The sequence below is a fragment of the Mytilus edulis genome, chromosome 1 (assembly GCF_963676685.1).
Source record: "Mytilus edulis chromosome 1, xbMytEdul2.2, whole genome shotgun sequence".
In the NCBI taxonomy this organism is placed as follows: domain Eukaryota; kingdom Metazoa; phylum Mollusca; class Bivalvia; order Mytilida; family Mytilidae; genus Mytilus; species Mytilus edulis.
The window spans coordinates 44492093-44780450 of record NC_092344.1 but is presented as its reverse complement, the minus strand read 5'-3'; the positions used below and the strand labels follow the sequence as shown (position 1 = coordinate 44780450).

Here is a 288358-nt window from a genome sequence, read left to right as displayed (position 1 = left end):
CATGTTCATGATCTAGAAAAAGATATCTTATATTTTCGAGGATCAAGTACAGTTTATGATCTGAAAAATATCTAAAGCAGCAAAATCGTATGGAAAATGTAGAAATTGCTGATAAAATAAAATGTTCTTATGGTTGTGGTCTGTTATCTTTTTCTTGCATTAAAAGATACTTTTCGTATCACACTGCAGGAAGTGTGATACGAAAAAGAGATACGAACATCTGCTTTAAATTGATTGGCTTGTCGCGTGTAACATAGGAAAAGAACATTTGAAGTCATACTGGAATGTGCAAAAGATTATATCAACATTTTGCGGAATGTTTAATTTGACAGAATGAGAGTTTTGACCATCAAAGAAATAGGTTGTAGAACTTGTTACAATTAGAAATCGCTTGTTATTAAATCTGGTTATCAAATTAAAATTGTTAAAAAAAACTCGCCGTTCAATTATTATATTAAAATTAAATAACTCACTGATATAATGCGATACCCCATTCTTACTCGTTATGAAACCTAAAAATGTAGCAATACAATATTTCTTTACCAAAACACAATAACATAATTCTATTTTTAATGTTCAAAATTTCACACTTTTTAATTTTTAGGGTCAGAATATGGCTCGACGTTATTCCGCTTTTGATATCTGGATTCTTTCAAGTATACAACTTACATATATGATTACAATTTCTGATTTGAAGAGTTTCACATTGTCATTGTCTTCCTTGTCTGGTTCAAACTTGTACACTAACGGATCTGGGAAGTACAGTAATTGACTATTGATGCCAGTCAAATTTTGGACATTAACTGCATTATCCATTATAAATCCTATTCCTGCTGTCATCTTTACTGTGGATCGTTTCAGGCGTCTGAATCTTGTCACGAGTTTGGGTGATGGACAAAACATAAATGTTTCATTTTTGACCTGACAGTTCTGAAATACCATAATAAAATATTTCTTAGCAAATTTGCATTTACCTATGAAAATCAATCGATTGGGGTAACGTGTATACCGGAATAGAAGTGATAAGTCAGAGACCAAATATTAAAATGATTCACTTCAATTATAGACAAGAAAAGTCTGATGAAACTTTTCTTTGTACAATGAGTGTTGTAAATTTTCAAACTATCGGCAGGAAGTGGCTATACGGCAGATGTGAAAATGGCGCACTCACTATAACTGATCATTATCAAGCTGCACACCAAATATGAAATCTTTCACTTTAATTAAAAAAGGAGAAAAGCTTTGACGAAAGTTTTATATCAAATTGACTGCCAGATGAAACTCACTTACTGCCTGATGGAGTCGATAAGTAACTAGACATTTCTCCACTTACGAAGACGCAGATGATAAGATTATATATCATGGGGTTTTTTTTTAAAGACTATCCGATTTGAAAAAAAGATGGAGTATTGATAAATGAAATGTTTTAGAGTCGTATACTTACTTATAACAAGTATTGACAAAAAGGTTCATTTGCCGGATTCAAATATGTTACCAATCATATTTGATTCATGCTCATCTTTATAAAAGAGGGAGGAAAGATACCTGAGGTACAGTCAAACTCATAAATCGAAAATAAACTGAAAATGTCATGGCGAAAAATGAAAAGGACAAACACACAAACAAACAATAGTACACATGACACAACAAGAAAACTAGAGAATAAGCAACACGAACCACACGAAAAACTAGGGGTGAAATAAGATGTTCAACTGAACATAAAATAACAACCAGTCAGTTAATGAAAACATTAATTGTATGGTATATAATCAATAACTATATTGCATGCAATCTATGATGGTGTAAAGTGTAAGAGTTCTGCTTATGAATTCCTGGACGAATGAATAATTAATGGACACTCGGAAGAGGATGAACAAATGTTACAATACAATATATTTTCCATCCACAACCTTACTTGTTAACAATCCATTAAAAATGTGTTTTAACAGCTGGTATACTTCAAGAAATTACCTCAGTCTTAAGTTATACAAAACTTCATTTCTTCTATAGAATAATAAAAGAATAACAAAAATAAAACAATTTCCTTGGGATCTTAGTATGACTTACCGTAAGGTTTGACATGACAGAATTTATCCAGATGAACATTTGGGGTTGATCAATAATGTTAATATTGGTTCCCATAACTGTTATTCTTCTTCCTCCACTTAAAGTATGCATGAAAATAAGTCATTACACAAAGGGTAAAAAATGTTGATTCCTCATACAATTCATCCATTTTTAATTCAAAATACAATGATTGGGTTGAGAAATAACCCTCTATGAATAATCAAACATCTCACTTATTCTACTCACAACTTGCTCCTTATTTCAAAACTTGTATTATAATTCAATCATCTATCAAGGTGGATCGGGACTATTCGACTGCGTATAATTTCACGCATGAATTTCAATGCACACGAAAAGTATGTATTGTAAATTCGATATTATTTTTTTAATATTTTGATTGATTAGAAATATAAAATCATTGGAGTTATGTCACTTAAAGAATATTATCGCTATTATGTGTATCTTTGAAAGGCTCAAAATGACATTTCCCTCATTTTCACCATTTCCCCGCCAAAAGTTGGGTTTTAAGGCAAAGATTTTTTTCCTTATCGGTGACCTATGTTTTCTATTTGCTCATTCTTTGAAGCTATATTTCAGCTTTTTATATTACAATTTTGGACCAAGTGTCATAAAACGTTTTTTTGATATTCCGATAAAAATATGTCAACACCTTTATTTTTCCTATTATTTCATTGAAAGCTGGTCCCTTTTACATACCTATTTAAAAGTAAAATTTGGAGCTTAAATGGTCCGTGACCCCCTATTTTTTCTACCTTTTTGATTAACTTTCTGTAAAGAATAAAATAACAAAAGGTACGGCACTTCTGATAGAAATTTCGAATAGGCCCGAGCCACCTTAATGACCTTGGTTTTTTTTTCATTTTATAAATATTAAAAAACCACATCAGCTCTATTTTCAATGCAATATCTGCAATGTCAAGAAAAGGAGACTGGTCACTAAATACGTCAAAACTAAGCAGAAAATAAAACAAAAATATGTTTGGAGTTAATGGCTAAATGGCGAAATTATACATTAAATTGTGATGGCGATAAACTTTTTTTTAGGTAAAAAGATTTCTTAGTAAGTTTTTTAGGTAAAAAGATTTCTAAGTAAGTCAACATAATAATCTCAGACAGTATCAAGCCTTTTTTAGTGGTTATTTTGTTGTTATAAAACTATTCTGTCTATTGAATAGAATAACTTTCCTATTGAACATTGCACTGTATACTTATATAGTTTGTGTAGATTTGAGAGGTACTGGTAAATATGGAATTTTCTCATGTTCGATGCAATTTGAAAGTCACAACGCATCTGACTAACTAAGGTATGGCAATCCCTATTTTTTAAATGACTTCATTACTTTTGCTCACCTTTGAAAACTTTTTAATGGTTGTATCTTTGTGATTTCTGGATCTGCTACATATTTTAAACTTGTGTTGTCAACTATATCTTGCCGGATCTCATTGCCATCAATTTTGACAGAAATTTTAGCTTTACCCAATTTACCAGGTGGCAGTCGACATTTGATTTGTGCTTTATTTTTACTTTAAATAAATAAGAAAAAAAATTCAAACTTTGTGAAGTTTGTTAACTTCTAAATCCACTGCTTCTTTAAGTTAAATATTTAACACGCGTCACTATTTACATTAATTTACCCTGGTAATAGATATTTATTTCTTGGTTCGGAGGGAATATTTAGCCATCTATTTTATAACTTCAACTTTGAATGTGATTTTACAAGGATTTTATTTCCTTTCTTTTTAGAAGAACTAGAGTTTTCATTTGTTTTCATTTTTAAAAACCTTTTTTCTTACATTTCAGGATTTGTAATTCATACTTTAAATAAGTCTTTCTAGTTAACATTTGCTGGCGAATTTCATTAACATCTCTAGTACCAGTTATATCTATAAATATCTAGATGTGATGCACTGCTTTAGTTTTTAAACGATATTCTGTTGTATTGACCGCTTGCCATTTGCAATTATCTATCTCATAGCTATCAAGAATATTTACTTTATCCCTAACCATACTCGTTAGTTCTAACATTTAAAAGACAATAACTTATCTGACAAGCTGAAGTGAGAAAGTTTTATATAACAGAAGGATTTAAGATGAGTTAACTAGTAACGTAACAAGAATTCAAGGTGGTCCCTCGCTGGTTTTGTATTTGTTTTTGTGTTGACCTCTTGACATTTGAAACTGTTTATTTTATACCTATCAAGAGTTTTACTTCTTTGAGGATCTTTTTCTCGATCATACTTGTTAGTTCTAACATTTAAAAGACAATGCATGACTAATCTGGGCAAATGAATTGAGAAAGTTTCAAATCAAAAACAGATTCAGACTGGTAAACTATAAACAAGAATTAAAGGTGTTCCTAAAATGGTTTTGATGATTACTTGTTTTTATTTTGAATTTGTTTTTCTTTCACATATCAATGTTCTATACATTTGGATTTCTAATACATTTTTTTGAAACTGATGAAAATTATATATCTTTTAAAGTGCTGCACAGTTAGCATGATACAAAGTTATTACTGAACGTATTTTTATACATACCTTGTTATATTACACACTTTGTCATTCACAGTGACCTCCAGTGAGGTTCCTAAATAGATAGGATCTCCATGCAAGGTCAAAATGGCACCACCAGACACTGCTCTTTTATGTGGTGTCACTCGTTGAAGTATTGGATCCTATCAATATATATATATATATATACAACTCGTCTAAACATCAACCCAACAATGTTAGATCTGTAAATTTGCTTTCGCAAATTTTTTGTTCTTCCCTCGCCGGGATTCGAACCACTCTATATATATATATATAATTATTTATCAATAATTCTATCAATAAATAAGTAAGACTATTTAATGTCTAAGTGCCATTCAACTTCTTGTATATTGAACACGTTCATAAACATTTTGTTTTATATTATAGTTGATGTCCTATGCATCTTAGACCATGTTCTAATCCCTCAAAAGTTAGCACATCAAAGGCTTTTATAAAATGTCCCTCTGGCATCTTTCGCCCCATTTTTATAAAACCAATGTTAAGTGCTTATATATTTTATAATTTTATCAAAATAAATTACGTAGCTCAACTAAATGTAAACACTAATAATTACATTAGATGTATGTTTCATTATAATACGTTATTCTGATTTGCTAACTAGCAATCTCGTGATATTCCTTAATCAAATGCATTACACAATGCAACTTTTCATTCATGATGACACGAGGTCCCACAATAAAGTGCACAGGTAAATGAAATAAAAACTTGATAAAAGGCATGTTTTCATGATCAAATAGGTAAAAATGTAATTATAAGTATTGAATGCTTTTTTTCGTAACTTTATAGGGTTGTAAAAGCGTTCACCGTGCGCACATATTTAGTATGAAGCGCTTCCGCGCTTCATACAAAATGTACTTCGGTCAACGCTTTTACACCCCAATAAATTTACAAAAAAGAGCATTCAATTCTTAAATAAATGAGGAAAAACTTGCTCCAATATATGTAAAAGCTTCTTTTAAAACATGTAGAATACCATAATATCGAATCTTTCTTATTTAAAGCATCATCAATTTTTTTAACTGATATAGAATCGGATATACTTTAAACGTTTACAATTTACCAAATATTGAAATTCAAACTTATAGAATGGTATGTTTAGAACCACTACATGTCCCTTTTTAACACCTGCATCACTGGCTCCCAGTATACAAACTATCCTGCAAATAAACAAAAACAATGAAATGAAAAGTCGTAATACACTCAGTATAGGAGATGGTATACAATATATTTAAATAACTTGTTTTTAATTATATTGAAGGTCCAGAGTAGCAAGTTACTTTCTCTGCATTTACCAATAAATTTCTTGGAATCTTCATTAATGGCAATCACCATACGAAATGCAACAGATCAGCAATCTCAAAAACTGTCAGAATGAAGCATTTCATTCCATTTTATGAGGAATTTCTAAAACTAATCATTTCTATTAATCTTCAAATTTTAAGGATCTTTTAAAACTATTCATATTATATATATATAATAAGATTTTTTGCCCATACAATGCTTTTCTTTAGTTCTAACATGTTGGTGTTTAGAGTTGACTTGTTAATAATAGCTATTTACAGTAATAAATGACTCTGAGTAGTTAACTTACTCTCTTGCAGGTTGGTATAGATCACTATTAGGACGACAGGCTACTCCAGCAATTGTCACATTATTTTGTACATCAACAAATTCAGTACCAAGATTTCTTCCTTTAATTGTCACAATTGTACCTCCATAAACATGGCCTACCCGTGGTGTTACCTACAACATATACATTTCATATATCAACAAGTCGTGAATTATGTAAAAAATACTCTAACTTTTAAATAATCATATAAAATAATATAAAGCATAGCTGCATAACTAAGACCTTTCAGTTTAAATCTATATTTTGTCAAAGTTACAAACATAGCTAGATGTCAATTTAAAAAAGAATAAAGAAAATATGTATATCAGTCATAGAACGACCTTAGAAAGCATGTGACCAATAGAAAGGAAACGGTAAATTGCCAATTTCGTGACAAACCCAACCTAAATAAAATTATTGCCTAGTGCAATTTTTCAGATAATCAAATGTTTAAGTTTTTAGAAGAGAATAAACCTTTTTACAAAAATTGAAGGCCAGACAAGATATAAACACACTTACAAAGATATCATATAAGAAATCCCTTGAAAACAATGCTTAAATTTTCATTCCTTTATACTGTGGAATCATTTACTTTCCTGGATAGTGTAAATCAACCATTTTTTAGGACAACTTTTTTAGCATAAAACCCTTTCTAGTCAACTTTGCCTTGATTTTTTCTTATAAGAAATTCTGTGTTTTAATAGTTTGCAGTAATTCATACTGGCAAATGAGAAAATAAATAGCATGCAACAATTGGTCGGTAAACAATATTTGATTTTATGGTTTTGCCCTGGTCTGCATTCAAGTCTGTACAAGTTTGTAATTTGTTGACCCTTCAACTTCATTGTTCACATGTACCCCTAGAATCCATGAACATTTGTATTCCACAAATAATTATGAATTTACAGTTCATAAAGATATTTCGTGAGCAACTTGAATTTGAAGAAGACCAAAAGAAAGAAGGAGTAGTTCAGAGTGACAACAATGGGATGTTTAAAGTTTTTCTTAAGAGTTGTATTACCCTTAGTAGGCTGAAAGCTGTATGATCACTTACAATTTTAGTTACATCAGTTGACTGTTAAATACATTACTAATATTTAACTAACCTCATCAATATGTGGACCTGGACACATTGCTATTGATCCCACTGCAGAACAGTGATCCTTGTATTGACATTGAAAAGGGTTGTCACACCACTGACAATTCAGCGATGCACGAGATTTCTCAAAATTCTTACACAGACTACAGTCACCATAAGCCATTTTGGAACAGCTGTATATTTGCACTAAAAATGAATCAGATGCATTAATTTGAATTAAAATTAAAATAAGTTCACCAACGCATAAATTGGGCCCTAAAATCTTAATTGTAAAAGATAGGTTGAAATTTGATGAAAACATTTGCTAAAATGTCTTTGATGAAAACATTTGCTAAAATGTCTTTGATGAAAACATTTGCTAAAATGTCTTTGATGAACACATTTGCTAAAATGTCTTATAGTTTTTTATTATTGCATCTTTCGTGATGAATTTGTGACTTCCTAATGTACAATGAAGGAAAATCATATAATCCAGATTTTGTTTGTAGAATTGTGCAAAATTTATGACAGTTTTCAGAAAATTAACAGTGGCACCACCCTTTGACAAAATATTTTTGCTGAAATATTCCTTATATTCAATTTCTTTTAATTTTCAACAAAAATTTAAGTGGGAGAGGGGTGGCGCCACATATAAATTCATGAAAAAAGATGGAAAAAATTCTAGACAAAATGAACGAAAATGAAATCTGCCTATATAGGCTTACTTAGTATATCTAAATCTAAAGCAGACCTCAAATTTTTCGAATTAAAATTTAAAATATCATACATTTAGCTATACGTACACATAAGATATACTTTGATAACTGAAGTTAGAACAATTTAAAAACATATGTAACAGAAACTATTAAAGTAAAGGCAGCAGTTTTGTATGTACATAAATATGTGATTTGTTTTAATCTCTGCACATCATAAAATCAAAAGTTAAAGTGATTTTTAATCATCAAGAAATATGCTAAATAAAAAATGGAAAGTTAGATAAAACCTCCATATCACTAAAATCAAATTATTAATTAGTTGATATTTTTCAAAGAAGAGTAACCCATTAGCCAGGAGTCTACTGCTACCAATTTAATATATTTATCGCTATTTTACGAAATTTTCCTTTGATCTTGCTGACTGATAATTTCATTTTTCAACACATTAGTCAGATATAAAAAATAGTAGAGTGATATAGAAAATTATTCATAGAAACTAAGGTAGCATTTTCCAGTTGTCAATGAAATTAACAACTTGTGTAGGTAAAATAGAGATAAACAGATTATCATTTGTCATCTCTAACTCGATTGCTTTTCTCACTCTCACCGTTCAAGCTCAAGCAAGAAAATCCATCTTGTTGAGATGATCAACAATAATCTATAAATATTATATCCTACCTATAGCCCCATCATTTTCTATTTCTGCTCCTCTACCCCATGTCACTCTGAGACTGGCCTCAAGAATACCACTATCTGGTAGTCCATATGATCTCTAAAAAAGCAAAACAAAAATAATATCAATGTAAATTGACTACTGTTTCCTCAAAGACAAGCTTGCAATAAATATTCTTTATTCGACACATTGTATAAATTGATCAAGGCTGTTTATACATAGCAAGATGTACATTAATAGCATATCTAGGACCTTCCATATACTTCTAAGTGGCAGATAAAAAAATCCTTGTTTGCCATTTTAATCTTAAATTTAATTGATGAGCATAATGCAGATAATATAGAAGCACTTTAATACATACCAATGGAATGTGACACTTAAGTTCTGTTCCTGACACTCTGGTAGCCGCAGCCTCAATGTTCCCATTACTATAAGCACCTGTTCCAATTATGCATTTATAACCATTCCCATTCTGTAAATATTTAATCAACACTGTTCAAATTCAAGAATGTGAAATAAACAAAAAACAAAAATTCTACAAAAAAAGTGTTATGAAAACTAATCAACATTTGTTTTGTGACTCAATTTTCATCCAAATATAGTGCTGAAAATGTTATACCTATATTTTCTAGATAAATCAAAAACGTATAAGATGACTATTTCCCTAGGGAAACAGTTCAGTGACCACTTTCAAAAGGCACATTAGTTCCCTATAGGCAAATCCACAGTGCTTGTCTCTGGGGAAAATAAAATGGCTAAATCATTCATAACTAAAAAAAACAAACTGTGCAACATGATTTGTCTCCCATTAATCAATTAACCATATGACTTAACCCTCATGAAAAAATGGTGTCTGAATTCTGTCTGACAAGTATTCTTATTTTTTCTTTATTTTTTCTGAATAATGTCTGAATGGCTATAAAAAGGTACATTTACGCAAATGTCTGAATTTTTGCTGGAGTTTGGACTTTCAAGGAAAAATTCAGAATTTTCATTCGAACATTCAGACAAAAATCAGAATAATGTAAGAATAAAGTAAGAAATTATTCAGAATAAATTCTGAAAATTTCTGAACTTAATAAGAAAGATTAAGAAACAATCAGACAACATTCAGAAATATTCAGACAACATTAACAAATATCCAGACAACATTCAGATAGATTCAGACAGCTTCAGACGGATTCCGATATATTCAGAAACATTCAGAATGATTCGATTGTGGATATCCAAACAAAACTTTGAAATTTATACATCAGAAATTCCCCTAAACCTTAAAAAAAATCCAAATTTTCTGGAAGATTGTAAATTAATAGTTTCAGTAACATACAATTCAAACTTTAAATTTTCGATTCAATTTTATTATCTGATATGGATCTGTGATTCCCTGGTCTATTGTGTTCCTGCCTCTCTGAATCTCCAGCTCTCTTTTCTTTATGAGTAAATTCCTTTCAAAATAGAACAGAATCATTTCACATAACAAAAATTATATCAAGTAGGTGCATCTTGTGTTCTGAGTAAATAAAAAGCAAGCAGTATTCAAATGTTCCCTGTGTTGCATATGTCTTGTCTGCCCAATGACAATAATAAAAACTCCTCAAATTCTTGTTTGAACTGTTAGAAAATCTCTATTTATATCTGTTTCTATTTCTATAAATCCAACTCTTGACATTGATGATGTTAGCTATTGATATACATTTTATAAAATCTGGCAATAATTGTACATATGAGTGCTACTTTCTATATAAAATTAATATTTCTAAGAGAATTAACTTCTGTTAAAATGACTCCTCTGATGTTTCTACTAGTCCCATTTATTGCTTATACAAATTTCACAATAAATGTTATTGTTCTTCTACTATGCCTACAATGCAAGTTGAGATTGCTTACATTATCACTTTTTTGATTAATTTTATATTTGCATCAGGAAAAACTAGTTTGTTTTGAAATAATTTTTAAACTTGTCAAGTCATTGCAATAAATTTATGATATGTATTTCATTATAGTAAGGTTTGAATTGCACGCAGGATAGCATTAAGATGACCAGATTGACATGAGCTCAATATTTCTATGTCCCCTAGCAATGCACCACACAGTAGAAAAAAACCAAACAAAACATTCTTTTAGTGGAACTTTGCCGTAAACAAATATATATACAATGACCTAGTACCAAGAAACTCATATTTGACTTAACTTTTATAAATGGTCATATATCTGAGCAATTTTTCAATCCCATATGCAGTACATGTATTTTATTAAGCACTTGGAAACCACTGTTTTGGACAAATGTCTTTTTTTAATCTTTGATCTTGACCTCAAAATTAGTTGTCGAGAATTAGGAATCTATAATCACATGGATATTATGCTGATTTTTATATGACCACAAAATTCACGTCGTCATCAGCGTCGTTCAAAGACTGATGGTTTCCGGATAATAACTTTAGTAAAAGTAAACAGAAATCAAAAAAATTTTAACACAATGTTTATAACCACAAAAGGAAGCTTGTGATTGATTTTAGGAATTAGGGCCCAAAGGGCCCAAAAATAGCATCAACTTAAATCAATGCTATATACAATATACAATGCAATATTCACTTTACTACCAACTGATAAATTAAAGCATTATTTACCATTCAGTGATTACAAGCGCTTTAAACACCATTCTAGGGTTATGCCCCTTTACAAGGGGAAAAATTGAAGAATTTTTTAGTTTCTGTTTGTCTCAACTAAATTTAATGAAATGTGTATATAATGCTTATTTGCCTCTAAATTCAGTTTAAGTTCAATTTTTGGCAGCTTCTGGGGGTTCTGATTCCCGATCCCGCTTACTGTTTTGTCAGATTCTCGCATCCTGCTTACACTATGTACGTAAGCCATTCGTATTTTTTTGTAATTTCTTGTGTCCCGTTAGCCTTCATTTCCCGTTTTCACAGCACAATAATTTGACTTTCACATGTCACGCTTATAGACCCCAATGAGACCAACGATTAACACACATTAGTAACAATATATATAATGGAAGGTAAGTTGACATCTAAGTGAAGTATTTGCCACTAGATGTAAAGCAAAATGCCATCAATTCATTAATATTCTTCCAAAATTAATTACAAAGGAGCTAATGTGAATAGATATTTACAATTCACCAAAGTTTCAAGCAAATTGTTTTCGAGTTATTGTCTGAAAACTGGCTATTCCCTCTTTTTTTTATCTCCCGTAAAAATTATAAAAACATGAAAGGGAGCTAATGTCAATAGATATTAACAATTCACCAAAGTTTCAAGCAAATTGATGAAACTGTGTTTGAGATATTGTCTGAAAACTGGCAATTCCCCCTTTTTTTATCTACCGTAAAAATTATAAAAACATGAAAGGGAGCTAATGTCAATAGATATTAACAATTCACCAAAGTTTCATGCCAATTGGTTCAAGCGTTTTTGAGTTATTGTCAAACATGTTGTCAACGGACGGACAGACAGACAAAGGTAAACCATAATACATCATGTAAGTGGGGGTATAACATTATGGTAGGTAGGTAGGCAATATCATTTGATTTACTAACATTTTGTATGCAGGTTACTACTAGGGAATCAGTCTTACTTTCACAATGCTTGTATCAAAATGGCGTAAAAAGTGTTAGGGTTACAGTCCCCCTACCCCCTCCCATAAAATATAAAAATTTCTTTCATTGACATTTAACATCCGTTACTGTTTGTACAAAGTAATTGTTTTGGCATTATCACTTATGAATTCAAGCTAGACAAGTAAATAGGTCAACCATAAGACCAAACTGTGATCATTACAAGTAGCATAACTATTTTCAGAGTATATATATAGTTCGGATAATTGATTTTCAAAATTTTCATTGTTTTACCAATACTATTTTCATAGAGCTTATGCTATATATGATTATGGCACTAATATACTCATTAACTATGCCATGTTGAAAAAAATAAATATTTATAAATTGTATTAAAAGTTGCTGTGATTTATTTTGTGTCTCTTCTGTGTCTTTCTTCCCTCAAAACAATTGGTATGTTTCCACATTATCATAAACGCAATGATGCAGATCATCTTGTATCTAACTTTAAATGGCCCAGTTCTTTTAAAAGAAGTGAATATTGTTTTTTATTGGTATGAATATTGATTTTTTTATCAGCCAATTAAAACCATACTAAATACTATTTTTAAACGCATGCACGTTTAAGCTACAACAATCTGTTCAATATATAATGCACTATATATAAATAGTATGTGGGGATTAGCTAACATGTTCAACCCCGCCACACTCAGTGTGTATATGCCTTTCGCAAGTCAGGAGCCGGTAATTCAGTGGTTTTCGTTTGTTATTCTTTCTTTTTTTGTGCATAAATTAGGCAGTTTGTTTTCTCATTTGAATTGTTTTACATTAGTCATTTCGGGGCCTTTTATAGCTTATTATGTTGTATGGGCTTTGCTCATTGTTGAAGGCAGTATGTAGACCTTAAATTGTTAATTTCTGTGTCATTTGGTCTCTTATGGAGGGTTGTCTCATTGGCAATCATATTGATTTTGACTATGTTTAGCCATATAAATATACACCTTATCGCTAATCTCGGCTGACCCGGCCGCTTGAACGTTTGATGTCATTCACAATCACTTTCCAATTGTGGTGTCAGATATTTTGTTTTATGACAAAAATTTTACTGGAACCTGTGTGATATCCAGTAATGGAGGACAAATAGCGATAAGGTGTTTTATATACACTTGATCACTATTCCCTGCTGACCTCGGAATTTATGTATTATGACGTCAAAATTTTACGGGAACATGTGTGATGTCCAGTAATGGCGAACAAATGCATGGTGATAAGGTGTATTTGTCCACCATTACTGGATATCACACAGGTTCCAGTAAAATTTTTGTCTTCTCAATACAAAATTTCTCTCGCGCCATAATTGAAAAGGGATTGTTGTATGAAGTCAATAGTTCATGCAAAAAGATTCTCAGGTGAGCAAGAAATATCAATAAGGACATTAAGGTGTATGTATATATATGCACCTTATCGCTATTTGTCCGCAATTACTGGATATCACACAGGTTCCCGTAAAATTTTGACGTCATAAAACAAAATATCTGACGCCACAATGGACAAGTGATTGTGTTTGACGTCAAAAGTTCCAGCGGCCGGGTCAGCCGGGATTAGCGATAAGGTGTATTACAGGTTGTGTTGAATTTGCATTGAATAAATATGATATAATCTGTCTGTATTAGGGAATGACCATTCAATATTCTATTACAGGAGGAGGCAGGTTGAATTTTGGAATATTCATTTTGTGATTCCTGATTGTTTTATTTTATTGACAAAAACAATATTTTCGCACATAAAGTCTTATATATAATTATATCCTTTATTTTAGTGCGTAAAATAATTTTTCATTCTGATATCTTTAAGAGCAAAGCAAGATTATTCATTTTCCAAATCTCCTGCTCCCAACCACAATATTGAATGGCCGTTTCCAAATAAAAAAAATAGTCATTGAAATTCATACCCGTTTGGGAACATCATTATTGACATTGTTCGACTGTGGAGATCCGTGGATAGTTGCATGTATGTGCTTCGGATTGACACTGACAGTTCACAAGTTGTAACCATCTTCTGATTAACATACGTCATCTTTTCCTATGCTTATGAAGCTGTTATATATACAAAGGTTCTTGTGTATCTGTTCTGTCTGCAGTGTTCTTACGTCGTCAGAGTGAGTGCGTCACAAGATCTAGATCTTAGCAATGTTTTCACATGGAAACCGACTCCTGATCATTTTCCAGATTATAGACTGTTACGCTCACCGATTACTATTAAATAGTGGGAAGTATAAAATAAATCGTTCAAGGACATTTTTAGCTTATTTTTATTTTTGAATCTATGATAATATAGTAGTATACTATTTATCGATAGTGAAATTAATTAACCAACGTTAAATTACGTTTATAATGTATTTACTAAGACTATTATTCTAACTGTTGTGACTTAGTAGTCTCAGGTATTTACGACACGTATTTTACGTAGGAAGTTATACAATTGGACAGGAAAACAGGATTTTTTTTCCCGCATTTATTATAAGAACAATTAACCTGCTAACCGAGTCCCTGTGCGAAAAACGGCCTGGGGTCCGAACATCAAATATGATTGGGTACCAAATCGCTAGTATAAACTGTCCCTGAGCGAACTGATCGTATATTATCCATTTTATAATAATTGCAACTTTTAAAAACGTCATCATATTTTCCCTTCTGGAACCTAAACGATAATTGATTTCTGTCAATCAAGTGAACATTTAACCCGTTATTTCCCACCAATCTTACCTCGTGCAGTCGTCACGCTTTTGTATTTCGATGTCGACCAGTTATGTTTATCATTTTTTTTTTGTGAGCGATGTCAGTTTTCAATACTGAAGCACTTGATTTTTTAATTTATGCAATATAACAAATCGTTTAAAAAAAAACCGGAATTTATGTAAGCGGTGTCTTTAGTCTCAGGCGATGTCAAGTTAGTTGATTGCATGATTTCTGCAATAAATATTACCTTTTAAAAACGGAATTGACTTTTACTTAGTAGATCAATCATTTAATATTTTTTGGAATATTCAAACTTGTCGGTGGAAAAAACAATGAATAACGGGCGATCTGAATTTGATAAAAACTGTTTGTTATTCACCAAAACTTTTATATTTGTGAAGAAAAAAAACAACAACATTGCAAATGAAAGCAGTGCCGAAATTTTCTTTAAAGGAATTGAATGTTTTTATTGAAACTTAAACTTTTTTGCCAGGATCTAGAAATAGCAGACATAGAAAAGAAAATGTTTTTAAAAAAAATTCCCGTAATTTTACTTATAAAGAAGCTACCATTTGATGTTTATGGGGTTGTTAGGATAGACTTTGAAAGAAAGTAGTTCTGAGTTAATAAAAACAACATGATGAGCAACTTGGCAAAAAAAGGCAGGACGAAAATTTATTTTCAAAAAGTCAGGATAAAAAATGGAAGGACTGATTAGAGCAAAAATAAGAAGACAGGACAGAGATTACAACTAAATAGAATGCAGGACATTTTTATCCTAGCTCCCCACCCACATCACCCTTAAAAATCAAATGGTACCTCCTGAAGTGGACTTATCTTTTTGACAAACAACAATGCAGTTTTACTTTGACAGCAGCAAAAGTGCGAGACACATGGTTTCATAGAAACCATTTACATTTTTTTAAATAAAACATTTCAAGACATCAGTATTTAATTTTCATTTAAACTCGTCAACGAAAATTCCATACTTTCTTTATCCTCCTGTCTGTAGTTGTCCGAAAACATTTTTATATCTTTAAGCTTTTCTTTCGTTTGACAGCATCTGATTTGACCTCGAAAGAGTATCTACATAATGGGGTGTGTGTGGGATGGGGGATCTTTTGGCTCTCCATATATCATGACTGTTCCGCTTTCAAATGCATGGTATCTTTCAATTAGATAATATACAAATTGTATATATGTGATAATCTGGGCACTATGTTCCTGGTGATATTAACTAAGAATAAATGAATGAAGATGAATTGAGTTTGTAATACGAGTAGCACCTCTGTACCTAAAATGGGTCACTTCTGTTAAAACTTCTTAGGAATTTCGAATATATCAATTGGGTCCTATTTTACAGATAAACAAGTTTATAATGTTAAATGCAATGAGACATATATAATTGCTAAGAACGACATTTCTCTTTGTTTTATTTACAAAATGGCATTCCTTTTATTCAGTTATCCACATTGAAAACATTGCAATACATGGGAATACAGAAAAGATAATTCTTACAGTAATGTATCTCCTTGAAGAATCAAACATCAAGAAAGTATATGTTGTTGCCGGCATCGGCGGCAGCAGTGGCTTTGTACAACGTATTACAAGTTAACTGTGAAACTTTGACTTACTTTACATGTATTAGTTTGTTAAGGTCAGATTATGGGGAACCACTAGGGAACCACTAGTGGTAGGTCATTGATAATTTTTATGCAGTTAAACTGCATGTCCCTTCAGCCTCTGTCATGGTCTATTGACTTTGAAACTTTTGCTAAGTCTTCATGTATTAGTTTGTATTAGGTCAATTTATGAGGAACCACCAGTTGAACTAGCTCTGTATAGTACATACATCCTCGTTTCCATTAGTCCCTACCCCTCAGTCATGGTCTATGGCTTTTGAAACTTTGCTTAGTTTACAACTGTACTAGTGTGTGATAAGGTCAGTTAATGCATGGGGAACGATGCGTGATATGTCAATGATATTTGGTACACAGTTTAACTGGCATTGTTAGATCTCATTTCCATCACATAATCTGACCCGGCTCCATTTGTCATGCGAGGTCTATTGATAATTGATATGCATATATATGTCATGGTTCATTGATTGAATATTTTGCATCACTAATACGTTACACTTTAACAATTTTGATTTCAACATTTACATTTTAGTGTCAACAAGGTAGTCATCTCTGTGTAGACAATTTATTAAACATAGTTCTGACATATTAAGAAAAATTTAGACATTTTTCAGAAATTCTGAATTTGTCTGAATCATATTCTAACTGATAAATACAGATTCTCAATTTGTCTTGCATTCTTGAACATAATTCTGACACTTTCAGTACAATTCAGACATTTTCAGAAGTTCTGAACTTGTCTGAATAAAATTCTTATTGATTCAGAAATATTCAGCAAAAATTCAGAACTGTCAGCATCAATTCAGAATAGAAATATGGGGATTCAGAAAATTCAGACATCATTTATCATGTAAGAAAAATTCAGCAAAAACTAAGACATTTTCAGGCAAATTCAGACAATATTCAGAAAAAAATATCATGAGGGTAATACACGTCAGTTAGTACCTTTAGTTGCACAAAGACAAATAAAATAAGCTCAACTTAAGTGTATTGGAAAAAAATTCTGTTCATTGTTATATCTTTAACATCTTAATGATTGAAAAAGAAAAAATGTCAGCCATGTAGTTGTGAAGAAAAATAAAGAACTGAAGATGGCCAATGACCGAAACGTCTTAAAAATGGTTTATTACTACAATAATGAAAATAGTTCTGTCCCAATATGCAATGCAAAGTTATATAGAAGTATAAATGAAATGTTTTGTATCAAAATTATTTACAATTCCTCCTGGCAATATACCTTAAATTGTATGGTCTATTTTGTCCACTTTTAATTATTTGGTAAATATTTACCCTAATCTCAGGAAAAGAAGACCCAATGATGACTACTTCCTTGCTTGTATTGTTGTGTATGTAGACTTCACCAGTTCGACTTTTGTCAATCTTTGGACAAAATGTTGGACCTCGTCGTATTCCATCACCATAGATTTGCTACAAAAATATTTGGAGAACTTATTAAATGTTTAGAACAATTTGTATTTTATCCTGAAATAAATATTCCCTAGAAATGGAAAATCATTAACCCTCCCATTATTTAACTACTTTCCTGTTCATATTTAATATAGTTGATTTATCAAATGTACATGTTTTGTCTATCACTGCACTAAAAACTATGCAGAATGTTTTAATTGGAATCTGTTAGTACATTAATGTTAACACAATATTGAGCAGTTCTTTTATATTCTGAAAATTCTTACTTGGTTATTTACAAAATAGCAAAAAGAGGTTGTATAAAAAAAAAGATTTTTTTTAATAACAAAAATAGAAAAAAAGAGCAGTTAGGATAGAAATAAATTCACTTCAACATTAGTACTGAAACCACTTAGTTTATATCACAAACTTGGCTAAGCTATTTACCATGAAATGAATCTTAAATACAGTGATATAAAGCATAATCTAGTATTTGAGTTTACATTTGTAATAATTTTGTCAAAAAAAGTTCAAAAAAAGTTCAACTAAAGAAAAGCACAGATGTAATAAAGAGTTTTTAAAAGATGACGACATGAGTTGTTATATCAAAAGGTACTGACATTGTTACAAAATGAAGTTTAAGGTATTGACCATTTCAGTACTTACTGGATAATTGTACCAAGGGGGTAAAAAGAGGATACTTTTTATCTAGAAAATATACATGTTACAAGCTTTATATATATATGATTAGCATAATTGTTTGAATTGACTGTACCTGTAAAGAAATGACAAGCAAGCTCTTTGACCTATAATGGTCTACAAATTGTGGCTTGGATGGTGAGTTGTCTCATTGGCACTCGTACCACATCTTCATATATTTTCTTACACAAAATTGAGAGTGTTCTACATTTCCAACCTCAGACCTTCACTTCAGGCTTCATGTTCACTAGAACACACCGGCCAAATCGCGGGAATTTAAATTTAAGTTGGTTTGCCTAAGATAGAGTTGGTTCGGTAACAGAAAATACAAATTGGAATTTAAATTTAAGTTAGTTTGAAGATGAGTTGGTCCGGTAACTCTTTATGTTCATGATAATTATTTCATAAAAATGTAATCTTGTCAAAACATCTGTGGATTTGAAATGTATGTTTATGCTTTAAAAGGGTCTAACATCCACATCATTTGCCATCATACCACATCCCTTAATTTTAGACTGAACTAATATTACAGATAGATGTTCACTTACAACTGCCTAATGTTTCATCAATTTGAATGTATTGGGAGGTACTATACTTCAGCTCTTATATTTTAACTCAGCTTGATGGTTATATATTTAGTATCATATCCTAGACTACTTGGGTAACTACTGAACAAACCACCAAGGTTATTGGGAACTTATCTGATCAAGACATGTATGGTTGGATATAGGATGGATTCTAGTTCTACTACTTGGCATGACATCCATGCGTCTTCAAATTAATATATAACCTAATTTATTTGGTATTGTTATTTAGTTAAAGCATTGGAGGAATTTTTAAGTCAACTACAATGGTTGAGCTCAAAGTGTATCATCTCTTGGTATCAAAACTTTAAAATACAGTTTAAAATTATGAAGTATAGATCTAGCCCTCAATCAAGCAAAAATATTTTCTCGCAGACTAATGAAACTATCAATAAGCGATTGAACTTTTGCCAAACATTTGACTCTTTCCGTTTGAAAAAATTCAAAACAGTTTATATATGTTCACACCATCACAAACAAGAACACATAAGCACTACTGAAGCCAATGAACTAATCTTTGGAATCCAAATCTGATATTTGTTTTGTTTATTTCAAGGAAGAGCCATTGATGCTGACTCTCAAAATATCAAAAAATTAAACTGAAAGTTCCATTGGGAGATTTTGTTTTCCTTTACTATTTTATAAGTTGCACACAACCTTTTGGAATAATAGGTTTCAGAAGAAACGTGCAAGTAAATATAGCATTATATATTTCAAGCAGTAATGATACATTCTAAGCCATAATGAAAAGCTTTTTGCAAGCAGATATCTTTTTTTCTTTTAAATAATGCAGGCAAAATTTTCCTGAATATCATACACTGTATATATAAATTAAGAAACCATGCAGAATTTTACACAATTCAAATCAAAATTGATGAAACATTCTTTTATATTCATCTCGTCTAGAAACATACGAGTGAAATTAACACCAAATCCCTGTGTGCAGAGTATACTATAAATGCTCTATTATGCAGAAACTTACGACTGTGTAGTTAGCTTCGGTATGGTTAGCGGGATCATATTCAAATATCTGTGAACGGTTTGAAACAAAATTATACTCATAATTTGCTTCTTGCTAAAAATAGCCTTGCCGCAATCTTTAAATTATTTACATAAAAGTGTTTTCATTTATCAGGAAAAATTTCAGAGTTTGGCTTATGTCCCTCAAATTTGAGAATTTTACATCTCATAATTGTATGTGTCCAACAGGACTGTTGCTAAATTGTCCATTTTTCAAATTTTTTAGAACTAACAAAATTCTTCAATATTATAAATGTCAACAACTAAATAGAAAACAAAAACATGTAACATATACTGATGCATATACAAATTACAAAAACAAATAGTTGTAATTAATGAAATATACTAATATTCTAATTCTTCACCAATCACAAACACATTTGATAAATTTCTAAAAAGATGCGTATTTGTAATTTATGGATTGTAGAAATATATTGGACTTTTAAAGTCTCAAACAAGTTCTGTTAGTATGAAAATACAACAAATATAATATATACATTGGATCTGTGTGCAAATAACTTTATACGGACACAAATACAACACCAACATGACAAACATACATACATATCTTATATAAATGCGTGTTTTATACATACATTACGGCTAAAAATAGTCTGACTATTGCAAGGGTTAGTCCTAAATGTACACTTGTTCTCATAGACACACCAGTCACAAGCATAATTATTATATGTACATGATGTGCAACTGAAATGTAAAAAACATCAAACAAATAAATTTAGCTTCAGAGAATACCAATATTCTGGTCACTTCCACATGGTTCATGGAATGAAATTTTAATACCTTCTTCCCAACATTAAAAAATCAGTTGCAAGACATGCAAAGTTCTTACCAATTTAAATACAGTTTGACCTTTTCCATATAACAATATTTTGTTGTTGTATAAATTTTAAATCACAATAAATATCTTCCCTGACACTTGCAATAACAATCTATACATATGGAGCTTTTCATATGGACACTACTGATTTGCGTTTAGCGTCTTGTTTCTTTGTTGTATTATACGATACATTTATTTTTACTCATTTCACATACATAATATCAACTGAAACTGAATCTGATTAGAACTCCACTATTCACCCTATTCCAAATATATACATATTTTCAACACCATAATATTAACATCACTGGTAAGCCAGATATGTTTCTGTTTTAAAGTTCTGTGTTAATAACAGTGATTGATTATTTAAGACTTTATTAAAATAAACCGAAGAATAAGAAGAGATAAGTTTTATATGAAATATTGATGGACATTTCATGCTATTACTACCTTGAAAAACTTCCACAGTTATAAAATGTGAAGTATCTTGACACAAATAGCTTCTTTGTTTCTTCTGATCGTATTGACAATGTGGCATTCTTGCTACCTAAAATGATTCAATATTTTCGATATCAAAGTAATGCTTTTTATAAATAAATCTCTAAATGCTTTATTAGAATTCATTGTAATATTGTATAGTATAGTTTTAAGAGCCTTTTTTACTTGGGCTTGTAATAATTTATCAATTATTCTCAAATCTCCAGCTTAAATGCAGTGTGCTAAGTGGAGAAGAAGCAAATTCCTGGACCCAGTTCACAATAGGACATTTAGTCCAATTTAAACCAGATCTGTGTGTTTTTTTTATTCTGTTGTATTTTTTCTTTCTGCAGGATTTCTTCATGTTGTAACTTCCTTGGTGCGTTTTTTGTTTCAAATTGATAAAAACACCAAGAACCCCAGAATAAAAAATTGATTCAAGGGTAGCACGTACTTCATCCATTTTTTTTTCAAGTGTGTGTATCAGTGAATTAACACATAACATTAATTAGTTATTTCTATCTATACACACTATTTACAGTTTTACTGGTACTGTGAACGCAGTAGTTCAGATCAGACCGATAGAGATCATTATGATTAAAGATAATGTGAATGTTAACTGGTTTTATTTAGATCGATTAAAAAAAGCTTGTGTGAATGGGTCCAATTTGATGCTATAATGGTAAAGTCTTGTAACAAACCTGTAGGTCCAAAGTCTACGCCAAGAGAAAATATCTGAGGAGTTTTACAGCTGATACCAAAGTTCCATGAACTAGCAGGAGTGGCTTGTTGTTTGTCACCAAAGTCAAACACACAGCTATAGTTGGAATCACGTGGTATATCTATGATTGACATGTACAGCTGAAATAATATATATATATATATATATATATAAATGTCGTATTATTAGGTATCTATACTATTAAACACAGGACCTCATTTTGTGTGTCGCTTCTCCTCCTTCCACAATAAATTAATCATCATGCCTCTGTGTTCTATAGGTAACATGCATAGTCGCATTTGTCATACATTCTTATGATTAGTCAGATTGAGTTGTTTATGGAGAAAAACGACAAAAAAGGAGTCCAGATATTGATTTTGTCATCAGACTGACTTTTAATCATAGATAAGACTTCCGGTCTGAAACATGCACAAGTACAACCAATCTTATGATAGATAACAAAAATGAAAAATAAATAAGCCAATCAGAACGTTCTCCATAGCATGGTGTTTAGATTGCAAGAACCACAACTATAATACCTAATTATTTTTTGCGTTTATCTACATGTAAACTAGGATTTTACTACTTTAATATATAGAGACTCTCTGTATTCTGTCTACTGTTTTTTTTTTTTAAATGTTTACTATTTAAGGGGTCGTACCAGTTGCATATATATTAAAATAAGTAAAACATGTGGAAGCAAGAATGTGTCCATAGCATACAGATGCAACATTGGCACTATATTCATGATATTTACCAAGTTTCCAGTTGATTGGACTTCAACTTCATCAAAAACTACCTTGACCAAAAACTTTATACTGAAGCGGGACAGACGGATTGACGGACAACGAAAGCATGGATGCACAGACTAGAAAACATAATGCCTTAAATGTTGCATACAAATTTGTTGTTGAAAGTGACATAATTTTACTATAAAAGAGTACATCGGGGACAGACAATAATTTTCGCGTTAATAGAGATTCTCTATATAATATAGCAGTGATCGCCTTGGAGAAGAAACTTGAAATTGATAGTTAATAGCAAATACACTTTATATATAGTATACGTATGTTTATAGTATACAGAAATGCGAAAATAATGGAATTTAACAGAAAACAAAAAAATAACGGACTTTGGAAAAAGGGGAGAGGGTTTAATTGTTCTGTCTCCCAGTACCTAGGAATTTTGATACCATTTCTGAAATTCTCCAAACATAAAATCTTTTACAAAATTTTCCCGACAATAGTTTACATACTTTCAACCAAGCTCTAAATGCCTGCGATTTCGTGGGTGTGTTCTAGTATAAGTGTAATTCAAGAAACACGCTTAGTAAATTGTTAACAGCAAATCTTTTATTGTTTCTTATTCACAACTTCCCTAGACTGGGGACAATTTAAAGTTATCTTTTTATGCATAGATGCCTGTCTATTGTTAAAGTCAGTGGATTCTTCAGAATAGGGTCTCAAAAGCAAGAACTGTTGAGTATTTTGTCAAAATAAGATTAAATTAAATTAACCATGTATTAATGAATATAATTTCACAGACAAAAAAAAGAATCAGTTAAACAAAATAAATTTCTATGATTTTCCTGTAATTTTCATTTTCATATTAAACTTGAATATTAAAGTGGGATTGTAAATGCATCTGACATTTTGTCATTTAGCAGTGAAAAAAAATAGAATTAGCAATAAAAAGGTTTAATTAGTTACATTATCAAGTAAATTGCATTGACAGGGTTCAACCCGCCATTTTTTTCATTAAAAATGTCCTGTACCAAGTCAGGAATATGGCCATTGTTATATTATAGTTCGTTTCTGTGTGTTACATTTTAACGTTGCGTCGTTTGTTTTCTCTTAATTTTGAGTGTAAATTCACATTGCGATAAGACGTGTCACGGTACTTGTCTATCCCAAATTCATGTATATGGTTTTGATGTTATATTTGTTTTTCTCGTGGGATTTTGTCTGATGCTTGGTCCGTTTCTGTGTGTATTACATTGTAGTGTTGTGTCGTTGTTCTCCTCTTATATTTAATGCGTTTCCCTCAGTTTTAGTTTGTTACCCCGATTTTGTTTTTTGTCCATGGATTTATGAGTTTGAACAGCGGTATACTACTGTTGCCTTTATTTAGTCTGATCAAGAAAGGTATAAATTGTGTGACCCTTTCTATTCTACAGTTAAAGAGAGACCACTCTGATATTCATTTTGTCAATTCATGGCTTTTTATGATCCTTTCTTTCAAATGTTTTAGTTACTTTTATGTTTCAGTATTTTCTATCAATCACAGATAGATGCTTTCAAAATAAATCTTTCCTAGCTTTCACATTGTTAACAAGTAATCAAAGTTACCGTAATATCCTCTGTTGAAGAAGCCATTGGTGGGGAGATGTTGTCAATAGCAGTGCAGTCAGTCAGAATTTTCCATCGATCTGAGCTCTGGTCTGCCATGGAACAGTTTGATTTTAAAGTACATCTGAAATTCATATCATTGGATAAGGATAATCATATAAATCTGAGAAAAGGAAGAAAATTGTAATTTATAATAATTATATAAAAATAGGTGACAGTGAACAAATATGATGTATTGTTTTTAAATACTTTTATCAACAACAAAAAAAGAGTTGTCTAAAAATTATGACGATGCTGGTGTTATTCATGTGGAATCAAAATAAGATACATGTAATAATTTGTTTGCTTCTAGTCTTAATTATAACACGTTTTGATTTGTCAGTTTGATGCTTTGGATTGGGCTGTTGCTGCATTTACTTCTTCCATTTTCAATTCTCTCAGCAAATAAGACATTATAGTTTCCCAGAAAATATTTGACATTACTTAAATTTGTTTAACACCATCATTTATAACGAGTCTGCAAAACAATCAACCCGAAACAAACAAGAAAACTGAATGCACCAATTGTACAGGAAAACCAAAAATAGTTGACTTGTGAAGAGTAACGAAAAATTGAGATAAACAACTGTTCTGCATTGTCTTCTGTTCTAATAATGTACAAAATATGGACAGTATGCAGTAGTTAAACGATTTATATGAGGGTTATATACTATCAAACGTTCTGCAACTAGATATGAACAATGGAATGGGAATTTATTTTTGTTGGTTTTTGAACCTGGACTCTAATGATGTTATGTCCTAATAAATCCTACTTATAAAGTAGTTAATTTATGTCAGTACCTTGTGTTTAAGACATAGATGGCATAGACTTTTCATAGTATATGATAAGCTTAAACATAAGCAGCATATAAAATTGGTAGTCTATTGAAAGATATAATTGTGTGGGCTGAACTTCTTGTGGCACATGGGAATTTGGTTTAGTAAACTATACCAAATAAACAGATCAGATAAATTTCAAATTGTGTTCCGTAAATGCATGCAATACCTGTTTTCAAAGGTGCACCAGCCACAAAATGGATCTTTACTAGCTAAACATGTCGTACAACTGGAATACTGTCCACAATTTTCTACAGGAACCTTAGAAACCTGAAAAGATAATTCGAAGAATCAATGCACGCATACAATTTCATAAATTCTTGATACAATCAACTGGTTTCAGATTTGTGTATAAAATGAAATTACAATTTCGAGTAGGATCTTAAGATTGTATAATGAGATTGCAGTGTACTTTGAAATGGTGAGTTAATATCAAAACTGACTGTCAGACATCCATATATACTGTAAATTCAGAAATTATTGCGATGTTTTTATTATTGCAAAAAAATGCTACAGGGTTATAATAATAATAATTTAAACTTGCACTTTGAAATTATTTATATGAATCAAACAGGATTTTTCTCAACTATTGCACAAATTCAATTCGCAATTTAGTCTAAATTGACAAAATTGCAATAATAAATGCAACCACTAACTCCTGTATATACAAATAGCATTACTAATGTTAACGAGGCCGGGATAAGGTACCGGTAATCGATGTTTAAACTAACAAATTTAAAGATTTCAATAAATATAAATAACTGGAAAAAAAAGAAAAAAAAAAGAACACTGATATCTCATATGAGTTTAAATATATCTTCCATTTCTGATGTACATTGGGTCTTTTCATTTACTTTAAAAGTACATTGACAATCTATAAATTTCATGAATTGTTGTTTTTTATAATTTTGTATAAATTAATCTTTTATGCCGGTATTTATTCTCATTTTCTCTCATAGGTTGATGTTAAAATATATCCACACTCTTGATTGTACAAGTCTATGTTGGAATGTCTCTAGCGTAAAAGATATATTGTAAATACCCTTGCAGCAGAAAAAGAATCTTTAAGGTTGATGCAGGAATATATTTTGTATATATAAAAATAACATTTAATAAACTCTAGTCATTTAAAATTACAAGATCGCAATTATTCGTAATGCATCAGGTACCAGTGGTGTTTCACAATTTATCTTTATAAGACTACATAAACTACAAAGAAATAGGTAGCAGTTGCTTTTTCTATAAATGTCAGCATTGTATAACAGCCCAAAAATATATATGGTCAGAAGGATGACTAAAATGCAGATAAAAAACATTTTTTTTAAGCTTTATGAAAAAGGCAATTTCTTATGGCTCCTACATACAGAGATCTACATATTTTCTATAATTTGTAAAATATTAATTTAAATTTCTGAATTTTTCAAACACAACTGCATCAGCTTTTGGTTAAAATAAGTTCCAATCCTGTATCATCCAATCAGGAGCAGCACATGATTATATTCTGAGTATCAGTTGTCTTAAAAAACTTGCCAGTAAAATGTTAACAAATGATTTGACTCTTGTAATAGAAAAAAATACTTATTTATACTGAAGAAATCATATTTATTTTCGGAAATGACATCTCCTTTCTCCCAAATATAGATTTAGTGAACTAGAATTAAACAACTTTTATGAAATTTTTTTGAATCATGGGAATAAACTTTTAAATTCTGACCTAAATGTGCACACCACTTCACACATTTAAAACTTATTATGTTAAGCTTAATCCTCAAAATTGTTATCAAGATATGATCAAGTACTCTATAAAACATTCTTTTTCTTGTACTTCCTCCTTTCCTTCCTTCCGCAATCATATGCTACTTAACAAATAAATACTGCGTTCATTGTAAAAAATAAAAATACAATTGCAATCATTAAAATAACTTCCACAATAGTGCCTAACAACGATTTTGTGAGGTAGACGAAATTGAATTAAATTAATCGTAGTAACTTTTGGTGTCAGATCGGAAATATTTTGACTTTATTTAACGACTATTTTAGTTTGGAATTAGTTGTAGTTAATATTTTCCGATGCGACTGAAAAACTTTTTTTTTGTTGTTGTTAAGAACTAAAAATTAAAAAGGGGAGAAAGATATCGGAGGGAGAGCCAAACTTATAGATCGAATATTATCTGACAACACCATGACTAACAAAGAAAAAGATAAACAGACAGATAATAGGAAACACCATACAAAACTAAAGACTGAACAACACGAACCACGCCAAAAACTGAGGGTGATCTCAGGTGTACCGGGAGGTTAAGCTGATCCTGCTTCACATGTGGCACTGGTCGTGTTGCTCATGTTATTACATGTAATTAATTGTACCTGGCGTAGCCGTGCGTAAAATATATTTGGACATTTCTCTCCGAAAACTGACTTGTTTTATGGGGAAAAACGTCCTATATGTAAACTTTCCTTTTTTTCTCATAAATAATGTATCTACTGTGTCTTTGAAAAATTCTGTGAAAATATAAGAAGTTGCAATTTTTACCTTTCATACCTTTACTTTTATTGATAAAACATAATATGGCCAGCGTCCAGTTTGAAGGTCATTTAAGTTACTGTACATATTTATGCACGTTCTGATTTAATCAATAAACATGTTTGAAAAGCATAGACAGTATAAATGTAAACTAAACATTACTTAATCCAATCAAGTTGCGTACAATAAAAATGACCGGTCCACATCATAATAAGTAATAGGGTTAAACTTGGTAGGGAGAAAATGACAGATATTTTTAGATAATTTTTTTCAATAACGAATACAAATTTGTCAGTCAAAAGTTTTGCTGTAATTTCATAAACATGTCGTTCTGTATTGGTATAGTTTTGGGTCTTTCATTTTTGTACATAAAACAATAGAGTCTACATTATTATTGATTTTATACAGAAAATCCGCCCTTTTAAAACATTATATGTTTCACAAATAATAAAGTGGTATAGTGGTATGGTCAAAAGAATGCTTGATTCGCTCGTGTATGTAACAATGTTTTAGATTTTAACGAGAGAAATTTATGTATTACTGAAAAATTATTACACCAGGGTTTTCGATATCAAACTAGTCAAAACATTTACTAAATTTTATCATCGGTATAAGGACATCATTCGTAAATATAGCTCAACATGCAGACTTCTTAAACGTTCAGGTATTTCACATCCATTTTTTTATGGAAATATCCTTTATAAAGGACAAAGGTGTCAGTATTCACCTCAAAAACTAACAAAACCTTTGAATAGACTTATTAAGAAGGGATATAGTTACGATACTGTTGTCAGGTCATTAAAGATTGCATATTTTGGCGTTAATATTGATTCATTTATAGGGTCTTTGCATCGGAACTAAACACATTTATTCAAAAACCAGTTGTTGGCATGACACGGGTTATGTTCTTCTCATACATGTTATGATGGTATGATACTAAACCCCTAACGGGAAGGATTGTGCCTGATGTTCATATGATGAAATCATAATCTTTCAGTCAGCGTAATTGAACTCTGGAGCTGGCATGTCAGTTAACTGCTAGTAGTCTGTTGTTATTTGTGTATTATTGTCATTTTGTTTATTTTCTTTGGTTACATCTTCTGACATCAGACTCGGACTTCTCTTGGACTGAATTTTAATGTGCGTATTGTTATGCGTTTACTTTTCTACATTGGCTAGAGGTATAGGGGAGGGTTGAGATCTCACAAACATGTTTAACCCCGCCGCATTTTTGCGCCTGTCCCAAGTCAGGAGCCTCTGGTCTTTGTTAGTCTTGTATTATTTTAATTTTAGTTTCTTGTGTACAATTTAGAAATTAGTATGGCGTTCATTATCACTGAACTAGTATATATTTGTTAAGGGGCCAGCTGAAGGACGCCTCCGGGTGCGGGAATTTCTCGCTACATTGAAGACCTGTTGATGACCTTCTGCTGTTGCTTTTTCTATGGTCGGGTTGTTGTTTCTTTGGCACATTCCCCATTTCCATTCTCAATTTAATTTGAAATGAACAGTGCTATAGAAAACATCAAATTCCCTTAAAAAATGTTATCACACACTTTAGTAACAGGAAACATCCAGGAAAAGAGGCCTAAAGACTTATTAGATCATATAAAACTATGTTATACCCAAACTTTACCACTTGAACAAGTATTAAACACACACCATACCTAGACGCCATTTAGACTTGTTTGCAAATCAAACATGTAACATTGGAATTGCTTGTATTCCATTTAAAAACCTAGGAAAACACAGAACTATACAGTTTGGTTGATGATCCTTTTTTAATTGCTGAATAATCACACATGGTTGACAAAATACACTTTGTTTGGACTCTTCGGAATTGCTGACTCGTTAGAAAATATACCACGTTACCTTTATTATGCTTCCATCTCAAATTTATCATCTTATAATATTATACTTCCAATATCGTGTTTAAAACCTGAGATTTCTATTAAAGGAATTTTCAGTCTATGTATGCAATCAAATTAACTTTTCATGACCTGTTACAAGTATAATTTTAAAGACAGTTTCTATGAAAAAATACTAAAAAAGGAAAAGCTGAGAACTACTTAGGCAACTTGTACTGCACTAGTACAGGCTGAAATAGTAGACCTTATTCCTACTACAAATGTGTACAAAACATATACTGTGTTGGAAGATGACCAATTTCTTTTATTTCCTAGTGAAATAATTCCAAAAGAGTTGACAATTTTGTAAGAAGGAAAACAAATTTCGGAGAGTTTATACTACAGGATACATCTTTGGTTTAAAGTAAGTCAAATGGAAGATGGCCCCAAGAATACCTACCAATCTCTGACTCGTTAGATACAGATTTCTATGGTCAAAGTCATAGAATGTATCCTGGTTAATAGGACTTCCCTCGTCTATGACCAGCTCTCGGTCATATTCTCTTGCTCTCGTCTTGCTCTCTATCACGATCTACAAAATGAAAAAAATATTAATAAGTGCATTACCATTTAACATCCTTTTTAACAAAAATATTTATAAGTGCATTGCCATTTAACTTCCTTTTCAACAAAAATATAAACTAGTGCATTGCCAGTTAACATCCTTGTCATGTAAAATAGAAATAAGTCATTTTACAAACCCATCAATGCGTGCTTCATGTTTTTATTGTTCCTGGTTCTGATTTTCTTTAAAAATAGAATAAACAAAAGGAAATATGTTTAAAATTTTGCAACAACTATTAAATCCTTGCAAATCTTTATTTCTTTACAGAGTTAAAAGAAAACAATCGAAAAAAAATCAAAATCATTTGATTATTTTTATGAGATTATTGAACTATACATCCTTTTTGCATACTTTCAAATGCTATCAATAGACAGTACAGACTTAAATATATCTGAATAAAATGCTATAGATGCAATAGGATTTTAAATACAAATTCTATACTTATATTTCACTAGTTACTCTCTTCAAAATGTTACAATTAAATTTGGTTTAATTTTGTTTATATTATAAACTCGCACCACTAAAAGAAAACTTGTACCTCGGTAAAATTTAACAAAAACGTTCCAACTGATTAATGTATTCCTCACATTCAACATGTTCAAAAGTCTTACTTTCCTGGTCGAAAGCAGTTAAAACACCACTAAGATCATTCAAATGCATATACTCTAAAACACTTACTATCGGTAATACTGACATTGACTGATATTAATATTTCAGGTCCTATGCCTGTTTGATTATTATATAACAGTCTGTTAATCACTTTAGATAAGTTTTTGATTAAAACATTGCAAAAACTTCATTATTTACACACAACAGACTTATTGGTCTTCATTGTTTCAAGTCAATTCTACTATCTTTTTTTATAAATTGATGATACACGTCCTGTCTTTGTTTATTTCGTTTATTCTCCGTTCAAATACATGTTATCCAATACTTAAACCAGGTTTTCCTCTTTTGTATTCAAGAATTTGGTATAAAAGGACTTCTTGGTTTCATCAATTACTGGGAGATTTAGCATTGATGAATTATTTAAATAGATTAAGGCGATCATATCATATCATCAAATCTTTTTTATAATATTCTTCTGGTTTTCTTATCAAGGTCTTCTAAATAATCCGTCATTGATTGTCTATCAATATTAAGGAACTTATATAAATTACAATAAAAATCTGTCAAATATATTTTTGTATGAATATTTAGACACACAAAAATCGGAAAACATTTCTGTATTTTATATTTTTAATAGTTCAAGTTTGCAATGGTATTAGTTAACATTATTACAAGTTGTCTTTTAGTGGTATGGGTTGACATGATACAAGTTTGCAATGGTAGGAGTTTTTGCTTAAAAATAATAAAAGCTCTGGCACAGACGGGCTATCTGCTGAGTATTACATTTTTTTCTAGATTGACATCATTAGAAATCTATTAATACTTCTTCGAGACCGGAACCTTCTCAGTAGACCAAAGACGGGGTATTCTGACTCTTTTCCCAATAAAGATAAAGAGGATAAAGACAGAAAACTCTTGTCGAACTGGCGTCCTTTTCCTCTTTTAAATTTTGATTACATATTATTAGCCAAAGTTATTGCGGGAAGAATGAAAAAATTTCTTCCAAACTTATAGATCCGGTCCAGACGGGATATATGGCTGGTAGATACATTGGTGAAAATTTACGGCTCATTGCTGATATTATATTGTTTAATACCTGAACGAATTATCCAGGTCTTATATTACTAGTCGATTTTGGAAAAGCGTGTGATACACTAGTCTTGAAATTTTATTAAAAAAACATTGGTTTGTTTTCATTTTGGTTCCGGAAATGGGACTCAACTTTATACTCAAATATTTCTAGTCTTTTCGTTAATAATGGATTTAGTTCTATTCCATTCAAATTGAGAAAGGTGTTCGACAAGGATGTCATTTGTCTCCTTTTCTTTTTATTTTGGCCGTTGAACTGCTGGCAATAAGTATTCGTAAGAAAAATCAGATATCTGGAATTAAAAAAATGGGAACACTGAAATAAAAATTTCAGTTTGCTGATGATATTACTTGTTTTTTGTCCACGCAAATTTCATTTGATTCTTTTAACGATTTTGATAAGTGTTTAGGGTTAAAAGTATTTTTTTCCAAAACCGAAGCATATGGATGGGAAGAAATAAATTTAACAAAGAAGGTTCCCTTCCCATTAAATGGACAGATGGTTTTTGAACCTTGGGGTAAAATTTGTTGTTTTTTAAGAAATGGTTTGTTCTAATTTATATACATGCATAGACAAAATGGAATCAGTAATAAAAATATGGACGATCAGAAACCTTTCCTTGATTGCTAAAATTGTCATGTGAACCCTGTTTGACAGACATGTAGGCGTTACAAGGAACCTCTTTAACAAATAGTTATCCTATTAATCATAAAAAGTGAAAAATTTACTTGACATAAACTTTTCAAGCAGTTACTGTATCATGAAAATGAGGTCAAGGGCAATGGACACATGCATGACAGACAGAAACCTTGTAAAATAAGGTATCTTCATACACTAGGTATGAAGTATCAAGGTCTTCTATCTTCTGAAATTTAAAGCTTAATAAAATAATTTATGCTGCCGCTGGACAGCAATATCTATGTCCCACATGCAGTTGCACGCGAGAAAAATTCAGAAGAACAGTCATCTTTTTAATTGGGAATTGTGATTTATTTAAATTAAAGGGTCATGATGAGGTCTTTTGAAACCTACTCCTATCAATTGTGAAAGTATTTTTCTACCAAATAAATCAAATTGTATCATTTAAAATTTGGAATGATATATGAAATATAAAACACAAAACTACTAAGAATGCTACCTTTTTCATGTGTCCATTTGATGTACCAAGGAAAGCTACAGTGAAGTTAGAAGTTGTGGTAAGTGTCACGGAAGTCAAAGCAGTATTTTCGAAGACAATGGCAGGTTGCACATGAGCACCAATCACTCCAGATACTCTTCCTCCATAATAAGTTTTCGTGGTAGTGCACAGTGTAGGTCCACTTCCTATTATTGATCCCTTTTTTCAAAAATTCAAAAAACAATTTGAGTACACATATTAAACAACTTCCTATGATACAGGGTAAAACATTTTTCCCCATGTCACCCACTTTTCTTTTCCTAAAAGACTTCAATGGCTCATAAAATACTCTTCGGATTTTAATTGTCAATTTAAAATTGCAGATTTTCACCTGACTGCTTCCTTCAACTATCTTAAAATATTGCATCTAATTCAGATATCTCATTCAGACAAAAAAAACACTGAGATTGCGAGTTCAATTTCAACACATGACGTGTCCAATTTAGTGTTTGATAAGAATTGTCAGTAGAAAGTTTTCTCCCGGCTTTTTTTTTAGCTTCCTCTGCAAATAAAAAATGACTTCCACAAAATAGCACAACAGTGTTGAAAGTGGCATTTAACACCATTCAATCCAATCCATACATAAAATTGCAATCAAATATATATGATTTAAAAATAACCCAAGTCGACTCACTATTATACAGCCATTTTCAAGTATTCAGTTAAAGAAAGATTAAATTGCAAAAGATAATAAAATTCACCAAATAGTTTTACATGATAAAAGTTTCATAAAATCTGTCAAGAACTGTACATGTGAGAGTGATGACTGGACCGACTAATGTTCAGAAGGACGTAGGCGTCGTCCCCCGCAATTCTTTGCGCAGGGGGCAATTATCTCTCTTTTTCATATTCATAAATACATTAGCCTCAGAATCACAGAGCGAATGCTCGATCGCTGTATCTAGATTTTCTCATTGTTGAAGTCCATACGACAACCTATAATTGCTTTATATATGTTAGTTGTCTAATTGGCAATCGTACCACATCCCTCAAATTATCATGTTTATATAAATGTAAAGGATAATTTGTAGGTGGACAAGTATGGAGAAAATGATTAGAAATAGTAGGTCTAGTGAAAACTGTTCTTATATAGATATAGGAAGATGTGGTATGAGTGCCAATGAGACAACTCTCCATCCAAGTAACAATTTATAAAAATAAACCATTATAGGTCAAGGTACGGCCTTCAACACGGAGCTTTTGCTCACACCTTATGCATATTTGATTTGAGATTAAAATTGCAACATTCTTACTTCAGCAGGATAGGTGCAGACACAACAAGACAAATTTCCACTTAATAGAAGGATAATGGATAGCAATCAAATCCCACAAATAAATGAAAGACACGAGTTAACATTAATTTGGACAAATGAAATGTTTTTGAAAAGATGAAAACAAATAAAACAACATTTTCGAACCCTTTACAGAAATTTAACGAAGATACATTTCTGTCCCCATATCTAGAATAAGCTGTTAACAACTTGCATTGAGGAGAAAAGTTTTATAAAAGATATTTAGAACATTAGGATCATCACTAATAAAAAAGGTCCAGTAACCCTTTACACAATATTTGATTTAGTAATACTCTTTCTTATTTATCTATAAATCATGCTTAACAAGATTTAAAGGAATATTATCATGATTATCAGAAATAAACAACTATGTAAATTCAAATGTTAAATAATTCGCCTATCAAATCATTGCTATTAAGGCTGCATTAAAATTTACAGGTTTTGCTGCATGTTGCTGTTCCTTTGCTTTTGAAATTTGTGTGTGCATGTTTTGTGATTTTGTATGATGAATTGATTTACCAAATTCTACTGATTATGACACTGAATGTCTAGAGGTTTAATTCATACAAAAGGTTGTATACAAACCTGATGTCTACAAGTAGCACCATCGTCAAAATGTTGTCCTTTCATTGCTTCATTTCCTTTCTGACATTCTTTTAAATTAAACTCCATTTTCTTTTGTATTTCATCAATTGTGTATATGCAAACTGCAGAATCTGTTTTTTCGCTATGCTTATTTTCAAACACAGCAACAAGAATTTCACTGTTAACTTTAAGTTGAGTTCGTAAATTACGACCAGGTATGATAGTTTTTCCAGCACGCACTATATTATAACATGTAGTACTAGTATTTCCACAAGTGAGGGGTATATCAATATATGAATAAAAAAGAGCATCTCTATTGCAGTTTAGAGATATCCTAGACTGTGAGGGTTTAGGACTTGCATTGGTTTCACAGTTTTGAATTAAATCAGATGGCTGATAGGATAAAAAATATGTATATTCCTTAATTGAAAAAACTGATACATAATCAATTATATATTTACTGATTTTATCATAAAATATTTTGAGAGCAGAAGGAGGCTTCTGTTCAATAAATGAGGCTTCCTTATACAAGGAAAAGGCACTATCATCACTAGTAAGTTTTCTCATACTGAGAGCAGGTATATCTCTACGTATTATTAAAAACACATTCTTATTATATTCATCCTCACAGTGAAGACTGATTGGGTAAGATGCTCCAATGAATAAGATATTTTCGTTCAGATTTTGCTTTACAATCAAACCCACAGTTGAATCACTTTTTGAATTAGCTACAAGTTTTGTATGCATTCTCATAGACAATTTCTTGCTTATATTTTGTAAGTCCCTAAATTCACAAAAACCTTGATATATACTTCCACATACAACAAGACGATCATTTCCATTTGTTTTGGATTCAATGAGTAAAATTTTGTTGTAATTATCGGTCAATTCTTTCGTCTTTCCATCACAAGCAGATCCAGTACACAAGTGATTATCGGGTTCAGGGCCTGTAACGAGTTGTTGTTGAAGTTCCAATGATTTACTCAACTTGAAAATACGATTGACAGCACCAACGTAAAACATATTCGTGGCGTTGTCATGAACAAAGTGGGTGATGGATCCATTCAAACCATTTTCATCCTTTAGAATTTGTTTTTCGACTTTATAAGATGACATTGCGTTAACTACATATATAACACTTACTAAGAATAAAAGCAGTTTTTCCATTGTCACTTCATATATATCTATTGCTTTCGAGGGCTTACATCAGTCGTCATGGTTCAACAGGTTATTTTCAAAATTACTTCTGTCACAAGTACACAAAGTCAGTATGATTCTTTATCTAAAATATTAGCCAGGATCATTAATTTTCAATGTTTACTATAGAATCAGGGTTGATTTATCCTTCCAATTGATTGACAAGAGAATCTCCAAACACCCTTAACTTCTCCTTACCCTCCCATGTCATAAGTCTTCAATTGTTTTCTTTCTAAAATGCATTTCTTTTTTTATTTCAAATCTCAATATTTTTCATTTCTCCTACTTTGCTCTTTTTTCCAACCTCCTCTTACTAAAATTTGTATCCCTCCTTAAAGATTCATTGTGTACTATGAAAGATTGAAGATTTAAATAAAAGGCATTCTCAACAATTCGGTAAATATGACTTATCGTAATGAAGTTAATATTCCACTCTCTTTTTATCAAAATCGACAGTCCTTTTTAAATAATATACAATATGTTTCTTCATTTCAGATATTTAAGTATTATAAAAACAAGGAATAGCGTTGATTGATTAAACAAGTACGAATTGTTGCGTGCGAATGGTTTGTTTTTAAATGAATCAACGCTTATCTTATGTTTCTCTAACTTAAACTATTGTTCTGGTGTCGTTTCAATATTAAAACCTTTTCTAAATAAGAAGGTATTGTAAGTGAGTGTAAAGTATTGTAAAATAAGGGCGAAATATACCAGAGGAACAGTCAAACTCATAAATCGAAAATAAACTGACAAAGCCATGGCTAAAAATGGAAAAGACAAACAGACATAATAGTACTCAAGAAACAACATATAAAACTAATGACTGAGCAACATGAAACCCACCAAAAACTGGAGGCGATCTCAGGTGCTCCGGAAGGATAAGCAGATCCTGCTCCACATGACACCCATCGAGTTGCTCTTGAAATTTCAAACCCGGTAAATGTAAGTGAGTTTAAATTACCACTTCGTCATGTTGAACGATGCGTTCATAAGTCAAACTTTGTAATTTATTCGATAAAGAAATACAAATAAAACATTCCGTGTCTAATTTTTCAGTAAAACAGAGATTACTTTTGTTAAATTCAAACTGATTTGAGTACTTTATGACATTTAAATGATTATGTATCTGAATAGTATTCATAATTTACAAAATAAGACAGATTCTTATATATTTCTTAGTGTATATATAATGAAAATGTTACCGAAATTTCTAGATAATGACGAACTTTCATTGGGTTTTGCGAATAAACATGTGTAAAGATATAAAGTAAAACACATGAAATCATACTATATTTAAACAAGAAAATACAAAAGTGTACAAATTCAATGTAATCCTTTTCTTTTTAAATACGTGAAAAAGATAATTTTAATTGAAAAAATGGATAATCTTGAGATTATAACTAAAATCTTTGTAGTTTTTAAATTAATTCCATAAGTAAACAGAAATCAATAAATTCAAACTTGATAAAATTAGGCACACAAGGAAAACCATTGAGTACATAAATGTGGGATTTTTTACAGCGACAGACCTACGATGCGTTGATTATAGAAAAAGAAACCACGTTAAATAAATAGCCTGACTCCCCGGCAGTGGTTTAAATAGTATAAACTCAATGTTATGATTTGAAAATGATAATCGCATGCACAGTCAGGCACAAACTTGCAACTTCTCGTCCAACCAAATTAATATAATTTGCTTTCTAAGTTACATATACATATCATTCCCGTGTACTATGTAACAACTACATGCATGAATAGAAGAAGATGTGGTATGAGTGCCATTGAGACAACTCTCTCACCCAAGTCACAATTTGCAAAAGTAAACCACTATACGTCAAAGTACGGTCTACAACACAGAGCCATGACTCACATCAAACAGCAAGCTTTAAAGGGCTCCAAAATAACATGACAACAATGATAAGATTTCAGTGTATCGCAATCAAGATATTCAAAACAAAACAAAAAATGCTACTAGCTATTTGGGAATAAAAAAATAAGAATAACAGATATGGTCTTTAACACCTTGATTAGAATCCAACACTTGCATAAAATCGTGGCAATTACCGAGTACACAAAGATGTAAACTAGAGGCTCTTAGAAGCCTGTGTGTCGCTCACCTGATAATTTTTTTTACAATTAATGCATGAAATAATGCAACCATTATACTATTTCTTAAATTTTAGAGATAAACGCAAAAAGCTGCATTTTATCCACTATGTTCAATTTTTAGCCATGATAGCTATGTTGGTTGGCATGCAGTATCATAAGACACAATTTTAAACAAGATACCTAATGACAATTGTGGCCAACTTTTCTTAAATTTGTCTTAGTAGTTTCAGTGGAGAATATTTTTGACAAAATTTGTTTAGGAGCCAGCTGAAGGACTCCTCTGTGTGCGGGAGTTTCTCGCTGCATTCAAGACCCACTGTAGGCCTTCGGCTGTTGTCTGCTCCATGGTCAGGTTGTTGTCTCTTTGGCACATACTTCATTTCCATTTTCAATTTTATCTTGTTTCTGATATGTGTCAATAATAATTTAAATTTAACATCTAGTAGAAATCTTATCATAAAACTAATCAAAGTAACCATGTTGTGATTGTCATGGTGAATTGAGTTCGATTTTACATAGGGTTTATTTGTGACCATAAAAGGATGTCACAGTTTGTATCAAGTCAATAAAACAAAGTGTTGATTAAAGACCGTAATTAATAACAGACAATACCATCTTTTACTCATATTGGAAAATGTCTTTTAGCTAAGACTTTGCATTTACGTTTTTCTTTAGCAAACTTTATTATGTATTTAAATGAAAAATTTCATAACATTGCCTACCTTACATGTTGTAGAATTATTATTGAGAAATGTTTATTAGTATGTTGTCCATGTCATCTCAGTATTACAGGATGTCACTTATCCTCACTTGTTAATTTTAGTATGCGTAATTCTATATTCAGGTCATTAAGTATACTGGTGGGAAGTACAATACACAAAAACAAAAGATTTATTTTGGCATAATTTAACGTTGTATGCTACGGTGATAAGATACGTATTATGAACACCGGTATACTACTGTTGCCTTAATTTTGATATGATATGATATTAAAGATAAGCGAGAAGTAGTAGGTATATCTTTTGGTCACCAAATGCGAAACTTCAAAAGCAAACCTGTTCTTGTATTCGTATGTACCACATGTAATGCAAATCCCCGTAACAATCTGTCTACATTCCATTGAATTTTAAAAAACTTAATAAATAACACATGTCGTTTACTAAATGACATTTTTGCTGTAAATAATAAAGAATTGTCTAATCATACTTCAAACATTAACCACGGTAACTTACTTTCAATAAACGTAATATTAACGGCAATTGTTGTTCTTTTCTAGTTTTGAATATATCAGTTTCATAGACGATAATAAATCAAATGTGCAAGATATAGGAAACAAATTTTGCACTTTTGGGCTGATGTAGGTCCCTTTTGTCGGTGTGTATATTTCCCAACTTGATAGCTATGCTCGTGTCCTTATAGGCGTTTTTTATTTATAACTGGCAAATTATAACGTGATTGATTTCTGTATCATCCATTCCTTAAAACTATCACAAAATGCATTCACCGGAGGGTCGAGTTCTTTCAAAAAATGTTATATGTGGGTGCCAAAGTCACTAGCATTATATTTAGTGGTTTCTATTCGTATATGTTGTTTTGTCATTTTGACTTTTTGTTTTGGTTTCTCGTTTGTATTGTTTCGCAGTTTGTCATGTCGCTATCTTTTATAACTGACTACATAGAATTCGTTTTGCTCATTGGTATGGCCTTACAGCTACTTATAGTTGCTTGACATGCTTAAGTCCGCTTCATTTGAACTCTTTATTTTTTATTTATATTTAATTAATCATATATCACAGATTGTTTAGAAATTCAATGATGTTCAACTCATCAATCTGTCAAGGCATTTTAATGAGCTGACAGGTCAAGTGTCGCCAATACATAATATGTCGTATATGAGGCCCAAAACGTGTTATAATAATAAGATATGAATAGGCATTAAACCGACACGCTTAGTCGGAGTTTCAATATCTTAGCTCACAAGATTACATTATGCTGAAAGTTATAGTACACATGGTGCTAGCTCAGGTACAGCAGCCTATGTCTTTACTTTAAATGACGGGTGCCAAGCAGTGAAGCAATAAATACCGTTTTCATTTTTTATTTGACACGGCCGAGGATTCTTTAACATACCACACTCGATTCTATCATTAAAATCATGTTCTAATTCTAACAAAAGCAACAAAATAAATGAAAATACTTTTCTTTTGTATTCAGAAGTACTGATATTATGTGTATGATTCTAAATGTATGAGTAATTTCAAGTCTCTTATAATAATAATTCACTTAAATGTGCAAAATGTGAGCATGTGAGAAAATGTTTGTATGCGTAATGGAAAAATTCAATATAGTAATATTTCCATATACGATAAATCAGCTCCGAACGTGTTCTCATATTTCATCACGAATTCGATAAACAATGAGACACATTCATCCATATTAAGATTGGTGTGTCTTCCTTAAAAGAGGGGCTAAGAAATAAAAATACAAACATACAAATAAAAGTAAACAAGACACAACATAGAAAACTAAAGACTTAACAACACGAAACCCACCAAAAACTGGGGTGATCTCAGGTGCTCCGGAAGGGTAAGCAGATCCTGATCCCCATGTGCCATCCGTCGTGTTGCTCATGGAATTACATACCCGGTAAATAGTCGTATGTGGTAGGTCACATTCTTGGTGAAAAGGGAAGTGGATTGCAGTTACGACATATGGAACATCTTTTCTAAATTTTTTACGGAGAGTTCCATTTTTGACATCAATAGCGATGATACTACTTGACACAAGTACATATATGTTTCTGAATTACATTATAAACGTATAACACTGGCTGAAGAGGAAACAACATTTCTCGTTAAAGACATTTGAAAATTGATAAACTTTTTACATGTTGTTTCGCACTCTCACTTTCTCATTCAAACCAAAAAATGTAAAAATTTATACATACGGGATGCTTTAAATTTGGAAGAGAAGCTTAACATTATTATTCATACACACGTTTGGATTTCACAGTACGTACCTTTCTTTCAATTGATAGTTCATTAACTAACAGTTTACAAATACAATTTTGATAAGTAAGCTGTTATCTTGTGGACCATTTCGGTAAAAAAAAAATATGCAAATATCCTGTTGCATACAAGTATACATCGACAGTATACTCACTGTATAGTACATATTTTTCAAACGGGTTCCATGTGAGAAGTATGTCGTTAGTTTGATTGAAACATAAATTTGGTTTTTGATCGCGTTTGAATTATTCATTTCACAGATAAAACTAATATCATTGTATATTGCATGATATACTAGTAAATTAACAATGCAGAGCAAAACCTCTCCTAAAAAAATAAAGAAAAGTAGAAGTCCATGCTTTTGAAAAGGTACCGCTAAAATGATTCGGAAAAAGAAAAAAGAAAATTTACGTAGATTGTCTGAAACCAATCAATTGTGTTAAGAAGGTATGACGGAGTTCCATGCAATGAACCAAATAATGTGCACATTAGTGTGATAGCTTGTATATCCGTGTCATCCAAAAATAACCCCAAAACCCATTCAGATTCTGGTCTTAGTCTTTATGGCTATTTAATTCATGTTTACTTGATGATTACACTTCATAGAGCCAAGTCTATTCTCAGGAATGGCACAAGATAAATTGTATTAATGCGTGGTTATTGTTGACTCACTTTTTGTCTGTTACCAAAAACAAATTTACTCCTTTTCAATTAAGATTGGCTTTGCAAAAGTATTATTTGTTTGGTTCAAAATACCTTGTTGAATCATTGAATGCCAATGGATTTGGGCTTCGTATAGTAAGGGTGCGACGCTATCTCACAAGTACTGCAAACCATTTAATTGAGAAAATTCAAGATGGTGTGTATTTCCCGTATGTCTCCCAGATTGGGAGTCTTGTTCAAGAAGGTGCTGATCAAACTGATTTGAATACGAAACAATAGATAAACAAACACCTTTCATTCAATGGCACGGACAGGTTTTTTACGTCAGTAAATATGGTAATGCAAAAGAATCTTCTATTGAACCGGTTACGATAAAACATGGAAGATCGTTGACACTAACCGAGGATGCCATGGCCATAATGAAATGTGTCAAGGCTTTGTCTGTGATAAAGGAAAATTTATGTGCACAAATGAATGTGATGGTTTTGAGCAGAAACTTTCTTGTACAAACCTGTGTCCATGCCAGGCGAGTGAAATGTGTAGAAATATTAATACACGTCTTCTTGGATGGTTGATGGAAAAGAATATGTGATAGTGATCAGGATTGATTTTTTAGCTTTTTTGATTAACGGAGGGTTGGCGCGCCTTCAAACTAGTTTATTCCCGCCACATTATGTATGGGTCTGTTTCACGTCATGAGCCTATTATACATGTTAAACAGGGGTTGTCGTTTATGTTCTGTATATTATGTTGTTTTTTAATTATTTTGTACATTTATCAGGCCTTTATATATTTTGTTTGAATTGTTGTACATTAGTCATTTAGGAAAATGTAGAGCTGCTGTTTTATCAATTGTTGAAGGTCGTATGGTAACATATGGTAACATATGGTACTTCATTTTAATGAGTCAGTTGGTCTCTTGTAGAGAGTTGTCTCTATTGCAAGCATACCACATGTTCTTACTTTTATATTGAAAAAGGGTGGTTGGAATATATAATTGTTTTTGTTGTACTTTAGTGTTTCTGTTGTTTCGTTGTTTTCCTCTTAAATTTGATATGTTTCCCTCAGTTTTAGTTTGTAACTCGGGTTTGTTTTCTCTCAATCGATTTATGACTTAAGTCTATAAAAAAAGAGAAGTATCCGCAAATTCAATTTGAGGTCCTATCTGACAGTACTATTGCTTCTGGTTTGATACCACACCATATATGCTAGTTAAAAAAATAATTTTGAAGTATTTCCCTTCATGAAACTTGATTTTTACATTATCTCTAAATATTTATTGGGTTGAAAACTGGATTTTTATAGTTTTGTTTATAAAACATCGTTTTTTGAAAACTGGATTTTTACAGTTTTGTTTATAAAACATCGTTTTTCGGAAATTCTTTGATAAAAAATGTTAATGAGTAAGGTTAATGTTAATGTATAAAACAAATGTCAAAATTGAAACCTTTCTAAATTTTGACAGATTTGTAAAGATGACATTTGACCTCAATTTAAAACAAAATATGACTATATAAGGTCTTTACGACAAGCACATTTTTATAGAATAAGGTATCCTCTTTCAAATGATATAGTTGGGTGTTTAGTAAGATGATTAAATTCGGAAAAATCTGCCTTCATTCACCACACTATAACTAAAAACTCATATTGATCTCAGGTGCTCCGGAAGGGTAAGCAGATCCTGCTCCACATGTGGCACCCGTCGTGTTGCTTATGTGAAAACAAATCCGGTAAATAGTCTAATTCGGTAGGTCACATTCATGAAAGGGAAGGGGATTGTAGTTACGACGTAAGGAACATATCTGATATCATTTGTGAAACGTTTATTCCATAACGGTCAACCAACTCGTGATGGTGTCCGTTAAATTTACGAAGAGATGATTTCAACTTCATCATTTGGAACTCTTGGTTTAATAGCTTCCTTGTGAGCAGCAACCCTTTATCAAGAAAATCATGATAGGAAATGCAAGCACCGGAATATCGTATCAATTTACCATAAACAAACATGTGTGTTTCACTTTCCTGAATCGCAATATCAAATAAAACTGATAATTTTTAAAAAAAAACCAAAAATAATAATCAATTTTTTTTTCAAGATTGAAGCTGTGCATCACGTTAAATATTTCTTAATTTTGAGTAATACCCATTAACAAGGTTTAATCCAACATTTTCTACTGAAGAAAATGCATGTACCAAGTCAGAAATATGAAAGTTGTCATCCATTCATTTGATGTGTGTGAGTTTTTTATTTTGCCATTTGCCATTTGATATGGTATTTTCCGTTTAAAAGTTTACTCGGAGTTCAGTATTTTTTCTGATTTTACTTCTTGTTATATGTATTTTTGAAACACTTACATCTTATAACTGATTCAACTTGGTCATCCAAGCCATTACATAATTTATAATTGAAATAGTTATAGACAAAATATTTTTTAGGAAAAGGCTTCATATTTAATTCTTTTTCAAGTAAATTTGTATATATATAGTTTATGATGATTGCTTATACGTTTACATTATAAAATCTCTAAAATCAATGGAAACACATCAACTATCAGACAAAAATAAGGGAACAACAGAAAATCTGAACTGCAAATAAAATCAACAACACACGCCAGCATTACATATAGACGGACTATATGATAACAACTGCCGTATTCTTGATTTGGTACCAAAAGCGTTGGACCTAGTTTTATGCCTAGCCAAACCTCCTGCTATCCCATAAGGATCGAAAATACCATATCATTATAAAGCTCTCTGAACCTTTCTATGATCATAACTCTCTCTTCATATGAATATAAAAATGACTAAGAAAAACAGATGAACACATATTTATTTTATAAAAAAAAACGACTATAAAAATGCGAAACCATGTACAATTTGAATTCAAACTCTTTTACGAGACTTTTAATTTTTATTTGTTATTCCAGAAAAAAGTAACTGAAATATTTGACTACATGCATATCATAACAATAAACTATATACGTTGTATTATTGATCCTTTAGAAGATGAAAGATTTCAAAAGATATGATTTTATATAAAATGTCTTATAACATAAAAAAAAATTCCCAAAAGTTACATACACAACATAAAGTACTATAATTGTGTTAAATGTATTTGCATATAGGGTACAATTCTAAAGCAACTGATGTACTATTATGAAAAGCCATTATAAATTTGCATCATATTTACCATTATCAACTTAAGACAGTATGCTTCATATGAATTCAAAACTTGTACAGATTCAAAACGAATCAAACTAATAATTTGTTATGCAAAAAATGTAATATTTGTATTATGTAACACTGACAGTACAACAGACATGATGTACTGTGTCTGATTTGTTTTGCCATTTCTCGAATATGAAATCTTGTGCACACAAGAAGTAAATTATAAATGCAAAAGCAATACATTCAGATCATATAAAAAAGAAGATGTGGTATGATTGCCAATGAGACAACTATCCACAAAAGACCAAAATGACACAGACATTAACAACTATAGGTCACCGTACGGCCTTCAAAAATGAGCAAAGCCCATACCGAATAGTCAGCTATAAAAGGCCCCGATAAGACAATGTAAAACAATTCAAACGAGAAAACTAACGGCCTTATTTATTTAAAAAAAAAATATTTGTTTCTTTTATATATTTTTCTCTCCTCTATATATTATATTAATATAAATATTATGAACTCTGTTCTATGAGCTCATACTAAAAGATGATTACATGGATTATTCTTGTAAAACCAGAAAACAATACCCACTCATAAATTTCAGCACAATATTTTTTGTCTGACAAAACCCACATTTCAGAGAGAGAAAAATAGCAAATGTTTACTTTACATTTTAAGAATTCTAAGCAATATGATTGGATAACAACTCCATGTTAATCCAATAGTTCAGTAAATTGATTTTACATATTGTTGGTTTTCCCGAAAAAGGTTCCATTTCACATAGTTCTGCTCGAAATAAATGCTCACTGTAAATCAATTTATTTTCGCGGACATTTTATTTTGTATTTTACCTTTTCTAGATCTAGACCACTTCGCTGGTATTTAATACCGCGAGATTTCCTTTAATAAGGAAAGATGCAAGTTTTCCAAATTCGAGTTAATTTATATTTGCGTTGATTCTTTACTTAAAAAAGCTACGAAAATAAATCGATCGCAAAAACGAGTTGGTTTACAGTATTATTTACAAATATGCCAATCAAACGTTGGAGGGAACTGCAGTATTTGTAATCACATTATCTTGTCTCTCTGGAAACTCTTGTGCTTCAGTCAAACTTTCAGCTTCCAAACTTTCATTTATCTGAAGAAAATATCAAATATATTAATATTGATAACGACTTTATTCTTTAAATGTTATTGCTTTGGATATTCTCTTTGGATAACATACTCAAATTTTACAATGTGAACTTAGCAAATGTTTCAAAGTTAATAGATAAAGGCAACAGTAGTATACCGCTGTTCAAACTCATAAATCCATGGACAAAAAACAAAATCGGGGTAACAAACTAAAACTGAGGGAAACGCATAAATATAAGAGGAGAACAACGACACAACACTACAATGTAACTAACACACACAGAAACGGACCAAGCATCAGACAAAATCCCAAGAGAACAACAAACATAACATCAAAACCAAATACACGAATCTGGGTCAGACAAGCACCGTGACACGTCTTATCGCAATGTCAATCTACACTCAAAAACAAGAGAAAACAAACGACGCAACGCCAAACTGCAACACACACAGAAACGAACTACAATATAACAATGGCCACACTCCCGACTCGGCACAGGACATCCCCAAAGGAAAAAATGGTGGGCTGAACCCGGCCTAGATCATGCATAGAGGTCAGGACCAAAGTATATGCTTGCTAAAACGATAATTCAATACTTATAGGACTGAATCAAACATTGGCATTCTACTATGTATGTGCCTGTCCCAAGTCTGGAGCCTGTAATTCAGTGGTTGTCATTTGTTTGTGTGTTACATATTTGTTTTTCGTTCATTTTTTGCATAAATTAGGCCGTTAGTTTTCTTGTTTAAATTGTTTTACATTGTCATTTCGGGGATTTTATAGCTGACTGTGCGGTATGGGCTTTGCTAATTGTTGAAGGCCGTACGGTGACGTATAGTTGTTAATTTCTGTGTCATTTTGGTCTCTTGTGGAGAGTTGTCTCATTGGCAAACATACCACATCTTCTTGTTTTATATAGAGTAGTGATTACTCTTAAAGTAACGTAATCACAAACTGTAAGAATGGTTAAACTGAGGCAGCCACTTGAAATTGCATATCTAAATCTTGTCTCTGTAACTTCGTTAAGTAGAACAAAGTTAAAGTTTAATAGGATGTTGCGCGCTATTTTAATATTCATATTAGAGCATAAAGTAGCCGTGTCTTATTTTTCATTTTTTTCAGAACTACTTTTTGTCTTTCTTAATTAACTATACCAAGATATTTTGAATTGAAAATGTTCAACTGAATGTGTCTGTCTTACTGAACTTCCTAATCATCTTTATCATAACTAAAAACTTACTATCTAACAGTCGTTACAAAGTAAATAATGGATGTTTATGTAACTTACCTCATTACTGTATTTCTGCACATAGCTGTACAATTCAACCAATGCATTTTCTTTGGTAAAGTTATTTGTGCTCATCTGTAAAAAAAATGTTTTTTTTTAAATAGTGAACCAAAAAAAAATGTTAAATTAAAATAAACATAGCATAAAATTTTGTTATTCATAAACAATAAGATTCGTCAATAAAATTGAGAATGGAAATGACGAATGTGTTAACCATAGAGCAGACTACAGCCGGAAGCCACCAATGGGTCTTCAATGCAGCAAGAAACTCCCGCATCCGGAAAAGTCCTTTTGCTGGCCCCTAAACAAAAATATATGCTATTTCAGTGGTAATGGATGTCATACTAAATCCGAATTATACACAAGAAACTAAAATTAAAAATAATACAACAATAACAAAGGCCAGAGGCTCCTGACTTGGGACAGGCGCAAACATGTGGAGGGGGGAGATCCAACCCACCCCTAGACCTCTAGACAATGTAGAAAAACAAACACACAACAATACGCACAGTAAAACTCAGTTAAGAGAAGTCCGAGTCCCATGTCAGAATAAGTTACAAAAGAAACTAAACAAAATTACCATTATACAAATATTAACAAAGGACTACTAGCAGTTGTCGACATGCCAGCTCTAGACCTTAATTAAATTGAGTGAAGGATTGTTTCTTCATAACATGAATATTAAATATAATTCCTCCCGTTAGGGGTTTAGTATTATAACATTATAAAATATATGAGAAGATCATAACCCGTGTAATGCCAACAACTGGTTTAAGAATAAATGCGTTTAATTCCGGTGCAACATAAAGGAAAAACAGTTTTACATACAAATGCATATGATTAAAGAGCTTTGATGCAAATGCACTTGCCGTAATTGTCTCATTTAGAAATAATTTCACACTTTTAATATGTTTGTCCTATTTAAATTATCATATGCCGCAAATAATACAGCTTACAAAAGTTCAATGTTGACAAAATATATTCCAATGTATAGTATTTATATAATCAAACCTTAGACACTTCAGCTAGATAGACATTGAGATCCTGGTCACTCACTGCAGGCATTCTCTGTATGTCCTCAAAATACGTTGAAACAGATTTCTTGAAAACTGGAATATCTTTGGCAAATAATGATTTCAGTGACTGGGAGTCCTAAAAAAATGAAAGTTTGATTAAATCCACAACACATGTAGTCAAAATATCCATTGAGGAAACGTTTGTTAGAAATGTTCACAATTACAACAGACAAATGTATTGAACTGTCATGATAATGGTAACTGTACAAATTTTATTTTATTTTTTTGCTTCTAGAGAATAGTTTTGACAAGGTGTGTCAGTACAGCACGAACTGTCTTCACTCGCTAGAGTGAAACGTCAATTCACTAAAACAAAAACAAACTCAACCCCGTAGTCATAAATAAGTATATGATAAAAATTAGCATACATTACAAAACAAAGTCTAGACAAATAGTATCTAATGTTATTTCTTAGATTCAAGGGCAATATAATTAAAATAAATCAAACTCAACAAAATGAAAACCAAATTTAAATGTGTTTAAACAATTACAGACCATGAAATCATTTCAGTTTTCGCCGGTACAAAGAAAACAAATATCAGAATGATAAACATGTAGCCATAGTTAAAACTCCATGTATCAAAAGGATGAGGGCATACACATATTAACTATTATCTAAGTTTTTGAATACCTTACCTTACTCGAGTTCTGATTTGTTGTTGAGCAAATATCAATAAAACATTGAGCTACCACAGAAAGGCATGAATCTACAATAGCGGTCTTGTGAATATCAAAAACAAAGTCTGGATTCTTGATTATGTTCACCCAAAACCTTAGCAATAAACTGAAAAAAAATTGATAGTATATTAAATGCATATGAAGATTGATCTACATATCGTTGCTGGAATCAGTTTAAGAAATAATTAATATCTTGAGGTATTTTAAGAGAATTTTCTATTTTTATCAATGGTTGGAATACAGGATTTTAATGAATTATATTAGGTTAAATTAAAACAGTCAGAGCTAGATAAACAGTGTTTCCTCTTGTACTAGTATAAATTTCATTACTAATTCAGATGATCAGAGGTCACTATAATTGCAGGTTATATGATGCTTGTATTATCGTTTTCTTTCCTTTGTCACTGTAAACAATATCAAACTAAATCCTGTAAACAATATCAAACTAAATCCTGTAAAATTATGTTCTCAATTCATCTCATACCCTGTGTACATTTGACTGCTTTAATAAATTTCCATGTGAATTGCATTTCTTTATCTTTTATATTATGTTGTCCCTTAACCTTTTAAAGCTTATATCATTAAATGTTTGCCATTTCTGGATCTGCAAAATCATTTTGTCACTTCCTGCGACCAATAACCTTATCATTAAGATACTGACCTATTACATTTCCATGTGTATGCTACTTCTGGATCTGTAATATTGTGCTGTTTTGCTGCATCGTCCAAAAAATCAAACAGGTATTTTATCGCATGAGGCATATTTGGACTAGCAGTCAGCACAGTTTTAATAAAATCATCAATATACTGTTTAAGAGTACCCTGAAAATACATACAGTAAAGGTCAAAGGGGGAAACACCTATAGAAGCAATTTTAGAACTTGTATTTACTGTTTAAATACAGTATTTGACATCGACCATTATTAATATTACCTGAATGCTATGTATGTTGTAACGTCATCTTTATACCCTTGTATCAGTAAAAACACTGATTGATTATTTTACAAGGATTGTTGCCTATGGTAAAGCAATATATCCAAATATTTGCTTTGATTTTGTTAAAATCATTCTTACCATGAAGGTTAGAAGGATAATAAAGATAACGAAAACCACGTCAAAAAATATAAACTTAAAATAACCTAATACTGTAAAATATGTTCCTTAATTGAATTTCTACTCAAGAAAAAAACTTGCTGTCAAGGTCAAATCGATTGACAAATTAAACAGAAGTGTGTACAGTTTATAGGTGTTATTACTATGAAATTAAATTCCTGAACACACGAAACACTGATTTTGTTTTTATGTTGGCCTATCGAAAATATATTTTTCTTTCTGTCAGATACAGTTAACACAATTTCCTAAATCCTCCAGTCTTATCGATTTTCATCTTCACTCTATAAAGGAGTTACAAAACTTCCATTGGCGTACGACAGCTTACCTTTGTAGCTAACAATCTTGTATGATAGTTCTCTGAACTAAGGCCTTTCGTCTGGGATTCATCAGGTTGTTTTACCTGTAATTGTTTTTAGAGAATTAAAAAAAAATCAATGAAGGAGGTAGTTAAATTTGAAAAATATAAAAAAGAAGATGTGGTATGATTGCCAATGAAAAACAAATCTCCACAAGAAACCACAATGACACAGAAAAAGACTATAGGTCACCGTACGGCCTTCAACAATGAGTAAAGCCCATACCCGCATAGTCAGCTATAAAAGGCCCTAACTGTCATAATGATTTGAAAACAATTCAAACGAGAAAACTAACGGCCTTATTTATATAAAAAAAAAATGAACGAAAAACAAATATGTTACTCATAAACAAACGAAAACCACTGAATAACAGGCTCCTGACTTGGAAGTGACACATACATAAGAACGATTTTTGTGATTCTTTGTTGCATTGAGTATGGTAAATAAGATGTTGATTGCTGTACCGCTAATTTTAACATGTTTATCTATCGTGTCTTTTTATTCACGCATCGTTTTCAATATAATGAAATTTGATGCAACCGTCATACAAGTGAGAGGTTTAGCTAGCTATAAAACCAGGTCAGGAATATGACAGTTGTTATCCGTTTATTTGATGTGTTTGAGCTTTTTATTTTTCCATCTGATTAGGGTCTTTCCTTTTTTCGAATTTTTCGGAGTTCAGTAATTTTGTGATTTTAATATATAAATGTACCGGTTTAAAAAAAAAATTGTATAAATGTTGTTTTTTTTATTGATAATTTATAAACAAAACGTTAAAACGTTGGAGATATAAAGTATTTGTTGTTGTTGATAGAATGGGGGAAAAGTCGAAGGGGTTACAAAATGTCAAATATAGTGGACAATGTTAGATGTAAGCGTCTTTAACAATAATACACAAACCAAAACGAGACTTTTTTGAAAAACTTTTCATTGAACTTGTAAAATAAATATACTAATCAAATTTTAAAATTTATACACAACTATCCATCAAGTTAAACAGTGTATTGTCAATTGTCATGATAATCTACCGTACAAACCAAATTGTATACACTATGATGAAATGACAATGTGACGTTAACTAGAGGCTCTAAAGAACCTGTGTCGCTCACTTTGGTCTTTGTGCATATTAAACAAAGGCCACACATGGATTTATGACAAAAAATGTGTTTAAGTGTTGGTGATGTGTGTGTAGATCTTACTTTAGCTTATTATTCTTGCTGCTACAATTATCTCTATATATAATGAAGTTGGCCCAGGAGTGACAATTGAAATATTTTGTCAAAATTAAATTTTGGAAAATCGTTAAAAATTATCTATAAAGGACATTAACTCCTTAAGTGGTCAATTGACCATTTAGTCATGTTGACTTATTTGTAGATCTTACTTTGCTGAACATTATTGCTGTTTACAGTTTATCTCTATCTATAATAATATTCAAGATAATAACCAAAAACGGTAAAATATCCTTAATTTACCAATTCAGGGGCAGCAACCTAACAACGGGTTGTTCCATTCATCTGAAAATTTCATGGCAGATAGATCTTGACCTGATAAACTAATAAACCACCATGTCAGATTTGCTCAAAATGCTTTGGTTTCAGAGATATAAGCCAAAATCTACATGTTATCCCTATGTTCTATATTTAGCCAAAAATAATAATACAACTATTTGTCGGTCACCGTCAGAAAATATGAAATCAATGTGTACGAAATTAAGACACATGACGAAAATTGAGGCTTACTTCTCAGCGAGTATCAATACATTTAAATCGCTAGGTACATATATTGTTTTCATTCTGCAAATTACTCTCGGGACTTGAAGAGTAGTTTAAACCAAATTATTGTCTTTGATAATTTCAAACATTGACTGCGTAGAATACCCACAATAGTTACATTAACTACGTCCTATATATGTTGCACGGCTTCTTAATCCATCAGTTAAAATTTTAATACATAAAAGAATACCCTTGTGCAAAGACTTTAACATTTATAAATCATTGTATGGGTTTATTTTGGTACACACAATACTAAGTTATACTAATTTTGTATATTCTCCTTTTTGTACCTACCAGGTGCCAGTACTGTGTATTAATTTGACTGTCAGTGCTTGTGGAAGGTACGGCCTCTGGGTTGTAACATTCTGAGGCATGCACAATTCCTGTTAATAAATAATTGTAAGGAAGTATATATAGATTTCTTGATGTGTTTTTTTTTTTTTTTTATAGATTCGACCGTTTGATTTCTCGTTTGAATGGTTTACCACTAGTATTTTTTGGGGGCCTCTTATAGCTTTATATCGTACGGCCTTCAACAATGAACAAAGCCTATATCGCATAGTCAGCTATCAAAGGGCCCCGGAATGATAATGTAAAACAATTCAAACGGCAAAAACGAACAGCCTTAGACTGTTTTCGGAATTTTCAGTGTAAAATGAGGAAGTTTCAAAATGCTAAATTTTATTACTGAAATTGTTAGTTATCATTGTTTGTTTCAGCTAGAATTGTAGATTTATTTCTTCAAAAAGCACTTTGAGCTGTCATAAACAAGTAATACTGTTAGCAGTTGCTTTTTAATGATTGCTCAGCTTTAATTAATAAGTAAACAAGCAGATAGAGGGTAATATATATTAGAATGCCATCAAGGTAGAGCACGGGAGCCTCGGTGGTCCAGTGGTCTCGCTAGTTTCTACTGTAATCACTAGCCAGTCAACACTGAGGTTGTGAGTTCGAACCCCGTTCGTGTGGGTGCACTCGACTCTAAACTTAATTGACTAGGATTGTCAGTTTTCCTATCGAAGGTCGGTGGTTTTCTCCGGGCACTTCTGCTTCCTCCAACAATAAAAACTGATCGTCACAAAATAGCCTAAATGCGGTGCTTAAAAGTGGCATTAAACAACCAAAAATCAAATCAAATAAAAAATAAAGGTAAAGCATGTTAAAATTAAGCCTGGTAACAAATATCAAGATGTTCTTATTTGTAATTACAATGAAAAACGAAACGAAAATATCATACATGACAATAATGTGTAAGTACATAGAAGTATTGAGTAAACAGGAAGTTAATAAGCAATGAATCTGAAATCGCATCACACAGTAAAGCATGTTCAAATGAAGCCTGTTAAAAATTCTTGAAGATCTTACTTGTAGTTACTAAGACAAATGCTATGGAAATTTCATTCTTATGACTTACAAATCGAAAGTCGGGAATAAAACAGTATAACCCCTATCTAAGGGCCAGGGTTTACAAATATATTTTGTGATTAAGCCAGAAAAAATGAAGATAAGTTGATTTTAAAAAAATCCAAAGTTAACCTGCAGTAACGTTAATTTTTACAAAATCGAAGTTGAAAGTATTGACTTTGTTTTTAGTACCACCGTATATAAATGATATATCTGTAGGATAGTCTTATACGTTTCATCCCCGAAGTTATCACCAGCCCAGTAGTCAACACTTCGGTGTTAACATGAATATCAATAATGTGGTCATTTTTATAAATTTCCTGTTTACAAAACTTTGAATTTTTCGAAAAACTAAGGATTTTCTTATCCCAGGCATAGATATCCTTATCCGTTTTTGGCACAACTTTTTAGAGTTTTGGATCCTCAATGCTCTTCAGCTTTGTACTTGTTTTGCTTTATAAATATTTTGATATGAGCGTCACTGATGAGTCTTATGTAGACGATAAGCGCGTCTGGCGTAATAAATTATAATCCTGGTACCTTTGATAACTACTAATATAAATATAATAGTATGAAGATGTTGAATGATTATCAATGAGAAACTATTAACACGAGACCAAAGAACAATGATGCAAGTAACTATCAAGTTCGTATGAATATACCAGTACCAGGATTATACTTTAGTACGCGAGACGCGCGTTTCGTCTACGCAAGAGAAATACAATAATATCTTACCACAAGGAGATCTAGGCACAGGTCGACACTTCTGGTATTGTGAAAGTACCACTTCGGCACCATTTGGCAGTTTATAATCTTTTATCATATTTAACTGTTTCCAACCATTTTCCTTCAACTTCACATTGTCTTCATCTTGTAAAGTTTTATTCTCACTTACCCAATCTAAATATTAACATGGAGCAATAAAATTATGTTAAGTTTGTATTAAACCAAAACAATGCACATATACCAATAAAAAAGCTATTGTGTAAATGACATATAAACTTCATGCTATGATCTACACTTATTTAATGAATCGTAATAGCTGGGATATATATTTTTTTTGGTACATTTACATCATATTGGATATAATCCATTAAAAAATGCTCCAAACCACATTAACCTTATGATAAGGTTAAACATGAATACAAAGTGAGATATAAGAATCAACGATAGTTTTAGACAGTACACCATGATTATAATTTAATACGCCAAACACGCGTATCGTCTACATAAGACTCATCAGTGACGCTAAGATCAAAATAGATGTAATGCCAAACAAGTAAAAAATTGAAAAGCATTGAGGACCATAAATACACCCAAAAATTGCCATATACGGCTAAGGTAATCTATTCCTTGGATAGGATAATCATTTAAAAAAAAAGATTAAGAAATTATAATTTAAACTGATGACAAAACTTATCAAAGTGTTTGAGAGAACTGTAGGGTACAAATGGATTTCATGTTGTGAACTTTAAATAAAACATTTAATTGTAATTTGATATTCTATTAAAAATTTAGAGGTTGAGTTGAACTATTTGAAAGATTCATAACCCATACATTACTTATGTAGTTTGATATATATATATAAAAGTATTTTCTAGACAAGAACGGTAATTGAAATACATATCACATTGACCCTTAGATGACAAAGTATGATATATCATTAATAAATTGCATGACATGGATTGGATAGGATATAAATAATGCTCAGTTCACTATTTTGCTATCAACGCTAGTGATCGACATTGGAAGATATAGATATCAAGTCAATACCAAATATTTTTGTTTGAATTTCATGCTATCTTTACCCTCAAAATTTATGCTTTTCTAACTACCAGTTTATAAAAAAAAAAACATTAGTAATGTTATGCCTTACCCAGATCCAAATCTTCCCCTGCTGGTCTGGTTGAGTATGGAATGTTACGGTATATTACATCCAACATTTTATCTATGGCCTGAGTAATGGTATCACAGTCCAGACAGCGACATTTGTATTTCTTCCCTTCATATTCTACATTTAATGTCTACAAGAAAGCAAAACATTTTTCTTATAATTGCTATGCTTATTATTTAACCATTACACTGTTATGAAACATTATTTTTCCGATTGCTGTTAGTTAAGTTAATAATTTCAATTGCACAATGAAAAATGCTTCTCTCGACACCATATCCCCCTTATACTATCATATCATTTGTGTTCAAGGAAAAGACGACATATAAGTCTAAACACAAATTTGCCAAGTTTTTATAAAATTTCCTTTTAGGATGGACTGATGGATGAATGGATGAACAGACAACACAATATGATACTACTATAGTAGGGGAATAAAATACACATTTTCTTGCTTCAAATTCGTTTTAATTGATATGTGAATAAATTACTTTTCAATATTATACAAGAACTACAACAACCAGTTTTACATCCATTTCTAAGTAGCAACATTCCAGCAGCACCTGCATACAGGGTATACATCTCCCAATTGATACGATATTCCCGTGCTTGCATTTCCTATCATGATTTTCTTGATAGAGGGTTACTGCTCACAAGGAAGCTATTAAACCAAGAGTTCCAAATGGTGAAGTTGAAATCATCCCTTCGTAAATTTTACGGACGCCATCACGAGTTGGTTGACCGTTATGGAATAACCGTTTCACAAATGATATCGGATATGTTCCTTACGTCGTAACTACAATCCCCTTCCCTTTCATGAATGTGACCTACCGAATTAGACTATTTACCGGATTTGTAATCACATAAGCAACACGACGGGTGCCACATGTGGAGTAGGATCTGCTTACCCTCCCGGAGCACCTGAGATCACCCCTAGTTTTTGGTGGGGTTCGTGTTGTTTATTCTTTAGTTCTCTATGTTGTGTCATGTGTACTATTGTTTTTCTGTTTGTCTTTTTCATTTTTAGCCATGGCGTTGTCAGTTTGTTTTAAATTTATGAGTTTGACTGTCCCTTTGGTATCTTTCGTCCCTCTTTTATATAATAACGGTTTCAACTTTTAAAAAAAATGTGTACAGCAACATAAAACAACATTTAAACGTCAGATTCTTTTGATTATAACGATTGCAAAAATGTACAATACAGGTACTTCATTGCTTACTATTGTAACATGTTCCAGAATGTTTTCTGTCTTTAGTAACCTGTCTTCAGACAAAGAATACATTGCATCACCAGTGACAGCATCTACTGGACCCTTCATTACTTGGAATTTTAGTGCCTTGTACAACACATACAAAGAGGAACCAGTCGACTCCTGATAATTAATAAATAAAATGCTGTGAATTCATTTTTTTCGTGGGTACCAATTTTCGTGGATTAAGAAATAATATATGTTCGTAGATATTCATGGCTATTCCGAATTTGCATACAATCCTATAGGAAATTTTTCATTCGTTGAACATTTAATTTCGTTGTTCACCTATACCCACGAAATCCACGAAAGTTGATATCCAACGAATCCACAGTAGTTATAATGCACAACTTTGATTAGATGACCAAGATAAACTTGTATTAGAATGGTCCTGAATCTAAATATTTTGAAACAGACATTTAAAAGTTATTTAATTGTTAATATATGTATCAATCATATATTGCTAGAATGTAGTAACTTGATATTTACATTACTTATACTATCTTAATAATCAATTATTTTATTTCAATGAAAAACTCCAAATGAGAAAGAACTACTTACTATATAGATAAACTTACCTCTAAATTTTTATACATACAAAGAGCTAACCAATTAGCCAGCAGTTTTTCCACCACTGATTCTGTTCTGAAATATAATGAATAAATATTGAGAAATGTTTGATTTTTTAAAACTACAGAGAATAAGACAATATACTGAAAAAAATCAAACTTTTAAGTCGACTAAGCACAACCAAGATAGGTAAAACTTTCTAATCATGTAAAGTATTCACAATTACCTCCACAGCATTTCTTTCTGATGTGTTTCTTCCGCTGACTTCTCTACCAACTCCTTTAATAATGACTTGATAATTCTATTAATCAAAATCAATACAATTTTCTTATGTTATACTTAATTCTAAATACCATACAAGTCACATGATAACTAAAAATGTATTGCAACACATGTGTATTGCAAGAAATAGACAGCATTTATTGTTGAAACAATTCTTCACTTTATCCATAAAACTTTCAATTTAACCATTAAAATGCAATATCTGTGATTTATATTTTCATTCTCTGTTATACTTTTAGCTATTTTTTGTTTATTGATTAAATTTAAGGATACAAAAACTTAAACCTTTGTGTAATTTGTTGTAAGTTACATTCATATAGTGTTATTTATTCAAAGAAACATTAACAAAATGTAAGTTATTCTCAAATTTAATTGCTATTATGTATATAGGTAAATATGAATGTTCATTCAATTGATGAAAATAATGTATACTTACTCAGTGATATATTCCAAATTATTCTGATACAAAATTATCAACAAAGAAGCTACATTTGATCTGAAAAAAAATAGAAAAAAGGAAAGAAAAAACCAAAAGGTTTTCTCATTTTGATGTTTTAATTTTAAGTATAAAAAAAACTAATAATACTGTTCATACATAATGATATTATATAACTTTTGTTTATTTCCAACTCAAAGTGTCCATTTAGCATACAATTACATAAAAATATAAATAACAAATGTTGTGGTAAGTGTCAATGAGACATCAACCTTATGACAAAAATTACCAAACGACAAGTAGAAGTATTTCATCTTGATTTTAACTCTAGCAAAAGATCTATTAGACCTTACAAATTATTCATTTCTCTTCCTAGAAATAAATATACTGCTTCGTATCATTGAACAGATTTTCAATACTTACTTATCTTGGTCTCCAAAACTTTTTTGTTTTTCTAATGTGCGTATGAATTTTAATAAGAACTCTTTATGGTGTAAAAGTTGACTAAAATGACAAATTGTAACATCTTGTTGTCTTTCATTGCTCCCATTCTTTGGCTGAATAACAAAATGATTACATAGAATAAAATTAATTAAAAGCGCTTATGTTTTTTTTAAACTTGTCTATGAAATCAATTATCCGTAGGAGGTGAATAAATAAATAAATCATTCAACATTTTATACATTTACTCATTCTCCAATGATTGAAATGGAAACTTTTTTTTGTGTAACACATATGTGGTTTAAAACATATTAAAACATATATCCAAATTACAAAAAGTCTAAAATAAACAGTTTACAATATAGTGGTTCGATAAAAGAGGGATGAAAGATACCAATGGGACAGTCAAACTCATAAATCTAAAACAAACTGACAACGCCATGGCTAAAAATGAAAAAGACAAACAGAAAAACAATAGTACACATGACACAACATAGAAAACTAAAAAAAAAATAAACAACACGAACCCCACCAAAAACTAGGGGTGATCTCAGGTGCTCCGGATAATATGATCCACAGTTCATGTGAATTTTAGTTAAGACACCTTCTAATTAACCACTGATGTGACCTCCGAAGACTGATAATGGTCATATGACCCGTCTAGGTCTGTTTGATTTCATATTTTAGGTTAAAACAAATGTTGATTATTGTGTTTACCTGTATAAAAAAGTTTGTTTTGGATCGAGTTAGTGAATAACACGGTTTACTCTTGTTTCAGTTTCAATGCTGACAGTTCTTTCTCTAAATAAACGAACATGCATAATCATTCGTATCCCATCTCTTAACAATGAGTTATATTAAAGTTGACATGAATATGGACTCAAATAGATGGAATTATTCATTTGCAAGGGCCTCTTTAAAATATAGATGAAAAATTATAAATGTATTTGTAGAATGAAACAATCACTTATCTATCACTTATATATGATATTTGTTAATACAAGGGAGATAATCTTTAAATTGTAAGGGCATTAATTTTAGTACAACACAATCAGAACTGATGAACTTACAATTGGAGGATGAAGTACAACATGATCTTGCATCTGAGGGAAAAGTATTTTAAATGTATAATCATCATATCTGTAGAGAGGTTTCCTTCCACCTCCTATCTCAGCATTCAGGTCTAGCATATCTGTTTTCAATTCAGAAAAGGTAGCAATTGGAAAAAGTATATGAATTTCAATGACATTAAATAACATGTACTTTGTATATTACTTATAAAAATATTGTTTTGTCTTGTTAATTTATATATCATAGTTGTTATGGTTATTGTGGAAGTCTTTTAAACAATTTTCATTTCATTATCACCACTGTAAACCCTATTTTACAAGCATTAAATACCTCTTTTCATTACAAATTAAAAATATACTTATGTCATTATTTACCTTCTATACACTCAACTATGAAATTACTTTCCATGTTATCTAGTTGGTACCTCATTTTTTCAAACTCTCGCTTTGATTTATTTTTTTGACGTCTATATATACAGGAACATATGATGATTGTGACGACGATAAACAATCCAACACCAGCCACTCCACCAATGAGGTAGTCAATGAGGTAGTCAAGTGGAATACCTAACTGCTTGGCCTTTTCATATTCCAAGTAACCAACAAAGTATTGCTCATTCCCAATCTGGACCTAAACACAATACATTTTATAATTTAAACACATCTATATTTATTGATGGTATATAAATTGTTGTTTTGCTACGTAATTCCTGCATCAATGAAAGAATAATACAACTAAACTTTTTCTGCTGCCGTCTTTTATGTATCAACTGTAATCATTAAAGATGATGTTACAATCTAAAATCAAAAAATTGATTATGCACTTTCATGAACTAATGCATTTGTTGGTCACTTCTTCAATACTATTTTTTTTTCATTTTGGAACTATTGGATTAGAGAACCTATAATGAGTGATTGTTCCTCATTTTTGCATCTCCCCTTTTTCACATAAACGTATAATTCAATAATCCTTTTGACTCATCATATGACTCTTGACAAATACACGGAAATTGAAATTCAAGCGAATATATACATCAGACTGCTTGAGAAACTTACCACAACTGCAGGTATATCACTCCTACTATATCCAGGTGTTGGTTTTGGTTGTGAAGTTGGAGGGTTACATACAATCTGATCTTCTGATAAATTTGTTACATTGCAATTAGCATTTCCAATAGCAACTTGAACATCTTCTCTTTTAGCTGCCACCATCAAGTTTTTTCCCTATCATTTAAAAAATATTAATTGCAAACAACTAGGTTTACATCTTCTAAATCGCAGCTGTCATATTATGTGGTATGAGGATGATACAAGGCAAGTTAGAGGTTGTCAATTGGAATAAAATAGATAAGATAAGTGATATATTTAAAAAAAAAAAAAAACAATAGCCTTACAAGGAAATACTTGTGAGCTTTTCTTACATTCTTTATAATAGTTGGCTAGTTTTTTCAGTAATTTTTTCGTAAAAACTCTCAATCAACAAACAGTTTTTGTTCCTTCACCTTGCAGGGATATTATCGATTCTTTTTTTTAAGACATTTGATTCAGTTCTTTTTTTTCTGGTAAATGATAGTCCAATGAAAATAAACTCCTTGTACGCTAAGCTTAATCTATTGGACAATAATTAAAATTATTACTTTATGACATTTTTCACCAATATTATAACATTTTTCATTCAAAACTTTCTAATTCTAATAGCAAAAACATGGCTTGCTATATTTTGTTATCTGCAATCTTTTAAGTCTACAACTTACATTTATGATAACGATTTCTGATTTGAAGAGTTTTACATTGTCATTGTCTTCCTTATCAGGGCCAAACTTATACACTGAAGGATCTGGGTAGTACTGTAACTGACTGTTGATGCCAGTCAGATTTTGGACATTAACTGCATTATCCATTATAAATCCAATTGCTGCTGTCACCATTGCTGTTGATCGTCTAAGTCGTCTGACTCTTGTCAAGAGTTTTGGTGATGGACAAAACATAAATGTTTCATTTTTGATCTGACAGTTCTGAAATAGTATATTTTAATCTGATTAAGCAAGCATGCCAGTACTTTATAATAGCTAATCACCGACATTCACAATATAACTGTTTCATAATAAGTAAAGTCGGAGTTTAAACTAATGAAGACTTTTAGGGTAATTGACTTATTCTCATACAGGGAGTACTGCAAAAAGAGTAAATTTATCTGTAATTCAAATATATTGCCAAAATTATTTCATTCTGGCAAATCGTCATATGGTGTTCAACATAACATAAAGTAATCCATCAATAATAAAATTTGTTGTAAAATAGACTTAATAATAGTGTAAAGTTAAAATAAATTCAACAATTGATGAGTTGTGCTGAACAAACTGAGAATTGATGGGACAAATTGAGGATGGAAAAGGTTAAATCTAAAATGTAAATATATCTTAACTCCAAACATTGTTAACAAACTATCTATAATAAATTTGTTTTCATTACATGTCAATTTCCAGAAATCCTTTTAAATCTATACAGAACATGATATTGTGTAAGTTTGTGATGTGAAACAGTTGAATAACAATATACAAGTCTTTATTTATTACAAATAATAAAAAGAGTCCAATAAAACTTACCGTAAGATTTGACTTGACAAAATTTGTCCATATGAACATTTTTGGGTGATCGATAATGTTAATATTGGTTCCCATAACTGTTAGTATTCTACCTCCACTAAAAGTATTCATGAAAATTATGCATTACACATACAAATAAATTGATACGATTTTACAACTGATACAGAGTATGTTCAATTTATCCATTTTAAGAAATTTACCTGATCCATAATGAAATAGCTTACTACACAGTAAAATTGAATTGTCACTAAGTATCGTAAATGTTTTACAAATAATTTTTACAATATTCAAAACTAGAAGTATTGTTCACTTTATCTGCATGGTTAATTTCCTTTAACTTTCGAATTCGAGGGAACAATTTTTACTAACCCTTTTTTTTTTATATGAAACTGGAGGTGAAAAGTTTACCTTAATTATCAATTTTCTTATATTTGATGCAATTTGAAAGTCACATGGTCTCGGTCACATATGGCAAATCAAAATGGTCAATTTAGAGTCATGACTCATAATTTTATAAAAAATGACTTCAACACTTTTTACCTACCTTTTGAAACTTTTCAATGGTTGTATCTTTGTGATTTCTGGATCTGCTACAAATGTCAAACTTGTATTGCCAACCATATCCTGTCTGATCTTATTACCATCAACTTTGACAGAAATTTTAGATTTACCCAGTCTACCAGGTGGCAGTCGACATTTGATTTGTGCTGTATCTAGACTATAAATAAACAAGTAAAAAAATCAAACCTTGTCAAGTTTGTAAACTGCTTAGCTCCTTTAAGCTAAATATTTTGCTATATACAAATGCACTATGAGCTTCGTCACTTTACCCTGGAAATTGACACTTTTTTCTGGGTTCTGTGGGAAGGCAATATTTAGTGATCTGGTCTATAACTGCAACTTTGAATGTACTTTTTTCAAGGATTCATGTTTTCCTTTTTTTTTTACATTAAAAACCTGTATGATTAACATAATCATTTTTATGAGATGTTTTCCTAAAATAAAAATAGTTTCTGGAGTCTACATTAGCTTAATATTAGTCTCATGTATATTTTTGGTACCAGTATATTTATAAATATCTAGATGGCATGCATACACTGCCTTTGAATTTGAACAATATTATTTTGTGTTGACCTCTTGACATTTGAAATTATTTATTTTACTTCTTTGGGGATCTTTTCCCTGTTCATACTTTTAAATCTATAAACATTTAAAAGATACTGAACTAGTGCACATTTTGTCGAGGGGCCACCTTGGTGCAGGATATTCTCACTGTGTTGAAGTTCCATTGTTTGCCTTTTGCTATTTTCTGCCCTTTGGTTGGGTTGTTGTTTCTTTGGCATATTCCAATGTTCTATAATTTCAAATTTCCGATCAAGCATTTTATAAAAGATGAAAATTATATTTGCTTAATGTGCTGCACACGGAGCACCATATTAGCATAATATAAAGTTATCATTTCGTGTATGTTTATACATACCTTGTAATATTACACACTTTATCATTCACAGTGACCTCTAGTGAGGTTCCCAAATAGATAGGATCTCCATGCAAGGTCAAAATTGCTCCTCCAGACACTGCTCTTTTATTTGGTGTTACTCTTTGTAATATTGGATTCTATCAATAAATATATCAATATCAATACATATCTATCAATAGTTCTAACAGTAAATAAGTAAGGTTTATGTGCTTTTCAACTTATTGTATATAATGAACAATTTCCAACTCATTTACAGTTTTAAATCAATGTATAGTAGATGTTCTCGCATTTTAGCCCATTATTCAATCCCTTAAAATAACAAAGGCTCCTATAAAACCGATGCTACATGTAAGTGTCTAGGAGTTTTATAATCTTCATCAAAATATTCTGCATAGCTAAACTAAATGTGAACACTAACAAATTAGGAAACAATTGCTACAATGTATGTAAAAGCTTCCTCAAAATCATGAAAAATACAATAACATCAAAGCTTTCTTATTCTAACTGTCATTAATTTCAGACGTGAAATCTGTAATACTTTAAAGTTTACAACTTACCATATATTGAAATTCAATATTATGGAATGTTTTGTTAAGAACCACAACATGTCCCTTTTTAACACCTGCATCACTGGCTCCAAGTATACAAACTATCCTGTAAATTAAACAAAGTTCCGTATACCATGACAAATCAGTATAGCAGATATTACATAGAGTATAGATGAATAAAAAAAATGTATAGCAATACATGCAAATAACTTTTTTCTTATTATTATATTTAAAGTCTAGAGTAGTTGTTTCAAGTTCTCTGCATTTACAAATACAATTTCTTGGATTCTTATTTATTGACAATCACCTTCACAACAGAAATACATTTTAGCTTTTAAAGGGGCACTAGCTACGAGATATATAAAAAATCTAAAGTTTGATTTTTTTTGTTCAATAAATAATGAAAGTGAAATAGTGAAATAACAATTCGCTTTTTGCAGCCAAAAAGGTTCAATTTTGTCAAATTACGCTAAGAAACATTAATAATTAGTTAATTCACTTGCAAGTGAATGAGACGACCTCTTCAAATCCGTATTCATGTTAACTTGAATTTAACCCCTAGCTAGAGATTAACAACGCATGCATTGTACGTGTACTGGTTATTTAAAGAAAAAGAATGTCAACAATGAAAGTGAAACTACAGTAAATCATTTGATTACTAATTCGATGCACACAAAATCATTCTTATACGGTTAAAGCAATGAGAAACATCTATTTTTAATCTATAAAATAAAATCAAACACACCTATAAAAATCCAATTGCACGTGTTGGTTTAATCTATTCATATCTTTATTTATGTTTACATCGCTTATATGGTCATCTGAGGTCAAATCGATGGTTAATTAGATGGCGTCTGGACTAAAATACACACGAAACGAACCTATATATTATCTACCCCATGCTCTGTAAACTGTTTATTTTAGACTTTTGATAGTTTGGATAAATGTTTTACATTGTTATAAATCAGATCGGTGACCATAAATTTGACAGCTAGTGTCCCTTTAACTGCTTTATTAGATCGGCAATGTCAAAAACAGGATTTCCCTATCAAATGGAAGCAAATGCTTTCATTTTATACGAAACTTTAAAACTAATATTCAGGAACTTCATATTATAGTTTCTGCCCTTCAGTGTTTTTCTTTAGTTCTAACATGTTGGTTTTTAGAGTTGACTAGTTAATAATAGCTATTTACAGTAATAAATGACTCTGAGTAGTATACTTACTCTCTGGCAGGTTGGTACAGATCACTATTAGGAATACAGGCTACTCCAGCAATTGTCACATTATTTTGTACATCAACAAATTCAGCACCAAGATTTCTTCCTTTGATTGTCACAATTGTACCTCCATAAATATGGCCTACCCGTGGTGTTACCTACAACACATACATTTCATATAGCAACAAGTTTGGATTATGTAAAAATATCCCAATGTTCAATCATCTTACAAAAGAAACAAAAATAGCAACATGTTAAGTAAGAACATAGGAAATCTATAAATCCGCCGAAAGAACCATAAATACAAGCTCATATCCTTGCTTGCCCAACATACAAGAAAATGTAAATTGCTCAATTTCACCACATAATCATCTAGTGTTATTTTTGAGACATTTAAATTCCTAATGGTTTCCATTTCTTTATACTGTGGGATCAATTACTTGCGTCAACACTGTAATTCAACTAATTTGCATTTATGACTAATTTCTCATTACGCCATTTCTAGCCAATTTTGCTGTGTTGTTTTTTTCTTTCAGCAAGAAGAATTTGTGTTTTATTTATTTACAGTAATTTATATTTGTGAAAATCGAAAAAAATATAGTATTCAAAAATTATACGATTTCGTAATTTGTTTACCATTCAAATGCAGTCTTCACCTGCACCACTAAAATCAATGAACATTAGTATTTTACAATAACTAAAGATATGAAATTGAGCAAACTTGAATTTGAATGATATCATATTAAGGAAGGTGTAATTTAGAGGGACAACAATGTGATGTTTGAAGCTTTTGTGTGGATTCTATTGACTTATATTGAAATATGGATGACCCCTTAGAACTTAAGTTACGTAAGTTAATTATTAAAGAGGTTTGCTACTCAGTTCAAAATAACAAGCTTTTCATAACACTAGTATATATCGATAGAGGATTAATAAAGGAACCAAAAGAACGGAAATCTTTTTAAAGGCCCGTTTGCATGTTTTCGAGTTATAAGAAATTGAAATTTTGGCGGGAAAATGTTCTCTTTTGATTTTTATAGTTTTATCATTGACAAGCTTACGTTTAAGCTCTAGAATCTTTCACAAAATAACAAAAATTTATAAGACTTAAACAGATGGCCTATAATTAGACATGTTAAAGATTTATAAAGGAAAATGGGGCTTAATGGGCAAAACTTTTCAGGTTTTTAAATGGATAAAACCAGAGGATTCCGAAATTCTGATAGAAATTCTAAAACATTACTTGCAAACATCCTTTAATACAATACTCATATTTGAAAACTAACCGTATCTATATGTGGACCTGGACACCTTGCTATTGCTCCTACTGCAGAACAGTGATCCTTGTATTGACATTGTAATGGGTTGTCACACCACTGACAATTTAGCGACTTACGAGATTGCTCAAAATTCTTACACAGACTACAGTCACCATGAGCCATTTTGTAGCAGCTGTATAGATACACTAAAAATTAAAACAATAAAGAAGATGTATGAAATTGTTTTGTTTACAGGATTTAGTTCACAAATACATAATGTTTGTGTTTGACCATTTGCCATTTGATTAATAACTTTCCGTTTTGAACTTTCTTTGGAGTTTAGTATTTTTGTGATTTTACTTTTCACTGAATAGTATTACTGCTTCAAATTTAAAATTTGATATCTTATCCCACCTGTTATCCCATCATTTTCTATTTCTGCTCCTCTACCCCATGTCACTCTGAGACTTGCCCCAAGGATACCACTCTCTGGTAGTTCATATGATCTCTAAAAAAGCCAAATAGAATACAAATTAATGTTAAAAAACTAATATTAACTCAAAGTCACTTCTTAGCACACATTATTCTTTATTGAACACCTTGTATAAATTGACCCATGCTGTTTGTACAAAGCAAGACATATATTAATAGCTTATCTGCGACCTTGCGTTTTATATACTGCTTCTGAGAAGGCAGGTAAAAAAATCGTCGTTTAATGATGAATAAAAAATGTAGGTAATAAAAAAAGTACTTATATACATACCAATGGAACCTGACACTTAATTTGGCTCTCTGACACTCTGATAGCCACAGCCTCGATGTTCCCATTACTATAGGCACCGGTTCCAATTATGCATGTATAATTAAACTCATCATAGGTACTAATATTGAAATTATAACCATTCGCATTCTGTAAATATTTAAAGTACATGTCATCTATTTAATCAACACTGTTAAAATTCTAAAAAATGTGAGGGAAACTCAACTATTGTTTTGTGACTTGATTTTCATCAAAAAATAGATATAAACCGAACAGGATGAAAACATTATTATACCTGTCGTTCTATATAAATCAAATACGGATAAAATGACCATTTTCCTAAGGGAAACAGTGTTAGTGACTACTTCCCCTAGGCACAATAGTTCACAAAATGCAAATCTACAGAGCGTTTGGGAATAGTCAATGACTCTGGGGAAACTAAAATGGCTTTCACAACTAAACATAATAACTGTACAATATTAAATATTATGTGACTCCGATGATAATGGAACTACAACTCTGTATACTTAGTTAAAAAAGAGATTTGACCTTTCATTAACCTAATAATGCCTCATATTGAATTGATTTCTTAACTTTTCCATTGACTATCCAGCACATTTCAGAATAACTTCACAAAAATGGCATCGGACGAATCTAACATAATCGCTGTAGGTCGAACAAATATTTGCTATGAACAAGTCGAGTTCAAATGTTTCTTATCAAAATGATTTACAATTTCGCCTGACATTATACCTTATATTATTGATACTATTTTTTCCACTATCGAGTAATCGGTTAATACTTACCCTAATCCCAGGAAAATAAGACCCAATGATGACTACTTCTTTACTGGTGTTGTTGTGTATGTAAACATCACCCGTTCGGTATTTGTTAATCTTTGGACAAAATGTGGGACCTCTTCGTTTTCTTTCACCATATATTTGCTACAAACACATTTAGAGAACTTATAAAACATTCATAAAAGTTTTCTTTTTTTTATTTTACACTGAAATAAAAAATAACTTAGAATAGAATAATTAATACCCAATTTATTTTAGTTTCCATATCTAATATAGCTTATTTATTGAATGTATTGAAGTATTGTCTATCACTGCACGAAAAATAATGCACTGTGTATTTTGTTTTAGGTAGATATAAGAAGATAGTGTATGAGTGCCAATGAGACAACTCTCCATCCAAGTCATTATTTGTAAAAAGGACGATCTTCAACACGGAGCCTTGGCTTACACCGAACAGCAAGCTATAAAAGAACCCAAAAGATTACTTGTGCAACACCAGTAAAACTGGAAAACCAACGGTCTAATCTGTATTAAAAAAAACAAGAAACGAGAAACATTTATTAACCACATTAACATACGAAAACCGCTGAACATTAGGTTCCTGACTTAGGACAAGTGCAAATAAATGCAGCGGGTTCAAATGTTTTCACATGTACCAACTTTCACCCTTACCTGGAACAATAGTGTAACATCACAACATGGAAGGACACACTACCCCTTTTATGAAATTCTCGTTATTCCGTCACTGAACTTCTGTTGGCTATGTTTATCATGGGTTGTTAAGCCAAAAATATAAATAAGGGAGCTACTGTTTGATTTTTTATAGGGAGGGGGGGATTTGGAAAAAAGGCAGGACAAGAGATTTGAGTAAAATAAAAAGACCGGATGAACAACTTTGCCAAACCAAAAGTCAGGATGACAATTTAGGTAAAAAAAACAGGATAAACTAATGAAAAAGGCAGGACCGAATAGAGTGAAAAATTAAATAACGCTGGATAGAGATTTCAACTTAAAACAATTCAGAACAAAATTTTTCATCCAAGCCCCTCCTCCAATAAAAACCAAATAGCTCCCTTTATTGATGGTTTTATTGGGTTTTTGTAATCAACAGATATGGTTACACTTCTTAATGCACTATTTTTATCAACTTAGCCTTTCAAAATCCTATATCTGTTAATGAAAAAATATAAAGTCACAATTCCCCCCAAAATACCAGATTCTCGAAAGGTACTTTTTTCCCTACTAAGTGTAAGGAAAATAATTTTTAAAGATCCTCCAATTTTACCAAACTGGCCATGCATTAATATGTAATGTCCAATACCTTATTTATATAAAATATATGTAATCAATATAACGTTGTTAACCCCCAATGCATTTTAATATTGAACCAGATGGGGGAAAAACAAAATCTAGCAAAAAAACGTCATAACCGCATCTATGCACTGAACCAATACGACGTTACCCTCCCCTCGGTGATCGTTCCTCATTAATGTCACAATATTAACTGATAATTTACTTTTTCGCATACCAGACAGCTTTATTTATCGGAAAATGCTTCGTTGGAACAGACAGTTACGATCATCTTTAATAAAAGTTACGATCATCGTTGATAAAAATAAATAAAAGTTACGATCATCATCGTGATTTCTTGTATCTCGAATTTCATTCTTCTTGTTCCTTTTCCATCATGTACGAAAAAATATTTCAATGGCAAGGCTTATAATGATATTTTTTTACCTAATACAAATCTGAAAAAAAAACTGTCAAAGTGCAGAAAAGAACCCTCTAAAATTTCACTAAATTTGTGTCCGCCATATTGGGATGATCTTAATTGCAGTTACGATCATCACGTTGACACCGGTGCTATACAATATCAATTGAAATGGCTCAACGCATTCAAAAGACATATGAAAACAAACAAGTGAGTATACATTTAACGATTAAATTTGATCTATGACACACTGTAAATACAAAATCAATCAAATAAGAAGTGAGAAACGTCAGAAAGTGAACCATATATTTTAACAAAGTGCCGCGATGTACATGATATAACGATGTAAACCTTTAGAAAAATACCGCCAAATAAAATAATTTCCAAAGGTAAAAGAAACTAATTTTGTAGAGTAATGGAGAACGGAAATGTTTTTTACAAAATGAGTAACTTTGTGCTTCAAAGTACGATTGCAAGAGTGAAAATGTATAGTACTACCAAACAGTTATCAAAGCTGGTATAATTAAATTATAAATAGAGAGACGAGATATAACTTTAAAAAAGTGATTAATAAATGACAAAAAAGCATAACACATTGTATCAATAGGTCAAATTAACACGAAAGTGCGATTTAATAGTACTCGCAGCTCCTGAAAGCTAGTTAACAGCCAAAATCAATCAATAATAAAAAAAATAATGCATGCATCAAAGACTAAAATCAACTAAAACACTTACCAGGCATTTAGTATTTTATCATTGACAGTCAAAGAAAACATGACTTGTGCAAATCCAAACATAAAGTAGAATATGTAAGTACATTAAGCAGGTCTTTTTTATTTTGTAAATTCTTACTTGGCTATTTAAAAAAAGCAGACAGGCTTGAAGTAGAATAACATTTTTCAAATAACAATAATAGAAAAGAAAAAAAATAAGAGCTGTTAGGATAGTAAAGGAAGTCACTTTAACATTAGTACTAAAACAACTTAGTTAAGATCACAACTTTTGCTAGGTTTATTGTTTATGACAAGAATCTTAATTGCAGTAATATGCATTAGTATTTTAAGTTTACATCTGTAGTTATTTTATCAGAAAAGTTAAACTAAGGAAATTAAGATGTAATGTAGATTTTTAAAAGACGACAATCACTTTAATGTTACTAATTCTTATCTAGAAAATATATATGGTTCAAGCTTTATATATATATAGTTTATTATTACCAAACATGTCTCTGTAAAGAAAAGACAAGTTAAGTAAGCTCTTACACAAAATTAAATACCTTCTACATTTCCAAACTCAACTTTTATTTTGTTAAAACTATAAAGTGGATGCAAGATTTCACTTTTGATTTGTGTTTATGATAATTATTTCATAATAATTACTTCTTGTGAAAATTGCTGTGGATTTGCAATGTATTTTTCTGCTATAAAGGATATAACATACACATAATTGGCAATCATATCACATCTCCTGATTTTATACTGACCTAATGTTACAGATGGATGTTCACTCATAAGTGTCCACTATTTTACTATTTTAACGAGGTACTGCTTCAGCTCTTATATTCTAACTCAGCTTGATGGTTATTTATAACGTATCAAATCCAAGACAACGTGGTTTTTATTTTTTGAACAAGACGATTATGATTAGTTAACACATGGCAAGAGTAAAATCTCTTTGTTCTTACTGTGTTATAATCTGGATAATGCACAGCAAATGTGTGCATTAACTACCTCAGATATACTGCACAGTTCAAATCTATTTTTATCTTAGGGGCGGTTCCTGGATTTTAAAAGGGGCGTCATTCTATCAAATTAAAAAAAATATCACCGAGTGTAGCGAGACTAAAGACAAAATTGACTATTTTAAGCTAAAACACGATACTTTGTCCACTCCAAGGGTTAAAGACCTGTTCGCCCCCACCCCCGAATCCGCCATCTGCCTTGAAATTACGACAAAGTTGAACTTCGTACAAACATCGTAGTTTCAAAATAGGAAAACGAAAGGTTTCTCATTCCTTTTTTTTTTTTTTATCTAAGCTGGGACATAAACTATTTAATTATATTTTGTGTACAACGTAAATCTAAACCAGTGTTTTAAAGTTAGAAAGACAGTTAAAACAAATTTTGGTAATTTCTGCCAAAAAAGAAATGTATCTAAGAATATCCGCCGAATAAAAGAAATCTGATTTGGATTAGTTTCAGACTCAATGGAATTATAACGACTTTTTGGATAGCTATTCCTATAAAAGGACTATTTTTGGATCGAATTTAATGAGGATCATATTTAAGTAAATTTAAAAACGGGGATTAGCTGGAAAAAGGGGGGGGTACCGTAAAGGTTTTAAAAGAGAAATGTATTTTCTGTTTATTTAACATTTTAAATTTAGGTAATATAACATCTTCCTCGGTTCTTTTTTTCTCTAAGCATATCATTGAGGGAAAGAAATTCAAAAGCAATTAATCTAATTTAAACTCAATAACCCTTGCAGTTATTTTTCTTTTCGTACACCAATTTGTCAAAGTCTTAATCGTCACCAATTAAATAAAAAATGGGAATAAACTTAACGGAAACGATAAAAATAAATATAGATCAATATACCATTAAATCGCAATTTTAAAATGAGTCTAAATATAAAAAAAATATTAATTTTAAACGTACCAAAGTCGTATTTCCCCTACAAGAAACTTTCCAAGGATCAGTGGATTGCGGAATAACGTCCACATTTCCAAAACGTTCACGTAAATTGATTGCGTCATGTGTTAAAACAGTTATTGGCCAATCAAAATCGGTATATGTAACTTAATCTGCACAGCACGAGATGACCCAATAACCCGAACTCCTACGTCGTTCGGGTTATTGGGTCATCTCGTGCTGTGCAGATTAAATGTCATATACCGACTTGCTTGGTCAATAACTATAACATATATGCTGGAGACTAGTTCTTCTACTTAGCATGACATTCCATGCTTCTTAAAATTAACTTAAAATCTAATTTATTTTTAATTTCTATTTAGTTAGAGCATTGAAGAAATGTTTAAGTCAACTTCAGTGGTTTAGCTCATTGTGTTTCTTCTCTATGTATCAAAAAAAAAAAAAAAAAAAAAAAAAAACACTGTCTCTCAGAAACGAAAAAAACATATTATTGAAATTTGAATCGGGAGATTCGTTTTTCTTTTTTATTTTATGAGTTGCACACAACCTTTAAGAGAACAGGGTTGCTGAAGAAAAGTGCAAGTAAATACAACATTATATATTTCAAGCAATTATGATATACATTTTAAGCAATAATGAAAAGCTTATTGCAAGCAGATATCTTTTTTTTTTATGAATAATGCAGGCAATATTTTCGAGAACATTATACCCTGTATATATAAATTAAGAAACCATGCAGAATTGTACAAAATATTAATCAAAAATGATGAAACATTCCTTTACTTTCATCTCGTCTAGAAGCATACGAGTGAATTTAACACCAAATCTCTGTGTGCAGAGTATACTATAAATGCTCTATTATGCAGAAACTTACGTCTGTGTGGTTAGCAACGGTATCATTAGCGGGATCATATTCAAATATCTGTGAACGGGTTGAAACGAGATAATACACATTATTTGATTTCTGCTAAAAAAAAATACCCTTTAGAATCTTTATACTATTTACATAAAAGTGTTATTATTTATCAGGAAAAGTTCAGATTTTGGTTAACGCCTGTCCAATATGAAAGCTTACATCTTATACTTGTATGTGTCCAACATGGCAATATCTGAATTGTTGATTTTGAAGAAAAAAATATAACTAAATGAATAAAACAGAAATCTTTAACCAATATCTACATATATTTACTACCGTACATTTATGATTAAAATTGGAATTACCTTCACTTAAATGAAGTATTGGGTACTTATACATCTAACACAAACACATTCAAATAGGTAAAAAAATCAAACATTAGACTTACACTAACAGGAAATACAGAGATAACAAAGGAGATAATAAACAACAAAACAATATGAAACAAACTAAATATACCGATAGTCTAGTTCTTCACTAACCACAAAAAAAACATTTGATCAATTGCTAAAAAGCTGTGTATTTGCGATTTGTGGATTGTTTTAAAATTTTGGCTTTACTATCTATATAATTCTGTTAGTATTAAAACAACATATATATTATATGTATACCATGCATATATTGGATCTGAGCGTCACTATTGGGTCTTATGTAGAAGTTTAGTTATAAATAAAGGCAACAGTAGTATACCGCTGTTCAAAACTCATAAATCCATGGACAAAAAACAAAATCGGGGTAACAAACCAAAACCGAGCGAAACGCATTAAATATAAGAGGAGAACAACGACACAACATCGAAACGCAACACACACAGAAACAGACCAATCATCAGACAAAACACCACGAGAATAACAAATGTAACATGAAAACCAAATACATGAATTTGGGATAGACAAGTACCGTGCCACGTCTTATCTCAATATCTCAAAAATAAGAGAAAACACAAACGACTCAACGTTAAAATGCAACACAAAGAGAAACGAACAATATATAACAATGACCATCTTCCTGACTTGGTACAGGACACTTTTATAAGCCTGGTACCTTTGATAAATAATTATACATACATTATTGCTAAAAATAGTCTGACTATTACAAGAGTTGGTCCTGAAGGTACACTTATTCTCATAAACACACCAGTCGCAAGCATAATTATTATCTGTACATGCTGTGCAACTGAAATGTAAAAAAAAATATCAAACAATGAATTCAGCTACAGAGTATGTCGGTATTCTGGTCACTTCCGTGGAAATGAAATTCACTACATTAAAAAATCAGTTGCAACAAAAGCAATATTTTATTATTTTAAGCAAAGTTTGACCTCTTCCATAAAATAATGATTTGTCCTGGTATACATTAAAATTTCTTTTTCGAATCACAATATTATATATTGTACTGACACTTACTATTATAGTCTATATGGAGTTTATCATATGGACACGATTGATTTGTATTTTGTTTGTTGCTGTTTCATCTTGGTATTATATCCTACCTTTCTTTTTTTTATCATATCAAAACAATATAAACTGAAACTGAATCAACTGTTTAATTGGAAATTCGTAAGATCCTTTCCATCATTCACATATGATAAATATACTTATTGCTTTATCTACGCCAATAAATCAACATTAACTGTAAGCCAGATATTTTTCGGTTTGTAAGTTCTGTGTTAACTACAGAAATTGAAAGTGGACAAAATAATTAAAAGAAAGAACTTAAATTCCTTAAGTTCTATAGAAAATATTCATGGATATTTCTTCATATTAACTACCTTGCAAAACTTCCACAGTTATAAAATGTGAAGTATCTTGACACAAACAGCTTCTTGGTTTCTTCTGATCGTATTGACAATGTGGCATTCTTGCTACCTGAAAAGATTAAACATTTATATATCAAAGTAATGGGGGTTTTTTTTACAAATTATATATAAATGCCTCATCAGAATTCATGGTAATATTTCATTTTCACGGAGTACAGTTTTTAAAGTCTTTGTATTCTTTTGCTGGCTACAATTCTTCGTTTATTCTCAAATTTGATATTGGATATAAATAGTAAATACATCGTGAAATCTTGTGTCTTAAGACATAGTCCAAAAATGTATATGAAACTAAAGATGAGGCTATAATATAATGATTGGTAGCATGTTTAATGAACAACATAACATATTATATGAAAATTTGGGACACATAATGTTACTGTGATAAACAATATAAACCACACCGTGGGTTTGACTTACAGACTGAGCCAGTTTTTAATTGTGCTTGTTCAATAGGAAGACATACCACCCAACCAAGACATTATATTTTACGAAAGAGTCAACAAGTCTTTTCTCTAGTTCTTAAATTGAATGTGATAAGCAAGGGAGAAGCAAATGTCAATTATATGCTATAATAAGAATGGTAAAACTTAAGTCTTGTCACAAACCTGTAGGTCCAAAGTCTACACCAAGAGAAAATATCTGAGGAGTTTTACAGCTGATACCAAAGTTCCAGGAACTAACAGGAGTGGCTTGTTGTTTGTCACCAAAGTCAAACACACAGCTATAGTTTGAATCACGTGGTATATCTATGATTGACATGTACAGCTGAAATTAAGGATAAAAACATATAATTGTCCTCATATTAGATATAAAAGTGTAACTCAAGAAATACACTAAGTGAAATGTTCACATCTACTTTTTTTTATACTTTTTGTCATTCACAACTACGTAGAATTAAGACAATTCAAAGCATTACATGTATGCAAAGACATCTGTTTCTAGTTGAAGACTGTTTTTTTTTAGAATAGTATCTCATTGACCTTATTACCACATTTCCTTGTCTTCATAATAATATTTTTCTGCATTGGAGATAGTCCAAAATGTTTCCTATCAAACGGAAAGGTTGAGTATTGAAAAAAACATAAAAAAATCCACGTGTGTAAATAAATATCATTTCTATACAAAATATTGACAATTTGAGTAGTATAACTCTGGTTAAGAACGTATCAATTGTAGGCCCCATTCTTCAATTAAGGAGAGACCACTCTGATATATATTTTGTCGTCAATTTATATTTTATTTTGTTTGCTAAAACCTGAATGCTTTTCATGATCCTTTCTTTTCATTTTTTTTTAAATACTTTTAACTTTCAGTATTTTCTATCAATCACAGATAGATGAATGCAAACAAACTATCTCCTAGCCTTCACATTTTTAACAAGTAATCAAAGTTACCGTAATATATTCTGTTGAAGAAGCCATTGGTGGAGAGATGTTGTCTATAGCAGTACAGTTAGTCAGAATTTTCCATCGATCTGTGCTTTTGTCTGCCATGGAACAGTTTGATTTCAAAGTACATCTATAATTCATATCATTTAATAAGACATAACCATATAAAACAGAGAAATGGGGAAAAAATGTAATTTGTAATAACCATATAAAAAGGTGAGAATCATTTGGAATAAAAATAAGACACATGGAATAATTCGTTTGCCTCTAGACTAATTTAGTAAGTAATAAGATTGGGTTTGGTAATCTGAAGAAAAAACTATAGTAGAAGCATCAAGGTCAGTCTCAACCATATGGTCAATTAAAATGTCCCGATTGTATTGTCAATTTGAAATTTGGTTGAATAATAGATTAATATAAACAGCAACACCTATAGTCAGGTCACAGTATAAGATTTATGCCAGTGTTATATTCCATTAAACATTCTTCACATAAAAAATAAACAATGGAATGGGAATTTATTATTGCTTTCTTTTTAACTTTTTGTGGTACGATTGCTAGGTATTAGACATTAAATCACAGAATTATGGGCTTGAGGTTTCGCCATCTCATTTGGATAATAGAGGTATCATTTGTGCTGTTTTGTTCAACTTTAATACATGTAATGAAATAGTAATAAACATCGAAACTGGTCTGTATTGCAAGATACTTGAAATATAAATTGAAACTTACCGATATTTAAAAATATCGTTTAATAATTCAATTATTCTTAATACATGCTAAAGATTTATGTGAGATTTATATACTATTAAATAGTCTGCACATAGATATGAACTGAGTAAACGATACAAAATGAACAAATCAGTTATATTTTAAATTGTGTTCCATAAAATCGTACAATACCTGTTTTCCAAGGTGCACCAGCCACAAAATGGATCTTTACTGGCTAAACATGTCGTACAACTGGCATACTGGCTACAATTTTCTACAGGTACCTTAGCAACCTGAAAAGATAATTTGAAGAATCAATGAACACAATTAATTACAATTTCAGGTACGAACTCTTCCGACCGAGATTGTATGAAGGAATCAAAATATATATTCAAACAGTGGATTAATATAAACACTGATTATATGCCATCCATATATACTGATATCTCATATGAATTTTAAACGTCTTCTATGTGAAATGTACATTGTGTCTATTTGGCCCGAGAACACCGTTATTCTGTAATGCATTTCTTTTAGATGATAAATTCAAATTTAAAAATTCGCACCTGCTCTATCTCAAATGGATTTTTATATTATAGTGTACTACTATTGGGACATGTAATAATAAAACTATAGAAACTTCTACCAGCTCTGACTCAAAATGTAGACAATTTTATGTTAAAAATTGAAAACAATAAGTTTAAAAATTTCATGCGTCCCACCAGCAAAGCCAAATTCATCTAAAGTCAACTTTGCCTGAAGGAGTTGAAAACTTAGTTCCTTAATAATTTTAAAATTTATAAATGGACAATTTTAGAAAGGTTTGTTAAATCATGTCAATACCGAAGTACTGACTACTGAGATGATATAAAGGGGGTATAAAATTCAGTTTAATAGTTTCAGATATACTAGTTGTTGCCATTTCTTAACTTGACCAAATCTCTACTTAAGAAAAGTAACCAATAAAGCAATTAAATCAGGTAAGCCTATTATGCACTCTTTAAGAGTTCAAACTTAAGGGTTTATTTTTGATTTAAAGAAAGAGGAATGGAAGGTGGCCCCCAAGAATACCTACCAATCTCTGACTCGTTAGGTACAGATTTCTATGGTCAAAGTCATAGTATGTATCCTGGTTTATAGGACTTCCCTCGTCTATAACTATATCTCGGTCATATTCTCTCGCTCTAGTCTTGCCCTCAATCACGATCTACAAAGTCAAAAAAACAAAAATAAGTACATTATAAGTGAACCTCCATGTCAAGGAAAATCAAAATAAGTGCAATATTTTAGTTGAGGAAGTCTTGTCAAGTTGTTTATTTTTGTTGAACCCATTATTGAGTGTTACTTTCCTGTTTGTCATGTTCCTGGTTCTGATCTTACATGTATATGTCTTTTGATCTCAATTGCGAGATAGGCAACAAAAATAAAAATCCTTGTTGATATTATCTTTTTACTGAGTCAAAAGAAAACCATCGAAGAATACGATATCATTTAATCATTTTTTTAGATCATTAAAATCTACATTCAACTCTAAGTATAGACTGAAAAATAACTTGTGTCCGGTGAAAAGCTATAGATGTAACAAAAATTTTGAATATCAATTCTGTACTTTAATTTTACTAGTTACTTTCATCATAATGATACAGTTATATTTGGTTTCATTTTATTTGATATTATTCTATTGAACTAAATACTAAAATAACAGGTGTTTGAAGTCCATGGTCTCTTTCTCATTTAAACCTCTAGATACTATATTTATGTTGAAAGAACATTAGTGAACAAAACTAGAATTACCTTATATCACATTATAAAATCTAAACAAAAATGCAAAGCAAAGAATGGGGGTATGCAGCCAAGGGATATCAAATGTCGACTGCGAGGAAGGTCCGGCTTGCATACATAGTCGCTGCTATGGCCGTTCATTCGTTTGTGAAATGACTGTTCTGATTCACCAACATACTGTTTACCACATTTACATTGTAGAAGATACACAGCATTTGTAGTCTTGCAATAAACATTGCAAAATATGGTGTATTTTGCAACAGTGGAGTGACTTCTAAATGTCTGGGTATTCAGTATGTGTTTGCAAGTCAGGCATCGCTTGTTTCCGCACCCCTTGAGATAGCCAAAAGACAACGAGCCTACTGTAGAGGATGCATCAGTTCTTACCAGCAAGTCTTTAAGGCTTTTTGTCCAACGGAAAGTCAGAAAAAGGGGACTTGGGAAAGATCTTAGATAGTTTAGAATGTTTTTCTATTTCTTTCCAATTTTCGCAGATTAGATGTGATAACTTGTCGGGATGGTATCATCTTCGATATTGTTGTAGATAGAGATCAACTGTAAACAAGCAAGCATGTTCAGTAAAGTAAGATTTATAATCAAGTCAATATGAACAAAATTGTCAACGAACCCCTTTAAGGAGTTATTGCCCTTTAAAAAGAATTTTTCACATTTGTTCGTTAATTTTTGTAATCTTTTACAAAATTTTTCCCCTTTAAAATTTCATACTTAGAGATGCTTACTTAAAAAATGTATCCAATGATGCGGTCCACTTAACAAGATGGCCGCCATGGTTAAAAATTTAACAAAGGGGTAAAATGCAGTGTTGGCTTATATTTCGGTAATTAAAGCATTAAGAGCAAATCTGACATGGGATAAAAATGTTCATCAGGTCGAAATCTATCAGGCCTAAAATTTTCAGACAAATCAGACAACCCGATGTTATGTTGCTGCCTCTGAATTTTGGTTATTATCTTGAATATTATAACAGATAGAGCTAAGCTGTAAATAGCAAAAATGTTCAGCAATGTAAGATCTTTAAATGAATTTAACTTAGCCGGAAATATGATTAGAGAATATCGAACGCTACAACCAACATGGTCGCCATTATGAAAAAAGATAATAGGTGTTTACTAGAAAAGTCTCTGGAAAATATAAAAATAAAACCAATTTAAAATGGTCACAACTTAAAAACTTTAAATAATGATAACGGGTTTTCTCTAACTTTTGTAAGACTACAATGAGATGACTTGAAGTGATGCAAATTTTCCAAGTAGTAGGGGTGCAATTATTCCTCACTTGAAATGTTCCATTTACAATTATTCAGTGTGACTTTTCATTTAGCATACTTATATAAGGTGAATGTCCCCTAGACAAGTAAGGTAAGTCGCGGTCAAGACCCTTGCCCAATTTGGTCTTTCATTTAAATGCATTATCAGCATTAAACAGGCCCTTGGTGAAATAAATTTTGGAGCAGGGAAAAGGAAATTTTACATTTTTGGTAAATTTTCTAGACTATCAGTATAGATTAAGTTATTCTGTTAACAGCAAAAAACATCAAGCAAAGAAAGATCTTCAACATGACCAAAAAAGCAATTTATATCCTTTTGCAGTTATTTACCGTTGAAGTCATTTTCTGCAATTAGTTAGTATTTTTTTAGTTATTAAGTTAGTAAATATTTCAAAAATATTCCAATTTTTATTTATCTACCAGGCCAAATTAAATCAAACTTGACCTCAATCAATATAAGGGTATCTTTTTATAATTTAACCATATTGTACATGATTTTCAAAACCGAAGTAGGTCCAGGTTAGCGAAACAGGCTCTTGAGAGCCTCTAGTTTTTATATTGATGTTGTTTTCTACATTTTTTATGCGTTTATATTTAAGGAATGACTGAAATATTTTTTTCTGTCTATGAAGAAATAACATCAAAAATGTGTTGCACACTGAATAACCTGCGTGGCGGATTATTTTACAGTGTGCACTATATTTTTTATGTTATGTCGAATAGACAGAAAAAATATTACAGTCATTTGTTATAATTTAATTCTAAATTCCATTTTAAACCGGAATAAACCATGAAAAACGTTGATGACGTCACGGTCACATTATAAATTATGCCAATGAGCAGATAAACAAAACAACATCTCCCAATCAGAAATGTTACATCCAACATTAAATAATATACATATAAAAAGATTACTTTGAGATAAACGTACGGTATAATTTACCTTTCTTCAATGCAAATTGGCAAAATTTCGGTTTTCAATACCATAAACCCGCAAACACCTATACACACACACACACGCATACGCATTGTGTGTGGTTTATGTGTTTCCTGTTTTGAAAACAGAATGGTCAAGTTGTGTCAATTTTAGACTTTGAAAAGGTACAAAGTTGGTTATTTAGGATTCTTTTGATACCTTCTCCTATGCATTGTGTATGTGCTTATCTACCAAATAATTCATAATGTATCACAAAACATTTTGGGGTTTGAAAGAGCAGTATATACAACAAAAAACTTTAAAGATATTCTACTTTTTTTAAGTGTCCATGTGATGTACCAAGGAAAGCTACAGTGAAGTTGGATGTTGTGGTAAGCGTCACTGAAGTCAAAGCAGTATTTTGGAAGACGATGGCAGGTTTCACTTTAGCACCAATCACTCCAGATTTTCTGCCTCCATAATAACTTTTTGTGGTAGTGCACAGTGTAGGTCCACTTCGTATACCCTTTTACAATAAGAAAGAAAAAATATTCGAGTACATAAATAAAACAACTACATCTAATAAGTGTAGAGTTTTTTTTAAGTGCAAACGGTACACCTAATTTGTAAATATTGAAGTTAAATAATGTACCATAACATAAAATTGCAGTCAAATATACACGTTTAGAAAAAAACGGGTTGGCTTAAGGACCAACGTACAGGAAAATGTACCACACGGTATTTCATGTCCAGATGAAGCTTGTCAACTTTCGCAATTGTATATGCATCATACTGATAATGAATGTAATGGCTATCTTACGGATTGTCCTCTAGAAAAGTGTGACATACAAAGATGACTTGATTAGAAAAGACATATGAGATGTTAAGCTTCAAGGTGAATGTCTTTTTGTAGCTTTTAGAAAAAAAAAACCAGTTGAAATGTTTATGATCGTGTAGTCATTTTGTGTCATGAATTGAAACACCAAATTCTTCAGTACAAACATCATTTAGTTGCCACTTTCGGCTACAAGTCTATATCATAATGTACACAAACCTGATTTATACAAGTAGCACCATCATCAAAGTGTGATCCTTTGATTGCTTCCCTTCCTTTCTGACATTTTCTTAGATTTTTCTTCATTTTCCTTTGTATTTTAGAAATTGTGAATATACAAACTGCAGAATCTGTTTTTCCATTATGCCGATTTTCAAACAGAGCGACAAGAATTTCATGGCTTTCAATGTCTTCACTGTTAAGTCGAAGTTTATTCCATAAATTTCGACCAGGTATGATAGTTTTTCCAGCACGCACTATTTTATAATTTGTAGTACTAGTATTTCCACAAGTAAGTGGTATATCAATATATGAATAAAAGTGAGTATCTCTATTGCAGGTGAGAGATATTCTAGACTGTATGGATTTGGGATTTGCATTGGTTTCACAGTTTGGATTTAAATCAGATGACTGATAAGATAAAAAATATGTATATTCCTGAATTGAAAAAGCTGATACATAATCAATTATATATTTATTGATTTTATCATAAAGTATTTTGAGAGCAGAAGGAGGCTGTTGTTCAATAAAGGAGGCTTCCTCATACAAGGAAAAGGCGCTTCCATCACTAGTAAGTTTTCTCATACTTAGAGCAGGTATATCTTTACGTCTAAGAAAAAACACATTCTTAGTATCTTCATCCTTGCAATGAAGACTGATTGGGTATGATGCTCCAATAAATAAAATATTTTCGTTTAGATTTTGCTTTACAATCAATCCCACTGTAGAAGCATTTTCTGTATTTGTTACAAGATATGTATGCATTCTTATAGATAGTTTTTTGCTAATATTTTGTAAGTCTCTAAATTCGCAAAAACCTTGAAATAAACTGCTACATATAACAAGACGATCATTTCCATTCGTGTTGGTTTCAATCAGTAAAATTTTGTTGTAATTATCGGTCAATTCTTTCATCTGTCTATCACAAGCAGATCCAGTACATAAGTGATTATCTGGTTCAGGGCCTGTCACGAGTTGTTGTTCAACTTCCAACGATTTTCTCAACTTGAAAATACGATTGACAGCACCAACATAAAACATCTTTTTGGAATTATCATGAACAAAGTGATTTATGGATCCTGAGACACCATTTTTATCCTTTAGAATTTGTTTTTCAACTTTATAAGATGACATTGCACTAGCCACATTTAAAACAATTATTAAGAATGAAAGCATTTTTTCACTTCAGATATATTTGTTGTTTGCATAAACATTCAATATCATTCATAGATACGTGTATTTCAGACAAAAGTTGTCATGGTTTAACTGGCTTTTTTCCGAATTTATTCTGTCACAAGTTCACAAAGCCATTATAATTCTTTATCTGAAAATAAATCAGGATAGTTTATTTTCATTTTTACTATTGGGTCGGGTTTTGTTACTCCTTCAAATCAATGAAGACAAAAGAGTTTCTTATCACCCTTGCCTTCTTCCCACCCTCCCATTGCCTCTGAATTTTATAGAATATGTCCTGTACCAAGTCAGTAATATGGCAGTTGTTATCAAATAGTTCGTTTATATGTACGTTGGCGTTTGTTTATGTTGCATTTCAGTGTGTCTGTTGTTCCGTTGTTTTACTCTTGATATGTTTCCCTCGGTTTTAGTTTTAAACTCGAATTAGTTTTCCCTCGATCGATTTATGACTTAAAACAGCGGTATACTACTGCTGCCTTTATTTAAATGATAATTATCTGAATGTTATCCGTAATTTACAAAATTTACAAAATAAGACATATTCGAACATATTTTATATGTTTATAAGTATATATAATAAGTTTATAACAGAAATTTCTATTAATTCTAGGCACACCACGATTAACTTGTATAGGATTTTGCGAACAAACATGTGTTAAGATATTAAGAAAAACAGATAAAATCATACTATATATAAAAATAAAAAGTAGACAAATTGAATGTAATAATTTTCTTTTCAAATACGTAAAATACCTTATAATAATCCAAAATGAATTAGAAATTAGTTTGTTATTACTAAAGTTTCCACAATAACATACAAAAAAAAACAATTAAAACTAAATATAAGGGCCTCAAATTTCAGGACGAAAGATTTTGAACATTTTTTAAACACTTAAGTGTATATTTCAGTCGATTCAATTAGTTTATGTGAAAGATTTTAACCGATTAAGTCTTTAAAAACGTTCCGATTCCGATGAAAAATCTATCTAATATGCAAAAAAAAATGTCACTTTTCAAAGGTTTTTTTTCAAAAATGAAAGTGGCCGCATCCGTGTTCATCCTCAAACTTTATATAAGTTATGTATTATCATCATATACAACTTACATTTCAATATTAAGAATGAACACGAATGCGGTGACTTTCACTTAAGACGGAAACCGTCTAAAATTTAACTCAAGTGCTAAAATTGTGAAGATTTCAGTAATTTAGCATGACTTAATGATGCAAGAACCCGATACATGTGCATTGTATTGTAAAAACAGCCTATATTTATGTAGCAGATGCATTCCACTTTCCAATAAATAACTAAACGTTTAGTTTTTAACAATTTTGTAAAACTGCTATATTTTGGGGGCAAAAAGGGGGTCTTACTGGACCTACTCCTTTGAAACCTATACCGATTAGTCTCTTCTTCTAACTTGTCTCTAACATATTGATTGTAACCTCACGGGTTGTGACTACACGATAGTCTATATTGTATATATAAAGGCAAATGCCCATGGTGTTCGTTGTACCGATGCGTATCATATGTTTATTTATACAAATAAGTTGCAACCCATTGGTAGCCGAGTGGTTTGCTCGGTGTGATAATACCAGTCACACATAACAGACTTTAAGGGGTTTAATCCCTCGTTAAGGTATATAACAATTACAAAATTTCAACTTAAGTTTTTAAATTAATTCCATTAGTTACAAGAAATCAGTAAATATAAATTAACCTGTTCAAACTTAATTAAATGACACACAAAAAGTTAAGAATTAAACACGAGTTGATGATTTCTTTCAGCAACAGCCCTACGAATCGTTGATTCTAGTAAAATAAACCATGTTAAATAAACAGAATGACTTCAAAGCAACGGTTTAAATAGTATTTAACTCAAGGCTAAAAAAGTAATTGCATGCACAGACAGGTCAACCTTAACCACATACTTACAACTTCTACTCCAATCAAATTGATAGAACTTGCCCTCTAAGTTCTATATAACATACTATTCCCGTGTTCTATGTAGCAACTGTGCATGACTGACGACAATGATAAGACTTTGCTGTATCGTAATCAAAACATTCAGAACCAAAAATTGCCACTAGTTATTTTGGAATAAAATGATGTGTCCCAAATTCAAAATAAAAAAAAAGTTTGTAATTAGTTATCTCATCGATTCTTATTTATCTTGCTATTTGAAAAATTGAATATTAAGAAATCTTATTGACAATTTTAAGTTTGCATCATTGGAATAAAGAATAACACATATGGTCCTTATATCTTCATTAAAGTTTAGTACTTGCTTAAAACGAATGAAAACCTTGTAAAGAAAATTAAGAAAAAAATGGGTTTTTTTTATTCTAAAAGAAATGGGTCCATATCATCATGAATTAAGAAAAAGTGATTATGTCTGAAGGAAATATACCCCCAATATCTATATTCTTATAACGCTTTTAGTTTTTACTTGGAAAATAAAAACACAAACTATAATCTTTGATTTATTGTTAGTTGATTTTAAATACATAGTCGCTAGACTAGCTATGAGCACAAAATCTAATATCTGTAAAATTTAAGTTTAGCTGTGAAATTGAAAAATGTTTTCAAAAGATATAATTTAATGTCAATTCATTATAAGTTATCTACGTTCATATCCGTAGATATGGATATTTTAACACCCTGAAGTACCCCAGTACACCGTGAGGCGTAGCCGAAGGGTGTACAGGGTACTGAAGGGTGTTAAAATATCCATATCTACGGATATGAACGTAGATAACGAATTTATCCCCGGTCTTAGTCCGAATCGTGCGAGTTTTATGGAAACTCGAGTACAAAGTGTAACGCGAAAACAACGGTTTTTTCATTCTTTAAAAAAGTTTTATTGAAATTTGGAAATTTTACATATTTTTTACGGGGTGTAGGCTAGGGTACTACCTTTGGTAACACCATACAGGTAGTCAAATATAAGAGGTTTTTTAATACGGAGACAGAGAAAATGGATTGAGTCAAATTTGGTGCCCAATGTTGTGAGAATTACGCCAAAGATGGTGTGACGTCAACGTGGGTAATTTGTATAGCTAGGTCAGTAGTCCCATTCCTTGAAAATGTGTGAAATGAGTGTAAATGATCGGCATAATAGGACATAATCGTTAATGAATCAAATATTTAATTACAAACATCATGGATAATCTACAGAATTCAATATTTCACAAGGAGCGATCATGGAACTAAGGAAAACTTGCGTAAAGTTCCCCGGGATTATGGTTAGCAACGTCCGGGGATATGGGTTAGCAACACCCAGGGGCTATGGGTTTTGTAACGACGTGCGTTAACCAATCAAAATCCTAGATATATACTAAGCCGGGGATAAGTTGTCATGTTACCACGAAAAGAAGTACATGAAGTAAGACACTGCTTTATATCAAGATACATATTTAAACCAGCAAAATACATTTTTTTATTCTGGAGTCAAGGGCCTTTTAAATCATATATTTATTTGAGCTTGAAATATAAACCACTATTTTCCAAATTCATGTTTGATGCATTTATAAATTGGTAAATCTATGTAACTGAGGAAATTTCCTAAACTTGAACCTTAGTTGGTTAGTGAACTCTGTTTTATAAACACCATTGATACAATTAAGTAGTCAGCCAAAATAAACTATCAATAAACCAATTAAAAGATTACTTGAGTTGTAAATATGTGCTGAATTTGGAACGTCTATGAAAAGGTATTTACTATGAAATTAAATGCTCTAGGCATCCCCCTCCCTCCGAATTCAATAGTACATACCTTATTATACACTAACCGATAATTATTTTGACGTAATCTTGAACAAATGTAATATAGTAACTTTTAATCATAGAATGATTAAGTGATGTAACTATCTTACACCCTACTTGGAAAGGTCTTTCAGCTAAGATTTGCATATACTTTTTTTCCTTTGCAAACTTTGTTATGTATTTAAACGAAAAATTGTATAACATTGCTTACCTTTAATTCTGTTCACGTATTATCAGGAAGTGTTTGTAGATGTCCATGTCATTTTAATATAACAGGATGTCACATATCTTCATACTTGTTACTTAAAGTATGTTTTTATTTTTTATATTCAGGACATTTGGTATACTGCCGGGAAGTACCATAAGAATTTTTTTGGCATAATATAAACGTTGTATGTTACGTATGGTATATGTTATAAACACCAGTATAATACTGTTGCCTTAATTTTAATATGGTATGATGGAATGGTACGCACAAATGGTATCATGGTAAGACATGATGGTATGATACAAACCACTATACCATGGTATAATTTGATGGTGTTGTAAAAGAGAGGTGTTAGAAACATGAGGGACAGTCAAACTCCTAGATCGAAAATAAAGTAAACAAAATATGATCTGGTATGACTGCAACATTTGTTAAATGAGTTGTGCTTATAAAAAGACAGTCCAACACAACTTTTTGGAAAAATTACTATGGCAAATATTTAAAATTCTGAATGTTTTTTTTTTAAATATCGTGATTTTCAAGGGGCATAAGCTGTCAAAATTATATTCGCTGATTTGACTAAAATCCTGATATTTGATTTACAACAAGCAAAAACACATATCCAACTTATAAAAAGTCTTAAATAAATAGTTAACAGTGCATATGTTAGATAATATATATCAGAATTTCATGTGTATTTTAGTCTAGACGCCATCTAATTAAATGTCGAAATAACCCCAAAAACTACCGACGGTAATATAACACGATAGGATCATAAACATAATATAAATAGACATGGGCGTCGTGCAACTTGATTTGTATAGGACCTATTTGATTTCGTGTTTTAGGTTAACAAAAGAATAAGTTATTTTTTTATTATTTTACCTGTATAAGAATAATTTTCTTTGTACATAAAATCAGGCAATCAACGGTTTACCTTTGTCTCACTGTAAATGTTGATACTCTTTTCATTTCATAACTGAACATGCATCAATCATTATAATCCATCTCTAGCTAAGGGATTAAATTGAAGTTCACATTAATAAGACAATAACTATCAAAACCAAGGAGTAAACAAGGACTTACAAAACCAAAAGACATTTACATCAACAGTTATAAATAATAAATAAGAAACAACACGAACTCCACTATAACCTGGGAGTGAAATCAGGTGCTCCGGAAGGGTAAGCACCGAATACAGCACCCGTCGTGTTATTTCTTTGTTCAGTTCGGTAATGATGGAAGGTAAGTATGACTGAGGAAGAATATCAGATATGATTTCTGACACACTTTTGTCATAATGGCAAATCAGCTCATGATGGCGACCGTAAAATTTCTTGAGTGATGACCTTAATTTGATTAATTTATAGCCCTGTCTTAGCAACTTTTGAGAAAGCAGAACTACTCGTTCAACAAAATCAACGTACTTTGAGCTAGCACTAGAGTAACGTATCAATTTAGACACATATACTCCATATGCTGGTGCCGCTGAGATGTTGCTACACAGAAATAAAAAGTTGACTATAGGAAAAATAAAATCATCGCGTTTGTCATAAATTTCGGTATTTTTATTAACCTATCTTCAGTAGTCATTTCAAGAAAAAAGGTCTAAATATGAAGCAGATTCATCTGTGTCGGTAGTATCTTTAACTTCAAGTTCACTTGGATAAATTAAATGTAAGTGATCACTTAATCTATCATTATTAAGAGACAGTACATCATCAATATACCCAAAGGTGAAATTAAAAGACTGGGCTTATTTCTGTTCTCCTTTCTGTACAAGCCCTTGGATACATTCTGCTTCATAGGAATACAAAAAACAAATCTGCAAGTAGAGGAGCGCAATTGGTACCTATTGGGATAACAATAGTCTGTAATAGAAGACCAAACCTCCAAATTCAACAAATATTTTGTCAATTAAAAGGTCTAGCATGGCAGTGATATCCTCTTCGGTGTATTTTTTTGCTTGACTCTGTGTGATCTTTCACAAAGTAAGCTGAATTCCTGCTCAAAACTAGATTTTTAAAACGTCTAGCGCCCTTTTTGTTAAAGAAACATAAGCTGCCGAGTTCTTTCAGTCGCGCTTTAAGTTTAGTATGTGGAATAGTGGAATAAAGATTTTAAAAAAATCAAAGGTTTTAATGTTGGTACAATGTTTTTATGATTGAGATTTGTATTTATCCTTCTGTTTTTTTTAAATAAACCGACCATTTCCTTGATAGCTATCTTTTATTTAATACTAAAATTGAGAATGAAATGGGGAATGTGTCAAAGAGACAACAACCCGACCATAGAGCAGACAATAACCGAAGGCCACCAATGGGTCTTCAATGCTGCGAGAAACTTCCGCACCCTGATGCATCTTTCAGCTGGCCCCCAAACAAATATGTATACTAGTTCAGTAATAATTGACGTCATACTAAACTCCGAATTATACACAAGAAACTAAAATTAAAAATCATACAACACAAGGTCAGAGACTCCTGACTTCGGACATGCGCAAAAATGCGGTGGGGTTAAACATTTTTTTTTGAGATCTCAACCCTGCTTTTGGTAACAGCATATGATTTAATATTTACATCATCAAGATATAATAATAATGCCAAAAACCTACATGTACTTCGGTTTACAAAAAAAAAAACATTATTTAACCGTTGCTAAGAACTATTTTGGTTGCTAATCTTTGTATAAGCATGATATACAATTGACTTGCTTTCATTTCTTACTGCTAGTTATTCTTGCATGTATTAACCAATCTAAGCTGATTTTTTTCTAATTTGTACAATTAAAAATCAAAAGTTTTTTTTTTGTAGTTCAATTTAGTTTCTATCTTTTTCGGCTGTTGCTAAGCAACTTTTAGGTTGCTATGGTCAATTTCATTTTCTTTTAAAAAAAAATTATGACTCAGACATCATATATATGAAAGAAAAATCATTTACAGTAGCTAAATCTTTAAATATTGCTATATTTATACCTCATATGGCCGAAATTACAAATTTTTGAACCGTTGCTAGGCAAAAATTTTGTTGCTAGGTTGTTGCTAAGCATTTTTTTAAACTGAAATTGAAGTGACTTTTCATTTGCAAACTCAAGTTAGTGTTAAACAAACAATATTATTTTGAATTATGCAAATGTGTAATGAGAAAGCAATGCATATGTGATAATTTGGCTATTTATTTAAACCGTTGCTAGGCAACCTTCCTTTCACCGGAACATAAAAAATCATAGTTTTGAATAGTTTCTATACTAAGGCTATCAATGATGTATATATAAACTTATTTGGGAAGGGGGCCAAAAACGCCTCTTATCATACCTTGTCCTTTACCAATAACTCTTTTGAATTTTTCAGTATCCACATCTGATTAACACCACTTCTTGAATATGCCGTTTTGGAATATTTCTGAAGTCTTTCTTTAACTGCAGTGAGTATGGCATTAAGAACTTTAGAAAGGGGTTTAGTGGAACACTTGGAAGAACCTGCAATATACCTTTCCTTATAAGGATCTGTGAAGCTTAGGAATCCAATATGAGAATGTAAGATCCTGGTCTTCATCCTTTGGATTAACACCAAAGGAGATTAGAACCGATTTGTGGTTATCCAGCATCTCCTGCTTCGTAATATATTTAGGATTTCCAAGTGTGTTATTTATCCCGAGTTCTTTAATCAGGCAGTCAATGTAGTGTGTCTTGCAAACAAAAATAATATTGTTGAGGCTTTGTCGGCTGGAACGACAACAAATTTGTCATGGAGGCAAGACATCTCCTCTATGACCTGAGGGTCTTTAAAGATGGAAGGAGCTTTGGTGCTCATTGACCCTTTAAGCTTACTAACTCTTATCTGAATCAATGACCTCACTGATTTTACCAAATCCGAAAGAGTGTCAACTTCAACCTTTTCTCTTTTTGCCCACATTAATAAGGATTTCAATGAGGTCGAATTATTCACTATTACTACTATTACACACTATTACACTATTACACACTATTATTTTATTTATTTTTATTACTTTAACTGTCAAGTCAGTTTTTGCTATATCTATTTTGCGTGACTGTATTTATGCAACACGTCATACTTTGAACGACAAAATTATTTCATGTCTACCTGTGCGAATTTCAAACGCGCAATTTTACACCAGTACTCAAAACCCTCCTTCCTTGATGGTTGCATTTTACATAGACATATAAAATCGTATAATATAATCAAAATGAGGATGTTAATTGGATGTATGCCTTTTTTATGCTTCTTCGTTACATTTGTTGTTTTTATAGTGATTAAGATGATAACACAATGTTGACTGCTGTACCCCTATTTTTGACATTTTTACCTATTGTGTCTTCTGTTTGTTTTGTTCACGCATCGCTGACAATATAATGGAATTTGATGCGACTGTCATACAAGTGAGAGGTTTAGCTAGCTATAAAACCAGGTTCAATCCACCATTTTCTACATTTGAAAATGCCTGTACCAAGTCAGGAATATGACAGTTTTTGTCCATTCGTTTTTTATGCGTTTTGTTATTTGATTTTGCCATGTGTTTATGGACTTTCCGAATTGATTTTCCTCTGAGTTCAGTATTTTTGTGATTTTACTTTTTTCCGAGTGAATAATTCATCATCGATATTTTTTAGCTTATAATGAGACAATTGAACCTTATTGGCTGCTGTAAGTGAATGAAAAAAATCAGACTTCAATTTTGTAGGTATCTCGTAGATAGTGCCCCATTAAATTGGCAACCCTTGTCAAATTCGATTTAAATCTTACACACCTTCTTACACCTACAGGATAGGAATCATGATAACGTTGCTTATACAGTAGTTATATTAATTAGACCTTACTATCACCGAGGCCCCAAGTTTAGAAATAAGTAGAAAATAATTGAAAGTATAGACATCCACATAATAAAGTGAAAAAAATAACATAAATCCACAAAGGGAGAATTCAACCACCAGAACACCTATTGGATCCGCAAAAAAAACCACTTGACTCCTGCTAAGCATTTTCGCCTTTCAAATCAAAACTTATCAAAAAGTCTATGAATATCATTCGAAATGATTCTTTTTTTTTCTTTTTTAAAGCTGACCACATAAAAGTAAAGTAGTTAGGTTAGAATTTAGATAGTGATGTACGCCTCATTTAATGAAAAAAAAATATGTCAATGTGAACTACACCTTCTTTTTTATATTTAACATTAAAGTGACACTTATAATTTTGATATAGATATTTTTTCTTCAATGTAATTACTGGTTCTTTAATATTGTTTCCTGAATGGCGAATGTGCTATATCAGAGCACTTGTATCAAAGGAAATGTTTTGAAATTCTAAAAAAATGTTGAAGTGTCCAAACGACACGTGTCGAAAAGTTGAAAAAATCTGCAATTTCAACAACACAGGTGGACACAAATATGCATGGTAGGTGTCCAGTTCTCAAGACTAGTACTACTTAAATGAGAACTGTCCTTGATTAATAAGAAGTCATACCTATCAGCAAACAGGAAGTAGATATACTGCAGATCTAAAAAGATAGGTTGAAAACAAATTAAAAAATGAAACGACATAAAAATCAGCATAGCACAGTAAACCATAAACTTGTTCTGCAACTCCTCGTGCTAGACTCACACATCACAAAATAGTCGAAAATTATGAAGGCGCATAGAAAAAGGGCTGCATAACTGTGATTATAAAAACCTGTAATTTCGTAAAGAATTAGCCGAATGGAACAACACTTATACTAGATCTGTAACTCATCATGGGTAACTCATATACCAAACTAGTTATGTTGGAATATACCCAAAACTTTATTAAGATTTTAGGTTTTAAATGTAATACAGAATACGCGCGTTTCGTGTACATTAGATTCATCCGTTAAGGACGTTTACTTCTCAGTTTCAAAATAACAATCTTTTCATAACACTAGAATATATTGTTAGGGGATTATTTAAGGAACCAAGAGAGGAAAAAACCCATATAAGTCAATGTGCATGTTTTCGATATATAAGTCATCGAAATTTTGACGGGGAAATGTTCTCTCTTGATTTTTCATAGCTTTATCATTGACAAGTTTTAGGTCTCAAAAACTATTAAAAAATAAAGATTTTATAAGACTTCTACAGATGGCTTCTATATAGTTATCAAAGGTACCAGGATTATAATTTAGTACGCCAGACGCGCGTTTCATAAGACTCATCAGTGACGCTCATATCAAAATATTTATAAAGTCAAACTAGTACAAAGTTGAAGAGCATTTATTCCTGTAAATGATTTATAAAAAGAAAAATTGGGGTCAATGGGCAATTTTGTTTAGGTCACTCAAACGGATAAAACCAGAGGATTCCGAAAATCTGACAAAAATTCCAAAACAAGACAAGGAAACATCCGTAAAGTTAGAAACTACAAGGTTGAAGAGCATGTTGAATAAAGACCGTTGCAGAAACTGGAATAATCCCCCTTTTTTTAAGAATAAAAATCCATAACTGGAAAACATAAAATCCGAAATCTATAAAAAATGATAGGTAGATTAAGTTAACAGATATAAACAATTCACCATAGTTTCATAACATTTTGTGAAAGTGTTATGAGTGATTGTCCAAAAACTGGGAAATCGCCCCTTTTTTAGCATAAAAATTCATAACATGTTAACAAAAAATCTGAAATTTATAAAAATCGAAAGGGAGCTTACGTCAAAAGATATAAACAATGAACAAAGTTTCATAAGAGTTGATGGAAGCATTTATGAGTTATTGTCCAAAAGGGAGCATATATCAATAGATATAAACAATTCAACAAAGTTTCATTAAAGTTGATGGAAGCATTTTTGAGTTATTGTCCAAAAAAAGGAAAATCCCCCTTTTTAAGGATAGAACTTCATAACATGTTAACAAAAAATCTGAAATTTATAAAAATCGAAAGGGAGCTTACGTCAATAGATATAAACAATGAACAAAGTTTCATAAGAGTTGATGGAAGCATTTATGAGTTATTGTCCGAAAACTGGAAAATTCCCCTTTATCTTAGACGGGCAAATAAAAACAATTTCATAAATCAGGCTTAGTTATCAATCTGTACCTCTTGTTGAAAAAACTATATTCCTTCAAATGTTATCAACATACTAGGAACATTACATTTACAGTACATAACAATGTCATTTCATGTGAACAGTGCCGTTGACCACCGCGTTAAGAAGGTTTAACCCTCGTCGGATACGATTAAGACCAAAATTGACTGTTTACGGTTGAAATAAACAGTGTTTGTTTTAACCGGAAACCAAATGTTGAAATATTCTCAAAAACTGTTATTCACCAAAAATAGAAAAATATGAAATAAGTCGAAACAGCTTTCAGTACAATGGACAAAGTACTTCTTTAAATGGAAGCAATCACCAGGATTTTGTTTTTTATGGAATGTGCACTTTATTGCGCTAGCTGATAAGTCTGAGTCCATCACATAAAATAAGGGATATAAATATTCGCCAAATGATTTTTTTGTGAAAGACAAACGTCTATTTAATATGTCCAGTCAAATTATCTCAACACGTCTACTAGACGGACAGCTGAGAAATGTTTTCATAAATCAGTTTACTTTGGAGGGTTCGTTTAATCAATAATAACTTAATTTCTTTTTTTTGAAATGATTTTTATGTTGATGATTTGGAGTTGCTTTTTCCCAGCAGTATTGAACACGCGAATATTTGAAGACAATTGTTTTAAACAGGCTGTTCCGCGTACTTTTTCTATGCAACATAAATGTTAATAAGAACTTCGTTTTAGAAGTTCAAGATAATTTTTCATTTTAATTTCAAAACCGGATTTAATTTCATGTAGCATAAGTGGCCATTGAAACATAATTACCATTTCGTTTGATATTGTTTCCTGAATATTAAGCGTGCAATTAACAGTACTTGTGCAGTATATGCATATGTATTTTTTTTGTTTTTTTTTTGACGGATCACTATTTCAAAGAGTATTACACGAGTCATTGTATGGCCCTTTATAGCTTACTATTCGGTGTGAGCAAAGACTCCGTCTTAACGGCCGAACTATATAGATTTTTTATGTATCGTCTGAGTTGTTGTCACACGAATGTTTCCTCCATAAACATTTTGTTTTCTATATGTCATATTTTGCCGCATTTGTTGCTTTTCCCACATCCTTCCTTTAGTCTATATTATTATGATATTCTCCTGGAAAGAGCTCTTTTTGAATAAAAGGGATCAACGAACCCATTACCGTACCTTTAAGATAGATCAGTAAACATGGGCATAATTATGGGTGATTATTCAGACTAGTGCAAACATTTAACAGTTCAAACAAGGCAATACCGAGCGTGGCATCCCCTCGTATGTAACATATTGGGGACAAATATGGACACTATATTTGTATATGACACATGCAGAAAATGGTAAATTGAATACGCATATTTGATACATAAACCATTTTTTTAGAAATCAACCAAATTAGTCAGTAACTGGAAATACCCACGGTCTTCCGTCATATGATTAAACCAAAAATTAAATGTACAATATAATGTATATTCAATATTGATCAAACAATTTAAAACGCGTGATGCCTTCGGCATATAATTTAAATGCATCGTAAGCAGTACACGACGTCTTTTAGACATCGTATGGCCATCGCGCCATCATCGTAAACCATCGTGTAGCCTTCGTGATCCATATTGTAGGCTTCGGCTGAGATATGAAGCTTAGATACCGTCTTCTGTTAACCTTCGTATGTCCATCTTTTGCTATCGTATATACTTTCGGTACCCTCGTATAGACTTCGTTATTCATCGTACTGGCTTCGGTCACTTTTTGGTATTTTAACGAGATCGGGACCAACTTCGTACGAACTTACAATTTTCGCATTCGGGTGTCCATCGTATATAAAAATCGGGACAGTGTGACGCGGGCAATATGAAAAACGAGAAACGAGAAACACGTATAAATAACATAAACAAACGACCACTACTGTACATAAAATTCCGGCCTTATAACCTATAATTGTCAAATATTTATACATCGTGACTTGGTTAAAGATTTTGTCTAATTGGCATTCATACCACCTCATCTTATTTATAATTAATCTTAAAAATTATCAGATAAGGTCCTATCCATTGTTAATTTAAAATACTGTGTTCTTCTAGACTATTGGCTTCGAGATCCATGAATTTGACCCGAGATACATAAAAAAGGCGGAAGAAAACAGTGGGACATTAGAGCCTAATTTGTTATTAAAGGTACCGGATTTTGATTTAAGACGACAGACGTTTCGTCTACATAAGTCTCATCAATGACGTTTAGATCAAAATAGTTGTAAAGCCAAACAAAGTACAAAGTACAAAGTTGAAGAGCATTGAGGACCCAAAATTCCAAAAAACGTCTAAAGTAATCTATTTCTAGAATAAAAAAATCCTTAGTTTTTCGAAAAAAAGCTTTGTGACAGGAAATTTATAAAAATTACCATATAATTGATATTCATTGCAACATCGAAGTGCTGACTACTGAGCTGGTGATACCCTCGGAGACAGTTAAATCTATCGAAAGCCAACTTGCAAATTTTAATGACTCTTTAATGATAAATACCTCGTCATAGTTATTGCGAACCCAATGATAATTTTCAATATATTCACCTGACCTGTCCATTTAAACTTTTGGCAGTTCTTTTGTCCCATTGAACAAATGCAATAGCTATTGTTCTCTGTTAAGTTTATTTACTGGGACCGTTAAATTTCTTGTAAGAGAATTCTATCACTCATTGATTAATTTATCTGAGTAAATAATATATCTGCTAAAAAGAAAGAAATAACATGTTTAACATTAATAACTGCTTGTGATTTTGTGTTTATTCAATAGAAACAACTTTTTTTCAATCTGTTCAAAATAAACACTAATTTAATGATAAAAAGTTGATTTTTTAAAAACATTAGTATTGTTCCTATCGAAATTTGCATTTTTTGTTTTTCGTTTAGTTATAGAATACTGAAAAGGCCTTAATATAAGCATCGCCATTTATAGGTGTTTTTTGTCAAACACATTTTTTTTTAACTATATAGGAAGAATGTAAGGAATCAACTATTAGTAATGTGTGAATTACAGTTAACATTCAACAGATTGAAAATATATATTATTGATATTGAATAAATACAAACTCACAGACAGTTTGTTAAATGCTAAACATATTATTATTTCTCTCTTTTTAGCAGATACATTTTTTACTCGGATAAAATAATCAATGAGTGATAGATTTCTCTTACAAGATATTTAAATGTCCTAGTGAATACAATAGCAATAGTATTTGTTCAATGGGACAAAAGAGCTGCCAATAGTTTAAATAGACGGGTAACTATCAGGTGAATCTGTGGAAAAGTAAAACTAGATTCGCAATAGCTAGTTTAGTTCGGTACGTAAGATGCATGTTCCGTCTACATAAGATTCGTCACCTTCACTCGAGTAAAACAGTTGATATCGATTTCAACGAGGAAGAGTTAAAATACTGAAAATTCCGAAAGTTTTCGTCCTACAGTGAAACATCCTTGTTCATTTTAAAGGACATAGAGGATTATGCAACTTCGCAGATAAGGCAATTATTATACCACTGTGTTCTAATGAAATAAACAATAAATACTGCTTTGAGCTAGAGTCCTTGTCACTAAATTGTCAAACAGTAAAATGTCATCACTGGAATTCAACACCTTCGAGTGATCGTCTGTAATAGTTTACATTGGTGAAAACTCATTAAGGATATATGCAAATAACCTTTCGAGTATTTAGGAGTAATGCCGTCAAATCTTGGTACGTCACATCCGAAAAAGGGTTGAAAAAAATATTCCCTTGGATTTGACAGTTGAAGGGAATTAATCCTACATTTCATTGCAGTAAAGCATTTCTGGTCATAAACATATATCTTGGGTGTTTCAAAGCAACATTTCTTTTTTATTTGGTGTTTCTAGGTTATGAGGTTATACAGTTACTTAGAAAAAGAGGTGAAAATTTGATTAGTTAACTTCCAGTGATGGTTATTTTCTTATATGCAATGAAATGTTATGTGATTTTTTTCTTTAGTACTGTACAGGATAATACTGACTCATGCCAAGTTTTTCTTTATCTATAACACAGATAAAATCTGCAAAAAACTTTTGAAAAGTACAAATGTAACAAAGACTAAATTATAGGGGAAATAAATGCTGGTATAAAAACTTAAAACGAATTCCGTCACCCTGTCTTTTCAACTTTGTAGTTGTTTGCCTTATAAATATTTTGATATGAGCGTGACTGATGAGTCTTATGTAGACTAAACGCGCGTCTGGCGTACTAAATTATAATCCTGGTACCTCTGATAACTTTTTACACCACTGGGTCGATTCTACTGCTGGTGGACGTTTCGTCCCCGAGGGTAGTCAATACTTCGGTGTTGACATGAACATCAATAATGTGTTCATTATTATCAATTTTCTGTTTACAAAACTTTGATTTTTTCGAGGATTTTCTTATCCCAGTCATAGATTATATTATAGTTCGTTTCTGTGTGTGTTACATTTTGATGTTGTATTTCTGTTGTGTCGTAGTTCTCTTATATTTGATGCGTTTCCCTCAGTTTTAGTTTGTAACCCGGATTTGTTTGTTCTCTATCGATTTATGAATTTCGAATAGCGGTATACTAATGTGGCCTTTATTTACCTTAACCGTATTTGGCACAACTTTTTGGAATTTTGGATCCTCAATGCTCTTCAATTTCGTACTTTATTTGGCCTTTTTAACTTTTTTGGATTCGAGCGTCACTGATGAGTCTTTTGTAGACGAAACGCGCGTCTGGCGTATGTACAAAATTTAGTCCTGGTATCTATGATGAGTTTATTTCAACTTTGTACTTGTTTGGCTTTGTAAATATTTTGATATGAGCGTCACTGCTGATTCTTATGTAGACGAAACGCGCGTCTAGCGTACTAAATTATAATCATAGTTACAGGGCCAATTTTAAAGCATTCAGAAAAGAGCATCAAGATTCATAATAAACTACTGTAATAACGAACCAAGCAGTAAAACGAGTATAAAAGCAGAAAATGTATCTCATTACTATCAAATTTAAGGCCACAGTCAGTTTATCTTTCAAAAAAGTCTGCCATTTTCATCATACAACAATTCAAAAGACCAAATATATATATATACATATATATATATCATGAAAATGAAGCACTCTTTTTTGGAAAATCTCTAGAGCGGATAAAGGATTCAATAACAAGTAACTGAATGGGTCTATCAATGCCCATGCTACGTCAATCTTTAAAGACCCAAATGTTGCAAAACACCTATCCTACCTCCATGACAAATATATTGTTAATCACGCAGATAGAGCCCCAAACAACATCGCTTGTGTGTGTAAAACTCATTACATTAACTGCTTGATAAACTAATAAGGTATTGACAATTCACTTGGAAACTCAACATATACCCTCACGACACTTACCAAAGAGTAAATCCTGGATAATCATAGGTCTGTTCTATGTTCCTTTTGAATTTCAACCAAAGATGAAGAACTGGATCTTCCATCACTGTATTGGATACCTAAACTACATACGTGTCCTTACAAACAACGGTATATTGCTGGGTCTTCCAAGTGCTCCACGAAACCTCTAAATTATTAACATCTATTTTATCAGCAATAAAGGACGGGCTTCAAAGTTATTGTGAAACTGCCTATTCTAGAGGTGGCGTGAATCAGATGTGGATACTTAAAAATTCCAAAGATCTTTTAGAGTACATACAATCTAACTTTTCTCATCTTGTAACAGTATTAAAACATTTGACTTTTCTACTCTTTACACAAGTATTCCCCATTCCAAACTAAAAGACTAATTGAAAGAGTTGGTATTGCTTTGCTTCACAAAAAAGAATGGCCAACGTAGATACAAGTATCTTGTCTCAGGGAGGGATAAATCCTACTTTGTTAAGGATCGCTCTGATTCAAATAAAAAAACTCTCTGAAACTGATATTATCAAGATGCTTGATTTCTTGATTGACAACATATTTGTTATGTTCGGAGGATGTGTTTTTCACCGGACTGTCGGCATTTCAAGTGGAACAAACTGTGCCCCTCTACTTGCCGACTTGTTTCTTTATTATTAATAGGCTGACTTCATGCAGGAACTTCTTAAGAAGAAAGATAAGAAGTTAGAAAAATCCTTTAACTCTACTTTCCGCTATATAGATGATGTTCTTTCACTAAATAATTCAAAATTTGGTGACTATGTGGAACGCATCTATCCCATCGAAATAGAGATAAATGATACTACAGATACAGTTAAGTCGGCCTCATATCTTGACTTACATCCAGAAATTGACAATGAGGGTCGGTTGAAAACAAAACTTCACGACAAAAGAGATGATTTCAGTTTTCCAATTGTGAACTTTCAATTTCTATGTTGCTCGATAATCCCGTGCTTTCATTTCCTATCATGATTTTCTTGATAGAGGGTTGCTGCTCACAAGAAAGCTATTAAACCAAGAGTTCCAAATGGTGAAGTTGAAACCATCCCTTCGTAAATTTTACGGACGCCATCACGAGTTGGTTGACCGTTATGGAATAACCTTTTCACAAATGATATCGGATATGTTCCTTACGTCGTAACTACAATCCCCTTCCCTTTCATGAATGTGACCTACCGAATTAGACTATTTACCGGATTTGTTATCACATAAGCAACACGACGGGTGTCACATGTGGAGCAGGATCTGCTTACCCTTCCGGAGCACCTGAGATCACCCCTAGTTTTTGGTGGGGTTCGTGTTGTTTATTCTTTAGTTTTTTATGTTGTGTCATGTGTACTATTGTTTGTCGGTTTGTCTTTTTCATTTTTAGCCATGGCGTTGTCAGTTTATTTTAGATATGAGTTTGACTGTCCCTTTGGTATCTTTCGTCCCTCTTTTTTAACAGATGGCAGGTGAACATTTCTGCACATAGGCAGACTACATATTTTGAAGTGATGGATTGAATTGCTCTTCTACTTTTTAAAATATTAGGCTTTAATCTTTACTTGATATAAACTCTAGATTAACATCCTTGCTTTGTATTCTTTGATTGCATACACAGGCTAAACAAAATCAGCAAATATCTTAGACAGCAAAAACACACTGCATTAGAACCACTGGGTCGATGCCACTGCTGGTGGAGATTTATTTCCCCCAGGGTATCACCAGACAAGTAGTCAGCACTTCTGTGTTGACTTGAGTTATCATTGATATGTTCATAATTATGAATTATTTGTCAACAAAACTGTGATTTTTTGAAAAACTAAGGCTTTTCGACCTCAGGAATAGATTACCTTAACTGTATTTGGCAGATTTTTAGGAATTTTTGGTTCTCAATGCTCTTCAACTTCATACTTTATTATACCTTTTTAACACTTTTTGATTCGAGTGTCACTGAAGAATCTTTTGTAGACAAAACTTGCATCTGGTGTAAATATAAAATTTCAATCCTGGTATCTATAATGAGATTATTTACAAAACAAAACAAAACTGATTTATTAAACTGTTGATCTCAAACAGCTACTTTGTGACATTTATGCTAGTAGATTAGTGAAATAAGATGGTAAATTAGCAATTATACATTATTGAAATTGTGTACACATGGATTACCTGAAACTATACTATCATATATGTAAGGTCATATGAATAGGGTAGTTATTTTTCAATTGCTGTGTGAATGCATCAAAATTTTTCTATCTTTCATATCGTCATTAATGTTATTGTTAATACAACTTATACTTACATGTGACATCAATTTAACATCGTCAAAATCAAGCTTTTAAATATTGCATTTAGGATAAACTCCAAACCCCGATACACTGTCAAATTTCATACAAATTCATTCCAACACCAATTCAACATCAACACTACTAGGCTTCCTCATAGCCTCCTTATAGGCTTCCTCATTGTCTCATTATAGGCTTCCTCATAGCCTCATAGGCATGATAGCCTCTAGGAATGATAGCCTCATAGGCTTCCTGATAGCCTCATGCATTTATTTTGAACCATCGTTCCAATTGGATTGGTGTGATGTCAAGCCAGGGGTCTATACTTTGCTACTTTCAGTATGCACATAGCTAGGCTCTTGGTTTAGGAATGGAGCAAAAAATTAAATTTTTTAGCTGAGTAGTTTCCCCAAGGGCCAAATTATAATTGTGATGTATATATATAAAATAAAAGTTGTAATTAAATTATGATTTATGTTTAATTCAAACATGGATACCAATGGCATTGCTACACAGTATTTCCCAGGAGTTATTTACAAGATAGGTTATAGCAGGAAAAATTAGGTCGATAATAATGTGAGCACTAAATCCTTAATTTTACATATCATGAGTTCAAATGGTGTGTTCTGAAAGAAATCAGGGGTAATTAAATTATTTAAATTACTATGAAATTACTATGAACTCATTATGTGTGACTTTGAGGATTTTGTTCACTGACACATTTATTAGCGAAATTGAAATATAGGGCAGAAAGTTGCACCAGGATGGTTTAATTGTCAGGTCAAAGAATTTGCAAAAGATATGAGGTTGGATGTTTGCTCAGGTGTTAACACACATTTCCCTATTATATAACAGATTATCAAAGAAAAGATACAGTATAAATAACAGACAATTAAAATAAGATTAGAACAGCATCACATCAAACAGAAATAGATTTACCCGAAAAATATTTACAAAGAATCAGAACACAATGCAAACATGGAACAAATGACAATTAAACATATTCGGGATCATTTCTGAGAATTTTGTATAAATAGGTACTTATATGTTATATAAGTTAGGTTTATACATAGTTTGATTTTAATTACTCAGTAGTCATTATTTTAGGATTTTCCCAGGATGTGTATTTTCTTTGCTGTTGAAATGAAACAGATTTATTTATGTTTAAGGATACCACTGATACTAGAAGGACTGCTTCATACCTTGATCTTTTCCTCAATATTGACGTAGATGGACGACTTCACACGAAAATCTATGATAAACGGGACGATTTCAACTTCCCAATTATCAATTTCCCATTTCTCAGCAGTAACATACCCTCTGCCCCTTCGTATGGTGTTTACATATCACAATTGATACGTTATTCTCGTGCTTGTTCACACTATACGGACTTCATATACAGGAGTGTGCTCCTTACGCAGAAACTGCTCCAACAAAGTTATGAGGAGGACAGATTAAAATTGACACTCCGTAAATTTTATGGACACCATCACGATTTGGTGGATCCATACGATGTTTCGTTGACCAAACTAGCTAAGGACATTTTTACCACATGGTAGATTGTGTTTTGTCATAATGTCGTCTAATCTTTTAATTACCAAACGTGACTTATTCCCGATTGTGACTGTTTTGCCGAGTGTGAACTCGCATTACTATAAGACGTGGTACGGTACTTATCCATCCCAAATTCATGTATTTAGTTTAAATGTTTAATGTTATATTTGTAATTCTCATCGGATTTTGTCAAATGTGTTGACGTCTTTTCTATTATATTTATGTGTTATGGTAAAGAAAATTAATCACCGCCTTCATTTATCAGATTTGATTTCGTTCAAAGTAATCAGTACGATATTTTACGTTTGAAGTTAGATTCATAACAAACCTGACATAGTTTTATAATATAGTTAATTGCTACCTCAGTTTTATATTAATAAGAATTAAAATGTGCTTTGTTATTAAATGCAATATCAGTATTTAGTTCAAATATATAATCTTAAATTAATCCTAATTCTATCTTATTCATTCTTATGTGACGTCATTTTTCATTTTTTGATGCTCTGTTTTACTAATTCAAATGACGTCATTTTTTCGTCATTTTTCAGTTTCAAATAGGACGTCACTTGGCGTAGAGGTTTAAACGTATTCGGATGTGTCTACTTTTGTGTTTCAAATGTCTGGTTATGTAAATGTATTTCAGTTGTTTCCTGTAATTAGTTAATACTTCAGCTTTATCATGTACATCTTTTGTATATTCATTTTATTAAATTTACTGTTTGCAAAAGTATAAATTACTCTAAATTATAGGGATTTTCTGGTAACTTAACAGAAAACCCTTGCCGTTTTTGGCACAACCTTTTTGATCTTTTGGTCCTCGATGCTGTTCAACTTTGTACTCGTTTCGGCTTTCAAACTTTTGTATCTGTGCGTCACACATAGGTCTTGTGTGGACAAAATACACTTCTGGCGTATTAAAATTTTGAATTTGTTGCCTTTTGTTGGCTGTTGTTCGTGTGATTTTTTGTCAATTGTGTTCTCCAATTTATTTATATTGTAGTCCTGTGTTGTCATTTTGATGTTATATTTCACATGGCCATAAAAGTGCGAGGTTTGGCATGCCACAAAACCAGGTTCAACCCACCATTTTTTCCTTTAAAAATGCCCTGTACCAAGTCAGGAATATGGTCATTGTTATATTATAGTTCGTTTCTGTGTGTATTACATTATAACGTTGTGTCGTTTGTTTTCTCTTATTTTTGAGTGTAAATTCACATTGCGATAAGACGTGTCACGGTACTTGTCTATCCCAAATTCATGTATTTGGTTTTGATGTTATATATATATGTTATATTTGTTATTCTCGTGGGATTTTGTCTATGTGTGTTACATTTTAGTGTTATGTCGTTGTTCTCCTCTTATATTTAATGCGTTTCCCTCGGTTTTAGTTTGTTATCCCGATTTTGTTTTTTGTCCATGGATTTATGAGTTTTGAACAGCGGTATACTACTGTTGCCTTTATTTATTATCATATGTCAATCAGTTAGATGTGAAGTTTATCACATGTTCTTATCAGGAGGTCTAATTACATCAGTTCCAATACAAATATACATGTCTTGTTAATTAGTGACCACTTGTGGCATTTGGCTTCCTTTGTCCTTTGTTTCTTGATACATTAATCTGGGTGCAGTTTTAACTCCTCCCACTTAGGAGTATCCCATTAAGAAGTTGTGTATTAAAAACCTGTGTATGCTGCCTTGAGTATTCATTTATTTAAATGCAGATTAAGCAGTTATAAGAATAATATTGGCTCTAATAGTGTTTTAGCTAAAAACTTGCCTCCCACCGACCCCTCCTTTCGCCTTCAATATTGCCATGACAGGGGAATCAATTTCAGCACGGTTTATAGATTTCATTTATGAAATTTTATCACTGGTTGTTTCAAAAATTTCACTCATCAAGAATTTCTGGGGATAAACTGTCAAATTTCATACAAATTCATTCCAACACCAATTCAACATCAACACTACTAGGCTTCCTCATAGCCTCCTTATAGGCTTCCTCATTGTCTCATTATAGACTTCCTCATAGCCATGAAAGCCTCTAGGAATGATAGCCTCATAGGCTTCCTGATAGCCTCATGCATTTATTTTGAACCATCGTTCCAATTGGATTGGTGTGATGTCAAGCCAGGGGTCTATACTTTGCTACTTTCAGTATGCACATAGCTAGGCTCTTGGTTTAGGCATGGAGCAAAAAATTAAATTTTTTAGCTGAGTAGTTTCCCCAAGGGCCAAATTATAATTGTGATGTATATATATAAAATAAAAAATTATGATTTATGTTTAATTCAAACATGGATACCAATGGCATTGCTACACAGTATTTCCCAGGAGTTATTTACAAGATAGCATGCCTATGAGGCTATGAGGAAGTCTATAATGAGACAATGAGGAAGCCTATAAGGAGGCTCTGAGGAAGCCTAGTAGTGTTGATGTTGAATTGGTGTTGGAATGAATTTGTATGAAATTTGACAGTTTATCCCCAGAAATTCTTGGGGGATGAGTGAAATTTTTGAAACAACCAGTGATAAAATTTCATAAATGTCCATAACACAGATGGTAACAGCTGAGTGTCCCCAAGGATTAACAATGACAATGAACCAACTTTAAAAACTATTTTAAAGGATAGGGGGAAATACTGTTATGCTGTTATATAAAATAGACATCTAAAATCAGTTTTTCAATACTTTATTTTCTCATAAATGATGATTATCATTTGGAACTTTTAAAGTCAGCATTTTATATCATATAATTTACATATTAAATCATATTTTATATACATTTATATACATACTGTGTGCATAGCTAACAATATTTTTCATCTGAACACATAGAAGCAATATCATATTTAATACCTATTAATTTAATTTGCTATAAATACAATATTTGAGGATAAACCAAAGTTTGTATCAGATTTTATATAAAAAAATATTCTTACATGAAACACTTGTTGATTTAAAAATTATAAGATTACTTTATTTAGCCATAACATTCTGATTATACAACACCATTAAGAGTATAAATTGTAAAAAAAAATTACAATTGGAGCTGCAAATTACAGCTATTTCAAGTATATATATTTTTTGGGAAATATAAAGTAAACTTTGCAGGTTTGACAGTAATATGAATTTATTTTTTGTTGATAGAATTTAAAAAAAAAAATAATGTTAAATTTCCAGCTCTTCTAATATTCCTAATATTTTTTTCTCTCAGGACTATCAATGAAGCTTTTTAAGGAAGACAGTGATGTATTGAAGTTTTTGTGAGATAAATGATAAGAATAATGTTGGATTAATAACCTTCAATGAAAAACTTTTAGTCAAATTTAAAATTCTTTCAATAATTCTGAATCATGAAATTCTAAAAATAAACTAGTCAAATTAAAATTCTTTCAATAATTCTGAATCATGAAATTCTAAATGTAAACTATCTTTTTTTTACAGATAAAATCAGTAAAAAACTATGAAAAACAAACATATCCTTCAATTGATTCATGTAAAAAATTAACAAAAATTCAATACAGAATGTAGCATAAATTTGTAAAAGGGGACTATTTTTTCAAAAAATTCTCTTAACATATAGAATTCATGAAAAATACTTATCCTGCAATGTATATCATATCTTCATAATGATTTTCTTGGTATGACCCTTATCAAAAAATCTAACCCAAATACTACTCAAATGAGCCTAAATTAGGTTGGATTTTTATTTTCTTTCATTGATTCTTTAAAGTTGAATATTAATTTTCATGTTGTTTAAAACAACCTGGACTGGGTTGCACAAATGTCAATTTACATTAAATTGTTACTGACTAATAAACACTTGAAATTTAAATGATTCTTAAGATTTGTTAACATTTGTGTATCCCAGTCCTAAAAAAAAATATAAAACAGAACATATAAAATTTACATACAATTATAAGTAATTATTTTGGCACAAGATAACATACAAACCCAAGATTGAAATATAGCTGTGCATCATGTTTAATGTTCATTTTTTTTGTTAAATACATGTAACAATAATCCATAGAAAGTATATATGTTTAAAACACTTGTCGAATAACTTGCATTTTAAAATTGATTATGTGTGGTCATCAATGTCTTCTCTGATTTCCATGCCATTAAATTGTTAATGATTTGACACAGTAACAGACTCTTTGTATGGCAAAGCTATATCTTGATTTCTTTTAAAAAATGCACCCAAACTACATTTAAATTCTAAACAAAACAAAAAAACTTACAAAGCATAATAGTGTTTTGCAGGCATGATAAGTGATTAACAGACCCTTTCAAATTTTATCATTGTCCAATTCTTATGTGGATTTTTTTCATTTTAAAATTCTCATGCAGTGAGTTGCAGAAATGAATTTAAATCAAGCTTGTCTTGCTAATATTGAACTTCAGACATTGCAGATCATTTGACTAGATAAGGAACTTTGCATAATTTCTCGTTCTCTCGATTGCCAAGTCTAAATAACATTGCATAGTAAGACTGTAGAATAAATTTTAAAATGTGTGACATATTTTATATAGAGAAGTTTATTTACTATTCATAGAAGGATCTTCTTTTATACTGTGTATTGTTAACTACAACTTTTGTATTGGATCCCCTAGGCTATAAAAAGGAGATAAAATTTTATGCCTTAAATCTGATAATAAAGATCACTGTAATGATACTTTGTCAAACGCTTTAAAAAAAATATATATATTCCTTCTGAAAGTTAAAATAATGTAAATATATTAAAGCTACATTATATAAAAATTAAATATTTTAGGGGACATTTCTTCCCAAATTAGATTCATGAATAGAATGTTTACACTAAATACCTTCCTTGTAAATGTAATAGAATTTTTAAGTATATTTGTTTTAGAGTAAACAATTATAAAATCTAACTCACTTTCCATTCCTGTGAGAACAGTACATCATGAAAATAACATAATCCTTTCTATGATCACAACTCTCTCCTCATACGAAAATAAAATCAGTAAATATCAAAATGACTTAGTAAACAGATGAACACATATATATTTCTTAAAAACCTCTATAAAAATGAAAAATTATATACAACAAATAACATTTGATTGAAACTAATAAGACTTTCCTGATGTCAAACTCCTTAAGAAGAATTTTAACCTTTTTAAGTTGTTATGTTATTCCAGAAACATAACACAAATGCTAAGTTATCACATATTTTGTTCCCTTTAACACAGCATTGATAGGTGCAATGTTGTTAAAAAATTAAAAATGTAACCTTCTCACCACTAACTTTAAACGATAGCATTTTAACTATTTCTTTAATGGTTTCAGCCTTATTTCCTTTTTATTTGTATAATGTCATGCACATATTGTTTGATTGTAGATTTTACTGCTTTAGAAAATGGCATAACCACAATGCTAACCCCCATGGTAAACTAAAGTGGTGTGAAAAGGCAAATATTATTTTGCAGACAGGCTTATTTCAAAGACTTTGGTTTTCTCTGTTCAATGAACTTGTGTTCAGGTATCCATCAATAAATATTAAAGTTTTATGAAGATGGAACAAGCTGAGAATACACAATACCATGTTACTCTTAGGTAAATCATTTTAAAGTAGTTTTTCTATAGTTATCAAATGTACCAAGGTTATAATTTAGTATGCCAGACGTGCTTTTTGTGTACATAAGACTCGTCAGTGACGCTCATATCAAAATAGTTATACAGCCAAACAAGTACTAAGTATGCATGGTGCATATTTATTATGAAGTGTTTGTTGTCAGAAATGTGTGTACTTGTCAAAAGGATTGATCTAATTATACATAGGTTATAAAACAAGTGTTTGATCTTTTGTGCTTTTGAAGATCAACCCCAAAAGAAGGAATATATTTAAATCTGCATTTCACATGAATGGTACTGGTTTTTAATGGAACAATCATAAAAACAAAGTTGAGATTGTTTTTAATAGCACAAAATATGAACAACTAAAAACATAACTGAAATATTTGACTACATTCATATCATAACAATAAACTATATAAGATGTAGTGCTGATCCCATAGAAAATGAAAGACTTAAAAAAATACAAAATATATTATTTAATATAAAATATTTTCTAACATAAAAATCCCCAAAACTTACATACATAACATTATAACATACTATAATTGTATTAAATGTAATTTGCATACAGGGTACAATTTTAAAGCAACTGATGCCCTATTATGAAAAGCAATTATCTATTTGCATCCACTTTGCCATCATAAAATTTATACAGAATGCTGAATGTGAATTCAAAACTTGTATAGATTCAAAACTAATAATGTGCTATGCAATAAATGTAGTATGTTCATAATGTAACAATCTCGTCATACTAATTATGATGTATCTGATTTGATTTGCCATTTCTTGAATATGTTTCTTAAAACCTGATAATTTGTGCAGTCGTGAAATAAATTACAAATGGAAAAGCAATGATCTCTTTTAAATATTTTTTCCTTTAAACGTTTTCTCTTATGTATGGGGAATATCATGAACTCTGTTTTGTCAGCCTATACTAAAAGATGAACACATGCATTATTCTGGTAAAACCAGAAAGGACTAACCACTAATACATTGTAACACAACATTATTAGTCTGACTAAAACCCACATTTTAGAGAGTAACAAGAATTCTAAGCTATTTGATTGGATAGCAAATGCATGATTATCCAATAGTACCAGTATACTGAATTTGCATATTATTGGTTTTCTTGAACAAGGCTCCATTTCACTGCTTGACAAAAAATCTTTTTCCTTTCAAATATTGCACCATTTAACACTAGTAGTCAAATGAACCATTTACACTAATATACCATCTCATGATAAATCAAACAGACTGGACTAAGAAAAAAACGTCTTGACAACATTTTGTCACCAAGTTATATCACAGTTTATTGCATCAATTGTTTCTGTTATCATTGTTACACATAGGCCATTCCAACGTTGGAGGGACCTTCCATATTTGTAATCACATTACCAAGTCTGTCTGGAAACTGTTGTGCTTTTGTCAAACTGTCAGCTTCTAAACTTTCATTTATCTGGAAAAAAATACCAAATATATCAATATTGAGGTAAATGAAAGGTGTTAATTTGCTTAAAATATTGCATTGGATATTCTCTTTGAATAAAAAAACACAATTTTAGCATGTAAACTAAACAAATGTTTCAAAGTCTATCGACCATGACTAAGAGGGCAGGGCCAAATAATCTGCATACCAAAGAGATATATGCAAATGCTAAAAATGTTATTTTTTATAATAATGATGTGCCTTACTGAACTTTCTAAACAACCTAATCCTGCATAAAACCTTACCATCTAACATTCATTACAGAGTAAATAATGGATGAAAAAAATCATTTATGTTACTAACCTCATTACTGTATTTCTGTACATAGCTGTACAATTCAAACAATGCATTGTCTTTGGTAAAGTAATTCGTGCTCATCTGCAAAAAAAATTAAAATAATGGTCAACTCAAATAATAATAAAGAAGAAACAAAAGTCAAAGTCAAATAATAATGTTTAATTAACATACATATCCAGGAAAATTGTATGAATTATTATACCTCATTTATCATTATCTATATAAAATAAGTACACAATATTTTGACTATTTTTTTCAAATTTGAGCGTTGAACTATTGGACCAGTCAATACTTCAACTATTGGACCTTGATAGAACTATTTGACCCCGAGTGTCAATATATTTGGCATAATTTACAATGTAGCTACGGAATTGGAGGATTTTGAAAATACCGCAGAAGTAACAACATTGGGTTTTTGCTTTTTATATAGCAATAGTGATTTATCACCGCCATTTATTGTCTGTTGTCTTTTCAATTTAATAAACCACTTACTGACTGGATATTTGTGGAACAGTAACTTAATTGTCCCCTGGGATACAACTTTTGTCCGCAGGACAATAGTTGCACCTCAGGGCCAATAAACATTCGATTCCATACCCAGTCAATAAGTATACAATGTTTGTATAAAGATTCGTATTTATAAAATGAAACAGTCATAATTCTCATCAATGTACCTGAGCCAAAACAGTTTTCCATAGTTTAAATGATTAAAGAGGTATATTGAAAAAGCAATCGCTGTTATTGTGTCATTCAAGAAACCATTTTACACTTTTCACTTTTTTGTCCTGATTCTAATGATATTTGAATTATCATGCGTCACAAATTACACAGTTTACAAGAGTTCCACCGTGACAAAATATATTGCAGCAAATAGAATTTATATAAACATACCCTAGACACTTCAGCTAGATAGGCATTGAGATCCTGGTCAGACACTGCAGGCATTCTCTGTATATCCTCAAAATACTTTGAAACAGATTTCTTGAACACTGGAATATCTTTGGCAAAGAGTAATTTATTTGATGGGGAATCCTAAAATGAATTTTGAAAGTCTCGTAAAATCAAATGCACATTTGTTCATAAACAAAACATCAATCTGTTAGAAATTTCCACAGCATCAATAGAAAATTTATATTACTGACTAGAAACTATTTTTTATTGTGTTTGAAAATGTCAACTGTAAAGTTCAACTGTATTCTATAGAACAATTTAAAACCAGGTATGTATATTTTGTTTATTTCTGTGTCTCTTGTGGCCAGTTTTCTCATTGGCAATCATAAGACGGTTGGTTTTCCCGTTTGAATGGTTTTCCCGTTTAAATGGTTTTACACAAGTAATTTTGAGGCCCTTTATAGCTTGTTGTTCCGTGTGAGTCAAAGCTCCGTGTTGAAGACCGTACATTGACCTATAATGGTTTCCTTTTTTTTAAATTGTTATTTGGATGGAGAGTTGTCTCATTGGTACTCACACCACATCTTCCTATATCTACTCACAACTTCTTTTTTATATTGTTAGAACGTGAAAACTTATGCCTGCATCTTTAAAGTGAAATATCAGTCAACTGGAACAAAAAACAAACTCAAAGGCCAAGTCATCAGGTAGTTAGGTATTAAATGTAGGATAAAAATTCACTGGACAAATATACCTCCATGGTTAGAACGTTGTACCCGAGCTATTTAGTGATTGCTCCTTTAAATATAAACTATCATTTAAGTTTTTGAATACCTTACCTTACTCAAATTCTGATCTGATGTTGAGCAACTATCCATAAAACATTGAGCTACCACTGATAGACATGAATCTACTATATTGGTCTTGTGGATATCAAATACAAAGTCTGGATTCTTGATTATGTTCACCCAGAACCTTAGTAACAAACTGAAAAATACATTTATAGTACATATAATGCATTGTAAAATTGCCTCTATCTTACTTTAATTGGGTTGCTAGGAATCAGTTTAAGAAATCATAAATTTAGTGAAATGCATGACATTTTACTTTTTAAAACTGTTTGTGACATAAAGAAATAGCTGATACAAATTCTTGTACATAAATAAAAACACTTACAACTGAATAACAATGTTATGCTGTCATACAAGTATAAATTGCATTACTAAATCGGTTGTTTAGATTTCACTTTAATGGCCAGTTCAACTTAAATTTAACAACTTGTTTTATATTATGTTGCTTATCACTTCATGTCTACCCCTGGGGTATTCAAACGGATTTATCACAATTCAATTTCTTTATTTGTAATATTTTGTCGTCTCATTACTTAACCTTGAACCCTAGTGCTATGATTCCAAATTAATAAATTTGCCATTTTTATATCTGAAAAATTATGTGCTCACTTCCTTTGACCAATAACGTTATCATTGTGATACTGACCTATTACATTTCCATGTGTATGCTACTTCTGGATCTGTAATATTATGTTGTTTTGCTGCATCGTCCAAGAAATCAAACAAATATTTTATCACAGGAAGCATATTTGGACTAGCAGTCAACACAGTTTTAATAAAATCATCAATATACTGTTTCAGAGTACCCTGAAATATACATACAGAAATTCAATGTTTAAGCGGTATTTGTGATACAGAATGTCTATTTGCCATGATCGGCGTTTTTTGAAAACCAATTTCTAAAGAAAAACAAAATCTTAATTCTGTTTGCTTGTTTATCTTGTTATCTTCATTTTAGAACAAAACTATTTTTTAAATGCCACTATTAACATTCTAATTGTGTAACACAACAATAACTGACAAAATAAACAAAACATACAGTGAATAGAAGGGCGCATTTCATTTGCGCCAATTTTTAAAAAATCAAACCTTTCATTTGCGCCACAAGGTTATATATCATTTGCGCCAAAAAAAACAACCTTCATTTGCGCCATTTTACAGGTATGACAGGTAATATAACGGAAAAGTTAAATATTATTTACGATTTATTTTGTTTTTTGTTTGTACATAACTCCCCCTGGATATATGTGTGAGTTCATACTCATTTCTAATACAAAACTGAGAGTCACTAAGGTTATAATTATATATATAGTGTTCACATGACCAGTCCAGTGTGAGGTGTCAAGATGGACATAGTCAAATCTGAGACAAACAGAGGAAAGAATTCTGTGATATTTGATGACCACATATATAGGTTATCAAATGTTTTAAAAAATGGAGACAAATCCTTCAGGTGTACCAAAAAAACCTGTAAAGCCAGGATTACGACTGATGCGGACAGCAAAACAATTATAAAAACTTTAAACTGATAGCAGATGCATAAAATTTGCTGATTATGTTTTGGAAACATATATAAGCCCGGAATCTAGATATCCACCGTCATTTTGGGCTGCTACACCCACTGCTAATTTTAAACGAACCAACAATGGACCAGAGTCATTCCATGCACATTTTAATGAACAATTTTATTCAAAACATCCAAACATGTTTATTTATGTTGACGTTGTAAAGAAGATTCAGGCTACAACATACATCAAAATCCGATCTATGGACACACCGGCTGCAGTTCGACGATGGGAGAAAGAGAAAACTGACTATCTTATGGAGAAACATGGCATGTACCTAAGAGGGGAAATTTCAAGGCATGACTACATCAAGACCGTTGCATATAAATTTTGTGCCAGAACAGACTTGTAACTTTACTATAGTGCTAACAAATGTCTCAGTAATGTTCTCCAGTGTATAGTGCTTTCTTTTCTGTTTTTATCAAGGTTTTAACATTACTTTAATGATTTTACCAAGGTTTTATTCAGGTTTTAACATTACTTGTATGATTTTATCGAGGTTTTAGCATGACTTGTATGATTTTATCGAGGTTTTAGCATAACTTGTATGATGTTTTATACTGTTATCGAGGTTTCAGCATAACTTGTATGATGTTTTATACTCTTATTACATGTATTTCTGAGGAGTATGTTTCTTCATTATTAAAAGACTTTTTGAAAATTTTTATGTTTTATACTATTATTACCTGTATTTACCTGTATTTACCTGTACTCACCTGTAATATTGGCGCAAATGAAAGATTTAGTTTTTGGCGCAAATGAAATATGGTTTGTGGCGCAAATGAAATGCCAATTGGCGCAAATGAAAAGCACCGGAATAGAATAGTCATTTGAACAATCAAAACGATGTTTTCGTAAGCACTTGAAATAGATGATATTCCTTAGAAATAAATTTGCCCAAACAAAAAATACCAATTTATTCTTTGTTTGCACATTAGATAAATGTTTGTTTTCTAAGACTTTTAAAGTTAAAACAAATTCTTTATATATCAATTGCATTTACGTATCAGCATAAAGTTTTCCAAACTGATTTTGATAGTAACTCAATAAATGCAGGACAAAGATCAAATCCTCTGGTGACGGCTTACCTTTGTAGCTAACAATCTAGTAAGATATATCTCTGAACTAAGGCCTTTTGTCTGGGCATCATCAGGTTGTTTTACCTGTAATTAATATTAGAAAAATGATACCAACCACTATAAGCTAGTAATCTGCACTTTTTTAAATACAAATTCTTATAAAAAAAAAAGTAGCTTCAAAATGTCAAAGCAAGTGATCATGTGAGAAGTGAACATCTTCAACAAAAATACACAAACCAAAACTTGCTTATTTGGAAACCTCTTCATTTAACTTGTATTTTAACTTTTAAACAAAAAGTATATAAAAGTTTACTAAAATGACTAGTCATTCAAAAAGTAATAATTTCTATGGACAAGCTTTTGTTTTGATAGTCAAAAGATGGTTCCCCTATCCATGATACATATTTTTTTTTTAAATTTCAGTAGAACCCTGTATCTATTGAAAATTAGAATGAAAAACTTTATTTTTCAAAATTGATTTTTTTTAAGTCGAGGCTGTTCACTTTCAGCACACATTGTGTGAATGGAAGCATTTTTAGAACTTCCATTTATTGTAAACATAAAGTATTTGACATCAACTATTAATAGTTTTCTATTCAAATTTTTAGAAAACAGCCAATATGAACAATTTATTCTGTTTCAGGAAATTTGAATAAATATCTATAATTTTTTATATTAGTGTTAATCTGAGTATTTTCATGAAAATGATTATAAGAAAACTGATTAACATACATGTGTTACAATGTAGGTTAAGTGTATAACGTTTATCTGGACATGTCTTCATAACCCCCTTCCATGAGTAAGAAAATGTAAGTTTTGAGAATATAAAAGAATACCCTTGTACAAAGTTTAACTCAGATCATTTATTCCTTATTTATTTTTGGTACACAATATACTAATACTGATTTTGAATATTCTCATTATTGTACCTACCAGATGCCAGTACTTGGTACCAACTTCACTGTCGGTGCGTGTGATAGGGACGGCCTCTCTATTGTAAAATCCTGAGGAATGAACAGATCCTGTTAATAAATAATTGTTAGGATGTTTATACAGAGGTTAATACCACACCATCTATGAAGGTTAAATAATGATAGCATATGATATAAGTGATAGTATTTCTTAGTTTGTCCATTCAAGAATATTTATGAAATATTCAGGGTCAAATTAGGATATTTCCTACTGTAAATTTTCAATGTTTGAAATGTTATAATTTCATACACTTCTTTGATTTTAAAGATAGAATTGTAGATTTATTTTCATTTGTCACAATAGCACACTGAGCTATTATAAAATTTCTTTACCAATTGATCAGCTTTAAGTACTCAGTAAACAGGCAGTTGAAGGGTAATAGATATCAAAATGCATCTCACAGTAAAAAATTGTGTTAGAATATGTAAGTATTAGGTCAAGAAGAAGTTGACAAGCAATGAATTTGAAACCACATCACAATAAAGCATGTTCGCATGAAGCCTGACAATAAATTGCAGGAGGCGCTCAGAAAAAAGATATGGAAATTTTATTCCAACAGAAATTAGGAGCATAAAGAATGTACCCCTCCCTCAGAGCCAGGGCATTTAAAATGTGTTTTTTTGTGATTAATCAGAAGCAAATAATGATAAGTTGATCTAATCCAAATCCAAAAAAAGGCCTAATCTTAGATTTTTATCAAGTAAAAAAAGTTAGATGATTTACTTTTTGTACTATCACCATATGTTAATGATATACCTGTAAGTAAATTAAGGACAGATAAGGAGATGATGTTAGGAAGTTATATCTTTTTAAATGATTAGATGATTAACAATATTACAGAAAAACTAATATAATACATATACACAATAAGAAATTTAGTAATGTTAAAAAAATACAATAGATAAACATTACATGAAATAGCTCATATTTAGATAAATATTGCAAATTTAAAATTAAATTCGATATTCATAAAGAATTACACATATTTAGATAAATGTTGCAAATTTAAAAATGAATTCTATATTTAAACAGGAATTCAGAGAGAAACATATACAGCCTATCTTTCAAATATTAAACTTTTAATCTGAAACGCAGTGTTATTTCTTATAACATGACTATCATTAATTTCCATCATGGCTGAAAAAATTCTAAATAATTTCAATGACGATCACACATTTTTCTTTTTGCTTCTATTAAGAACAAAATTCAATTTGTTGCCATTTAGGAGAAGTCTTCCAGTCTTGACACTATAATTGAAACCTAATACTAAATGTCATCAAATATAAAAATAAGAAAATGTGGAACGATTGTCAAATGGACAACTATCCATAAGAAAGCAAAGGAGGCTGATGTGAGGGTAATAAAGTTCTTCTCTAAAATACAAGCATGTCTTACCATTAGGAGATCTAGGCAGAGTTCGACACTTTTGGTACTGTGTCAGAACCACATCTGCACCGTTGCACAGCTTGTAGTCCTTCAACATGTTTATTTGCTTCCACCCATTGTCTTTCCATTTTAAGTTGTCCTCATCCTGCAGGGTCTTGTTCTCATTAACCCAATCTAAAAATATTCACATGGAGCAATAAAGTGATGTTTTAGTTTCATTTAAAATTCACATATATCAATTAAAATAAGCAATTGTATAAATAGCTCCTTAAATTAAATAATATATGATATATAATAATCAAATTAATTAGAAAACATTTTATTATTTCTTAACCTTACCCAAAAAAAATCATGAAAGAAGGATAAAAGGAATCCCATAAGATATTGGACAGTACAACATACCACACCAACTACCGACATAAGACAATACGATTGATGTAAAAAGGTATCTCAAAACTGGGTAAAAATATCATTTATGTAATATAAAAAATTATCATTTTCAACTCATGCTATAACTTAGAATGAGCTTTTCTTTTCTGTCTGTCTATAACAATTAAGCCTTACCCAGATCCAAGTCTTCCCCTGCTGGTCTGGTTGAGTATGGAATGTTACGGTATATTACATCCAACATTTTATCTTTTGCCTGAGTAATGGTATCACAGTCTAGACAGCGACATTTGTATTTCTTTCCTTCATATTCTACATTTAATGTCTACAAGAAAGTCAAACATTTTATTAGTAATGGCTGTGCTTATTTAAGCTTGAAATTACAGTTATAAAGTACTATTTTCAATTTTCAGTAAGTTTAGTGAATTATTTAAATTGTACAAAGTAAAATGTGTATCTAGACACCATTACCCCTTTGTACTATCCCATTTCTATATTAAGTGAACTTTGGAATCTGGGTCGGAACACAACATTGTCATGTTTTTATATAGGTTCAAATCCTAATGAATATGTGTACAAAGTTTCAAGTTAAAGTGAAAATTTTGTAGACCATCATTTACCAAAACTTTAAACGCAACAGCTTGGAAAGATGGAGGAATGGATGTAGACCACAAAACAAAAGGTTGCTGTCTAGATGTATAAAATAAGTAACTTTAAAGGTTGAAACTTATCTCAATCCAAATCACAGTTAGATATTTGACAACCCTACAGAATCCTCCTTTGCTAAGCACAAACTGAATATCTCACTCTAACAGCTACAACTTTTAAACAATCAGATTCTTGTGAATAAAAATAGTACAAAATTTACATTAATCCTTAGATGTACAGGTTATTCAATACTCACTATGGTTACAGGTTCCAGTCTGTTTTCTGTCCTTAGTAACCGGTCTTCTGACAAAGAGTACCTTGCATCACCAGTGACAGCATCTACTGGACCTTTTACTACTTGGAATTTTATTGCTTGGTACAACAAATACAAGGAGGAACCAGTTGACTCCTGAAAATTTAAAGAAGATTTATGTTTATTGCAAAATTTTGATAAATTGACTGTTTTCAACTTGTATTAGAATGGTCCTTGACCAAAATATTCTGTAACAGACATTGAAAACTAAATTGTAATATATATGTATCAATTGTATATTGTAAGAATGTAGTATCTTGATATTTACATCACTTTTATATATCTAAATGTAAAATTTATTAAAAAAAAAAAGAAATATTTACAAAATAAATAGATAAACATACCTCCAAATTTTTATACATACAGAGAGCTAACCAATTAGCCAGCAGTTTTTCTACCACTGATTCTGTCCTGAAATATAAGGAATAAATATTGAGAAGTCTATTATAATTTCAAAATATTAGTATTGTCTTCTTCCCTGTAGAGCAGAAAGAACAGAATGCAACACAGATGACAGATGATTTTTTGAAGTTTGGTGCAGGTCAATATTTAAATGTATTTCATAAACATAGCCAAAAAATGTAATTATAAGTATAGAATGCTGCTTTTTGTAAATTCATTAGTGGTGTAAAGGCGTTGACTGAAGTACATTTTGTAAGAAGCACAAAATTGCTTCATTTAAAAAAATTACCCTGTCAAAGCTTTTACAACCCTATAAAAATACTAAAAGAAGCATTCAATATATATAATTGATTTCAGAATGACGCCAAATTGCTGTTAGCCAATCAAAATAATGATTTTACATCTAAAGTATTTTATCATATTTAATTCCATTAAGCACGCCCAAAAATGGCATAGGAGGAAAAAATGATGTATGAAGTTAGAATGCAATATTAATTATCTATAGTTACCTCCTCAGCATTAATTTTGGATGTTTTCCTTCCACTGACTTCTCTACCAACTCTTTTAATAATGACTTGATAATTCTATAAATTCAAATCAATAAGTCTTTAAACATACTTAATATTCAAAACAATACAAGTCAAATGTTGTGTGTTAACTAAGCAATAATTGCGGCAAACATTTCATGCATTTATTGAGGAAACTATTCTGTGACATCATCTTCGAAACTTTCACATTTCACATTTGAGTACAAAATTTGTAAGTTGCAATGTACCATAATAATCTAATTTTAGCATCAGGGTCTATGTTTGTTTATGGATTGATTCCAAGCATACAAAAACTGTTTGTAAAGTGTAATATCTCTTTTTATCGCACCACTGGTAAAATATCACGTTGTGATTGCTTTAATGCCGTCACGTGACCCCCTATGAGACGGTAGCGGGTTAGTAAATTTCATGGGGGGTTCATGACGCGTTTATGGTGACGTCATCTATTAATGTTGCCAAGTTGTGTTTCCTTATTTATCTTTCAACAAAACGCATCAGAAAAAGTGCAGCGTGCGATAAATTCGTTATACGGCTAACTACTGACACCCTACGGATCCATAGAGGATGAATAAAATCAATCCTCTATGGATCTGTAGGGAGTCAGTAGCGAACCATACAACTTATAGCGTAATTTATTCAACGTTAATGTACATAAACAAAGTGTATAGTGTAATAGATCAAGTAGCTAAATATATGTACATTATTCTTAAATTATATCTGCTGTGATGAGGAAAGGGTATACTTACTCAGTGATATATTCCAAATTATTCTGATACAATATTATCAACAAAGAAGCTACATTTGATCTGAAAAAAAATTAAAGTAGACAATATAAGAAATGTGTCTTCACTTGATATCTCAACTTTTTCAGTGCTTGTACAGTGAAAAAAATCCGAGGACAACTTCTTTTCAAATTAACATATATCTTTCGTATATTCAGACACAAAGACAAATATTGAAGAATAGGAACAAAATATTTATGGTAAACATCAACGAGACAGCATCCTAACGACACAAGTTAGCAAATGACATGTAAAGGCTTTTTATATGACTAACTCTAGCACAATTTCTAAAAGACAAAAAAGATTGAATTATTTCTCTTTCTATTTAATCTTCCTAGACGTATATGAGAGGCTCTATATCATTTATAACAAACTTCTAATACTTACTTATCTCTAATTCCAAAACTTTTTTGTTTTTCTAATGTGCGTATGAACTTTAATAAGAACTGTTTATGTTGTAAAAGTTGACTAAAATGACAAATTGCAACATCTGGATGTCTTTCATTGCTTCCATTCTTTGGCTAAAAACAATATGATTAAATTAAAAATAAAGTTAAAAACAAATTTTGCATTTTTTGGTACTATACATTGAAAAAATGTGTTTGTTATATCTACTTGTCTATGAAATCACTCATCTATAGGTGGAGAATGAATCAATACATCATTCCAATATCTTCTACCATGACAAATTCTCCCATCGTTAAAATAGATTTTTTTTCTCTTTTCAAAAGCTGATGGGTTTTTTTTTCATTTTTTTTTATACAACAATGTAAGATGAATCTGATACCATCAGGAATTTTAAAAGATACAAATTATAGTTCTACAAGAATAGGAGATTTATTGCCAATTAATAACACAATTACTTTATCTTTCACCTATCTAGGCTATTTGTTAGTGAAAGGGAGATAATTCTTCAAAAATTATAAACGTATGTAGAATAATACAATAGTTTAACAGAAAACTTACAATTGGAGGATGAAGTACAACGTGATCTAGCATCTGAGGGAAAAGTATTTTAAATGTATAATCATCATATCTGTAGAGAGGTTTCTTTCCATCTCCTATCTCTGCAGTCAGGTCTGTCATATCGGTTTGTAACTCAGCAAAGGCTGCAAGTGAAAAATATGTACATGAAAATCAATGACATCATTTTATAAATAATTGAATCTTAAAGCATTATCTGGTCAATGTATATATCATGGTACAATGGGGATTGTGGAAGTGTACTAAGGATTCATTGTTATTTGTTCCATACAAATTTTCATGGTTTTCGATCAAATACCAAAGAAAATGCAGGTTTTCCTCAATCCACAGTATTATAGATTATCAGCACTGAAAAGCTAACTTAACATAAACTACCATTATTTTTTTTCTTCTCAATTATCCATTTTATTTTGGAAATGAATTCTCTTTTTTTTTGCACATAAAGACTATTTCAGAACTTGGGTATAAATGAACATACTATTGAGTTTTCTTTTAATATACAATACACGTTTGTTATTATTTACCTTGTTTACACTCATTTCGGACTGTGCTTTCCATGTTATCTAGTTGGTACCTCATTTTTTCAAAGTCCCTCTTTGATTTGTTTTTCTGACGTTTATAGATACAGCAACATATGATGATTGTCACAATGATAAACAGTCCAACACCAGCAACTCCACCAATAATGTAATCAAGTGGTATACCCAATTCCTTGGCTGATTCATATTCCAAGTAACCAACAAAGTATTTTACATTACCAATCTGGACCTAAACATAATAAATTTCATCATTTCAGACACATCTTTAATTGCTGATGGTTAGTGAATTGTTGGGAATTGTTGGGAATATGTCTGCCCCACTTGTTTATTATTAGTTTTCTAGTAACCTTGTGTAAATTTTTCTACACCCCAGCTTGCTCATGAAGAGTAAAAATGTATTTTTAATTAAGAGTTCCTTTACTTTTTTTTTTGGTTGGGGAATACAATTTAAAGATTTTCATGAAGAACTTTCACTTCACATTTTTTTCAACACTACTGGGAATTGTCGATTATAACCCTGTTTTCATTGGGTTTTTTTTCTGGGAATTTTAGAAATTCATGAATTAATGTATTTTGTTTTGATCACTTCTTAAATAACTTTTACACTTGAATTCTTGGATTAGCTAATCTATAATGACTTAAAGTTTTCCTTTTTACAATATTTCCTTGTTTTTTTTTTAACAAAAACTTGTAATTTGATTTCAAAAATATTATTTCTGACCCATCATTTATTTAACTCTTGACTATAGCAGAAATTTACCATTTGAGAATATTTATATTTCAGACTGATTGGGAAACTTACCACAACTGCAGGTATATCACTCCTGCTATATCCAGGTATTGACTTTGGTTGTGATGTTGGAGGGTTACATACAATCTGATCTTCAGATAAGTTGGTTACATTGCAATTAGCATTTCCAATGGCAACTTGAACATCTTCTCTTTTAGCTGCCACCATCAAGTTTTTTCCCTGTCATTTAAAAAAATATTAATTGCAAATAACTAGGTTTACATCTTCTAAATCACAGCTGTCATATTATGTGGTATGAGGATGATACAATGCAAGTTAGAGGTTGTCAATTGGAATAAAATAGATTTGATAAGTGAAATATTCAAGAAACAATAGCCTTACAAGGAAATACTTGTGAGCTTTTCTTACATTCTTTATAATTGTTGGCTAGTTTTTTCAGTAATTTTTTCGTGAAAACTATAAATCAACAAACAGTTTTTGTTCCTTCACCTTGCAGGGATATTATCAATTCTTTTTTTAAAAAGATTTGATTCAGTTCTTTTTTTCTGGTAAAAAGATAGTCCAATGAAAATAAACTCCTTGTACGCTAAGCTTAATCTATTGGACAATAATTAAAATTATTACTTTATGACATTTTTCACCAATATTATAACATTTTTTCATTCAAAACTTCCTAATTCTAATAGCAAAAATATGGCTTGCTATATTTTGTTATCTGCAATCTTATAAGTCTACAACTTACATTTATGATAACGATTTCTGATTTGAAGAGTTTCACATTGTCATTGTCTTCCTTATCAGGGTCAAACTTATACACTGAAGGATCTGGGTAGTACTGTAACTGACTGTTGATGCCAGTCAGATTTTGGACATTAACTGCATTATCCATTATAAATCCAATTGCTGCTGTCACCTTTGCTGTTGATCGTCTGAGTCGTCTGACTCTTGTCAACAGTTGGGGTGAAGGGCAAAACATAAATGTTTCATTTTTGACTTTGCAATTCTGAAATAGCATATTTTAATCTGATTAAGCAAGCATGCCATTACTTTAAGATAGGTAATAAGATGATGTATCACCGACATTCATAATATGACTGTTCCCTAAGAATAAAGATGGAGTCATTTATTTCTCTCTTATTCAAATATATTACCAAACTTATTTCATACATGCACATGTCTTTATGATGTCCACTGAACATAAAGCGATCCATCAATCAATCAATCAATCACAAAATTTAGTGTATGGTACATTTTCGATAAGTGTAAATTTAAATTTGACAGTTTAAGAGTTGTGCCTAAAAAAATCCTGAACAAACTGAGAATTGATGGACAAATTGAAAATGAAAAAAGTTAAATCTTCATTTTAAAACATTGTTTACAAATTATCTATAACATATTTGTATCAATTTGGAGAAATCCTTTTACATTTATACAGAACTTAATTTTGTCTAAATTTGTGAGGTCTATGTAGTTGATTAATCAGTCTCTTTTTTATTACAAATAAAAAAAAATGTCAATGGAGTCTAAACAAGACTTACCGTCAGATTTGATTTGACAAAATTTGTCCAGATGAACATTTTTGGGTGATCGATAATGTTTATATTGGTCCCCATAACTGTTAGTCTTCTACCTCCACTGAAAGTATTCATGAAAATTATGCATTACACATACAAATTAATTGATACGATTTTACAACTGATACAGAATTTGTTCAATTCATCTTTTTTAATTACATATAATTTCCTTGTTAAGAAATTGGCCTTTATTCATAATGAAATAGCTAGTTATTCAGTAATATAAAATAGTCAGTAAGTATGGTAAATGTTCTACAAACATTTTTTTACAATATTCAGAATTAGTCATATAATTCACTTTATCTGCATGGTTAATTTCCTACAACTTTCAAATTCGAAGGAACAATTTTTATAAACCTTTTCATATGAAACTGGAGGTGAGAAGTACATCTTAATAAACAATTTCTAATATTTGATGCAATTTGAAAGTCACATATGGCAAATCAAAATGGGTCAATTTAGAGTCGAGACAATCCTTCTTACAAAAATGACTTCATTACTTATTTACCTACCTTTGGAAACTTTTCAATGGTTGTATCTTTGTGATTTCTGGATCTGCTACATATGTTAAACTTGTGTTGCCAACCATATCCTGTCTGATCTCATTACCATCAACTTTTACAGAAATTTTAGCATTACCCAATTTACCAGGTGGCAGTCGACATTTGATTTGTGCTGTATTTTTACTATAAATAAACAAGGAAAAACATCTAACCTTGTGAAGTTTGTTAACTGCTTAGCTCCTTTAAGCCCATAGTTATTTTATTTTTAGTTTTACCAATCCGTCGACCCTAACTTTTGCCTAATTGGAAAAAAAATAAAATTGGAAAACAACAAATTTTTTTTCCGCCCGCCGCAGTGCTTTGCTGTAAAAAATAATTAATTTGGTTTTTAGTTGTATTTTTCAATCCTACTCTGTACAGCGCTTGAAAGAATAGAAATTTACGCTTAGCAATCGATGTTAGAAAGGACTTGAATGTTTTTGACCACCATGGCGCAGTGGTTCTGTATAGTTGTTTTTGATTTTGATCTTGCGGTAATCAAGATAAAATTTGTAAAAGGGGAGTCTGATACATCTATTGGCCAAATAATATCAAATGAACTTGAAGGTGTAAGTGAGAAGCCAATCAAGAGTGCTTACAGCAGTGGATCATATTTGCTTGGACAGGGCCATGGTGCGATTAGGTCTTCCACAGAACTTGACACGCATGTGCCGGTCGGGGTTATGTTTGAAATGGACATAAAGTATATCTTACCATACAACAGGAAAGAGCATTGATCAGAGACCAAGAGGAACTGCTTTATGTGTGTGGGAGTGTCCTGTTTCCAGGGTGTGTGTATCAAGACAAAGTCATTGTCAGGGAATCCTTGTCCTGTGAAAGTCTGATGGAGGTGACTTATTATGCAGGTATGTAGTTTTAAATTGGAATTTCATCAAGATGAAAAGCAATTCTTAAATATGAAAGTATGCAACATTTGTGTGTTGGTTAAATGCATGAAAACAATATTTATAGCTGTGATTTTGTAGTAGTTTCTATCTGAGATTTTTTTCTTATATTGTGAAAAAAAAAACCATATTTATAGTAGCCAATAGCAAACAGTCCACTCTGACTGAATCTTAGTTACTTAGGATAGTCTGTCCAACTTTTCCCCAGGATATCATTTGTATTGTCTCCTAGAGGAGGGAATCAAAACCCTCATACACAAACATGATTGGAGTCTCAAACAATTTTGCAATCAAAATTGTATTTTTCAGTTTTAAACAAAATTCCTATTATATATATATAAATATATTGAAAATGTACAAGGCAGAAAAAGTGTTATGATATGATTGAATCACTGGCATGAATGAAACAATTTCTGAGATTTTTTTCATCTTTTATTTTAAATAGGTATCACACAGGTTTTCAATGATGTTTGCTTTTTTTGCAGGGACTTTGAAGACATTGCCAACAATCCTGAAATAGCTCAGCTCAAGGAAGACTTCAGTATTGTGCGGCCCATATGTGAAGGCATTGGTAGAGGGATGAAACCTGCGACCATGAATGCCAAGAGTTAAAAAGTCCAAAAAATGAACATTGAACTGTCATTGTCATGTCTGATGAATTGTAAAAAAATTTAAAAAGTATCTATACTTAAATTAAAATTTGTTTTAATTCCAGATCCAGATAAAGCGCATAGATACTGACATATTAAAAATATTAAATCAATCCATGGTCACAGCACAAGCGCATGTCATCATTTGTGAAGTTCTGCAGTTTGTTTTTGAAGGTCTTTTGTTTGGAAGTTTGTTTTCTTTTCTTCCTTCTACCCATTCTTTTCTTTACAGGTGTCCGTAAAACGAAAAAAAAAACAAAAAAAAGTAAATCTTGAATTTTTTTTTTTTTTTTTTTTCGTCCTCCTACTCATTCACTGTGTCTAAACCACACCGGCAAAATTTGCTCGGACTCGATGGTATCTAACATCCGGCACAATGACGGAACACCAATAGACAAAAGAAAGGTAGGTTTCTCCTTATTTTTTTATTTTTTTTATGATATCGAAGAATATATATACATATACAACTATTTTTTATTGTGAGATGCTATATTTTCTACAACCGTTCTATATTAACGGAGAAATAAGTCAAAATGCATGTCAAAATGACGAATTGAGTGAACCTTGCCTCGAAATTGTTTAATTTCTCGTTAAATTGTTCACATTGTACGGAAAGAAAGGTACGGGAAGATAGATATTGACACGGAGATTGCAAATTTAGTTATTATGAGCTTCTCCATAATTGTATCTCTGTGTATGGAACGAAAGAAATGGGTCATGTCAAAATGGAACTGGCCGGTTTCGTCAATGTATACAACCCGTCATAGATTTCAAAATGCATAACCCGGTTTGGTCAAATAAAAAAAATCATAATCGCATTACATTATAATTGATTATTTAACTTCAGCGTTCAAAAGGAGTTTTGTGGGTCGTTGGAAAACAAATTCGTTCACCCGACAACGGCTTATTATTTATATGAGTCTCAGATTCAAATAAATAATAAGCAAAAACTTAAATTCCTACTCTTATAGAACACAAATATTTTAATTTTACTTTGCATTCCGAAATTTGTTAACAATATATTCAGATTAAAGCTCTCTATGCGTTTTCTATATGAGTTATGGGAAAATATGTTGAACATGTTTAAACTTGAAATTAAAGTTTACGGTCTTAAAAATCGAAACACACAATTAATATGTGATTTTCTCGCACAAAAGGATGGACACCTTTATAAGTAAACTTATCATTCTTTGTATGTAATCTTTTCTACAATCGTTAAAAATAAATCTTCTTAAGGATAAACGTTGATAATAAGACAACTGTATATACATGCATAATCGACATAGAAAATGAATGTAGGATTACAACTACCATGCATTAAAATATTTTTTTTATCCCTTATTGTAACTATACTGCTATGTACAAATTAGTATAATAGTATAATAGTCTCAGGTCATCGACCAAATTCAATAATAATTATTTTGTTAACATTACTAAAAAAAACGAGTCTGTTCTGTCGCCGTTGTGTTATGATGATCGTACACTGACGTTGGTCAATATATTTTGACAATATATACGGACAGACGGATTCAGTTTATTTCAAAGTGGACGTATTATTTAAAAATGTCTATCAACATGAAAAGTTCATACAAATTCCAAGCGACAACAACCCGACCATAGAGCAGAAAACAGCCGAAGGCCACAATGGGTCTTCAATGAAGCGAGAAACTCCCGCATCCGGTGGCGTCCTTTAGCTGGCCCCTTAATAAATATTTATGCTAGTTCAGGGATAGTGGACTTCATAGTAAACTGCGAATACATGTATATTTATTATATTTAAGGGATAATTTTAACTATGATACAAGTTTTGGCACACATCGCGCATTTACTATACAGGCTCTGTCATCGGACGAGTTAAGGTTTTTTCATCATTTTTTATTATTTGTACTTTTGTTGTACTGTTTGTGTCAGCGACAACACTTTGACTCAGTCCATTCCCGAATCACACGCTTGTAATGCCATGGCTGTCTTTGGTTGCTTTATACCATATGCGTTTTGAACATAAAATAGGCAGGTAGTTTTCTTGTTTGAATTGTTTTACATTTATAATTTAGGGCCCTGTTATAACTTGCTTTCATGCAGTTTGTGTGTTTTTCTCATTGTTTAAGGCATACGCTGACCTAAACTTGATTAATTCAATATAATTTTTGTGTCTAAAAGAAAGTTGTCTCATTGTCAATGTTTATGGGATAAGTGGTTACCGTCACTTCTTCTTAATAAGACCTAGATATAAATGACGGTCATGTTTTGCAAACCAACTTTTATTCACATTGAAAATACAAAACTGTCAGATATTGTTTTCGAAAGTTATCTTGAAGTTTCAATTGAATTTGAACTGTACAAAAAATGAATTTGAACTGTAAAAAAATGTGAAAAACATGCCTATGAAAATAAATGTGCCTACCAGAAACGGGGAGAAAGTTACAAATCTCATTGCTATGTTATGGATGCTTAAGTGTGAAAACTCGCTTTAGTGCGCAAGTAACACAGTATATATAGTACCAGAAAATCTGGCAGGACTGCATGCATGATTAATTTGTGCAGAACAGTATAGACTATAGTCGGTTTGGGACTGTTCGTCAATGATTGAATGCATAAATGTATTAATAATTGATAGTAAATATTGTAAACTAAGTGTACAGTATATAATATAGTATAGTAAATTAAAATTATGGCACAATCAAAACACATCCTTTTATTTTTCATCTTTACATACTTACTATTATAAACAAAGAAAATATAATAATGTGACAAAATAATTAGATACCAGTGTTTGCTATTCAGTATTTATATTCCATTTAAAATTAGTTTGAAGTTAAGTGAAGTAAGGGATACGCCTTTCATTAGGAAAATGTGTATTATCATAATTAACTATGTCCAAAAGTGCCCGTTTAAAATAGATTTTAACACGCCAAGTTTACTTTGACGTAACGCACGTTATTGCGTCAATACCCTGTAATCAACCAGTCCACACTAATAAACAGCTTTTCTATAAAATCATAACAGTTAAGTTATATAAAACTTATATCCATAGACTAGACAGGTAAATACTATTCCGAAAAAAAGTACAATTTTTTTTTATCATATTTTACTTTAGTCTAAAATAAGGACAACATATTGACAAAACGTCAAAAATATGCGTGTCAGACGTAACAGACTATACGCATAATCACATTAGCAGGGGTGTTTGCGTTCTTCAAAATAGTGTTATATCCACGAAAATTCGAATGAATGATATGCTCCATATATAAAGTATAACAATATTACTGGATATGTGTTTCTAATACGACCAACGCTATATTTTGGCAAAAACAAATAGTGTTCATATTGGTCAGATTTTGGAAGATGTTAAGTTATCAAAATTTATAGGTTTTAAAATATAAGATTATATGATATTTCGTTTGTGTAAATTCGGCTCACATATGTTCATACATAGACCATATCAAAATCGAATTTTTGGAGCACTCACACTACATCTAAAAATGCAACGGCTTCTGGCAAATGTCTTGCAAGATGTCCAATGTCGGATTTCGCTGTTTTTTACAAATAAATTGTCATTTGCGACGTTATTTATTAAAAATTCAGATTAGTTGCATGCTAAATAGTCCTTTTCCGTAATTGTGCTTTAACTTTACAAAACAGCAACATACTTTTTGATAACTTGCGTAGTCAAAACGACTTCGTTTTCAAAGAAATGAAATGTCTTGCAAGTTTGTCCACAGGACGATTTTCGTACGTTTTCAACGTTGTCGATTCGGGGTGCGCTATTTATGGTGGATCATCTTATATAGTTCCTCAGATAGAATTTTCTTGATAGTCAAATACTATCAACAAGACCACAAAGCATCATAAAAAAAAACGATGACTGGGTTTGTTCGTTTAGATGAGGTTCTTGAGTTGTGAAAAAGTTTTGTATCACAAGAGGATAACAAATCATCTTTATCAAATTTTCAAATTTGGGAATCGTAAACTGACTGCGATATTTTTTTTTTATTTCTCTGCAATAAGATTCATGTGTATAGAATTGAAAGTGAAAATAAAATTGAGCCTAAAGCGTGGCTATATACCTCTCCACATCATACAAAGCTTGTAAACATATGAGATGAATTATAATTAACCTTTTTTTCTGACAATCATTTCATTTCATAATCTAATATTGTACCGCTATTAAAGAAAGTATAGTGAATTTTATAAGCAAGACCCGTTTAACTTGTTATTCTCGACAAACTTTTTATATTAAAGCAAAATATATATCCTCCTCCTTTTCGGATCTAAATGGGAAAACATTGCACTTTAATACGTTTTATGTCAATTGATCTCTGGTAGTAAGTTGTCTCATTGGCACTCATCATACCGTATATATCTTCTCATTTCATAAAGATATGCATTACCCAAATACGATATATTTTGTTGTTTGTTGCTTACGTTACCTTCATTGGGAAATATTCAATGCATATTCAGTACAACAAACATTATAAGAAGTATCCATATTGATGTGCAAAACAAAAATTGCAAGCGAAATACAAAACTTATCCCAAATAATCGGTAATCGCCGTAAAACGTAAAAATTTGACGTTACCATTTGAAACGTAATATCGTGCTTAACGTCTTTACAATAAATATATATTTAAATTCTCGAAAGACAATGTTCAGATCCGTGCCAAAGTTTCTTTTCATAAATTGTTTGTTAAAAAAAAACCAAAAAAAAACCGGGTGATATATATAGACGAAACCGGGTGATTGTGAAGTAACAACATTGACGAAACCGGTTTATTTTAATTTGACATGACCCTTTTCTTTCGTTCCATACACAGAAATACAATTATTGAGATGCTCATAATAACTAAATTTGCAATCTCCGTGTCAATATTTATCTTCCCGTACCTTTCTTTCCGTACAATGTGAACAATTTAACGAGAAATTAAACAATTTCGAGGCAAGGTTCACTCAATTCGTCATTTTGACATGCATTTTGACTTATTTCTCCGTTAATATAGAACGGTTGTAGAAAATATAGCATCTCACAATAAAAAATAGTTGTATATGTATATATATTCTTCGATATCATAAAAAAAATAAAAAAAATAAGGAGAAATCTACCTTTCTTTTGTCTATTGGTGTTCCGTCATTGTGCCGGATGTTAGATACCATCGAGTCCGAGCAAATTTTGCCGGTGTGGTTTAGACACAGTGTCATTGGTTTTGTAAGAAAATTTCATAAAACTAAAAATATAGCAACTATGGCATTAACTAAATTTTTTGCTATTTACTAATGAACTATGAGCTTCATTACTTTACCCTGGAAATTTATACTTTTTCTGGGTTCTGTGGGAAGGCAATATTTAGTGATCTGGTCACTTTGAATGTACTTTTTTTAAGGATTCATGTTTTCCTTTTATTAACATTAAAAAACCTGTATAATTAACCATTTTTATGAGATGTTTTCCTAAAATAAAAATATTTTCTGGAGTCTACATTTGCTTAATATTAGTCTCATGTATATTTTTGGTACCAGTATATCTATAAATATCTAGATGGCATGCATACACTGCCTTTGGATTTGAACAATATTATCTTGTGTTGACCTCTTGACATTTGAAATTGTTTATTTTGCTTCTTTGGGGATCTTTTCCCTAGTCATACTTTTTAGATCTATAAACATTTAAAAGATACTGAACTAGCGCATATTTTGTCAAGGGGCCACCTTGGTGCAAGATTTTCTCACTGTGTTGAAGTTCCATTGTTTGCCTTTTGCTATTTTCTGCCCTTTGGTTGGGTTGTTGTTTCTTTGGCATATTCCAATGTTCTATAATTTCAAATTTCTGATCAAGCATTTTATAACAGATATTATTTTTATTTTATTATTATATTTGTTTAATGTGCTTCACACAGAGCACAAAAAGCATAATATAAAGTTATCATTTCGTGTATGTTTATACATACCTTGTAATATTACACACTTCATCATTCACAGTGACCTCCAGTGAGGTTCCTAAATAGATAGGATCTCCATGCAAGGTCAAAATGGCTCCTCCAGACACTGCTCTTTTATTGGGTGTCACTCGTTGTAATATTGGATTCTATCAATAAATATATCAATATCAATACATATCTATCAATAGTTCTAACAGTAAATAAGTTAGGTTTATGTGCTTTTCAACTTATTGTATATAGTGAACAATTTCCAACTCATTTACAGTTTCAAATCAATGTATAGTAGACGTCCTACACTTTTTAGCCTATTATTCAATTCCTTAAAATAACAAAGGCTCTTATAAAACCGATGCTAAGTGTCTAGGAGATTTATAATCTTCATCAAAATATTCTGCATAGCTAAACTAAATGTGAACAATAACCAATTAAGAAACAATTGCTACAATGTATGTAAAAGGTTCCTCAAAATCATGAAAAATACAATAGCATTAAAGCTTAATTATTCTAACTGTCATTAATTTCAGACATGAAATCTGTAATACTTTAAAGTTTACAACTTACCATATATTGAAATTCAACATTATAGAATGGTATGTTAAGAACCACAACATGTCCCTTTTTAACACCTGCATCACTGGCTCCCAGTATACAAACTATCCTGTAAATTTCCATACACCATGAAAAATCAGTATAGCAGATATTACATAGAGTACAGATGAACAAACAAGAGGCTCTCAAGAGCCTGAATCGCTCACCTTAATTCTTTTGGTTAAATCTCTCATCAATGATTATTTTGGCTTTTCAATTTATTTAAATGTTTTTTGGATCGTCCTATTTTCTTCAAAAGCCAAAAAAAATAATCATTTTCTCCTATGTTCTATTTTAGCCATAGGAGATATGTTTCTTGACATACAAGGAAATAAAATATAAAATTTATACTTGATACTCTGAAACTCATTTAGCCTAAGTTTGGCTGAAATTGATACAGCAGTTTCAAAGGAGAAGATTTTTTAAAGTAAGTCAACATGATGAACAAATTGTGAAAAAAGTCTTTAAAGGGCAATAACTCCTTAAGGGGTCAATTGACAATTTTGGTCAAACTGACTTAATTGAAGATCTTACTTTGCTGAACATTATTGCTGTTTACAGTTTATTTCTATCTATAATTATATTCAAGATAATAAACAAAAACAGCAAAATTTCCTTAAAATTATCAATTCAGGGGCAGCAACCCAACAACAGGTTGTCTGATTCATCTGAAAATTTCAGGGCAGATAGATCTTGACCTGATAAACAATATTACCCATGTCAGATTTGCTCTAAATGCTTTGGTTTTTGAGTTATAAGCCAAAAACTGCATTTGACCCCTATGTTCTATTTTTAGCAATGGCGACCATGTTTGTTGATAGATCATAACTTCGGATACAATTTACAAACTAGATACCCTAAGGAACATTCAGTTAAAGTTTGGAACTATTTGGCCCAGTAGTTTCAGAGGAGAAGATTTTTGTAAAAGATTACTAAGATTTACGAAAAATGGTTAAAAATTGACTATAAAGGGCAATAACTCCTAAAGGGGTCAACTGACCATTTCCGTCATGTTGACTTATTTGTAAATCTTACTTTGCTGAACATTATTCCTGTTTACAGTTTATCTCTATCTATAATAATATTCAAGATAAAAACCAAAAACAGCAAAATTTCCTTAAAATTACCAATTCAGGGGCAGCAACCCAACAACGGGTTGTCTGATTCATCTGAAAATTTCAGGGCAGATAGATCTTGACCTGATAAACAATATAACCCCATGTCAGATTTGCTCTAAATGCTTTGGTTTTTGAGTTATAAGCCAAAAACTGCATTTGACCCCTATGTTCTATTTTTAGCAATGGCGACCATGTTTGTTGATAGATCATAACTTCGGATACAATTTACAAACTAGATACCCTAAGGAACATTCAGTTAAAGTTTGGAACTATTTGGCCCAGTAGTTTCAGAGGAGAAGATTTTTGTAAAAGATTACTAAGATTTACGAAAAATGGTTAAAAATTGACTATAAAGGGCAATAACTCCTAAAGGGGTCAACTGACCATTTCCGTCATGTTGACTTATTTGTAAATCTTACTTTGCTGAATATTATTCCTGTTTACAGTTTATCTCTATCTATAATAATATTCAAGATAAAAACCAAAAACAGCAAAATTTCCTTAAAATTACCAATTCAGGGGCAGCAACCCAACAACGGGTTGTCTGATTCATCTGAAAATTTCAGGGCAGATAGATCTTGACCTGATAAACAATATAACCCCATGTCAGATTTGCTCTAAATGCTTTGGTTTTTGAGTTATAAGCCAAAAACTGCATTTGACCCCTATGTTCTATTTTTAGCAATGGCGACCATGTTTGTTGATAGATCAAAACTTCGGATACAATTTATAAATTAGATACCCTAAGGAACATTCATTTAAAGTTTGAAAGTATTTGGCCCAGTAGTTGCAGAGGAGAAGATTCTTGAAATAGTTTACGACGACAGACGACGACAGACGACAGACGACGGACGACGACGGACGCCAAGTGATGGCATAAGCTCACTTGTCCCTTCGGAACAGGTGAGCTAAAAATGTATAGCAATACATTCAAATAACGTTTTTCTTATTATTATATTTAAGGTCTAGAGTAGTTGTTTCAAGTTCTCTGCATTTACAAATACAATTTCTTCGATTCTTATTTATTGACAATCACCTTCACATAAGAAATGCATTCTAGCTTTTAATTGCTTAATTAGATCAGCAATGTCAAAAACAGGTTATCCCTATTCAATGGAAGCAAATGCTTTCATTTTATAAGGAACTTTTAAAACTAATCATCAGATTTATAAGGAACTATATTATAGTTTCTGCCCTTCAGTGCTTTTCTTTAGTTCTAACATGTTGGTTTTTAGAGTTGACTAGTTAATAATAGCTATTTACAGTAATAAATGACTCTGAGTAGTATACTAACTCTTTGGCAGGTTGGTATAGTCCACTAACAGGAACACAAGCTACTCCAGCAATTGTCACATTATTTTTTACATCAACAAATTCAGCACCAAGATTTCTTCCTTTAATTGTCACAATTGTACCTCCATAAACATGGCCTACCCGTGGTGTTACCTACAACGCATACATTTCATATAGCAACAAATTATGAATTATGTAAAACACAGTAAGTTTCCATGACGATTCCAAAGAAATAAATAAAGCAAAATTCATATTTAAGTAAGGACATAATTATGAAATCTGTTTATCAGTTGAAGGAAAATTAGATAGCAAGCTCATGTTCTTCCTGGCCCAATAATAACCAGGTGCTCCGCAGGGCGCAGCTTTATACGACCGCAGAGGTCGAACCCTGAACAGTTGGGGCAAGTATGGACAAAACATTCAAGCATGATACAGCTCTGAATCTGGATTGTGATCAAATTTTTGACATTACATGTTTTTTTTTTACACAAAACAAATGCCAAGATTTTACAAATCAATTAAAGATTTCTTCTTCAAACTTTTTAAATCTAAAATTAAATAGTTGACACAGCATAGGTTTCTGACACAGAATGAATGTGGTCTAATGAACTTAAAAGGTTTTTTTTGCCTTTGAGCAATTCACTATGCTGTTGAATATTAATCCTCTCAAAAAAATGTTTGAAGGAATTTTCTTTTTATTTATGAAATCTGAAATGAGAAAAATTTAACCCCCCCCCCTTTTTTTTCACATCCCCGTTTCCCTTTTTCAAAACTGATATCAATTCAAATTTCTAATGGAGTTTGCAACAATAACTACTCATTTAAATACATCATAAAATATTAAGATGTAAAAAAACTGCTTGTTATCACTGAATGGTAAAGATTATTTAAATTTATCAGTTGGTAGTAAAAAGTGTATATACATTGTATATTGTATATAACAAAGATTTAAGTTGATTCTGGACAAAGAAAGATAACTCCAATTAAAAAAAATTCTTGCTATAGGATATTTCTTGCTTACTATTCTGGACAAAGAAAGATAACTCTAATCAAAAACAAATTTGCTATTTCACAATATTGTGCAATTAGATATTTCTTGCCATTGCACAATACTGTGCAATTGAAAAGACTTGCTATTGCACAATACTTAATATAATAATTTTAGATCCTGATTTGGACCAACTTGAAAACTGGGCCCATAATCAAAAATCTAAGTACATGTTTAGATTCAGCATATCAAAGAGGCCCAAGAATTCAATTTTTGTTAAAATCAAACTTAGTTTAATTTTGGACCCTTTGGACTTTAATGTAGAATTTGAAATTTGAAAACAGGACCAAAAATGAAGAATCTACATACACAGTTAGATTTGGCATATCAAAGAACCCCAAGGATTCAATTTTTGATGAAATCAAACAAAGTTTAATTTTGGACCCTTTGGACCTTAATGTAGACCAATTTGAAAACTGGACCAAAAAACTTCAATAATCAAGAATCTAAGTACATTTTTAGATTCAACATATCAAAGAACCCAACCGATTCATTTTTTGTCAAAATCAAACTAAGTTTAATTTTGGACCCTTTGGACCTTAATGTAGACCAATTTGAAAACGGGACCAAAAGTTGAGAATCTACATATACAGTTAGATTCGGCATATCAAAGAACCCCAATTATTCAATTTTGATGAAATCAAACAAAGTTTAATTTTGGACCCTTTGGGCCCCTTTTTCCTAAACTGTTGGGACCAAAACTCCCAAGATCAATACCAACCTTCCTTTTATGGTCATAAGCCTTGTGTTTAAATTTCATAGATTTGTATTTACTTATACTAACGTTATGGTGCGAAAACCAAGAAAAATGCTTATTTGGGTCCCTTTTTGGCCCCTAATTCCTAAACTGTTGGGTCCTAAACTCCCAAAATCAATACCAACCTTCCTTTTGTGGTCATAAACATTGTGTTTAAATTTCATAGATTTCTATTTACTTAAACTAAAGTTATTGTGCAAAAACCAAGAAAAATGCTTATTTGGGCCCTTTATTGGCCCCTTATTCCTAAACTATTAAAACCAAAACTCCCAAAATCAATCCCAATCTTTCTTTTGTGGTCATAAACCTTGTGTCAAAATTTCATAGATTTCTATTAACTTAAACTAAAGTTATGGTGCGAAAACCAAGAAAATGCTTATTTGGGCCCTTTTTGGCCCCTAATTCCTAAAATGTTGGGACCAAAACTCCCAAAATCAATCCCAACCTTCCTTTTATGGTCATAAACCTTGTGTTAAAATTTCATAGATTTCTATTCACTTTTACTAAAGTTAGAGTGCGAAAACTAAAAGTATTCGGACGACGACGACGACGCCAACGTGATAGCAATATACGACGAAAATTTTTTCAAAATTTGCGGTCGTATAAAAACAAAGATGAATTGCCTAATATACCCATCTATAATAAAACGATTGCCTAGCCTAAATATTTAAAGGAGGATAGACCTTTCATCAAATTGATGGTCAACTTTGCTGTATTTATTTTTAATAAGAATTAATTCACAGTGATTAATACTTGTGAAAATGGAAAAAATATATCCCATGTAGTTCAGTCACAACAATGGGATATTTGATGTTTTGGTACGAGTGGATTATATTGTATTAGGTTGAAATCTGGATGATAAGTTCAGTTGACTGTTAAATACAATGCTCATATTCTAAAACTTACTGTATCAATATGTGGACCTGGACATCTTGCTACTGCTCCCACTGCAGAACATTGTTCCTTGTATTGACATTGCAATGGGTTGTCACACCACTGACAATTCAGAGACACACGAGATTGCTCAAAATTCTTACACAGACTACAGTCACCATGTGCCATTTTGGAACAGCTGTATATTTGCACTAAAAATTAAAAAATTAAATTGGATGCATTAATTTGTTTTGTTTAAAGGAGTTTACCAACTCATAATTTTGGCCCTAAAATCTGAACTGTGAAAGAAAGGTTAAAATTTGATGAAAACATTTGCTGAAATGTCTAATATTTTTTACTAATTGCATCATTCTTGATGAATTTGGGACTTCCTAAATGTATAATGAACGTAAATCATAAAATCCAGATTTTGTTTGTAGAATTGTGCAAAATTTATGACAGTTTTAGGAAAATTAACAGTGGCACCACCCTTTGCCAACATGATTTTGATGAAATATTTCTTATATACCATTTCTTTTTATTTTCAACAAAATGTTTAATGGGTTAGGGGTGACATATAAATTCATGAAAAAAGGTAGAAAAAAATTCTAGACAAAATGAATGAAAATGAAATCTTCCTATATAGGCTTATATGTTAATTTGAAGCAGACCTTCAATTTTTCAAATTAAACTTTAAAATATCATACATTTAGCAATACATACACATAAGATATACTTTGATAATTCAAGTTAAAACAATTCAATAACATATATAACAGAAACTATAAAGGTAAAGGCAGCAGTTTTGCATGTACATAAATATGTGATTGGTTTTATTCTCTGCCTATCATAAAATCAAAAGTTAAAGTGATTTTTAATCATAAAGAAAGATGCTAAATAAAAATGGAAAGTTAGATAAAACCTTCATATCAAGTTTCCACTAAAAACAAATTACTAACTAGTTGATATTTTTCAAAGAGTATCCCATTCACCAGGAGTTTACTGCTACCAATTTAATATTTTTATCCCTATTTTATGAAATTTTCCTTTGATCGTACAGACTGACAATTTCCTTTCACAACACAGTACAGTGATATGAAACATCATTCATAGAAAGTAAGGTAGCATGTGCCAGTTGTCAATGAAATTAACAACTTGTCAAAGGTAAAATAGAGATAAACAGATTATCATTGGTCATCTCAACTCAATTGTTTTTGTCACTTTCACCATTCAGGCTTAAGCAAGAAAATCCATCTTGTTGAGATGCTCAACGATAATCTATAAATATCATATCGTACCTATAGCTCCATCATTTTCAATTTCGGCTCCCGTACCCCAGGTCACTCTAAGACTGGCTTTCAGGATACCTGTATCTGGTAGTCCGTATGATCTCTAAAAAAGCAAAACAAAATCATATAAATGTTAATTGACTACGTATACCGTTTCCTCAAAGACAAGCTTGCAATAACTATTCTTTTTTCGACACATTGTATAAATTGATCAAGGCTGTTTATACATAGCAAGATGTACATTAATAGCTTATCTAGGACCTTCCATATATACTTCTAAGTGGCAGATAAAAAATCCTTTTTTGCCATTTTAATCTTAAAGTTAATTGATGAGCATAATGCAGATAATATAGAAGTACTTTAATACATACCAATGGAATGTGACACTTAAGTTCTGTCCCTGACACTCTGGTAGCCGCAGCCTCAATGTTCCCATTACTATAAGCACCTGTTCCAATTATGCATTTATAACCATTCCCATTCTGTAAATATTTAAACAACACTTCAAAATTCAGTAATTTTAAAAAACAAAAAAGACAAATTCTACAAAACTAGAGGCTTTTACGAGCCTGTGTCGCTCACCTTGGTCTATGTGCATATTAAACAAAGGACACAGATGGATTCATGACAAAATTGTGTTTTGGTGATGGTGATGTGTTTGTAGATCTTACTTTACTGAACATTCTTGCTACTTAAAATGTTGCCTGTAATGAACTTTGCCCTTTAGTTACAGAGGAAAATATTTTGTAAAAATTTACAAAAATTGACTATAAAGGGCTATAACTCCTTAAGGGGTCAACTGACCATTTTGGTCATGTTGACTTATTTGTAGATCTTACTTTGCTGAATATTATTGATGTTTACAGTTTATCTCTATCTATAATAATATTCAAGATAATAACAACCAAAAACAGCAAAATTTCCTTAAAATTACCAATTCAGGGGCAGCAACCCAACAACAGGTTGTCAGATACATATGAAAATTTCAGGGCAGATAGATCTTGACCTGATATTAGCTAAAAATCTTTACCCCATGTCAGATTTACTCTAAATGCTTTGGTTTCAGAGATATAAGCCAAAATCTACATTTTACCCCTATGTTTATTTTAGCCATGGTGGCCATCTTGGTTGGTTGGCCGGGTCACTGGACACAGTTTTTGAACTAGATACCCAAATGATGATTGTGGACAAGTTTGGTTAAATTTGGTCCTGTAGTTTCAAAGGAGAAGATTTTGTAAAAGTTAACGATGACGACAATCGGCCAGGTGAGCTAAAAAATTACTGAATAATATGATTTGTCTCCCAATACAATACACCATATAACTTGCATGTCCCTAAGGGTGCTGTGTACTGTGAAGTATCTTTAGATGCACAAAAACAAATAAAATAAGCTCAACCTAAGTATATTGGCGAATAGATCTGCCTAAATATGAAAATGCAAAGTTATATAGTCATAATGAAATGTTATGTATCAAAATGATTTACAATTCTTCTTTAAATTGTAGGTACTGTTTTGTCCACTTTTAATTATTGGTAAATACTTACCCTAATCTCAGGAAAAGAAGACCCAATGATGACTACTTCTTTGCTGGTATTGTTGTGTATGTACACATCACCAGTTCGGCCTTTGTCAATCTTTGGACAAAATGTTGGACCTCGTCGTATTCCATCACCATAGATTTGCTACAAAAATTTCAGTGAACTTATGAAATGTTAAGAACAGTGTTCCATTTGTATTTTGCCCTGAAATAAAAATTCCTTAGAAATGGAAAATCTTTAATCCTCCCATTATTTTACTAGTTTCCTGCTCATATTTAATTTAGTTGATTCATAATATTGTCTGTCACTGCACAAAAAACTATGCAGTATGTTTTTATTGGAATCTGTAAGTACATTAATGTTAACACAATATTGAGCAGTTCTTTTCAATTCTGAAAATTCTTACTTGTTATTTACAAAATAGCAAAAAGAGGTTGTATAAAAATAAAGATTTTTTTTGAATAACAAAATTAGAAAAAAGAGCAGTTAGGATAGAAATAAATTCACTTCAACATTAGTGCTGAAACCTCTTAGTTTATATCACAAATTTGGCTAAGCTAATTTCCATGACATGAATCTTAAATACCGTGATATAAAGCATAATCTACATTAGTATTTGAGTTTATATTTGTAATAATTTTGTCAAAAAAAGTTCAACTAAAGAAAAGCAAAGATGTAATGAAGAGTTTTTAAAAGATGACGATATCAGTTGTTATATCAGAAGGTACTGACATTGTTACAAGATGAAGTTTAAGGTATTGACCATTTCTGTACTTACTGGATAATTGTACCAAGGGGGTAAAAAGAGGATACTTTTTATCTAGAAAATATACATGGTACAAGCTTTATATATATATATGATCATTAGCATAAATGGTTGAACTGACTGTATCTGTAAAGAAATGACAAGTAAGCTCTTTTACCTATAATGGTTTACTTCTACAAATTGTGACTTGGATGGTGAGTTGTCTCATTGGCACTCGTACCACATCTTCTTATACAAAATTAAGAGTGTTCTACATTTCCAACCTCAGACCTTCACTTTAGGCTTTATGTTCACTAGAACACACCGGTCAAATTGCGGGAATTTAAATTTAAGTTGGTTTGCCTAAGATAGAGTTGGTTCGGTAACTAAAAACACACATTGGAATTTAAATTTAAGTTAGTTTGAAGATGAGTTGGTCCGGTAACCCTTTATGTTCATGATAATCATTTCATGAAAATGTAATCTTGTCAAAACATCTGTGGATTTGAAATGTATGTTTATGCTATAAAAGGGACCAATATCCACAACATCTGCCATCATACCACATCCTCTGATTTTAGACTGACCTAATATTACAGATAGATGTTCACTTACAACTGCCTAATGTTTCATCAATTTGAACTTGTATTGGAAGGTACTATTTCAGCTCTTATATTTTAACTCAGCTTGATGGTTATATATTCTAGTATCATATCCCAGACTACTTGAATTTCTACTGAACAAGACCACCAAGGTTATTGGGAATTTTTCTATACAAGACATTTATGATTGGATATAGGAAGGAGACTAGTTCTACGACTTGGCATGACATCCATGCTTCTTTCAATTAATGATAATCTAATTTATTTTGTATTTTTATTTAGTGAAAGCATTGAATGAATTTTCAAGTCAACTAGTGGTTGAGCTCAGAGTGTATCATCTTTTGGTATCAAAATTCTAAAATACTATTTAGAATTATGGAGCATAGATCTAGCTCACAATCAAGCAAAAACATTGCTGCACAGACTAAATGAACTATCAAGCGACTGAACTTTTGCCAAACATTTTATTCTTTTGGTTTGATAAAATTCAAATTAGTTTATATATGTTCACACCATCACAAACAAGAGCACACAAGCACTACTGACGCCAGTGAACTAATCTCTGGATCTGATATTTATATCATTTGTTTCAAGGAAGAGGTGTGGATGCTGACTCTCAGAATATCAAAATATTAAACTGAAAGTTCCATTGGGAGAATTTGTTTTCCTTTTTTATCTTATAAATTGCACACAACCTTTTGGAATACTAGGTTGCAGAAAAACGTGCAAGTAAATACAGCATTATATATTTCAAGCAGTAATGATTGATACATTCTAAGCCATAATGAGAAGCTTTTTGCAAGCAGATATCTTTTTTCTTTTAAATAATGCAGGCAAAATTTTCCTGAATATCATAAACTGTATATATAAGTTAAGAAACCATGCAGAATTTTACACAATTTCAATCAAAATTGATGAAACATTCATTTATATTCATCTCGTCTAGAAACATACGAGTGAAATTAACACCAAATCCCTGTGTGCAGAGTATACTATAAATGCTCTATTATGCAGAAACTTACGACTGTGTAGTTAGCTTCTGTATGGTTAGCGGGATCATATTCAAATATCTGTGAACGGTTTGAAACAAAATTATACTCATAATTTGCTTTCTGCTAAAAATAGCCTTGCCCCAATCTTTAAATTATTTACATAAAAGTGTTTTCATTTATCAGGAAAAAATTCAGAGTTCGGCTTATGTCCCTCAAATTTGAGAATCTTACATCTTATACTTACTTGTATGTGTCCAACAGGACTATTGCTAAATTGTCCATTTTTCAAATTTTTTAGAACTAACAAAATTCTTCAATATTATAAATGTAAACAACTAAATAGAAAACAAAAACATGTAACATATACTGATGCATATACAAATTACAAAAAAAAATAGTTGTAATTAATGAAATATACTAAAATTCTAATTCTTCACCAATCACAAACACATTTGATAAATTTCTAAAAAGATGTGTATTTGTAATTTATGGATTGTTGAAAAATATTGGACTTTTAAAGCTCAAACAAGTTCTGTTAGTATGAAAATACAACACATATAATGTATACATTGGATCTGTGTGCAAATAAATTTATACGGACACAAATACAACACCAACATGACAAACATACATACACATCATATATAAATGCGTGTTTTATACATACATTACGGCTAAAAATAGTCTGACTATTGCAAGGGTTGGTCCTGAAGGTACACTTATTCTGATAGACACACCAGTCACAAGCATAATTATTATCTGTACATGATGTGCAACTGAAATGTAAAACAATCAAACAAATAAATTCAGCTTCCGAGAATATCAATATTCTGGTCACTTCCACATGGTCCATGGAATGAAATTTCAATACCTTCTTCCCAACATTAAAAAATCTGTTGCAAGACATGTAAAGTTCTTACCAATTTAAATACAGATTGACCTTTTCCATATGATAATGTTTTGTTGTTGTATAAATTTCAAATCACAATAAATATCTTGCCCTGACACTTGCAATAACAATCTATACATATGGAGCTTATCATATGGACACTACTGATTTGCGTTTAGCGTCTTGTTTCTTTGTTGTAGTATACGATACATTTTTTTTTTAACTCATTTCACATACATAATATCAACTGAAACTGAATCTGGTTAGAACTCCACTATTGACCCTATTCCAAATATATACATATTTTCAACACCATAAAATTAACATCACTGGTAAGCCAGATATGTTTCTGTTTTAAAGTTCTGTGTTAATAACAGTGATTGATAATTTAAAACTTTATTCAACAAAACCAAAGAATAAGAAGAGAGAAGTTGAATTCTATAATTTTACATAAAATATTGATGGACATATCATGCTATTACTACCTTGAAAAACTTCCACAGTTATAAAATGTGAAGTATCTTGACACAAATAGCTTTTTGGTTTCTTCTGATCGTATTGACAATGTGGCATTCTTGCTACCTAAAAAGATTCAATATTTGTAATATCAAAGTAATGGTTTTTATAAATAAATCTCTAAAAGCTTTATTAGAATTCATTGTAATATTGTATAGTATAGTTTTAAGAGCCTTGTTTACTTGGGGCGGTAATAATTTATCAATTATTCTCAAATCTCCAGCTTAAATAAAGTGTGCTAAGTGGAGAAGAAGCAAATACCTGGACCCAGTTCACAATAGGACATTTAGACCAATTTAAACCAGATCTGTGTTTTTTTTTGTTCAGTTGTATTTTTTCTTTCTGCAGGATTTCTTCATGTTGTAACTTCCTTGGTGCAGTTTTTTGTTTCAAATTGATGAAAACTCCAAGAACCCCAGAATAAAAAAATGAACTTGTGATTCAAGGGTAGCACTTACTTCATCCATTTTTTTTCAAGTGTGTGTATCAGTGCATTAACACATTAAATTAATTAGTTATTCCTATCTATACACAACATCTACAGATTTACTGGTAAATAGGTCAGACCCATTGCATTTTTACTTGTAGTGTGAATACAGTGGTTCAGCTTAGACCAACAGTGATCAATTTGATTAAAGATAATGTGAACGCTAACTGCTTTTATTTAGATCAATTAAAAAAAGCTAGTGTGAACAGGGTACAATTTAATGCTATAATAAAAATGTAAAACTTAAAAGTCTTGTAACAAACCTGTAGGTCCAAAGTCTACACCAAGAGAAAATATCTGAGGAGTTTTACAGCTGATACCAAAGTTCCATGAACTAACAGGAGTGGCTTGTTGTTTGTCACCAAAGTCAAACACACAGCTATAGTTTGAATCACGTGGTATATCTATGATTGACATGTACAGCTGAAATCATATATATATATTAATATAATGACATATTATTAGGTATAAAGTGTAATTCAAGAAAACACAAGAATTGTTTACAGCAAATCTTTCATTGTTTCTTATTGTTCACAACTTCCCTAAGACAGTGGACAGATTAAAGCTATCTATTTATGCATAGACGCCTGTCAATTGTTGAAGTCTATGTATTCTTTAGAATTATGTCTTATTCACCTCATTGCAACATCTCCTTTTATTCTCAATTATATTTTTCTGCATTTGAAATAATCCAACATTTTTCCTATCAAGCAATACCTGTCAAGTACTTTGTCAATTCTTTTTTTTTAATTTTTAACGTGTGTTAATGAATATAATTTCATAAACAAAAGAATCTGTTGCACAAAATAAATATCTATTATTTTCTTGTAATTTTAGTTGTGTAAATTTTATATTGAACGTGTACATTAAAGTGGGAACTTTTGTAAATGCATCTGACATATTGTCATTTAGCAGTGAAAAAATTAGAATTAGCAATAAGCAGGGTTTAATTTGTTACTTATACTAGAAAATTGCATACAAATATTGACAATTTAAGCAGCATTAATCTGATCAACAAAGGTATCAATTGCGTGACCATTTCTACTCTACAATTGAAGAGAGATCACTCTGATATTCATATTGTCTGTTTTGTTTGCAAATACCAGAATACTATAAATGATCATTTCTTATGCATGCAAAAAAGATCTGTTCTAGGCTTATCCTTTTTAACAATTAAGCATAGTTACCGTAATATCCTCTGTTGAAGACGCCATTGGTGGAGAGATGTTGTCAATAGCAGTGCAGTCAGTCAGAATTTTCCATCGATCTGAGCTCTGGTCTGCCATGGAACAGTTTGATTTTAAAGTACATCTGAAATTTATATCATTGGATAAGAAATAATCATTTGTTCAGAGAAGTGAAAGAAAATTGTAATTTATAATCATATAAAATATGCGACAGCGAAAAAACATGCTGTAATTTTTTTAATACTTTTATCAACATGAAAAAAAGCAGTATTTAAAAGATGTATGTGAGTGTTATAAAAAAAATTCTATTAAACATTCTGCAACTAGATATGAACAATGAAATGGGAATTTGGTTTTGTTGTTTTTCAAACCTCGATTCGGATGATGTTATATCCTAATGAATCCTACTTATAATGTAGTTTAGTTAAGTAAGACTTTGTAAGTACCTTGTGTTTAAGACATAGATGGCATAGACTTTTCATAGTATATGAACCTTATTTTTCTAGTTTGAATTATTTTACATTGTCATTTCTGGGCCTTTTAAAGATGACTATGCAGTATGGTCTTTGCTCATTGTTGAAGGACGTACAGTGACCTATAGTTGTTAATTTCTTTGCCATTTTGGTCTCTTGTGGAGAGTTGTCTCATTGGTAATCATACCACATCTTCTTTTTTTATATTCAACATAAGCAGCATATAAAATTGATAGTCTATTGAAAGATATAATTGTGTGGGCTGAACCTCTTGTGGCACATGGGAATTTAGTAATTGATACAAAATATAAAACAGATCAGTAAAAATTTGAAAATTGTGTTCCATAAAATTATACACTACCTGTTTTCCAAGGTGCACCAGCCACAAAATGGATCTTTACTGGCTAAACATGTCGTACAACTGGAATACTGTCCACAATTCTCTACAGGCACCTTAGCAACCTGAAAAGATCATTTGAAGAATTATATACAATTTCAGACATTCTTGATACAATCAACTGGTTTCAGATTTGTGTATAAAATGAAATTAAATTTCAAGTAGGAACTCAAGATTGTATAATGAGATTGCAGTGTACTTTGAAATGGTGAGTTAATATCAAAACTAACTGGTCAGACATCCATATATATACTGTTAATTCAGAAAATCAATGTTTTTATTACTGAGAAAAAAGAGTGACAGGGTTAAAATCACAATAATTTTAACTCGCACTTTGAAATTATTTATATAAATCAAACAGGATTTTTCTCAGTTATTGCATAAATTAAAACTGCATTTTAGTCTAAAATGACAAAATTGCAATAATAAATGCACACAATAATTTCTGATTTTACAGTGCACTGATGGCTCAATCTCATATATAAGTTTGAATATGTCTTCTATATCTGATGTACATTGTGTTTATTTATTTTGAAAGTACATCATGTACATTGACAATCTATAAAGGAGTAGGTCCGGTAAGGGCCGATTTCGGCCTCAATTTTCAAGTTCATCTAACGAAAGATTTTAGACACTTTCTAAACACTTATGTGTCTATTTTATTTGATTCAATTTGTTTATGTGGAAGATTTTAACTTAATAAGTCATTTAAAACGCACCGATTCAAGCTTAAATATGAAAAATCTATCAAATATGCCATAAATCGTCATTTTTCAGATGGTTTTTGTCAAAAATGAAAGTGGCCGCATCCGTGTTCATCCTCAACCTTTATATATATTATGTATTATCATCGAATACAACTTACATTTCAATATTATGAATGAACACGAATGCGGCAACTTTCATTTCAGACGGAAACCGTCTAAAATTTAACTAAAATGCTACAATTGTGAAGATTTCAGTAATTTAGCATGACTTAATGATGCTAGTACCCGATATATGTGCATTGTGTCGTCAAAAACAGCCCATATTTATGTAGCAGAAGCCTTCTACTTTGCAATAAATATCTTAACGATTACATTTTCACAATTTTCTAAAACTGCTATATTTTGAGGCCAAAAAGGGGTCTTACTGAACCTACTCCTTTCATGTGATGGAGTGTTTTCATAATTTTGTATAAAATTATCATTTATGCCCATTTTCTCTCATAGGTCGATGTTAAAATATGTCTACACTCTTGATTATTCAAGTCCATGTTGAACTGTCTCTAAACTGTAGAAGATATATTGTAAAAACACTTCAAGCAGAAAGAGAATATATAGGTATGGTTGATTCAGGAATATATTTTTTTATATAAAAAAAGACATTTAATAAACTCTAGTCATGTACGATTACAAGGGTGCAATTATTCGTAATGCATCAGGTACCAGTGGTGATTTACATTTTATCTACACAAACTACAAAAAAATAAGTAGCAATTCCTTTTTCTATAAGTATCAGCAAGCCAAAGTTGACTAAAATGCAGATGAAAAACAATGTCTTTTCTTTGTGCTTAATGAAAAAGGCAATTTCTTATGGCTCCTACATACATGACATACAAAATACCATAATATTTTCTATAAATCGTAAAATATAAATTGATCTTTTGGATTTTTTAAACTTAATAGCACAAGCCTTCGATTTAAAGTAGTTCCAATCCTGTATAATCAAATCAGAAACAGCACATGATTCTATTCTGAGTATCATTTTGGCCTTAAAGTTGACATCTCATAGAGAACTAGAGTTAACCCACTTTTATGGACATTTATGAATTATGGGAAGTAACGTAATTTCTGACCTAAATATGCACACCACTTCACATTTTTAAAACTCATTATAAAAATTTCAATCCTCCAAATTTTTATCAGGCTATGATCAAGTACTCTATAAAAGTTTCTTATCCCATAATCCTTGTCCTTCCTCCTTTCCTTCCTTCCTAATCATAGTACTTTTAAACAACAAATTAATAAACAATGTCATGGCAAATTAAAGCTTACATTATTAAAGTTAATAGTACAATAGTATAATTGTTCATTACTTCCACTAGCAACGGGAAACATCCAACAAAAGAAGCTGAATGAGATATCGAATCATATAAAACAATGTTATACCAAAACTTTATCATTTTGAAAAATTATTAAACACATGCCATACCTTGACAGCATTTAGACTTGTTTGTAAATCAAACATGTCACATTTGAATTGCTTTGATTCAATATAAAAACCTAGAAAAAACAAGGGACTATACAGTTTGGGTTATGCTCCTTTTTGAAAGACTGAATGGTCACATATAGTTGTTTATATATACTTTGTTTGGACTCTTTTAGATTCCCGACTCGTTTAAAAGAATACCACATTACCTTATTATATACATTCATCACAAATTTATCACCTGTTCAATAATATACTTCCAATGAAATATTTCTTAAACCTGAGATTTCTATTGAAAGAATTCAAAGTCTATGCATGTGATCAACTTAATTCTGTTGACCTTTCCATTGTTACCAGTTTACTTTTAATAAAGTTTCTATGAAAAATACTAAAAATAAGGAAAAGCTGAGAATTTTTTAGTGCAACATGCTCTGGACAAGTGCAGGCTCAAAAAGTAGACTAATTCCTGTATTAAATCTGTTCAAAACATGTATTATGTTGGTAGTTAGTCTATTTCATTTTATTTACTGATGAAAAAAGCCAAAAAAGGATTGACAGTTTGTGAAATAAACTAACATGACGGAATACAAATCTTGAAATTTGAGAAAACATGATACATCATTGGTTTACAGAAGAGAAATGGAAGGTGGCCGCCAACAATACCTACCAATCTCTGACTTGTTAGATACAGATGTCTATGGTCAAAGTCATAGTATGTATCCTGGTTAATAGGACTTCCTTCGTCTATAACCAGCTCTTGGTCATATTCTTTTGCCATAGTCTTGTTCTCTATCACTATCTACAAAGTAGGAAATATAAATTAGTGAGTTGCCATAAACATCCTTGTCAAGAAAAATGGAAATTAGTGCATTAGCATTTAACATCCTTGTCAAGAAAAATAGAAGTGCAACATTCTAGTTAATGAAGTAGTATTAAGTGGTTTATTTTGCTATATTTCTGAATTCAAACCTATCAAGGAGTTTTTCATATTTTTCTTGTTCCTGGTTCTTGTCTTCTTTTAAAATCAAAATCATTTAATAATTTTTTTAAAACATTTTTAAAATATGCATCTTTTTTGGTATACTTTCAAATACTATCAATAAACAGTAAAGATTAGATTCTGTCAGACACAATTGTACAGTAACCCCATACAATAAATGCACACACCAAATATTTAATTTAATTTTATTGATTTAAGCACTAAAAAAAAACATTCAAAATACAAGAATTAAAATTGCCTTAATGACTCATAAAAATAAGGTCAAATGAAACTTGCCAGACTGACAACCATTCCATGGAAGAGTTGACCTATTGCACAAAGTACTTTAAAACACAACTAAAACACAAAAAAATGACCATTTAACCATGAAAATGAGGTCAGGCTAGATAAAACCTGCCAGACTGACCCCTTACAATCGATCCATACACAACATAAAGTTGACCTACCGCTTATAATGTCTGAGAAACCAACCTAATCGTGTAACTTTAACCTTGATCACTGATCATGAAATGAGGCCTATGTCATGTGAACCCTGTTTGACAGACATGTGCACATTGCAAGGAACCTATTTACTCAATTAAGTTAATCTATCACTAATAAAAATTCAAATAATTTCTTTTCTTTTCAAGCAGTTACTAAACCATGAAAATGAGGTCAATGACAATGGACCCATGATAGACAGAATCTTCGCAACATAATGTATCGACATACAAGGTATGAAGCATCCAGGTCTTCTACCTTCTAAAATATTTTAAGCTTTATACAAATAGTTTACGCTGCCGCTGGACAGCAATACCTGTCTTGCATGCTTGGTGTATGTGTTCATAATTTTAATTAAGGGGTCATGATTAATACTGTCTTTTGAAACCTACTCCTATGAAATGTGTTAAGTTTTTTTCTACCAAATAATTCCAATTGTATCATTTAAACAAACTTTGGGTGATATTTGCAATATAAAAAATAAATTGATACTAAAAAATGCTACCTTTTTCACATGTCCATTTGATGTACCAAGGAAAGCTACAGTAAAGTTAGATGTTGTTGTAAGTGTAACAGAAGTCAAAGCAGTATTTTCAAAGACAATGGCAGGTTGAACTTGAGAACCAACCACTCCAGATATTCTTCCTCCATAGTAACTTTTCATGGTATTGCACAGTGTAGATCCACTTCCTATTACTGACCCCTTTGACAATAAAAAATAAATATTTAAGTACATATATAAAACAACTTCATTGTAGAGTTTTAAGATTAAATAGTACACTGAAGGATTAGTCTTGTCAGGTTTAGGAACTTTTTTCAGATGTCGGACTTATGGATTTTTTCCTATGATACAGGGTAAAAATGTTTTGTCTAGTGTCACCAACTTTTCTTTTCATAAAAGACTTTAATAACTCATAAAATGCACTTCTGATTAAAAGGATCGATTTTAAATTGTTGATTTTTAAAATTTTATCTGACTACATTTTTTACTAATTTCTCTTAATGCAGTTATCTCACTCATCAATAAAAAAAGAACACTGAGGTTGCAAGTTCGATTCCTACACATGGCAGGCGGGCTCAACTCCAGTTTAGTGTATGACTAGGATTGCCAGGAAAAGTTCTCTGCCCTCACTCCAGCTTGCTCCACCAGCAGTGATATTGTTGTCTTTTTTCAAAACTACCTCTACCATTTTTTATTGTGAAAAATGCATATTTTTTATTGACATTGGGAAATATTATTTTAAACACATCTCTGATTTTTTGCTGACCTTTGCTGTCTTTTTTGCACTGTTTTTTTATGTACATTTTAATTGTCAGACATTTTCAACTCGAAAGGTACTTTTTGGAGAGGGGAAAGAAACAGAAGCAATGATGGTACTTAATGCATTGAAAACCACATGTGTTACAAACACCATGATGATTCTGATCAGAAACCGGATCTCAAAAGTGCTTTTTAATATTAAAATAATAACAGGAATACGATATTTACAAACATTACTACCAATGCCATCACTGTTTGGGAAAAATGAAGACCTTTTTGGGAGGAATTTTAAGCCATTTTGTTTAGTAATTGGGAATTTTCTCTACGGGAAAAGGCAGAATTTCGGCTGTTATTTGAGGCAAACAATATCACTGACCAGTAAGAACTGACCACCACAAAAAAGCACAACAGTGTTGAAGACTCCCCTAGAAATTGTGGTGAATATTTAACATGTTTAAAACATGGCCATTATGTGCTGTAACAAATTCAGTTAAAACAAAAAGTTGGTGAGCAATGAATCTGAAAATATAAAAGCACAGGAGGAAATTGACCACATGAAAGTGATAATAAAGGGATAAAACCAGTAACCCCAATAAATGGCCCTTTAAAGGTGGAATTTTAACACTTCAATTGTTTGAGTAGATTTAACCATGTTAACAACTATGTATTGTTTAATATATTATTTTTGAAAGTATAATAAACATGATAAAAGAACAGAGTTCCAATGTCACCAAAGATAACAAAAAAGACCACTTTTTTAGGATAAGCTGCAACTGGCATGAAGGAGAAAAGTCTTTGAATAGGTAATAAGAACATAAGGGTCATCACCAATAAATAAGGTCAAGTAACCCTTTACACACTGTCATCTCACAGCAGTATACTACTGTTGCCTTTATTTATTCACCACTTATTTTATTTTATTTTATTGATTTTGTATTTACATTGTATCATAAATCAAATGTATTTGTTAGTGCTAATATGTCTTTTGATAGAGTTAAAAAATTCCAATAGATATTTATAGTGTGTTTTTCTATGTTGTGATATTTCACTTTTGTTTCAGATAAGGGTGACAGTACCTTTTAAAACGTTTAAATCAGCTATGTTTGTTTGCACCTATCCCAAGTCAAGAACCTGATGTTCATAAAACTTCATTTGTTGATGTGGTTCATAAGAGTTTCTCGTTTCTTATATAGATTAGACTGTTGGTTTACACAAGTCATTTTTGGGGCCCTTTATAGCTAGCTGTTCGGTGTGAGCATATAATGGTTTACTTTTACAAATTGTGACTTAGATGGAGAGTTGTCTCATTTGCACTCCTACCACATCCACTTACATCTATTAACAATATTTAAAGAACATTGTCATGATTATTAGAGTTGAACAACTAGGCCAACAAAAAATAATCTTGTGTTTCCACTAACATGCTGTTAAAAAAAGGGTAGGTAGGTAGGCAATATCATTTATTTTACAAGCATTTTTTAGCAGGATACTACTAGGGAATCAGTCTGACTTTAACAGCGCTAGTTCTAAAATGGCATAAAAAGTGTTAGGGTAGGCACTAAAAATAAGGGTAGGTAGGGTTAGCAGAAACATATGTGTTATAGTTTTTGGTCTCATCTTAATCTAAATATAAAATAATTCGACCATCAAATCATTGCTATAAAGGCTGAATTAAAATGGTGGTCAATTTAATTAAGAATGCAGGTTAATAGACAGAATAAAACATTGAGAGTTTTTGCTCCATGTAGTGATGTTGTGTCATGAATTGATACATCAAATTCTTCAATTCTGTTGATGATGACACTATAAAATGACTACATGTTTCAATTATAATGTATACAAACCTGATGTTTACAAGTAGCACCATCGTCAAAGTGTGCTCCTTTCATTGCTTCACTTCCTTTCTGACATTCATTTATATTAAACTTCATTTTCTTTTGTATTTCATCAATTGTGTATATGCAAACTGCAGAATCTGTTTTTCCATTATGCAGATTTTCAAACAGAGCAACAAGAATTTCACTGCTTTTAATGTCTTCACTGTTAAGTCCAAGTTTATTCCGTAAATTAAGACCAGGTGTGATAGTTTTTCCAGCACGCACTATTTTATAATTTGTAGTACTAGTATTTCCACAAGTAAGTGGTATATCAATATATGAATAAAAGTGAGTATCTCTATTGCAAGTGAGAGATATCCTAGACTGTGAGGGTTTAGGGTTTGCATTGGCTTCACAGTTTTGAATTAAATCAGATGGCTGATAGGATAAAAAATATGTATATTCCTCAATTGAAAAAGCTGATACAAAATCAATAATATATTTATTGATTTTATCATAGAGTAATTTGAGAGCAGAAGGAGACTGTTGTTCAATAAATGAGGCTTCTTTATATAGTGAAAAGGCGCTTCCATCACTGGTCAGTTTTCTCATACTTAGAGCAGGTATATCTCTACGTATAAGAGAAAACACATTCTTATTAACTTCATCCTTGCAGTGAAGACTAATTGGGTATGATGCTCCAATAAATAAAATATTTTCGTTCAGATTCTGCTTTACAATTAAACCCACAGTAGAATCACTTTTTGAATTAGCTACAAGGCGTGTCTGCATTTTCATAGACAGTTTCCTGCTTATATTTTGTAAGTCCCTAAATTCACAAAAACCTTGAAATATACTGCCACATACAACAAGGCGATCATTTCCATTCCTGTTGGTTTCAAGGAGTAAAATTTTGTTGAAATTATCGGTCAATTCTTTTGTCTTTCCTTCACATTTAGATTCAGCAGTACATAAGTGAGTATCTGGTTCAGGGCCTGTCACAAGTTGTTGTTGAACTTCCAACAAGTGATTCAATTTGAAAATACGATTGACAGCACCAACATAAAACGTATTTGTGGCATTATCACGAACAAAGTGGGTGATGGATCCATTCAAACCATTTTCGTCCTTTAGAATTTGTTTTTCAACTTTATAAGATGAAACTGCACTAACCACATGTAAAACACTTACTAAATATAAAAGAATTTTTTCCATCATCACTTTAGATATATTTGTTTCTTGTACCCTACTTTCGATTGCTTACATCCAATATCATTCATAGTTACGTGTGTTTCAGACAATAGTTGTCACGGTTCAACAAGCTATTTTCAGAATGACTTCTGTCACAAGTACACAAAGCCATCATCATTCTTTACCTGAAAAAAAAAATCAGGATCATTAATTTTCAATTTTTATTATTGACTCAGATTTGGTTTCTCCTTCAAATTCATGGATTAATTCGAGTCTCATAACCCTAATGCTTTCTTTCCAACCTCCCATTTCCTTAAGTCTCCAACTCATTTCATATTATTATTTAAAAAAAACTTATCTATGAGAAATGTACGCATAATTTACAATATTCCTTTACACAGCTGCTAAAAATTTGGCTACTTTTCTATTTTATTCTTCAATATTTTTTATTCAAAATATGCATGAGTGAATAAATATCTTGTCAAAATTTTTGACTTCTAATTTTTGACTTCTTGTCTGCAATGTTCAGTCTCCAAGTAACTTGAAACATTATTGTGCAAGTCATGGTTTACCTAAAAATATTTATACTAATGGATGCAAAATGCATTTAACAGGTAACAAAATGTAATTTCTCTTTTTGCTCATTTAGTTCTAAATGCAGGTGAGCAAACAAAAGATATAGAGTTAATTCCCTTGAACAGAATTACATACATTGATATATTTCAGTCAGGTAATACACCCCGACAGATGCATCCTATTCAAAACAACTCGTGCGGAAATTAATATTTCCCTTTCTTTTTATCAAAATAGACAGCGATTTTCAAATGGGCACAACCTTTTATATCAGATAACACGTTTCTTCATTTTAACTATTCAAATAGTATTTAAACTCAAGGTTATGATTTACAAAAAAAGATAATTGCATGCACAGACAGTCAAACCATTGTATTTACGTAACACTGTACAAGTGTAAAATAATTACTTGAAATTATAGAATTATTAAGTAGTGATAACCTAAGCAGATGTGTTCTAACATTTATCAAATGATAAATATCATGTGACAGCTATATAAATATAAAATTTAAATGACTTCTCTTTTATGCCTGTTTTGTACACAAAAGTCTAACAAAACTGAAATTCTCATTTTCTTTTAGTTTTAGATTTTTGGGAATTCTTGATGGACTAATGTCCAACAACATTTTCTTTTATTGTCCCCTTCTAACGTAACATTCTTTTAATGATTCTTCTTTATTTTTATCTTTTATCCTCCCCATCAGTAGCCATCACCCCTCCACTTTGTTGTATTGCCTCTTATATTTTTGTCTCCTCAATTGATATTACATTCTTGTGTATCTTAAGTTTCAAAATGGTCCAATGCATTCTCAACGACAAAAAAAAATCCTATGGTCCTTTGCATCCTCAATGACAAAAAAAATAAGAAAACAATTTGCATATCCATGTCACTTTTTCAATACAATAAGCTCCATAAAATCATATAAATGGTTATTGCAACAAAACTTAGAAAATACCAGTGGCAGATTTAGAGGGTTTTCTAGCCCCCCCCACCCCATATATTTTTTCGGGGGAGAAAATGGTTGATAATTAAGGAGTCACTAAAACATGACTGGATATATAGGACCCCCTCTTAGGCAGTCAGTCTCTTATGAGAATTTCTGGATCACTGAGTACAGATTGAAAATTTGCAATCAAATTTATTTATTAAACCATGATTTACAGATAACAAAATTCCCACTTAATAAAATGTTAATCTTTTACTTAAACTTGTGTCCCAATAACTAAAATTAATATTTCATTTTCTCTTTTCAAGCTGCCACCTCCATAAAAAGCATCTTACCTCACAGAAATTAAAGTCTTGTTTCTGGCATGTGTCAAAAGTAATTTAAATTTCACAGCTAGTAAAAATCTGATCATAAAAATAATTAAGGTAACCATATTGAGATTTTCATGGTCAATTGAATTCGAGATGGATTTTACACAGGTTTTTATCAGTTACCATCAAGGATGACAACTGAAGCATGATGCTTCTACCCTCAGCTGTTTATACCTCCACACAAAAGAGTCTTTGTCACAGTTTTTCACAAGTCAATAAAACACTGTGTTAATGAAAGACCACAATCAATGAGAACATTATGAAAAGAATAAATTCAAGAAATAAAATTAAATGATTCAGTTTGTTTCTATAAAATTATCATTAACTGGAAACTCTGGACTAATAGAAAATATTATTTTACAGGACAATTATGCGTAAAAAGTTGTAATTAAAGCAGCACTATTATGTAATTACCTACCATGGTGATATAGTATGAGCTAATTGTTAACTTAATGACACAACTGTTAAAATACATAATAGACTTTTATTAAAAGAAAATTGAAAATGAATCCAGTTTAAAGTTAACATTTTGTAACAGACTAAAAAACTACATGTTTTTTTTTAAATATACTTGATGCCAAGATTGATACAGAAAAATTAAACAAACTTATGCATGTTTTGGATTTTATATCATCTTAATATTATTACATATGACTTTGTATGGTTTAATGACAGCACAACTACATTATATCATGTAACATGCCTGGCATCTAAAGCTTTACTTGAAACGAAAAGATTCCTTTCCCAACATATACAAACTATGCTGTCCAACCTGGAATTGGCATACAAAACATTTGGCATTATTAATATAATAGAAGCAGTGGTCTGAAGCAACTGAAGTTGTTATTGTTTGAGTGGGAAAGTGCAGACAAAGCTACCCCCTGTTCTTTCCCCATTCTTAAACAATACAATCCTATCGTGCCATATCTTATATTAAGGTCCACGTGACAAAAATCCTCCTTTATATCTACTCATAAACAACATAATGGCATACTTCATTGGTCATAACAGTCACATCCCAAGTTTCAACATTTCTTTTCAATCAAAGGGTAATTTTCCACATAAATATACAAAAGTCATCAACTGCTTCAATGTCAAATACAAGCACATGTAACAAAGCATTTGCCCATTAAGTTACGGACAAACCTTTTTTCTCTCAAGAGGTACATAAAAGTAAGTACCTTTACTGCATAGGGTCTTATTTTTAATATAATTAGTAGCTTGGTATAGACTGTATTTCCTCTAAGGTTTCCTGTGTCTGCAGATGTAAGATAAGTTTTAAGTACATCATGTGTAACCCACCAGAAATTTTAGAAACTAACTTAATAACAACAGTCAGCTTATCAAATAATTCTTTTATTATAAAGCTTATTAAAGACGGTCTTTCTCCAGTTTATATCATTTTTCAACAAGTCAATAAAATTAATTTATGAACATGCACAAGCATTGTTAAATTAATAGTCTGGATCTTTCCTTCCATGTAAAGATACAAAAATATCAAGTCTAAAATGACACTTGTTTACCTTCAACAAATCTGTTTTTATTTTCAGATACACTTCACCATGTTTGTTAAAAAAACAGAAAGCAAAAGAAACTGCATGCATCATTTTAATATGTTCTTTTATCCTGCAATTAGCAAACTATTGAACATATAACATGTATACAAATACATTTTTGCTTTATATGTACTTGTACAAATAAAGTCTTCTGTTACCCCACTTCCATGATGAGCAATCGGTAATATGAATATTTCTGTTTCCTAACCAGTTCATTTTGGGGGTCCTCTTCGCAGTCTGCGTTTCAACTACGTCAATTTCTTTGAGAAATTAGTGACAGATTTAGTTTTATAACTAAAGTTTCAAGTGTTTGGAGTAATTTCAGGATCAACACAATATATATTGTCGAAAGTATAAAATTTATTTGTACTTGCTACGAAACAAGAGAAAAGCTTGGCGGGGACTCGCTTTTGGTCCTGCGTTTCTAAAGCTCATACAAATAAATTTTATATTTTCCGACAACATACATATATTGTATATTTACCAAACCTCTCCATGCTGTACTTTTATCAGGCCTATAACAGTAACTTAGTAGATGTTATTTGGTGAAGTGAAAAATTAAATTAAGAGTTGAGCAAATTAGATTAACATTTCCAGCTTTATGTGTAATAAAAAGCCTGTTATAACATTACTTGCCTAGAGATTACCAGATATTAACCCCTGTTGTTTTGATTTCCAGTACATCAGTTTTCCTATGTATTATGACACAACCTTAATGAGTTCTACCATAAAAAGTTCATCTACCCAGCAAGAGTTATCCCTAGTTAGCTGTAAAACAATTACCTAGCAGTGTTTTGGCAGTATTTTATGGGAAATATTTTTATTAACATTTTGTAGAAGAGCATTCTGTAATGAACATGATGTCTTTAAATTTGTAGTTGTTCTAAAAATCATGACTTTAAACTACATGAATTAATAGCATAATAAAAAACAATTCATTAAACCAAAAAAATTGTATTCTATATTTTTACTACAAGTAATTGCTTAAAAATTCAGTTATCTTACAAATTGCACAATAGTGAAATAAAGATATAATCAGTATCACAAGGAACTTGGTACAGTGCTTTGTTATCAGAGGTTATACTGTTAAAAAAAATAAACTCTATGTAACACACTTTAGGTACTTTAGAATAATACTGTGTAGACAAAGTTCACCTGTACATATATGCTCTAATTTGTTTTCAGTTATAATATAATAGTGTTTTCATTTATCATATAAATGCATGTTCATTTTTCTACCTTTCAGCCACTTTGTTTATAGAAATTCTTAACCAGTCCTGATTCAAGCATATTTGCCCTATTCATAGATAAATTCCTGTCATGTTATACAACACCTATGGAAACTGGGAATATGTCAAAGAGACAATTACAATGCAACAAAGAGCAGAACACAGCCCATGGCCACCAAAGGGTCTTCAACACAAGAAAAGTCTCCACCTCCACCCTGAGGTACTCGAGGGCGTCAGCTGGCCCTTAAACAAGAATTTATACCAAGTTCAGCAAAATGGACACCACACTAAACACCGAAACATCCAAATGAACCAAAATATAAAAAGACATGACTAACACAGGCCTAAGAGGTTTCTGAATAGGGACAGGCGTAAAAATGTGACATGGTTAATTGCGTTTTGTGAGATACATCTTGATGTGCAACATGGATTTTATCGGTAACAACATCTAGCAAAGAATCAACCCAAACTGGTGCTAGGGATTTTTTTAAACTTGCAGTGAGGTGAGTTTTTACAAAGATATAATGCTGGAGTGCAAGGTGAATTTCAGATGAAGAACAGCGCTATATAATTTTAAAACCAGATGTAGAATGAATGTCATTGAGATAAATATTCATAGACAAACAAGGTTGGAAACAATAAAAGCACTGTTCCTCAGCTTTTTGTATTTTTTTTTCTAATTTTGTGCATATAACAATTTTATATGAGGAATTGATATGTATACCATAAACATTTTTAGAGAAGTGTACTTTTATGTATCAATATTAAAAAAAAAACCAAACATGACAAATAATTAAGTTAAAATAGCTTACCCATTTGTTTGAAGACATTCCTCTTAACACATAAACGTTTATCCAGAATTTCCCCTGAAAAACATTCCTCTATAGAAACTTAACTAAATCCAAAAGAATTTCCAATGTTTTCTTCCAAAATTCTCCAAAGATTTGTACAACGTTTACATAAATATTTACCCCTACTAACATATCACAAACCATTTAATCTCTATGTATATGGATCATCTCTGCATGAATTTATCACTTATAAATTATCCTTAGGTCATTTCTAATTAATTCTCCTTGTAAATGAGGCACATCATGAAAGAAATATTAGTATTATAGCTGTCAGAACCAGTTACGATTAGACTGTGATCAAGTTTAGATTATCACATGTGAAAGTTGTATGTTTATCCCGCCATAATTAAAAACATTTTAACCCATTTGTTCCACTACATAAACTGTAATGTTTACATGACGTGCCTTTCATAATCAAATTTCAAATAAATATACTCTAGATCGCACACATGTTTGTTAAGTGATGTGATAATTTCTGTGTGTATTTCAAAAATAACCTTCAGCAACAATATTTCAACGTTCCTTTTTAAAGAAGAATAATTTTTAGAACACTACCAAAATGATATTGATCTCATTGATTTCTATATTTATAAAAGATGTAACTAGGAAGTTGTGCATTACCGTGAAGGCTTCATTCATGTCTCTCCATCCTTGGATGACTATATTTAAGTAAATGGAGTGGAAAAATAAAGGTATTGCATGCATTAATTTCTTCTTTATGTACATATAAAGAAAGTTAAACACATTTCCTTACAAATGCGTTTTTGTAGGCAATTTATTTTAGATTACACCAACTTCCAATCACATGGAGTACATTGTCAATTAAAGTGAAAATAAAAATGATCTTCCAATCACATGGAGTACATTGTCAATTAAAGTGAAAATAAAAATGATATTTTCCATAATTTTATGAGAGAACCCATTGGAAAACTTTAATAAAATAACACTCAATAAAGTGTGCTGTAAGTCACAGCTTTACAACAAATTATTAACTCTTATTCACAGCTTTTAAAAAGAGATAAAAGATACCTAACAAAAGTCGAAAAATTAATTGACAAAGCAATTGCAAAAAAGAAAATAGAAAACAAGACATTTGTAAATCTACAAATGGAATGTAATAAATAGTCCAAATTTGTTCATTTGCGTGAGCAGAATTAAAAGTCATTGTTTATCCCAGTTGTTTACACACCTTTAACATGAAATAGACATGGATTAACCACAAACAATCCATCACTCTATATAATATTGTACCTATCCTGCCAGTACATTTGTAATTTTCTGTTTATCATTCAATTTCATAGGTTTCTATTGCACCAGATATTATGAAAACTGCACCTCGCCACAAGTTACATGATAATAGAAATAAAAGGTTTCATTTCTTCATCAACCACACAATTATTGAAAATCGACACCACTGTGACCACAAAATTAACCAACATTACAGTAAAGAAATTGTTTCAGTACAGTTTAATAAATAAAATAAGGGACTAAAATTTATTATCTATTCAAAGACTTGACAAAGAAGATTTCTATAAAGGAACGGCATCAGGCAGTGCGATATTTTGAAGAAAACAATTTCTATCATATTTTTTTATTCATTCATCGTTTGTATATAAATCAATCAGGGTCCAAAATTGCAGAGGGACCAGCTACCTGATGGTTTGATAAGTCTCCCCTACCCTAATACCTAATTTCTCATTTCTTATTTCACATTTTGTCACATCTGCTGGTCTTTTATATCTGACTTTACATTATGGGTTTTGCTTATCAATGGAGTGCTTAAATTCATGTCATTTGGACCCGATGGAATAGTTGTCTTATTGAAAATCATACCACATTTCCTTGTACTTTCATATTCAAAAAGCTACATAAAACCATTTTCTTGTAAGGTTATACAATGTAAGGATAATTCAGGGACCAAAATATGATGATCATAGATTTGTGTTTAATGTACCATGGTTAATATTACATGCATTATCAGGATATGAATATGTTACTTAATGTGATATGAATTTTAACATGCAACTTCACAACAGTCCCCAGGAAGACATGAAAAACTACCATGATGCAGTATAATTCTGACTGTATGGCGACCAATATGGACAAAAAAAATACCAATAAACTGTAGATTACCACAAGATTTATCAACTTTGTAAAAACAATTATGATCATGTTAACCGTTTTAAACTAAAGTAATGTTTGGCGATTTCAACCCTCCTCTCTCATCTTGATTAAAAAATTGAAAAAAATAAAGAGTAAATTTTCTCTACATTATACTTGAATTATTTAAAAGACATCAAAAAGCAACAAACAGCTGTATGTAAATTATAATGTACCAAAAAGTTTCTAATAACTCGCATGGCAGCCATTTATATTTCTCAACTGCAAGAAAACTAAAATTACATGTAATCTTAATACTTTCATCCTGAAAATTTCAGGGAACATTCGAAATTTTCAATAGGATCTTAAAGCTAAAGACTTTGCACATACTTATTTCTTTAGTATTACTAACTTTTAAAAGGAATTTAAAAGTAAAATTTTGGTTTGAACAGTAAATATTGCTTACCTTACATGCTATAGAATTATTATTAGGAAGTGTTTATTAGTATGTCCTCCATGTCATCTCATTAGAACAGGATGTCACTTATCCTCCAACTTGTTACTTATAGTATGATTAATTTTATATTCAGGTCATTTAGTATACCGGCAAGTTAAGAAGAAGATAACATATTTTCATACACAAAAACAAAACAAAGTTTTTTGGAGAGTTGTGTTTTACTGTCGTCATGTATAATAACATCAAAGCTAAAACGCAAAAAAGTAAACTGATTAATTGAAATATTTTACCAAAATAGTTATCTTTAAAACTCTTTAGTTTTTAATTCATCAAATGAATAAAAATTAGATCTTTAATGGCGTCTACTTACATAATCATATTTATAGCCAAATATTTGTGAATTAAAACCTGATAATTTGTACATAAAACCAGATGTACAGACATGCTGTGTACTTTATCCATTACAAACCTTTTAAATCAACATCCACTGCCAAAAGATTTAGAAAAAACATAAAAATCCCATGTAAACAATTATTCCCAACTAATACTACACACAAGACCTCAACTGATCTGACACAGAAATAAACTATGACACTTGAAAAATCATATAGTTAGTAATCAAACACCTCAGATAGAAAGTAATATGACCATCTCAAGTACCTACGCTTAAGGGTCATTTAAAAATTGTGAATGTAGGTGGAGAGGCTCCAATGTTAATTAACTTTCTGCGACCATTATAACCTTCCAATCTAAGCCAGACACACCCCACACAAAGCAAATCAGTGAAATTAATTGAGAAAGAAAACAAACAGAAATGTGGACAGCGTTTTGATTAAATTGGTCAGTTAATTTATACTTGTACTCACTCTTTAAAGTTAAAACCAACAGAGTTAGTGGTCATTAGTTTTCTTCAAGTCGGCGTCAACTCTCAGATGCAAGTGTACTTTTTATATATAGTATAATGAATTCTCAAAAACAATGCGATAATCCTAAACTTTCATTAATTCTCAAAAACAATGCGATAATCCTTAACTTTCATTAGAACCTATCACTTCATTATATGTGGTGCTACTCAACACGGACCCATCTTATTCCATATCTTCATATCATTTAATGTTGTATATATATTAAAAATGTCTCTTATGACATGACAAAAGATCTCCTTTCATAATAAAATTAATCTTCTTTGATATAATAAGACGAAAGGATCTTATCTACCCCTTACCAATCCTCTTACTGTCTCTACAAGGTTTTCTGTTGAAATTAATTTTCAATATTGAACTTTTAAAACAGAGGAACATGTTGAAAGCCTTGTCAGCAAAGACATGAATAAACAATATGAAATCTGTCAACAATGATAAATCAGAAGAAAAATATTATTCAGTGTGATTACCACCTGTCAGGGCAGGTTACCTGTCAAATATTAAATCAACAGGTAGCATATCTATTTTGTCAGGTTATAAAAAGGTCATCACAGCTGTTACTCTTCAATGCTTTTAAAGTGGACAAATCGCTTTTAAAAGATCATTTTACTGACCTCCTGTTGCAACATCAAAAGCAGACATTTCTATTTATTAATAAAAGTGCATTTCTCTTTCTGTCTGGAGTTTTTAATAATTCAAATCTTCATTTTGGTTTTTAGTGGTCTTTCTACTTATTCTGCCATCAAATGGTGTAAACAACATGTGGAAATCCGATTATGAAGTCCGATAGAATTTCTAAAAACCTGAGTAATTATAGAATTTGAATGCAGTTTTTGAATAACATTGAATGTTTTAGTGATAAGAGAGACATTGATTTATAATATTTTCTATGATTACATATGCAACATCTACTTTATAATATCACTGCACTTTGTCAATCTTTTATAAAACAGGAAAACACACTCTCATTCAATCAAGAAAAAAATGTTTTGTCTGTGAATGATGTAAATTATTGTTTTCAATAAATTCCATTGCTTTTGGACTTTATGAATATAAGATGTCTTCCTCTATGATTGCAAATGATGGAAACAACTGTCCACAAGAGACCAAAAATTATAAATGTAGAAACTAGACTGCAAATGATTGAAACAACTGTCCACAAGAGACCAAAAATTATAAATGTAGAAACTAAAGGTAAATGTACAGCCAGGCGACCGTGAAAGGGCTGTATAGCCAGTCAAGGTCGTTAAAAACTTCCATTTGTTGAATGTACAGCCTTCAACAATGATCATAACACAAGTGTTACATTGTAAGCCATAAAAGGCCTGGACATGAAAAAAAAAGTAACAGGCTTGACAAAAATCAGATGAAGAAAGGTTTATCACCAGATCAGCACAAGGCATAAACAAAATTATTACAAAAGGACTTTAAATAAAGAATTTTTCTAGACTTTTTAATTCTCATTCTCATTAATATATATTTACCTGTTTAAAGAATTGTGATGTTCATCAGTAAAAGTTCCTACAATCAGCATGTTAAAAGCCAATTTTTCTGCACTATTTTGCACTGAATTTTGTAACAATATTTGTAAAAAACAGATGCAAAAATAAAACAAAATCTGTTTTAATCGCATCCCTTAATCATTTGCTAAATTACAGTAAATGCATATTAAGAAATTTGATATAGGCATCATGTACTCCAGACATCTCAATTCTATAAAATCTATATCCTTGGCAAGTTTTAATTGCATCAGATTTATAAAATACAATATTCAGACTTTGTTTGACTGACAAGTCACTATGAAAACAAACTCCCATTTCATCTTCACGAATAAATTGAGTGTTTCTAAATTGCAAAAAACATGCAGAGCGTATTTAAACCATTATCAGAGACCAATTTCATTAAACATTTTTTTCTCCACAAATTAATGAAATGAAATGAGTACCCACATGTTTTTTTGAATGACACTTAACAAGGTGACGTTATTTCCAATCTTAGACTTCAGATCTGCAAATCAATTTCTAAATAGATTTCCTATCCACAAAGAAATACTATGATGTTAAATGAATTTTGATTTTCTTGGTTATAAGTCCCAAGCTTTTCTGACATGCAAGGTTTTGTATAGAGCTTTTATGATCTTTCCTTTTTCTGTACTTAGTTAACTAATCAATTCTATTATGAGGAACAATAAACTCATTTTTGTTGACAATCTTGAAGTCAGGTTATGTAAGGTTCAACCTCTTTTCAGTACTCATTAAGCTGTTTGATGCAAGAAGAAAACAATAGGAGAGAAAGTCAACCTTGAGTCTAAAAATAATATGATACATCCCAAAAATACTTCAGACACCAAAGTCTCTGAAGAGGAAAAAAAACAACATGATATTTAAATTTTTTTTATAAATAGTTAAACCACTTTTCATCATTTACTATTATTCATACTGAAGTAAGAATATTCAGCTTCCAGCATAGTAGAAAACTTTTAAATCACCTCTTCAAGACAGTCTTCACAAGATCAGTACAATCCAATATCAGTCTTAAACTTTAAGTTTTACATGTAATCTTTTTTCAAATCCCATTTCTCTCATCTTTAAATTTTGTCAAGTTTCATCTGTTTTCCCCCTTAAAATCTGGCAAACAAAGAAATATAATGCTCTTTGCAATATGATTTAAATGTCTACAGGCTGGATTTTTAAGCCTCCTCAGATCTTATTAAAGATAATTCTTTTCAAGTCTTTTTCATAATAATTTTTTTGTGAATATAATGAATCCATAACGATTACGAAAATTACCCTCGGAGCTCAATACCAGACTTGTATCTTCAGCTCAGACAAGAAAATTATAAGTTCCAGTAAATGTCAACATAGAACATAATCTCCTTAGGACATAAAAGCCAATGTTGTCAAAAATATTAATAATATCACAGGTGGAAAGAAATCTTCAATTATTGTATTCTCCAAAATCATATTTGTGACTTACAGACAAATAATCTTATTGATTCAGCTGTGAAAATGTCTCAAAGGAAAATAAATTTCTTACTCAAATTATCGGTAACATTTAAAATATTAATTATAGAGAAATTACTTCTTAATAAAACACTGATATCACTCAAATTATTAATAAAGCTGCCAAAATAAACAGGATCCAATTCCAAAATACGATTTCCTCCAAAAATGAAACAAATGAGACAAATTATGAATTATCTTATTTAATCAGCTTGATCACATTCTGTCAACACAAAACAAAATTTCTTGTGACAAGACTACTGGATTAGGTTCGATATATTAATAAAGTCCAGTAAGTGAACAAACAATCAATTATTATTCAATCCCAAAATAATCGCCTTGATGAGTATATACCAAGGCACAAAAACTAATCTTATTGAATCAGCTGACAACATTTTCCCGTCTATCTCACACAATTCAATTGATCATTGTGGTTGCTTAGGCCTGTACATATTTTGGTTAGAGTAACCATTTCCAATTAATAGATACCAATCTACCAAAGCAAATATTATTTGCAGATGAAATTCAAACAATTCTCAGAAAAAATTAATCTATAGTTCTACTATAACAAAGGTCAAGAATATTGATTAGTGGTGGAAGCTTAGGTCATAAACTACTCACAGGTCCATGAATATTTTATAGTTTGACCATAACACAGACATGTGTTTTTATCTGGTTTCTTTGCAATAAAAATGAAAACTTTCCAGGTTAACATATGGCATGGGCAACTCTCCAAACTACCTGCAATTGGAAGTTTTACCAGTAATCAAACAATACAGCAACTGTCGGTTTTTACTGAAATCATGGTGTTCTGAACAAAACATGGACTTTATCAAACAGAGTTGCATTGTATTGCTATATAAATGCATACTAAAATATTCAATATCTGTTCATTTTTTGTGCTTCCTGCTGTGATTTTCATCTCAATCTCTTTATCATGTTTTGTAGAAAATGTCAGCCTATTTGCAAAAAGAATTTATATATTTTCCAATAATTTCATTTTGCTGCATAAGAAAAATATACTGCAGATTTTTTCCCCCAGTTACTAGCTGATACACCATGCAATATTATGAAGTGACACAACTGCTCCATGTTAGAGGAATATTGAGCATTCACAAACATGTTTACCAGTAACCCCGTCACATCATTTATGTGCGTGTACCATTTTAGTCAGGAGCCTGCAGTTGAGTGGTAGTAGTTGTTTCATGTTTGTCATATCTATTTTGTTATAAATTAGGCTATATAGTTTTCTCATTTGAATTGTTTCATTTATTTCATGTTTGATCGAGCCTCTTATAGCAGACTTATAATATGGTATGGAGTTTCTCAATGATGAAGGTCCTACATTGTTCCGACTCTGATACAACTGAGTCTTTGTTCTACAATGCTAAGCAAATAATTTTAAAGTCTTATGTTAGACTAGCCAGGGACCAAAGACCTCCTGTATAATCAAGGCAAATCTGCTATTATGAGACCACAATGTTATTTCAGTAACTGAAGGAACTCAGATATCAATATGCACAAAAAAAGTTTTTTAATACTCCACAGTAATAAGAAATTTGCAGAAATAATTTGTAACTATTATTGCCTATTCACAATTTATTCAGAATTAATGGATCTAGAAATATTCTGATTATATGAAATCTGACCCATCATTTTTTCATTATGTATGCTCCAGAATCATATAAAATATGAAATATTGATGAAGAAGTAAGGAAATGATACTGAAAAATGAACTGGATCAAACTTATTGCTCAGTCTGTTATGTAAATGATAAGAAAATATCCATTTCAAATGATTTTTTATAGTTTATTGCAATACTAGAAATGTACACCATTGTCCAAGGTTAAAAGGATTCCAATGAGGAAATGTAATTTCTTATGAAGCTTGTCAGCATATCATACTAAACGTGAATTGCCCTAGTCTAGATCTTGCTAGGTCCTTATACCAAGTTTTATCTTCCTGTTTTTTGTTGAGTTTTTTCCTGCTTATTTCCGTAATATGACTTTAAACTTTATAAACAGATTATGCTTTCTCTACTTCTTTGTTCATTTGAATATTTGCCGTCTCCACTAAGCATTTTGAATCAAAAACAATGACCGACTCAGAATTTATGTGTCCTGAAATGGTGATGTCTTTTTTGGGGATTTTAACCTTGCAAGCTAGCAGAGGTTACAATTCACTGAATATCTGTCCAGTACAGAGTTCATATTCATTTTCAGTGTCTTTACTTACTCACTTATAAGGAAGTAAGGGAAGTGTTACAGGTATGACACAGACTTTGTGTCTACAATGTTATTCTTTGTGCCTGAATCACAGGAAAACACTTCACAGTATATCCTCATAACTGAACCTCCCATTATGCAATTTACTTGTTAATAACTTTAAGATCTACTAATAAAGAATGTCTTTTAGAATTTCAAATGATGCAGATATTTTGAATAAATGTAACACAGCAACCCAACAGTATTAATTCTAAGAATATGTGTCCATGAGATAACATGTTGCACTGTTTGACCATCACATTTTCATGTTCTGAGTGAATCTTAATATCCAAGTCAAACCCTAATTTTGGAATATATTTTTAAAGGTTTGTAATCAACATACATATACTACTGCATGTAGTTTCAAATTGATGTGCTCAAAATTTCATTGTAAAGGACAGAAAGACATGCACAGACTGGAGAACACAATGTCGATCCCTATTGAAGGTCTTTTGGCCACAAGAAAAGAGAGTAGAGGTCACTATAAGTCTTTTAACAATTGTCAAGCAGCGAAACTTTATCATAAAGTAACTTAAACCAATATGACACCACAAAAACCATTGGAAATCTAAAAAGAACTTTGTCTTAAAAAAATTTCATGTCACATTTGACATTTTGTCTTAATAATCGTTTTCAAAGATTAACCTTTTCTTTTCAATAATAACATTCATGCAAAGTCATCAATATCATATATTTAGTGCATGTTTCAATGCCGACAGGAAACAAATAATTGTAACTGATTTCTTGATTTCTATCTGTTTTTAACAAAATTGTAAATTTATCTACTCATCAGTGGTCTCAAAAAGTATGTTCATGTAGCTTTCTTTTCAATTTCAACATGTAACATGACATTTTTCGTGTAAAGTCTTCATGCCTGCAGCAAATTGACATTTAGGTTTCTTGCTAAATCTTCTCCACATGGGAAAAAAGCTTGTCTATGACATTGATTTTTCTGGGACTTCTCCAACTTAAACGCATGTTATCAGTCTTTTACTTAAAATGGAAAAATAATCTAAAGAAGAAAAAGACACCTTTGTCTCATTAGGAGACCTTTAAAAGAAGTCTAGACATGGTGCTGTCTAGGGTCACAACACTGTTGGGGAAATATAATCTGTTCACTCTTTAAGAGTCTGGTCAGATTTAAGATTGGAAACCAAACCATATCTGTTTTACAGGCTGTAATCAATACTTCAACAGGCCAAAATCAAAAACTCAAACACATCAAACAAATGGAAAACAACTTAACAGACAAATTCCCGTCTTGAAACAGGCATAATCCTTATGAAGAAAATGGTGGTTAAACCAGGTTTCATTGCTTCGCTAATCCTCTCACTGATATGACATAAAAAAATCTATAAACCCTATGTTTAGCCATTAATACAATAATAAACAGACTTATAGCAGCTTTAAGCCCATGGATACAGATATAAACCCTGTTTTTAGCAGCTGTCCATTTGTACAGTAAAAAAAAAATCTCAGCTTATTCCATAGATACAGTCATAAAGCCTCTTCTTTTAGAAGCTTATTCCATTTATGGACAGTCATTCAACAATAAATGTTATTATGTCACTTCCTGTTAGTGACCAGACAAAGAAAATAAATTCTATTCAAAACCTTTCTTTTTGTCTCCATCTCAATTGCCTTTCTTTTTCCCTATTAGGTGGTAAGTTTTAAACCCCATAAAACTTCAATAACTCACACTATATTTATAACAACAATTGGAACTTAACAGATTATAAAACCACACAAATTAAAATGCCTGTGAGCTTTATACAGCTTATCAAAGAACATGATGCTTAATTTAGTTAAGGATACAGAAACGCTTTCCATAATTTAATTTACATGTAATCATCGATAATTCATGGAGATTTTTCTAAGAATGGCCGTCAATTACTTCATGAAGAATTGATTATTTAAATGAAACGAAAAAAGTCTAATCCGAATTTAATGATTGTGTTTCCTTAATTAAGATGAGCAGAGAAAATGTCTGGCTTGGTTGTTCAGTGTCATTCAGTATTAAGACAAGGAGTTTATACATTCCCATACAACACTGCAAATCTTAGGTAAAGTTGACAGAAGTGTTATGGGATTGAATAAAGAAAAACAAATTTGTCTGATCATAGTTTCTATCACATTTCCTTTGAAAAAACTAAAAGAATCAAATTGAAAGAAGGTTAAGAAATAAAATTTGTGTATTTAACCCCTAACTATCAAACTGATTGAATTCAAACTCTTATTTCACCTCTGAATCATTAGATTTATTATGTTGAATTAGTATTGAAAGACCTTAAGTAATCAATAGATACTGATCTATCTATCAGTCTGGAATTACTGCAATTGAATATAATGATTCGAAAGTTGAATGACTAAACCAATCAAAATATTAGTTGGTCTTATTCACACATTTAATGTACCATGTTTTGTACTACATTCAATTTTTTACTACATACTATTTGGTACTTTTTGACATAAGAAAAATAATGTAAATATGTCAAACTGAAAGAGATCTTTCCTTGTACAATTACAGCAATAATATTAGAAAATCATGAAAATGAATCACAGCATTATACACCTGACTGTCCTTAGTTTGGGTGTTAATGTAACATGGTCTCTGTTGAATTGATTCTAGACTTTAAATAAGAGCTTGCAATAATGTGGATCTGTTGTCTATCATTATAAATGAACTTTTGGTGACATAAATATTGCTACTGTATCATTGACAGTTTTCTTACATAAAAACTGATATTTTCTTTGTATCGAACATGTATTTGTTACCTAAAATAGATTATAGTTCTATACTTCAATTTCATTTCAGGAATCATCAGCGGTCAATGCCACCTTAATGTTTGGTCCTTGAGAGAACTAGTTTAGTTTTACATATTTAATTGTTTAGCAACTTTACTAACGGATGAGACAAGTTTTATAACTTGTGTCTCTTCCGTTCGAGATGTGCAGATCTTGTTGATAATAGTAAATCTATTACAAGTTTTGTACTCATTAACAACTTTTTTATTTACACCAAGATGTCCTTAAATAAAATTGGATATCTATTTAATCATAATAATCTGTATTAAATTATATTAGCATATAAAAGTGTGTGCCATTTTTTTTTACACATCAAATTTTGCTTCATCATAAAAAGCAGTCAATTTTATCTACTTTTAAGAGTGTAGATGTTCACTTTTTGGTTTTTTGTTTTTCTGAGTCAAATTTGTCTTACTGACAATCACACCACAACTTATTCTTTTATATATTTACTTGTGTAGATGTTTTATAAATATAAATGACAAAAACTTACCTTCAAAGCAGTCAAATTTTAGATCAGGTTTACCAATGCACAAGATTTTAACCTGAACGGTACATTCTACATCCGTTTTTTGCCAGTGTTAATGTGTGACAATCACATCTTCAGTTTTAGTCAAGAACAGCATCCTGTTAAAACTACAAACAGGAAACTTAAATTAGTTGCTGATCAATTAAGGGCTTATTGCCCTCTTAGAAGGAATCAATTTTATGAACAAATGAAATTATTTATTCCTTTCTGGAGTATCTGTGGTACTCAAAACTTGATCTGTATTCATATCATAAATCCATGCTTCTAATGTAACACTAGAAGAAACTATGAAAATCAATGCTTACACAAGCAAAAAATTGCCTCAATCAATTCTGGTCTCTAACTAAAAAACAATGCATTATCCTCTAAGTTAAATCATTTACAATGATTGCCTCTATTTTGTTCCAATCTTCTATAGAAATGGAGGTGGCGATCGTTTTCCTATATCCTGGCTTTGAGCAGCTAAATAGCATGCAGTCCAGCAGTTAAAAGTCAATGCACCAATTAGGTATCCCATAAAACAATTCTCTGTGACAATAATACATTGATATTTGGAGAATCTTTGCCTGGTAAATGTAAGGATAATGACTCCAAGTTACACCACAATATAGGGTAGATTTTCATGAACTCTTAGCAATTGATCGATAAACAATTACCTACAAATTTATTACAGTTTTGATTGTTCAATTACCTGTTGGGCTATGTACTCCTATATATAAACCCAGGTAAAACATGAATCATCCATTTACCGAGGGTGACAAAAAAGTATTATGTTACCTTACAGGTAGGTAACAGGGTGGTAGTGATTTATGACAACTCTTGAAAGGAAATCAATTTACTAATAAATTGACAAAAGTTACTAAGTACCAAAAACCTGATGTTGAGCAAGACATGAAGTCTAAGTTTATACATAGCAGCTGATTTCATTTTAAAATTTTATAAAATAGAGAATAGCTTATTTGTCACTCAAGTTTTAATTTAGCGCTATTCAAAACGAGCAGGGTTTTTTTTAATAAAGTTTCATAGATAAACTCTCTTCTTTTTAAGACTCATCAAAAAGATGGTTTTTTTTTAGAATATACATTCAATATTTTTGGTGTTGAGCTTCTTGGGTTAGGTCATCTTCTAGAATCAATTCCTACTTAAACTTGTTATCTGTATCAAAGTGTACTTATTTTACAGGTACATATCAGGGGGGTGTTCATTTATGGTAAGGCCCCCTTCTTTAAAATATGCAAGACCCACATCCTTCAAAAATCCAGACATCCTTGGCTTTCGGTGTATTCTAAATTTAATAGGAAGACCTAGCTGTCAGATGAAATCTGATATGCCTTTGTTTGTTTCAATAAAACATGTTACATATGGTTTTCATTCATAGGAATAAGTACAAATAGGGGCAAAAATTCCAACAAATTTAAAATTATTTAAAATTTGCAGTTTTGAAATGTTGATACATTTTGTTGATAAATTACACATGCAGATAAATCATATAGGACCCAATGCTTGCCTTTAACATATATATACATGATGGGAAGTGCTTTTTTCAATTATCTTTTCCCTGGCAAAGAAAATTTTTGGCAATACTTATGCTATATTTTTGCCAAAATATACCAAAAAATTGCTTACTTTTTACTAAAATTTGGTAAATCTCCAATTATAATTTCACTTCAATGATGTCCCACTCTATTACCCTGACACCAGCTTAATTTGAGCTAACTAATATACATTTTCTAAAATCTTTAATATTCAGAAGGTAAAAAAAGGTACCGGAAGTTGGAACTCAGAGTTGGGCGACCCATTTAAGTTTGGTGTGAAAAATTTCACTGTTTTTCCATTCTTAAACATGGATCTAATAATTTCAATTTAAATAACCCAAAAATAGTTGATAAAGTTCAGAAGTAATGAAATGTAATATTAAACTTCATCCTGATAAAAAAGAAAGCAAATATCATTAGAACAAGTAATGATTGTCTGGTATATATCAATATGCTTGATTGTACCTATTAACTATGCAATCATTTCTTCATGGAACATTAAAATAAAGTAGTAAATGCATGCAAAATTGAAGAAAATGAGAGCACCTGTTTATAATTTATCCATAGTGAAATCAAAAGATATTAGATGATTGCACCTGAATCTCATGAAAACAAACAAATTATCAGACCTTGACAGAATTGTCTGTGAAATAGACAAGATAAAGGTAATTATTACCTGAAATCTAGATAAACAGGTTGTCCCAGGTGTTAAAAGGTATATTTAAATGTTTACAATTATAATTATGGGTAATCGTGTGGAACATTTAAGGTCACACTCCAAATGATGACAATCTTGTTATAAAATTTAGTTCACCTACCCCATTCATAGACATATTGGTTATATTTATCAAGGTGACTGCATATAAAAGATAGATTTCAAAAGACAATTTAATATAGAATTTGATCATTTTAACTATCAACTGATATAGCCAATACAACCTGTTACAAAATTAGGCCATTTAAATCAATAATGAAGATTCAACACAAGTATACAATGAAAGCTATATAGCACAGTGGTACATGTAGCTCATTTCCTTTCAAAATTCTCAGACTGACCCCTAAAAGCTTATTTTTAATATAACAAGAGTGCACACGCTGAAATGTCTCGCCTTCTATACTAATCATTGATATTATGTTGATAGTCCTAAGTATAAAGCTAAGCTTTAATATAACTGTCACATAAACTTAACATTAACCAAGATAACTAAACAAAGACCAATGAACCTTGAAAATGAGGTCAAGGTCAGATGAACCATGCCAGGCAGACATGTACAGCTAACAATGCTTCTATACAACATATATAGTTGACCTATTACTTATAGTTTAAGAAAAATAGACCAAAACACAGAAACTTAACACTGTGCAATGAACCGTGAAAATGAGGTCACGGTCAAATAAAACCTGCGCGACTGACATAAAGATCATGAAATATTTCCATACACCAAATATAGATGACCTACGGCATATAGTATTAGATAAAAAGACCAAAACTCAAAAACTTAACTTTGACCACTGAACCATGAAAATGAGGTCAAGGTCACATGACATCTGCCCGCTAGATAGGTACACCTTACAATCATTCCATACAACAAATATAGTAGACCTATTGCATATAGTATGAGAAAAACAGACCAAAACACAAAAATTTAACTATAACCACTGAACCATGAAAATGAGGTCAAGGTCAGATGACACCTGCCAGTTGGACATGTACACCTTACAGTCCTTCCATACACCGAATATACTAGCCCTATTGCTTGTAGTATCTGAGATATGGACTTGACCACCAAAACTTAACCTTGTTCACTGATCCATGAAATGAGGTCGAGGTCAAGTGAAAACTGTCTGACAGACATGAGGACCTTTCAAGGTACGCACATATCAAATATAGTTATCCTATTACTTATAATAAGAGAGAATTCAACATTACAAAAAATCTTAACTTTTTTTTCGAGTGGTCACTGAACCATGAAAATGAGGTCAAGGACATTGGACATGTGACTGACGGAAACTTCGTAACATGAGGTATCTATATACAAAGTATGAAGCATCCAGGTCTTCCACCTTCTAAAATATAAAGCTTTTAAGAAGTTAGCTAACACCGCCGCCGCCGCCGCCGGATCACTATCCCTATGTCGAGCTTTCTGCAACAAAAGTTGCAGGCTCGACAACAAAAAATTATTGTTGCGTTACTTTTCATTTGATATAACTTCTTCTGCCCTGTTTAAGAACACAATAATGCAAAAGTACTTATACTGCAGTGTTCAGGCAATATTTTGATTCTTGGTTGATGTTTTCTCCATGGCATTCATAATAACCTATGCCTTGGTTCCTTAAACTTATCCTATTCCCGTAAACACGTTTAACCCCACCACATTCTGTATGTATGTGCCTGCCCCAAGTCAGGAGTCTGTAATTCAGTGGTTGTCGTTTGTTGCTGTGTTACATATTTGTTTTTCATTCATTTTTTTGTACATTTATTGGGACATTTATAAGTTTTTTCGTTAAAAAGTTTTACATTTGTCATTTCAGGGCTTTTACAGCTGACTATGCGATTTGGGCTTTGCTAATTTTTGAAAGCTGTGCAGTGACCAATTTCTGTGTCATTTATATAGTCTCTTTTGAAGAGTTGTGTCATTGGCAATCATACGTACCACATCTTCTTTTTTTATATGTATTGGTTCCTTAAACTTATCCTGATCAAGTCTGTATCTTCATGCTACGACTCTTTGATTTACCATCATCAGAAATATGACGGCAAATCATTTTCTGTACATTATCCTCTAACTCTACTCACCAGACATTAAACTTTCAATCTCAGACTATTTATGGTTATGTCGATTTCATTAATTTCCAGATATTCTGAAACAAAAGAAGACAAATTATGAGTTATGGCCACTTCTTTTAAAGTTCCATCACCTGATACCCACCAATTTGTTGGCGTTCACCGACCTCACGACTTGATCGGTTGCAATACATCATTCAAAACTGTCAATTTTCATTTCTTATTCATTTATTAGACAAAGACAATTAAGGAAGAAAATACAATATTTAAGTGAGATAACTGGCATGATCTGCAAATGATAGCAAGCTGTACTGATGCCAGGATATATTGATACACTAATCATTCAATCAGAAATTAGTTTAGATAATTCAGTTAAGATAACTATAGAGTGAATATCCCATTAGTCTCAAATTTTGTTAGAATTTTTCTCTGAAATGGAACACTTTAAAACTTCACTTGAACCTTAATGTGGCTAATGTTTTGTTCTCAAATTGAATTGGGAGTTCAATAAAAACAAATCCACAATTTCATTTCAGTTTTTCACCAAGCTTGTTACAAATGCTAATATTGAGTTGATACTACTCTGTGTTGGTAATTTCTACCATGAGAGATATATTGACATATTAACTGTCATTGTTTATGTTTGTTTGCTTTATGTATTAAACTCAATGGCTTCAGTCATTTTTCATTGTGAAGTGTATTAATGTTTCTCTTACTGAAGACTTGTTTGGATCAAGCATTTTCCTTATTCTATGTCTATTTCTGTCACAAAAACTAAGGCTCATGGTCTGCTATATTTCATGGTGGTAAATATTATATTTCAAAAGCATAACCTTTGACTTTGAGATAATCAAAACCTATCTTCTCGATTATATTGGATTGTGATACTGAATATAAACACCTGGTGAATGAGAAAAATCCTCAAGAAAAATAATGTTTTAAATAAATACCAGAGATAGTTAATAACTCCTTGTGCCAAATTACTGATCAATTTATATGACTATTGTTTCTAGAATTACATGGTAGACCACATGTGTTCTGGAAAAAGTTCAAATGTTGGCTCAATTTGTTAAAAAAAAAAGTCAAATAAATATGATAATTTATAATCATCTGCTATGATTCTGTCTAAAGTAAGACAACAAATATATAATCAATCCTGGCTATAAAATTTGAAAAATCTTTCCTGTCAGTGGTGTATTGAATTATTCTTTGACCAAACACTATACATATATAAATTTAGACAAGAACATAATAGACAGAGTCTGTGAAAACAAGAGTACCAATTATTATGAAACATGTTTGTGACCTTGACATGTAGAGACATTCCAATCTTATATTTACATTAAATCCTCTGTTATGGGCAAAAAATATTACAAGTATTATAATAACATCTAGACATTCAAAAGTTCGGAACCTTAGACACAACTTGCCCAGACAGAGAGACAGACACAATCATGCAAACAGCCCTGACAGAAAATAGATACAGACAAATATTGCATTTCATTTGACCTGACATATCCAATGAGTGCTCTGATTGTTGCAAACCAACTGAATGATCACCTTCCAACATTCACTCATTGCTATACCATGCTTCCAATGTATGTATTCAAGCATTCGTTATCTTACAGTACTTAATCAAGCCAGTTAAAAATACATAAAACATTTGTAACTGTCCAAATAATGAGACATAAAAATGAAATATGGTGTGATGCCATGCATATTTAACAGTGGCATATACCATAATTAATAAGCAACTTATATACTACACTAAATCATAATAGTTGATGGGCAATGTGATAGTAAGAGACACCTGACTATAAGGTTAAAGTACAAACATCCAGGTTTTGGGAAGAGTTTTGAAGCCCTCACAACATGATTTACCCACTAGATTAAACGTTACCCTTGTCTAGCAAGTAAGGAGCCTTTTGTCATGTCCAGTAGTCAGGTTGGAATACTTTTGTTATATTTGTGCTTTGCTTAATGTTTATGGAACTAACCATGCTGCAAAGTTGCTTCAGGTGAAGTGGATTAAATCTAGCTCATTTATTTAACATATTTTCACCATTATATTTATCTATTTATTTATTGAAGAAATGCATGTCTATTCCCCTAGGATTGAAGGCATATGAATAATGCCAATACATTGTACTACAGGGTGCACTGAATGTACATAAAATGACTTTCTCCTGTTTGGCTCTTTCTATTAGTGAATATAGTACTAATTTTCAATTAGTGTATATAATACTAATAGTCTCGTTAACTAATGTCACATTATCATACTTGGAAAAATAGAACCCTGAACTCTTTTAAATGGCATTTCAACAAAAACAAAAATAAAGAATTATAAAGACACCAGTGAGTATGTACACTAAGGGATTTCTTGTGAGATTTTTTTATATATATATAGATTTAGTGTCATTACAATATGAATAGAGATGAGAAAAAGTTTAAATCTGGGATTAAATACAGGAAATCAGAGATAACATATCAGTAAATTACATTTCAACTTTTATATGTATTCACATAAATACTCTGATTTAAATGTGCCCTAAATAAATAATAACAGGTCTGATGAATGTCCCAAAATAGACTGAGACTTTTCAGGTTGTTAACTGAAATTATTTATAAACAGGAAATAGTTTGCTCACTTTGCTGACCTCAGTACTTCTTCATGCAGTTATGTTGAAAGTGGAAAACCCACAGTTTAATTCCAACTTATACATTATGTACAGCTTGATCAATATATGTTACACAGCACCCAATAAACTTGTAATACTCAAAAATAGTTACTAGTTGTTTTATTTTGTTGTTGCATAGGTCAATCAGGTCAAAAACATTGTAACCTTCTGGGTCCCTTACAGACCCTAACTCTGTTTTAAGCTGTATAATAATGAAAGATTCCATATTAGTAAAATAGTATTTAAACAAAAACATTATCTAACAAAAACAACTCATTTGTATACTGAAATCTTATTAGTTAACTTCATAACAACTGTTATGCATTGGTTGATTGTTGCCTGCTTTGAATGTTCATCCTAATGAATATTTCAAGAATCTTGAAACATAGGAAAGAATTAATACTCCTTTTTTTTGTAGCATATAAAATATTGATGCAATCGCCCTGCCTTTAAATGGAATTTTTGTAGGCCAAATTGTCTTACATAAAGCAAACTTCCTACTTAAATTAAATGTGATACATCATGGATTGCCATCACTGGGCTGGCCAACAGCACCCCCCAGCTCCTCCACAAATAAGCTTTCAGCCTGAGTATGTGATAGAGTATTTTTTATCAGTGAAATGAACCTCAGTGCTATGTATGTCATAATGACTAATTTCAAACTGAATATCAACATAAAGTTTTAAGCAATAAAAATAATGCTAAGATAAAGGGTAAATCTTTTTCATCTGCTTAGTCTATCATTTAGTTTTAATGGTTGCCAAGAATGTTTAGAAAATTACACGCTTGCTGTTCTACAGAACAGTTGTTCACAAAACTTCATAACAGTGAAAGCAAAAAAATAAATGAAAATACGTAATTAGAAATATATGATATCAGATGCTACATTTTGTACATGCCTTCTCGTTTCTGGCTCTCCAAGGAGTTTTACAAAATATCATGAATAAAGCAACTCTTGATGAATATAACATGATATATAGCAGAGATATTGATTCATTGTATGTTTTAATGACATTGAAACACATCAGTTTGGAACATACATTTGAAAGAATTCTACAAGCAACCTCAATTAATTCATTCTTTACAGTTAGATGCAAATAATAAGCATCATTCAGTCATGTCCAAAATCTCCATGTTTAAAGTACAGACCTAATCGTAGAATAGTATATGTTCATCTGGCTATGAAATCTTTTTAATACTCCCAAGCGATAATAAAAACCAAAGTAAAATCTACTTGATCAAGTGCAATATCAAATTTACTGCCTTGCATAAACATGTAAAAAGATTTGTGCTACTGTTCATGGGTTACATTGGTATTTATATATATACAAATTCTTCAAGTTATAATTTGTACTTTCATTTCAACCTTTAAACCCAAAATTTGTTCAATTCAAAGAGATCATGAAAGGACATATTGTTCAAAAGTTTTTTTTACATAAACATGAAAGTTTAGAGAGAAAATCGCCACACTTCCTACCTGTAAATCTTGATGTCAAAATATCCTAAATAAACAAGCTCCCTAGGTGGTAAAGGGATTATTACATAATGATTATTCCAAAGTCTTACCTGGAGGTTTATGGTATAACATATATTGTCTATATATCATACCTGTTCATAACAAATATTAAATCCTTACCTTAAAACCCAATACATGTAATCAAGATTTGTGTATCATTTATATGACATGGAAGAGCAAATCTAAGATGTCATAAATAACCAGATAAAGTGAAAGTACATCAGAGGAAATTATTATATTTAGCTTTTTTGGCTTTATGACTAGATCTGTTTACATCATATGTACAAATTGAAACCGAAAATATAATAAACTGGGAAGAAATGACCACATAAAAGTATCAATGTCAGTTCCTGTGGTTATAAAAACTTAGTGAATGCAAAGAATATTATCTTTATCCTTTCTTTTAAGTCAGTATTTTAGGATACAGAGATCATGAAATCTAAATAACAGACATGTCCAAGTGACACTGATCTTTGTATCTTTTTAATATGGATATAATTTCACACCTTTGAATGTGTTGGTGTCAGGTATCAATTTACTACAGTACATGACATATTGTCTGCCCTATTTAACCATAAACATTTAATCCTAACCTTCTGGTGAGTAAATAATAATATTCTGACATTTTACAACAGCTGACTAATTTAGTTGACCGTTTAGCACTTTTATGACCAAATAAGATGGCCATTAAATTTGTATTTATCTTCTTTAATTTACTAGCTGATAGCATTTTATTATATATTTGTAATATTGTTTATATCCACATTATGGATCATCATGATGTTGTGTTTCTTATTTTGTTAATTTATTGACCAAGTCTGTTCATTTATTGCACTTTTAGATCAAATAAAAGACCCATGAAAGAAAATCCATTTATCAAAGTAGCTTCATACTTCAAATTAAAATCCATAACTTTATTCTTGATAAAGTGGAAGTCTTTAATTGTACAAATCAAAAAACATTTAAATGTATTGTAACAATAAAAAAAAACTCATGACTGTCTGTCATCCAGCCAGACCTGTGTAAAAACAATCAAACAGATAAAAACTGATAAACATTTTTTTATCAGGGATGTATATTTTTTCAAATAAACATAAAAAAGAATACTCTAAAAATATGTTTCAACATAATGTAATTTAAATAATATTTTATGATAGGAATAAAATGCAACAGACACTAAGCTTACCCAGATAAAATCTTTGACACAAATATTCCGACTGATAATTTGAATGTTCATCCAACATAAAAAAAAAAAATATGCAGACAGATTTAATTTATTCTTTTTTTAATTTTTTTTACCTGTCATGAAGAATGGTTACAATCCACAAAAATAAAACTTCTCCAATAAATTTACATATTGTATTCTTAAATATCAATACTGAATAGATATGAATTCACATAAAAACTTTATTCCAACTGTGAAAGGATCAAAACGCTCAGCTGGCTTCCATTAAAGTTAACAGATTGTGATGTAACTTGGTACAAACATAGCTCACTGACCACAGATCCACTGTCAACAACAGTCTTGTCTACAAATAAACTCTGGAATTCCATTCATACACCATGACCTCCCACAGGGGACCAATCAATGAGCTCAAATGAAACTTTGTCTGTAAAGTCTAAGGCCGTCGCTATTCATATGATCGGTTATAATAATTAATGACAAACATTTTTTTTGTGTGAGATAACATTTTCTTGGTCATTAACATGAAGCCAAACTAAAAGAAATTAATGAAGAATATTAATGTTTGTATTCACAAATGACCATGTTTTATGTTGGAAACTATTCTGTTAACTCAAAAAAACATCAATAAATCATATTTGTCCCATCAAAAATTAATCAAAATCCAATTTCTCTGTGCATATTTTTCTGGGTAATTGCTTATGCTTTATATAAACAGCTTTATTGTTTAGTCATGGTGGATTTTTTAAGGAAATTAAAACAACATTTGCTAGAAGAATATGGAACATTATATTTTGCAAACTCAGCTATAAATATTTGAACACCATACGATCTAAACATGGTATGGTTAGATTACAGAATTTAATGTGCAGTAACAGTACAGCAGTTAATAATCCAACTTATTGATCCAATCTTCATAGTAATAGCAGAATACAAATACTTAATATACCAAATACTTCAATGAAACAAAAACCCAAAACAGCAATTATCAAACACCAAATTTATCAAATACAACAAACTGACAAGCACATGTACTGTTTCTGCTTTATTTGGACATCAACATTAACATGTGGCAGTGTTAAAGCTAAATTTTACGAGATTTTACCCCCACCCCTTTCAATCTTGATTGGTGGACTAAGTTCATTTTGTAATTGTCTTTTCTTTTATCATCAAGTTAATGTCAACCTCTTTTGAAGAGCAATTGAACATTCTAAAAAAAAAAAGGCAAAATACAAATAGTCTCAAAACCCTATTTCAAATTTTGAGGGACTTTAAATAATTTGCCAGATAGACACAGCTTAGCCTAATGTTATGCTTAAAAGGCTTGTTCAAATAGTGATATATTTTTGAACCGTTTAGATATAGATATATAGCCTCTATGTTACACTATTCATCCTTCTACAACTTTGAAATGGATTTACCTTCTCAAAATATGCTTGCATCAAGTAATCCTTCTCTTTAAATTTCTGCTCTACCAAAATAATCAGCTCTGAAGAATATTGGCCTCAGAAAATCACTCAGTAGAAGATAAAATTATACAGAGAAACAAAAGATGGATCAAAAAGACCACCAAGGGAATATTAAAACAGAGAAGTAAAACAAATCAATTTCTATCCCAGTATTTCAATCCACTGATATCCATTAAAGAAACCTTTATACTGATCCTTTAATAGCACTTGGAAAGTATCTATAAACAAGCAATGTATTAATTCAGGCTCCACTTAAAGAGTTGCAGCATTCAATATCTATCATAGACTTGTCATAGGTAGATACCATGCAGGATTAAAATTTACTATACCAGATGCCTCAGTTTTTCTACAAAAGTCTCATTGGTGACACTCAAAGTAAAATAGTTTAAAAGGCCAAATACAGTATGAAGAGCCCTCAATAGAATGTGTATGTGAGTTTTGTTTATTTTTACTCAAAAATAATGTAGCATTATTTTTTATTTGTATACATGTATTAAGGAAAGATATTAGGATGTCAGGGATTTGCTCTGTCGGTAACTTTGTTTATAAGTAAATGAGATTAGTTTGCAGTTAGTTACTAATTATAATAAGTACAAGTTTATCCCTACATTTAGAAAAGCTAAGGTATACAGTCACAACAAGTGCCTTATTTTGCCTTTGAACTTTCAAGATATATTATTGCATGCAGTTAAAAATAATGATGTCAAAACTACATTTTTGTCATTTAAAAAAAATTATGCCATCTAAATTGACCATCAAATCTTGTTGAATTTTACTGTATTCCAAATAAAGATCCAACAGTTCAATTAACATTGAACATATACATATCAATTATGTTTTAAAAAAAAATCGTGATTAAATTGTTACATACTTCAATTTTTTGGTCCAAATGGTCTTAAGTCAGTAGCCCTGGTTTCACTGTAATCTAAAAGGGTTATATTTGAACATGTTTTTATAACAAATTATAAACAGTTGTTCCTTTAAAAGTTTTTTTTCTTGTCATGAAAATCAAATAATTCACACCAAACTTGCTAGACTTAATCAATACATAGAATACGATGATTAAACTGTAGACTGCCAACACATAATATATACTTATGGCCTGTAAGCTGATTACAGGGGATAATTAGAAGAATTCTATTGATAACAGTCCTGTGATAACATATATACACCCGGCCTGTCAAACAGTTATAGATCCTCAGTCTGATAGGACCTATATCCTCTGACACTGGTAAATCTCTGATCAGGACTGATAGTGGTCATAATCCTCCTAAAGATGATATCTTACAAAAGTTCCATATTTTAAATGGAACAAGTCAGTAACTAAATCCTGACAAAAATAACCCTTTATATTGAAAAATTTTGAGACACAGAAAAAAAGGTTTTATCAATTTCATTTTTAATTAAACTTCTTTTAAAAACCCATGTATATCATTTGCCATACAGATAGGGCATTGCTTCAAATTAAATGTCTTAAAAAACTATCTTGCAATATCATATGCTTTGCAAGGCAAAATTAAAGATAGCTGCAAAAGTGTGACCTTGAAAGAATGATGTCCTTGAACTCATTTACTGTAAATTATATCATCATAATTTTATTTTAATCTCATTTTAATTTCATTTTACTTGTCATTCTCAAAAGACTATAGTCAATATATTAATTTTTACACGAGAGCCACTTATAAACAGATGAGCAGATATACAGCATAAAATGTTCCCACATTAAACAAACTGGTATTTTCTCTTTGAAATTATAAGTTGTGCAATAATTGGCAATCCAAAAAATAATCCTTTACAATATTTTTACATACTATAAATTATTTTAACTGCAAGATGTAACAGCTTTTCAAAGCATTTATAAATAATGTGCACCAAAGAGGATATTAGAAAGACTCATGAAATTTCATCTTTTATTTTTTAACTTTTGCAAAGAGATAAGTTTCACTGAAAGCAAGATAAGGCAGATTGGATCAATTTGATACAATTAGTATTTAAAAGGTTTTCAGCGATCAATTAATTACTGGTCAAATTAATTCCAGCATCACTAACAATTCCTGAGCATCCACTAAAAGACTAATGGAAAAGTTGGAAAGTTGCTAAGAAATGTTTACCATCTGATTTGTGATTAATTTGAAGTGTGCAGTTTTGTTAAATTCACATAAAAATGGCTGTAAGTCTTATTTTCATCTGTAATTGCTTCTTTGCCCTCAATCATCCAGATTCGTGTTCTGCCATTACGTCTAATTTGTCATAAATTGTTCGATTATTAAGAACCTAGGGATAATCTTTGCATAGAAACCTTTTTCTTTCATTAACAAGTTGTACAAATTGGCCAAATTATGTTGAATCTTGATGGCATTCATACCATAACGAGACGACTAAATGACCAATATCTTTTACAATATGTACCAATTGTCCATAACAATAAACGATAGAAATGAGCATCCCCTTACCATAATTGTATAAAAGACAACATTTGTTCGTCAAGATATTACGTTAATCACCATAAAAGGCAGTTTACATGAGAGGTATAGAGTTTTATCACTTTCTCAATATTGCAATCAAAGAGCACATTTTCTTTATTGATTCCAATGCATGCTACCACACAAACTTAAAGCACTGGTTATTATCTTCTGCTTTCACAGACAAATAACAAACACATTAAATAACTATATTTTTATGCTGCTTTTAATTGAAATATTACACATAGTTTGTATTTTCATCATAAAATTTGTGAAACAAAAAGCAAAGAATCATAAAAATCTTGCTATCTTTTGGTATATGATTTTGTATTAGCATTTTAATATAGAAATGATTAACTATCTATAAACCAATCTGCAGCAGAAATATTATAAAACGTTGTTTAAATTATCAGTTATGGCAAAAAGTTTGTTGATTAAAGATGAGAATATAATTTAAATTTCATTTTAGTCATAGTAACATTCTTTTTCATGATTCATAAATATGGCAATATATAAACTATCATCATACTCAGAGGAAAAAAAATCATCAATTATCTCAGAAAGGAAATTACTCAAAGAGTCCAGCCATAAATTCTACAGCCTCAAATTTAATTGACCAAGGATTATAAAATTTCATATGAAATACTTTAAACAACATAAAGGAACAAATCACTTTGACCCCAGGTCACCTTAAACTTGTTTTATGAAATAGTAGTAAAAATGTCAGAGATCACCTCAGATACACAAAACTATCATTTCATAGGATCTTTCTCTAACAGCAGTGAACACTTATAATTCAGATATTTTGCAATTGACTTGTATACTTTATTAAGCACAGAAATGAGTGCTGCAATGTTAACAGGAGTGTGGTCAGCTGGCATTATAATACTAATTTTAATGACAGAAATGTTAAAAGGGCTTAATTATTATCACTTAAAAACTTTACTAATGGCTTAGAAGTACTTTTTTTTGCAGTATGATTTGATGTAACCCCTAAATAACCTCTGAAGTTCTAAGAAATGATTTTATGGTAGAAAATACAGCATTCTTTCACATGTAAGACCTTTACTTTTTTATTTTATTGCAGAATGATTTTTTGTAATATTTGAAAATTTTATGTTTTTTGCGTCTGTTGAAGACAATAAAGACTTACTCATAAAGTTAAGTTTTGAAGTGTGCTAAATCAATTCAAGATAACGCTACCATCATTTTGCAATAAATCTTGACTTAATTTGAGTTTAACAGTAAACAAAAGATAAAGACTAACCCTACAGAGAGAAATAATGAATGTCAATATACAAGTATCCAGATAACAAACAGACAATAACATGTAAAACATGCAGAATATTAAGTAATTGTAAGATAAATATGTTTCTTTCAGGTCCCCGACTACTATTAATATGAATTGTACATGAAATTTTACAAACAAGCGTAGTATGCAATGTCAAGGTAGGTAATAGTCACGTTTTGTCATTTTTTTTTAAACGGGATACAATCATGCAATGTGCAGAATGAGTTTCTTATCTCTCAATAAAAGAGTTAGCTTTTTAAATTGTTGATTCTTTACAATACCCAAATATTACTAAGGTTCCCAGTTTTAAATACCTAAAAGCTGTTATTATTTTCTAATAGAGTAATTCGCCACAATTACAAGCACAGGTTATCTCAAATCCCTCTTGCTTATATCACAAACAAAAAAACATTGCCAAACCAATCAAAGGCTAATTATAATCTATTTACTGTACCTGCCAAATTAACTGTAAATAATCCTAACTTATGACAGAGAATTTACACCTTTCACTGTTTGTTATTTACTGTAATGTCAAAATACATACAACTAGGAAGATGGTAGTGTGTGTAAAATACACTTGCCCAAGGCACGACAAATTGTAACAGATTATCATAGCTGATCATCTTGACCTCTCTGGGGTTAAGTGTGAAATTTCCTTTTTATGGTGATTTATTTACTAAAGAGGTCATTCAGAAAACAGAGAGTTAATGATGGTAATCATTCTAAGTTAATGTGTATAATTCTGATGATTTGCTGTATTTTCACCACAAGAAACACTAAATTTGGCTTCAAACAGGAAGTTCTTCCTTTAATTGTTATCCACATTGACAGGATTATGCTATAAGTCTCTGAATGAACAATAAGAATTCCTGACAAACTGACATATTCATATTAATAATAATTACAATGCCAACTGCCAAGTAAAAATCACAATATCAGAAACTTTTTCATAAGAAGACTTTCTGGTCAATGAAATACTGTAAACCAACTTATTTTTAGCGGATACTTTACTTCGCTTTATACCAATTCTAGTCCATTTCACGGCTTTTAAAATTTGTATGATTTTCTTATTTAAATGATGTAGTTTATTTTGCATTATTATTCTACTGGCGAAAGTCAAGGAAATAATTGGTTTACAGAATTATGCCACTTCAAACTGACAAAAGGGCTGAGAGACTAATTTCACAACAAATCTTACTAGAGAAAAATATATGACATGAAAATTTCAGTACGTAAATTACGAACAACTTTTGTTTCTTGTCTTTTTTTGCGAAAAGAGCTCCTGCTTTTTAAAAATTACCAGTTGATTATAAGACTTAAAACTATGTTTAAATTTGGTGAGTGGATAAAACCATAACAAATACAACACATCCATTAAACACTTTTATATCTAAATAATGTTGTTGGTTTTTTTAAATTAATTGATGTTTGTCCATCAACCCATTTCTGTTGGCCAATAAAGCTAAACCCTGAACAGACCATCATATTCAATGTTATTTTGTTTTCTTACTCAAATTGACTTAGAATTATTTTTTAAATTCCTCTTAAATATTAAGTCCCTACTCTCTAAAACACAATTATTGTCAATAGAAATATTACATTACCTGTCTAAGAAATAACACACAATAACCAATATATTGAATATTATCTAAAAACGTATCAAAATACATTGAATATGGCTATAAACCTGTAACCAGAGGCTCAGTGTATTGTATGACATCAATATATGATTATTTTATGACCACACATCGTCTCACAATGATTTATAGGTGAAAAAAAATATTGTTGTAAATGCTGTAATGGACTAAGTAAACTAGAACTGTCCTAAAATATTGAATTTTACTATAACTATACTAGATTTCACAATTATTTCGATTAAATATTGAACAAGTCAAGTTTATACTCTACAGATTTCTGATTATATATTGTATGTTCATTAACTGTTGACAAAAAAAAATAATATCACCATAATAACTATTTTCAAATTATATCTGTTAGGCCTCAATATAAAAATGTTTGTGTCGAATGAAAAAAATAAATGTTTTCTATCTGGTAAGAGTGACGAGGTCAGTGTGGTGCAATTATAACATTGCATTTTGACAACTTAGATACAACTAAGAAGAGGTTGAATAATAGTCAATGAGAAATCTTTCCACCAGAGATCAAATGATATAAAAGCAAAGCAACTTAATAATAATATAGGTCACCATACCACCTCAACAATGAGCAAAACCTATATTGTCTATAAAACCTAGCCATGACATTTGTAAAACAATTCAAACAGAGAAACCTATGAAATTACTAGGTTGTAAAATTTATTTATTCATAGTGGTTTAATCAAAGTGCCGCAATTTGTGATGTGTGCATAATATTTTTTATTAATATCTTTTAACATATTATCAAAAACATTTTAAACCCTTATTTAATTCACTTTAACTAACTATTTTTTTTTTTAAATAATATTTTTCATATCATAAATATAAAATTATCCACTTTTTCGGTTAAGTATTTAAATTTGAATACTCATTCGACAAGTGGAGTGCTCTGATAATACGGAGGTATATACCAGAACAGAACAGAATATGGCCTGATTCACTGTCCAATTTTTTTGTAAACTTGTTGCATTGCTCTAAGAATTGAGACTGTGCTACAGCAGAAAACTTATTCCTAAACTTAATTTAATGTGTGTGGTGTTTATTTGAACTTATAGCTAATAGTTATCAAAGGTACCATGCTTATATAATAATCTAATACGCCAGACACATGTTTTGTCTACATTACAGACTCATCAGTGATGCTCAGATTGTATGTTTGCTATAATACCAATACTACCATAACATTGGAAACCAGGATTCAAGATGAAGAACAGCAATGAAAGCACCTTATTGTCATTGTCTTCTTTATAAATAATCACACTATAAAAGATATAAATTGGTATGTTAATAACAGATACATGTACAAAAGTTTTAATGAACAATAACATCATGATGGTCAGCAGAAATGCAAGAAAATATTTTATATTTGATAGAGTCCAGTCTCATTAAAAAAATATGCTGAATAATTGAATTAATGTTGAAAGTCTTTAAAATAATGGTTTTAGTTAAAAATTTAGTACAATTAGTATCACATAAGTCATAATTTAAAATGATCAATTATTCAATGTAAATGGGGTCAAGGACAAATGAACACTGCGTCGAGCGAGTGAGTGAGTGAGTGGCAGACGGGCATGTACACCTTGCAACTATTCCATAAACCAAATATTGCTGACCCAGTAATTGCATAAGTATCTGAGAAACAGGATCAACCTGAAAAACACAACATTAACCAATGAATCATAAAAGTGAGGCCAAGGTCAGCAGATCCCTACCAGACAGACATGTTTACTCTATAATCATTCCAAACACCAAATACATTGACTTAATTGATTTAAATACTACATCTGACAAACAGACTTGACATTAACTGATGAAGTATGAAATGAGGACATGCCCCAATAAAGTTCCTACTAGTAGAACATGCAGGCATGCTGAAATGTCTTGTCTGCTCCTTTTGGAAAAAATACACTACTGTTGAGTGAAGAAGGAATTGCATTTTATATACCAAAAGATCTACATGCTGGAAAAAAGTACTCTTACTGAAACACTAAAAAAAATTAAGTTATAAAGCATCCAAGACTTCTCCACCTTCTGAAATACATGTATATTACTTAATGCTAACAGAGTAAATGTTGTTGCCACTACAAGCACAGTCTTTAAGCACCCCTTTGCATCACACTGGGGCTAAACAAAAATCCTTATATTTTTATATTCATCTTTCATTACAACTTTATCAAGCATGTTCCAACAATAAGCCTGTGTTGACAACATGCATACTATTTACAAGGTATCATACATAAACATGTCATTATAAAACAATGGTTTATGAAGCATCATTACAGCATCAGAAGACAACTTCAGTTAATTACACATAATCTTCACATAACATCTTGTATATGACAAAATACCACATACTTGTTTGTTGGTTAACACAGTTACAGACATGTACCAATTAGCAAGTATACACAAATGTCACTCAATGGTTCAGTGTGGTCTCCTATAGCAGGCACAGAAACTATCATCAGACAGAAGCTCAAAAGACTTTTCAAGAAGGTGGTTAAATCAATCAGTAAACAGTTACTTTTGAGCTAAAAGAGCAAATATCTCCGCTGATGGTTGACAGAATTCATATAAAATTTTCTGATGATTACTATTACATAACCACTGTCAGATGACATTAATCAATTCCACCTAATCTTCATAAATTACCTTTAGCATATGACAAAAAACAATCTAATTTTTCAAGTCACTAACTAGCTCTTTTATCAATTACTGTAGACAAAAATAAGAACTCTGAGTTCAACAATGTAAGAAGCAACAGCATTTCTCTCAGTACACCCATTTTCCTTAATACAACTGCTAAAACCTGTTGCAAATATCCCTATCATATACCAAAATTTAAATATTGTGCCAAGTATTTTTTGCAAGTTTAAGATTAAAATATACAAATTTTTTGTTGTTCTTGTTGTTTACATTATTTTTTAGGTTTGCATTTCACATTTTTTGGGGTATCAGCTGTCTTAGTGAGTGAGTGAGAGAGTATGATAAAAAATACAGCCACTTTCCTCCACTTAGAATTGAAGAAATGTCTACCTTTGTTTGGAATAAAACCTTTTCTTTTTTTAAAGCAATGCAATACAGTATAAAACTTTATGACCTTAATCTGTGACAAGAGTACACACGCTGAAATGTCTCGCCTTCTAACCTAATCATTGATATTATGTTGATAGTACTAAGTATAAAGCTAAGCTTTAATACAACTGTCACATAAACTTAACATTAACCAAGATAACTAAACAAAGACCAATGAACCTTGAAAATGAGGTCAAAGTCAGATGAACCATGCCAGGCAGACATGTACAGCTAACAATGCAACATATATAGTTGACCTATTACTTATAGTTTAAGAAAAATAGACCAAAACACAAAAACTTAACACTGTGCAATGAACTGTGAAAATGAGGTCACGGTCAAATAAAACCTGCGCGACTAACATAAAGATCATAAAATATTTCCATACACTAAATATAGGTGACCTATTGCATATAGTATTAGATAAAAAGACCAAAACTCAAAAACTTAACTTTGACCACTGAACCATGAAAATGAGGTCAAGGTCACATGACATCTGCCCGCTAGATAGGTACACCTTACAATCATTCCATACAACAAATATAGTAGACCTATTGCATATACTATGAGAAAAACAGACCAAAACACAAAAATTTAACTATAACCACTGAACCATGAAAATGAGGTCAAGGTCAGATGACACCTGCCAGTTGGACATGTACACCTTACAGTCCTTCCATACACCGAATATACTAGCCCTATTGCTTGTAGTATCTGAGATATGGACTTGACCACCAAAACTTAACCTTGTTCACTGATCCATGAAATGAGGTCGAGGTCAAGTGAAAACTGTCTGACAGACATGAGGACCTTTCAAGGTACGCACATATCAAATATAATTATCCTATTACTTATAATAAGAGAGAATTCAACATTACAAAAAATCTGAACTTTTTTTTCAAGTGGTCACTGAACCATGAAAATGAGGTGAAGGACATTGGACATGTGACTGACGGAAACTTCGTAACATGAGGCATCTATATACAAAGTATGAAGCATCCAGGTCTTCCACCTTCTAAAATATAAAGCTTTTTAGAAGTTAGCTAACGCCGCCGCCGCCGCTGCCGGATCACTATCCCTATGTCGAGCTTTCTGCAACAAAAGTTGCAGGCTCGACAAAAATGCATTTAAGTTTTACACCTCAGAGGAGTTTAAAAGAAAATATGAATAGTTTCAAATAACATCACTCTGTCTGTAGCACTGGAAGATCGGTAATGAACACAATTCATAACAATAAAGCACACCTGTCTCCAATGATAAAGATGCAAGGTATGTCACCATGGAGAAATTCTAGGTTTTGATCTTGATGCAGATCGACCTTTAAGATTGGATACAAAGAAAAGAACTGTCATTTAAGCGACATGCTGACAAAATGGTGTCAATGTAAGGTCATAAGATCTTAATCAATCAATTCTTATAGAAAAGTTATTCAATTAAGATTTGGACTGGCAAAAAAAAAATTACCAAAGGCTTTTTCAATGTGGTTTAAAATTGCATTCTCATGCCTTAATGACAGTAATCCGACAAGCTGAAATGTAAATTTCATTTAGTTTCGGGGTGCAGTGGACGATAATTATTTAATTACCATGGATTCCTGCATTTTTCTTTATGCCCTTGTAACACATCCCATTTGCATTATTGATTCTTTACAATAAATATTATGATTGATACTCCAAAGTAATTTGTGAAATTGACGACAATTAGGAGATTATGTCCATTGCTATCGGTCAATACTAAATAATGAACTGAGACAAATATAGAACAGGAGAAAAATGATCTCTAATTCTTTAAGTGGTAACATGCTTCAATCTTTGGACAAATGTGAAATTTACTGATAAAGGTTTAGTCGTCCACGAAGCAATCTTTTAATAATTTGACATGACATTTATTTTTTTATTATATTGGTACAATTCCAGAATTTTCTAACTCTATATGCAGTTTGCAAACATTAATTCAGCTCTGTTTGATTGTGTATTGATCAACTTCACGTAATATATAATACATACTAGAAAAAGCGATTGGGCAATTGCATGAATACAATGTACTGGTTACTTCTATATATTCCTTTAATAATTAATGGTAAAAGGGTAAAATCATCATAAATTGTTGTTTTATTGACCTACAGAGGACTATTATCATTGATAGCATTATAATCGTTATCAGTTTCACCAGATCCCAATATAGCATTGTGGATAAAAAATTGTTGGTTTTTCGTTAAAACCCCCATTGTTAAATGACATGTTATCCCCTAGGCTTACAAACATATGGTGCCATATTACTTAATAGTCTTTTTTTATTTATCGAACTATTAAATTAATATCCTATTTCATGTTCTATCCAATAACTTATAAAGGAAATTGGTTTCATCCATTAAAAACATGTATTGGAAGGGTTCTGTTCTTCTTAAACATTACTCTCAGATAGATCAATTTTGTACTGTTGCTTCTGTAATAATTCCTCAATACTGAAATAACAGTGTCATGGCTCTTCAATTCTATACCAAATATTAACTCAAATGTTTACAAATGTACCAAGATAAACTATAGCCAGACATTATTGAACGACATGAAATGAGGTTATAACAGTGGGAAGAAATTTGATTCAGAGTCATGATACCCTTTCAAATTCATTAAATGACATCCAGCAAGTATATAAGATATAAAAAATGTAAAAATAAATCATTGCTGGTTCAAAGCACAAACTTAGGTTATCCAAGCATAAATAACTTCTACAATAATGCAATTGGCTAACTTCTGTATAAGTAATTTTTGTTCAAGGCACATAAATACCATCTCCTGGAGTCTTGGTCTTAAACTTTACTCAGTTCTTGGGAGTTCAAAACTTGTGACCAAAACACTTGAGGTAGATTTATTGTATACCGCCATCTTGGATTGTACAATCCCAGTACAAAATCGGTCTAGTTAATTGCCCAAATCTGCAAATTTGGAGACAGATTTGGAATTTAATAGTTGGACTGTTTATTTATATAACAAAAACTTGGTGATTTATTGTTTTATACAAAATTTTAAACAAATATCATTTTTGTTTGTTTTCAGAATCATTTTTTAAAATGAACCTTTTAATGAAAGATAACTCTTTTAGTAAAAAAATTATACTGGACTAATAGGGATTTTTTTTATTTTTAATTGTAGCAAGAAAACAAGTTAGGCGACACCATTTTTTCTTTTTCTTTTCTTAAAACATATAATAAAACCTATCTTCTCACAATTTATTTCAAAATTTCATCTCATAGAATTTTTTTTATACACACAAATGTGGATTTTCATGAACAATCTAACCAAATTTAATCAATTTTCAACGACTTATATCTTGAAAACTAGCACGGTGACCCACACTTTTTATCAAATTTTTGAAAAAAGCATAGTAAAATCTTCATTTTGGCAAATTATAAGAAAATTCTGTCTCAAAACATCTATACTTATGATCTATATTCTGATTGATTGAGTACTATATAAACATAGTAAAATTTTTGTGACCAAAAGGTCTGATGTACCTCCAATGAAACAGTTACAAAAAGCCAGATGTGAGCATTGCTTTTTACCTGTTTCTAAAGTTCTTAATCTTATTTTGTCTAGTAACATACATATACTGCATTTGATTATGGAATACAAGAAACCAGCATTTAACGGCCATGAATCAGCAGCTAGTACTTTACTGATATGTTGGCTTTTCCCAATATGGACAATTAACAAAACAACAGTAGACATTATAAACGATCCCTTAACATGTTCATGTTAAGTCATAACAACCTTGTTGCTCTCTGTATTAATTTCCACAAGGTGAAATAAAATGCAACAAATTCTACAAATTATGATGCAATAACACGAAAGAAAACCTAAATTTTTTATGACTATTGATTTTTGGAAATACCAAACCAAAATTTGAAATTTTACCACAAAAATGCATTAAGATGTTAGAAGATCCCTATAAATGGATATTAAATTCTGCATATATTGATGAAAATCTATTGCCTAGTTCCCCAGAGGATATGGTGTAATTATATCCCCCTTACTGTTCAAATAAAAATCTAATGTATTTTTAATTTTCTCTCAATAATGCCTGACCAGTTCAATTTATGTTCAGATTTGTCTAAAAATGAAGATGTTTTAAATTCCTTTTCAGCTGTATATCGCTGCACTTTTTGCCAGACAAAAGTATTTTGTATGATTGTAAGTGTGGATTTCTTTATTTTCATGGGGAACTGTGTTTTTTATGATTGTATAATGAAATCCATCAAAATTGGCATCCAACAAATAAAATGAATCAACAGTAAGGGGGGGGGGGGGGGGGGGGGGGGGTAGGAATGGTCCTAATCCTGAAATCCTGGGCTTAAAAACATAAAATCCTGAAGTCCCGAATTAAAAAAAAAAATCCCAGATCCAAAAATTCCGAGCTTAAAAACACCTGATCCCCACGTCCTGAAAAAGTTCCTGCCCCCCCCCCCCCCCCCCCCCCAAACCCCCAAATATACTATAGAAGAAATGTTCATACTTCATATTTTATCTATGAATATAAAGAAAGGATTCCAAATCTATTTGTTGACCCATAGTTCTGCAACACCAACAATTCAATTAACCTTCACAAAAAAAATAAAATGCTTGCTCAAGTAATCATAGTAAAATTACCATAAATTTGAAGAAAAAAGTTAGCCTGAACCCATCATAGGACTACAAGTCAATTTCCTGCTAAAAAATAAAACCCAAGATAAATTGCTACTTACTGTCAATATCTCACTATATTTCCTGATCACAATTCTAAACAAGTATGGTCATTATCTGATGTGGTCCTGTGTGTTATGTCCTAAAGATGACCTCCAAACCATAACATAATCATTTTTGTATTATATTACATTACTTATGCTCTTACAATGAATTTATCAACAACGTCCCCTCGTAATTGAATCTGGGCGCATATTAATGAAATTATTTTTAGCTCCAGGCAATGGCTATTGTGGTCAAGACAGAACGGCATATATAATATATTTTTAGAACAAAGAATCAAAATCGGTTGAAAATAATGTCTGTCCCCTCAATCAATTGTCACAGAGACCAATTCATACTATTTGTTTTTATTGACAAAACCAACACAAGGGGAGTGAATTATAAAGATGTTTTAATGGGAAAATAATTCTGCCTCTGGGATTGGACTTTGTGTCAATGTTTTTCCAAGATGTATTGAGTGTGAGATTAAATGTATTTAATTCATTACACAAATAAAGACTTGCCCAATAGATGACACCTCTTACTTTAACTAAAGCGACTATTGGAGACATCGGAATATAATGTTATTTCAGGACTTTATAAGTCTGTTTTGACAAAATAAAAACAAATATTGTGCAACTGTTTTCAGCCTTACAGAACATTCATTTGTGCACAAAGCTTTGAATAATCTGAATTGCTGACATTTTGCAAATCCAGAGTTATAAGCAGAGCAGGATTCAGAAAGTTAGTCCTTATTAAAAAAAAAGTTGGGATGTAGGGTAATTCCTTCTGTAAAGCATATGAGCAAATGAAATCAAATAGATGTACAGTCTTACCGGTAATGATTTCTTTCCGACATTTTTCTCTATTTCAGTGTTCCTACAGTACAAAGCAATTGCAAATAATCAAAACATTGGGTATAAACCAGAGTCACAATTTTTCTTATAATTTCAAAAATATAAAAAAGAAGATGTGGTTTGATTGCCAATGAGACAACTCTTCACAAGACACAAAAATTATCAGCTATAGGTCACCAAATGACCTTGAACAATGATCAAAACTCATACCTTACAGTCAGCTATAAAAGGCACTGAAATCACAATTGTAAAACAATTCAAACAAAAACGTATGTATGTTTATTATTGGAAAATTCTTGAAAAAATTAATTCAGCTTCATGACCTTTTAAACAGCCAGTTTTAGATAAATCCTGTTCTTGTGTGAAAGCCATATATAATCCTTCTACAGAGGCAGTCTGTGATTAAAAATAAACAAACAAGTAAAGCTTACCTCATATTTATAGAAATTTTCCTTTGATTGAAGCAGATTACTCCTAGCGTTTACTACATAATGAAGGCTTAAACGACTTAAAATCAATGCATTTAATGTCAGCACAATAAAAAGAACAACAGATGTTTAAAATTTGATATCATCCCTGGTAATACCACAAATTTATCACATTAATCATGGCTGCAACAGATGACAAAAGAATAAATCTGTAAAAGACATCAGGATAGCTGCTTGATTGTCTTTTATGCAATTATGGATTAAAATGTTAAAGCATCATTCTAGAGGTTAAAAATCCATTTTTGGTAGAAGATCTGATAAAAGCCATCATTCGTGAGAAAAATAAAACTGATAAAGACCATCATGGGAGACCAAGAGAGGATCCATATTAGTTTATACTCTTTCTATATAATTGTGAAATTTGTCTTTTGGGAATTTTGTAACTGTCCAATATTCAATACAATCAAGGTGACATTAAGGAAGCATTCACTTGTTAGGGTACATTTTATTCAGTGTTCATAATGTGGAAACAGTTACGAACAAAACAGTGAGAGAATATAAAGTTTATCACATTACAATTGGTGTTTTCACACTGGACACCACTTTATACTGAGGTATAGTCCTTTAATGATCAATGAACTGATACATTTAGTCACACAAACCTAAAGGTCACTACCGCTTTAAACCTTGACCTTCACAGGTTTAAACTGTTTCTATTGAAGCATTCTAATAGGACAATTATATTACATTCATTCATAGTCCACCTACACCTCTATCAAAAGAAATTAAAACAGTCCAAAAGTTTTAAAGGCTCCAATTAACTTGTACAATGTATTGCGAACCTAATTAACTGTGTCATCTCTTCAAATTCCTTTAAAGTCATGTCAACTTATTAATTTCCCATAGATGGTTTCAGCTGCATTAAGTTATCTGGCCATAAATGTTAATTGCTATAGGTTTTACTATACTATTACAAATTAGGGCTTGTGGATCAGACGTATTCTCATGTGCATCCCAATGGTACCACAGTGGCCCCCTGCAATGGTGGTCAGAGAAAACTCTTTTACATATATATCTGCATTCAAAATAGTAACAAGTTTACAAGTTAGAAAAAAATTCTGAACCTTTATATCATTTTTTGCAGTTATATAATACATAAACAATGTGCATTCTTCCAGAGAAATATACATGTACAAAAACATGCTTTTTGTCTTTGATGATACGTGAAGTAGACTAGTATAACCATAGGCTATTATCATATTTTATATTACATTGCCTGGTTATTTTCAGGTGGCTGATACAGACAGTTTAAATAAATACAAGTGAAGTGTTGTAAACAGTATTCCATACAGAAACGTGTTTATAGAGGGCATGCACTTTGTACTGTATTTATGTAAGGCTATGGATAGTGCCAATACAATAATTCTGTGAAGGAAAAGCAAGCTTTGAGACTGCTTAGACATTGTTTTATTTCCTCTTTTTGAAAGACAGATGGTTATAAGAAGGATTAAATAAACAATGAATTCTAAAAATCTATATATATATAATTTGTTTCAGATGCATAATTATATATCAATATTACCAAGGCCAAAATAGTACATGGTATTACTACAAAAAGGTAGAGGTCAAATATTCAAATGGTCGAGTCCCAATGCTTAAAATCACAAGAAATACCATCCAAATACAAATAGTAATGACCTTAGTAATTGATGTAATCTAAGGAGCATCTTATTGAGCATTAGTGATGCAACTTGATATTTACTGATTTCCACAATTTAAGAAAAAGTATGGAACACAACAGTCTCCCAGGAGATGTCATCTAAACAGACAAAATTGTACAAATATAAATAAATCTACACTATAGAGACAAGAAAGCTGCTAAAATGTAAAAAAATCATTCACAAACACCAGAAACGTTAAACGTTCTTGGAGTTTAAAAATGAATGTGAAGAGGATAAAACAAAACTGGTACAATCTGTTCCCTAAATGTCAACAAATCTGCACAGATTCACCATACTACTAAAAGTCAACATTCACTGTATATAATCTTGTCAATAAAGAACTTATTTATTTCAATAAATACTACCACATTTATGTGTTACTGAAGATAACAAGTATCTAGAGATTTAAAAAAAAATTATTTCTATATTTCATTTACAAACTATGAGAGTGAAAAAAAACTTAATGCTTAAAATGATAAATTCAACCAATTCATTGCATTTCTATCTTGACTTGACTAATCAAGCATGTTTTATGGGTTTGGTAATCTGGAGAGGTCTGGAGAGTAATATATCAAGTTTGATGAGAATCTGTCGAACTGATGAGTTGTGAATTTGATTTTAGAGATTATCCCACTGCATTTTGTGATATTTTTGATAGATTTGTTTTAAGATGGCTAACCAATCTATTGCTTCAGTGGTGTCAAGAACATTTAGATCTTTCAGAATAACTAGCTGCTTAATGTTTTCGTACTGAGTAGCTGCTGTATTGGTAATTAAGCTGACTAATAATATCTATAACATACAATACCATTTTTTAAACTTTATCATGATTCATAATCAATAGAAAGGTTTTAAGAAATTTTTCTTAAAATATAGTTGTAGATCCTTGAAGCTCTAATGAAATCCAGGACAGTTCAGAAAGAGTTGGGGGATACTCATTTATGTATATGCAGACCAATGGAAAGAAAAAAATTCCATTCAATGAAGTTTTCTTCTTTATCAGCTAACTTGCAGGTTTTAACAATATTAAATGATAGTCTAGCATATGATTCAATGAACAGTTGGACTCTGCACAGTCTAATAGTTTTAATGAAATAAATCAAAATCTTTTCTAAAAATTTATGAAATCAATAGTATTTTTGTATCACAAGCAAAGTATACTGACTCAACAACACGAATAACCTATAATGTTAACAATAGTACTTAAAGACCTAGCATCAAAAAATGCTTCATAACACAATTCCATTCCCATTAGTTTGCTTCTACAATCTCCATTAGTATATGCCTTACAATTGTGTACAACACCAATATTATCACTACCTATAATCAACAATCTTCCTTACCTTGCGTTAATCCCTGTTAATTGTCTGTGTAATTAACCAATCAACAAAGCATCTACACCATCATTACACATACTAGTTCCTATGACTTAACTTCCCACATAGTAGACCTGTTTAAAAGAAGAAAAATCTTTGAAATCATTTAAAACTCTTTTCATCTGAAGATTTAACCAACTGATAAGACATAGGGACTCTGCTATGCCTTAATTAACTAAAACACTGTATAATCATGTTAAAATGATTAGAACATTGAACAGAAAGGTTTTTGGCAGGTAGGCTGTTAGGTAACCGGAGGTAATTGTTTTACCAGAGATTTCCCCCTGAATTCTTTCAATAGTTGATCTATGAAAATAAAAACTTTTGTTATCAGTAATTTTTTATTGGTTATGAGTGAGTGAGAATTATGTGGAAATATCATATGTTGTTGTTTATCGCTAATACTGCATGGGAACACTCCTCAGTTTGTGAACGACTTCTTTTCAAAAGTTGCTCTAAATTGCCTTATTTTTGCTGGATTGAGTGGAGACATGTAAAAAAGTTTAAGGTCTCATTATACTTTTTGATTTGAGGTGTTCAGATTTTTTTTCATCCTTTAGTAATACAAACTGTACATCTTTTACTAGTTCAGTTCCCTTGAAATGTTTTCCATCATGTATCTTTGATGTTAAGGAACAAGAATGCATATGTTGTCTTACAAAGCATACCTTCACTCATAATTCAAACTATCAGAAAACATGATCATTATAGCAAACTTTCTCAAGCATCCAGTTTAAAGTGCAGCTTTCGTAGAAATAAGAAGATGTGGTATGAGTGCCAATGAGACAACTCTCCATTCGTACTTGATTAAGGATAATGACACTCTGACTCTGGAGTAAGACAAAGCAGCACATCAGACTATATAGTATCAAGGTTGACAATTATGACAGGAAACATCTTTCCCCAACATTAAGGGGACACTTGAACAACATGTTCTCATACTTTAGAACTTGAACCTATAAATAATGCCTGGTTACCTAAACCAATGAATTCTAAAAAGGAACATGACCTACAAAAGTAACTGCATACACATTTCATGCATGGACCACCTAAATTTATAGTCATAGATATTATAAGAAGATGTGGTGTGGGTGCCAAAGAGAACTTTCAATCCAAGTCACAATTTGTAAAAAGTAAACCATTATCAGAGGCGGATTTAGAGGGGGCCCATGGGGCCCGGGCCCCCCCTTTTTGGGAAAAAAATTGGTTGCTTATATAGGGAATCATTGAAGCGTGACTGGAGCGGGCCCCCTCTTAGGTCAGGCAGTGGGCCCCCACTTATGAAAAATTCTGGATCCGCCACTGATTATAGGTCAGAGTACCACCTTCAACACAGAGCAAGTCATGTGAAATTCTCTGGATTAAAAAGGGCTGCAAGTCCAACTCTTTTAAAGAACATAATATTATGTGGGCAATAATTGCATGTGACAGCAGCTTACACAGTTACAATTAAGGTAAGAAACAACAACTGAACATCCCAAAACCCATTCATAGATCTGGTCATTTTTCTTGATCTTCATATTTAAAATAAAGAGATGGTATGCATGCAAGTTGGTTTAAGGTTATTTCTGAAGAAAATCAAGTGGGAGAATTATCACCGATATATGTAGAAAGGATCAAACAAAGAGAACAAAGTGTTTTTTCTTCGTAATTTCAAAATGATGTCAAGTAATTGTGATTTCATAGAATGTATATGTTCAATAATAATGATAAAAGCCAGGGGAAATTTATTTCAGCAGGAACATGCCAATCAGTCCACTCATCTCTTCTTTTTGTGACTGAAACCTCAAGTATAAGTAGCTGACCTCTCTTTTTGTATCATGCCCCCTCAAGTAGATCATACAGCCTTAAAAGTATCAAGTCTAAAATTTCATTTTAATTCTTTGATGAATACAGTATATAATTTTACTACTCACTTTGATTTTGGAAGTGGATGTTATTAAGATTAGTATAAAGCAATTGTGATACATATTATCTAAATAGCTTCAAAAGAGATGTAAATTTCCTCATGCATACTGATCTATTTTCAGTTGCTAGTAACCTGCAGTTTTATGCATGTTTTATCTTCATCAGACTTGTATATTTTCAATAAGAAAAGCATGTGGATGTATAATAAAAACTACACCAAATGCTAGGATGGACATGAAATAAATGCTGAATAGCATGATGCTGTTCTTATAGATCAAAGTTAAAGATCTTTCACTATAGGGTGTTAATAATGCTAACTTTAATTATTTTCTGGTTCTAATAACATGCTTAATGAAGTTTGCATGTTAATAAGGATTACAAAAGTATGGATACTGAAACTTATAAAAGATGTGATACATAAAAATTAATATGGAGAACCAGCAACACTAATAAAATTGAAGACTTGATGACTTTCTGTCAATTATATATAATTTTATGATGTCGGCTTCTATAAGAAGTAATTAGTTTTCCACATCAAGTTTCATGTTTTTCTACAATAATGCCAATGTAAATTGTTTTAAAAAACTTTTTCTTGAATTTTATGCCCCCACTCTCACATGGCAAACTAATTAGTTTGCTAAATTTGGAATATCATGAAAGTAGTCGGTGAACTTTTCTAATCATTGATTCCAGGTATGAATGCATCATCTGTTCTTTTTTATATTTAAATCAACTTTAAAGCATTGGGTAATTGCATTTTGGAAAGCTATCAATTAAAGTTTTAAATTCTTTTCAAATTCTGTTGATCAGCAAACGATATGCAGGATTTAGAAAGCAGACAGACATACTCACTATCGGTAAATATCAAATATGTTTTAATTTACTTCATGAATTCTGATAATGACCTTGAAGTTCAATAACAATGACCTTAAACAGTACCTTAACCGTTGTAGTACATTATTTGATAAATTTGGGGGTCTGGGGATTATAAGGAACCTTTTAACAATAACTCTCAAATTTGACTCAAGAAATTTGACTTCATAGAGATTATTTAGACAAGTACTGGGAGAGATGTGCATTGTTTATATTGCAAGAAAACTTTTTATTGCCTTTTAATGGTCTACAGTTGTTTCAGATTGTTCAATTTCAAGGGATAAAAATGGGGTTTCATTAATATGCACATAACAAGTAAATTTTTGGCCTTGTGTCATGCATTTAAGATATATATGTAAAGCAGACTCTCTTGTGGACAGTATCTCATTGGCAATCATGCCACATCTTCTTTTTTATATCTAAGATTATTATAGGGTGTTTCCCCTAAATGAAATATAGACTTTGCCTTATTATATTTTTGAATGGAGAGGGGGTAATGATTGATTGAATTTTGTTTGCCTCAGTACAAAATATTTCATGCACATTAGGATACATTAGGAACAAGGACCACATTAGGATACATTAGGAACAAGGACGGGAAGTTGGATGTGTTAGCTATATGCTTCTTGAATAAATCAAACAGGTGTCACACTAAATTTATACCAATCTAAAATTCTTTCACTCTACACTTTGCACTGACACTTGACATAGAGTGCAAACTTGTGATAAATCAATGAAAACTATGACAGAACATGATTCATTCTACACTTTATGTTAATTTGCAAGTACCTACTTACCCAAGTATATAAAACATATGCAATTATTTACTATCAATATCATTATCAGATGACTTGAGAGATTTATTTAAACTTTAATACCATATTACTAAATACTTAGTTACTGTGCGATAACATCTTTAACAGCAAGATTCTGATCGCAAACACGCAGACAGAAGGCAACCTAGCTGTGAATCAATTTATTACATATTTCTTTTGTAGATCTGTAGCAGTTCAAAAGTTGCACACTAAAAAATATTTGGAAAAACTAAAATTCTTGATAGACAAGTTTTAACTCCGCCACATTATTTATGTATGTGCCTGTCCCAAGTCAGGAGCCTGTATTTCAGTGGTTGTCGTTTGTTTATGTGTTACATATTTGTTTTTCATTCATTTTTGTATATAAATAAGGCCATTAGTTTTCTCTTTGAATTGTTTTACATTGTCATATCAGGGCCTTTTATAGCTGACTATGCGGTATGGGCTTTGCTCATTGTTGAAGGCCGTACAGTGACCTATAGTTGTTAATGTATGTGTCATTTTGGTCTCTTGTGGACAGTTGTCTCATTGGCAATCATACCACATCTTCTTACTTGTATCTAAAGTTGACAAACCCTTAAATGTAGGTTGACCTTCAATGTTTTTTTGGCTGGTCTGCTTACTTAACTGTTCTCATGTTCATTAAACGTGCTGCTTCATCATTATGGAAGGCTAGGACATAAACATGCTAATTCTTGCCACAATCTTTATTTGCCTGAGTTACCCAGTGGTTAGTATTGGTTGCTGTCTCTGCCATAATTTGCTTTTTGTTAAATTATTAGCATAAATCAGGCCATATATAATTGGTTTCAGAATTCAGTACCAGTATTAATTTACAGTTGTCAGCCTTAAGCCTTTTATAGCTTTCATTATGGTATTGGTTTTGCTCGATGTTGAAGGTCACACATTTAGTTCTTGATATACTTTCCTGTTTGTCTTTGGTAGACATTTATCTCATTGGCAATCACACTACATCTGAATATTATTATACATAGTGGTTCGCTTTTGAATGTAAATTTGTAGTGTCATTACTTATAATCAAGATAATAAAAGATAAAAACAAATTAAGAGACCAAAGCTCAGCAAAAAGTCATAAAGCCTACCATTTTTTCTGGAAAAAGTAGTGAATACATGTATTTGAAATCATTTAAGAGAAAGCTTAAAGTCATAAGAAATGAGTGAGTGGTGAAAAATAATGTTTATCCAATTCTTGAACCAATGCATGTACATATCATAAACTTAGTCCTCTGTGCACGATTTTCTCATTTTTTACGCAAATATATCGTATAATCGTCAATTTTTTTTCTCTCTGTCTGTTATGATTTAACAAATATGGCTGCTCATTAAATGTCGTGTTTTGAAGCCGAAGTTTACCGATTGTAACCTAATAGTAAACAAATAACAATAAGCATGGGTATTCACAGAGTACGTGTTTAACATGTACAATCAGATAATTGTTTATTTTTATGACATATCCATGCATATTGCAACCACCGGATTTTTACGAGGAGGTTAAAGGGAAATACGCTCAGGTCACTATGCATACGGAAAATATGTCGGCAAATTGCTTCCTGAAGGAAGCAATTAAAAATAAGTAAACTTCTTCTAAATGTGGACAAATTAAAGAATTTTCCTCAGAAAAAAGTATATGTTCATAAGTTGTATAATGAAAACTATCCATTTAGTTATAAAAAACATATGCATAATTTTTTTTATTTTGAGGTTTCTTATGACTTTAAAACAAATGAAACACCTGCAGACTACTATTCTTTTCTTCCTCAATCTTTAGCTTACAATAAGTAGTATGAATGCCCTTGTATCATTTTTCTTAAGGCCATATGTATTTATGGTTTCCATCAATTTAGGGTTTTTAATCGCCTACTTGGTAATTTCCCCTCTCCATTTGTTTTACACTAAAGAAGACAGTTAAGAATCTAAACACATATGCTAAAATGTAAAATGACTTATCAAAATGATCCAAAATAGTCTACTTTTACAGTATTATTATTACAGCCACTGTGGAATATAAAATGAGAAACCAAACCACATAAAACATCCCATTTCTCTTTGATATTTACAACTGTCATATCTGATGATCACGATTAGGTTTATGAGAAAAAAATGGAAATAAAAAATGAACAGCAGTTGTATAACTTTTTCTAATGTAAAAATAGGAATTAATGGAAATTAGTGAAAATTGAAATGTCACATTATTTCTGATTAGACATGGCACTCAAACCAGTAAATCACATGATATTTTAATATTTAAAGACATCGTTATTACACATTTTTTCTATGCAATTTAGGGATGTAAATATAGTTACATGAAGTGGTGATAAAATGATTATCAATGAATAAAACCTCATTCTATCTTGTTTACTGGCAGACTGACTAGATTTAAAATTTCAATAAAGATCCAAGAGGGTCAATCAAATTTTGAAAAAAGATTTTTTTCTGTCTGGCTAGTCAATTTAAAATGTTTTATTTATTTAATTTTGCTTTAAAAATTCCTTAATCAGATAAAACGTGTCTAATGTACATTACGCAATGAAAAATAGTAATCTTTAAACATGTTATAACAAATTTAATTCAAAACAGACAGCATTTTCAAGCTACTTCTAAATTATAATTGCAATAAACTTTGTATTTTACTGAAAATTTTATTACAACAAAAATACTGTAATATCTAATAATAGCAGTAAAGTACATCCTAGTCTGTATATGGATCAACTTTTCTAACCCTGTGTAAAACAAAAAACTCCATTCTCTGATAAAACATACAAAAACATGGATTGCTAATAAAACATAACTGTGTTGTGTCTTAATTTAAGCATGAATGCCAATGCTCTAACAAATCAATGCCAACCACTTGAAAATAACATAGAAACAGGAATAAATGTGTTCTTATGACAGTGTACCCCACTTGCACTATCACATTTTTATATTTATCTAACTGTGATATCTTGGTCAAAATTTGGTGTTTTTTTTTTAATTTCACATCAAAATGAACATGAGTGAACTTAAAGTTTCAATTTTATATGTGACCACAACTTTAAAGTTTAACTGCCATAAACCCAAACTTTTTCAAATCATCCACACTTTTAGTGTTGCTCATTAAAACTTTTGGATTCTACTTTATATTCAATCCACCAATGAATCTGAACAAATATTAAGAAAGTATTAAAGTATTAAAGATGTTTCAACAAATTCAAACCTAAACTGAAACATGCCAAACAACATCCTACCTTATCTAATGCTTTGTCTAAAATATTCAATGTCCCAGGCAGTCATTACTCCCATCAAAATTATCCTTGTCCACCTATTATGTTTATATAAAGGCCAAATCACTCATTACATAGGTAATGAAACTGACCACACTTCAAAGATAGAATAACCCATCCATCATCCCAGCTGCCAGCTTATATTTACTTGGAACTATAATCAGAAACAAATTACCTGTGCAGTAGAAGACAGGTGGAAATCTACTACTAATTACTTCAGATTGCAAGTTTGCATGGCATATAAGATTTCACTATCTACCAATGTGTCAAGAGCTTTACTTCTAACAAGAAAAAAATATTGATTATTGCTTAAAATATATTAAGTAACACAAAACAGTAAGTTTCTTACTTATTTCTGGCATCTTACAAAGTTGAAAGTTCTCATGCAATATTATAGAGCTTTGATGCATTATAGGAGAAAAATCTAAGTGCCATTAGCCATTTTGATCTGTAGTTACAAAATTGAGTAAGTTTTGTTCCATGTTCAAGGCATAATTGTGTCTTTGAGATGAAGAACAGCAATAAAATGCTGTTCCTTTGCTTTTGATTTTTTTAATATAAGTGTAGTAATTTTGTGTATTGAACTAAAGTAGAAAAAGAACAGATAAATAACAGTCCAGCAAAACAATTGACACAGAAAACAAAAGATTGAGTAATGTCAATGCCATCAAGATCATGGGGAAAACTCAACTAGCCAAGGTCTGGTAAGCAACTTTGGTGATGATCATGCAAATAGTTAAATAACCATTATATTTTTAAGTTATCCAAAACATACTACTGCTGAAGGTTACAACAAAAAGTATCCTGAATGATACACATCAACTATGATAAAATCTGGAGTACCAAAGTTCACTTCCAGTTTAAGGTGCCATTTTTTGTTTTCTGTGTAAGTCAGTTGGACTGTTGCTAGTCTTCTTTGTTGTTTTTTGCTGTAGGCCATGACCTTGACTACCATCAAAGAAAAAGCTCCAAATACAGACCAGAAAACAATGTCTGAGCAAACACTCAGTACAGAATAAAAAATCCCATATCTATTATCAACCTATAGATCAGAAATGTATTGTCTGGTTAACAGGAGTCTACATTGTACTTCCCATTTGAAAATTCATTTCTGGCTTCTATGATCATAGACATATACATGGCAAAATGACAAAATAAATTTCAATGAAATATACATTTCTGAAAAGAATGATATTTTTGGAAGTAATTGCACAATAAGATGCCAAACTAAACTAGTATTTTAGCCATCAGAAAAAAATCTAAAATATATAAAACATCAAAATATCTTAACTAATGAATTTCTCGATATTTTAACAATAGAATAGAAATCTTAGTCAGACAAATTAGTCTAGCTGAGAAGAATGAGAGAAGTAAAACTTCTTCCAAAACAAAGATAACATGGCACCAATATTCTGCCATGGGGCTATTGCTATACATAACAGCTGTTTTACCAACAACAAAGAATTTGTTTATAGTATACTATGATGAGTATGATCCCTTGAAATCATTCCAAACTAGATGTAATAACCATAATATAATACTTGTTGTATGGCTCATAAAATCTTACAAATTATTTTATCCTAGATTAAATTTCTATTGAAGCAGAGTAACATTTCCTCATAGAATATCTTCACCCATAAATCTTGTTTTATTGCACTCAAGAACTTCTCAAAAAGATCATTTTAAAATGTGGTAATAAAAAAAATGTAACAAAAGTCATAATGTTATGAAATATCAACAACAATTCGTAAAGTTCTTTATTTACCAATAAAAAGAATAAATGAGATATATGGAAAACCATTCAGTTGCTGTTTGGTTGCATTATGCTCTCTTGGAAATCCAAATGCATCCAGAATATTCATATTCAACTTGTTAAATTTCGTTACTGAGTGAATGTATTGGCTTTTAATTTTATTTTCCCAAGAATACTGAATTTAATCTTAATGCACTTTGTAAAATACAGAAAACAAAAGTGTAGAATTACATAAAAATATGGTTTCCCCGCCATTAATTTACCTGCCAAAAACATAAACTGATTTACTGTTTTGATAAAGTTTACAACAAGGAACTCTGTTTCAAAATAAAAGATTTAGTCATTCTCTGATAGAACAGATCTCATGGGAAGCCAAAATCAACAAAATACTGTGTTACCACACAAGTGCAGTTAAGTTGAGTCTAGTTCTGGTGCATGTATTATGTAATTTCAGAGACCACAGTTTCCTGGCATGCTCTAAGAATCGTATCTCTATAACAAGTCGTGAGTGTCAATCAAGCAGTGAGAAAGAATGTTTTTTGCAATTTCAAAAATTCTTTATTTCTTAAACATATGGAAATAGGATGTCGAATTGTAGAAATTATTTGTGCATTTCATCAATCTGGCACCAAATTATAATAATAGCAAACAAATTCATCAAAAAAGGGTGAAAAATTAAATTGATATCGTGAGAATTAATTGCTTTGCACTATATGCTAATACACTTTTATCAATTTTGCATTTCAAAAACAGAACCGAAAACATGTTCAATGATAAAGATCCGAAATATGTTTCATGGCTTTTTTATTATAACAGAAAATAAATTGCTCTATTATGCAACAGCTATCTATTTAACTCACAGAGCTGGAAAAGACATAAAAAAACAGAAGCAGACAAAATAAAATGATATTTCAAAACTATAAATTATATGAACAGTTCTTTCATAATGTAAATGTTACATAATGCATCACACAGTTTTTCATAATTGAAGTATGCAAAATAGTTGCTCAAATCATCACTCGAGTCCACACCTTTTTTAATTTCTTATTTTCTGGAAATTGTTTTGATTTTCACGCTAAAAACAACAAAACCGATGAAAAATTGTTTAAGATTTTAAAATAATTAAACTAAACGATTTTAAAATAATTAAACTATCAAAAGAAAAATGTGTTTAAAGATACAAATGCCCCCATGCAAGCTTGCTTTATAAACAACAAGAATGTGTCCACAGTACATGCATGCCTCGTCTGCACTATCATTTTCTATGTTCAGTGGAACGTGAAAATGGGGGAAAATCTCTAATTAGACATTAAAATTAGAAAGATCATATCATAGGGAACATGTGTACTAAGTTTGAAGTTAATTGGACTTCAACTTCATCAAAAACTACCTCGACTAAAAACTTTAACCAAAACTTTCACCTGAAGACAGGACGAACCGACAGATAAACGGAGGAACGAACGAACAGGCGGACTGACGCACAGACCAGAAAACATTATGCCAATAAATGGGGCATAAAAATGGGACAGACAGAAGAACAGGAAAAAAAGAGACAGATGGTCAAGGGCTACTCTTAATGCCAATTTTGCCTTGCGGCATGGGCATAACATTTAAAGAGGAATGTGTCTAAGGACGTTTGCCCTAGATATAGCTTGCTTTTCTGATGAAAATGGGATGGTCCAAAGACAGACTGTCAAGATCACACTAAATGTCCTCTTTGCCTTATTGCTCGGCTGCTGTGGCATAAAAAATTGGTAAATTTCAACAGAGCCATTAAAATGCAGAATACCTTCTTTAAATCTTCATTAATAATTTAAGTAGAAATCTCCTTCACCCATTACTTCTTGTTTCATCTGTATGTATTTATCAAAATAAAACTGTTGACCAACTTTTGAAAAGGCCCAAAACAGACAAAAATCAGGACATATGTCTTACAATTGACTAAACAGAATCAAAGATAACTCTGTGGGTCATGATTTGGTCTAAATCAAATGAGAATAATTTGTAGAGAAGATTGAAAATCACTCCTTCAAAGATTAGCGAAAAATTGTAAAAAAAAGATATGTTTTAGGGAAGAATCAAATGAAAGAGGGACGAAAGATACTAGAGGGACAGTCAAACTCATAAATGAAAGCATCTTCCAAATCATCAATCCCCTAAATATAAAGTTTCTTAATAGTTTTCTTCAGTGTTCTTTTGACAATGGACCCAGAATCAAATTGACAGAGAATCGACAGCGACAATAATTGATGGCAACTGATGCTTTGGTAAGTCCTTAATTTTTTTTTAATTTTTTTTTGATAATATGGAATGACTATGAATCAAATAGCTGTGCATAAAACATAAAAGCTAATTCAAATGTATTATATTTCATGTAAATGTTATTTTACTTGGAGTAAAACATGTGTTTTCAATACTTAAGCTGCAGTTGTTCATCTCATGCTAAAACTCTGTTTACAGGGTAAACATTCCATGGGGCTAGATCTACTCCAAAAAATAGTTTGATGGAATATTAATGCTGACAACATTAATGTAAATATCAGGAGATTTAAACAATCCTAGGTTCTTTTATGTTATCAAATTTCACAACCTTTTTACATGGTATTATCTTCACTAAACACATTATATTATACAATGTCAATTATGTCTAAATTACAAATATTGTGCTGCCAAATATCAGAGATCCATACTTATATTGACAATAAATGTCAACTCAGGTTTTTTTGGAATGAGGATATATATGACATGATAGCATATATGCAAGGCTAAAAATGCTGTTAAATTGAATTACTGTTGCATTATTTCTGAATATTTATACGAATTTATATCAACAATTTTGTTCACAAAAATCTCAATGTATGCCATAAAGCACACTTTAAAAGTCACAATTTCTATTTCTTTTTACAAATTTGAAAGACACTTTACTTTTCAGACATTTAAACTGTTGAAATGATCTGTACATGTATAAATACGACCCAAGTGTGACAAAATTTAACATAATTATCATAATAAAAGCCATAAGCATTTACATACTTTCATATACAACACAGCATCAAATTTCAAGGAAAAAAGACATGCAACAGAAATATTTGATAGAGTGTTTCATTGATTGGTGTTTAATGCCACTTTCACCACTATTTGGCTATTTCTTGGCGGGAAGTTTTTATTCTGGTTGGAGTCGCCTGGAAGCCAGAGCGGAAAGAAATAAACAGGCGAGACAGAACTACAATATGCATTCTAGAAGTATGAGAATGGAATAAGTTGTATGCTTATCATCATGCTCATCTTCTTACAAAAAGAATTGTTGATATTCCATTGATATCTTCACTGTTTTGACAATCTAAATCAAACAATTTTTTCTATTTGATGAAGCACCCAAGACATTCTGATTTCTCTACAAAAATAAACACATTGTCAAACATTTGTCAATTATGATTCCTCCTTTTAACCAGGCATCATATCATCAACACTTAAATGCTCATAATTGAGAAAGACTGTGAAAACATTAACCAGACACCGTTCAAAGACCTGCAGTTACTGACAGATTATAGAAGTTCTATATGAACAAATTCAAAAAAACAGGTTGTTTTCATTTCTATTAGATAAAATATGTTCAACTTTTTTCCACCCAGGCAATTAAGAGCTTGACATATTATATAGACACCTGTCTAATGTATGAAAGACTGCAATGTCAGAATGTGTTCTCTAGATAGGTTTTGATTACTTTTGTCATTAAGAAGCTGTCTCATTGAGATACACCCTTAGTACATCTCTTATATTCATTCTAATCATACAGACATGAAATGTCTGAGTTCTCTACAAAATTGAGGTTGTTCTCTGCCAGAACAGAAAGTGATGGAGTAATAGAAAAAAATATTTTCTTTGGAGAAAGTCAATAATATGTCAAGATCTAAATATTCAATGAAAAGCTCGTTAAAAGCTTATGTTGTAATATGTTTGTCAATTTGACAAATCAAAATAAAGTTTTATTCACTTACTTACTTTCAACAGTTTCAGGTTCATCTTACTAGTTTTAGCCTAATGAAACCATGGCTTTAAAGCATCCTAGTTTGACAAACAACCAGCAAAGCAAAAAATTGGCTCTTAAAAATTGTTTCAGTTAAAACACTGGCTGTATTCTTCTACAAACCGAATGCAAGGTTTTATATTTCAGAATATTTTGCTTCCATAAAAACAAGAACAGATGAAGTTTGTGCACTGGAATTTTAGGAAGTTTACAATATTATATTCCAATAACATTCATACAGTGTTGATCCTATTTAAGTTTTTTTTTTAATGTATATTAACAAAGAACAGCTGTTTCAGGAGAATAAACATTAAACATCTATAAAATTGTAAAATTTACTTCCAAAATCAAAGGCAGAAACATATACCAGTACAAAGTAAACAAAAATAATTCTATTTTACATAACTTTATGCCCCATTTCCAAAGTAATTCTAGACGTAAGAATGCAAAACTAAACAAAGCTGTTGAATGATAAAAGGTCAAAATATAGTATCAGATGTATAAAAACAGTTCCACGCTGACTTTTTTTGTAGGAATATGCCACCAGTTAATTAACATAGCGATGCAAGTTGTCTTAAAACATTCACCCTGTTAATGTGCAATAACTTACAACTATCACTTGGTAATTTGCAGCAAGTTAATGGGGTGTAGTTTGTGGCATACCAATAATTGCTTATTAGCATACCATACATATAATCTGTTATTTTCTCCACATCAGATTCACAAGTTTACACAATAGAAAACTTAACTCATTTTCATGATTATTTCAACTGAAATCTTTTTAGTTATCTTGTAGTAAGTTTTTCATATAAATGAAATGTAAATTGTGTCATTGCAAATTACAAACCATAACAGAATTGTACTTTTTAAGTCTTTTTAGTTGAAGCCGACAAAATTTTACAGCTCAAAATGGTTAACTCACAGAGTACAACTTTCAATTACAAAAAGTGCAAGTGTTTAATTTAATAAATCCCAGAGATCCATAAGAGAAGTGTGTACTTCCTGTCCGAGGCATTACCTTTCAATATATTAAGTTAAATGTGATTCCAAGTAGTTCCTTGCTGTAGTCTGTTATATGGTCGGGTTGTTGTCTCTTTCACACATTCCCCATTTCCATTCTCAATTTTATAAAATACCAAACCAAAGAGAATTTCAATCTAACAAGTCCACAACAAACTGAAAGTTCCCTGGCCAATATTTCATGCATATTTAGAAGGAAAAAACCTTCATTTGATATATAAGTACCTCAGCAAAATGCTGAGATAGATTTGTATGGTTTTAAGTTTTACAAAGTAACAGTCCACAGGAAGACTTGTCAGCCAGCAGACTCCAGAACAGAGAGAAACAGCAAACAGCTATTTTAAGGTCTTTAGTGTTAAATAGCTTGGATCAAAGCCACAACTACATGAAGCCAAGACAAGAAACCCACCATGAGATCACATAGGCAGTTGTTCTATTTATGGAAATGTTGTCTATGATATATTCAATGCTGCAAAGGAGGTTATTTTCTTTAGATTGTTTAAAACCTTTGATCTTTTAATAAATCACCCTTATATTTTCTTGCTGTGTTGAAGACCCATTTGTGGCTTTCTGCTGTCTTTTGCTCTTTGGTCTCTTTAACACATTCCCCATTTCCATCTTCAAATTACATTATAGAGAAGAATATAGCAAAACTGCAACTTGAGAAAGTTTAGTGGTGTTTATAATTATACAAAATATTTAAAAAACTTATTTGTTGGACATTTTATAGGACTTATGATGCTTTAAATGTAAAAAAAAGAGGTGTGGAGACATCCTAAGAAGCGATATCTAACCTGCTGTGTCCAAAATAATGTCAGCAGAAATGGCAAAGTCTATGTTTTGGTATGCAAAACTCCAACCTCAAAATAACTTAGAACAAGTAGTTAAATCTAGCATCTGAAAATTTTATTTTTATCTTGTCCAGCCATTTCTAAGGGGTAGAGATTAAAAAGAGTATGATGCCATACAAAGTAAGAATAAAGAAGTGATCCAAAGTGACACAACAAAATAGATACATCTGATAAACCTTAACTGCCAAAAGGAAGATTTACCTCAACTCTACCCTTTATCTGACAATAGACTCAATCAAAACAATTAACAACTATAAACAAGTGGATTCATCAGGGACAACTCAAGTACAAAACTTCTTAAACATGACATTACAATTTATCAAAATTAGCTAAAAGCTTTTAGTGCTGAATTTCATTACTTTTTCTTCACAGGGAAAAAAATTGCAGAATTTTATCAGAACCATATGTCAGAAATTATAAATCTTCGTTAGCGAGCTAATTTTTAAGACAAAATCAGTATATCTTAAAAATTGATATTCCACTAAAAATGAAGCACCCTTAAGCATGAAAATTCCAGTAATGACCACCTTCGTTGAGTTTGCTAATTTGAAGAGAAAAATCAGATTGCAGAAGAAATTGAAATGAATTTGAATATCAGTAAAGTAACACAAAGCTATGCTGGAAGACATTTATAAAAACTGAATACAGCATGGGGTACTTGAATGATTTTTCAAGGGAGTTTAGCTCAAGTTAAATGTACAATTTCAGTTGATTCAGGTGCAATTTTATAAATCTATCTGATAGGGTTAGAGATTTTAGGAAAAGTAATCACTTTTATCATTTTCTTCAAATACAAAAAAACGGCTAATATGAAAGTGTACTATACCAAAGCTCAGCATGGATCAATATGCCCACTAAATGAGTCAGAACATTTTCAATGGTGTAGTCAAACATATGTGGCTAATTGTAGCAAATAATTATATTATTTAAGCCATATCATATTTTAAAATGCCATGAAATATGAATAGCACCACTTCATGTAGGAGATAAGAGTTTACGCCCTTTATCTCACAAGCCATTAATCAGTAACTGTTTCCTTTGAAACGTGAATAATTGTATTGTCAGTTTTAAATAAAAATAGTTTAAAACATCGAAATGATACATCTGAAAACTGTATCATAATCCCAAGGCAATTCAGCTGCCATGTTTTTTAACTGTTTTTTTTTAATAGAATATTGTACTAGTTCGTGTGGTGAAAGCACAATTACTGGCAATTACCAAACAATTTTCATCTCTGTTTTGTAGATTTTCATTGATTTTTCCATGTTTATTTATGTGTTTTCTTATTTAAATCATTCTCTAAACCTATGATGCTGTTCAACTTGAAAAAGAACACCACATTTATACAATAAATGATGGTCTAATTAAACATAACAGAAAAATGTTCATCTACAATTTCCGTTTTCAAATTGATGAGAAAAATAAATTACCAGCTAAAGTCCCAATTTCTTTATTTCAAAACAATAATATATATATATCAGAGAGCAATAATTCATCTGGTAATTATACCATAATCCTCAAGTATATTGCCATTTTCTCCTATAAACATGACAAAAGTATACAATTATTTCACTTTTGTTTATCTTTACTGACATCCTTGTGGTGTAAAAATAAATTCCAATATGACCTTTTAAATTGTATTTGCTATTGCTGATCCTTTTAAGATGCAAATGTGAGCAGATTATGCTGGGCGGTTTATCTCTGTTTTATCATTTTTATTGCAAAACTATAATTTTTCTTGAAACATACTTTCATCATCCATAAATAAAAACAAAATGAGGTTCTGTATATTAATCTTGTGATCAAAGCACTACCCTTCAGACTATCAATGATAAGGAAAAATTATCAGGACAATAAATAATCATATGAATCTGTCAAAATCCTAAAATTTATCTGAGTGCCAGACAAACATCATTGGTGTTATGTAAAAGGCAAACTGTAAACTGTGGACCTCTTCTGAAAACTGGAATATAAAAGTCAACTGATTTAAAACAACAAATTAGCTGATATCGCCACTATATCAATAATTCATTTCTTTTTTATCAGGACAATCATTCACCTTTTTCAATTGACACCAGAATGTTGTATTTCAAGCTCAATTGACCAAGGTAAATATGAGTATCAGGATATTAATTATCAGTTGTGAGAGATCCTCAAAGGTGGTCAAGGTCATCAAAGACAATCAACCAGCTGAATCTCAACAAGCTTTAAACATTTCTCATCGGATACGACTAAATCATATAAGGACGCTGTAGCCGAGGTTTCCCCTCTTTTAGTACATTCTGAAAGCTGTTAGAATGTCAACATATAAAACTAAGAAGGTTTGGTATGTTTGAATGAGACAAGTTCAAATCAAGTGGATGACATAAGCTATTGTAGGCAACTGTATGGCCTTCAACAATGAGAAAAACCTATATACCGTTTAGTCAACTATAACAGGCACCAAATGTCATTCTTAGTGTCTGTTGACAATGACAAGACACACACATGAATATACTGGTGTTAAAATAGATTGAATTGACTGAATTTAATCAAAAGAACGTTGTTTGATCATAGGATTCTCAAAAACATTATTTAGTTTCTCAATCAATTCATTCTACAATCCTACTAAAGGAAACTTGATGGCATCATTGTTTTGGCACTGCGAACTGGTGAATATTTATCTCTAGAATGCCAGGCAATCAGAGAAAAAAATATCAGTATCAGTATTTTGATTAAACAAAAATATAAATGAGAATATATTGGAAACGGGTACAATTGGTTAAAACTGAAGTCAATCCAGAAGTTTAGCGAACCATAAGGGAGACAAATAGAGACAATACAAGATGGGACAGCCACTTTGTATGCCATCATATTAGCTGAGGAAGTATGAATAAGCAAATGTCCTTATGCTATTATTCTTTTGGTGCAAGAGTTTTTATGTGTTTCTTCTTACTTTTGAGATTTCATTTCCTCCTTTTTTCATAACTTACTGAGCATTAGAGATCAGGGGAGATAAATCATGTAGTGTTTTTGTGAATTGTATGTCTTTTTGTTATTTGTATATTCTTTTTTTGCCATAGTTTTGTCAGCTTTTCTGTGACATGGTTTTTCATTGCCTCATTGGTTTCTTTTCCACTTTATTTCTCCAAACCAACCATCAAGATTTGCTAAAGTCAATCATACCATCTTAAAATATGAAACTATTATGAAAGACCCACCTGGACTGGACTGGACTATTTGTACTTTTAACTCCAATGAGGTAACTTACTGTATAGCGCCTGCAATAAATATTTTCAGAGCTAGGTTCCCACATGAATTTTTGAATATGTTACTGAACAGAATTTGGTATTTAGTTTCTGGGGATTTTTTTTTCAAATTAACTATGAGTAAAGATAATAATGGTTCTGGCTGTAGTGTGTTCCCCAATACTTGTAGTAACACATTTTGTACTATAATTATACATTTCATGAAAAAAATATTTTTAAATCGCACCAGTTAAATTTAAGTTTAGAACAAAATGGCCTAGTTATTAAAACAGATGATCAAAGTTAACAGACAATGAAAAAAGCCATTTGAAATGCAAACATATGGTACTGGTTAGCTATTAATACAAGAATGTGACTTTTTACATTTTTTACTAAATACATATTTTGTACTATATTACTCCAGATTGATGGCTTGTCTAACTTTTCATACAGATTCAATTTAACCCTGACAAAATGAAATATTCCAGACAGCCTGAAGGCCTATCTTTTTCTGCATTAATTGGACATTTACTGGTGCAATTGTTTTTGCATCAAGCAATAAAACAAGAATCAACACTCCATAATGTGCATCTGTATCCTGTCAAATCTCAAAGATTTTTGGATAAGGCAAGCTTGACACATCTGATCTTTCATAATTAGGATATTAAGATAAAATAAACACACAATTCAAATGCTTGACCCCTGTCATATTAAACATGAATCTGTATCTCATGTTTTATCAAGTTATTTATTATTAATCAGAAAAATAATACATGGCACCTTCGGCATGCTACCTATACACATTTTTCATCAATATTCAAAAGAATGAAGTATTGAGTACCCAAGTATCAAAGAATGCAGCACTGAGTACTTGAGTACCAATCTGTGTACAAAAGAAGTATTCATCAAAACTGTGGTACTATATTATGTGCTAAGTTCTGTTATAAACTTGGATGCACAGTCTGGTGTGGAGAATATTAGTTTTGAACATGATAAATCAGGACCATTTTCAGGGTTTTTTTCTCTATATAAAATGTTCAATTAAATTTACATGATGTGATTTTTTTTCCATCTACTTTTTTTTAGTCTGACCAAAACTTTTTTTTATCAAATTACCCAAAGGCAGACATACTATAACCTAATTCAAACTTGAGACAACTCAGTGTAACAAACCAGAAATATGTGAAATGTGCTATTTACTTCCTATGTTTGGTTCATTTAATTCAGATCACACTATAAGTCTCTACTATTTACATTTAGGTACACAATCATAGAATATTCTCAGCTACCAGACAGACTGATTGAACATTTGCAATCCTTAATATTAACAGAAAACTGTTACGTTTGATCAAATTCATTACAAAACGCAGTCAGATAGAAAATTGAAATCACGTTATGCATTTCATTGGCAGAAGAAAAAATATCAATCAAGTTCACGTTATCTGTGTAATTCAATTTCTACAGGAAATAGTCCCACAATGCACCAACAGTTTGTAATAATACAAAATAATCAGCATAGAGACAGATAATTTGACCCGTCTCTATCAATCAAGTAGCCAAAGCCGATTAATTACAGTCCTGTGATAATTCTGTCTTATTTTTTCTCCAATCTACCTGTTGTGATAAATGACCCTGTCAATCGAGCCATCACTTATACTCAGTGATTTCGTCAAATTTATGGATATAAACACAAGTTGTAATCAATCGAATACTTATTTTCCGATAATCTACCATTAAATGATCATTGTTGAAATTAACCTATTTCAATTGTTGATGATTATTATGGATGACAATTTCTTTGATGTTCCACATCTTCATTAAGGCCTTTTTATTTGATGAAGTCAAACTGACTCACTCAAGGCATATTTAAGGGAAAATACTATTGGATATTATAGCCTTCTTGGAGGATTATATATACATGTAAATGAATGAATTGAAATGGTTATTATCCTTTATTAATTTTCTTACATACATTTATATTAATGCTTATCTCCTTTCATTCTTGTCAGCAACACTACACAAAACAATGAGTTTTCTATATTGCTAGATCATGTATATTAATAACTTTTCTCCAAAAATATCTTTCATACCATTCTAAGCAACTTCTTTTGCATATTGTTTCAGTAAACTGATATTTATAGCACACACAGTTTTCAGGTTTACTGGGTTGTTTGGTTGCTGTCTGAAAGTCAACACAGCTTCTCACAACTGTAATTAATCATTGTCATTGATATGCGAAACTTCTATGAAAATTGAGATTTTATCTTTTCAATTATAATTTTTTTTCAGCTCAAGAATGCACTTTATTGCATCAATATACATAATTGGAGACACTAACAAAATGGAAAAAAATCCTACTACAATTTCCCAGATAGAACCAATGACAGTTCTGTTTTTGATTAATGATGCAGCAATCCCCTTACATTCTATGCTCTGACACTTGATAAATGACGGGTTTTGTCCACAAAACCTGATAAAAGGTTATCTACATTCATAAATATTTATAATTGAAGCTGCGAACACATCTCATCAGCCAAAATTTTCCATTTTTGAATTAATATGTCCTTTATATATTTGGTTGGTAAATGACCAATATTCATAACAGCCAATTCAGTGTGAAACAAGAGGATTACAATAGTCAGAAATGTATCCCTGTGAGTGATGGTTCATCCTTGTAGGTTGGGAATCTAAATTTTTAATGATGACCTTCTCAGAAGTGCAAAAATATTTGATAAATATATTTATAATTTCACACATTTGCATTAAAATACTGTCAAAATTGGAAGAGATTGCAAGCTTTTTGATTCAAATATCAACATCTTAAAAATCTCCATTTTTAATATTGAATACCAAAATCAATGTGAAATTTTTTTTAATAAGGGTACAGCCGTTTTATTATGAGGGACCCCTGTCAAAATGCAACCATGGATGGTTTACCATGGTTACCTATGATCACAGTTGATAATCATGGTTAAAACATGGGAGGGCTGTGCTTTACAAAATAGTCAACTATGGTCACCACGAGTTTTCCACAATCAAAGATCATGGTTGGCCATGCTCAAATCTCATGGTGAATTGAAAAAAGGTCTGGTTAAAGTATAAAATTGAAAGCTTATTCAATGAAAAAAACTCCAAGAGCTAAAACCTCAAGTCAAATGGAACCACAACAGAATAACTAAAATTAACAAAGATCAACTTTGTCAAAGGTCTGAATTTTAAGTTTTTAAAGTAGATACAACGTTTATAAACTGAAAGGGGGATTCATTATAAGACCTGTTAGTAAACCCTTAAAATTGAAAAAAAAAATACTATATCTCTCTTTCAAAATCATAACTTCAAATTTTGTGGTAATTATATTTTAACTAGGGGCTTCCAAAAGTGTGTTACATTATCAGAGGATGCATTTTTCGTTCATGAATGTGTGATACTTTCTAGTAGCTTAACAGTTTTGTATGAAGATCAATTCACAGCTGGCAGGACAATAACAAGGTTTTACATGTTTTAGCAACATAATTGTTGAATACATTTTTTTAATACATATTTAGTATGTAAACTGATATTTTGAGTTCTTATAGGAGATTTGTTTGACAAAAAGCACTAATATGTAATCTAAATTGTTATTACAAAACATATAAACATATATATCTAAAATTGTATCAAGCTGAGAGTTGGATACAAAGAATTTGAAGTTTTACACAATAGATTTTGACTGTCTGCTATTTAAGTGTTGTAAAATAGAACAAAATGTTATTTAACAGTGGCTTCTATAGTTACCTTTCTAAAAAAGTTATACCCTTGAAATGCATAAAACAAAAATATATGTCCATAGTACACCTATGCCCCACTCGTACAATCACTTTCTATTTTCATTTAACTGTGAAATTGGTGTAAAATCTCTAATTGGTATTCAAATTAGAAATATCATATCATAGGGAACTTGTGTACTAAGTTTCAAATTGACTGGACTTCAACTTCATCAAAAACTACCTTGACCAAAAACATTAACCGGAAGCAGGTAGATGGACAAAAGAATGGATACACAGACTAAAAACTATACAGCCCCTCTATTATCATAGGTGGGGCATAACAAAAACAGGTAATTAGGTATTCAATTAAATTTTTATAGGTTTAAATAGGGGAATAAGCCATAATTATAATTCAATTGTATGTACTTAAAAGTTTAGGCACTTAAAACTTGGGTAGGTAATGTAAGTGAAAACACTGGTATTTTTTTAAACCTCAATGCATGATAGATGTTTGTTTATTTAAATGCTGAATCAGCGCAAAAAGATTATTTATAGATATGAAACTTTACTCATTGTTTTTTTATTGCTCCTACTTTTGTTTTGAAGGAAATCACTTGTATTCTTTTTAAATGTATCTTGATTTTATTAAATGTACTCACATAAGCACAATTGAAGAATTTTCTACAATGGATCTGTATTTGAAATAACACTAGATTAAAACAATATTGAACTTTTATGAATGCAATGGTTAGAATGGTTTATTTAGTTTCTATGTAGTTTTACTTAAGTCCACTTCACAACTGTCTTAGCATAGATGAATAACCTAGATGAGTTTATACAAGTACATGTATGTTCCAAGTCAAGACTTAAACAATAAAAATTGACATATATAAACTGGGTTTTAGTTCATTTATGTAGTAATTAATAAACAAGGGCATGAATTATAAATATTCTGTCTTTTAAGGCCAAAGTATTCTATCCAGTCTATACATGTATAGGTCATCACAATTAACCTTGCATGTACAGTAGCAAAACTGGGGTTTGTCCATGAACCTTTAATACTTTATTACAAAGCTTTCATCCAATTTTTGACAAACAAACAAAACCTTCTGTTGAAGGCGCACACTTCATAAGACTATCTAGTTATAGCCATCAGTGTTGTTCAAGACATAATCATCTAGGACATTGTTTTTTAAGCTCTTGTGCTTCAGATTTGTTTTGGATTTTTTATTTTATAGTTTTGGGGTTGTTTTTTTAATTTGCTTTCTTTCTGTTATGTTGTATTAGCTTTTATTAGTGTTATTTCATTTAATACAAACTAAGACATATGTTCCACAAATATTATATCAGAAGTCATTGTTTAATATTTATTTGGGATAATTATCCATGTCAAAAGGATATCCATTCTTCAATTATATGCAGATTGTTCAATAATTTTTTTTACTGAACTTGGAATATGCTTCATCATTTTTCCAGAATGATAATCTTCAGAGAATTTAAAAATAAAATGAAATAGGTAATTAAAATCATCATTTTGAACATGCATAGATCATTTATTTGTGGAGAAAGGATAAAATGTTCTTGATCATCCAAAACATCATTTAACTTTTTATACCATCAAAGTCACATTGAACATCATGAACATTATAACATTCCAAGTAGACAATTAATACTAAATGCAACCATTTGTTATCAATTGGAAATTTCTTGGATGAATTCAAAAGAATTCTTTGATCTGCTAGTAAATAAAAGACATATGAAGTAACTCAATGACTTCCAGGGCAGGTGCATAACATGTACAATTACAGGGAGATCTACTGACAACAGCTGAGTCTATCTCAACTGTCAAATCAACTGTGCTGTAATAACCATTTCTTTGATAGACTTCAAGGGCAAAGGCAAATAATTACGTCAACCAAGCCAGTTATGTCAAAAACTATGGCCTCTTACATCATTACAAAAACGCAATTTAATTAATATAAGAAACCAATTTCCTGTGATATATGCCATTACAATAAAGTAAAAAATATTGCTTCGCTCTTGATGATAATGGGGAATTAATATCAAGAAAAGTATAGTTCCTGCTTTTTAAGACCTCTTACTTTGTTTATATCATTACTTAGGAGTGTAATGCTTACAAATATAACAGTTATATTTTCTTACATGAAATGAGACTAAAAAACAGTATCTTAATCACTCTCTGAAAGGAGCTATCTGCAAACATTTACAATTTCTTCCTGGACAAGTTTCTTACTGGCCGGTCAAAAGTGGGCATAAGAAATATGTCTCTGTTATGCAAGCCAATTGTTGATTTTCAAAGGGTTTTTTGGCAAAATTCTTTAAAAAGGAAGGACATGTTTTTTTATTTAAGAAATGTCAACCTGCTGTTGACATATCAAAAAGTGGTACAAAATAATGCTTCAAATCAGTAGTGTTGAATTCTGAAAATAACCTTTATAAATCTACAATTCCATGTTTTTAAAAAAATCCTAGTTTTGAGCAGATAATTTGAATTTAGGAGCTTTAAATTTTCCAATTTCCTGGGACCTTTAAAAAATTTGTTTATTAAAGCGTAAAAGTAGAAATGATCAATATACAATACATTAACCTTATTTTCTATCAGAAAAGTGAAATAAAACTATACGGCTATCTCTGTACAAGTACAAATGTAACATGAAACTATCATGAAAATTAACTTACCTCAAAATTATCAATAATGCAGAATTTCCTGTTTACAGTTATAAACACAACTTTCCCATAGAAACAAATATTCTACAGTGTGAACAATCACTGAATGCAGTAACACCACTAGCTGTGCTCATTAGAATAGCTGACAAGTTGAAAGTTTTGTAACTGCTCTATAGTCCACACACTACTACTGAATTATTTAATTCTGCTACACATATCAGCTCTGATGGGTCTCTATGATCTACAAAAAATCCATTCTCTAGTGTAATTTTAGTCAATTATTGTTCATAATCATTTTCCCACTGTACAGCTTTATGGCCAATTTTTATACATAACCTAAGGATGTAATTGGAATTTTACGGTAAAAGCAAAACAGGGTATAGAAGTTAAATATCTGTAAAAGTGAGATATAATTGAAATGAAAACTGGGACAAATATCATTATAAATATACATTAATAAACAATGTCTCCCTATATCAAATTTATTGAGCCATTATTTAATTAAGGGAGAACAATGAAAGGGAAACAAAATAACAATTAAGTCAATCAAAAATCATCTGACGCCTGCATAAGAAATTTGTCCTCAGTGAAACAAGAACATTTAAGTACATTTCTGTAATATGTTGGAATTTTCTATTGATTTTTTCGGAATTTTGCAAGTTTCATGACAAAACTTACGTAAAAACAAATTTGCTTATATGCAAATTAAGTTTTAAAACTTATTAAACTTAACAGCTTGAAACAAACTTACGTAAAAACAAATTTGCTTATATGCAAGTTAAGTTTTAAAACTTATTAAACTTAACAGCTTGAAACATCCTTTAATTTCTAAATTCTAATAAAGATAACAGACTTCTTATAAGTATTAGCATTAATAAATTTTATGTGTATATTGATGATTGCCATGGAAATGTATATGTCATACTTTGGAAAAACCAGAGGACCACTTAAACATTGAATATTTTAAATGTATTTCTAAATGTTTATTTACCCAGAAGTACTGTAGATGCTGCATACCTTAGATCCAATTACACCTTTTAATTGATCATCTAAATAAAAGTTACCTTGAAAAAAGTTTATTGCTTTGTTAAGTTCTGTTACATCATAGAGGATCATGGTCTTAGCTATAAAACATATGTTATGGTTTGCATTTCAACATATTAAGGGAAATGTAAGGAAGAAATAACATAACTCCTGTCCACACTGGAAAGTTATCTTTATACAATTTAGTGCAACTTACTATGTTTTCCTTTGATGATGATAGCCTGTTAAAAGACATTTAATTAGCAATTTTGATTGTCTTCTTTCTGTCATTGAAAAAACAAGTAAAACTGTGAGCTACTGCTCACTGATGATACCTGTTAGGTTTCGAGTTGTGTAGTTTGCATCGTGCTAATACATTTACTAGGTTTGTCAACGTATATTTGTTCCACCTAACAGAAGTTCCAAAGGAAACTTTGAACAGAAGTTCCAAAGGAAACTTTGTTATAAACAATGTCATAATACCTGTTCCTGTTGGAACAAATATTCTATACCATTTATTCCGTTAGGAACATTTACTGTAATATTTATTCTAGTGGAAATAATATTCCAGAATATTGTTGTCATTTGGAACTTATATTATGAAGGAACTTCTATTCCGTGACATGTTGACTCTCAAGAAAATACTAATGTTCTGTTCAATATTCTATTCGAAAATAAGCATAAACATAGTTACAATATTACATAGTATGTCATATGGTTAGTGGTGACGGCACATTCCCGCAAACCTCAACAATACCCCGCCATATTATTTCAGTAAACAGGGAGTAATGTAGTTCCTGAAAAAGATATGACAAAATTAATCATGGGACGGACGGATGAACTGATGGAGGGATAGATGGACGGACTGACGGACATACAAGGGTATAACAGTATACCCCCACTTTTTTAAAGCAGGGGTATAAAAATGCAATATAATTTACTAATTACAAATTGAGCAATTGTCTATAATCTTTGTCATTTATGTAAATATGTCATCATGAACTATTGAGTGCAAAATAAGATTGATTGATTTTTTTTTGGTGTTTAATGCCACTTTCAGCACTAATGGCTATTTTAAGGCAGCCTGTTTTCATTGATATTAATAATAATAATAATGATTCTTTATTTAAAGTGTAGAGAGAGAAACACTGACCTTCAGCAGGATGCACTACTTTGACCACTCTGCCAACTAGGCCCCTATCAAGATAAAAGAAAACAAATTCAAACTAGAGAAAAAATACAGTCTTTAGATAAACAATCATATGTGAGACAGTCACCGTGACTATATGCCATGGAGATGTTACAAATATGGTGCAGATTTCTACTTATTCTACCATAATACCCATTGACATTTGAAGCTGATCAAATCAGTAATTCCAGATAAAACCATCTGACCATGTACTTCCTTGTCTCCATTTTTAAGCAAACAGGTGACTAAATCAGCTTTAACTGACTTTTGATCTGTGTACTACCAATGTTTTTCTTCATTACGAAGACAAATTTTACCATCTGCTAAAGTGCTTTTAAAAATTTCCATGTTTGTTCAGAATCACAACTTGCGTAATTATACCATTCCCACCAGTCCTGATCTTCAATGTTTTACTAATACAATTTTGCCATTACGATTGTGGAAAAAACAATATCAATTGTCGTTGTAAATCATAGACACTTAATAGGAGGCTTTTTAAAACTTGGCAGAAGTTAAATGCAGTGTACAATATTTAGTCAATAATCCATTTTAGTAACTTTACAAAGAAACACTTTATAACAGACGTTGTGATGAATGTTTTGTATTTCATTTGTAAATTTCATAAACAATAAATCAAGCCTTGCAGAAAACATTCAATATTTTCAATCATGGCAGTCAGTGTTGAAAGGCAATTATTCTGAAGATTCCATTTGAGGAGACAAGAATATTTTGCAATTAAGAAGCAAATAAATCTATATAGGTTATCAAATCTATGACCTTAGGTTTTAATTATTTAAGAACATTTTTGTATTAGACTTTGAAAATAATTGTTCTAGATAATCATCACCCGCACAAGGAAAAATATTTTCATCCTTTAAATCATGCATCCTTTATAAAGAAGTTTAATAGCAGGATGTCTACAAAAAGATTTAGTTATAGTTCTTAAACTTTATATGTTTATAACATGCAATTTGAAAACAAAGGAATGACAGGTTTGTTTAAAATTAGATACCTATCAATCAATGGGTTGAAACAGTAGGATAAGATGCAGCAGCAAAACAAGAAATTGGCTATCAAATTGACAGCAAAGCAGCCTTTTCTAAATTTTGAAAAAGAGAGACGAAAGATACTAGAGGGACAGTCAAACTCATAAATCAAAAATAAACTGACAACGCCTGACTAAAAAATTAAAGAAGACAAACAGACAAACAATAGAACAAATGACACAACATAGAAAACTAAAGAATAAGCAACACGAACCCCACAAGAAACTAGGGGTGATCTCAGGTGCTCCAGAAGGTTAAACAGATCCTGCCCCACATGTATCACCCATCATGTTGCTTATGTTATAACAAATCCAGTAAAAAGTCTAATTCGGTAGGTCACATTCATGAGAGGGAAGGGGATTGTAACGCTTTCAGGCTTGCTTTTGACCTGCCACATTTTGTGCCTATTTACAAGTCTTACAAGGAATGTAACTCCTAAATGACCAAAGCGCAAATCTTCAATTTCTTATCACTAGATTTATTTCACTTGACTGGGCCGAGTTTAAGAAGTTTGCTCATTTAAGATCAGTCCATCTATAGATAGGAGTTTTAGGATAAGCTCATCAATGAAGTGTCCAGTTATTCGTCCCATATCATACACTCAGTTCTCTTGTATATGTGTTTTTTGTGACACTTATTAGTGATTATAATTCAATAATAATTATAATGGCAATCATCCTTATCACACACATCTTCAAATAGACTGTCCTTATGCAAAATAAAACATGAGCTCCGCCTGATCTGTTGAAATAACATTGGTAATACTTGGCCTCAATTTTGTCATCTGCAACAGCATATAAAATTTATAAACTTAGGTTGAACGGATCATGATTAATTGCATGGAAACGACAAACAGCTTAATTTTCCAACCCATGAAGCACATGCATAACTTACTGAACAAGAAAAGTGAAAATCATCAATATCATACTTGACATCCATTTTGTCATCAGTAACAATATATATTAAAATTTGAAAATAACTGGTTGAACTTTTGATAAGTTATTGATCAGACACACCATAAAGAGACATTTTCCAATCTATAATGGACCACAACACCTGACCGGTAAGTTAAAAATTACCAATACCTAAAATTGAAAATAGCAACTTATCAAAATTTGAAAAAAACATTGGAGGATATTAGGTTTATAAGTTATTGAAGTTATATGCAATATTGCACGGAAACAACTTTAAGTGCCATCTTCCCCTGTATCAATGGCTATAACTCCTGAACAGGAAAGTGAAAGTGAAAATCATCAATACTCTCAATTTTGTCATAAGTACAAACATTTAAATTTGAAAAGCATTAATTGAAAGTTATACAAGTTACTGCACAGAAATAGTTTAAAATTGCTGGTTATACTTTACCCTTTTAATTACAGAAACATGCATTGAAAAACCCAATTCATTAAAACAAATATATTAATTTATTCAAAAAGTCTAGTTGGGTTACCGTCTCCATTGTCAAATGACTCCTTTCAATTATAAGTTGAGACTATTTTTTGGATGTTAATTTAGAAACATTTCTGATGAATGATGTTAGACAACCCATTCCAAAAAAAGCCAAATACTACTGGTAGTGTCAAAGACATCCAATCTGTATTAAAAGTATCTCTTTCATTTGCTAAAATTATATTTTATTTTTTAAAACAAGTTTCAATGTAGTTTTTTTTTTTCATATGAGAATGTTTTAATGGGCGAGGCAGAGTACTGAGTACCAACAAAAAACAAGAAATTGATGCTATACAGTTTGTCCCATTACATGAACCTTTTGTTGTCATCCTGTTTGTTGATATTTTTTAGTAATGGTCATCACGTTTAATGATGTTTTTTTTTATTAAAGGTCATCATGTTTGCTAGTGTAAAAACAATAAAAGGTATAATTTCATAGAAAAACTCAATAACTTTGCTGATACCTTTGCCTGTCAAAAATCAGTCAAATTAAGATCACCTTTCTAAACACATGAAATCTGTAATATTATAAATCAATGTTAACATCATGGGGGGGAAGGGGGGGCATGTATTCTGTAGAAACTGCTATCTTGCAAACCATATAAAAATGAGGAGATATTATATGATACTGTGGATTCATTTATTTTTGAGGTTACAAATTTTCATGGATTAAGGAAAACTTTGAGTTCGTGGATAGTAATTTTGTGGTTCTGCCTATTTCTGCATACAAGCCTACAGAAAATTTATCATTCATTGAACATTTAATTTCGTGGTTCACCTGTACCCATGAAATCCACGAAAATTGGTATCCAACGAATAATAATGAATCCGCAGTAGCCAATATGACAATTAACCATAATGACCAAAGGACTTTATTCCTGATATGCATAACAATGCAATTTTTAGTCTTTAAAAGGTTTACTTTAACAATAATTAATGGTCAAAGTGGCACAGTTTTAGTCGTAAAAGGAGTTCCTAAGGAAAATGATATTGTCAATATCTACAGAAGTGCAACCTTTAAATGTAATTAAACTATGACCTTTTATGAGTATGACTTGTCTTTTCAAAAACAATTTTTGTTAAAAATAAAAAACAGAATGAAAACAAGTGAAGCATTTCATTTCTTTTGAGGTAACATAACTTAACTCCCAATACATTCATTTATTGTGAAGTACGAAAGCACTGCAAATAATCATTCTAAATTGCTATTTGTATGACCCAGGACAAACATTTGTCCTAACAATTAACAAATAATGCAAAAATCAACGCATTGCTTTTGTGCAACTTTATTAATCCCTTTGCTTCTCTAATTACTTTGAATGACCACTGAGAAATCAGTGAAACTAACACAGATATGATATTATTACTGGAACAATGATGAATTCATTCAGAAAATCATCGTTTAAGTCCCCTGAGGATGAGTGACCAAGGATCCATTTGCATTTCTATCTGATATGACATTAGTATCAAACAATACAGAACTAATGGAAATTTGTTATTACTTTTTTCACAGATGATATTTGTTTCTATATCACGTTGGGGGACCATAATGATGTTGTCCTTATGTAATTCTCTAAATGTTACAATAAGCAATTGATCTTTTATGCAGTTGATTTTTATCAGGATAAGCTTTCAGCTTATTTCTAAAGTCCTTGAAAACTTGTTCACTTTATAAGGGGTTCTGGGAAATATTTTCAAATCTTGCAACTAACATATGCCTGGTTGACATTTTTCAATTTTGATGTATAAAATTTAATTATTCCTATAGCCCTTTATATTTTGAAGTAGCCAATTGTCTGGTTCTTAATGTCTTGTCCATATCTCATCTGTGTTAACACAATTTCTATATCACTCAAAATAGAAAAGTTATACAGTTAATATATCATTTACAAAACTATCTGCCAATTCCATAAGGGCTATTCCAGAAAAAAATGTATGGGAGGGTTGGAAGGCAGTTTTTGTCCGCAACTGCCACCCAGACAATTGTAATTGAGAATTATAGTGCATTATAGTGTGAAAAGTTGCTCGGATACCCATCACCCATGTATTCTTAATATAATGTGCCTTCCAACCCCCCCATACATTTTTTTCTGGAATAGCCCTAATGGACCTTTGTAATTAATGATTTGTTCTAAGAGTTGTTTCCCTTATAGTATACACATATTGTGAAGCACAATGGAGAGCCAGCAGAATATTTTCAAGAACACCTCATGAAGTCAACAAGATGAATTATAGGGCTTTATAAACAAGGAAAAAATTAACTCAACACGATAAGAGCAACTTTACTAACATGTAATGTGTATTCCTACAACTGTCAAATTCTTAAGACAATATTTTTTTGTCCCTTTTCCGTATGCAACTACATGTCACATACTATGACTTAAATTTACCTTTATGACAATTGTAGAAAGAGTCAGTTATCACAATACTCCTCAAGTCAAATCTTGCTGCCAGATGCAAAATCTTTGGCTCTGTCAAAGTATCAGGAACTCATTTGGATGAAGAGCAGCAATTGGTGTGCTTTCTGTAGTACATATTACCTGTAAAAAAAGTATCAAAACATTCTGACAAAATCTTATGCCTTGATCATTAAAGAACTAATTTTTCATTGGGTGTAATGTCATCTTTCTTCCGTGCTTTCTGTAGTACATATTACCTGTAAAAAAGTATCAAAGAGTTAAAAGGAAATCATTAAGTCTAAATATCAGAATTGAAATAGAATCGCAAGATCTTTTCATCTGTTGTACCTCAAACATGCTTTCTTGATCAAATTTTCTATATATGCACGTCTCCATATCAAGTGGTCTCTAATCAATGAAAAGATAATCATTCAATAGCTATGTAGAGGACGATCAAAACAATGTCTATCATAAATTGCTATCCCTTGACATTCCATTTCTGGAGAACAAAGCCTCAAGATACATACTGACATTTTTATTAAGTCATCGAGTTACATTATTCCTTATTATACATTCATGTAGTTAACCTTGCAATTTTCTGTGCATGTTTGAAAGCGATCTCTGCAAGCTAAAAATCAACAATGATCAGTGTACTTGTCAGCTGGTATATAAGCTAAATTCCCATTCAAGAAACTACGGAACCAGAGATTGGCATTTTTGTAAATGCATTAGAACACTTCCCTTAGAAATCAACAAAATCAAATTAATTCTGTTTTCTATTTGGACTCAAAGAAAACATAGTGAGGAAATCACAATATTAAGTGAACATGAAGATAACATTAAATTTGTAAAATGTTTCATGTTTTATATTATGAAAACTAATGGTGTAAAATAGATTTTATACTAAGAAAAACGTGATGTTAATCGTTCATTTATGCATTTTCTTAATTGTTGAGTAATTTTTACAGGCATAACCATCATTCCTGAAGTATTGCATCATGAGGCATTTATATGTAACAGTAATTACAAACAATTTGAATTATTGAATACTTTAAATAGAATTAAAATGAGAAAAAAAGGGTTTAATTGCAATTTTCAACACATTGATATATGCAGTAGCTCAAATTAACCTTGGAAATACAATTAAATTGAAAGCAATTAGTTCATAATCAGGAAAGTCCAAACAAAAACCAACATTTGTATAGAAATTCCAGAATGCAACATACTTTTCATTTTTCTAGTGATAAAAATCACTTTTCAGCATTTTAATCACTGATTTTCTATTGTTTCTCTGTTTTCTTTACATTAATCATTTTAGTTCAGTCACCTATACATATATCTCTTGTAAACAGTAAATAATAGAACAGCTTATGTCCACACCAATGCACAATTAAAAAAATCAAAGGGAAATAACTCCAATATATTTTGGGGAACTTTTAAAAAAAACATCCTACAAGAAATATAAGCATGAATTCCCAATAAAATTTCTTTTCCAAGGGGCATATACCTTCTGCCAAAATAGATGATTGGTGTGTATGTTTTTTAGAAAACATTATTGATATAAACCTTTGATATAATTTTATTACAATCCAACAAGAAATATTTAGGTATTTGAGTGTAATTCAGTCAGTAGTGTCAACTCATTATAGAACCATAGAATCCTTAGAAGACAATCATGGCAAGATCATAATAAGTATCAGGTAAGGTTGTCTGTATTGAATCCAATAACATTTCAAAGAGTATATGTTGATAGATTACGCTATCCAATAAATCTTATGCTATAGGTGTAGGTGAAATTGCTTACTTTTTATACAATAAAAATTGTTTACTATCAAAATTTTAAATGAAAAATCTAAATATGTTACTTAAATGGACAAAACAATCAATGGATAGAACTGTCTTCAATCAATCTAACATTTTGTAAAAAAAAACTTGCATGTTGAGAGTTAATGTGAAAATAAGGAAATGTGGTATGATTGCCAATGCGACAACTAACAATCAAAGACCAAATGAAGAGGATATAAGAAGTTATAGGCAACCATATTGCCTCCAAAAATGAGAAAAACCCATACAGCTTATGAAGTCTACTATAAATCACCTCAACATAAAATGCTTGCAGTTACTGAAAGCTTATTCAAAGCCAATTACAACTGATAAAAAAAACTTAAGTATCAATCATTACTTGTCCAAAAGATTTGGTGTAAAGTACAAAGGTTTGTCAGGATTTTCCTCATGGAACACTGCAGATGCAGGACAGAAAAAAGTACCTTCAAGCATTGCTTAATTATCATGTATGTCAATGAATAAAGCAGCCAAAAAAAACCACCCAAGGATAAAATTGAAAATAGAAATGGGGAATGTGTCAAAGTGACAACAACCGGATCATAGAAAAGACAACAGCAGAAGGTCACCAACAGGTCTTCAATGCAGCGAGAAATTCCTGCACTCGGAGGCATCCTTCAGTTGGCCCCTAAACAAATATATATACTAGTTCAGTGATAATGAACGCCATACTAAACTCCAAATTGTACACAAGAAACTAAAATTAAAAATCATACAAGACTAACAAAGGCCAGAGGCTCCTGACTCTTAAAGGAGTATTCAACTAACTTTTGAGAATAATTTGTAGTTCTTGCATATTAAAGTACACCTGAGTCACTGTGTAAATTATAGCTCAAAGTGACTTAATTCTTTAAACATACCTCAATATGCTAAACAAATACATGTCATTAATTTATTTTAACAACTAATAATAAACAACAGTTTTAAAGGAGACAAATCTATCTACTCTCTTTAGAATCCCTATAAATATACCATTTAACACAATCTTTGACAACTTATTTTTTTTATAACTTGATATTTTTTGCTCTCATGAGGAAACATATTGTGCAGTTGAATCAAAATATATCTAAATGCTGTTCAACAAACAAAGACTCAGATTATCAAAACATACAAAACAAGCTAGATAAAACTTGTAAAAACAATATTCAGTGATAATCAAGTAAACATATGGATGACACAGATGTTTTGACATGTCAGCAGAAGATCAGGTGTTGCTGCCGTCTGCAAGATAATTTTTGATTCAGGTGTGCCAAATGTTTGAAATTAAACCACTATATTCAAGATAGTATATGATCCAAAAGTTAAAGTTAAAAAAAAATAAAAGTTTAGTAGCACCTGTTTTTGCTAACAATAAACTGAAAAGTACAAGTAATACAAGCTTCCAAAACTTTCATGGTCTTTCATCAGTGAGTCAACAATAATTTGCAGGTCGAAGCCTTCCTGCAACTTTATAGCACACACGCCAAAACTAGAAATACTTCAAGAGATAAAAAATTTAATACAGCTTCTCCCCCATTTGAAGTCCATATTGTCCTAAATAAAATCAAAATTGTTCTCTTAAAAAAAACTTTCCTGGAAAATAGATGCACAATGGCTTTTTGTAAGAAGCATGATATTCTGTGAAAGAGGTCAATATTTCATAAGAAATTATGAATACAAGATGTGTACACCCTTCATAAATATGATAATTAAAAGTCCTAATCATCTTACTTTAGGAAACACCAAAAATCAGTTTGATGAAGAAAAAAAAAACCACAGGTGCACAATGTCATTCAGAAATAAAAGTTTGATGGAATTTATTTAATTTTTGATTTTGAAACTGTTGCTGATACAAAGTGAAGACAGCTATGTTTATTGCATCACTTCAGCAACAAGACTATTAAAACATACACCTCTAATGCCTGTGTGTCCGCCCTATTAAGTACCAAGCACCAAATTGGCACAATTTAAATATTAGGTTCAAAGCTTTATCTACTGAATCTATTCCTTATAACCTCCAATTTACACTCTTGCTCGCTGAAAATAAAATTTATTGCATTTATAGAATTGCGAGAAAAAAAATTCTCATAAACAGCAAATTTTATCCAAGAAAATTATCTTGTATGATGTAACTTCAAATGCTACAACTTTATCTTATGTTCACCTATACTTAATGATTGATTGATTGATTGATTGATTAATTGGTGTTTAACACCACTTTCAGCACTATGGTGCTATTTTGATTAGCAATCTGTTTTGGTTTTTTTGGGTGGAGGTCTGGTGGAGTGCAAGGAGACAGAAACACCAAACTTCAGTAGAAAAATTGACAATCCTAGACAGTTGAGATAAGGAGTTCACACAGGGGATAAGAACTCACAACTTCAGTATTGACAGGCTAGTGATACAGTAGTTGGACTCCTTAGATCACTGGGCCACCAAGACCCTGCCAATACTTAATAAGTATTTACTTATTGTATTTGTGAGTATCATACCTTTTCTTATGTATGAAATCATTCAATCAAATACTGAAATACAATAACAGAAATAATGTCACCTTCGTTTTTAAAGATACAAATACACATGTTCTCTTCTTCTTCCTGTTACTAGTCGAACACTAGAAAAGTGTAATTGACTCGGGCACATCTCAAACAGACAGGAGGCCACTCCTCTGGCCAAAAGTAAAAGTCCAGGAAATAAACTGGACAATATTTACAAAAAAATATGATCTTAATTACATCTATGTACACTGGTAATCCTGCTGTCTATTTCAGATGTGGCTGGGACCAGTGGATGGTATTCACTCTGGCCCTGAAGTCCTCTAGAGATCCGGTCTCCACTACAGATTCGGGGAGTTTATTCCATTCTCTAGTTGTTCTTGGAAAGAATGAGTGATAGTAGACATCCCTCTTCACTCTAGTTAGTCTAAGTTTGTGGTTTCCCCTGGTCCTACTGTCCCCCGTTTCTACAAAACATCTGACCAAAGAATTTGGAAATTTGGTCAGGGGAGGTAATTTTGAACAAGCATTTCAAATTCAGGGAAAAATAATTAATTGAATAGAAATTTAAATTCATTATTTTGTACAATATCAAGAATGCTACTAATCAAAAACATTCTGTTCTGAAATCACAAGACTAATTCTCCCCTAATATGTACCATGTGTGTTATAATTTCAAAGCTCAATATTTCTAAACAATAAAAGAACAAGAGGCTGTCACAACGACATCAAACGGATTTATTAATATTTATTTGTGTCCTGGCAATATCACAAGAACCATTACTGATGAATGGTGAAAGTGAAAATCATCAATATCAAATTTGACCTCCATTTTGTCATCAGTATCAACATATTAAAATTTGAAAAGCTTAGATTGAATGGTTCATGAGTAAATGCAACAACGTGAATGGAAACGCCATTTTACAATCTTTCAAGAACCATAACGCCTGAACGGTAAAAGTCAAAATCATCATTATTGAACTTGACCTCTATTTTGTCATCAGTAACAACATATAAAAATTTCAAAAGCTTTGGTTGAATGGTTCATGAGAAAATGCACAGACACGACTGGAAACACCATTTTTCAATCTTTCAAGAACAATAACTCCTGAACAGTAAAAGTCAAAATCGTCATTATTTAACTTGACCTCTATTTTGTCATCAGTAACAACATATTAAAATTTGGGAAGCTTTGGTAGAACAGATCATGCGTAAATGCACGGACACAACTGAAAACTCCATTTTTCAATCTTTCAAGAACCATAACTCCTGAATGGTAAAAGTCAAAATCGTCATTATTGAACTTGACCTCCATTTTGTCATCAGTAACAACATATTAAAATTTGGGAAGCTTTGGTAGAACAGTTCATGCGTAAATGCACGGACACGACTGGAAACTCCATTTTTCAATCTTTCAAGAACCATTTCTCCTGAACGGTAAAAGTCAAAATCACCATTATTGAACTTGACCTTCGTTTAGTTGTCAGTAACAACATATTAAAATTTTAAAAGCTTTGGTTGAACGGTTCATGAGTTAATGCACGGACAACATTTGATTGTCGACCGCCCGGCCGCCCGGCCGCCCGCCGTACATCCCCAAATCAATAACTGACATTTTTGTCACAAAAATCCGGTTAAAAAAGAAAAGTGTCTCTGAACACATAAAATGTATCATAACTAAATGTCAGTTTAATCAAAAATAACTAAAAAAGTGTATTAATTCTGAACAATACGCCAAATATTATGTTCCCTTAATGAAAATAAAATATGAGTCCCTGGCATACTCAGACAGATGTAATATTCATAACTTTCAGATTAACAATCAAATCAATAGAGCAAATGTAGAACAAATTTGCGTAAAAATAATTTTATTGAGGAATATATATACATGTATTTAGTCAGTCTAGTTGTAAGGAAGTTAGACATTCAACATTCATAAAAGGAAATTAAATATGAAATATTCAAGAATAATCACCTTTTTCTAAACAGTTTCTTCATTGATGAAGTCACTTAAAGAATATCTAGTTATGAAAGTGCAATTCAATGTTGTATGTTAAGTCTTATTACATTGGTGCGAGTCTTGGCAGCACAGTATAAACCAGTTTCACAACATAATAGATATAAATTTCTATATGAGGCGACATAGTTCTGTTTTGTGCTGATAATTTTTTTGATCTGGACATAATTGTTAGTGCATTTTATTGACATTGCGTGTAAAATTGGTTATTTTTACCAGAAACATATATGCAATGTGTGTATATATATATATATGTCTCTGTAAAAACAGACTTAATTGAATTGATGAGCTAACTCGTACATTTAATTTCAAACATAACATACAGCCTTTCTGACTTTATTCAATTTGTAAGAGAGTCAAGTTTACAAATATAAACTCTATAAAAATTCAACTTCTATAATGTCAAATACTCCCATGCAATGTTATAAAATTTCCAATTGTAATGTGGCCTCTGATCACCTTTAATATTACAAAGGGCCATAATGTCAATTATACAATTTAACATATATCAACAACAGTTAACTCATTTTTGAGATGTTGCTGGAAAAACCTGAAAGTATGAATATATATAGTTCTATCAATAGCAATATGAAAACTTTTTTCCAATATCAAACGATTAAAATACAAAGATAATGATTATCTACAGTAAAATTGGTTATTATTATCTAGCACATATATTTTAAGTTACTGATCTACTATATGAGAAAAAAAGAAAATTTGTATTGTTTCAACTAGTGTTTAAAGGTAACTTGAGAGATTGATATTCCAAAAGTTTGTAGTAATTCTCAGTTGTTTTATGGTAATCCTAACGTGTTGGTTTAATAAATGAAGGTGATCCTCCTTTATCGTTATTTTATCAGAAGATATCTTCCTAATACTAAACAAAGCTCTTTTAATGGCAAAAAAACACAAAATGTCTTCCGAAATGTGACGTCAATTAAAAATGATGCATTACATTGATCCAATTTAGGCAAATATCATTTCACAAATTGCACATGAGCTTGATCTCTAAATTTGGAATTATTTCTTTAGAAGTCTCTGAGGTCTTTATAAATGGATCGGTCTTGGTCAATTGACACAAGGAAAAGAATTAATACTACAATAAAAGTAGAAAATATTCGCTTTGTTAAATACGTTAAAAGGGGAGCTCAGAGAAGAATTAGTCAAAAGTGTTTTCATAAATCCATATAAAGTTTGCTTGATTTGAACAATTTTTCTTTCGTTGATGATCTGGAGATCCCAGGGGAAATAAGATTGACTCACCAGGTCTTCAAGGAATATGATTTAATATTTGTTTTTCATTAGAATCAAAAACTTATAAATACTACTGGCATTGAAATTTAATTGTATTTACATTTTACAGGGGTAAAATCCATTTTTAATCAGACAAACAAATTTCTGATTCAAGTCAAAGCAATTTTTAACACTTCATATAGCAGCAACAGACATAAGGATCACCTAAAAACGAATAACCTTGAAGGTTACATTGAAACCTCTGATTTATAATTTAGAAGATATTGTCTAAAAACTAAACTTTTCCAAAATTTCCAATCTAATTATTAGGAACTGTGTGTGATCTTGAGCTTTGCCCTTATGGTCCCAAACCTGGTCTCAATTTGTATTTTTCAAAAGTTTTTTCATATACATTTGCATGGTGATAGTTCAACATATGATTTATTAGATATTTCTTGATACCAATACCAATTGCAGCAGAAATTTTGGTCTACCAATTGCAGCAGACAATGTGTGTGATATGGAACCTTGTGGTAAGATTTCAAAGAGATCCATTGACTAATACTTAAGTTTATATTTCATAGAGATCTATTCATTTATACTGAAGTTATTGTCTGGAAACCAAATGTGTTTGGACAAAAACTTTGAAGGCAACAACACGATAGCAATATACAAACGTATATATTTTTACAGTCGTATAAAAATTATGGACCAGAAACCAATTGCTTAAGATTTTGCCATCATAGTGGTCAAAGGTAAAAGTAAAGGTCAGAATGATCTGAATTCAGTATATGAAGCACCCTAGAAGCCCCTGATGCCAGTGACTGCATACCAAGTATGGTTAACGTAAGTTTTAAAGTATAACAGTTACGAGCTGAATACACTTAAATAATGTTTTATTACCATAGTGGTTAAAGGTCGGTCAGAGTGACTTAAATTTAATACATGTATGTGACATATCTGAGGCCCATGATGCAAACTGCATACCAAATTTGGTTATCCAAGATTTTAGGTTACAAAAGTGCTGCACCAGACACAAATTGGACAAGATTTTATCTCATCTGTCCAATAAAATCTGGTTTAATTTGTCAGGCAACAGCTACAGACATCAAGTGATGATGAAAGATCCAATAAACTTTATGGCCAGGTTAGCTAAAAAAAAGACAGATTCCAGAGTTCTTGAAATCTTTTGTCCCCTGTTGTTCCTTGAGGAAAATATAGTGGTTCTCAATTTTATTTCAATTGCAAAATATTACAATTGTGGCTGTCCTTTGCAAATTTTGGTGGTCACAACCCTATAGCTAGGACCACCACTTTTCAAGAACTATGAGATACAAAATCAAGTCCAGTATGATGGGACAAACTATCCAACTGTCTCGATAAAATCTCTTAACATTACATTCTGGTAAATTGAAATTTAAAACCCCTGGAGATAAGCTGTAAGAATGTTTTTTGCCTTAATTCCTCCATCCTGTTTTACTTATCTGTCCAATTACTACATCAAAACACAGCAATTAACAAAGAATTACAAGGAAGCAAGTTCATAAAACATATGTTTGATACCTTCAAGGATTTGTCTGCCGAACACATCATTAGGTATAGATTCAATTAATTAAAAGATGCCAAGTCCAATCTGTTGTTAAATATCTCAAACGACACATGTATGAAGAAGTGTGTCATTTTATTTTAATTACTATTAAAATTGAAATTCAGAAATATTTGGGTTAGTTTAATGCAAATTATTTCTTCAGAATTTTGTGTTCAGGCTGAAATGTAAAATTATAAATGAACAGATCCACTATATAACATATGGTCTTCAAAGCATGTATTTCTTTTCTCAGCAGATAGCACTCTTCACAGTTTTTATTGTTATTAGTATGTACTATATAATTTTAAAGTACATTTATAAGTATACAAACAACTAGAGGCTCCTAATTAGTTAATCTGCCAACAAATTGCCATTTTACCTTTTTCTATCTAAATTTTCATCTGGACATAAATATTAATTTTAAAAATGCAGATTTCAAAGGGTTTTCAAGTGATATCAAGACAAATAAATGTCTTCTTTTTAAAAAAAAAATTCTTGAGTGCCATGTGTATAAATATTATCTTTCTTAAATTAAGGATAAAATTTCTTCCATGTCTAACCCCCACTCATCCCAAAGCTCTCCCAAGAAATCAAACAGTCCTCCATAAATAATTATCTCAATATCAAAGATTAATAACTGGTCTCAATTTGCTTGTTTATCCATTTAACTGTTTAGTTTCTCTCTGTCCTTGACAAAATTATTGTTTTCAAGAAAGTAAATAGAATCATTAAAGGGCAGTAACTCCAGTTAAAAAAATAAATCAACAGTTTGTTTGTGTGACTTATTTGTATACCTTACCATTGATATTAATATAATAAGGTTCAGTGTCTGGTACATATCTTGTTTTTATCAGCAATCTTCATTGGAAATTATTCTGTAATTCATGTTGAGAATATTTAAAAGCCTAGACGAATATCCTTATCTTTGACCATTAAGTTTTAATTTTGGAATGCAACAAAAATTTTGAAAAAGATTTAACGTCCAAAATAATGGTTACCCAAATAATACCAGAGAGTTATGGTAAAAGATTTTATGCAGCACACATATGTATGTCATACTGGGATTCATAATTATTAAGCATTCCAGTTTGATTTTGTGGTTGAACCACAAGTTTTAAACATTTTCTATATTTTAAATCAACAGAATTGAAAATATTTTGAAAATTGTATAAAATAAATATATTATAACAATACATTATAAGTTTAGCTCCGTTAATTCTCAATCACCATTATCTGATCAGAGATGATGCCAGTGCAAAATACCATTATTCTCATTAACGAAGCCTAATTACTGCAAAAAGGATACTCTTCTAACATATGGTTGGATAATAGAATAAAACAAAAATTTGACCTCTGTGACCTATACATGGTTATCTGTAATATTATAAGTAATCTCTTTCCATTATACACATGCTGTTGTCAAATGATACTTCTATACAGAAATTATCCCACCCTTAACATACATATTTTTGAAAATAGCTCAGCCCTTTATTATGCTAATATTTAGCAAAATGCTCTCTGGCCAGAGACAATTGTGGGGAAAAAATGGTTTTAAGACAACTAAAAAAACAATGCTTTGACTGCTAGTTGTACATATAAAATTCATATGCAAGGAGCACACACAAAATGTATTTAAATTATATATGCACCTCCACTTGATTGTTGCTGATGTTTGTTGAGATGAAAGACCAAGTGGGTTCTTAGTAGTATATATGCATACATTTTTATTGTCTCTTGAAATTGGTAAAAAAATCGGAATAGTTTTTATATATTTAAGTATTTTCTGTATTTTCATATTAAACAAACTTATACATAGCCAAAATCTAGCCACAATTTTGCAATATTCTCCTTGTTGTGTGTTTGATAGAGACCATTTGTGATATTTGAGAATTTACAATCCCAGCCTCTAATAATCATGACCTTCAAAGGACTGGCAATAATATTATGCTGGTAATTTTCATTAGTACAATGAAGTTATGTACCTTTACTGTCACAATGAATTTATGTATAAAAAAAAAAGAATTGAATTAGATAGAATTAAAAACTTATAACCAACAAAAATGCAGACATAATCTCAAATTTCCAGTAACAGATGTCAAATGGAGAAAATTTTGTTTAAAGATGCTTTCACATGTCATCTGTCCCTCCCTTATCAACTGTTTCAAAGATTTGTCCCTCCCAAAAGACAGATCAACAACTTGTATCTGGTCTCAATAATTGAAGTTCTGATTAACAAACATATTACTTGTCAAAATGCTGTGATTCTAATCCCCTTGGAAATTTTAATGGTTAAAGACTTAATTATGGCTTTGTAAACTGTCTAAAATGGTACTCTTCAGAGCTTTCAAACAAGACATAATACAAATCCTGGGTTGTCTTTAAACCACAGTATTCAGAGACATGTTGAAGTTGTTAGTTAACATTTGATAAAAGATAATGCACTTTTTAGCACATAAAAGCTTGGTTTGAAAGAAATGTTTTCTGAAATACATGATACAAGTGACAAGTCATGAGAAAAGATTTATCTCTTTTTTGAAGCTTTCTTTTCATCTGAAACATTGTTTATAATATCAGAAGAAATTATTGTAGACTTCAACAGCAAAATTATACCAAATCAGTAAAAAGAGATAAGAAATACTCTAAATTCCTTTATTTTCCTTGATATTAACTTTAACAGATTTTTGTTTCTATTTAATTTTATGGTTTGGACAAATTTTGCATCAATATAAAAAAAACTCAAATAAATTAGTGGTTTGTTCTGACAAACAAAATCAACGAAATATTAGTTATTTTTGTTTTTTATTTTGTTATTTTTTTTAATCATCCATTTTTTTATTCTTCCAATACTGCACATGCTGTACAGCCACTTTTTTGTTGTTGCTTTGAACGTTGTTTATTTTTATTTTGAAAAAAAATCCTTACCACTAGGCCTAATTGTTGAAGTAAAAATTAATAAGTCAACTCTGCTTCAGATTATCTCCAATATAGTTTTTAACAAGAGGCTGTCACAACGACAGCAAACCGGATTTATTAACATTTATTTGTGTCCTGGCTATATCACAAGAACCATTACTGATGAATGGTGAAAGTGAAAATCGTCAATATCAAATTTGACCTCCATTTTGTCATCAGTATCAACATATTAAAATTTGAAAAGCTTAGATTGAATCGTTCATGAGTAATTGCAACAACCTGAATGGAAACGCCATTTTACGATCTTTCAAGAACCATAACTCCTGAACGGTAAGAATCAAAATCGTCATTATCGAACTTGACCTCTATTTTGTCATCAGTAACAACATATTAAAATTTCAAAAGCTTTGGTTGAATGGTTCATGAGAAAATGCACGGACACGACGGGAAAAACCATTTTTCAATCTTTCAAGAACCATAACTCCTGAACGGTAAAAGTCAAAATCGTCATTATTGAACTTGACCTCCATTTTGTCATCAGTAACAGCATATTAAAATTTCGGAAGCTTTGGTAGAACAGTTCATGCATAAATGCACGGACACGACTGGAAACTCCATTTTTCAATCTTTCAAGAACCATAACTCCTGAACGGTAAAAGTCAAATTCGTCATTATTGAACTTGACCTCCATTCTTTCATTAGTAACAACATATTAAAATTTGGGAAGCTTTGGTAGAACAGTTCATGCGTAAATGCACGGACAACTCCATTTTTCAATCTTTTAAGAACCATAACTCCTGAACGGTAAAAGTCAAAATCGTCATTATCGAACTTGACCTCTATTTTGTCATCAGTAACAACATATTAAAATTTCAAAAGCTTTGGTTGAATGGTTCATGAGAAAATGCACGGACACGACGGGAAAAACCATTTTTCAATCTTTCAAGAACCATAACTCCTGAACGGTAAAAGTCAAAATCGTCATTATTGAACTTGACCTCCATTTTGTCATCAGTAACAGCATATTAAAATTTCGGAAGCTTTGGTAGAACAGTTCATGCATAAATGCACGGACACGACTGGAAACTCCATTTTTCAATCTTTCAAGAACCATAACTCCTGAACGGTAAAAGTCAAATTCGTCATTATTGAACTTGACCTCCATTCTTTAATAGTAACAACATATTAAAATTTGGGAAGCTTTGGTAGAACAGTTCATGCGTAAATGCACGGACAACTCCATTTTTCAATCTTTCAAGAACCATAACTCCTGAACGGTAAAAGTCACAATCGCCATTATTGAACTTGACCTTCGTATAGTTGTCAGTAATAACATATTAAAATTTTTAAAGCTTTGGTTGAACGGTTCATGAGTTAATGCACGGACAACATTTGATTGCCGCCCGCCCGGCCGCCCGGCCGCACGGTGTACATCCCCAAATCAAGAACCAACATTTTTGTCACAAAAATCCGGTTAAAAATAACTAGCTCCTAATTCTAGTATAGATAATTCTCACTGGTGAAAAAGAAATTCAGTACAGTCTTCTTTTCAACATATAACATGAAATTTACTGGGAACTAACAGAGGGTAAATTTTTTTCATCAGACTTTTTCTAAAATAAAAGTATTGAGTATAAAGGAAAAGTCACTGCATACAGCATGGGGGTGATATTAATGACTAATAAAATTATTAATTAGGGCACACTACTTTTGCGCGCATTTGGGGATTAAAATGTCTTACGTTTTCGCACAGCTTTTGATTACATTTGCGCGCATTCATTTTACAGGTAATCTCAGGTAAAAAATATAAATAAAAATACATTAAATTATAAATGTCTATATTTTTTGGTATTTTCATAATATTTATTATTTACCTCGCAACAAACCTGCCACAATTCTAAAACCAATTTTAAACCCCGTTATAGCTTAAGGTCAAACTATAATAAATTGGCTATGTCACAGATTTCTTAAAATTTTGCATACCTTTGACTTATTGAATTGTATCCGAAAATCAAAAAATATGCGGTTTTATCTCCCTTTTTCCCTGCCTTAGGAGACTTAGACGAATGGAATGGATACTGATACTTGTAAACGATTAAACAAATAAATGAATAAATAATTATTATTAACCGTGTTTTCCCTAAAATATTACTGATTGAATTCTTTCAAAATAGGTACCGATACTTGTAAATAAGTAACTATGCTCAAATCAATAAATAAATTAGTATTATTACCTGTATTTTACCTGAGTTTACCTGTCAAAAATAATGCGCGCAAATGTAATCAAAAGCTGCACGCAAATGTAATGATTTGTGCGCGCAAATGTAATGGTAATGCGCGCAAACGTAATGCACCGATTAATTAAGATGAAATACAAGTTCCAATGTTACCCTCTTTGCACATATTTTATATCTCCAAGAAGCACAACACATTTAAAACTAGAGGCTCTATTTAGAGCCTGTGAGGCTCATCAAAATCTATGTGCATATTCAACAGAGGACATTTCTCCAACATTATAGACGATAATAAATTCATGACAAAAATCTGTTTTGTTGATTTTTCATTGCTTATCATTTAGTCTGTTTAGTTTCTCTATCTCCTTTAATTTTTGCTCAAAACACAAAAGAGGGTTAAAAATTATGGGCAGTCACTTCTGTTAAGAGTGACAGTCTACTAACTTTATCAGCAAAATTCTCTTGTTTCATTCTTGACTTGCTGCTTATTTTTGTGATTTAAGATGTATTATATATCTATCTATTTTAATTTTATCATATAAGGGGTCATCCATAATTGTCAACCATTTTCCAAAGTGTACAAAATGTACACTTGAGGGGAGGGGGTTTTAAAAAAATCAACATTTCACAGTACACTTTTTAAAGAAAATAAAAATAAAACATTCAGACATGTTTAAGTTTATTTTAAATGTAAATTTCTACATCAAACTGAACTAAAACTATAAAAGACAGGATCTTTTTTTTTCTATTAATTAAGAATGATTGATTTCTTGTCTTTAAATTTGAAAATGGTTGATGTATACTTTTAGAGGGAGGGTGGGGGTCTGAAAAAGTGTATGTTTTGTACACTTGGAAAAATGGTGGATAATTATGGATGACTCTAAGGCAAAATGCAAAAAAAAAGTGGTGAAATTCTCAATATTTTAAAAAGTGCACATTTCTGAAATTATAAAAACAAACAAAGTAAACACTAATATTTCTTTCATAGAAAGTCAGAAGTACATATTCTACTGTATATAAAAAGGGAGGCAAGTACGGATAGCACAAATCTCTTTTTATGACCTTAGAAGAGAACATGTGAATTTCTTTCATATAATCTTTTTTATTGTAGCAGTAAATGTTTATAAACAACATCCTTTCAGGTTAATCAAGGAATTTTTTATATCACAATCTACGACTAAAGTTAATGCACGTGAGTTAATGTAAACCATTCCTTTAGTACATTATAGCTATACATAATATAGAGTGATGTGGATGTAATAAAAAACTCACAAACTCAGTAGAAACAAATAGCTTATGTCTACAAGAGAATGGGTAGCATCCATTAATCAATTAGCCAACTATATATAAAAGTATATATTGCCGTCAGAAATAAAATATAATTCTGCCATATTTCAGATGAAGATTAATGTTAAAAACTTGCAGATTTCTTATCATTTTGATTTGGTTGAATTCCCATGATATTATTCCAGTTACATTTTTCTCAAGATTTGAGAAGATAACAATTCCCTAAGTGCTATCATCCATCTTCAGCAATGAGCCATTACTTTAATGCTGTTATTTTTTCAGTACTTATCATGACGAATATGACATTTCTTTACATGTTTTTTTCTTCTTTTCTATTTATCATCTTATTTTATCATTATTTCAATTCAAACATTTTGATTATTATTATCACTATTAATATTTCTCAAATTTTTCATATTGACTTTTCAATATCCAAATCAATTTTGAGAATATATATTTTTCTTAAAGGTTTTGCTTTGTAACCCTTTTAATGATTTTTGGTCAATGGCAAAATTTGATTCATTCAATAACAAGAATGTGTCCACAGTACACAGATGCCCCAATTACATTATTATTCTTCAGTGGACCATGACATTGGGGTCAAAACTCTATTTGGCCTTAATATTAGAAAGACTATATCATAGGGAACATGTGTACTAAGTTTCATGTTGATTGAACTTAACTTCATCAAAAACTACCTTGACTAAAAACTTTAACCTGAAGCGGGACAGACAGACTAACAAACAAAATGACGGACGAACGGACGAACAAACTAACAAACAAACGGATGCACAGACCATTTCTTTATTCTTTTTTATTATTGCAATACAATCAAAATTGATGAAGACTTTTTGTAAGGCATCTACACCTTTTTTTTATGTTATAATCAAAGAAGGTAACTTATCCTTGACCACTAAGGCTAGAGAGACCATAAAAGTTTCATGATCAGTGGTTCCACAATTGTAAAGATTAATAAGTCTTTATGAAGTTAATTAATCATGCAAACCTCAAAAGTTCTTTCTCAAAAGCAGATTTAATGTAAAGTTCATAATAATTTCACTCATTTACAAGTGGAAATAAGCTGTCAAAGAGAAATAAATTCTAACAAAAGCTTATTCTAATTATCTGACTAGCAATTTCATGGTAATAAAATTCATTTAAATTTCAATAACACTCTAATGGAATCAAAGAACAGAACAATAAGCATTTGTCGCAAATAAATGATTTTTTTTATCCCATAATAAAAGGCAAAACACAATCTATGAAAACAATAATCCCCTTTTATTAATGACAGAAACCATTAAACTACAATATAAGTATTCAGTAAACAGGAAGATGACCAGCTAAGAATCTAAAAACTCATCTAGACATACAGTAAAGTATGTTCACATGAGATTTTTTTCCCTTATTTGGCACCAAGAAACAATTTGGAATAGCCTTTATATCAAGGTCAGATGAACCATGCCAGGTAGACATGTACAGCTAACAATTATTCCATACAACAAATGTAGTTGACATATTGCTTATAAATCAAGAAAAACAGATCAAAACACAAATACTTAACACTAAGCAATGAACCATGAAAATGAGGTCAAAGTCAAATAAAACCTGCACGACTGACATATTTATCATAAAATATTTCCATACACCAAATATAGTTGACCTATTGCATATAATATTAGAAAAAATAGATCAAAACTCAAAAATTTAACTTTGACCACTGAACCAAGAAAATGAGGTCAAGGTCAGATGACATTTGTTAGCTAGACATGTACACCTTACAATCATTCCATACACCAAATATAGTAGACCTATTGCATATAGTATAAGAAAAACAGACCAAAACACAAAAACTTAACTATAACCACTGAACCATGAAAATGTGGTCAAGGTCAAATGACACCTGCCAGTTGGACATGTACACCTTACAGTCCTTCCATACACCAAATATACAAGACCTATTGCTTATAGTATCTAAGATATGGACTTGACCACCAAAACTTAACCTTGTTCACTGATCCATGAAATGAGGTTGAGGTCAAGTGAAAACTGTCTGACGGGCATGAGGACCTTGCAAGGTACACACATACCAAATATAGTTATCCTATTACTTATAATAAGAGAGAATTTAACATTACAAAAAATGTTAACTTTTTTTTTCAAGTAGTCACTGAACCATAAATGAGGTCAAGGTCATTGGACGTGACTGACGGAAAGTTCGTAACATAAGGCATTTATATATAAAGTATGAAGCATCAAGGTCTTCCACCTCCTAAAATATAAAGCTTGTAAGAAGTTGGCTAACACCGCTGCCGCTGGATCACTATCCCAATGTCGAGCTTTCTGCAACAAAAGTTGCAGGCTCAACAAAAACTATGTTTTTTCCCAAATTATGAAGCCAAATATATTCAAAATATAATAAGAACATCTACATATTATGCACAACTGTGCAAAATACCGTTGGCCTCCTACCTATACTTTTGGAGTTTTTAGTATTCTAAAAAAAAATATTGTTGACGACAGACAAAGTGAAAACTACTGGGCCCCTTAATCTCAGAATGAGGGCCTAATTAGAGTAGAAGATCTTTACAAAATATGGACAATGTATATCAGAAGTGCGAAAGAATACAAGGGCCTTCCCTCACTTTTCAGACCTGCTTTAAACCAATAACCAGATGCTCAGCAGGGCACAGCTTTATACAACCTCAGAGGTTGAACACTGAACAGTTGGGGCAAGAATGGACACAACATTCGAGCTTGAAACAGCTCTGAATTTGGATTGTGATTAAATAGTCTGAATTTGGATTGTGATTAAATAGTTGGCACAGCATAGGTTTCTAACACAAAATGAATGTGGTCTAATGAACTTAAAAAATTTAATTCACCTATTATGGTCCAATATCCAAAATCTAAATACATGGCCATGGATTGATTCAGCTTATCAAATCCAAATTTATTTTTTTTTATGATTCCAATTTGATAATTTTGGGCCCAAAAAACAAAAATCTATTTACATGGTTAGATTTAGCATACCTAAGAACCCCATACATTCAATTTTTGTTGAAATCAAACAAACTTAAATTTTGGACCCCAATTTGGACCGACTTGAAAACACTGTGCCCATAATCAAAACTCTAAATACATGTTTAGATTCAGCATATATCAATGAACCCCAAGAATTCAATTTTCGTTAAAATCATATTAAGTTTTATTTTGGACCCTTTGGACCATAATGTAGTTCAATTTGAAAACAGAACCCAAAATTAAAAATCTAAATACACGGATAGATTCAGCATATCTAAGAACTTCAATAATTCAATTTTTGATGAAATCAAACAAAGTTTAATTTTGGACCCTTTGAACCTCATGTGGACCAATTTAAAAAACGAAGACCAAATTTCAAAATCTTAATACACGGTTAGATTCAGCATATTTTAAAAACCCAAGAATTCTGAAGAATAAACCCTATTGAAATTGGTCAAGAAATAAGCAATTTAAACAAAGTAATAGAAAAGTATTGTTTTTGACCCCTTTTTGCTTTTTGGTCATTAATTCCTAAACAGTTTGGGCCATAACCCCCAAAATCAATCCCAACCTTCCTTTTTTGAAATGGAAACTTGTGGTACAATTTCAGAAAGATCCATACACTTACACACAAGTTATTGTCTCTAAAACTAGATATATACTTATTGTGACCCCTTTTGGGCCCCTTGTTCCTAAACTATTGGGACCAAAACCCCCAAAATCAATCCCAACCTTTCTTTAGTGGTTATAAACCTTAGTTATTATCCGGAAACCATCCTTCTTCGATCAACGCTGAGGAAGACGACGACGACAACAACGACGAGGACGTGATACCAATATACAACCAAAATTTTTTTTAATTTTTGTGGTCATATAAAAATCAAAGTAAGTATTAACTCATGTACCCTATGGACAAATGAACTATTTGACTGCACAAAATGTAATCCATCACCTTCTGCAGTGATTCAACATGCCTAAGCCAACTATCAGGCTTGTTGCATTTCAAGTATTCAGCAAATAATTGTTTGAAAACATTTGCTCAAATACTTTATAAAATTTTGATGAGTCCATTTCCTCATGAAAATATTAGTGTCACCATCAAGGGTGCTTCAGACCATTAACAATGACATTCTGTTGTTTGTCTTTTACATGCGAAACATGTTTTCTTGTTAAACAATTCAGGATGGCAGAGAATTGTATTAAAATGTTTCCTGATCAAATTTAGTGTTGTATGAAGGATAGTTTAAGAATGGTTCTGAAACATGGGTACGACTATTGATCAGGCTTAACAAAATACAAGCTTTATATCTTGTCATAATGGAATCAACTTAAAAACAATCTTCCATTAACGGATATTTTTACAGACTTCCCACTAGTAGTTTTAAAACTCAGCACGTACCGCCTGCAGAAAAATTACCAAGAATCTTCAATAATTAATTGAACATAGAGGCTTTTAAATGCAAATGCGTTTTAGTTATCATGTTACGGCATAATAATTTGGAAAAAAAGAATGTCTTAATTTGCATATAATTCCTTCATGCAGATAACGTTTTAAAGTCAAATACTTTCAAGGGTAAAATTTAATAAAATGCATCAAATCAGAATTTTGATTTGAACATGAATCTTAAGTAATGATGTGAAATTGCATCATCAGAACTCTCGAGGAAACATGAAATGGGAGGGAAATTGTGTTGAGTTTTATTGCAAGTGATCATTGTTGAGCATGAAATCCATAGCTTGAAAACATCTAACCTATATAATGATCTAACTTATTGCTTATTAAACAAAGCTTATTAAACAAATTAACCTAATGACGACTTGACAAACAAAACTAAGAATTAAAACTAGAGGCTCTTAGGAGCCTGTGTCGCTCACCTTAATCTATGTGCATATTAAACAAAGGACACAGATGGATTCATGACAAAATTGTGTTTTGGTGATGGTGATGTGTTTGTAGATCTTACTTTACTAAACATTCTTGCTTCTTACAATTATCTCAATTTATAATGAACTTGGCCCATTAGTTACAAAGGAAAATATTTTGTTAAAATTTACAAAAATTTACAAAATTTACAAAATTATCAAAAATTGACTATAAAGGGCAATAACTCCTTAAATGGTCAACTGACCTTTTAGGTCATTTGACTTATTTGTGGATCTTACTTGTGCTGAACATTATTGCTGTTTACAGTTTATTTCTATCTATAATAATATTCAAGATAATAACTAAAAACAGCAAAATTTCCTTAAAAATTTCCAATTCAGGGGCAGCAACCCATCAACCAGTTGTCGGATTCATCTGAAAATTTCAGGGCAGATAGATCTTGACTTGCTCTTAATGCTTTGGTTTCAGAGTTATAAGCCAAAATCTACATTTTACCCCTATGTTCTATTTTTAGCCATGGCAGCCATCTCAGTTGGTTCACCACACACATTTTTTAAACTTGATACCTTAATGATGATTGTGGCCAAGTATTGTTAAATTTGGACAAGTAGTTTTAGAGAAGATGCTTGTAAAGGAGATTAGAAAAAATTAGGAAAAATTGGCAAAAAATGACTATAAAGTGCAATAACTCCTTCAGGGGTCAACTGACTGACGACAGAATATGGACAACAGACGCAAAGTGATGAGAAAAGCTCACTTGGCCCTTTCGGCCAGGTGAGCTAAAAAGGTAGTTGCAGGCAATGCCAGGCAAAGTATCATTAGATGAAACATGTGTTGCTCATGGAGTTTGACTTACCATGGATCTGAATACTGGAAAATGAAAGCAAATCAGGTATTTTTTAAATTATTTATAGTGTCATTGTTAACAAACAATTCATTAACTCCATTTTGTCATGAGAAACAAAATATATTACAAATTTGAAAACGATTAGATCAAGTGTTCAAACTTATGGAACCAAATGATTAATATTGACCACCATTTGATCATCAGTGACAACACACTAGAATTTGTATAGAAGTGGTTGAACAGTTCCAAAGATATTGTATGGAATCTACAGAAGATGCAATCTACCAATCAATCAAGAACAATAAATCTTGAACTGTAAAAGTGAAAATTGTCAATTGACCTCAATTAATCTCTCATCAATAACAACATACTAAATTTTGCAAAGTATTGGTTGAAAACTTCTGTAATTATTGCACTAAAATGCACCATGCATAAATGACCATATTAGCTATCAAACTAAATAAAAGAAATTTGTAACGATACCCGACTAATAATAATTTCAGTCAAGTTGCAAAATGTTTCATTAATTTATGAGCAATTTTGGATAGAAAATAAACTTGGGGTTCAGGGCGGTGACTTAATTTTTAAAAGGTTATAAAATATGGACAGATTAGCACAGTAAGTCTAAACATACCATTAAACATAATTTTCAAAGGATTCAATTATATAGTACTGTTTTTATCAAAACTGAACTGTGATATAAAAATGAAGATGTGGTATGATTGCAAATGAGACAATGTGATGTATACTTGCTAATGTAAATTGTGTATCATTTGTCTGGTATTTGCCTAAAATGATTTTCTGACATAAATTTCTGTAATTGCATTGGTTATAAATTTACCAATCCTCTAAAATGTTACTATAGGAAATGAATCCCAGCCAATTTATTTATTCTAAAACGTGTTTTGAAAAACTAATCATTCTTAACAACTTGTTTAATCTTTTGATGCAACTATCCAATATCAAAACATATGACCTTTCACCTTATACAAATAGTTGATGAATTTCAATCTAGTACAGCAAATATTAAACAACTAATCAATCCTTTAATATTGAAACACGATTGTCAGAAATTAGCACCATCCAAAACAAATATCCTCTAAAAGCATGAAGACAGCTAATTTCTAATCGGAGCTGAATATTTATTTGGAGGAGATGAAAAGAAACTTTCCATGCAAGAATGGACAAAATGAAATCTTAATATCGGAGATAAAAAAAATAAGAGATTAAAGAAACCGTATTGTGTCAAATATACGTAAATCAGAATCTGAGATGCCAGCGAATGTTTGATTAGGTCTTGATTAATTCGTCCACTTGACAACAGTACGAAGGTGAAGTGTAAATATTACTCTAAATTGTACGTGATTTACGTGTTTTCTCTTCTCCCAACACTGAATTACGATGAGGAGTTTATTCAATTATCACTTGCATTTCAGTATTATAGATTAGTAAATGACATATTAAGCTCTCAGGATGTCACATAAACAAATTACTTCTCAAATATAAAATGTAAATTCATTGATGGCAAATTATTTACTTTCACATTTGTTATCTAGCAATTTTTGGAAATATATTCTATTTTCAATTTATCTCAATCTATTTATACCATCTCATATCCGCAAAAAATATGATACTTTTTTAATTGTAAATAATTCAATATCTAACTTAATAAAGCCGATAGGGTATACAATGATGTGCCAATTTTGTTTGTTTGTTATGCAAACATATCAAAATTAATTTTTATTTAAAGCACATAAAATTCTGCCTCCAGCAGAGTTTATTTTGCTAGTCAGTAGTTTCAGAGATGAAAATATGATTTTCCATGAGTTTCATAAGCAATTATGTTCCACCAAAACTATCATGTTTAACACTAATACCCAAATTGAAAGAGCATTGTTTGAGAAAGGTTTTTGGGTCATCAAGCCCTCAAATTTTTAAAAACATTTGACCTAGTTTCGGAGGAGAACATTTTTGAAAACTTGCCAAATAGAGAGAATAATTGCCACCAATGGATGTTTTTTTATCTGATCATTACCAAATAAGTAACATTTGTTCATGACCTTCATCGTTCTGTCAAGGTCTAATAGTTTCAGTTATATTAAAAATGTGATTTTCAATGTTTTCAATGGGAAATGTGTGCCACAAAGGTACCATATTTGTCACTCTATCAACTTTTAATAAAGACCATTTGTAAAGGGTCTCATTTTTAAGGTCTAAAAACAGTTTATGATGAGCAGTATGGCTCACATGGTCCTATGAACCAGGTGAGCTAAAAATCTGTAATTTTTCTACACATATTTTTGGTCCTTTTTTTCATTAGAGGGGGAGTAGGGGTACCTATGCTAATATTTGGAAAAAAATGTTATGTTAAGTTATTTTTATGTAATATCTAATAAATTGTTTTGACTTTCAAAAAGGAATGACAATAAGTAATTAACTTAACTTATATTCCTTAAAGTGCTGCCCAATAAAAACAAATTTTTCAAGTTTAATTACAGTTATTATTCAATTTAATGTATTGACTGAAATGTTTCGATAATTTCTCCTGGAAAAACAAACAATCTTTTCCATTTACAAATGAGACAACCTCCATTTAAACTCAACTTTCAAATTTTGATAATGGGGATGGTTGAGTGCTCACAAACATGCTTACCCATCATATTATGTGCCTGTCCCAAGTCAGGGGCCTGTAGTTGAGTGATAAGTCCTTGGTTCATGTCCCTAATAAAAAAATTTGTAAATTAATTTGTTATAAATAAGCAGTTGTTTTTCTGGTTTCAATTGTTTCCCATTTTTCATGTCAGGGCTTTTTTAAAGCTGACAATAAGTATGAGTTTCTCATTGTAGACGGCTACGCTACAAAGGCCTCTAATTGCTAATACATTCATTTCATTTTTTCTCTTGAGGATAGTTGTCTCACTGCCCACCATACAGGGTCCCCTTATTCACATATATATATATAGTTCATGCTAATTTTCTTACCATATTCCTTTATGGATTTCAATATACTCCTGGCAATGAAAACTCTTGATCTGCTACAGAATAACTTTACTGTTCCAGCAGGCAACAGCCATGGTATCTGAAAGTAAGAGATAAGTCACAAAATATTATTCCTTTAAAATGAACAGCATGCATCAATGAGACAGCATTCCTTCAACACAAAAAGTAAAATACACTCATATATCTATATGTATACATGAAAACTCAACACAGTCAATCATGGTAAAACAACAATTATTTTTATAACTTTCTGGGGTCTATCTCACAGAAGTTTATATTCAGGTCTGTCAGATGATTGTACCTTTAAATCAACAGTATTTTACACAATGTTTTAGATTATGATTCAAATCATTTTCAAAATATAATAAACTTCAAATACAGGTCTTTTTAACTTTGGTTTTGTTGCTTTGTGGGTTTATGTGTAGGTTATTTTCTCAAAAAAGTATTACCTCTGATCTACTTTAGCCATACAAGTTGAAATCTTCGAAATATGAAATTCCCCAGCTAAAAGAGGGATGAAAGATACAAAAGGGACAGTCAAACTCATAAATCTAGAATAAACTGACAAAGCCATGGCTAAAAATGAAAAAGACAAACAGACAAACAACAGTACACATGACACAACATAGAAAACCAAAGAATAATAAACACGAACCCCACCAAAAACTAGGGGTGATCTCAGGTGCTCCGGAAGCTAAGAATCTTAAATTATGACCTTTAACTTTCATGAAATTATACTAATTGCTCATTTTTCAAAAATAGAGCAAAATATTTAATCATTTTCACAATACTGTCATCTAGTAAGGTTACATTATAGGAATGAAACATTGACAATTCCGTAATCAAATAAAAGACAGAGGAACAAGGATATCTGTGATAATACTTCTAAATAAAAGTTATAATCAAGTCAAACATCTTCAAATATATCCCATCAAATCCAAAGATCCCTCAGTTTTCATTTTAAAAAAACAGCATGCTATAATAAAACTGTGAAAATGGGAATAATTACTTAAAGAAAACATAATATTTCTTGATGACAGAGCTATTGGTTTCATGCTGTGTGGTTGACATCAATAGAACATTATAATGTTCAAACATAATTTTGTAAAGTAATCTTGGTTGTAATTAATTGATGCATCTCTACTAATCATGCAATTCCCAGGTCATTTGACAATGATCAAATATTGATACACTAACAGGACAGCATATTATTTTATATAAATGGCAGGAATATCAACCATTTATCTAACTGCATCACAGTGGAAATCAGAAATCACAATTCTAATGATAACTGATAAATACACAAATCAAAAGCAACACCAGAGAACGAACACTAAAAATATATATCAATTATTTAAAATCAAACTTCAAAATTAAACTTTGAGCAATCTGACCTGCAGTGAATATAACCAACTGTGATACAAGTGCTCTGGAAAGGTAAGCTCAACAAGACAATTGACAAAGCTTTTTATGAAGTTCCATTAATCTGTATTATACAAAAAATATTTCATCTTCCAAGGAATCTCAGGGTTGAAATTTGTTTGAGAAAATGATTAAACAAATAATTTAAGGCATCCAGGTTTTATTTTCTGCAAAAATCTCAGGAAACTGCAAAATTTGCAAACAAAATACATTTCAGGGGCAATAACTACAAAAAGGGTTGATAGATTTTTCGAAAAATTTCCACAGGTGATAGACCTTTAACCATTTGCTCTATAAAAAAGATATTTTCTAGACACAAGCCAAAAACTGCATTTTAGACCCATGTTCTATTAATGGAAACAGTGGCAATGTTTGATATGGATAAATACCTGAATACAATGCTTAAAGAAGATACCCCAAGAATCATCCAGGTATAAATTTAATCTTGAAAGCATTTTGCCCAGTAGTTTCAAAGGAGAAGATTTTGGTTTAAGTTTACAATGATGTAACAGACAACAACAACTGACCAGGTGAGCTAAAGAGCAAACTAAATTAAATGTTGACTTGTGGATCATTATATTTACTGACAAAGGATTTGTTGTACTTTCCTTTTTTTTTTCTTTTTTTTTTTTAGGATTTACCCAGGTACTAGTGAATGCTCAGAAAAACCATCAACATGCTTCACATTACATGTTTTTACATCTGTGCAACATGATTAAGCCACAAAGTAACAATCAACTATGTACTATTATCTCTGACTTTACCCATTAAAAGAAGAATTTCATGAAGAATTGCAATCTTTAATAATTTAAATGATTAATTTAGATCAGTCAGCTTTGATTGAAAAACCCAAATCAAATATGATGTCATCAAGCTCTCAAATGTCATAATATGACAGTCTATCAACTTGTCACAAATCTATTAGCTTTTTCTCATTAAACCTGACTAAATACCATTTTAGAAATTTTTAGTTTTCCAGAATGAATATTGATTTAAATACAAGATGAAAATTGTACCCATTTACGCGTAAGTATACAACTATCTTGCATGATTCATATATTACGATTTTTCGCTTTTTTCTGTTGATCGTTCAATTACATTACAATATCAAGTCAAAAGTAATATAAATGTTATCCAAGACTGGCCCGTAAAGATTCTTGCTTTGACAATTGAGATTATGTGATATTAGCAATAAAGAATTCTTGACAATCAAAAATTGGCATTGCAACCGTCAATTGAAAGCTCCATATTAAATTATATCATTTCATCATGATATGATTCCATTAAAGTTACAATGGGAAGCAGTGGAGCAAGAAAAATCATCTAGAAAATCATTTGTTTAAAGACAATCTTGCCATTTTACTTCATTACATGCTTGCCATATTTATTAGAGGAAAGATATTGATACCACAAAATCTAAGAAGATTCAATATCCTCATTGCATAGAAAGCAATATCTAACATTTAAAACAATAAATCAGTAATTCAATAAAATGCTAATTCATTTTTCCTTTCAAAACAAGAAATCAACTTCCGTTTATTGGTAATAGTCTCGCATAGTAAGCACAAATCAAGTTAAATGATAACTTTCAGACTAAATGTCTCGAAAAAGTTTACCAGATAAAACAGACAGAAAATTTGCAAAACAATCAGGTACTGAAATGAACATAAGGAAAAATAAAATTTCAATTCCTTCTAGGTTTGTTTTCTGAATTTCTGACAAGGTTAGTTATCTTCAGAACACTTAATTGAAGCCAAATACTATTGTATAGCCAGCCACTTATCTAAAATATAAATATGTTAAAGAAATTAAAAAACAGCCATTTTCCTTTATATATTTAATAAACTGTTGACAGAGAGATAAGTCTAGCCTTTATACAATTTGATAGTAAAATGCAAATGTGTTAAATATGCAAACATTAAAAGCTTTAAGGTTGCACTTCTGTAGATATAGACAAAGCAATTTCGCATAGGAACTCCTTTTACGGCTAAAACTGTCCCATTTTCTAAGAAGTTTTAAAAAAAAATATATATTCTAGAATGGAAAGTTAATGATATGCAATACTATTATTCAAAGGTCAAAACATGGTGATGTGCAGCATACTTTCAACATTGATATGCCCCAATCTTCTAATGGTTTAAACTTATACTAAAATTCTGTACTACCCCTCCCCTCACTTTGGGTCTTCCTCACAATTCAATTTTTGTTGCTACCATGTGTATTTATCTATTCTGGTAACATTCCCAAGTTATGTTTCTATGAGATGAAACATAAGAGTTCATGTTCGGGAATCACTACTTAAACAAAACAAAATATCTATGAATACTGAATATCTCCCAAAAAGAGGTGTGGTTTGTGAAACAGCAGTATTTATGAAGTGCAACCTCAAGACATTGATTACCGTATCAATTTTTACAATGTTGATATATTTGCAGATCTTGGAAATTTCAAACTTTGTATAAGACATCCTATGGATGAAGCAGAAAAACTTTGGTTTCAATCCATTGACCAGTTTCTGAAGAAGATTTATAAAGAAAAGGTTATGGATGACTGAGAACTGACGATGAATGCAAAGTGAGGACAAAAGCATGAATGGCCCTTTGGGTCAGATGGGCAAAAGCGAGGTTGGGCGCAATTAAAACTGGTTTACCCAATAACATTTTTGTACCTGTACCAATCTGATTATCTGAACCTTGTGTAGATTGTTGTTGTGTCTTTCTATTAACTGTGAGGAATTGGTTGTTGGTGTTGTCATCGTCTGTTGTTGTGTCTTTGGTTATTCCTGTTATCTGTTACTTACATTGCTAAAATATAAAAACCAATGGAATTGGCATTTGTGATTTAGATAAATTCTCATCTAAAATAATAAAAGCACTTATTACATTGTTTGCAATGAATTACATTGATTTCCCAGTTAGATAAAAACCGATAATTTCACATGTGAAATAAACGTGGTTATTTCACTCTCTGACGTCATACAACAATAGGCGTTGTCAAGACGTCGATAACGTCGGATCAAAACAAATTGTCAATGCGTAGGAAAAAGATATAGTTCCTTACATTTTCTACATTAATTTCATAAAAAAAAAGGCCATTTGCCAATGTAATAAATAGAATAACTAATCGCCGTATTTGAATATCAAAAATAAGACAACTTGTGACCGAACGCCGCTATGGATTAAACTCGTGCTGCGCACTCGTTTAATCCATGCGTCGTTCGGTCACGCGTTGTCTTATTTTCGATATTCAAATACGGCGATTAGTTATACTATAAATCACTTTTAAAATGTAAACAAACTGAAATCTATTCATATTAATACTAATTCCCTGAGTAAATCATTTAGTTTCCGAGATGGATGCAAACTACATGTAGTAACAGTGTAATTTCAAATTCAGGAAAAAGTTACATATCTTTACAGAATTCTAGTAGATTAATATAACAAAGCAGTGTGTTAAGTTTTTTAAAAGCAATAATCATAAATTGTTTTTGAGATATGGCGCAACATGTAAAAAAAAAACTCCCCCTTTTTTACAAAATACTCAATAACTCAAAAATAAAATTTTGAATCATCACCAAAAAGTATACAGATCTTTAGATTAATGTAAAAAAGAAGTGTGTAAAGTTTTAAGCAATAATCATAAATCAATTTTGAGAAACGGCGCGACATGTAAAAAAAAACTCCCCCTTTTTTACAAAATACTCAATAACTCAAAAATGAAATTTTGAATCATCAACAAAAAGTATACAGATCTTAAGATTAATATAACTAAGAAGTGTGTAAAGTTTTAAGCAATAAAAAAAATTGTTTTTGAAATACAGTGCGACATGTGAAAAAAACAGACCCCTGTTTTAGTTACAATGTGCTGTAACTCAAAAAGTTTTAATCTTATTTTCACCAAAAAGTATACAGATCATTTGACCATCATAAGAAACAACTATATTAACTTTCATGAAATTTGGATAAGTCAGTCTCATGTTACGGTGCAACATGTTTATGCCTGACAGACAGACGGATGGACAGAAAGAGGGATTTCGGAATTACAGAATTACAGACAAGGGTAAAACTATATGGCACCGACAACTTCGTTGCGGGGCCATAAAACTGCATTTCATGAGCAAGTAGAAATATTTTTTAATGTTTGCCGACTGGAACTTTGTCAACATCTACCTGTTGCCAATATGCAAATATTTTTCTTGCAATATTACGGATGAAAGTCTATTTGAAATGTTATTGAAAGATGAGGAATTGATTACTAATAGATCTATAATGACATGATTAATTGGTTTTCCAGGGAATACATTACATTAAGTTAGCGATTTATACAAGACCTGATCATCTGACACTGTCACTAGGGGACTCTATTATTAGACGTTACCTTATCAATAACTTTTATACGTACCCTCGGAAATATCAGCAAGACATCAGTGAGACATCTTGACACTTCCTGTTGGAGAGAAAAATACTGTATTCATTTCAGGCTTTTAAATGCAGTCAGGCAATAGTATCAGATTTGTCTATGCGAATGAATAATTCGATGAAATCTCTGAGGGGTATTTTAACAAAAGGAAGTTCCTTTGGATATATACTCAGTAGAGACAGATATCGTTGATATATTAGGTTCTCTAAGTCAATTTACCAATCAATACAACTACAGGATATTCCAAGATTGTAAAATTCCACTATACAAAAAACTTAACTAGGATTTCCCATATATAGAAGGTTTTTGTTATCGCAGGCATGTACTTAATAACATGCAATCTTTCAACAATTATTGGTGTAAATATGTCAATTGCTGATATCTGAGAAATGAAGAAATAACATATTGTGTAATCTCTAAAGAGATATAAAATTCCCAACAGCAAATTATGCAAATGTAAACAAATATGGAAAATAAAGATATTTTGGGAACTTTATCTGGTAATGGGTTCATAATGAACTTATTATTTGTTTATTACCTTCTTTCACTATCCTATAAAATATCTTTTACACTATAAATTGCTATATTTTATTAGATAATTGTTTCATCATGAAACCATTAACATATTTGGCAATGAATAATTGTCTTTAAGACAAAGAGTTTCAGTTTTCAAACGTTAACTCAACGCAATTTGATGTGCTAATGGTAATAAAACTGCCGACCAAATATCATTGAAAACAAAAGAGAGGTCACCAAAATTAATAAGTCCAACAAGAAACAAGAAACAGACATGTTGCCAAAAAGAACAACAAAAAAACAAACCACAACAACAAAACACTACACAGGAAACTAAAGATTTGAGTAACAAGGCACCCACCCAAAACAAGGAAAACAAAGGTTGTGTAAGTAAAACAAAATCTTTATTTCCTACAATAATTGATTCAGATATATCTATTCACAGAATAATTCCCTGTTTTATACCAAACTTTGGTTTGCATCAAATAGTTCAGACAGATCTACAGATTGCATGTTGTTATAATTATTAATTTTCAAAAACTGTTGTTTCCATGCCAAGAAAAACCCTATACCCTATAGATAGACGTAAACTGTCCTGAATTCGTGCATATCAATAACATCTTGTCTAAAGTTATTGAGAAATAACTTTAAAGACGTAAATAAAAAAGAAAGAACTCCCATTAGTTTTTATACTATTCCCATCTCATTAAGACTTAATCACAAATTAATGTAAATCTTATTTCATTTCTGTTTCAAAAGTAATAACTTTTCTGCTTCAATATTCAGCCAGACACTAATATCTGTTCTTAATATTCTTTTAATGTAGGACGCAAACTTTTATGTAATTTCGTTACAAAAATTAGGATACATTGATAAATATAGTATCTAATATCATGTGATGTCAGTCGGAAGAATTCAATATCAAATTCCTTACAGAACTTCGGAATTAAGACGCATGCATGAATAATCTTTTGGTGGTATAATCTTGAGAACATGATTATGAGAAACAAATCAATTAGACAAATCTGTTATGCCACTTGATAAAAGCATGATAGGGAGGGAACAATGTCTAGCGGGTTATCCCAACACAATTTTTTCCACGACTTGGATCTCGACTGGCAATGAGTGCTGTATTGTTTGGAGTCAAGAAGCCATAAATTTCGTCGGACATGCAGAAAATTATGGTTAGCTGCAGTAATAACCTCTAGCCCAAAGGCATCAGATCATTTAATGAAATATAGCGGTAGAGACGAAACATATCTAATTCCACAGAGACATCGAAAAGGATTTTTTATTTCATTTATGGTGATCACATTTTAGAAGAATGAAAAAGTGAAATGGTATCAGAGCAGACAAATCAAATAGAAAGAAGTAAAATGCATCATATTTATCTAAACAAGTGATTTAAAAGATTCAATTCAATAGAGACCATTTTTGATTTTTCACTCAGATGCTTCTGGATAAAAAATTGCTTGGCATGAAACATTGTTGCTAATGTCAAAGATGATTTTGTCAAGTTATATCAAAATGAGAAATTAGCATTGCCATTGAATTGGAACATGTGATTGATATGCACAGTAAGAAATTTTCCAACTAAGATTAACAGGAAAAGTGAATTATTGAAAAAATACAAAAAGTTCCATACCATACTGCATCTTATTTGCAAATTTCATTTGTCAAGCTAGAAAATATCAGATAGGCTCGCATGATTGATAGAACCCATTAAAAAGATCCTTTCAAAAGAGATGAATACTTCAAATATTTCATTGAAATCAGAAGTATGGAACATCGCTACCAAAGCATGTGTAATTTAGCCAAAATCTATAAGAATTAAATCCTAATGACAAATCGTAATTGCTTGTGATTTTATCTGGATTTGTCTTCATAGAACCTGTCATTTTTAGGATGAAAACTACTTTTCTGTGATTCTATGTTTGTCTTTTAGATTACTCTTTTGTCAGTTACATATGTGTAAAACATTTGCACTTTAATGGAAAGATAAACTTATGATGATTTTTAGTTAACACACTGATGCAGTGTGATAATTCATCAGTGGGATAATTACTTTATGGACAATGGTTTAATTTTACATTTCACAAAAAAAAATCTAATTTTGTCTTCCATGAAAAAAATGTATGAATGTGTATTATCTAACAGAGCCATCATCATAAACTATTTTTACAAAGTTTAATATTTATTTGAGAAAAAAAGCTGACAAAATCTATATTTTATAATGAATAGCTTTAGATACAATAAGGTAATCCTAAGTAAAAGAAATTTCAAAAACTCTAAATCTAAAGAGATCTTATTTTTACTAATCCAACCACTTAACAGTTTCAAGTTTGAAGAAAATTAACCAAAGAATACTCCAGCACAAGGGTCAAAATGATTAAAACTAAATCAAGTCTGACAAATCTCTAGATAGAAGAATCATAAAATTGAGAAAATTGAAAGTGAATTAACCTTAACTTTTTTCAACAGATTAAAAAATTGATGTTACATGCGATCCAAGTATATGTAGTAACTAAGTAACATGAGAAAATTTGACCTGAAACCAATAACTCTTTCGCCTGATAATTTCTACCATATATTGACTTACTTCTAGGTCTTGTTTTGCTGTTTATAGTTTCTGTCTATCCAGCGTTGTAAAATCTGACAATTAGTCCACCTACTCCTTCCACACAGGAGACGTTATCATTTTTGCTAAAAAAGTACAAAAAATTCAAGACTTTTAAAGTTAATTGTATTGTTGAATGAACAGATTTATATAATTTGGACACTTACCCAGTGCAAAAGATCACATGTGATGTCACTGTGATGTCATAACCATGTTGAAACGGACATTTGTCTCATACAAAAATGACTATATTATGCATACTTTTGGGACAAAATCATAATGAGCAACAGCCTTCCTCAAAAAGAAGATTTGCTCTGTGGCAAAATATATTTTTGGGTAAAACTGCTACTAATATCTTATAATTAAGTGATAATCTCCCAAAATGAGGCAAATTTTTAATGTTTGAATCAGTGTTTACATTGAAAATATACATTTGATATTGAATAAATACAACATCCCATGCAGTTTTGTGAATTGATACATGCATTTTAAATTTCTTAGGAGATAGATTTTTATTTCAGGTATATTAACCCATGAGAGATGGATTTGCCATAGAACTTAGAAATTTTTAAGTTCTTTGCGAATGAACTACACAGAGAACAATAGAACTGACAAAAGTTTAAATACCTTGACCAAGAGGAGATGACTACAAAGCTGCTATCTGCAAAGGCATATCCTGGATTTTTGTTAATGGGCCTTAATTGCAGAAAACAGAGTATCTAACAGGAGTAAATAATTAAAAATATTTACAATTGAAATTAATTTCAAACATACCAACCTAAATTCAATATTCTGCTGGGTGTATCATGAAACATTCCTATTCCACATATAAAATCAGATAGTAATGAGAGGTCCTGAAAAAAATATATAGAAGATAAAATTGATTGATATTCAGCAAAGATTAACACTTTACAATGTAAGTAATAGTAGTTAAATTCCAGACCTTATTCCAATATAAACTTCTCATACATAACACCAAAGAGACTATAATTATCAGCACATGAATGTATTTAAAAACACCATATTCTTAAAAAAAAAATCATATCTACAGACAACCTTCAAATGAAAACAAACTCTTTTGGAAAAAATGATCACAGAAGAAATGACTCAATTCTATTATCAGTTTTCTTTTAATTTTTTTGGCCTGCCTATTAACTTCAGAGCACTATCACTTTAAAAACTAATGGATTGATCTTCAATGATGGTCTCTCTTTTCCCTCAACTAATCAAAGATAATTTTTATACACTCCAAAGATTTTTCCATGGTTGTGCTTTTGATATCATTGTTTATTCATTAAATGTTGAATGAAATCAACATAAATCGTAATTCATTTAAAATTCAATTACAATAAATGAGAATTTGGAAATTACAATTTGCTGAGTCACTGCAACAGATTGTTTTTTGAATTTCTTAGAGTTCTGAAGTTCAGAAGTCATGACTTTTTAATGTGATGATTAAAATTCCTTGTGACAGTCCAAAACTTGAGATGCAACTTGAGAAGGCACAGATAAATGAAAATTATTGAGTAAAAATATCTTGATAGTTATTATTTTAATTTTAAAGGAGCTTACATGCACCTGATGGACCTTTGTTGCATTTTTGCTACAAAAACTTTCATATATATATAAAATGTTTAGCCTAAAATGATAATCTCCTTTTAAAAATGACTAGAGAAAATTTAAATAATGAGGAGTTAAAATCTCATAGATATTGATATAAACTTGTGACCTTAATTTCCTTAAATTCAGATAAACTATTTATATTATTTACAATACTCACCAATTCTATATTTTGCTCTAATTCGCAAAAATCAAAAATATAAAAGGCTTCAATAGATGGACAGATTTCTGCCACCTTGAATTGTAAAATAGCATTTTCAACAATATATATATGTTTTTGCAAATTTTGAGACAGAATAAATTTCATCAATTTTATTATTTCAACTGTTTGGGTTTTTTTTCCCTTTAGGTACCAGTATTGTATTACAACTCCAGTTTCCGGTGCATTTTTTTCTGGACTCAATTTTTTCTGTTTGATTATAGGTTTATGCTGAATTGAAACATATATATAGATTGAAAAAAATCTTGCATCTTTTTGGGGATATCAATCCAGGAAAGTGGAAGGATATCATATTTACTGGAAGTGGTGTGGCCCAGTAAAAACAGCAAACATAAAGTAGAAAAAAATGTTTTGACTTCAGGGATGTTTTAATGATTTTTTATTCTTTGTGGCATGACCCACTTTTTTTTCAATTAAATCAAAATTTCACATGAACAAATTTCTCTATGTGGCATTTTTTATTTTTTTATTTTCAAAGAACAGCTTTTTGCATGTAAGCCTATGGAGCAGTCAATTACAAGACTGCAACCTTTACACTTATCGAGACTATACGAGGACAGATAACTCCGACACTGTAAATTTACATATTTTGTTTTTACAAGTCAGGATATGATGACCCCAATTTTCCTTTTAATCTTCTAGCTGAAACCACATAATAAGAGCTACCCATTATTTTATTCTAATTCTATTTTGTTTAGTTATCTTTCTTATCGAACAAGTGTGTCATCATTAAACAAAATTTGACAATTTGGCACACCTGCATAGAGTGAAAAAAGGATCTGAGACCTACATTTTTCATTATATTTTTGAAACAAGAGGCTGTCACAACGACAGCAAACCGGATTTATTAACATTTATTTGTGTCCTGGCAATATCACAAGAACCATAACTGATGAACAGTGAAAGAGAAAATCGTCAATATCAAATTTGACCTCCATTTTGTCATCAGTATCAACATATTAAAATTTGAAAGAGCTTTAGGTTGAATGGTTCATGAGTAAATGCAACAACATGAATGGAAACGCCATTTTTTAATCTTTCAAGAACCATAACTCCTGAACGGTAAAAGTCAAAATCGACATTATTGAACTTGACCTCCATTTTGTCATCAGTAACATCATATTAAAATTTGAAAAGCTTTGGTTGAACAGTTCATGAGTAAATGCACGGACACCACTGGACACACCTTTTTGCAATCTTTCAAGAACCAGAACTCCTGAATGGTAAAAGTCAAAATCGTCATTCTTGAACTTGATCTCCATTTGTCATCAGTAACAACATATTAAAATTTGGGAAGCTTTGGTTGAATAGTTAATGTGTAAATGCACGGACACAACTGGGAACGCCAATTTTCAATCTTTCAAGAACCATAACTCCTGAACGGTAATTTAAGTCAAAATTGTCATTCTTGAACTTGACCTCCATTTTGTCGTCAGTAACAACATATTAAATTTTGGGAAGCTTTGGTTGAACAGTTCATGCGTAAATGCACGGACACGACTGGAAACACCATTTTCAATCTTTCAAGAACCATAACTCCTGAACGGTAAAAGTCAAAATCGTCATTCTTGAACTTGACCTTCATTTTGTTGTCAGTAACAACATATTAAAATTTTAAAAGCTTTGGATGAATGGTTCATGAGTAAATGCACGGACAACATTTGATTGCTGCCCGCCCGACCGACCTACTGACCGACTGCCGTACATCCCCAAATCAATAACCGACATTTTTGTCACAAAAATCCGGTTAAAAAGCATAATTAACTACATTAAGGCAAAGAATAGAAAATACTATCATTTTCATTATATTTTTGAAAATAGCATAATTAAACTACATTAAGGCAAAGAATAGAAAATACTATCATTTTCATTTAGACATTCACATCCCACCTCCTCCTTTGCAGTTCTTTTTTTATAAATAGGCAATGTTTTTTTGAGAGGGGGAAGGACTTTTTTGGGACGTCAGGATCTGGTGCTTTCAAGCTCAGGATTTTGAATTCGATCCTTTCGGGATCCGGTAATTCTTTTTTGGAAATTCAGGATGTTGGGATTTTAATTTCTTTCAATTCAGGACCTCGGGATTTCGTGTTAATAAGCCCGGGATTTCGGGATCAGGACCCCTACGACCCCTCCCCTGGTTTAACTATACATTTTGTAACAACCCATACAATTTGTTCCCAATTTTGAAAAAAAAACTATAGTGTTTAGTTAGTTATTTTTTAATATCAATGATTTATTTTAGTGTAATATTGCAACAGACTGATAAATTTACAATAACTGCAGTGGTTTACAAGAAAAAGCGAAAAACAATGTTTTTAGACATAAAATAACATTTGCGCACTGGTGAGTAACATTTTATGATCTTGGTAAGTGACTTGATTTAATTTACTCCAATGCTTTTGGTATTAAGATCAATTCAACCCTTTAATCCATATATAAGAAAGCTAATATTGTCTTCCAAGATAAAGAAATCTTTTAGAAAGCCAAAGGCCTTTCCTCAAGAGACAGTATAACTATGAAAATATAATTGATCATACAAAGTCAATGATGGAACAGGGAATTAATGCAGGCATGATGAATTGTACTGGGGTTACTTGTATCACTTCTGGTTTACATAAAGTCATACAGTAGGATAGAAGCCAGTTAGATGACTATTCACTAATGAATAAAAATTTAAAACAAGAAATTGAATTTCTACTTTATATCTGTAGGTCATTAGGTTTAAACTGAAATACCATACAGAGTAACTAAAAGCTCTGGGTAAACCAAATGAAAATGAAACAACATGAAAATTATAAAGTCATCTAATTATGCATACTAAAGTCTAAGCTGTAATTTAAACATTTTTATTTCAGACAAGTACTGCTAAAAATACAGGCCTCGACAATAACGCTTGTCCGATTGTCTGGTACCAGAGGGAAAAAAGGTCGGACAAGTAAAAGCTGCATCAAGCTTGTCCGTCGGGACAAGTTTAATTATTTTGCAGAAAAAAAGTTTTAATTATCCATCTTTGATGAACATTTTTTCACAAAAATATTTTTTTTATTTACCATAAAATTAACAAAATCATATTTGATCATAAGTAGAAAAAAACGATACTTTCAATATAGTGACCTATAGTTGTAAATTTCTGTGTCATTTGGTCTCTTGCTGAGAGTTGTCTCATTGGCAATCAGACCTTATCTTCTTTTTATTGATTGTATTTGAATACACTTTTTTTTAACTTAGAAAAATATAGGATACAAATTGTCAAATGAGTGTACAGGCCTATATATAGCTATCAGATGGTGCCTCATGTGCAGAGTCTGATGAGACTAGCATTGATGAAAACTAGAACCTAAGTCCTGTGACATGACTAGATTCAGTTGTACTTGACTCATATTTTTGAAAAGTATTTCAAAAGAAAAACATCAAATTCTGTTCTATTGTTTCAATTCGTTTTGTTCCTTTAATCAACTCAAGATGTAAGAAGGTTATTTTTAGTTAAAAAAAAATTGGACAAGTGAGTTTTGGTATGTACTTGTCCTACTGGACAAGTTGAAAAAAAAAGTTATTGTAGAGGCCTGAAATAATCACTGTTTTTTTGTGGAAATCTTAAATAAGTATACCTTGGAGCGCATTAATTCTTGTTTACAGACATGGCATGGATTCATACCCAATCACCCAAATTTCTAGCACTTTTAAATGATTGAAAATATGGTTAAAATAAAACATTGGAATTTCTAGCACTAATTATTGAAAATAGGGGTAAATTTTTCAAGAAGATGATTTCATATCCTTAGTAATCAATACTAAACAGGCTTTGAAATTTTAGGTTTTGAAGAGATGGCTGAGGTGCCCCTGTTCCTTTTATTGGGACCTGTTGTCTCATTTAAAACATTTAAAAAACTGTCAGTACATGCATGGAAAAAAACAAAACAAACATTTAAGGCATGCCAACATTTTTAAAAGGAACAACCTGTATAATTTGCTTAATTATAATAGTGAGCTAGTGATATCTGAGGTGGATTTAGGGTTGGGGAGCAGGGGCTTAAAATTGGTTGATTATTGAGGGAATCACCTAAGCAGGCCCTTATTTGGCAGTCAGTAAGCCCCCTAATGAATATTTCTGGACGTGATGCGATTATAAAACGTGACCTTTTGACATGTCAAACATCCAGAGATCTTTATTCTGTGGCTTCGCTTGCTTTAAAGTCAAGTTCAATGCTTGTGTTTGGCTGGGTTTATTTTGTTGAACTAAAACTTGTTGCCTAAACTCTCCACTAACATGGTGAGCGACATCCACCACTTGGCATGATTTTCTGTTAAACCATTCAGTAATTTACTTACAATTATAAATAATGTTCTTGACCATCTTAGTTCATCTTCTGCTCTTGGATGACTTCCCTTGTTCTGAACATAATTGTTTCAGTCTCCTCCTTTTTTTCAGTCGAACGTTGTACCGGGATCTGCCAATCAAAGTTTTCAAGAAATATAATTGGTTGGTTTTTCCGTTTTCAAGATCACCTGACTTTCTGTCGTGGACATTGTCACATGCATTGTGCACACTTTTCACGCTTTACACATGCTTGCAGCCAACATATTTTTGAAAGACTAGGTTGTTCATTTCATCGTGCACAAATTTATGAAATGCACAATTTTGATGTCAGCTGTTTCTATTTCTATAAAATCTTGTTTCTGTTTAAAAAAACAGAAAGTATAAAAACTATTTCTTTCCTTAAATTATTTTTCCATTCCCAGATGAACACTAAATTCTATTATACCTGTATCATATGTTAATTATAAATTTATAAACGAATGAATTTATTTATTTTTAGTTGCCAGAAAAAAATATTATTTAGTTATAAAGTATTCATTTGAGAACACGCATTGTCCAATACACTCAGAGTTAACCAGTTTCTGTATGTCCTGTATAGTTTTTAGGTATTTTTTTTACATAAAATGTCGTATTCAATTCAGCAATGGTTTTGGTTTGTGTCTTGGTGGAGTTAACAAAATGATATAATTTTGCGTATCCATTGGACGTCTTGTAGAATAATGATGCCACTTTCAGGTAGTCAACTTGCTCAATCGTTTGGCCTTATGATATGACTGGACTTTGAATCAAAATATATAACTTAGACACCGACCATTTTATCTTCTGTGAGTGGCATGTATTTTTTTTTCTATCCGGACAACCATTTTTTCAAAGATCTTCGATAATCTAATGAAATTGCCTTTTTATTAAAATAAACTCTTTAAATAAAATTGAAAAAGGAAATGGGGAATGTTTCAAAGAGACAACAATCCGGTCATAGAACAGACACCAGCAGGAGGTCACCAATAGGCCGGTCTTGAATGCGTCCTTCAGCTTGCCCCTGAAACAAATATACTAGTTCAGTGATAATGGACGTCATACTAAACTTAATTTACGTTTTTTGATGAGCTAAGCCTTCCAGTTGATATTTTATCGTGCGTTTTTCTATGTTGTGATGTCACTTTTCTATTGTTTTCAGAAAAAGGGAGAAGGTTTGGTACCACTAAAACGTTTAATCCCGCTGCAAATGTTTGCACCTGTTCTAAGTCAGGAATCTGATGTACAGTACTGAGTTGTCGTTTGTTTATGTAATTTATACGTGTCTCTCGTTTCTCGTTTTTTATATAGATTAGACCGTTGGATTTCCCGTTTGAATGGTTTTACACTAGTAATTTTGGGACCCTTTATAGCCTGTTGTTCGGTGTGAGCCAAGGCTCCGTGTTGAAGGCCGTACATTTCCCTATAACGGTTTACTTTTATAAATTGTTATTTGAATGGAAAATCGTCTCATTGGCACTCATACCACATCTTCCTATAGTATATCTATCCAAATTATACACAAGAAACTAAAATTAAAAATCATACAAGACTAACATAGGCCAGAGGCTCCTGACTTGGGACAGTCGTAAAAATGCGTCGGGTTAAACAATTTTTTTAGATCTCAACCGTTCCCCTATACCTCTAGCCTATGTAGAAAAGTAAACGCATGACAATACGCACAGTAAAATTTAGCTCAAGAGAAGTCCGAGTCCGATGTCAGAAGAGGTAACAAAAGAAAATTATAAACAAAATGGCAATAATACATAAAAAACAATAGACTACTAGCAGTTACTGACATGCCAGCTCCAGACCGCAATTAACTGAAACTGATTATGTCTTCATCACATTAATATCAGGCACAATCCCTCCCGTTAGGGGTTTAGTATTATACCATCATAAAATATATGAGAAGAACATAACACGTGTCATGCCAACAACTGGTTTTTAAATAAATGTGTTTAACTCCGATGCAAAGACCCTATACGTGAATCAATATTAAAGCCAAAATATGCAATCTTTAATGACTTGACAACAGTATCGTAACTATATCCCTTCTTAATAAGTCCGTTTAAAGGTTTTGTTAGCTTCTGAGGTGAATTCTGACATTTTTGTGCTTTGTAAAGAATATTACCATAAAAGATTGGATGTGAAATACCTGAACATACAAGAAGTCTGCATGTTGAGTTATATTTACGAATAATGTTCTTGTACCGTGGAATTTTATGAAATTTGGACAGAAGCTAGTTTATGACCCAAAACAGTATCCAGAGCAAAATTTTGAAAAATTATTTCCATTCCTCCGTTTTTGACTGAGAAATGGACTTAATTTTTTTTACAGTTACTCTTATCATTCAGATTCAGTCTCAGGTATAAGTTTTTTCTGTAATCAATAACTTTGTCACACCTTCGTGGAATTTATAGACTGCATAGGAAACACGTCTAACATTTTAGAGGCCTGTATAGGGTATATTGGGATACGGGATATTTGCCATTTTAATTTTAGGGATATGGGATATTTGTCCTAAAAGTAAATGGGATATGGGATATTGATGCATATATAAGGATATTGAACTTTTAACATGAAAAAAAATATGTGGAATTTAAAAGTTAAGTGCAGAAATATTTACATCTCACTTGATAGTCCTTGATAAAATTGCCCAAAAAAGTTTAATAATAAAGGTCATTTTAGCGCTTTGTTGATTTTAATTGAGTTTATGGTCGTTTTATTTAAAAGTCATCCAAACCCAAGCGAAAAGTATTGATTTATATGCTCATGTGTACTGATAATTTTAAAAGTATTTGTTTTGCTTTCCATACCTCGTTCCTTATAGTTAATTTTCCTTTTTTAGATGGTGATGTTCCTTTGGCACTATCTTACGGTGTTTGTATATCACAACTCCTCCGCTTTGCCCGTGTCTGTTGTAACGTTTTGGATTTTAATGAACGAAATATATGTATTACTGGTAAATTATTAAGTCAGGGATTTCGTTACCACAAATCACTTAAAATCTTTACTAAATTCTAGATTTGGTTTTGAAGTTTGGTTCTACCTGTAGAAAACTTATTTCCAACGGGATAGCACATCCTCATTTTTACGGAGATGTTGTTTACCGTGCCATTGGATGCTAGATGTGTATAATGATTGATAATTTAGTCTCAGATGCATTACTTTTTATTAGTTGTAATTGGCATTGAACTAGCTGTCAGTAACTGCGAGTACTCTCAGATCTGTACTGAGTGTCTTTTTTTATGGGATGTACAAGTACTCGGTCACGTCCACTCTCTGTTTTTGTTGATGTATTTCTATTTGTATCCATCTGATGAGTTAAGCCTTTTTCAACTGATTTGTATAGTTCGTTCTTATGTTGTACTGTTACATCACTGTCCCAGGTTAAGGGAAGGGTTGGGATTCTGTTAACATGTTTAACCACGCCACATTCTGTATGTATGTGCCTGTCCAAAGTCAGGAGTCTTTAATTCAGTGGTTGTCGTTTGTTGCTGCGTTACATATTTGTTTTTTGTTCATTTTTTATACATAAATTAGGCCGTTAGTTTTCTCGTTTGAATTGTTCTACATTTGTCATTTCAGGACCTTTTATAGCTAACTATGCGGTATGAGCTTTGCTCATTGTTGAAGGTCGTACGGTGACCTATAGTTGTTAATTTCTGTGTCACATGGTCTCTTGGCAATTGGCAATCATACCACATCTTTTTTTTTATATTATATGCTCATATGCATTGATAATTTTCTTGAAATAATCATAGATTTTTGTTAAATGTATCAATCTGATGAGTTAAGCCTTATTGTTGTCAATGTTTTTATTTGTTTTGATGCTTTATATGATAACAGGATATTTTTTGGTGTTTTACCTCTTGTTTTTTACGTGGCGAGGATCTTCAGAGGTCTCCACGTTTCACAGATTGCTCTGTTTTGCCAGACAAGCTGAGGCCGAGGGACGTCAGAGCACGTCCCATGTCAAAAAGTAGATATTTCGCCGTATAAACTATGTTAATAACGAATAATTACTAAATAATCAATGTAAATTAATATATTTTCTTTCTATTACTGGTGTTGTGAGGAAGGAAATTAAAAAAAAAGTAACAAAAATATTGGGATCTATGTAATTCATAAATTTCAAGATCACAGAGTCAAATGTTGTGTTGTTTCTTTGCAAAGCAAGGGCTGTGCAAATTTTGCCTGCTGTAAAAATATTGGGATATTAGGGGTAAACATTATAGGGATACGGGATATTGGGATAAAAACTTAATGGGATATGGGATATTGATACCCCCCCCCCCTAAACAAGCCTCATTTTATCGTGCCCATTGAAATGAATGTGTCTTATCTTTTGTTTTTGTAACTTGAAAATAAATGTCTTTAGTCTGTTTACAGTAGTGAACTGAGACATTTTCGTGAAATTTTTCGTGTCTATAATTATGTACCTAGTCTAGAAGAACAGCTGAATGTATGGGTATTGACATTATTGGCTTGATCTGAATATATCTTCGACCCAAGTGAGTCTTTGAACATATTTTGTAGTTAGTTAAGGGATTATCAGCAGGCTATCAGACATATTAATAAATCTATCCATGTCCGACTGTCTAGATAACCATGGAAATCTATTTATTTCAACAACAAAGTCGCTACAACCTCAGCACGACTGATCCAAATCCTAATGTGTTCCATCAAGAAACTTAGTTTTCATTTGATAGTTGACAGCCGTCCAATTTTCAGCTATTAATGTCAATAAGTTAAAATCTAGACCTATAATAATAGAACTTTATCACCCTTTCCTTTTGTCTATATATTAGTATAATTGTTGTTTTCATCTCTCTCACGATCATTAAAACCAAGGAATCAATAGAAAAGCATGTTATATATTTCTTTTCCATCAATCTATAGTTAACTATTTCCTACATAAATAAAGATTAATAGTAAAATCTATAACATTTTGCTTCCTAAAATAATTTATTTTCTTTGTTCATTTGCAATCCAACTGATATTAGTCAAATGAACTTAATGATGCTCGGTCATTAACTGAACTGCAGCTCGAGAGTTGAAATGGTACAGACAGGCGGGCGGGTACCATTATTGTCGTAGAATGTGTGCATTCTTTGATTGTTTAATCTTTTCAAGATCATAGCACAAGTTACACTCATAAGAGGGCCAAATGCATGACAATTGCATGTAATAACAATAATATAATGATGACATTAAAATTTACATAAAAAATAAAAATAACTTGGCCCCTTTTTCTCTATTCTTTAAAGAATTCTGCAGGGATACCCATAATTCTGCACATCATTATTCACCTGTTTTTCTCTACTATTTATTTTTTTGGAACTTATATTCTGAATGTTTTGTCTATTATTCGATTAAGATAAACAAAACATTTTCAAACTAAATCATTTACATAGAGAAACTAAAAAAGCGAGAAAAAAATTCTTTATAGATACTGTAAATACGAAAAAAAATCTTAATAAATGTTTGCCCAAATAAGGAAGTTTGTATGAATCCATCTACAGAAAGTTGATATTTGAGATATTTTTATTTGACAAGAAAAATAACGAAGAGATGTTTCAGCAGACCTAGAAGTGCATTTCTTTCTAACACAAACGATGCAAACGGCTAATTTAAGCGCGCACATGTTTTAATCATTTCTTTCAAACATACGTTTTCAAAGTTTACATAAACTTTGACAAACTATGCAAACGCTAAAAATGCGTCTGCAGTTTGTCGTTTGTTGTTTGTTAGTGCAAACGCTACATTTGTTTCTAACAATGCGGCCCTAGTCTTTTGAGTACGACATAAAACGTTTCATATACATGTTTTTTTTCAAATTTATTTCAACAATAAAGTTTGTACAAAATGTGTAAGTGGCATTAAACAAGATCAAGTCATCCTACTGTTTATTTCGTTACTGTGTGAAAAGTGCAGCCAACGATATGTATTAAGAGTGTTGGACGATATGATTTCTTTTCAAAATTTTTAGTAATAGGAGCTTGTTTCAAGGAACTGCGAGCTTTCTTTGATAGGACATTGTTTGTTGTACTAGTCTCAAAACTTAATTGTAACATTTTGTCCTGTGACTTACTGTCCTACATTCTATTGTTTTACCCCTGTCAATCCGTTCGTCCGTCCCATTATGGGTATATAGTTATTCCGCATAACCCCCATAACCCCCCCCCCCCTTACAGTTTGATTCGTAGGAATTTTTCACTGGTGTGCATGTGGTCAGGGTTTTTATTTTTATCAATATTTGCTCTTTTGGGAGAAAGTTGAACTTTATCATTTTTGGAGTATATACTTGCATAAGGGGTGCATAGCATTTCTAGATAACTCCTCCTACAGTTTGAATGCTAAGAAGTTTTCTCTTTGCTAGCTGTTTGTACATATATTTAAGGTGCGCATTTGGTCATGGTTTTGATTTTTATTAAAAATTGCTCTTTTGGGAGAAAGTTAGACTTTGTCAATTTTGGAGTATTTATTTGTATAAGAGATAGTCTGTACCATAAACCTATGTACTCCCGTGCTCAACTTTGTGTATTTTGAAATAAAACTTTGCATCTGCGGGGTCATCATTTGTGTCTCCCAGACACAATAATATCTCAAAGAAAGTCATACATTGACTTTGTTATAATACAGTTACTTCAGAGTGGATTTGAAGGGGGGGGGGGGGGGGGCACTTTGTCTAGTCTTATAATGATATACCCATTATTATTCCATCGATAGAGAATTACAGGGTGATATTTTCAATACAAGCAGAACCAACCTCAATCTAGGCTTCTACAAAGGAATACACATAGCTAGCTTATATTTTAAAATATTCTTTAAGGCTCCATATTGAAGGCCTACTTGTTAACTTTTTATACATTATGACTTGGGTGAATTGTTGTCTCATTGACACTCATACCACATCTTCCTCGATTTAGGGATTCGAAGGACTAAACTAGACCCTGTTGTGTTCACTTAATACTACACTAAATTATCATAATTCTTTATCCAGAAACTTTTTTTAGATTCGGGGATATTAAAGAGCTTGAGATATTGCCATAACACTTGCCTATCATTGTTCTTACTCTTATTATAAAGCGATATTCTGCCCCTAAAATACTCCATTTTACTGTTATATCGATGGATAAGAACATAAAAAAATACAGAAGTCAAAAAAGTTAAGGAAAACAACTTAAGAATTTTTAAACACATAAACTAAAAAAAAAAGAAGCGAAATTAGAACGGGATTGGACACGAAAGAACACTGGCATAAGTCTATCGTTCCAGGAAATCGAAATGAAAGTCTACCTGAATCGCATGAAGATTTCACGATTGGTAAATTGATTATTGAGTGCTTAGCGTTCAAAGACTGATATGTCATGCATGTTCTGGACGAAGATCACTTTATGAAAGTATCCTTCCATTTTTGTATAAACGGAAAATAGAGAAAAAGGATTAAAAACCGGAGTGTTTCTTATTGGTGTGTGCTTTACTTTTTTCTTGCATACAGATGCTGCTGCATGAGTATTTAGTTTAAGCTTTTCACCCTCATGAACTCTGGCCTTTGTTAGTCTCATATGATATTTAATTTACACCCGATTGCATTGAGTGTGTAGGCAAAGGTGATATCTTTGGTTAGCTTGCATGCTAGCTGAACCGTGAAGTCATTATTAGGTAAGGTATACTACCCTCCTTTTGAAGCAGCCTAGTTTTACAGACAGATATATTGGTTATCTGTCGGATAAGGGTACTCTTACAGGAGGGTAGTTTACCTAACCGTTAATAATGACTTCACGGTTCAGCTAGCAAGCAAGCTAACCAAAGATATTACCCCTGCCTTTACTCAATGCAATCGACTGTTAGTTCATTTATATGTTTTGGTGTTTAGTATGACGTCCAGTATCACTGAACTACTACACATTTTTGTTTAGGGGTCAGCTGAAGCCTACATCAGCACTGTGCTTAAACGGCTGTGGGTAACTTAAGTTACCCACAGCCCAAGATGGAGCCGCCTTGCGTCGGTTAGATACTTTTCTTCTATAGAATAACAATACCACGAATGCATCAATTAAACAACTGAATTTAAAAGTTGTATTAATCGTTTAGGGAAACCCCGAAACTGGAAAGGTGATTAAATTCTACAAAATAAACGATTACAGCACGATTTAAAAAAACACTTAGGCTGTCCGTAACTTCAAAACAACTTGTCCGTAACTTTTTTCATCATACCAATAGAGATGTCCGTAACTTTCAAAGAATCGACATACGCGGGTGTAATGTTTAAACTGATGATAGATATTGCATCGAATACATATTCACAAAACGAAGTATATGTCTAGTATTATATAATTCATTGTATCGATGGAAGACAAAATTGGGAAAAATATGAAAAAAATCACGATAAATCCGCAAAACTCGGGTCTCATTTTGTATAACATCGGGGTACCCGAATCGCCTAGTTCGGAGGGTTGTTTCCGATCATAGCAGATAAACTGTTGAAACATCATTGTTCGTTTTTATTTTTGAACAAGTAGACAACACAAGTATTTTTTACACATACATGTAGCATGTATACACTTACTGATATTCTGCCAGCAACGACAAGGGTAGCTTGAATCCGGGATTTTGGAGGGTAACCCAAATTGCCCAGGCATGCAGTGGATAGATTATACGAGACTTAAGTGCAAAAACTTTTTGCGTCTTTTTGAAAAAGCCAAAAACACTTTTCTCTCATCCCCACAAAAACAAATCCCTTCAGCATTGACAGTAAAATAAAAGGGGTGTCAATCTGGACACACTGGGACGTTGCGCACGGTTTTTTACCGAGGGCATAGTTTGCCGGCCTCGATGGTCGAGAGACCCGCGGTAGCCCGTCCGCGTCTAACGTGCGACACCTCGATGAAAATACGGCACCCTGGCCAAGATTTACAGTAAATAGGAATACTTAAAAAAAGGACATTTTGTATAAATAAATAAACCTAGTTTTACAGCTAGCTGCATATTTCATTTGTATGCAAATTGCATTAAATCTCATTAAACTGAATAAAACTAAAAGACACAATAGGTAAAAGTCAGTGACAATACTTGAAAAGGAAAAGAGCAGTCAACATAGTGTAACAATTCGACATAGTATATAAAAATATAAATAACTACGTAGGACAACAGGGTAATTTAATAGTCTAACAACTCCTGATAACATACAAAGAGAGAAAAAAAAACATACTAGGAAACATATTCAAAAAATCATAACACTATAACTAACTGGTGGCATGTATAAATACCGAGCCGCGTCAAAGAGTATTCATCAAAATACACTTAGAATGAAACAGAGGTGAAGGTAAACCGCAAACATATAATTAAACTCAAAAATTAAAGAGTATGGAAAAGCCTTGGTCTGACAAGCGAAAAACGTCGATAAGACGCACATCAGTAAATAAAAGTTCAAACCATAACCAGGATGGAGTACCACAAACCCCACATAAAACTTCTGTGGTGTAAGTATGATGCGTTAATAAAATCACATTTGGTGGTGAATGAGTAGTATAAACGGCCGCGAAGGTTACAAATATGATGTTAATTGTCTTCTAATTGTTGAAATTATAATTCTTAAAATTTTAAATCAAAAGTTACCCACATCTAAAAATAAAGTTACGGACAGTCTGCTTAGTTTCGATTAAAAAGTTACGGACATCTTATGCATTTTTTAAAGTTGACCTTGCGGTTTAGTGAACTCTATATTACCAAATTTATGGTAATTGTTAGTCATTTCTTTATCCAATAATCCTATAAATATTTACATTCTGCATGAAAAACGTCGCAAAAGGTACATTTTGTATGAATTAAATATCAACGAGTTTAGAGTCCGCCATCTTAGGCTGTGGGTAACTTAAGTTACCCACAGCCGTTTAAGCACAGTGATCAGGGTGCGGGATTTTTCGCTATGTTGAAGACACATTGGTGGCCTTCGGCTGTTATCTGCTCTTTGGTCGGGGTCGGGGTCTCTATGACACATTTTCCATTTCCATTCTCATTTTTTTATTTCACACATAGCATTATATTATCCAATAATCTATACAACGAATATCCTATGGTCGATAGTTCGTGGACAAGGTTCTTTACAGCACGTAGCAGAAATTAAAAAAAAGTTATATAAATGTTGCAAAGACACAATGGTAATAATTATTTACAAAAGAAAATATTATACATTTATTGCCCGTGCCTGAGGGAGATATGAAGATTTGTTCACCCAAGAATATTCATATTTCACGAGGGCTCTGCCCGAGGGAAATATGATTTTTCGAGGGTGAACAAATCTTCATATCTTCCGAGGCCAAGGGAAATGAATGTTTTATTCCACTGCCTATAAGCTTTGTATACTATCTGAACTTCAAATATAAGTTTGCATACCGGCATTTTCCCGACTTATCCGCTTATTTTTATTACTAAACACGACATACATATTGATAAACAGTACGGAAAAACATTAATTATTTAATTAGTCTTTTTGTTTTAACTTCTGAAATAAAGAACACGATAATAATATGAAGTTTTGTTCGACGTCACATGTGAACGTTTCAACCAATCAAATGTTGAGTTGGCTATCAAAATCAACATGCAGTGGAATAATATTAGTTAAATAGGGCGCTAGTGACCTAATACGATATATATGGGGTCAGTAAATTCCATATGGGGATTCGAGCAAAGCTAGTTACCTAATACGATATATATATATGGGGTCAGTAAATTCCATATGTTGATTATATATGGGGTCAGTAAATTCCATATGGGGTGAGAGCGAAGTTGTTTGTATAAAGGGACACAACTCCACTACTAACCTAATATGAACGTTACTAACCTAATATGGAATATACACGGTCTCCACGAGGTTGCTCTTAACCAATCATATTCTTAGAAGTGTATAGGAGTTGAGATAAGAAGTTTTGTTCAACGTCTTGACGTGTGAGAGTTTCGACCAATCAAATGTTGATTTCGATATCAAAATCAACATGCAGTTAAATAATATATGAAGTCAACCCTATATTAACTGAAACTGAAACCATGATAACAAAGAATTTTCGTAAAAAGAATGATAACCCAAATGCTTTTATTTTGTCTTCATTGAAGGACAGCGACATGAAAGGAATGTAAATGACCAGTCAGAAAATTATCCTTTACATCCCATGACTTCATATGAGTTTCAATACAATTGCATAATTAATACTCGCAACCTTGGTCCGAAAAATTCGAAAGATGAACAGGTGCTGTTAGATTATATAGTCATTGTTTTTTAATTTACTGTTTGCAAAAGTCAGTATGAATTATTCTAAATACTTAGGATTTTCTTATCCCAGGCAAAGATAACCTAAGCCGTATTTGGTTCAACTTTTTGGGTCATCAATACTTCATGACTTAGTACTTGTTTGGCTTTCTGACTGTTTTAATCTGAGCGTCACTGACGAGTCTTATGTATATGCCTGGTACCTTTGATAACTATAAGCATATCGAAATGTATTATGGCGGTTGTTATCCTATAATTCGTTTTTGTGTGTGTTACATTCTCGTTTGTTTTTTTGTTGCACTTTAATGTTTCTGTTGTTTGTTGTTTTCCTTTTATATTTGATGTGTTTCCCTTAGTTTTAGTTTGTAACCCGGATTTGTTTTTCTCTCAATCGATTTATGACTTTCAAACAGCGGTATACTACTGTTGCCTTTATTAGATAAGTGGCAAACAGACTTTCAAAAGTTATACAACGGAAGCCAGTGACGAGTTTGATGAAGAACATTATGATCGTGTAAAGTCTCATAAGTGCCAATTGGAATCTATAATACTAGTATGGAGTACCCGCTATTTGCTCCAAATGAATATTTGAACCGCAACATTACTAACTTAAGACAGAGACATATAATACAATGTATTATATGTCTCCGCTTAAGATTAAAGTGACAATATTGTTATGCACGCCAAAAAAAAGTCGGCGAGTTGTTTCGATGAAATTCCATACAGTGTTGAAATTCCCACATTATTACAGCTGTTTCAGCTCATTTGGACACTTAGTCCAGTCAATTCAGCGGATAACCTCAAAGTAATTGCAACAGAAATTAATTGTGTATTTATTTATTTGCACATTCCTATAGAAGAACCATGAAAAAATCTGACAAAATCGGAAAAGGGGAAGTGTTCTAATTTCACCTTTTGTTTTTATATGATACTGTGACCGGATGTGACACGACTACAAGACTGTATGGTATTGAAAAAGGTCCCGTACTCAAAAAGATGTCCGAAAATGAAGAACTTCGTTAATTAGCATTACTCATTCTTAGCAGGTGTTAATGTGTAAAAGACATTGTAAATTGTGGTGTGCAGATAACTGCTTATTTGCATGGTGGCGTTCCACATGACGTCTAGACATCATTCGCTACAGAAAATTTGCGACCAAGTACTGTCGAACTCTGTTACATTTCTACAAGTTCAAACGCTACCGCCAAAATCAGCTGCAGAATTACAACACTGTAAGAGAGTGTTCTACCAAATAAATAGGATGAACAAAAGCAACAAATATTAACCCTTTGGACAGTGGTTGGTCAATCAAATGACAGTTTGACACCTATAAAACACGGTCTTGAGTGTACAGTCGCCGGTACTGAGTGCAAAGGACATATATATGTACTAACGCAGAAAATTTAATATTTGAAGAAGACCAAAACGAAGAAAACGATAGTTAATATAAAAGTTCGTTTTTGTTACATTATTATATTGCGCAAAAGGCAAGATCGTTCAACATCTTTTATACTTTTAATTCTTACAGATTTTGATATTTTTTAACCAAAAGTGTTAAATTTTAAACCCCAACTATTACAATTTCTGAACGAATTTGATGTTATCACTTTGTTATAACGTTGAAGACTCTATTCTACAAATTGTATGAGATACATGTTCAAAAAGTTTGTTAGATTTAAAGAGATTTTTATTTGATTAAATCTAGTTTTACGCGATTTTTCTCAACAAAAAGGGTCACAATTTACCTCAAAATTACAGTCATTGGACAAAAAAGAGTTCCCATTCAAAACATTTCCTAATACTTCTACTAAAATCATTATTTTTCAAAAAAATATTACCAAGTAACTACATGATTGATTTATATGAAATACATACCAAAAGATGAAGAAATGTTTAAGATTTAATTGTTTATTTAGTCATGATATAATTCATGCTCATTTTGATTTTCTGACGAGGTGAACTCAAAGAAAAATATATCTTGAAGAGTTTGCTATATATTCTAACCAAATTAAGATCGTAGAAATTTTCATTTGTGTTTAACTCATCAGATAATGAAAACGAAGCTCACAAAAATTGTGGCCAATACACAATAAATCATCAGACATTTCTACATCTTTTGGTATCTACTTTACAAAAATCGCTCATACAGTTACTTAGGAATATTTTTTGGAAAAATATCGATTGAAGTTGAAATGATACCTGACATTTTTTTAGTGGGAACTCACTTTTGTCCTATGACTGTACACTTTTCTTAACGAAATTTATGTTTATCGTTCTGTATAGTGTATACCATTGAAGACTCTTTTTAATGTATCAAAGATTTGGGGTGATGCTACCTTGTAAGCATAAAATAGTTTCTGTTGCAATTACTTTGAGGTCAGGCCAATTTTGAGCTAGAATGGCTCTCTTTGTAGCGTTTGTTACCTAAGAAAATGTTTTGACTTCATAAACAGGGATATGATGCTGTATACACTACTCATACACAATATTTTGAAAAGCATTTATCAGAATTCTAAATCCTGTGTCCGATTAAATGGCAAACTTACAAGCTGGTTTAAGCCTTTTGTTGGCTGTTGTTCGTGTGTTTCTTTGTCAATTGTATTCTCCAATTTATTTATATTGTAGTCCTGTGGTGTTGAGTTGTCATTTTAATGTTATATTTCACATGGCTATAAAAGGGGAGGTTTGGCATGCCACAAAACCAGGTTCAACCGCCATTTTTTTCCTTTAAAAATGTCCTGTACCAAGTCAGGAATATGGCCATTGTTATATTATAGTTCGTTTCTGTGTGTGTTACATTTTAACGTTGCGTCGTTTGTTTTCTCTTATTTTTTAGTGTAAATTCACATTGCGATAAGACGTGTCACGGTACTTGTCTATCCCAAATTCATGTATTTGGTTTTGATGTTATATTTGTTATTTTCGTGGGATTTTGTCTGATGCTTGGTCCGTTTCTGTGTGTGTTACATTGTAGTGTTGTGTCGTTGTTCTCCTCTTATATTTAATGCGTTTCCCTCAGTTTTAGTTTGTTACCCCGTTTTTGTTTTTTGTCCATGGATTTATGAGTTTGAACAGCGGTATACTATTGTTGCCTTTATTTAATTGTAAATAAGGATTGAAACAGGGGGACAATTTATCCCCGATACCTTTCTCAACATTTATCAATGATCTAGCAAAGGAATTGAAAGATCTAAAAAAGGAATAGATTTAAAATAGTAAGATGCTTTATGCAGATGACAAAGCAATATTAGCGAAATAGAAATTTGACCTTCAATGTATGTTGGATACACTTTACGAATGGTGTAAGCGGTGGCGAGTATTGATTAACACTGAAAAGTCGAAATGTATTCATTTTAGAAAGGGAAATCCAAACAAACTGAGTTTAATTTCACCATGGGCAGGAATCATTTAAATCAGTTAGCCAGTACAAGGACTTAGGTTAACATTTT

The 288358-nt window shown here is 31.2% G+C and overlaps 3 protein-coding genes across 27 annotated transcripts in view; all 3 read right to left on the bottom strand.

Moving 5' to 3' along the window:
• LOC139512731 (plexin-A4-like) overlaps nucleotides 1–39520 on the bottom strand; it is a 57736-nt gene extending 18216 nt beyond the window's left edge. The window contains exons 1-20 of one of the 3 annotated variants that reach the window (XM_071300600.1): nucleotides 39417–39520; nucleotides 35389–36670; nucleotides 33473–33670; nucleotides 30471–30602; nucleotides 25809–25909; nucleotides 24764–24887; nucleotides 22396–22555; nucleotides 21668–21764; nucleotides 20976–21084; nucleotides 20342–20389; nucleotides 17960–18097; nucleotides 9079–9189; nucleotides 8723–8816; nucleotides 7357–7535; nucleotides 6233–6384; nucleotides 5702–5798; nucleotides 4627–4763; nucleotides 3439–3612; nucleotides 2068–2164; nucleotides 670–930 (exon numbers count right to left, since the gene is read on the bottom strand). In XM_071300600.1, the coding sequence (XP_071156701.1) occupies nucleotides 670–930; nucleotides 2068–2164; nucleotides 3439–3612; nucleotides 4627–4763; nucleotides 5702–5798; nucleotides 6233–6384; nucleotides 7357–7535; nucleotides 8723–8816; nucleotides 9079–9189; nucleotides 17960–18097; nucleotides 20342–20389; nucleotides 20976–21084; nucleotides 21668–21764; nucleotides 22396–22555; nucleotides 24764–24887; nucleotides 25809–25909; nucleotides 30471–30602; nucleotides 33473–33670; nucleotides 35389–36555 (3576 nt within the window). In that variant the 5' untranslated portion in view covers nucleotides 36556–36670; nucleotides 39417–39520. The remainder of the gene's footprint in view (nucleotides 1–669; nucleotides 931–2067; nucleotides 2165–3438; nucleotides 3613–4626; nucleotides 4764–5701; nucleotides 5799–6232; nucleotides 6385–7356; nucleotides 7536–8722; nucleotides 8817–9078; nucleotides 9190–17959; nucleotides 18098–20341; nucleotides 20390–20975; nucleotides 21085–21667; nucleotides 21765–22395; nucleotides 22556–24763; nucleotides 24888–25808; nucleotides 25910–30470; nucleotides 30603–33472; nucleotides 33671–35388; nucleotides 36671–39416) is intronic. The other 2 variants (XM_071300605.1, XM_071300614.1) reach the window with 2 other exon arrangements.
• Nucleotides 39521–45177: 5657 nt separating this feature from the next.
• LOC139512632 (plexin-A4-like) lies at nucleotides 45178–88554 on the bottom strand. 2 transcript variants are annotated; one of them, XM_071300382.1, is made up of 37 exons: nucleotides 88380–88554; nucleotides 83211–84534; nucleotides 82491–82682; nucleotides 79246–79377; nucleotides 78363–78463; nucleotides 77466–77589; nucleotides 76677–76836; nucleotides 76024–76120; nucleotides 75320–75428; nucleotides 74211–74300; nucleotides 68980–69117; nucleotides 68177–68323; nucleotides 67828–67921; nucleotides 67441–67619; nucleotides 66161–66312; nucleotides 64945–65041; nucleotides 64388–64524; nucleotides 63452–63625; nucleotides 62908–63004; nucleotides 62056–62316; nucleotides 61358–61525; nucleotides 60677–60932; nucleotides 60302–60423; nucleotides 59214–59347; nucleotides 58791–58850; nucleotides 58299–58373; nucleotides 58081–58147; nucleotides 57473–57625; nucleotides 56238–56385; nucleotides 55097–55261; nucleotides 53252–53340; nucleotides 51152–51226; nucleotides 50375–50535; nucleotides 49672–49819; nucleotides 48971–49111; nucleotides 47960–48034; nucleotides 45178–46674 (listed from the first exon to the last, which is right to left on the bottom strand). In XM_071300382.1, exons 2-37 carry the CDS (start codon nucleotides 84384–84386, stop codon nucleotides 46573–46575), a joined length of 5796 nt encoding a protein of 1931 aa, XP_071156483.1. In that variant the 5' UTR covers nucleotides 84387–84534; nucleotides 88380–88554; the 3' UTR covers nucleotides 45178–46572. The 2 variants fall into 2 exon arrangements, with proteins under 2 accessions (XP_071156483.1, XP_071156493.1); XM_071300392.1 differs by having other exon boundaries at nucleotides 74211–74258.
• An 18797-nt stretch (nucleotides 88555–107351) lies between these two features.
• LOC139512644 (plexin-B-like) lies at nucleotides 107352–228344 on the bottom strand. Of its 22 annotated transcripts, none has more exons than XM_071300423.1 (41): nucleotides 227049–227277; nucleotides 202815–202921; nucleotides 178431–178495; nucleotides 174063–174205; nucleotides 169122–169241; nucleotides 155328–156676; nucleotides 152728–152925; nucleotides 151410–151541; nucleotides 148517–148617; nucleotides 147683–147806; nucleotides 146759–146918; nucleotides 145978–146074; nucleotides 145271–145379; nucleotides 144634–144681; nucleotides 142271–142408; nucleotides 141097–141207; nucleotides 140735–140828; nucleotides 139470–139648; nucleotides 136760–136911; nucleotides 134321–134417; nucleotides 133769–133905; nucleotides 126242–126415; nucleotides 125694–125790; nucleotides 124898–125158; nucleotides 124207–124374; nucleotides 123390–123633; nucleotides 122848–122990; nucleotides 122269–122402; nucleotides 121846–121905; nucleotides 121061–121135; nucleotides 120494–120560; nucleotides 120093–120245; nucleotides 119366–119513; nucleotides 118811–118975; nucleotides 117377–117465; nucleotides 116453–116527; nucleotides 114446–114606; nucleotides 113788–113935; nucleotides 112949–113089; nucleotides 112064–112138; nucleotides 107352–111730 (listed from the first exon to the last, which is right to left on the bottom strand). In XM_071300423.1, the coding sequence occupies exons 6-41, from the start codon at nucleotides 156516–156518 to the stop codon at nucleotides 111614–111616; spliced, it is 5763 nt and encodes a 1920-aa protein (XP_071156524.1). In that variant the 5' UTR covers nucleotides 156519–156676; nucleotides 169122–169241; nucleotides 174063–174205; nucleotides 178431–178495; nucleotides 202815–202921; nucleotides 227049–227277; the 3' UTR covers nucleotides 107352–111613. The 22 variants fall into 22 exon arrangements, with proteins under 22 accessions (XP_071156524.1, XP_071156533.1, XP_071156635.1 ...); XM_071300432.1 differs by lacking the exon at nucleotides 227049–227277 and adding an exon at nucleotides 209900–214052; XM_071300534.1 differs by lacking the exons at nucleotides 144634–144681; nucleotides 169122–169241 and adding an exon at nucleotides 228277–228344.
• Between the last annotated feature and the right edge of the window lie 60014 nt (nucleotides 228345–288358).

Coding starts and splice junctions, on each gene's coding strand:
- LOC139512632 (XM_071300382.1), bottom strand. CDS start 84,386: ATGCTTTCATTCTTAATAATTGTTTTAAATGTGGCTAGTGCAATGTCA. Junction 77,590..78,362: donor TGGTGCACCTTGGAAAACAG/GTATTGTACGAT, acceptor TATGAATTATAG/ATGTACTTTGAAATCAAACT. Junction 56,386..57,472: donor TTCTGGAACATGTTACAATA/GTAAGCAATGAA, acceptor GCTTTCTTGTAG/ACATTAAATGTAGAATATGA.
- LOC139512644 (XM_071300423.1), bottom strand. CDS start 156,518: ATGATGGAAAAAATTCTTTTATATTTAGTAAGTGTTTTACATGTGGTT. Junction 140,829..141,096: donor TTAAGTGTCACATTCCATTG/GTATGTATTAAA, acceptor TTGCTTTTTTAG/AGATCATACGGACTACCAGA. Junction 133,906..134,320: donor ATGTTGAATTTCAATATATG/GTAAGTTGTAAA, acceptor ATTTATTGATAG/AATCCAATATTACAACGAGT.